We start from the raw sequence: 288,358 nt of genomic DNA on the forward strand, positions 1-288,358 counted from the left end.
GTGCCATGGTATAAAAAAAAGTGGACAGTAACTGGGAACCACATCTGCCCTTTTCAGTTACCCGCAAGATTAAATATCACAGAGCCAAAACGAGGGTTTAGATGCACTTTTGTTATTTTCACTGTTGATACAAACAAAGAGCTTTGCTGATGACCTGCAACAGTTTGTAGGAAAAGTTTTTGGGACTAGTGATAATGCACCACGCGAGAAAATATTCCTTCGGGCTCTTTACCATCTCCTACGGCTGAAGCCAAACCTTCTTCCCCTCTCCTCTTAGCCAGAGCTGCCAGCGATTTAAAGGTCTTGGGTTCATAAATGGCCAAATCGGAGACTACTTTCCTGTTTAAGGCCACCTGACACTGAAACAAGACAAGAGATGAATTAATACAACTCTCAATGGGATTGTGCAAACAAAAATAGCAATACTGCTGGTGTGTACTTACTTTGGCAAGATTAGAAACAAAATGAGGGTACTTAATGCCATGTTCTTGAACTGCTCCTGTGATTCGGGTAATCCATAACTGAAAGGAGACAAGCAGAACAAATATGAACCAAGAAAAATTCCATTTGCTCTTAAGGCATATAGTCCAGTCTAGCTAGTAGTGCTCAGTGTCAGTCACACTAACACAGCCAAATCACTGGTCAGCTACACTTTCCGATAGAATTAAAATATATAGTTTTTATTTACTTAAATTATCTCAGCAAAGAGAACAGGTAAAATGAACCAGTTTTAGAAAAAACATAGCTTTAATACTTATAATATGATATTGTTAAATGTAGGCACCGGTCAGATCAGGGAACATTTATTGGCTAGTGAATGCAGCTTGAACAGAAGCCGAAATAGCATAACATTGATCTACAAGCTAAACAAATCAACAATACAAATGTATTTTTTTTTTTTGCTAACAGAGCTTGCTTTCTTCTCCTTAGTGTCCATTTGTCAGCAAAACTGGCTAAGTATGGCAAGTGGTGGAAGGGGGAATGGACAGTTATTCATTCCTATACTTTAGGATGTTAGTTTGGTGGCCGCTAGCACCTGCATTATATTATGGGAAATCAGGATCAGGATCTGACCCATGCTGGAAATGAGAGGCAACCACTGAATTGAGTAGTGCTGAAGCCATACAATCAGGAGACGGCTATTATTTCTAGCAGTGCATGTGATCTCAGACCTCGCCTGCCTCCAGGGAACTGTCTGATACAACAGCGAAGCTACTTCAGGTGAATGGTCGGGAATTCTAAGGGCAGAGAATGACTCAGTGATGCCACTAGTCAACTGATGAGCTGTATTCTCATGATTATGGGTTAAGCCCACAAAATAGCTTCCTCCACTGAGCAGGTTCATAGAGCAAAAGGAAGAGAGAATATACAAAGTGCACAAATGCTCTGATAAACTATAATTCTCATAACGAGATGGTGGAACTATTATGTCAAACTCAATTTTTATTAACTGTTAGAATTAAGCAAAATATTAAAACAAATAAACTTTAAAAACAACCGTGTGCTTTAATATCTAACTTTTTAAAGGCGTTCCGCCTGCTGTATTTGTTGCCTTTAATTATACAAGGGAATTTTCTTTAATCTATTTGCTCCAATAGACCCAAAGATAGATTGAGCATTAGATAGGTAGTCAGCAAGACACGATATATTTACCAACCAGAATTATTGTAGCAGCTACTGGTAGTTAGAGATAGCGATTGCTACATTTTGAGAACCAATTCTTATTGATGATACATTATATCTCAGCAATCTACAAAGTCTTCAATGGCACCTTTAGCACTATTCCCAAAAATAATTTGAATATATGGTTACAGTTCATCCAGCGGATTTTAAAGCACACAGTTTTTTTTTCAAAGTTTTGATATCTTGCTTAATTCTAACAGCTAATAAAAATTAAGTTTGACATAAAAGTTCCACCATCTCTTTATGAGAATTATAGTTTATCAGAGCATTTGTGCACCTTGTATATTCTCTCTTCCTTTTTCTCTATGTACTATTACTATTCTTAGGTTTCACTCTCTAGATTATGGCACCACTTGAGGATTAGCCATAATATAAGAATGATGGGAACATGCTCTGAATCACTGGTGCAATAGAATTAGGTCATCCTCCCCTCCTTTTTTCCTGTTAGATATGTATCACCCACTGTTCAGGTTACCGTTACGTTCAAACATGCAGAAAAATAAAGATCTCTGTGTGATCTCTTGAGATACAAAGTGCACTATTATGTAAGTAATCTGCAAATTGCAAGGTCAACATTAAGTGATTTAGACTGTAATTAATTATATACAGTATACATTGTATTACGTGGGACAGAGATGTGTTACATTATACATTACCGTTCTCATAATGTGCTTCTTAGCCTTTCTGGCTTTGGTTGAATAAACGAAGGCTCGTCGTACAGCTCTCACTGCCAAGCTAAAACAACGATTTTTTCGACCACGAAAATGCTGCATTTAAAGCAAAATAAAAAAAGGGTACAAATCGGTTATACATACAAAATATGTGGCATTTGTTTTCCTTACATTCTAATGGCCTGTAGGACAAATAGAACATTAAATACATTCATATTCCTCTTTAAATCAAGTATAATGTTCACTTAAAAACAGTTGTCAGTTTTCATACGAATCTTAACTTTTAACAACTGTATTCAAAACTGTGGGTTAGCTACAAAATCTATATGTACAAAGCAAGATTCTATACTTGTGCCCTACTTACCCACTGGTTCACACAATATTCACATACACTATGTACTCAGTAATGAAGGTCAACCTTAAAAACAAATTATAACACATCACAATGCATCTGTCATCTCCATGGTAACTCAGGCAATTGTGAGCATTAGTGCATTGAAGGGACCAAAAGATAAATATTAAGGCCCCACAGTCAATGGTGTTATATTTAGCAAAAACGCAAGTTAACCCCCTCCCTTATAAAATGTAAGACCTGCATATAATGATGTGCTCTTGACCCTGGGATGCAGCCTTAAATGATTTGATCAAAATATGAACTAATACCTTGTGTTATTATTTTGCTAGATACACATAGATTGGCAGTGTTAAGGTTAAGCGCTGACAACTGTCTTTTTGTTTTGTATACATATACAGGCATTTATATTGCCATGCAGCTGGTACCATCTATAATAGGGGATATACCGGGCGCTGGTGTATTCTTGCTCTGTTTTTTCCCCCCAAATGTTGTCTTAGCAGCTGTCTATCAGGCCTATTTAAGGCTCTTTTGGGTGTGGCTCAGATGTTAGCCCTAGCTAGATGCAAGCCTCTGTACCTGGAAGGTGAGTCCATTTAATTTTAACAGTGTTCAAAGCATATAGGTCAGCGTAGGACCTGCATACAATGAGGTGCCATTGATGCTGGCTTAAATGTTTTGATCAAAATATGAACTAATACCTCATGTTTTCAATTTGCTAAATACACACATATATCCAGTGAATACCCCCCATAGTGTCTCGTGTATGAAGGGCACCCAATACTGTTTATAAAACAGAGACTAAGGGACATATTCAATTGTAGTTTTTCCGTGCCGTGGAAAAACTATTACCGTTAATACGGTAATATTTAGCTGGATTTCAGCTCGCGGCTCAGGGAGTTGAAATGCAGCGAGAAAATTACTGTATTAACGTTTTATCCACGCACTACTACTATAATAACGGTAATAGTGTGCGGGATAGACCGCAGGATTTTCGGAGTTTCCGCCGAGAATTGAATATGCCCCCTGGTATTTATTCACATTTTTCATTCAGAGTTTTCTTACCAGATATCTGTCTGACCCTGACTTCAGGTGTACACTTGTAAAATTTGAGCATATAGCAAAATGTAACAGTTATCAGAAAGGAATTGATTATGAATTTAAACAGTTTGTTTTTTGTTTTTTTATTTTATAACAAACACACCCCTGCTTGGCCATTTGAAATAGTGCAAGGAATATGTATTTTTTTGTAATTTGGTTCTACAACGTCCAAACAGAATTACCGTATATTTTCGGATTCATCGGCCATTAACAGTAAAGAAAAGAACAACACTGACAATAAGAAAGTGTCCTTGCCCTCTCCAGCAACCCAGTTTCTTAAATCAGTCTTTGGGAGCCTTTTACTCTTCAGTTGTTGTGGAGCTATAACCCCCAGCAAGACATGACAGACTAAAATGGCATGCTGGGACTTGTAGTTCCACAGCGGCTGAATGACCACAAGTCGCCTACGCCTGCTTAAGCAATAAAAAGGGACAGGTGCTAATTGCCACCAGCATTGACATTCAGTGGTACATGCATGGGATCTCTCCCATGTAGTGAGCTGGAAGTGCTGGCAGTCTGTGTATGACCCACGTTCCCCTCACTTACCCGGGCATGTTTAAGCACCTCCTGAACCCTCCAATAGCGATCGGGACCCCGACTCCGAACCCATCGTGACAAGCTGAGGAAAACCATGCTGTGCCCTCTATCAAACTCCCCGCTGCCCTTAACAATCGTGGAGTCCAAATGCTCAGCGTGCGCATTAGACGTCAAGCATTTTTTTTTTTACAGCAAGCTTTATTAACAACAATGTTATAGACATGGCCATAACTGTATTAGGTCCTCTAAGTAGGGACAGCGCAGTGATAAGATTATGGTGTGCCCAATGATACTGAAAACTGTATTTGTTTTTACTACATCAATGCTAATAAAAGAGACATGTCAGCATACTGAGAGACATTCATGAGGATACCAAAACATTAAGGGCCCAACCTTAATTCATACTTACCTTGAATGTCAGGGAGACTCCCTGAAATAGGGGTGATCTCCCTCACTCCCTGAAGATTCTGACATACTCCCTGATGCTGAGCCAGTACATGACGTGGTTGGCTTCGCCATCTGTGGCATGATGACACGGTTCAGAAATTGTGTCCTATGTCCATGTATTGATGCCTATGGAGGTGGCCATTTTCATGGAGACCAAGATTTAATCAAAAGACTTGACAGGTAAGACAACATGACTTCAGTAATGGAGACAGAAATGTAAAAGACACTTCAGTTTCTAGAGATGTATTAGAGATTTATTAGCTGCTTTACTTTAACGCATAGTTGCCTACTCCCACATTTCTGGGAGACCTCCCGGGAGAGCAGGGCAACCTCCCGGTTCTCGGCCCCTCAATAGATAAGTGGCGGGGATGGGGCTTAATGATGCAACTATCACGTCATCTTAGATTGTGACAACCGTTTAGGGGCGGGGCTAAAAATGATGCAATTCGTTAAGCCCCGCCCTACATGCTCACCTCCCCCGGCATCTTCCTTAAACCAACGAGGAAAAGTTGGCAAGTATGAGCTTAATTGATCTTCGGACGTAAATCTATTTGCGTGCCGTATCGTGTGTAAAAAAAAAAAAAAAAAAGCTCTGCAAAAATCAGTGTTGAAATTACCATACTAATGGTAATAGTGTGTGGCAGGCATTCTGAAGAACAACACTGGGAAATGAATCTGCCTCTATATGGAAGAAAGAGACGCCTATCTATAATAACATATTAGCAGGCATTTTAAACAAGTGTTACAAGCTATAACAAACAAATCTGTCCAGGAAGCTGGAAGGAGCTGGGAGCCATATGTGGAGGCTTGGAGGACTACCTGTTGCCCATCACTGTTCTACAAGGTAACACTAAACACTTCCTTGGATGCACCAGCTAAACAGCAAAGTGTCCTTTTGAAGTGTAAAAGAAGGGATAAATCTATTTGTTGTCTCTGGTTCTTAATTGGATCATTTTGTTGTAGTTATATAGGGTTGTGAGTTTTTTGTGACACCAAATTCATAGCTATGCAGGGGAGGGCTGTCAAATTTTAGCCCGGGGCGCAAGACTTTATTCAGCAGCCTATTAGGAACATTTTAAAGTATAAAAAATGCCGGTGACCCAGTCCAAGGTAGCCCACTATGGGACCTGCCCAGGGGACAGATGGCCCCCAGCCTAGCCTGCCCCTGTGGCTATGATTCCAAAGAAATTATTAATTTTGTGCTAGAGTGATTTCCATAAAACTAAGATCATGTCTGGTATTAGTTTCCCACTTACAATCAAAACCCAATTGATTAGAGGAAGAGTGCTCTCTAGGACCCCTTTCTTGGGCAATCAATATCCACCACTGCTATTTACCCTGGTATAATCCCTCCATTGCCACAATAAATAATACTTGCCAGCTTTGGCAAGATTGCCTCCAGGAGATCGGGGGAGAGGTGGGGGTGGGACTAGCCGAATCACATAATTTGGCCCTGCCCCTACGCGGTTATAACACGTTCTGGCCTATTACAGCAGTGCACGGGGCCACGATGATGCGCAAATCGCGTCTTAAGGGGCTTATGACCCCTGCCGCTTACTTTAACAAATGGCTTGGCACCAGGAGGTTGCTCTGCTCTCTCCTGTGAGTCCGGAGGACTCCCAGAAATTCGGTAGTCTCCTGGACATTCCTGGATAGAAGGCAACTATGCAACAAATCCTTGTAATATTTTGCTGGTAAGGAAGAGAGCTGGAGAAAAAGAGAAAAACTCAAATAGATCAAGTGTATTTCAAAACCATTTATTTTTATTTAAATATAGGAATCACACTTACAATTTCCACATAAAATACAAGCATAAAATGGATTAGCCTTGTTCTCTGCTATGTGTTTTAGAAAATCTTCTTCACTGGCAATTCTGAGAGCACCTCTATTGAAAGGACAACTAAATCTTAAACATTTAACATGTTTCCCTGCATATGGCAGATTCATCAAAGATGGCTCCCCTGTTTTACTTTTAGTTTGGGACTAAACGGGAAGCATGGGGTCTGCAGACCAGTTTACATAGGTGTTAGGAACAGCAGGTAACTGTTTCATTTTGGCTGCTGCAGTGTTGTTGTCAGCCTGGGTGTGATCACAGATTGAGCTACAGATGAGTGGAGTGCCTGACACCTGTCCTGATTGGTTACCACTGCTTTAAATACCGGTCAGCTTCACTAAGCCTTTGCCAGTTTGTGCTCCTGTTCCTGAGAATATTCTGCTCCTATATACATATTGATAGATAAGGAAAGAATCAGAAGATTGATAGGGTGCACAAGACTAAGCACAACCAGCGAAACGCGCGTCGGCGTTCCGCAGGATGCTTCGGCCTCATTATACTTCTATAGGGGATACTTTGAATGATTGATTGCTCCAATATATCCAGAGTTAGTGGAGCGCCATCTAGGCAGTTAGCAAATCACACTCCATAATCTGCATTTGTCTAGTTATTTATCGCACTGTTGTCTTGAGAACAACATCTCCATTTATTTATTTGGAAGGATTACTATCTTGTGTATCAGCTAACCCAGGGGTAGGCAACCTGCGGCTCTCCAGATGTTGTAAAACTACAAGTCCCAGCATGCTTTGCCAGTAGATAACCAGCAGATAGGTGGCAAGGCATGCTGGGATTTGTAGTTTAACAACACCTGGAGAGCCGCAGGTTGCCTACCCCTGAGCTAACCCTTAGCTGGCAAAGGAGCTACTTAGCTAGCCAGCAATATACTATGCTAACTAGCTAGGCTTCTATTATGGGATAGCAGTTTACATAAATACTTTATACTTTTTAGTTCTATCCAGACACAGTGCGACTTAAATTTGAGATTGCTGACTACATCTAGATAGGAGGTATATACTCCTCACAGACATTAGGATCTATAAATTCTAACCCCGGCTATTATTGTATCAGGCTAGTAGAGAGCATCCAGCTAGTTCATTGTGCAATTGTTTTTAGATATGATATTCCTTTTAGATATCTCGCTGTTTTAGTGATTAATAAAAGTTATGTTACGTTTTATTATAACATACATTCACCTATTGTAATATTAAACCAGTTTATAGAGTTCCAGTGCACCCTATCAATCTTCTGCTTCTTTCCTTATCTATCAATATGTATATTATAGCAATAGGTTGCACCCCTTTTTGGCATTAATTGAGAGGTACTTATCCTTCAATACTACCATATAGGGTTTGTGCTCTTCACTAGTGCGACAGGAATCAATCTTTGCCTTTTTCTTTTTCTTATATTTTTTCTTATTGTTAATATTTTGCTCCTGTCTGATATTTGGTTTTGACCTCTACCTGTGACCTGATTGCTTCCTGGATAAGACCTTTTGCTTGTGACTCTGACCATGAATATTGCTGCCTGGGCTGACCCTTTGCCTGTTGTTTGACTCTGCCTTTCTTCTGTGAGACTACCTCCCAGCTGCAGGATTGTGGTGCCTGCTATCTGCTCCATCAGACTCTCATCTGTCGGCTCTGTTTCACCTTCCAGTATTACAGCTTGATCTTGCTCTGGCACCTTACCTAGCAGTGTTGCTCTCCAGCTCCATTCCCTACTCTACACTGCCAAACCATAATACTGGTGGAGTTTGGTACTGCATCATATTGCTACACAGTGTACCTGCTTAATTGGGTACGGGGTACATCCTGCATCAGCATCCTGCTGCCAAGTCCTTTGTGGTGCCCACCTACCTGAGTTAAATTACCACTACTCGAGATTAAGTCCTGGGGACAACCGAGTACCGGTGAATATATCCATTTCCATGGGAAAGGTGGTTGCTCAAGGTGAAGCTCTCGTCAACAACAGGTTCTGATAACTTAACTCGTAGAGCGATTCTTCACAATAGGTTTACAAGTTTTCCTTTTAAAAATGATGAGATTTAACAATAGTCAAAAGGCACTTTCTGCAGACTACTATACAATACACAGTGCACTTTCTGAAAAGGGTCAAAGAGTCATGATCAGTTGTTAAAATATCATTAAAGTTCATAGTAAGTAGGTGAACATTTTAAAAAGAAGATGACTCGACATATCAGGAGAACGTTTAGTGGGGTAAAAGTCTTAATAATTATGGGGGTAATACTGTAGAAACTGGGAAACATTGGTAGAAAGATGGGGACGGAAATGGTGGATTGGTAGAAATGGAGTCTGCATCGTTCATTAAAGTTCATGACCTTGTCAAACACAAGGAGCAAGCCGTGGAAAGACAACGCATGCATCAAAATCAGGTTCATTATTGATACAAATTCCATTGAACAATGTTTAATGAAAGTATGGAGGAAATGCCACAGCAAAATATTGCAGTTTGCTTAAAAAAATTAAAACGGAGTGTGCAATTAATAATATAAGTGACTGATAACATAGTTGCTGTTAAGTTCTAGGGACAGTACCAGGCTTTAAAAATGTCCCTATTTTTTTTCAGTATTGAGCAATTGTACGATATGACTGGATCCTAGGAAATTAATAGGCAGCATTATCTGGAAAACTGGTTTAATCCATAAAATGTTTGTCTTCAAGTTATCTGTTTAGGCAACATGATCACTTTTAATACTGAAAGCTGCAAGAGTAATGGTCAAAGGGATTCAATAATGATAAACGGGCAGCAGGTGGCGATAGAGCACATGGTGACTCATGGTGACTATTATTACAGGTTACAGGAAATACTTTTATAGAAGAGAAGGCATTCACGTTTCCCAGCAAGCTAGAAAGAAAAGTATCTCCACACATAAAGAAAAAAAAAATACAATTGCTGGAGGATGTGCATATGACCACATCATGCCATTCCTTCATATGCATTGTTACGGAGGTTAAATTAATTTAAAGTAGGATTGGGTAAACAACACCGATCAGTTCTGAGATTAAACAATCACAGGTTGAACCTCTACACTGTAATTTGTCAACTTGGTGTTATCGTTCCAGACTACACTCAGATAGCTAGTACCTCTTCCTGATCATCTTTGGTGGTGCTTGGCTCTCACGGTAGTAGGAGACCCAGGGGCCTTATGGCTCCTGGGGGATAGGGAGGAATAGAGACCCCAACACTGGGTTTTGACAGCCCATTGAGTGATTTGGAAGTCATGCACTTAGGACTTCAATACAAAAAAGGGACATCTCTGGTTGATAGCCTTAGAGTCACTTTGTGAGAACCTGCTGCTACAGGGAGAGTCAAGCTGGGTCGAAAGAGGTCCAGGCTATATGTAGGTGCTGGGAGCCTATTAAATACAGTAAATGGAGGTGATCATCATCATCACCATTATTTATATAGCGCCACTGATTCACGCAGCGCTGTACAGAGAACTCGCATCAGTCCCTACCTCATTGGAGCTTACAGTCTAAATTCTCTAACACACAGAGAGAGAGAGAGACTAGGGTCAATGTTGATGGCAGCCAATTAACCTGCTAGTATGTTTTTGGAGTGTGGGAGGAAACCGGAGCACCCGGAGGAAACCCACGTAAACACAGGGAGAACATACAAACTCCCAGGTGAGGGTTCTTTTTCAACTTTATTACAGTGCCAATGCAAAAGAAGTAAAAGGCGTCTCGAAATCCTGTTTGCCCGTGAGAGAGCATTTTCATCAGTATGCTATGCTTTCTCCAGCTTGCACTGCAGGAGAACTGTGACATGTAGAGGAAGCCTGGCCTAGGAGAGAGGATAAAGCAGTCTGACAAGTCTACCTGGATGGTGAGCTGAGCTGGCAGAGTAAAGAGCTGGCACTTCTATGCACCCCCAGCTTCCTCTATACCTCGCAGCTCTTCTGTGCTGCCTGGAGGAGACATGCCCTGAAGAGAGCATAGTGCACAAAAGTCATGTGGAATAAAATGCTCTCTACCAAGTAACTGTGGTTACTGAGGAACCACATTTTCTTTTTGCTAAAAATGTATTCTATTTTTATGTATTTTTTCATATAGCATACATATGAGGGAAATTTATCAAGCTGCAAGTTTTCGGCGGGTTTGAAAGGTGGAGATGTTGCCTATAGCAACCAATCAGATTCTAGTTATCCTTTATTTAGTACATTCTACAAAATGACAGCTAGAATCTGATTGGTTGCTATAGGCAACATCTCCACTTTTCAAACTCGGAGCTTGATAAATTGACCTTATGATCTCAGTAAAACAGTAATATATGATTTTAGGGAACCCAGTCTTCTGACACCATTTTGAAGAAACATAGGCTCAGAGTGCATCTCCAGTCTCAGTTAGAGCTCCGAGTTCTTGTAAATAAGTAGAGACTTTGTTGTGTCCCAGCATGGCTGCTCTCTGCACTGGCGTAAGATACAGACTGTCCTTTATATTCATTGAGGCGCCGTTCTGTACAAGGAACTGTATTACATGAAGATGTCCTGCTCCTGCTGCTCTGTGTAGGGCTGTGCGTCCATGTTTGTCCTGAGTGTCCAGCTCAGCTTTCTTATCCAACAGCAACCGGACAACCTAACAGGAGATAAAACAATCAGCAAAGCTTTACATTAACCAGACGCAAAGAGACAACAGCATAAATAAGTGCAAACAGACACTAAAGAACTACCCTTATTGCCAGGGATGCAGAGTAGGAACTAGCGAGCTTTGGGCCCTGGTGTATGAAGCCTGGGATTTGGGAGCCGGGGGCCCTCAACCCACTGCATCTGCCATGTAGCGGTCCCCATTATCTTCATGCACGGCACCTGCCGCAACAATGGTAGTTCCGCCACTGCAGAGGCGGAACAGTGCATCCTCAGACAGTGTGTGAGGCAGAGAGTGAGAGTCTCCCTCTCACCTCCGAACCTTGTAGCGGTCTCACCCTTTGCACCAGCTAAAGTTCTGCCACTGATTATTGCCTACACTTAGTGAACTGAAACAATATTCAGACAATAAGCCGGGAACCAGTGACATCACAGGATGAGGTACAAGTGTGGGTGGGTGGGTTTTATAACATCAGGTCACATGGGCATCTCAATTGTTCTTTTTTAAAAAAATATAATTTATTGAAGTTTTTTTGGAAAGACAAAAATAAAGAATGGGGTGAGTGGGAAAGGATACTAAGGATCAACAACTCTGTAGAACATGCTAAGGAGCAAAGTCAATGAAACAGAATTGTATAGCATAACACGTACATTAACAAACAAGGTCAAATTCACAGGTCTCTGGAATAGGTAAACATTCACTCGTCATCAGATAGCAGAGGACCAATGGGTAAGAGAGGGGATGATAGGGGAGGAGGGATGTCCAGATTTGTTCCGTCAACACTCAGCTAATGGTCCACCATGCAGGGTATAACAGTACAAATTGAGAAACTCATGTGGAGGAAAAATTTAAACAGTGGCCTCATAATGAGAGAGCCATGGATGCCAGATAGTGCGAAATTTAATAGGTCGGTCGTGGACTAGATAGAGGTTGTGATAAACTCGCATTGGTAAGTTTGCCAGATTCTGTAAATCACCACAGAGCAGAGAGGTCCAATTGTTTCCAGCTAGCAGCTATCGTATGTTTGGCGACATTATGGATGTGTCCGGTCATGGCCAATGTATACTTGTCCGTTTCTGGAATGGAAAGAGAGTAAGATGGACAAGCAGGAAGTGTCAGGTTCATGAGGGTACAGATCAGGTTATAAATACAGCACCAGAAACTCACAATCTTAGTGCAGGTCCACCAATAAGGCTAGACTTGGAAGGATCAGTATAAATCGTGTGTAGGCCAGTAAGGACAAAGTACCCTCTATAGAGCAGTTTACAAGCGTTCACTTTAGTTTGAACTCAGATCTCTTGGAATTCCGTTCCCTAATTTCAGTTCATATTATCCCTATCTGGTTGGCGGTGAGCTATAAGGAGTCAATAAAATGAAGAGAGAAGATTTACATTTACAGAACGTCTCTAAGGGAGTGAGTTGTTAAAGTGATTTGAGCTCTGGGATGGAATGGCAGAGATGTCTAATTTGCCCAGAATTGGTAAAAGCAGTTGTGTCGGATACGGAATCGATGCTGAATGTCCGCAAATTCAGGAAAGAACCGTAAAGAGGGAATATCGGGTAGGAATTTTATATTGTGTTGGGACCAAACTGTAAAAGAGTTGGCGGAAAGATTGCTGATAAGTAAATGTGCTATAGTCCCAAATGGATAGCAAAATGTGCGTGGTGGGGAATAGGAGCGGGGGAAGCGGTCAATGTTTACTAAAGATCCACAGAAGAGTGTACGAAGAAACCTAAGAGTACCTCATAAAGGGCCAGGAGAACCTATCAAAGACCCTTTCAATGTCTAGAGACACCACCAGTACGGGTATACAATATTTGTTAGCTGCAGAGATCAACTCTATTCTGTTATTCGCGGCTTGGTGGCCCGGGATAAAACCCACTTGATCAGGGTGGACCAATGTGGGGATCAACGGGGCTAGTCTCTTTGCCAGCAGCTTAACAAACAATTTTAAATTGACATTCAATAGTGATATAGGGGGCGATAACTCTCACAGAGGCTAGGATCATGGCCATCCTTGGGAATGGCAATGATATGCGCCCTGGTGGTGGTGTCTCTATCAACTTTCTTACCATTTAAGAAGATGGCATTAAAAAAAGAAAAGCATAGGCATAACCATGGATGCAAATCTGTTATAATGTAAGGCAGTAAAGCTGTCAGGCCAAGGGTCAGCAGTGTTCGTAAGTGACTTAATTATCTGGGAAATATCTTCCTCTGTAATGTCCTCATTTGAAGCAGCAGGTTGGGCGTCTGTATGGTGCACACGTGTATTATATATAATATTTTGTGACGGTGAAGTTCTGAAGCTACCGAGGGGGACTGAGATTATTAGAGAAATGTAACTGCACTGAGAAACATGGAAGACAAATAGCAGTAGTAAGAAAAGATGGGTGCAATATTTTTAATGTCTGTTGTTTGTAGTGGTAGTTTTCCTGTACTGTATACCACCTAATAATTAAATAACAAGCCCTGCCCACAATCCACCCCAACTACACCCAGATCCACCAGCCGTGCCCACTGTCAAATGAGACCTCGCCCAGTTTCATAACAGCTAATTTCGTAATATAAAAAAATCATGATAGTACAACTTTTGGGAAACATGGTATTATTGTAAGTTTTAAAACCTGTCCAGTTGATAAAAACACAAACTTTGTCCTGTCCCTTTTAGTCTCCAATCTTCCAGGCTCATGTTTGAGTTGGATGGGGGACATACTGTCCAGTTATAAATATAAATGACATAATGGTTTAGCTGGATGATATCCCTACAGTGCTCAGGTGCCTGAAGCAGATGACTAATTCTAATCTATTAGGTATAACACATGTTATTTATTATTATTATAGTTTATACAGTGGAGATTACAATCTACTTTCTGCACCATAAAGCACACTAACACACCTAGTTCCAATTCACAGAATCCAATTTACCTACAAGTAAGGGGAGAACATATGAACTCCAGCAAGCAAACTAGCTCAGAATAAGGCAGCAATATAAGGCTGAGTTCACACTACAGAAAATTTCTCGCTATGCGATATTGTTAACTATTTTACTAAGGACTGAAAAACAGAAAAAAAAAGTCCCGATCAGCATGCCGATTAATGTGTACACACTATACACGTTTTACAAGATTTACCTTCAGATCTGTGCTCTTCATTTGTCATAACCATCGGCTGAAAAGATCCTGACTCTGCGCACTCCATAGAGATCTATGGACACTGCCGGTCGTGAGTGCTTACACACTGCGGGATTGGAACGACATTATTCCATCGTTGAACGAGACTGCTTTGGAACGATAATCGTTTATCGTTGGAGCATACACATTGATGCGATATCGGGCCAAGCGGTCATTTATCGTGTGATTGGCCCGATAATCGGCTGAAAAACCTATAGTGTGTACCCAGCCTTAGTAACCACTATGCCACCCATACACAGTGAAGCAGATTTGTGGACCCCAAAAGGGGAAGGGCTTAACAAGAAAGTGGGTGGTGCTTTGAACAAATTTGCTCATTTGTGGATGGGGTTTGTCAGAACTGAGATAGGGCTTATTTTGACCCGCTTTCAGGATTCTAAGTGTTGGGCGGTATGGTGAAGGCAGCTATTTTGCGAGATGACCTAAGAATGCAGCCTCTCAAATGACTAACAACCGGTCCTCATACCTCATGTCAATTGGTCGGTGTCACTGGTTCCTGGTGAATTGATAAGTTGCATTCTTATGAATATTTGTTCAGCCCAGAAAATATCTGTTATTACTGCCTGTTGGATACTGATCTTTAAAGGCAAATAAGCCATATATTTTTTGTTTCTTCAAATGTTGTGCATATTAGCAGAAGTTATTCTGTGGCGCTTCAATCATTTTATTTTTCTGCCTATTTGTGGACTATTTATTATTAAAAGTAGAAGCAGCCTCTCAGTCCCCCATTAAATGGAAATATCAGCCATAAGTAAACAGTGCCCCCAGTGGACAGACTGACATGGACCTTAGTAGAACACTGATTTATTTCACTTTTCAACAAACAATCTCTTAGACACAAGCCTGGACTTGCTACTCTGACATTTTCTACGAGACAAATAAATATTTATTTAAAATAAGCCACGTTCCAGCGTAATATATACTTTTTAACATACATTTGTGACCTCGTGTGCTTTCTTTTAGGTCTAACTGTCATGCAGTCTGCCTGCTTTTATATTTATCTGTAATTTTGCTATTTCCCTTTTTACCAGTCTGCCAGATCAAAAGCGTTTTTGACAAGTGTTCTGTGCTTGCCTGGACTAATTACCTGTCTTTCCTCCCTTGTGTACTATAATTAAGTACATCAATTTCCTTGTTTGAGTAAGTGTAGTTGTCCTAGTTACAGTAGTGAAAGTTCTTTATCTTAATCTGTGTTTGCCAATCAGTATACATACCTCTAAACTACCATTGCCAGCTGCGATTGTAAAAGCTGTCCTTCCCAGCAGGTCCTGGCCATTCACATCAGCCCCCTTTTTCAGTAGATAGTCCAAAGCTTCCAGTTTTCCAGTCTCTGCTGCAATGTGCAGTGGGGTCAAGTTCCCAGAAGCCTCCAGTTCTAGCGAGACGCCGTGCTCACTCAGAAGTTCCATGATATGGACATGGTTGCTCACTGTTGCCCAGTGTAGTGGACTCCACTGGTTGTTGTCACCTATACATGGGTCTATGTTTTTCTTAAGCAAAAGCTGTGTGATGAGTGTATGTCCATTGGCGGCTGCTAAGTGCAGAGCTGTTAGACCCCCTTTGGTAGGTGCGCTAGCGTTGGCTCCACGGTTTAACAGCATCTCAGACAAGTGTGTATGTCCGCTCCATGCTGCATGGTGGAGAGGCGTACAGCCGGAGGAATCTTGAGTCTTCAGTGAAGCCCCTCGTTGGATCAGCAGCTTTGCTGTAGCCAAGTGACCATTTGATGCTGCACAGTGTAGAGGGGTCCAGCCGAGCTCATCCCTGAGGAAACAGTAAATAGTATTATTTGGGTTTCTAAAAGTATTGTTATAACTTTACTGAAAATGAAATAAAGAGTTGTCCTATGGCTGCCCAAACAAGCTCTGGTGACCATATAGTAAGAACAGAAATAACGAGACAGTAAAAATTAGTTACTTCTAGTAGGGGAAAAATGGCCAGTGAAGTTGAAATAGACTGTAGAGCAAAACGCCAACACGCGTTTCGCTACAATAGCTTTATTAAGGCAAAAAAGAGTGACTGATATTCATAGGAGGAGGCTGGCAGATTTGTCAATGTATTCAATTAATTCAGGAATAATTATCTGTGTATTGAAGGATAACGTCCCCTATCAACAAGCTGCCTGTATGAAGTGAGGAGAGTCCTCCAATGTTCCTAACTTACCAAGGTGTTCCCCCCCCCCCATATGTATGTAAAAGGGGGTGTCTTCATCTGTTATATGGGGGTTCAGGTACCAAAGATTTTTTTTTTTTATCCATAGACCTGTCCTGACCTGATATTTTCAGATCTGACTGGCTGCCTACAAGCTGACAAAACAACAACCAAAGCGATTACACTTTAAAGAGCTATTAGGGATAGAAATGAATCACCTTTTGAAGCATGCACAAATAATTGTTTTGTGAACTGTGTCAGGTCATGTCATTACAAAGCTGAGCACCAGCTAGAATGACCGACATGTCCTTGGATTTTTCAAACATTCGCCTCGCTGAAACCACATGGATTGTTCAGCCTTGATTAATCTAATGTATTCCCTTTCTGTTGATCAGTCGCTTACTTGCAGCCAAGAGACTTTTAAGTAAATATACTGCAAGATGTACAGAGGCTTAACACTGAGAATGTACATCAAGGCTAGCAGAGCTTAACCACCATGAATGGACTCCAGTTCCCAACAAAGACTCACACTCTATAGAGGGATTTATGGGGGCAAAAGTATCTTAGCACTGGAGGTGTGAAAAGCCCAAGACTTACTATTTAAACCTACCTGTCGTCAATCTTTTCTCCTTGTTGAAGGAGTTGTTTTACAAGGCGGGTGTTCCCATTCCAGGAAGCCAAATGAAGCGCTCTCCATTCCTTACTGCCTTGGCACAAATGATCTGGCAGACTCTGCTCTTCGCTCAACTGCAGGCACCTTCTGGCCAGCTCCGCTTCTGGAGTTAGTCTTCCCAATTTCTGCTGCATACCTTGCAAAACAAGGGCCATTACGTCATTAATATTACTCATAATGGAAAATAGAAATAAAACCATTGAATTCCAAGGTGATATCTTATATCGTTATAATAGGCAGTACATTCATTTTTAGAATGCACTTTTATTATTAGCTACTGAGGTGGGCCTGAAGCGCCTGCTTTGTATAGCTGTAGCCCCTTTTTACACTTTTGCGTAGTGTGGGTGCAACTTGCACCCACCTCTTACTCCGCTTTCTCCAGACTTCTCTTGTATTCCCAGGCTTAGTGGGTTAAAGTGTAGTGAGGGGCCCTTTTGAAAACCAGCTCAACTGTTAGATGACACAGGTGTAATAGTGCAGTAATACATACCAAAGATATTAATAAAATGGGCCTGGGTCATCTATCGATAAAGTTCAGTCCTTTATTGAATTCCTCCAGCACATACTTAGCTGCAATAGTTAATCAACAGTGATTCAAAGGTTCTGCACAAGAGCTGACTCTCTCTTGCCCGGGGGATGATTTTCACTCCTTCTCTCAATGTCTGTCTTCTTCCCCTGATCTCACTAGATACTGTACAACTGCTTCTCAGAGCTTACAGGTACCAAGTTCTAGTGTTAAGTTCATCTCAATGCTTGACGTCTAATGCGCACACTGAGAGTGTCATCTTTCTAAGCGGGTTGAATCCATACTCTTTGGTTTGGTGCACAATCGGTCCCAGCATGTCCGGGAATAAACTCAATGTATCTGAAGCTCCTCATGGCCTTCGCTAGTCTCCCACTTCGAACTTAGCCAATGTAACTATTGACTAGAACAGGCCTGTCCAACCTGCGGCCCTCCAGGTGTTGTGAAACTACAAGCCCCAGCATGCTTTGCCAGTAGACAACCTCTTGATAGCTGGAAGGGCATGCTGGGACTTGTAGTTTCACAACATCTGGAGGGCCACAGGTTGGACAGGCCTGGACTAGAACTCTCTCATTGTCCCCACTTTCAATGCTTGGGTCAGCATAGTTCCTGTCAACCATTGGCAAGGTCAAGGCTTCATGGACTCAAGCAACATGTCATATCCGAAGAGACTCCCTGGAACTAGGGCTAAGAACAACCAGCAACATGAACCTTTCTAAATTCTCAGATGCAATCATTCACTCTCGGGATGGTACACACAGCTTATCTAAACTATGCAACATAGTCTACTTAACAATGTTTAGCCAAGGGGTGTTACATAGGGATCTAGGGCCTGATTTATAAACGCTCATAATTCAGGCATACGCACGTCCTTATTCAACAAAGAGTGGATCTGAAGAAACGTCTCTTGTTGAATATGGGTCTAAGTCCGATACTGCAGGATATGTCCAGTACATATGTGGAATATAAGCAGAGACTAAGATCAGGAGCAGGAGAACGCACAGAACAAAAAGCATTCAACTAATGTCACCTATTAATAATATAGTCATTAATAAAAAAACATTAAAAAAAGTTTTTTTTACCCCCCCTCCCAAAATAAATTTATTATGATGTTTTTAATGTCTACTGTACATAAGATAAATTTACAGTTGTTGCTGATTGCAAACACGTCTTCTATCATGCATACACATCCATCCTCACTATCACTTGGCACTTACACCAGATCTGTACCTTTGAGATGCCCAAAGCTAAAATCACGCTTGCTGCGTGTGCTTGAACTTGGCACACCCTTACTGTACATTGACTACATGCATACGCTCATTCACCTCCCCGTTCCGCCCCTGAAATCATAGGCTGTTGTAAGGGTCCTTTGTGCTCAAAGATGAATTAGATATCCTTGTGTTCATCGGCGTATGTTCTGATTCTAGGCACGCACAGAGAGATTTTACGCAAAATACGCCATGTAACAGTATTTACGTTCCCTAGTGAATCAAGCCCATACTGTGTTTTTGGCGATTGATTATGACATAAATCTGCCCTCAATATTAGCTTTCCAATTTAAAAACCCGTCAACGTCTTAGGAGACAACTTTTCATACTTATCGAGAGTGCTCAAGTCCTCATGATACCACACCGGATGCCACCCCAAAATCCTGGCTGTCTATACAAAAGTATAACAGCAAATATTCCTGACACTTGCCAACTCTGCACAGACGCAGGTGCGCGCAGCCTTTTCAACTTCGACAAGGAAAGAGTTAGTTACACGTCCGTGCGGGGTTGCATGCACCGGAGAGAACAAGCAGTGTGTACAACTGTGTATAACTGCACACGTCCCAAGGCAGGCACTTACATGGGGCAGTTCCTGGTGGTGACAGAAACCAATTAGGGAGTTTATATAGTGACAAAAGCGACTATGAAAAAATGCCAAGCTTTGCAGCGGCAGTAGGAATTTTGTGGGAGCCCACAGAGCTGGCACTCATGCTCAACACCATCTTGAAACAGGTGGTAAAATTACCCAAATTGTGATCTGAGCAGGTAGCAGGGACAAAGTAAAGGAAAGCTGATAATATCTCTGGAATTCCTAGATAACACATATCTCTTCAGCATGTAAAGATTAAACACATACAAATACAGTTGCTGTACCATTCATCCAGTGTGTAGTTACTCCAAAAACATACCAGTAGGTTAATTGGCTGCTATCAAATTGACCCTAGTCTCTCTCTCTCTGTCAGTCTGTGTGTGTGTTAGGGAATTTAGACTGTAAGCTCCAATGGGGCAGGGACTGATGTGAATGAGTTCTCTGTACAGCGCTGTGGAATTAGTGGCGCTATATAAATAAATGAGGATGATGATTACACTGTTGTCATGAGTTTCCCTCAGTCCTTTGCTTCTCTGGTCAACAAATACTAGAGTACAAGTAAACTCAACATTTATATGCAGCATTGTATAGAGCAAATCTGTACCTGTTTATCAATCAGTATACATAATTTACGGTAGGTACTTTTACAGTAAATTAGATTTTTCCTTCATTCCTGTATTTAAATACAGGATTGTGCCAAATAAAGAAATATAATAAAATGTGTAATTATATGGTATACTATGGTCACTCCCATGTAGGTTTCTGTAATAAGAACAGAGAAGACACTTGAACCTGCAGTATGATCCAACCAGAAGATTTATGGCTGGTGCTAATTACATAGATTCACAAGGGGCTTAATAACAATGCAAAGATCTAAGCAATAATGTGCTTAGCTCAAATGAATGTGTGTACAATAGCTTAATCAATGGGAGATGTATATCAGACAACAACATACAATTACAGCTAACTTGCACTACTTGAATTACATACATACAATGGTAAATGGCAATGACTCCAATTTGCAGACACGTTTGCAGGAGTGTAAGTATAATCACTAAAACTGCTATATTTGGTTTCACATTATTATCTGTATGGCTCTTAGCTGTTTAGACGAGGTTAATTACACTCCATGGATTAATAGTGTACTGGTCTAGTTAAAATAAATAAATTATAATTTGCTCCTATATACCATATAACACTTTGCAGGTTATGTAAATATACCACAAGTTACTCCACATATTAGACTGCAGGATATTAAGTGCATTAGCAATTACTCCTCCTTACTATACTAAAATTCACTTTATTAATTACACCACCAATTGCCCCACCTTCCAAGACACATTGTAGGTTAGGAAAACTCCACCCAAAACTGAAATAGAGACTGGGTCTGGCAGTAGAGAGTAAAGTGCGGCACACATAAGTGGAATCCCCTAGCTACTGCAGACTGAGAGCCTTATGGAGAGTTAAACGCAATAATCTACAGCCTGTAGTTTTCTTAGTATTCCGACTCAGAATATTATGCAAACTGAGTAGATTTTTTGTTAGGTGCGCTTTAAGTGTATCTTATACAATGACCTGTAAGGCCCTTTAAATATATAATTAACATTTTTTTAAAAAAATGCACCCCCCCAAAAAAAACCCCTCACTGGTCTAGGCTGCTACTGGCAACATTGGGGGGAGGTGGGGTACTACAACCCACTGGGACCTGTAGTGCTCCAGGAATAAATGTCAATAATACACAAACACCATTTTATAAAACATTTATTTGAAATAAAAACACCCTTCGATATTGCCCTTTTACCCTCTTTATTTATCATCCAGATCCTCTTCTACTTTAATAGATCCTGGTCTTGGCCAAAGAATAGAACAACATATAGGACCGTACATGACCAGGTTGCTAAGAGCTCTTAGCAGTTATGCAGTTATGTTTATAACCGTATCTCAAATAAATGTTTCTTTAAAAGCACTTTAAATACTTGTGAGTCGGACCTTATATTGCTTCAGGTTATTAATTGGGCAGGGGGTATAACTACTGGGGTGGCAGCTGCAACCTAGTGCAGACAACTGAGTGGCTCATTACTGCTGGGCCCCGTGTAGCTGCCACCCAACCTACTCCAGGCCCCGCTCCACTCAGCAGGAGTCCACGGCCAGCATGGGCCTATATGAGTTCCCTGGTGTGTGACTGGCGACACAACAAAGGCTTCACACCGCTCAGAGGACACAGGGACTCTGGTGCTTCCTTCTCTATGAGCAGCAAGTAAAGCGCACAGTGGGTACGGCCAGCTGACTAAGAAAGACTGACCCTAGAAACCTTGGGGGCCCCTTCAAAATATTGTGATGGAGCCCCCAAAGATCTACTTAGGCCCTTAAACTTGTTCCACTGATGGCTCAACCTTACCATATTACATATATGTTATCAGGGATTGTATATTTTATTCAATAATGTAGTAATAAGAGAAAATGTGAGGTGCCTGCCCCAATGAGCTTACAATCTATAGTTAAAACATACAGATACACTAGAGAGAATAATATGTTCTGTACCATACACTCCTCTCTTTCTGTATACAGCTGGGAATAATCTGGAGCTATATAAATACATTGCAGTAATTACATAAATCAGTGGTGGCCAAAAGACGGCCTGTGGGCCATTAGAGGCCCACTAAGCCTTCGCCACAGCCGGCTGCTCCCGATCTTATTCTCTGCTTTATAAGCAGATAATGAGGCAGAATGGGGGCAGGTGACTTCTGTGTCATGTGATGTCCTCTGCACAGAGCAGGAAGGTGGTGACATTGCCTACACAAAATTAGTTTATAGTAACTTTGTGTCTCATGTCTCAGCGAGGTTACTAGCTCCAAATGAATTGATATTTTGACTATTGATTCAGTAAAAAAAATGGTGTCTTCTAACGGTGGCTTATTCCTAGACCTAAATTCTCTGCATATTTGAGTTTTTAGTGGAAGCTGTCTGAGTGGCCTGGATGAGATTTAATATCCATAGAATGCAATAGAATGGCACTTCTATTAATTCAAATATGAATAATGCTGCCTAGTAATGATTTTTAAATAGAGCATCTGTCAAGGGGCTACTGATTGTATTCAGCAGGGGGAGTACTGCAAGCTCTGTCCAGGTTTGGATTAAATGCCCAGACTTTGACAGCCCACAAGGGTGAGAGCTTTGATTCAGCAGCTAGGAGTAAGTAACAATGTCTGTGAGAAGCCTGCAGGGGAATCTTGTGATGTCACATTCATGCAAATGTTAGGAATGACAGTGCTGGGGCAAGTTAGACCAATTCAATAACACCTGATTGGTGGCCAACCACAAACATTTCCATATAACATTATTCTGTACAACACGGTGTAAAATATGCATGCTATGTATTTGATTTTCATATTGGCAGTAAGCCCCTCTAGCTAGATTTTCTGACCAGCCAACAGGGGAGGGCTGACAAATATTAGCCCGGGAAGTAAAACTCAACTCAGCAGCCTATTAGGAACATTATAAAAGAAAACAAATGTAGGTGGCCCTGTGATCCAGCCCAAGATAGCCCATTATGGGACTGGGCCAGTGGGGTAGATGCCCCCCAGCCCAGCCTGCCCCTGCCGGACAATCATGTTCCAGCCCGACAATGCTGCCCACTTCCTAGTAGTGATTCAGGACACATTGTACATTGACGATACGAAGCTGGATGTGTATGTGGTCGACATTTAGAAAGTCAACATTAAGTTGACAAATCAAGTGTCGACAGTGTTATTAGCTCAACAGTTGAAACGTAGGCAGTATTATTAGGTCAACAATTCATATGTAGACAGTATTATATGGTTAGAGATAGGGATAGGCTTAGAGATATTATGGTCAACCTCCCAATTCTGTCAATGTTATAATTGTCGACTTTCCAACCCTGTCTATATTATGGTGTCGGCCATATAAATGTCGATCATGTAACTGTCGAGCATATGTGTCACACCCGTCACAAGACCTTATGATCAAAACAAGAAAACTGAATAAATGGATTACATAAACTGACAATATGGGGTTATTTGTGAACAAAATTTTAATTGTAAAAATTGTGAAAATTAAACAAAATTAACTTTACTACACTTTGATGTTCTACAGGCCATTTGATCATGATTCTAGTTTTATTGACTGAAATATTTTAACATGGGAGTGATGCAAAAAATAAATGTGGCACCTGGGGTAGCAAGTGTGTCACAGCACCAAAAAGTTTGGGAAACTCTGCCCTTCAGTTCATCACATGTACCATGCACAGGTGCACCTCCCAGTATATTGTGCCCCTTGGAATTGTATTCAAATGTGGTGAAATGGAACACGTGGATTTAAAAGTAACAAAGTAATATTTTTCTACATTAAATTATAGAGCCCAACACAGATACTGTATAAAGCTTTAAGGAAGACAGAATTAATCTGGCAGCCAGGTCTTACACACCAATCATTAGGGTCAAGTGCAGAATTTTGGTAATGGTATTTCAATTTTGCCTTTTACCAAAATACTCATATTCTATATATATATAGTATATATAGCAATATTATTACAATGCATGGTAACAATTCCACTTTGGATCCTTCCTCTATAAAAATGATTAGATGTGTGAGTTATCTATGAATGCTCACACGCACTCATTGTACAGTAAACATAACGGAACTTTATCAATGGTAAAGACACATAATCAGTCATCTCCTGGAAAGTTGTATTGCCATCCCACGTTTACCTGTACAGTTGTGACGCCTGGTCAGCACAGCGGGGGTCCAGTGTAGCTGTTCTGCGTCCCCACTCTGTGGAGCCTAAAATGAACTCTCCTATGCACGCAACAGAATCCGCTGCTTCCACACCACAGGTTGACAAGCAGTGACATTGAGACAAAGTTTGAACAAGAGTCATTATGCAATTACACTTACAGGATACCTTGGCGTGTGTGAACATGTTCCCCAACAGAGCTTCCTTCTGTTAAAGGGTAATCTGCTGATGATTTTCTCCAGTGAACTTTGTAAAGAATGAAGGGACGGGGGAGGTGGTGGATGGGGGAGGGACAGAATAGTTGTAAAAGACATCAGGACAATGTTTGGCACTTGGATCAAGCAGGGCTGTATGCAGAGTGTTGGACAGCACAAAGCTAGTGTTTTACTCCCATTGTCATGCACTATCATGCATATATTATCTGCATTTTTCACAATACAGCGTAGACATATTGAAATGTTGCATATACTGAAAAGACTAATAGAGCTGGGTGAATACAACAAGAATACACCAATGTATAAGAGGTACTTTATACAAAACATAGTGCATTTGTACAAATTAACTATTCAACTATTTTTGCAAATTAAATGACTTCTGGGAGGGTTCTATGAAGGATAAAATTTTATGGAAAATGGAAATGAAACCATACCATTAATTAATACTTGGTTGTCAGAGGAAGAATTCCAAAGGCGACTGAAGAATATTAAGATAAATAAAGCTCCAGGTGGCATATACCCAAGGGTTCTGATGGAGTTAAACTCAGAAATAGCTAGACTGCTATTCTTAATTTTCAGAGATTCAATCTCACCAGGCTTAGTACCAAGGGATTGGCAAATAGCAGATGTGGTGCCGTTGTTTAAAAAGGAGACGAGATCACAACCAGGGAATTATAGACCTGTAAGCCTGACATCAATAGTGGGGAAACTACTGGAAGGTATTTTAAGGGATAGTATTCAGGATTACTTGGTGCGCAATAAAATTATGAGTGGAAATCAACATGGATCAACATGGATTTGTAAGTCATTGGGAATTATGACCAGGGCAGCACAGTAGATGTGGTCTACTTAGATTTTGCAAAGGCCTTTGATACAGTGCCACACAAGAGGTTGGTTTACAAAATAAGGGAACTGGGTCTAGGAATCAACATTTGTACTTGGATCGAAAACTGGTCAGAGAATAGGGAACAGAGAGTTGAGATAAATGGAACATTTTCTAATTGGTCAAAAGTCTTAAGTGGAGTACCTCAATGTACCGTGCTGGGACCACTCCTTTTTAATATATTTATTAATGACCTTGGTGATGGTTTAGAGAGTAAAGTTTCTATTTTTGCAGATGACACTAAACTCTGTAAGGTAATAAAATCAGAGCAAGATGTAGCTTCTCTACAGAGGGACTTAAATAAACTGGAGGATTGGGCGGCCAAATGGAATATGAGGTTTAACAAAAACAAGAACGCAATCTATAAATTGAATGGAATTAATTTAGGAGAATCTATAATGGAAAAGGATTTGGGAGTGCTCGTAGACAGTAGACTTAGCAATAGTGCTCAATGTCAAGCAGCAGCTGCAAGGGCAAACAAAGTATTGGCATGCATAAAAAGGGGGCATAGATGCAAGGGAAGATAGTGTAATTTTGCAACTGTATAAATCGTTGGTAAGACCTCATCTTGAATATGCAGTACAGTTCTGGGCACCACTCTATACAAAAGATATTCTGGAACTAGAAAGGGTTCAGAGAAGGGCGACAAAATTGATAAAGGGTATGGAGTCATTAAGTTATGAGGAAAAGTTAGCTAGTTTAGGCATGTTTACTTTAGAAAAGAGGCGTCTAAGAGGAGATATGATTACTATGTACAAATACATTAAGGGTCAATACAGAGAACTTTCATGGGAACTTTTTACCCCAAGGACTATACACAGGTCACGCGGTCACCCCCTAAGGTTAGAGGAGAGGAAATTTCACAACCAGCAAAGGAAGGGGTTCTTCACAGTAAGGGCAGTCAAGATCCGGAATTCATTGCCAGGGAAGGTTCTGATGGCAGATTCAATAGATATGTTTAAGAAAGGGTTGGACAAATTTTTAGTGGAAAAGTGTATCCAGGGATACGACCGTAAATTAAAATGAAGGATAATAGTGGATATAGGGTAAAAATAGGACTACAATATTGGGTCTGGGAGGATTTTCACAATTGAAACAGATTGGCGGTTGCTTACTCTGGATCAATTTCAAATATAAGTGCAGGGTCGCAGGAGATCCAAAATAGGTTGAACTTGATGGACTGATGTCTTTTTTCAACCTCATCAACTATGTAATCTTGGCTGCAGAAGCAGTTTGGCAATTCTTAATCTTATTTATTATAGTGAAGTATGGAAGCCTCCATATTGCCTGTAGAAGGAGTAATCCAAAACACTAAGCAGAGGAGGACACAAAGGTCAGACCAGTGGACTCCTGATTCATATGCCCTTGCCTATTCAACAGGTGTTAATTGTGATCACTATTAACAAAGCTGTTAAACATACACTTGATCTATTGCCTGTGGCTGCACACCACATAGGTGTGCTGTGGCTGGCGGACGAGAGGCAGGCAGATAATCCTGCTCAGCCACTCCAATTGTGTTTTAAACACAATCGGAGCGGCCGGGTGTCTGCTTCTCAGCCTCCAGGTGCAGTCTATCCACCAATCAGAGTGAAGGAGGAGGCAGGGCTCTGCTTAATTACTCCCCCTAAAAAAAAGTCTAAATTGTTCCCAGGGCTGGAGCTGGCATTTCCCCTTTGCGGCTTCACTGCGCCTACGCCGCTTCCCTGCACCGTGCGTCTATCCTGATCATGGCTCTATTCAGAGCAGAGACTCAGAAAGTTAAGGGAGAAGGCCCCCATGCCAGAAAAAAACAAATATTTTTTCTTCAGGGGCTGGCGGTGCTCTTACTGTTGTCCGCCGGCCCTAGTTGTTCTCCAATTAGAGGTTCAGGTGAGCACTCTGTGTTGCTGATGCTTACAAACTGCATGCAGATGTGATCCCACTCCTGCCTTCTGGATCTATCAGTTAGGGTAGGGTACATAATTGCGACACTGGAAATGTCGGCACTTAACCTCGACACGTCCATTATGCCGACAGGTTGACAATGTGTACATTGTGATTGGCGGCATGCACAATGTTGCCAATTAGAATGCTGACATTAAAAGACCAATGCCGTCGGGTCCAGGGTGTAGCTGGTGGACGCGCCGGCATTGGTCTTATAATGTCGGCCTTGTGATGGGCGAACATTGTGCATGTCGCCGATCACACCGTAGACACTGTCAACTTGTCAGCATAATAGAAGTGTCGGCATTTTTATATCAGCACGATAAGTGCCGACATTTCTAGTGTCGCTGTTATGACCGCCACTCATCAGTTATTATAGTCAAATACACCAAATAACAACATTCTCTCTGCAGAATGTAATATATATATGTACTGTATATAATTTATTTCTTACTTGTGCAAAAAGAGTGAGTGTTAGCCCTGCTCACAGAATGTAGAATATTGTCTTGCCTCAATGGAACTGTTGATGCTGAAAAGTTAACAAGAGCTGAAAACAAATAATTGTTTTTCTACAACTGTAATGAGAGACTTGACATGGCTGTCGTAAATAGCTTAAGGTGTATTAGATTTAAGCTATCTGTGGGATGGCAATAGTTTGACGTGTTTACATCTCTGTCTTTCGCAGTGATCCTCCTATTGTGCTTGTCCTTTGTACTGTAACCTCCACATGCTGCTAATTCTTTCAAGTGTTGTGTACAGAGCTGTCAAATTACATTTTTCGAATGCTGTATCTAAGTAATAGAATGTTTTGAAACAAAGCATCATATTCAGTGTTGAGACAACGCATAGGCACAATGAGATTTTCATTTTAATAATGACATGCTTTGTTGTTTTTATGGATGTACCATGATTAAACAATTGTTTTGCTGATATCCTCCTGGCAGTGGGGGGCTGAAGGGTTAAATCTCTTACCATGAGCATGAAAGGAGATTGAATCAAGGTAGATATAAATACCCTCTCACCAGCTCTCTCTTATGGAGGTTGTTTAGTGCATAATGGCTGAGGCTCAGCCAAAATCCTCTTCGGTAAAATCCTCTTTCGTGTGCCACAGTTTGTGTAAAGGCACCTACATTTCATCCACAGAGCAAAACCAAGGCCAGGGGCGGGGGGCACCTTCCGCCCCCCGGCCGGTCCCATAGTGGGCTACCTTGGGCTGGGTCACTGGGCCATCTGCCTTTTTTCACTTTAAAATGTTCCTAATAGGCTGCTGAGCCCAGAATCGGACATTACGCCAATGGACGTAATTGACACTTACAACTCTCTACGACTAGAGAAGTGGAACAGGGAAGAGAAGGAGTGCACTAATGTAGGCCATGCACAATAAGGGCGTTCCGTGAACAACATCTTGTGTTTGCCGTAAGCACACTTGTTTTCACCCGTATTATTTGCAGCCACCACAGGCCCGCCTTTTTACAGTAACGCGGCCAATTGAATTCCCCCCTAAGACTGAGATGTAAAGTAATATTTGTAGGTGAGTCTATCTTTAAACTTTAGCCATTGAAACCAGATGGCATAAAACTTGGACAGATAAAAATCTATATGGCTAAATCAATCCTTAAGGGAAGGGTGTGAGGGGGATTTCCAATGTACCTGAATGAGTGGCTTAGTGGCATTATTTAAATGTTCCAGAAGAGTCTTCTTTTAGCTAGAGAGGGATGAATTAGGAAGAGAAAGGAGCTAAAACTATGGTCCCACTGGTAGCTCTGTCAGTGTTATCTCTTATCAGAGACTAAACACTGCCAATATACAGTGAGTTTGGGGCAATCCCAACATATATGGAGAAAGCTGCCCGTAGATGAATTACATCTCCAGCAGGTACAGTAAGTGAAAACTTTTGTATCGGGTTAGGGGTCGTTAACCATCTTGACAAAAATTTAAATTGAGTCTCCACAACTGAGCTACTGAGTGAACATGCATTCATTTGGAATATCATTGTCCATTCACTGTCCGCTAAAGGTCTGGATAAATCTCTGTTCCAAGCTCCAACATCCGGGTGTAGAGTGAGACAAGTTCTCCAGATAGATGTAACTTGTAGAGAGTAGCAATAGTGTGTCTTGGAAGCGGTCGTGCTTAAAGACTCAAAGAGCATGGGATCCCTCTTGAAATAAGACAGGCAGCCGGGATTTGATAATAAGTGTCTAATTTGCAGATAGACCGGAGCACCCGGAGAAAACATATGCAAACATGGGGAGAACATACAAACTCCACACAGATAAGGCCATGGTCAGGATCAAACTCATGACCCCAGTGCTGTGAGACAGAAGTGTTAACCACTAAGCCACCGTACTAATCATGAATCTTGGAGAATGAGTGTATGACTCTCTTACCCAACAGCTGGCTCACACATCTGACTCCCGCCCTTGTCCACCCTTCTAATGTGCAAGGTTGATTCCAGTCCAAAACTCTCCTAAGCATTTGTGCCTTGTGCTAGCAGGAAAACAGGCAGCTGTAGTCCACATCTATCTTTGCATCCATATAATACATGCACCTGGGTCTCTTACCACCCCATACAATGACACAAAACATATTTTGTAAATCAACTAGAATGTTTTGGGGAACTTTAATCGGGACCGCCTTCATGACATAAATAATCGTCAGAAGAATATTCATTTTTACAAGTTTAACTCTTCCCAGCGGGGAGAATTTCTGAATTTTCCATTGGTTGAAGTCTTTCCGGACTTTGCTAAGAGAGCCATGAGGTTAAGTCTGAAAACCTTGGAAATATCTGAGGACAATACAATGGTATCAGATCTGAGATGGATGCCAGGAGAAACGGAAGGCAGATTGAAGACCTGAAGCCACATTTCAGAAATGTTTAAGCTGAGGGCCACCAATTTAGTATAATTTATGTTAAAATTGGAGAGTTGCCCATTTCTTCTGAATTCATCTATGAGGATTGATAGAGTTGTTGCGGAACTGATTGTGATGGCTAGAATATTGTCATCAAACTATGCTAATTAAAATTCCTCTGTGCCCAAACACAGACCCTTAAAATCAGCTTAAAGTCTGACAGATCTGGAAAGGGCCTCCATACATAATTCAAAAATCAAAGGGGACAAAGGGCAGCCCTCTCTAGTGCCATGGGATATGAACTGGGTATGAAAGATGATCAGTGATCTTGATTCTGGCCGACAGATACTGTACAGTGCACACATTTTTTGCAGGCAGGAAGGACCCAGGTCCATGTGCTCCAGTACCCCCAGTCATGAATTGCCAATCCACCCAATCAAAGGCATTTTCTGTGTCAGTATATAAAAGCAAAGCCTGTGCCTTGTTCTGGGACCGATTGGATAAGATGTTTGACCACAGTGTTGTCACAGGCTTCGTAGCCCAGGACAAAACCCACCTGCTCACTGTGAACAAGATCTGGCAAGAAAGGCTTAAGTCTGTTGGCGATATATAACTTAACATATAATATATAAACCTTAACATTGATATTAAGTAAAGATATGGGTCTGTACCTAGAGCACTAGGAGTGATCCTTCATTTCCTTAGTAACCCCAGCTGTTTTTACAGGCTGCAAGCTCACTTTTCTCTCTAGCTCACTTTTCTTACCTAGGTATTTTTCTTGTATTCTCAGCTTTTTACTACCTTAATGAAATTTTGTTTTTCCTGCAGATCTTTCTTCCCATCTCCCCAGCTCTTTCTTTTATAACCTTCTTTCCCCAGCTCTTTCTTTTCTCTCTACACTGCTTGTTTTGTGGGTAATGGTACCTTGACATGGGTTAAATAAATCACCTATTCAAATAGTGGATGAAAGATGTACCCTTTTACAATAAATAAAAAATCACAGCACACAATAGTAGCAAAGAAGCTACAATACCAGGGGGTAATCTCGCTGCAAACTACACACTCCTGTACCTCACTAATGTCTTTGTCTCAGCCACTTTGATACGCAATCCCGGGTGCTGCGGCATGCTCTTCATTCCTCTACCACTGTAGTAGGGACTGAGTTCAATGTCCTCCCGCTTTTTGCGAGTGCACAAAAAAAGCACAGTTTGCTGAGACTTTGCAATATCCACACAAACATAATCCTGGACCAGTCCAAAAGAGCATAGACACCTAGTCAGCCTATCCTGCAGCTCTCTTTCCCTGTATCCTGTTTCTGCCGGTTTTCCTTTACCAGGGGCTGTCTGTGAACCTCCTCCAGTCTTCGGCTCATTTGTAAATGCCCCCAACTTTGAATTGTCTAATCAAGATAACATTTTCTCTGCTGCCTAAACAAAGGGTAATTTATATGGGGTTTCTTTCTGTGTAGAGTCTCTTTTACAAAATGCCAATATCTCAATACAATTACTGCATTACAAGACAATAACAATAAGGATAACATTAAAGTTATGAATCCCACATGACATCATATAAGGATATTTAATAGACATAAAATACATGCATACATGTTAACACACTCTAATCCAAGCAACATTAAGCACTGTTTGATGAAACGAAGGAGGACACTATCTTTTCACACCCTCCGGCTCTCCTTTTATCCCGTTCCATTGGCAGCCCCCATTGCTGTCCCTCCCTCCTACTCTTCCCCAGTAATGTATCCTGTGCTGACTGCTGTCCAGTCAGTAGTCAGCAGACTCTTCGACTCCACAGTGTACACACCATGCCATCCAACCAGATGAGACCAAGAGAACATCCATGGTCTCCTCTAATTGGTCTGCATGGTTCAGTCAGCTGTCCCAGTAGTAATTCCTGTCTGTAACTAGCTGGGCATTAAGCTAGGAGTTGTAACGAAAAACAAAAGCCAAAAGATGAATGCCAGGCAGGTGGTAGTACTGCCCCTGACTGGTGGATAACATTTGACTGAACGGAACCTGGGGTGGTTCTGGGCTTTGGGAAACCCCCCCCAAGTAAGTACCTACTGATGAGACCTAATAGACGGCGTCAAGTTACTTAGAATGATGGCACTGTTCTTGTCTTTAAGCAGTCTACAAGATGTGTGGCAGCATCGTTTTCCCAATTTGCTCATCTTTAATACTTATGGATTGCTACCAGACTCATTTTAGACCTATAGTAAACATTACAACATCCCGCTGAGTTTCTTTTCCTTTGGTGTGATTACACAAATAGCTTCCTGGATATCTTACTTTGTAGTATTTAGTCACTGCGGTGAGATCTTTACTTATTGATCTCACCAAGCTGAGAAATTAGTACGCTGACATTTATATCTCTCTGAGTCCTTTCATATTTTAAAGATGAATGTATCTATTCTCTTCCATAGCTATTAAACATCCAAGCCTGCACAAATATCATTACTGACATATCGCAGGCCTTTAAGCACACAAGAGAATGCCTTAAGGTTATTATGTTATTAGTACATTGTTAATGTCAAGTTCAACCTAGCCTTCCAACAACAAGCAGTGATGAGCATGTCGCAGCTATGGGCTATCAATTGATCGCTCAGTTATATTATACAGCCCTAGTGACAAGTCTATTCAGTCAGGTGCAGCTTAATAGTAGCAATGCAAGGACAATAAAAATATAGAAAAATAGAGCAGATGTGGAGTAAAAACGTCTTACTTTGTGGCGGGAGGTCCCTATTTTGGCACAGATCTTTTTACTATGATTCACATGGATGGATATAGCTAGATGTATACCCAAAAACCTGTCACAGATAAAAAAAAGGTATACATGGCGTTAGCGGCAATGGAGGTGTGTCTTGCACCTCCCAAGGGGACGTGTCCCTAAACCATCAACATTATTATCACTCCACCACCACCTTCATCACAAAGTAGGTCCCTGCAAATTGGTAAGAAGTTCAATACTTTGTTATACAAAATGAATCCGTTACTTTTATTGACTTGTTGTTCGGTCATACATCTCATAAGCTATCAGACACTGACAGCTTCTTTGTCAAAAGGAGCCTCAGAAATAAATCACCAACTTTACCATGTGTGTAATTGCCCCACTTCCAAACTCACCAACCACCATTTCTAACTTACTCAACTGCAAACATGGATGGTGGGAAGGCAGTCCCAATCTTTATCTCTCTCTCTCTCTCTCTTTCTGCATCTTTAAGTATGGGGCTGAGGTGGGGTTCAGGAGGGAAGCTTCTGTTCCTAGTGACTTCCTCTCCCCTGAGCTGTGATCAGTATAGGCGCACGTGTGAGCCTGCCTGCATGCACCACTCTCTGAATGAGAACGAGGGTGCCTCTTGCAAGCATTGATACACACAGCTTAGTGAGAGAGCTCTCTCACTGCTGATGTGCAGAGTGTGAGGGAGGTTCTAAAGGAGAAAGGCAGGATCAGCAAGGATCAGGATCGGCCAACATTGACAGGGTGCACGTATCTAAGAGACACACCTCCTGTCAGTGTTGGCTGACCAGCGCTTGCTCCCAACCCTCCTCCGCAACTCGCTTTGCTAAAATACCATCTAGGCAAAGTAAGTGGCAGAGGGAGGGCTAGGAGCGAGAATGGTCCAGTGCAGCTCCTGTAGACTGGTACAAAACGGTGCAGGAGGCCTTGGCCACTACAGCAAAGGAAGAAAGCACTGTACCAGTCAAAGCGGTACTGGAGGAGAGTATGTAAATGGTGCTGTTGGCTAGAGGACCCATATTTGGTTTCTTATGGTGGACTTAGTAGTCCTTAGGGAACATACAATAGCCACAGTCATGTGTCTGGTTCTATGGGAACAGAGGTGACATTTATATTTCGTTTTGCAGGAAGATATAGTCACTATAAAATGTTGGAGACTCTTGTTATTTTGAGATGTTTCTGATTTGGGAGGAGTCAACTGAGTCTTTTTAGCTGCATATAACAGCCACACTTTTTTTTGGGATGTTTGAAATAAAAGCACCAGTGTTCCTTCTCTTTATGACATAAATAGGGCCCCAACAAGCAGTATTTTAGGGTTGTGATTTTTTTTTTTTTAATTAACAGTGGCGAAACGTGTTAGAGCAGGAATTTCTGTCATGGACCACAAGACTGCAAAATATCATGAAAAGTGTTTGTGTGGGGAAACATCACAAAATGGCGCAGTGTCTGCTCCCAAGGATGCGCCTGGGGAACAACTAGGTACATATACACAGAAAAGTGATCCCTTATGACTTGTATATGACCTGACAGTGTACACTCTCTGCACATGTAATATCAACTGAATGCACAAATCAATAAAAATCACATTATGCTCTTATTTTCTGATGTGTTTCTATGGTTGTATATTTTGTTCCTCAACAGTGTTGCATACAATGTTGAAAAGAGTGAAAACATCACTTTATAGTGCAGCCTACTAACACGTTAATTTAAGCCTTTTAAATCTTCTCCCAAAACTCGACTCTTTCTGTCCTCATCGACGTCTTTATTCATTAAAACTGTTTTTATTACACGTGGCACTTTAGTGTCTTTGAATATATTTTATTACATGTGTACATATAAATGCACTTGTCCACATCAAATGCTGGATGATAAAAAAAAAAAAAAAGACGTCTCATTGAAAGTATACAATGGCTGACACCTCCTGAGCACCCATAAAATAATAGTACTTTTGCAGGAAGAACAAAGCTTTTTGGCCAGCCAGTAAACATCCCCGTAAATGCCCCCTTTAAAACAAAAAACATTTAAATATCTCTTTCGGCGTTTGTGCGTGTAGTTGCAATTCAAGTTGCATAATTGACGTGACAAAACAGCCTACCCACTGAGGGGGTGGATATTTCTATTTTTTTAAATGCCCCTTTGTCATTTGGCTTTTGAAGTTCTCTAAAATTTTACCTGGATGACATATAGGACCAAAAACAGGTATGTGTATATTGGGGAGATATATTATAGCACAGAGATAAGCATCCTGATATACTTTCAATGTTCCAAAGGTCCGAACATCACCCTTAATCTCATAAAAATAAATAAAAAATAATACATTTACTCAAAGAAATCGACGTGTAATAAGATATCAGCAGGTAATCTGACAATAAAACAGGGAGACTTGAAGGGCCGCTAGGCACACCCGTCAGTTATTTTATCCTAGCAGCTAAATTACATTTAACTGCAATCTTTGCTATCAATAAATCACTTCTATGTCAGTAATATATTTCTATTCATAATTTATTGTTGGCTAATAGTTCTGGGGGATCCTCCCTAAACAGCACAACTTCTACTTTAACAAGATGATAGACTTGTTGTTACAGATTAAAATTAAAAAATAAATAAATAATACAGATTGATTGATTACAAGTATTTTCAGGAGTATTCTTTAAAGATGCATTTGATAACCTGAAATTTGAACCATGATATTGAAATTGGGCAGTACGATCCTCTCACAGACCCCCTGGTTTCTCATACCAGGAATTTGAACTGATTTTAGGTGGTTGGCAAACCTATGGAAGTCCAAAGCAAAAGAAAAAATATATGGGGTCTACAGTCATGGGTTGAGGAGTCTGGAATGGATGAAACAAAATAAATTAGCGAACGACTCAAAGCTACTGGACTATAAGAGAACCATACCTGCCATTAGTCCCAATTTTCCTTTGCAGAATTACAATAAATCATGGGTATTTTATGACTTAAATGACCACAAGAATTTCTAAATTGATTTTCCTAGCCTACACTCCACACTATACTAGGGATCAAAGCCAGGCTTCTCTCACTAACTAACAAATGCTAAACAATATAACATAACAGTTCTATAATGTTGGGTACCATTGGTGCACGTGTATGTTGGTAGCCAGGGTCACATATGACAAGCAGTATTTGTAGATAATGGCAGACGATATAGTAGATGTAGGCCAAATTAGTACAGTCTTTAACAAACTCTCCTACATGTATGGGGCTCCAGTGCCTCTCTTTGGAATTATGTATATTGAAATTAGATAAGTGGAGTGGGTGTCTGTATGACTTAGTCTCTCATGAATGACACCAGACTCTATACCACATAGATGTACGCTTATCTCTTCCGACAGGAAGGATTGAGATTTTGCACAGCAGCAACTCTTTCTGGCAGTAGTCCTCTCTGCTCACCCACCATTCACCAACGTCGGGTGTCTCCCTCTCTGACCACAGACTCACTTGAACAACCCAAAGTACTTGAAGGTACATGCCTACCTTTTGGTCGTTGGAGAGCTTCTGCAACCAAGAAGTGTTTCTAGGTGTGTATACAAAGCTCCAGAGGCAACTTGCAGAAGTGTGAATGTCACACAAAGTCTACTGTCCTACCGCTCGTCCCTTTCAACGTTTCTCATAAATTACTGTTCAGTTTAGTCTTGACTTTAAGTAATCTTCAAAGTGAGGAGACATCGGGATTATCTTTATTACAGGGCAATTTTGTGAGTGAAGCGTTTTATTCACATTACTCTGATTGTGCCTGTGCATGCTCTTCTCTGCCAAAGTGCAATGTAGAGGCACAAAACAGGTCCCATTAAAATATAGGATGAGACCCTAATACAGCCATGTCTTATCTGATGCAAAATTCATGTCCTTTGGTGAAAAATGCTGTGTGCCCCTGCTCAGCAAGGAAAACCCTTCCAAATGCCCCTTCAGCGATTCATCTCTGTTCAATCATCTCACCCCTCTGTCAAAGTCGTATTATTGGATGAAAGAAAGTATATTGATTAATATTGTTTGACCGTGCGATTGCGATCAGTACGCCACGTGTTACGTGTCATGGCGATCGCACGATAAAACACGCACGCATACACTCGCACTTTCACATTCATTTATTTATATATTTCATATTTATAATGGTTCCATTCCACGGTCGTTTATGAGCAGATGGTATTTGGTTTATAGTTATATATTATAAGGTAATATGTACACTTTAGTGATACTTTAAGTTCAGGTCATTGGAACTATGTCATGTTTAGTATCATTCGAATACCCAATTTATGCGCAGGCATCCAGCGCAATCGCCAAACAGAACGCACATTGCGTATGGTAGTTATAGATTGTAGGGAATAAATGATTAGAATGATATTGTCTGTGTAGTGTAAATAGACTAGTTTAAACTGGATTCTGGGCGGGAAAATTGGAGTGCATCCCCTGGAGAGCAGACCCCCACCCTTGGAATGTTGACCACCACCCTTGGAGGGGGTTGTTTGAACTGGCCAATGACCTGCATTGCACTGGACCCTCCTGAAGCCTGAACCTATGGAAGCAAGCCAACTCATCTGTATTGTTTTCACTGTATCACTAAATGTTTATATACAGCTCCCTGGAACCAGATAAACAGTCATCTCTGACCACAGTCTTCTGGACTGAAGGACTGTAGCTGGTACCAGCGGAGCTCAGCTGAGCGCAGGGAGCGCGGCGTATGTATGTATAATATATCGGCTGTACTGTACTTTACTTATTTATTGAACTGCTAAACTTTTGCTTTTGCTAAATAAATTGCTTGTGCTTCGGAATCACACAAATCGCTTAGACAATGCTTATTGAAAAACGATGAAATTACTTTAATACCTCCAAAGGAAATCTTTTTTTCTGCCCTGCTTTGTAAAAATGAGGAGCACCAATGTCCCTACTCCGTCTTTAGCTAGGAACAATTTCACCCTGCTTAGTTCTTTCCCATTCCCTGTGCAAGGTTCTGCACTCCTCAAATGCCGCTATCTTGCTCTGTAAATCTATGCTACTCAAGGGAAATCTAGGTGAACCTGTGCAAATGGAGGCGCGCAGTGGATCCACAGTTGATTTTGCCCTGCGTGACGGATGTTTTCATAAATGACCTCAAATTTGCTCCATAGAGCAGTTTGTGTCCTATCCCATGGCAAAGGAAGAAACACTGTCTGCTCATATAATGGGAATGCTAAAAAGCACAGAAAGAAAAAGTAATGTTTATAGTAAAAGTCGCAGGAGTGTGTGCACAAGCTAATATGTTGGAGTCAGCTGAAGGTAGAAAATCCTTTTAAACCTAAGACCTCACAGTATGTAGAAAAATACAATAAATATACTTCAATTCATCCAAGAGGTACAAATAGATTAAAGCTAGAACAATTTAATGATTTTTAACTTTCTGTGATTGCTGGGTACAAGATTATTTCATAGATTATATGAAGAACTGCGCAATTTTATTTTAGCATCGATTCATCCAGAGACATGAGAAGATCTATTATATAATGTAACTATGACACTACATTACAGCAGCTGGATCAATCCATGTCTTGCTGCACAATAGTAAATTAAAGCCATTGTCAATCTTTTTTTCAGAGGTCAATAATCCACTGTATTGTGTACAAGCAGTGGTTCTTCTAACACAGGGTAAATGGTATCACTGCTTCGAATTATAAATATATAGTATAGTAATATATAGAGATGCTCAGGCTCGGTTCCTTGAGAACCGAACACATCCGAACTTAGGGGATCTGAGTACCGAACCGAGTCGGCTCGGTACTGTCGCGTGCCCTCGGAGTTGAAAACGAGGCAAAACGTCATTGTGATGTCGTCGGATCTCGCGACTTTTGAGTTTAAGATCTAACATAGCGAGGGGTGGGAGGACCCCCATTTTTCTTTTCTGCCACTGCTATGTGCCAATGTGTCCTAGATGTGCTAGGAACTGCCGTGTGTTTGTGTCATTGCTCTGTCACTTACCATCCAGCCAGGTCTATGCAGTTTTTTTCTGAAAGTGTATGAAAATAATATTGTGACCTGTGAGGTGGTCTAAATTGACTGCAAATGACTTTAAATTAGTGTTATTGAGGTTAATAATAATGTAGGAACAAAAAAAGAGCAACATTATGTGATTTTAGCATATTTTAGGATTTTTTTTCTAAAGAATCCAAAAACCAAAACACACGAGGGTGGTTTTGCCAAAACCAAAACACGAAGCTAACTCAGATCCAAAACCAAAACCAGTTTGCGGGGGTCAGTGAGCATCCCTAGTAATATATATTAGGCCTGATTTAGAAGTAAATCCACTTGTGCCGCATAAAAGTGACTTGTGTAAGGTTTGTCACAATACACATGCATACAACTTATGTCTGTATTTTGGGTTGAGCGTGCCTTATACTTGTGTCCTCTTCTGCTTGTATAGGCAGATCAGGGGCGTTCACGTCTAAGTTCAGTACAGTAAAGTCTGTAACAAGATACTTTATCAGCAGCCGGTAGCCAGGCTACAAAGAGGGGGACTGATAGTATAACTTTTCTCGCTAAAAAGGGGGGACTCTGACGCGCTGTCATCTCATCCCTCACTCTTTTTGCGATTGCACTGAAACTCTTTGCAAAAATCAGAAACAAACACTACATTATTGGGTTACATTTTGACTCCACCTATTTAAAAAATCGACTCCACACTCATCTCGCTGCTTTAGCAATAACCAGCCTAGGGTATAGCAATTATTTTAGAAGGAGACATGTCTTTCTTTCCTAATAATTATTGAATTATTATTTTTTTAACAGATAAATATATGTTTATGATCAGTACACTATAATGCTTGCAATTCAGTTGTGAAAAAAATGTAATTTACTTTTACGCTATTAAAAATATAATTTGGTTATCTTCAACATGATTAGCGACCCGCAAACGTGAACTGAATACAGAGTGTAAAAATGGCAAATACAAGCTGCAATCGTTGAACTGCAAGTTCAAATCGGGGTTGAAGCTGATTGTACTGAGAACATGTTCTGGGTTGCCAGACTTGTAAAATTTGTTCAAAGTTTGTACCTGTTCAAAATTTTGAATATCTCTAATTATCAGAAATATAATGGTCACTTTAAAATTGTGGGTCTGAATCAGGGTCTGTAACATAGTAATGGGAAATCCTAGTAATGGGAAATCCTAATTTCTAGAAAAATCTCTAGACTCACATGTGCTAACTCCACTGTAAAATGAATGCATTACATATACTGATCTTCCATAAAGATATATGTTGCATGCTGTAATAAAGTCCTGGGCACACAGTGTCCTGTATATAGACTTTACTGTACAAACTGAACAGTACACTTGAAGTTCTATGCAAATAGCAACAAGTATTGCAGGCAAAAATGGAGACTGCTGAGTTTAGGGAGAACATACCAACGGCTGTTGCTATTGGTTACCAATCAACAGTAGAACTTGTCATTTGGAATGTTCAGAATTTGTCGGATTTTTCCTGTTTCAAAATAACAAACAGACAAATTCCAAAAAGAAGACATTTAAATCATAGACAATGTTTTGATTAGCCTAAAAACATATTTTTAAAAAATAATAATAATGTGAGCCAACAATAATTTTTTAATTAATTTATTTGGTGAAAGTAGAACAATTGGACCAATCACACAAGAAAGGTGCTTTTTCCTATAGCAGCCCCAGTAGAAATGAGAATGTGGGGTGATTGCTTGACTTAAACAGTACCTGTTCCAGGTTAGGGGCACCCAGCACTAGTCTGGGTTTGTGATCCTCCCCCTAGGTGGAAAATTGCCTGTAATTACCTGCACAGTGAATATAATTCATGCTCTGAGACAGTATCAAATCACATGGTGTGTGTGTGTCTATGGAACTGGTGCCACAAATGAAAGTACGAAGTGTTCCAAGTTTTTTTTCCGTCCCATCCAGTAATTGTGGCTCCCAGTAACAGTAAGTTATTGTATAACCATTCTGGTATCTTTGTCATCTAAACACCAATCTCAAAACTACGGAGTAACTAAGCAACCACTGTTATGGTACTTAAACTTTCTTAAAAAAAAAAAAATGAACAGAGTCAATGGCTCATGTCCTCTTTAATACATACATACTTAATGACTTCTTAAGCGGTTTAGAAAGATTTCAAAGCTTTTGTCTTGGTTAGTGATTATAATGCAATGATTATACAATGATTATACAGTGCTCCCTGTTTTTTTTTGCAAGCTTGTACCAACAGGTCGGAATTATAAATATGGAGATATATAATGGTATTGATATATCTTAATGCATATTTGGTAGGAGAATATACTGGGTGACACGCTATAGTGTTGGTATAAACAGAACGCTGTATAATCATTGTGGGAGGTAATAGGTATCCACTCGATACATGTAAAAAATAGCACAATTTTGTGTTAACATGATATAACGGGCCTGATTCATTAAGGCGGGCAAAATAAAGATAAATTGCTTTTTCTTTTAAAACGTACTTAAGTCAGGCATGCGCGTGTCCGTATTTAACAAGGAGCGACTCAGAGGATACATCTAGATATACTCTTCTCTAACAGACAATGCTGCAGGATACGTCCATTACATATGTGGATTATAAAGTCCCAAACAAATGCACAGAAAAAAAAATCAATTAATGTCTCCGGTAAACAATATAGTCAGTAAGGGCAAAATATTAAACAAAAAGTTTTTTTGTTTTTTATTTCCCCCCCATAAAATACTTTTATTAGGATTTATGAATGACTAGTGTATATAGAATACATTTATTAGGATTTATGAATGACTAGTGTATATAGAATACATTTATTAGGATTTATGAATGGCTAGTGTACATAAAATGCATTTTTACAGTTACACCTGATTGCAAACACATGTTCTAGCATGTATACACAGTCGTCATCACTAGTAATCGGCAATTACTCCTGTTCTGTAGCTGGTGCAAGTGATATAATAGAAAAACATGTACCTTAGAGATGCCCAAAGCTTTAATTGGACACTGTTGCATGCGCTCGAACTTGACACGCCCTTACTGTACATTGGTTACGTGCATACGTCCCTTCCCCTCCCTGTTACGCCCATGGAGTTGTAGACTGTAGCAAGTGTACTTTGCGCTCAAAGGTTAATTGGATGTTGCTGCGTTCACTGGCGTTTGGTCCCGGTCCAGTGCATGGCGATTTTACACAGAATACAGCACGTGTCGGCATTTTCGTTCCTCAATGAATCACACCCAACTTGTGAACATAATATACCGCACAGCATGCTAAGCAAGAGTTAAAGAGAGAGAGTAACATGCTTGTGTAATAAGGAAACAGAAAAGCTTAGTGCAAACATGAGCGTCTTTCATTATAGAGCAAGCAAGGTTCAGCAGCAGCAGGTTTAGGAGTTGCATACATTTATTAAATACTATCCTGGTTGCTGATTATGCCACTTTAACTTTACATATTGACTGTGACATGTCAATGTATAGAATTTTAAAACATTTTGGTACTTTTCGAAATTCAGCAACAAATGAATAAAAGATGCTGCACACAGATTGCACGTTGCAGGGACCAGGGGCAAACGCAGGTTTTGTAGAGGGGGGTTTTCCACACCACACCACCAGTGGGCGTGACCAGCATGAATGGGGGCGTGGCTATAATATTAGACATTGCTTGGCTGCTCTCCAACTCTTCCTATCCCCATAATATACATGGGCAATGCTGTGTGCACTACTGTTAGGTGCACGCAGCTCTCCAAAGCAAAGTCGTGTGAAGCGGGGGCAGGGTCCAGCCACCTCAATTATACAGTGCCCCAGGCTTGGCGGGGGTTTCCAGGCACTAGGACCCCCCCCCACTCTGTTTGCCTATGGGGACGTCTTCTATGTCACCTGATATTAGTTTTCCAGTGCTCCTAATAACAATAATACAAATCAGTAGTTTAATATGTAATTTCCTTTTACCCCCTGGATTTCCATAGGTATACTCCACCTGACCAATTTCTCAAACAAAACCTACCACATTACACTCCTCATACAGTGGCAGGAAAAGATATGTGAACCCTTTGGAAATACCTGGTGTAATCTACTGTCTTCAGGTCATGCCACGGCATCTCAATCGGGTTGGGGTCAGGACTCTGACTGGGCTTCTCCAGAAGTCTTATTTTCTTCTGTTGAAGCCATTCAGTTGTTGCTTTATATCTGTTTTTTGGGTCGTTGTCCTGTTGCATCACCCAACGTCTGTTGAGCGCTAATTGGTGGACAACTAGCCTTACATTCTCCTGCAACATGTCTCAATAAACATTGATACTGATTTTGTTGAAGGTACTAATAAATATAAGCTTAATTTTTTTGATAACATACATTTTTATTTCTGTGAGTGGTTGTGTAGGTAGCGCACCAGTGCACTGCTTTGCCCAGGGGCCTGTAATACTGTTAAGACGGCCCTGCTCAAGATGTAAGTGTGTAAGTACGCTCTGCCTAAACAGCACGTGCCTTACGGGGGACACAGAACAGAGTGCAGTATATCCACAAGCGTATGTGCAGGGCTGTCTTTCTGACTGTGCACGATGGGCAGGTGCCCGGGGGCCCAGTGTGCAAGGGGGCCAAAGGCAGGATGAAAAAAAAAAAGTTCTGTAAAAAAACAAAGCAAAACAAAAAACTTACCTTTTGCGGTCACCGTTCAGGTCAGGTGGTCAGGTCAAGTGGTGATCCGGCTCCCTCCCTGGTCCACTCTTCTGTGCTGCGCTCGCAGTGAATGTCGGGTGTGATGACGTCATCATGCCAGACATTTACTGCGAGTACAGCACGGAGGAGTGCACACAGATTGCACGTTACAGGGACCAGGGGCAAACGCAGGTTTTGTAGAGGGGGGTTTCCACACCACACCACCAGTGGGCGTGACCAGCATGTATGGGGGCGTGGCTATAATATTAGACATTACTTGGCTGCTCTCCAACGCTTCCTATCGCCATAATATACATCGGCCATGCTGTGTGCACTACTGTTAGGTGCACGCAGCTCTCCAAAGCAAAGTCGTGTGAAGCGGGGGCAGGGTCCAGCCACCTCAATTATACAGTGCCTCAGGCTTGGCGGGGGTTTCCAGGCACTAGGAACCACCCCCCCTCTGTTTGCCTATGGGGACGTCTTCTATGTCACCTGATATTAGTTTTCCAGTGCTCCTAATAACAATAATACAAATCAGTAGTTTAATATGTAATTTCCTTTTACCCCCTGGATTACCATGGGTATACTCCACCTGACCAATTTCTCAAACAAAACCTACCACATTACACTCCTCATACAGTGGCAGGAAAAGATATGTGAACCCTTTGGAAATACCTGGTGTAATCTACTGTCTTCAGGTCATGCCACGGCATCTCAATCGGGTTGGGGTCAGGACTCTGACTGGGCTTCTCCAGAAGTCTTATTTTCTTCTGTTGAAGCCATTCAGTTGTTGCTTTATATCTGTTTTTTGGGTCGTTGTCCTGTTGCATCACCCAACGTCTGTTGAGCGCTAATTGGTGGACAACTAGCCTTACATTCTCCTGCAACATGTCTCAATAAACATTGATACTGATTTTGTTGAAGGTACTAATAAATATAAGCTTAATTTTTTTGATAACATACATTTTTATTTCTGTGAGTGGTTGTGTAGGTAGCGCACCAGTGCACTGCTTTGCCCAGGGGCCTGTAATACTGTTAAGACGGCCCTGCTCAAGATGTAAGTGTGTAAGTACGCTCTGCCTAAACAGCACGTGCCTTACGGGGGACACAGAACAGAGTGCAGTATATCCACAAGCGTATGTGCAGGGCTGTCTTTCTGACTGTGCACGATGGGCAGGTGCCCGGGGGCCCAGTGTGCAAGGGGGCCAAAGGCAGGATGAAAAAAAAAAAGTTCTGTAAAAAAACAAAGCAAAACAAAAAACTTACCTTTTGCGGTCACCGTTCAGGTCAGGTGGTCAGGTCAAGTGGTGATCCGGCTCCCTCCCTGGTCCACTCTTCTGTGCTGCGCTCGCAGTGAATGTCGGGTGTGATGACGTCATCATGCCAGACATTTACTGCGAGTACAGCACGGAGGAGTGCAGCACGGAGCAAGGACTCAGGAAAAAGAAGAGAAGGGGATTGGACTCGGAACAAGGCGATTGAATATATATATATATATATATATATATATATATATATATATATATATATATATATATAGGGGCCCCGGTGCACTGCTTTGCCCAGGAGCCCATAGTGTTGTTAAGTTGGCCCTGCGGATGTATCCTATTAGGTCACATCGTAACACGTACAAAAAAAATGTATATTATAAAATAAGTGAACAACTGTAAACCGTGTAACCATTAATAAAAACATGGTTGGTTTTAAAAAATACATATTGTTTTATATTTTTTTTTTGCATTAAATAAATAAATCAAGATGTTGTTAATTAGTTTCTGTACATTTCCAAACACAGACTATGCCTGTGATAGTCACCCCTATCAGTCTGCACTGACACCTGCCCAGCAACTGAGCAACTGGCAGAAATGATATGGCTGCAACAAGTGTACTTGTGAGAAACACAGGACTTGAATCAGCCGCGTCGGCGTCGGCACGCAAATGGACGTATGTCTGAACGTGAATCAGGCCCGATGTCTGGAACTGAACCGCTCGGGTCGTCATCTCTTGGTTCTGTGTTGTTAGCTTGTCGCTTTGCTTGGCTACCACTGAGACATTCCTTAAACGGCACTTCTGGCAAAAGTAAATGTAGCTCACAGTATTCCCTGCATAGTTGATCACATTGCACTACATCCATTGCCTGGTAAAGACCTGCAGCTGACCTCCAGCGAGGTAAGTCAACATGTTCTATGTTCCAGAGCAGCAACATTTCACGCATGAAACCCATCGACTTATCAGTGATTGGCTGAGCGATGTAAGAGATCGCTCCTGATTGGTCGTTCGATAATTAAGCAGGTGGACGTGCACTTCTACAAACACCTGCATGCAAGAACCGTCATGAACTGTCAGTGCCAGGACCGGCGCTTCCATTAGGCAGAGTTAGGCAGCTGCCTAGGGCGCCGTGCTCTGGGGGGCGCCACTGAAGCCATGTAATAGTTAATAATGTCTTTAATACTATCGGCAGCCGCAGGCATGATTAACTGACCTACAATGCCATTAGCCGCCGCGCATATTATGATTTGTCCAGGATCTGAAATGGAGTCATTCAGTGACTCATTGCACAGCTGTGCAGCAAGGCGCCCTCCCCTTCACAGCTATTCTCCGCCCACGGAGGAGGTACTGAAGGAGCCATGGCGCCCAAATCCTCACCCCTGGATAGCTACTCGCAGGTCACAGCCAGGGTGACATGCAGCTACTCCGGGTGTTATCGCTGCGTGGGTGCCGTTGCAATGTCGGAGGCTGCAGGAGTAGATTCCGGCGGGAGGCTTGATTGTCTGTGCAGCCAGTGCACCCCATTAATCCCCGGGCTTGGTACATTCAGATGCAGCAGAGAGCTGGGAGTCCCCTGGACTAAGAAACTGGAGAAACTTTGGTGACCAAGGTAAAGAGAGATGTCTATGTGATCCATTAATAGCAATTCAGAATGACAACACCATGACACCCTCAGGTTCCTGTGTCCCCCTGCCCACGTGTCCCCTGCCCATGTGGGGGGGGGGGGGGGCAGGGGCGCCAGGCTGGGGCTTTGCCTAGGGTGCCCAGAAACCTTGCACCGGCCCTGGTCAGTGCATGCTGGCACTTGTAGTGCCAGAAGTGTTTGCACTACCTTTTAACATTATTTGGGGGCCGGCAGGTAAATTTCACTCTCTTATTTAACATCTGTCATTTAACTCATTTAATTTATTAACTTAGTTGTGGGTGGTATTTTTTTTAATGTGCAAATATATATAGGTGACAGGTACTTATATCTGCTCAACAGAAGAGTTACACTTCTCTTGTCCTCTATTGCAGATATAATTTTCATTGTAAGTTCTTATTCTGCATTTGTTATGTGCATTTATTAAAAGTATGTAAATTATAATAGAATTGCATTATTATCATGTACAGTGGCCTTCTCTATTGTAAATTGTAATGTCCTATCTTCACAGCAGGTCATCTCTGCATGCTTTAGATACAGCACCCCAATAGTAAAGAGCCCGGAATTTGTATGGTTACAATGTATGTATTTATTGCAGACCTCCTCAGTTGTAATGTGATACTGGTACTTTATAAATTATTACCATAATAAAACATTGTTTTAGTGTATTTGGTTAGTTTGTTCCCCGTCCATTCACCAAAATACAAGAATGTCTCTTATTTTAGACATCCACAAGATGGCGATGGTGTTACAGAAGCTGCAAGTGAGAATAAATACATGACATTTATGTCTTGAGGAGAACTAGGGGTCTATTTAAAAAAATGAGATCAGCCATAAACCTTTGTTTTCTCTGGAGAGTGTCCATTGCATGAATCTATTCAATTCATGAAGGGGTAAAAGCAGGAGATTTCTCCTGCATTAACCTACTTTTCGTGGGTAACCGCGGTCCCCGTAGAACTCTATGGGAACTGTGATGTTAGTAAGTTATCACTGCAAAATAACGCTATCTCAGAATGGTATTATCTTACCTGTTCCTCTGGGGTCCACTGAAGCTGGAAAGGCTTCGTCTGATCCCCTGCTGGGTCAGATCAGTATGTGCGTGCACTGGTTTAGTAAAAACAGTTAGTGTAGGAGAGGGGTCTTCATCGGGGATCCCAGAACAGCCCCGGCATGATAAATAGTAGCGGTACTGTATTATGTATCCCTGAGATTTGCAGCAATATATAATGAGTGTTACAGTATGTGGAGGGTATAAGGTATGGCATACCACAGTACACCAGTCCACTTCGATTACTGGGTGGGTGGGCAGCACAGTGGCTAAGTGGTTAGCACTTCTGCCTCACAGCGCTGGGGTCATGAGTTCAGTTCCCGACCATGGCCTTATCTGTGTGGAGTTTATATGTCCTCCCCGTGTTTGCGTGGTTTCCTCCGGGTGCTCCAGTTTCCTCCCACACTCCAAAAACATACTGGTAGGTTAATTGGCTGCTATTAAATTGACCCTAGTCTATGTATATGATAGGGAATTTAGACTGTAAGCTCCAATGGGGCAGGGACTGATGTGAGTGAATTCTCTGTACAGCGCTGCGGAATTAGTGGCACTATATAAATAGCTGATGATGATGTCTTCTGGTTCAGCAAGAGGAATGTACTGTCTGTGGTGGCTTTACAAATTTGTCTGCTCGGACCCTAATTGCCAACATGACAGCTAGTGACATGGCCTCTCTCTTTGTACTTTCTAATTCTGAAATCATCAGTGTGTACTTTGAGACGGAAACCTTGTTCCAGCCCTATATAAGGAGGGGTATGGATCCTCTGTGGAACATGCAGACGTGACCGGTGTGCCTCTGTCTGTCTGACCAGTCAAGACTTCTCTGGATTTTAATGTGACCTGGATTTTAAACCTTTGTCTGTGACCCCTGACCCTGGCTAATTCTTGACGTCATAATCACAGCAATGGTTTACCTCTCAACACCTCTACCTGTTGTATGCACTTGTGTTGATGGTCCAGAGTATTATTTTTATTGAGTCATGCAGCATGACAATAATCCTATAATTTTAAATATACAAGTGCATCTACAATGTAATGGGTGAAGCAGATGAAATTATATGATTTGGAGTCAAAGTCAAAGACCTTAATCCCAACTGAAATGTGTAATGTGCTGAAGGTAGAAGTTCATGAAAAGCATCCCAAAAATACCAATTAGTTGAACAAATACTGTGAAAAAGGAATGTTGGCCCAAAATACCTCCAAGCAGAATTGCAGGATAGATCAACAGTCTTTGCTGCTAATAGTGGGACCACTGGTGACTATCAATAAAATACCTGTCTTTAGAATTGTGAGTAGACAATGGCTTGTGTCAGATATTATAGCTTTTGTTACATTGCCCCCACTGAACAATATTCACAAATTTAATTTCACGTGTTATTTTACTCTCTATTTTCTCTCTCCTGTTCCAAAATGTTTGTTGAATAATGTTACAGTATTCTATTCCACCAAATTACTCAGGCCATATCGGCGGATATACATTATTAATTTATTTTATTGACTACGGTAATTGTTGTACAAATTGTGGTCCAGAGTTAGTCCAAAGTCCTTGGCCATCTTATGATTGAACAAAAGCAATGAGGCAGCTTTAATCAAATAGTTTTTTTCGCCTTTCTCCTCTACAGCCCGTATTGCTTAGTTTCAGCAATTTCTAGTTCACAGTTGGATGACTTCACTTGTCAATACTCTTTGTCCCATTACCACACATGACAGTATTGATCGTCATATCACAGGTTGTAGTGCAGGAGCTAATTTTCTAATGGGGGAGTTGGTATCTCTCTGCCTCACTCTCTGCCTCTTTTACACTGTGTCCTCTACATTCACGGCTCACTCACAGTCTAAGGGGGAGATTCAATTAGAAAAATATTCTACGAAACGGTAGTGGTCGCGCGTATTTTTTTGGTTAAATCTCCGCTGGTTTTTGCTTGCAACCCCAAAGAGGTGCGAGAGTGAGCGGATATTTTTACTGCACTACCGGTTAAAATGCACAGTCGCCCGCGATGTTCCTGAAGCTGAATCTCCTCCTATGTCTCTCCCTTTCTTCTGACACAACTGCATTCAGGGGACAGATAAGTGCAACATGGACCTTTGGCTGCCTCTGTGATTGAGCTCCCACACTAGACTGACATGCACGATGGGATAATGACATTCAGCTCCAGCATCACCCTGCAGCTCTTCTCTTTAAGATTTCTTTCTCTCCTGGGCTTTCATCGCTCTCTGCTTCTCAGTTCTAGAGCACATCTTTTGGAACATGGGCACATTTGAATCAGGGCCATCATACTCAACTGACTCAGAGTGGCTCACCTGCTCACGCAGCCGACTGGGACCTCTCCAGGGTGGTACAGTGCATTGTCAGGCCCCATAGCAATATTTGAGCAGAGTTCTGGCGATGTCGCTTTTGTCTCCCAGACTGAGAGTGGGGGCCTCTGGGGAAACCTGTGGACCACTCAGGCATGGGGGGTACCGGCCTCTGGGGAAACCTGTGGACCACTCAGGCATGGGGGGTACCGGCCTCTGGGGAAACCTGTGGACCTCTAAAGGCATGGGGGGTACCGCCCTTAGGGAAAACCTGTGGACCTCTGAGGCATGGGGGGGTACCGGCCTCTGGGGAAAGTTGTGGACCACTCAAGCATGGGGGGTACCGGCCTCTGGGGAAACCTGTGGACCACTCTGGCATGGGGGGTACCACCCTTAGGGAAAACCTGTGGACCTTTAAGGCATGGGGGGTACCGGCCTCTGGGGAAACCTGTGGACCTCTCAGGCATGGGGGGTACCAGCCTCTTGGAAACCTGTGGACCTCTCAGGCATGGGGGGTACCGGCCTCTGGTGAAACCTGTGGACCACTGAGGCATGGGGGGGTACCGGCCTCTGGGGAAACCTGTGGAACTCTGAGGCATGGGGGGTACAGGCCTATGGGGAAACCTGTGGACCTCCTGAGGCATGGGGGGGAAACCTGTGGACCTCTGAGGCATGGGGGGTACCGGCCTCTGGGGAAACCTGTGGACCTCTAAGGCATGGGGGATGCTGGACCTCCCTCACTTCTGGGCCCACAAGCACCCGCACCCCCTGCTCCACTTATAGTTCTCCCACTGGAACCCACTTTGAACTTTCTCTGAATTTAAGCCAGAATATACATAGTCCACATTCTCACCAGACTCCATCAGGTATTGTACCCTTACCACACACATCACAAAGGGAGTGACACACACACACACACACCCTCACACTGCTAAGGATATTTTATCTGTTTTTGTTTTTTATATTTTAAATCCATGTCTCCTATTCAGTCTCAAAAGTTTTACTGTACAAGTCCCCACTACAACTGCTGGGAGACTATCTATGAAATCAAGCGTCTGTAAAGAAACACAAATTGAATCCCAATGTTTTAGAAATCATTTTAGTTAAAAAAAATATTGCCTTCCTGAACTTAATGCCATTTATATAGTTTCTATACCCTTTGTCCCTTCTCTAATCTGTAAATGTTCAGCTCTCTAAGTATTTATTTTAAGTATTTTTTTTACAAGTTTTGTTATTCCTCTCATGCACCATTTTAGTAGACCTTCTCTGATTTTTTGTTTCTATTTTATTAATGCCATTTTGACTGATGGGGCCTTTAGAACTGTACACAGTAGTCCAGGTGAGGTCTTACCAGTGATGTTTAAAGTGAAAATATACCCTCCCTTTTCTGGCTACTAATAAAGCTTCCTACACAACTAAATATAGCTGACTACACTTTTGACTTACCTTCTTATAATAAAGCTCTTCTCTTCAAGATTTCTGTCTCTCCTGGGGTTTCATCGCTCTCTGCTTCTCAGTTCTAGAGCACATCTTTTGGAACACGGGCACATTTGAATCAGGGCCATCATACTCAACTGACTCAGAGTGGCTCACCTGCTCACGCAGCCGACTGGGACCTCACCAGGGTGGTACATTGCATTGTCGGGCCCGATAGCAATATTTGAGCAGAGTTGTGGCAATCTCGCTTTTTTCTCCCAGACTGAGAGTGGGGGTCTCTGGGGAAACCTGTGGACCACTGAGGTATGGGGGGTACCGGCCTCTGGAGAAACCTATGGACCTCTCAGGCATGAGTGGTCCACAGGCAATAGAGCAAATTGCCTTTTTTTGTGATGTCATATGGCAAATGCACCTGGATGAGTGCATGGATTTGTGAAATGGAAGCATCTACGGAGGAGCAAACTAGGACTTAACCCGTAGGGGCTTATTATCTTCAGGCTATTTGAGTTAATGGACAGGAAACAGTAGGAGACCAGCAGGCACAGTATAGAAACAGTCATGATAACACTGGGTATTCGGCAAAGTACGCCAAGTTTACCGACGGGTAAGATCCAAGAGTACGATCAGTCAGGCAATGGTCAGAGGCTGGCAACGGTCCAAATGGAATTGTAAAGTAGGCAGAGATCAAGGGCAGGCAGAAGTCAAAGTCAGAAGCCAGATAACAGGCTAGGATCAAGAGGGAAACAGCAGACAAGACGAGGATCAATGAACAATCCAGGTCACAACAGAGAGTCAAAGTAGTAAACACAGAGTTCAGCACACTAGGTCAGACTAAACTATCACCAGCATAGGTGGTAGTGAGGGAGGGGTTGATAAAGGCTGAAGAAACCAATAAGATTAAGACACTCCATAGTACCAAATTAACCTGCAAACTAGACGCCAGCCAACTAGTAAGATAGAGTAGGCAACCGACTGAGCACCCGCCTCCTAGTCTAATACCCAGTTTTGCACTGAAGCCTGCCTGGTAGAGAGCATATAAAATATTGTCAACATTCAGTATCAAAATGCAGTATCTAGTAAGGCAAACAAAAATAATCTTAGAACATGGTGAGAAGTCTGCTTAATATTAATGAAGGGGGTGTCCCTAAACTGAACCCTTACATCCTTCTTCTTACAATATCACGCCTCCACCAAGGCAACAACAATTTGGCACGAATGCGAGTAGCGGCATGCAGCTGTCTATACACAGAGCAAAGCTGAAACTCAGAATTACAGTAGAACTGGTTGAGGTCCCTAGCACCGTAATACTTGCAGTCCTTCTGGAGCCTGGCAGCCTATGTCCTAGATGCAGAACCAGTCCAGGGGGTATATTTACTAAACTGCGGATTTGAAAGAGTGGAGATGTTGCCTATAGCAACCAATCATATTCTAGCTGTCATTTTTGTAGAATGTACTGAATAAATGATTACTAGAATCTGATTGGTTGCTATAGGCAACATCTCCACTTTTTCAAACCTGGGGGTAAATGTATCAATATGCGGGTTCTTCAACACCCGCGTGTTCAGCCTCTTCCGCGATTAAATTTCAAGCGACGCTGCATTGTAAAGGGAAGTTAACCCTTTACAATGCAGCGCCGCTTGAAATTTAATCGCGGAAGAGGCTGAACACGCGGGTGTTGAAGAACCCGCATATTGATACATTTACCCCCTGCAGTTTAGTGAATACACCTCCAGATGTTTAGTGAAGCAATATTGGGGGTTTCAAGGAAACTGCAGAGTAAATGAGTCTTGCAGTGGGTCTCATATTTTATAGAGGATGGGTAGGGATAACCGTCGTTTGAGTCCTGGGCTCCTGCCCCTTATGTCCCCCCGGGTTGCACCTCTGACTGTTAATTTGTATTCATGTCATTCCATGAACATCTCTATCCTGCCACTAAGTTATACTATGGAACGATTGCACGGCACACAGCAAACCATACAGACCTCCTTTATATCACTCTTCCGTGACCTATAAACGTATACATGATGCATTGCTAAATGTCTGATTATTTGCAACACATCTGTCTTTATATAGTAAATACTCATTTATTTCCATCTAACAGTATTGCCTGTTTTATTCTCCCCGTTCCTTGGCAGCCTGCAGTACATAGACATAGAGGATATTTTATTCAGATTAATGGCCCAGAGATAGTGTGTAATTGGGGGAAACGTGAAAAATGCCCAGAAGAAATTGCTTTAAAGGTTAGCGGAATTCACATCTTATTTTATGGTAACTGTTTTATGGCGGCAGAAGGCTACAAAATAATTCACTCCCTACCAATAATGTCACGTATTGCTAGATTATAAATAATATATCTCGTGCGCTCATTATGCTGAATCTTATTTTTATGGGAGAGAGGTTAAAGGTCAGCAACTGAGTAAAGGAAATGTCCTAAACGAAATATATACTGAAAAATGTTTTACATAATTTCCTAAGTATTCCTGGGGAAGGGGGGAAAAATGTATTAACACCTGATTTTTATTCTACTCGCCGCTATTTGGCGAGTTTGCAGTTAAAATTTAAAGCGGCAATGGCTTTAAAAGCAAAATAATGCTTTCACAGCCATTGCCGCTTTAAATTTTCACTACACACTTGCCTAATAACGGCGAGTTGAAAAAATCGGAAGTTAATACATTTACCGCCTGATCTTAAAGGACCACTTACCATAAAATCATACTTGCCAACTCTCCCGGAATGTCCGGGAGACTCCTGAAATTCGGGTAGGTCTCCCGAACTCCCAGGAGAGCAGGCAAATATCCTGCAAACGGCATCTTGCTGTCAAAATGACGCAATTCGCGGTGAATCTCGTAATTTTGGCGATTCACCACGCCCCACCCCTCCCGCCCTCCAACCATGCCCCCCTGCTTTGGATCTCCTGGATAGAAGTTTAAAAAGGTTGGCAAGTATGCATAAAATACAGATAGATCGAAGTTTTGTGGGACAAACAGTGTTTGTTACATTCTAGCCACACTTGGAATACAATGGATTGGCCTAAGGTAGCTCGTCACAATCGAGTGCATCTCCCATAGCTTGGAACGGGATCATTTGCACCATTTCCATTAAGAAATATGTTCCATCTGAACAAGTTGCCTTTTTGTAAAATTCAGGATGTATAAATAAAAGTTTCATTATCTTGGCAGCAGAGGTGTTTTATATGGAATTGATTCCTACATAGCAAGCTGTTATTCAAAAAGTGCAAATGGAGGGTACAAAATATGTTCCATTAAACATATAGGGGGGAATTCAATTAGCTGCGGACATTACAGAGGAACTTCGCGGCTGACATTTTGACAGAAATCTCCTCCCATTTTTCCTGGCGACCCTTAGAGGTGCAGAGGAAAATTGAGCGGAGATTTCTGCCGTAGGACCGGAAAAAGTGGCACCTGCGATGTTCGGATGCAAATCGAATTCCCCCCCATAGTATTAGACCTGATCTGTTGCACTTCAGAGGGAGTGTAAAAATCAAGTCCCTTTGTAGGAAGAAAAATGCTTTACACCCTCCCACGAAGCCAGGAGTTCTAGCTCTTATACTCCTCTAAGTTTACCACTTGCCCACTAGTCACACCCCATTGGCAGTGCTGATGCTTACTTGTACTTTTTTACCAACATCTCTGCTGGGGCATCTAAGAAGATGCTGCCTCCAGCAGCCGTGACTCCTTGCTTCCCCACAGAGGTTTCCTACGGAATTTCAGAGGTAAGGCGGAACCAGAAATAAAGGTTTAAGGTGCGAGAGAAAGTGACATTGAGCAATTGTTCTTATATTACATTGTGTGTAGCGCCAAAACAAAGCCACTGCCCAAGAATATGAAATCAGACATGTTAGTAATGGCAGTAGGAAGGGGATCACTATCAACCTGTCAGTGTGGTCATCTTCTGACTGGAATTTCCCAGTGATCCTAGATAAGATCCTGTTGGTGGAGCTGGACGCACAATGGCCGTATGTTGACCAATTTGGCCAACTACATACAGTGGCTGGAGAGAGCGATGCAATGATGAGTGTCTGCAGGCAACAGTGAAGAATGGTGGAGGTTCCTTGCAAGTTTGGGGCTTCAAATGGAATTGGGGATGTGGTCAAGATTAATGGTGTCCTCAATGCTGAGAAATACAAGCAGGTACTTATCCATCATGCATTACCATCAGAGAGGCATCTGATTGGTTCCAAATTTATTCTGCAGCAGGACAACGACCCCAAATATACCGCCAATGTCATTAAGAATTATCTTCAGCGTAAAGAAGAACAAGGAGTCCTGGAATGATGATATGATATGATGATATGATATATGCCTGATCGCAACATCATTGAGTATGTCTGGGATTTCATGAAGAGACAGAAGATTTTGAGCCAGCCTACATCCACAGAAGATCTATGGTTAGTTCTCCAAGATGTTTGGAACAACCTCCCTGCCGAGTTCCTTCAAAACTGTGTGCAAGTGTACCTAGAGGAATTGATGCTGTTTTGAAGGCAAAGAGTGGTCACACCAAATATTGATTCGATTTAGATTTCTCTTCTGTTCATTCACTTTGCATTTTGTTAATTGATAAAAATAAACTATTAACACTTCTATGTTTGAAAGCATTCGTACTTTGCAGCATTTTTTCCACACCTGCCTAAAACTTTTGCACAGTACTGTATGTATATACAGTACTGTGCAAAATATCTCAAAATATCTCGGCAACTCCGTTCTGCTCAAGATCTGCGTCTCTCATCCGCACTCATTACATCCTCCCATTCCCGGTTACAGGACTTTTTTCAGGCTGCACCCACTCTATGGAATTCTCGCACAATAAGACTCTTCTCTGGTCTACAAGCTTTCAAGCGTTCTCTGAAAACCCACCTCTTCAGACAAGCTTATAATATTCCTCAACCACCCTCTTAACCTTACTACATTACCCTATTACCATCCGTTATACAACTACCCCTTGACCAACATTGTTGTGTGACCGGATCATTTAGCTTATGAGTCACTTTTACCTTTGCAGTCTGGCTGGGCCGAAATGCAAAATGTAGACTTAACCTCATGTGTCAAACTTCCATTGTCCCATAGATTGTAAGCTTGCGAGCAGGGCCTTCTCACCTCTTTGTCTGTTTTACCCAGTTTGTTTATTAGTTTACTATGTTTGTCCCCATTTGTAAAGTGCTACGGAATATGTTGGCACTATATAAATAAAGGATGATGATGATGCATATAGTACTTTATACTCTAGCATATTAGAGATGCTATCTCCAGTATGTAACGCACCCAGCCTCTGTATCAGAGGTCCTGCTGCATATTTAATATTCCCACTAACATATTCATAGCAGATTGATATCTTTGTTATTGTCCCTGCTGTCACTGCAGTGGATAATATATTTCCTATCATGATTACACTCTGTCTGACATTAAGAAAAGTGATGGTAATTGTCATTTCCTCCTCAGCCTCACTAATTTATCACTCTGTAAAATAAGTGGGGGTATGATGAGAAGCATTTTCTGTGCATTAACGGAAGTACTGAAGAGCAGTAGGTTAAATCATGGTTTTAAGTATTTTTGTAGTTGGCATGGACACTAATCAGTACAAATTACAATATATCTAGGTCATTTTGGTTCATATTTTGATCAAAACATTTATGCTCAGAACCAAATGTCAAGGGTCCTCATTTTCTGTTAGTGCCTACGCTAACATCTGTGCTTCAGACATCACTGAAACGGGGTTAAAATCATGTACACGCACCTCACTACTTAGGAAGGCGATAATAGGAAAAAAATATGTATTGAAAAATGCTTTATTCTTTGAATACATTTTTTTTTTTTCATTTTTAAAATAAATTTGTCTAAAAGCTTAAATCTGTTTTTTTAGTTACACTACGCATGCCCATGGCGGCAATGGCACAACTGGAGAAGCTGGCCCGGCAAAGCAATAAATTAACTCTTGCTTCCCTGGGGGCATTTTTGCTGAGGCAGTGGGGTATCGCTCAACTGTCTTGGTAATATGTTTTCTTAAATTGGGTGGTAAGTGATTCTTTATTGTTGTGAATAGTAGAATACATCCCACTCAAAATCTACCCAGGGGTGGAACGTGTCATCTCCGGTCCCCATAGCAAAGTTTGGGTAGGGACCAATCCACGCAGCTTAAAAGAGCCTAGGGGAGGCGTCTTCTGCCATGCTCAGCTGGCGCATGCGCCACTCAGCAGGGTACTCTGCTTTTTTCAGAGCAGAATGGTAACCTTGGTAGCCTAGGGGGGTGATGTGGGACTTCCGGGAATGTGGGGCAATGCCAGGCTACCCTCATCACTGGACCCCATAGCGGCCACACCCCCTCACCCACATTGGTTCCACCCCTGCTTTTCCCATACTTGCTACCACGATAAATTCACAAAACTTTCCACCCTGTACCCTGCTTCGATTTGGGTAATTAAATCACTGTATAAGTTCTGGCAAATTATGAAATGTCTTACATAATAAAAGTGACCTCCGACCCTAATATAATGTTTGTATATTGTACACCCAGCATACCCTGTCCCATATACCCTACATGTAGCTAAATAAATAATGTCAATTTTATTGTAACGTTTGCATATATATATACTTGTATTCATATAATAAAATCAATTTCCATTAGTTCAGGCACGAAATATAGTAACATGTAAAATCGTATCATATAACCCACACTTCCTTTTATGCATTTCTTCACTTTACTAGTATTATGAATACTACTGCATTTACTTGCCTCTTTAGAAAGGACTGTATTTGCAATTCCTTGTAGGAAAACGAATGCAGGGGCATATGGCAGCTCTGTTCTGGGTACAACCTAGAAATTGTTTATATCATTTAATTTACTTATTCCAATTTTTATTGCTATCTATTTATCAACAGTAAAAATAAAGGAGGAGGTATTGAATAGAGGGGGATTTGGGTCGATTACTGAAGAGCAGTCAGGTTACAGTGCACAAAACGTTGATCAATTCAACGATCGTCGCCTCTCTTCCCCTCTGATTACCTCCTCTCACGCATGTATCCAAGACTTCTCCCGCGCCGCTCCCCTCCATTGGAACAAGTTCCCCCGCTCCATCAGAACTTCCCCTAATCTGTCCTCTTTCAAACGAACATTAAAAGCCCACCTTTTCCTTAAAGCCTTCCAGTCTCATGCCTAAACTCCCACCGGTCGGCTACCACTCTTTCTCATCCCTTTATCCCTTCTCCCCCTTCCTCGACTCCGTCTCCGTTTCTCCCGTCTCTCCATCTCATCCATGTGTCTGTCTGTCTTCCCCTCCCTTTAGATTGTTCGCTCCTTTGAGCAGGGCTCTGCTACCTCCTGTTTCCATCACTTTTAACTGCGCTCTCCAGCTACTCAGCTCACCTCCTCTCGGCCCCTCTGCCCTCTGTCTCCTCTCGCTTCTCTCCGCTCCCCTCAGTGACTCTCAACCTGTCATCCGTGCCCACTCTCTTGGGCCATAGTTACCTGCCTATACTCACTTTTCCCCTCCCTCCCTCTCTTTCATGCTGTGCCTGAGCCCCCAGAGTTATAGTGCTTACTGTTACTTGTACTGTGCTGTTTCACCTTGTACTGTGCCATTGTTTGTCCTTGTACGGCGCTACGGATACTTTGTGGTGCCCTATAAATAAAAATTAATAATAATAATAATAATAATAATAATCACACCCGGCAATGCACGTTTGCGAGTTCAGTGGTACAAGAAGCACAGACAATAGACTACCACGCAGCGGAGGAAGGTCATATGGTCAGATGAGTCGTCTTTCACCAAGTTCTCGACAAATGGACAAGTGCACATTTGACACCAACTTAAAGAACTCTACAGCACCCAAGATCTTATCTTCAACATTGAAGAGTTCTGCTGATTCCATAACATTATGGAGTGCATTTTACTGACATGGTTTGGATGCAGGTATTCCTTTAGAAGGCAAGTTCAACGCTAATGTCTACTTAATGATACTGAGTAATTATCTTCACCCCATGTAGCAGAAATGTTTCCTGATGGGAGGAATGTCATCCAGAATAACAATGCTCTTATCCATAGAGCATATGTGGTCAGCCAATGGTTTGATAAGCATGACAACGATGTTATCCATAAACCAAGGCCTTCTCAGTCACCAGACCTGTATCCAATTGAGCATTTATGGGGTACTCTGAAATGACGCCTGAGAAAGCATTTTCCACCACTATTAACCAGACGTCCGTTGAGTGACCTTCTTGTAGAAGAATTACGGTCCGAGAAAGAAGTGTGGTGTTGGATTTAGGGCATTATGCTTTTCAGAGTTGAATTTGGACATGATTTAGGTAGATGATGAACATGTCTTAAAATGTCCAGATTTTTTCAGTAAGGAATGCTGTAAAACTTGCAACCCATAGCAACCAATCAGCAGTTAGCTTTTATTGGTCTACTACGTGTTGGACAACAAAAGCAAATGTCAGGTTTGCACGTTTACACGTTGTTAGGAAATAGTTCCTGTTTTGTTTACTTTTTACACTTTACTGTAATAGGCAACAGTCACAAACTTTTTTTGTGTAAGACGAGCCACATATGACGTTTCATTACACACAGGTGGTGCATATATTGATGCCTCATTAATAAATAACAATAATTTTGCTGTAAAGCGTCTCATACCTCAATACCATTTATTAAACATGAGGATTTTTGTCTCATTTCCAAGCCAGTATGTGTAATTATTATTTTATATGTGTTTTTTGGCAGCCATATTCATCCGGCGTGGAGCAAGCTTAATAACAATAAATGTTTCATATGCTGAAAACTAAAACATAAAACTAACCTGTCCAGTCCAGAATGGTTCTCTTGGGTTTACCCCTTTAAATTACTTGTTTGGCTGTATATTTATTCAGCTGAAAACTTATTATAGACCAAGCCCCATAGCGCGTATTTACACTTACAGAAATAATGATTGATAACCTATAATTTTCGCTGCTAGCTGCAGTGCAAATTAGAAATGTATATGCAGTAATTACTACCAGCTTGCAAATTATAATGTATTGGAATCCATTGTGCATAAGCATAGTCTGTAATATTTTTGACAAGCAGCTTTCTGATGTTCAGGGAGTCACAATTAGGGTTGCTAATTCATACCTTGAATAAGGAACATGTGATTTACACAGGGCCTGGAAAAGATAAAGTCAAGTCAACATCTCATATGGTTCCAACCCTGGTCACAATTAATTTTTGTGCTGACAGTCACGATGAAGAACCCCTTTTTTTTCTTAGAAATCAGCCTTTCTCGCCCCAGATGTCATAACGGTAGAATTCCAATTTGTGGATTTTTTAAAGGTTGCTCAGAATTCCTCCCCAGAAGTGGTACAAAGTGCCACCTATTCTGCATATACTGTAAGTACAAAACCCCATGTGAGGTCACTCTGAGCTGGTGCAACTGCAGGGGCCAGCTGGCACGTTTTATCTTGGGGGGGGGGGGGGGGGAGACGTGGCTCAGCAGCCTATTAGAAACATTTTAAAGGACAAAAACATGTGGGTGGCCAAGTCACCCAGCCCAAGGTAGCCCACTTTGGGACCAGACCGGAGGGCAGATGCCCCCTTTCCCCCCAACTCAGCCACTGGCGTGTTTTGGAAACCCCCTCTCTACAAATCCTGCGTTTGCCCCTTTTCTACGCATTTCGTCAAAAAGTTTGATGCACCAGCACAATTGGGCACGTGACATCACTAAAAAAAATTTTGCACTGTGCTTTGGCAGTATTGCATGTCATAAATCAGGTTCAGTGAAGGCAGACTTTTTTTTTATTAAAGACGATACAGTCTGTCAATTCACTAGAAACAAATGACATCACTAAATCATCAGGAATTATAATAATACATACGTCAGTCAATTCAAATCTTATGTTTCTTAAAAGGGACATGGTAGAGCTGTACTTTATAAAGTCCCTTCGTCTGTAATCATCATGTTTCTGCTTTCACTGAATGATGTGTTTATTCGTCCCCTCTCCGTCCTGTGAATTGTGTACATATTATTTCTAATTAGCAATGCTTTGAAAAGAAAAGGCTGTGGCTAATTTGACTCCTGGTCGTTTTTCGCAAGCTAGATGTTAAAATTGGCACTCATGGAAGAACATTAAAGCATCCTTCTCTGCTTTTATAGGATTGAATCATTATCTAATATTATGAATGTCAATTAAATGTGCTTACTGCACAAGGCTGAATAAATAAATACAATGAAAATACTGCCGATTGCAGTGAGAGGCAGAGAAACCAAAATCAAATTGGGGTCATATACTAAGTACGTCTCCAATTTTGCATGTGAATAATAAAACTGCTGCCTTCTGCAGAGGACATTTATTCTGTTAGCATCAACGTGGCACTGGCTATAAAAATGGCACCAGCGGTTCTGCATGTGCTGGAAAAATGGGCTAACAGATGGCATTTTTAACATGGCACAATATTCGCTATCCATCTGCATGCAGCTGCACAACCCTGTACTCTAGTAAGCTTGTTCTAAAGCACGAGCGCTAGTACTGGAATTGACAAAAGCCTTTATTTGATCATGCTATACAGAAACGATGCAACAAACCTGCCTTTATAAGCACACGTGCCTGTATCACACTTCCCTTAATAGTGCATGTGTCTAGGGAAGTTGCACAACAATGAACACATGAAGACAGTCCAGCAGGTAGCCCAGTGTGTGAGCACACACGACAGTCCAGCAGGGAGCTCAGTGGTGAGCACACAAGACAGTCCAGCAGGTAGCCCAGTGTGTGAGCACACAAAACAGTCCAGCAGGGAGCTCAGTGATGAGCACACAAAACAGTCCAGCAGGGAGCTCAGTGATGAGCACACAAAACAGTCCAGCAGGGAGCTCAGTGATGAGCACACAAAACAGTCCAGCAGGGAGCTCAGTGATGAGCACACAAAACAGTCCAGCAGGGAGCTCAGTGATGAGCACACAAAACAGTCCAGCAGGGAGCTCAGTGATGAGCACACAAAACAGTCCAGCAGGGAACTCAGTGGTGAGCACACAAGACAGTCCAGCAGGGAGCTCAGTGGTGAGCACACACTACAGTCCAGCATGGAGCTCAGTGGTGATCACACACGACAGTCCAGCAGGGAGCTCAGTGGTGAGCACACACGACAGTCTAGCAGGGAGCTCAGTGGTGAGCACACAAGACAGTCCAGCGGGGAGCTCAGTGGTGAGCACACAAGACAGTCCAGCGGGGAGCTCAGTGGTGAGCACACAAAACAGTCCAGCAGGGAACTCAGTGGTGTGCACACAAGACAGTCCAGCAGGGAGCTCAGTGGTGAGCACACAAGCCAGTCCAGCAGGGAGCTCAGTGGTGAGTACACAAAACAGTCCAGCAGGGAGCTCAGTGATGAGCACACAAAACAGTCCAGCAGGGAGCTCAGTGATGAGCACACAAAACAGTCCAGCAGGGAGCTCAGTGATGAGCACACAAAACAGTCCAGCAGGGAACTCAGTGGTGAGCACACAAGACAGTCCAGCAGGGAGCTCAGTGGTGATCACACACTACAGTCCAGCATGGAGCTCAGTGGTGATCACACACGACAGTCCAGCAGGGAGCTCAGTGGTGATCACACACGACTGTCCAGCAGGGAGCTCAGTGGTGAGCACACACGACAGTCTAGCAGGGAGCTCAGTGGTGAGCACACAAGACAGTCCAGCAGGGAGCTCAGTGGTGAGCACACAAGACAGTCCAACAGTGAGCTCAGTGGTGAGCACACACGACAGTCCAGCAGTGAGCTCAGTGGTGAGCACACACGACAGTCCAGCGGGGAGCTCAATGGTGAGCACACAAGACAGTCCAGCGGGGAGCTCAGTGGTGAGCACACAAAACAGTCCAGTGGGGAGCTCAGTGGCGAACACACAAGACAGTCCAGCAGGGAGCTCAGTGGTGAGCACACACTACATTCCAGCAGGGAGCCCAGTAGTGAGCACACACGACAGTCCAGCAGGGAGCTCAGTGGTGAGCACACAAGACAGTCCAGCAGGGAGATCAGTGGTGAGCACACAAGCCAGTCCAGCAGGGAGATCAGTGGTGAGCACACAAGACAGTCCAGCAGGGAGCTCAGTGGTGAGCACACACGACAGTCCAACAGGGAGCTCAGTGGTGAGCACACAAGACAGTCCAGCAGGTAGCCCAGTGTGTGAGAACACACGACAGTCCAGCAGGGAGCTCAGTGGTGAGCACACAAGACAGTCCAGCAGGTAGCCCAGTGTGTGAGCACACACGACAGTCCAGCAGGGAGATCAGTGGTGAGCACACAAGACAGTCCAGCAGGGAGATCAGTGGTGAGCACACAAGACAGTCCAGCAGGGAGCTCAGTGGTGCGCACACACGACAGTCCAGCGGGGAGATCAGTGGTGAGCACACACGACAGTCCAGCGGGGAGCTCAATGGTGAGCACACAAGACAGTCCAGCAGGTAGCCCAGTGTGTGAGCACACACGACAGTCCAGCAGGGAGATCAGTGGTGAGCACACAAGACAGTCCAGCAGGGAGATCAGTGGTGAGCACACAAGACAGTCCAGCAGGGAGCTCAGTGGTGAGCACAGACGACAGTCCAGCAGGGAGATCAGTGGTGAGCACACAAGACAGTCCAGCAGGGAGATCAGTGGTGAGCACACAAGACAGTCCAGCAGGGAGATCAGTGATGAGCACACAAGACAGTCCAGCAGGGAGCTCAGTGGTGAGCACAGACGACAGTCCAGCAGGGAGATCAGTGGTGAGCACACAAGACAGTCCAGCAGGGAGATCAGTGGTGAGCACACAAGACAGTCCAGCAGGAAGCTCAGTGGTGAGCACACACGACAGTCCAGCGGGGATCTCAGTGGTGAGCACACAAGACAGTCCAGCAGGGAGCTCAGTGGTGAGCACACACGACAGTCCAGCGGGGATCTCAGTGGTGAGCACACACGACAGTCCAGCGGGGATCTCAGTGGTGAGCACACAAGACAGTCCAGCAGGGAGCCCAGTGTGTGAGCACACACGACAGTCCAGCAGGGAGCTCAGTGGTGAGCACACACGACAGTCCAGCGGGGATCTCAGTGGTGAGCACACAAGACAGTCCAGCAGGGAGCCCAGTGTGTGAGCACACACGACAGTTCAGCAGGGAGATCAGTGGTGAGCACACACGACAGTCCAACAGTGAACTCAGTGGTGAGCACACATGACAGTCCAGCAGGAAGCTCATTGGTGAGCACACAAGACAGTCCAGCGGGGACCTCAGTGGTGAGCAGGGCCGTAACTAGGGCTGTGCGACAGGGGCGACCACCCAGGGCGCAATGCTGATGGGGGGCGCAATTTGGGAATATTTTAGGTTCATTTGGTTAAAATTGAGGGCTAGGGGGGCGGCATTTGTCTTTCTCGCCCCGGGCGCTAGAATTCCTAGTTACGGCTCTGGTGCTGAGCACACAAGACAGTCCAACAGGGAACTCTGATGTTTCAAGAGAAGCTACAGGCCCAGATCTAGAAGAAGCTTGTCCTGTGTTACCTGGAACAAAGATGTCTACAGCAGGCAGTTGGAGATATTTGGGCTTTAAGCTTTGGTTAGTGCTAGTGTCCAGAATGGGGAGAAGGTGTGTTTTGTTTTCTTGCAAAAATATAATTTTTCTCGTAACAAATTGCAAGGAAATTGTGGCACCAGTAATATTACAGGACTGCAGCTCCCAATAATATATCAGAATTTCAATTTGTATACTGATCATAGAGGTGCTATTTCTAAACTAAAGTAAATATGAAAGGACAGGAGTTTATTTGGTAGAGCACTTACAGTCTTCCATTAATTTTTCATAGGAAGATTGTCCGTCTCATGTACTTTAAAAACAACTTTATTACATATAACCTAAAATAAACCCATAAAATCAGTGAAATAATTAAGAGAGAAATGTGAAAATTAATGTTAAAAAACTGTATGCACCTTCAGTCCTTTTATCATCTTGTAAATTTAAAACAGTCAGAAAATGATTTAATTTCTTCTTCTATCTGATTTAATTTCTAGATTCATAGATATTAGTGCCCTGTATATCAGCACTTCCTGTACTGTTCATTGGTAGTGTCTCTCAATTAATTTAATAACAATTGTTGTTATAGATTGGATACACTATACTGTGTAGCAATTCGAAGATTTAGCAATCATTGTTTTGTTCAAGGGGGCGAATGTTGCCTATAGCAGATTCTAGTTATCATTTATTTAGTACATTCTCCAAAATGACAGCTAGAATCTGATTGGTTGCTATAGGCAACATCTCCACTTTTTAAAACCTACAGTTTAGTAAATCTAGCCCAAGGAGTCAGTTGAGTAGAATGTTCTCATATCGTTTTTGACCCTTCTAATAATGTTTCTCAATTTGCACCAGTCTTACCTGTTCTGTGAACACATTTTGTATCAAATTGTCTCAAAATTAGTAATTTTAGCAATAAATATGAAACATGCCTGCAGACTTTTTTTTACCTCTACTCCAGAAGAGGGAGAACATACAAACTGCACACAGATAAGGCCATGGTCAGAAATCAAACTCATGCTGTGAGGCAGAAGTGCTAACCACTGAGCCAACGTGCTGGCATATGCCTATATGTTTTCTGGCTGTTGCCACATTCACATAATGACCAACATATAATATTATACTAATTGGTTTATCTGACCCTCATAATGAAGCACCAAATATATCACAATAATTTGTTTTATAATTAAGAACCCAATAGCATTATATGATTCATATATAAAATAATATATCCAATCTAAGCCTCCACAGCTTTGTTTTAAGTTTCTGTACAACCAATTTATCTAGCTTTCAATGCCAGTTTAGGAGCTTCTGTACCTGTACATTGTATTATATTGTATTCTACTACAGTAACTGGAAAATAAAGATTCAACAATATTACAATCTGTAATAAAAATGCTTTTATTTGTAAGTCACCATAAAAGCAGATTAATGCTACACTGAAGCCATGTAAACTTTGGCATCAGAGATCATCCTGTTGGATACGTCTCAGGGTCTGCCGGCTCCTGCGCTCCTCCGAGCTCTTTTTGCTGGTGGTGGGAGAGGGGCCGGGGCTCTTCTTTCAGCTGCAGCAGGATTTTGGGCAGCAGGAGACCTCCCTGGCCGGCGACGGCCACCTCTGAGCAGCTGGTTGAGCTCTTCGTCACTGTGGAGCGCCAGCCGCAGGTGCCTGGGGGTGATCCGCGCTTCGCCATTGTTCCGCGCTGCGGTACCTGCTTTATCCAAAATCTCTGCAGTCAGATATCCCATGAAGGCTGCCAAATACACCGTAGTGTCTGCTGTGATTCTCTTGGCATAACGGCCATCCCTGACCATATGGTGAACATGTTCTGCTGGGCACAGGACCCCGGCTCTGTATGATGGAGTCTTGTCCATGGAACTTTCTTGTCCTCTATCAGCCATTAATGACCTCTTATTAGCTGCTATCTATCAGCACAATAACTGTCAGACCTTGGGGGTCACTGCTATTTATAGCCAACTGTATTATCTGTGAGGGAATAAAACCTGCTCTATGACATCATAGAATTTAGAATGTCAAAGGCCTGTTATGATTGGTCGCCCAGCAATACATTGTACAGTATGTACCCAGTGCAGTAAATCAGGGATTGGGCCCCTGGGGTCCAACATTATTTTTACAGTATATATGATAAAGAATGTTAGAGTTATCATTCTGTACAAAACCCATCATGAATTTCACCTGAGACATAAATTGTTCTGTAAAAACGATTTTCACATTAATTTCTTTAGTGAATAAACACTTTTTTTCTATTTTTATTTTTATTTTATTTTTTACTCTCATTTAGTTAACTCAGACCCTCATAATGAAGCACCAAATATAGTCAATTACCTGTCTTAAAAGGTATCAGAGCATGTGTCTCAGGCAAAATATTGGGATGCAGTCAGGGCTGGATTAAGTGGGGAGCGGGACCCCCTCTCTCAGGCCCCCCCTAGGACTAGCAGTGCGGGCTGTGCTAGCGGCAGGGCAAGGGGGGCATTTAATACAGCAAATTATGTTCTTTATTAATACTAGCCACATTTGTAAAAGGACAAGAGTCATTCCTGAGGAGACATCGCTGGGACTATTTACTAACATAGGGACATGCCCAGTGCTGTAATCATGGCAACCAGACACCCCCTGTCAGTGCATTATCCTGCAGGAGATGGAAGCTTCTACCTGGTGCGTTGCTAGGGGCAACAGGACTGGACATATTTCCCCCTATATTTCTTCTGTTATGGGAAAGTTTTACCACAATACTCAGGTGTCACGTTAAACAAACGTCATCAATGTTTCTGTAACACAACATGATACATACAGAGGATGTTAGCGTGTGACACCACTATTGCTGTGTGATAGATCACTGAGCGAACACACCTCTTTATATGACGGGGTGACCCCCAGTGACCCCTGCTGCTTCTCCTCAAGTTTGGTTTTCTCAGGTGTTTTATTTGTATTCTTAAAAAGGTAAATTTACAAATAAGACCAATATCTACACCAGTTCTGCTTGCTATAGATATGAAAAAAGAATATATATATATATATATATATATATATATATATATATATATATATATATATATATATTATGAAGAAAGTTAAATTTGGATTTATGTGTAGTGTACCGATTTGAGTGAATCACAAGAAGAATCCTAAAATAATGTTGATTTTAAAACAGTGTATTTGCCTCATGACTATTTTAGCTAATTGACAGGCTATATTCTCACAAACATTGGTTCAGACTACACAATAGCAGGATAAGAATTGGTTTAGGGTCCTCTGACCACAGGTGCTGTATAACAGTAATAGTCTGAGTTTGGAGCTACACTTAATTCACGGTTCTCTCTATCAACTTTACCCCCTCCACACACACACTAATCAAAGTATATATTTTGGGCGGAGCTACCCTTTATGTTTTAACATGCTATTTAGCCTTCTACAGCTAGACTTTGGCATTTATACAGTGCCTTTCAATGGTAAATAAAACATACAAGATAAATCCATTGTTTTCCTTCTTTTGCTGCGTTCATGTGACCATCTGCATTGTGCACTGTCTGCACTCACCCTGTTGACCTGTATCTCAACCTTAGTTCTTGCATCTGCTGTTTTATTATGACTTGTTGGTTTCACTTATGCTGTTGCTTGTATTCCCACCTTCAAAACACACTTGTTGCTCCACTTACCCAGATTCCTTAAGTGGCGCCCCTGCTCCCCCTTGTACACTGTTCATACACAGCTACCTCAGTGCACCTTCCACTCTGGCTAATGTTTTATAGTCTTTCTACTCCTGCCCTATGTCACTGTCTTGTCTAACTGTTTCTTAAGCTAGGTACACACTGAAGAATTTTCCGACCAACGTGTTATCTCAAACGACTGAAGGTCCGATCAGTCTGACGATTCATCCATACGCACTGACACAATTTACATTCAGATTTGTGCTTTTCATCTGGTCCTCTACTCTTCAGAGAATGACAGCACAATATTCATTTATTCATTATTGTCACTTGGCTTGGCCGTGGAAGTCAGGGTAACTTGCCAATAACCCTTTGTTAGATCAAGAGTAGTCAGATAGTTACTACCAGCAAGATTTTCCAATCAGTGAATCAATGGTGCTATATAAATAAATGGTGATGATGATGATATATTGTGGCAAGAGCCCGGTACTTCTGAAGCACATGCAAGCAACTTCTTCCTTTTTATGCAGTTTTAATGTCAGGATTGTAAATGTATTTGACCCCATACAGATTTCACACTGTTTCTTGAGAGCTAAACGCTAGCTAAACAAAGACCAGCTCTCTAAAGACCAGCCAGCTTCCCCAGCGTTGGTCTCCCTGAATAATGAAATAAGCAAGCTTTTATGAAGACACTCCTCCCACAGCCCTAGCTTGATGAGCAGGTGACAGCCCAACTTCCCTTCAAGAGTAAACTCCTATCAGTGCTCTGTTTGCACTGACACAGGCACACCATGTCTGTTTGCTGTGAGGAGGACATTTCAAACTATGTAAGTTAACCACACTTGAAACTATTGTTTGTCACACATAAGTCCTCAATCTAGGTGCATTATTGCATGTATGCTTTCCCCTGCTTGTATGCTTTCCCTGCATATTGCCAGCTAAATGCCTCCCTTTGTTTCAATATATATATATATATATATATATAAATATATATATATATATATATATCTATAATATAAATGTCTAGTGGCGTGTGTTAGTCTGTCTGTGTGTGGAAAAAATAAAACCAAGCTGCAGCGCCACCTACTGGGCGGAGTTATACACTGACCTACTAAATTCTTAGTGTGTGTGTAAAAAAAAATTCAGAAAGGGCTGAAATTTGGTATACTAAGATGTTTTTAATTTGTTAATTGTTAAAAGTGTTTATAAAGATTTTAAAAAAATATATATATATTTCTTGAAGGAGAAGTGACAGTTGCGAGTGGTTGGTGGTTCCCGGGGGTGACAGTGGGGAGTGGTTGCTGGTTGAGGTCTGGGCTATGGCCCAAATGCATGACAAGAACCTTTTTAACACCTTAAGCAGCTTGATTTGACTAGAATGCATGAGTATCATGCACAGGTTAACTTGTGTATATATATATATATATATATATATAATTTTTTTATAATGAAGTCATTTTTGCCTTGTGCTATAAGTGATTTTAATAACTGTTTGTGCATATATATTTAGCTATAATTGGTGTCAACTATTTTACTATTTACTGCTTTCATCCCATTTCGGTGCTAATAGTGCCATAAGTGAATACCAATTTATTATTGAAGGCAGTGGTCGAGGTGAAACAAAGAAATGTATTAGTGGAGTGGGCCTCCGCAGTGAATTAAGGAAGGTAGCGGGCGCCATTTCTAGGCAGCAGCTGCGTCTGAGATGGAGAGATGGTTTGGGGAGAGACCTCTGCGCGCGATTAAGGATGCGGCAGCGGGCCCCCTTGTAGGCAGCATGTCTTCCTCCGCTCCCAAGATGTCTGGGCCCCACAGTTAGCCGCTATTTGCTCCAGTCCCAGCCCTTAATAAAGTCACAGCGCTGTAAGTAGAGAGGAGCCGAAAGGAGACGGCAAGAAGACGCAGAGAGGTAAATAAATTACTTCATGGGTTAGATGGAAACGGGGATGGGGGGTGACTGTAGAGAATGGTGTGGGGGGAATGTTGTTGTTGGGTAGAGAATAATTTAAAAATGAAGGTAGGCTGAGAGAAGGAAGGAGGGGGGGGGGGCTGCCTGTTGCATTTGTACTGTGCCTCGCAATTTCTGGTGACAGGCCTGACTGCACATACAGACTGCTCCCATGACAGTATGTCTCACACACACACATGGACTATACCCCTTCAGGACACACAACACACAAGCTTCATACAAACACACATAAGAAATACTGGACAGTGTATGGGAAGCCTCTCACATCCTATGCTGATAACGCTGTCTGTGTCTGTACATCGGTGGGTACTCAGAGGCTGCAATCATTTTGCATATAAAAGTGTTTCTATTATGAATAATGGATGGGAGCACGGATAAATAAGGCAAAACATCTCAGTCAATTTCCTAAGGGCAACATAAAAATCCTCTTCTGTAACAATTGCTTTATGGAAATGAAATGGCAACACCAGCCCCGCTAATAAATGTGCTTGAATAAGACAAGGGAATGAGACTTATGAGTGATGATGAGGGTCTACGCTCTCTCGTTTTGGTTATAGGATTTTTAGCTACTATCGCCTCAGTTTTTCAAGGTCCAGTAATCTACGACAGTTGTATTTGTAGAGAAGAGATCTCTATGATTTTTCTCCTGGATTTTGGGCAGACCTTTATTAAAGCGCAACAATAAACAGTAAACACCCATTATTATAAATCAGAGGACGGTCATCACAACCTGAGTGGTGTACAGGGGCCGCGTTCTTACAGCATAATTACCATTTTCTGCAACTTTTATCATTTATTTACCAACCCCTTTGAAATTTGGGCTCCACATAGAGCTACTCCATACACCATTTTGGCCACAGCCTTGCAATATGTCATGTCTATCTCTTGCCATGGCTTTTGTAAAGAGAACTTTTCACCCGATTTATATATGTCTGTGGAGTCAATAACATCATACATGCTAACTTTTAAGATCTGGGGGAAAAGTCATGTGACATGGGGTAGGGGGAGGGCGTGGTGACATTGTCGTGTCACCATAGCCCCGCCCCCACTATAAAAAGCCGAAATTCACAGCATTGAAGGGAAGGGGTGGAGCCTAATGAAGCGATTAAGCCCCATCCCTCCATTCATTGCCGTGAATTTCGGCGTATGCGGGAGGGAGCTTTGCCTACTCTTCCAAAATTCGGGAGCCTCCCGGAAATTCCGGGAGAGTAGTCAAGTATGAATAACCTATTAGCTAATTATATTGTTAGAAATATCTATTGATTCAATATTATATAATATGACAAAATCTTTCACTTATCGATATATATCATCTTTTATCAAATTGGTATACACATTTCTGAGTCACATACCCTTTACATAATTTATCACATACTTCAAGTATTTTAAACATGTAGGGTCTGAGTTGTTAAGGAAAGTAAGGCAAAAAAAAGATGTAAATGTTCTTCAGGACAAAAGATGTTACAATGCAAGGGGTGCAAATTAGTTTATTATTTAGCACATAAGGAAAATACTGACTGTTTTTCCATGTAGCGCACATATACTTGATAGCTTTCATTTTACACTGAAATTTAAAGTTGATCTAGGATATGCCCTACACCAACTATAAACCTGTCCCCACAATGTACCTCCCCCTCCAATGCAACATGGTTTTGCCCAGGTGCAAAATTACTCCTTGTTTATGCTTTGCTCTCCTTAATGAAAAGCTATTTTCACTTATGTGGGCTGCACCACTAATGCCATTTTCTCACTACCCTTTTAAGAAGCCATCCAATGAAAGTGGTGGATAGGTTGCTTACTATGTACGGCTGGACAATATATAGTGACTGTCTCAGGCACAGGGTCTACACCCCTGGTGATGTTGTAGTCGAAACACATAGGGTAGCCTCCGCTACTGTATTTTCACTGATGCCTGATTCAAATATTTGTGTGGAAGCTTTCTCCATTTATGAAAGCAATAAATACTGTTGAATCCAATTCTTGTGTTGTCAGTTTTAAAGGGTTAAAGGTATGTTCAATGTGTGAAGGTTGGGAAGGGAGTGGAATTGACAATATAATATAGATAGGCTCCAACCCTGCACAGTGAAACGCCATCAGCATCACCAAGCCCTGGACAGGTGAAATTAATACTTCCCTGACATGTAAGGGAACCAGGAGTACTGACTTAACCCATCGGATTGTTTACTCTTGCCTAAATCCACCTGAAACTTGTGGGACGATGTCACGCTTCAAAATAAATCACAGCAATGGAACTTGGGATGTGATGAAGCATAAAGGAGTTTATTGCTCAGAAAATACAGGTGTATGGTACAAACCCAATATTGCTGAAAAGTGCACAGTGAATACTGCAGACACAGGCAGAATGAAAGGTAGAGAGATATCTAGAGCAGTTGGGCAAAAAAACAACAATGACCAGCAAGGTATAATGGGAGCGGCAGGTATAAGTAGAGAGACACCAAGGTGCAAGAGATAATTGGTGCAAGTAGTTGACCCCAAGTGATAAAAGGAAAGGCACAATAGCAACACCTCTGGTGAACTGAGGCACTGCAGATAATACATAAAAGCACAAGTCCAAGGTCCAGGAGGCAGGAGCTGTCAATGCAAGCAGCATGCAATACAGAAGGCTGCAGGCGGATCCTGACATACGAGAGCTACAGCAGCAGAAGTAATAAAAGTTAATTGGTGTACAGATAAGATGGGGAGGGTGGTGTACATACCACCTGTCACACTGCCACTGGCTGACGACGACAGAAAGTTTGAGGAGAGGGCCATTGTTGCTCAGACAGGAGGCTTGGGAGAGAAAACCTGCAAGTGGCAGGAAAGAGAGCACGCAGTGAGTCTAATGTGTGTCCTGAGGGAGGTTTTGATGTTGGTGTGCTTGCTGTGCCTTTGCTTCTTCACACAAATAGCGTTGTGTGTTCCTTGCAAACAACTTAACTTTTGTTTCATCTGTCCACAGAACATTTTGCCAGTAGCGCTGTGGAATATACAGATGCCCTTTAGCGAATGTCAAATGTGCAGCAGTGGCTTCTTCCATGGTGTCCTCCCATGATCCCCATTCATGTTCAGTGTTTATTACGTTTTGTAAACTAATGAACAGATATGTTTGCAAGTTGCAGAGATTTCCTGTAAGTCTTTAGCTGGCACTTTAGTATTATTCTTTATTTCTTTGAGCATTCTGCTCTGTGCTTTTGCAGTCATCTTTGCAGACCAGTCGCACGCAGTGAGGGTGGCAACAGTGCTGAACGTTCTCCATTATAGACAGTGTAAGAGAGACTGTGGATTTATAAACATGAAGGCTTTTAGAGGAAATTTTGTAACCCTTTACAGCTTTTTGCAAGTCAATAATTCTTAAACTTAAATCTTCGGAGATCTCGTTGTTCGAGGCATGATCCACATCCGGCAATGCTTCCGGTGAATGGCAAACTCTAAATTTGTGAGTGGGTTTTATAGGGCAACGCTATCCAACACTTCCAATCTTGTCTCGGTGACTGGACTTCAGGTTACCTAACTTCTGACGTTAGTTAGCTTATTCCAGAAGTCCTTGACCTAGGGGTTGACGTATTTAAAATACAGTGGTGATAGAATGTTGCTGTATGAACATAAAAGAGATAATTTCGAAGCAATGACTCCCTGTCTGGTGTCTCTGACACACATTTGAAGATGCACTCTTGGATATGAGAAATGGATTCACCGTTCAAAACCTTATAGGTGTCTACATCGGAGATTGTCTCAAGATTTCATTCTTCCATTCCATGCAATTAATGCCTTTATTGTGCCCACCAGCTCAGCTGGTGTAATAGTGGTTCTGGTTTGGGGATTGAGGTCCTTCGTGGTGAAGAATTTTGTGCTTGAGAGATTTGTTCTAAGATTAGACGGTTTTAGGTCCTTTTTATATTGATTTTCTCAAAAACACACATTAAAGCACACTTTAATTGAATAAGAAACTCACTGATGCCCCTCATTCACCACTTTAATATCAAATAATATTCTTCTTTCTTTGTTCATTGTTTTAGTCTAATGGGAAATTGTTTTGTACTGTTTTGTTTCTTTGTGATCCGATGGAAAAAGCAATAAAAAAACATAATAGATGAAGCAACCTCAGCCTCTGAAACACTGTGACCCGACTTGACCAGGACTTCCCTTAGCTAGTAGGCAATCACAAGGGAGCAGCCTTGGAAAACCTGCATTGGATTACAAAAGCAGATGAATTTCCCATAGGATTACAAAGACAGAAGAATTTTTATATCTATCATCACTTTCGAAAATGGGAAATTGAGTAGGACCTATATGTCTCAAGATCAGCAATTTCCTGCTTGAGTAGCAAAATCTAGAATATAGTGTCTCAATATTAAGTGTAATAAACTCAAATGAATATCTACAAAGACAAAATTGACTGTACTCTAATGTATCGACAGGTGTCATTGTATATTCGGCTTTTCGGCTGTTTCGAACCATAGCTAACGTTGCAGACTTTATTTCTGACTTGCTGTAATAATTCAGGGTTATATTATTTAGGCAGATAATTTCCATACTACAAAAGTAGCCATTTAATAACCTATACCTGTGAACACATATGAATTATTAAATTTTTTGTCTTCTTTGTCTAGATTAGCAGAAATTATAAATTAAGTGCTAAAGTATTCTTGTGGTCACCGAAAAAAATAATCTTTTTTGTACAAAACAAAAGAAATGAAAGTGGAGGTAAAGAAAGAAGAAAGAACATTTAAAAACAAAGAAGAAAGAACATTTAAAAACAAAAAATGTCTCTCCAAATAAAATAAAAAACCGTTATTATTAAGACGTTAGTATACCTCTATCACATATATTGATGCTTTTTATCTTTAATTATTAGAATATGTTTAATAAGTGTATGCTCAATCAAAAATGGTCTATTTATCCTATATACTCAGGGCCTGATTCATCAAGGCTTGTATCTGCCGATCGTATGCAAAATCAGTCTGCGTAAGCCCAGAACCAGACCATACGCCAGTAAACGCAGCCCTGGCCGCTCTGTCTTTGTACACAAAGGACACTTACTACACTTACACGCAGTCCGAATCAAGTTCTGATTACTAGCAATGACCGTCTCGTGTGCATACTGTAACATGTGTTTGCAATAACGGTAATAGTGTGCAGGTCGCGTTACTTTTTACAGTAACGCGGCCAATTGAATTCTCCCCTATATGTTGGAATAGATCCTATAATATATACTGTATTATATTTTAGTGTGGTTCTGATATTAACAGAATAAGCATTGTTTATTATGGAATATCTTTCCACTTATTCAGCTTAGAAAATGGATTAATTTGTTTGGTTATTGTGGAAACACCCACACTTTCTTCATTGGCTGGCTGTAGTCTATTTAAAGTGAATCTGTTAGGTGCCAGGTCAGGCAACTGACCAAGTCTTGGTGATGAAACGCGTAGGGTTTTTGCCTAATAAAATATTGTTTTTAATGCACTATGGAGCGTCCTCTTTGTGTTATTGTTTTCAGAATACTTCTAACCAGTGAGGATCCGGGGCTGTCTTAGCAAAGTGGCTGCACCAGACCGCTGAAATTACTTGGTACAAGAGAGCAATCTGGTTACCCGCATGCTGAGAAGATTTATGGGAAAATATACAGTATGTCTCATAATTCTATGTATCTATTATTCAGCTATTGCTAGTTGGAATACTTTTTGAAGTACACTGTGATGTATGTATGTATGTATGTATGTATGTATGTATGTATGTATGTATGTGTGTGTGTGTGTGTATGTATATATATATTTTTATATAAATAGTCTTTATTTTTTGATACATTTATGTTTATTATTAATACTATGTTTTTAATAGTTCATTCGATATATATTTTAGCATGTTATATTATTTATGTATTAATACTGTTTTTAGAGCAGTTCAAAGATTACTAGCAGGATAATAAGGGTTTAACTGTCTTGTTCTCCCTGCTGGATTGACTGGTCCTAGTTAGAATGTAGCACAACACAGTTTACAAATGCTAATATCGCCTCCGAAGCAACACCCAGGAGGCAGAGAAACGCATCTTGCAACTTTACATATGTGAAGTTATGAATTCACTTTAATTTGCTAGAACAGTGGTGTTCTACTCATTATCATTCAATGCCACTATAACGGAATTTCATTCTGATCCACCAAGAGATCACAAAAGAGATTACACAGCCACATCCTTAACATACAGTTGATATATGATTCATTCCATAGAGCACTGTTAACACAATGTTCAGTGGTGGTCTATTTCAATGGGCCATTCATGAATTTGGACACACAGTATGTATAATATCTATGAAATCAAAGAGATAATTTGTCCATATGGTTTACACTCAGAAACAGTCATCCATTCACACTAGTGGTTTGAACTTGCTCTAACGCTCTCTGAGTATAAATGCTGAGCTGAATGAGACAACTTAAGAGGCAATTATGGGAAAAAAAAGGATTTTAGGGCTTTAGGGCTTATTTCCAACTGTTCTGTGTATTTTGGGAATCCACTTTGGAACCCTGTTTATATTTACAGAAGAAAATATATTGCTGAGATATCATTATATTCTGCATTCGCTGATTATAGAGTCGCTGTGAGTGTTGCACACCTGCAAGTACATTGTATCTAATAATATTTTACATTGGTATATATTTGACAACCCTTTGGATATTTTAATTACATATTGGATACAATTATTTGAATGATATATCCTCTGACTCTTCCTATTCTATAGTCTAGGACCTGGAAATATTCTTTATTCACCACATTAACATGGCCGGCACACCTCCCAACATTTAGAATCCCAAAAGCGGGACGCTATAAGCCCCGCCCCCAAGCCGACAATCTCCACCCACATATTGACATATTTGGGTAGAACTTCTCCCACATTTGTGGTAAGCCCAGCCCATTTTAAGGCTCCCGCTTAGGGATATCCAGCCAATATCGGGGCAGTTGGATGGCATGGCTCTGGTGAGAGGTGTTATCGGTCATTTTTTTCCACCCTACCTGAGAATGACACTATAAATATTGTTTCCATCTATTCTGTCCTGAGTTGTACATATTAAATTAGTTTTGTACTTTCTATATTAATATTGGTCTTTTGGGCCCACAAAAGATATAGGACCTGATTCATTAAGGAAAGTAAAGCAATACAATGAGTAACTTTGAAATTTGGCAAAACCATGTTGTATTGCAGGGGGAGGTAAATTTAAAATGTGAGGACAGATTGTAATTGGGGTAAGGCATGTCCTAGATCAAATTTTAATGTCAGTGTAAAAATGAAGCTATCAAGTACTTGCATCCTACATGAAAAAACAGCCAGTATTATCCTTATGTGCAAAATAATAAAATGATTTGAACCCCTTGCATTGCAACATGGTTTTGCCAAGGTTCAAAGTTACTCATTTTTTTGCTTTACTTTCCTTAATGAGTCAGTCCCTATTTGTCAAGTGCATAGTAAGTTTGAAATAATATATGTTTTAAAAATTGGAGTACACGTATGTATAGAAGAAAACCAGTGTCCCTTTAAGGAAACTGATTATTATAAATTCAGTTTTAAAAACATCTCTGAACGTAACAGATTGTGAACATATTATCAATGTATATTATTACAAAAGCATGACTAAGTGCCCTCTAAGTCACCCTCTACTGATTGTACACACTTATTAATGCAGACCAGCTGTCAGATCCTCTTGTTTTTGCGTCTCTGTGAATCACATTATTGAAACGTATTACTATTAAAATGGCTACTATTTTCCATTCAATGTCTCTACTACCCAAATCAACTAAATGCAAGACAAGGGCCTTACGGTGGTGGCATAAATCTAGCTACACCAGTGCAAAATTAGCATCATGACGTCACTGAAGAGTATTATGTACTGCATAGTTGCCAACATTGGCAACTTGTGTCCTGGGAGGTCCGGGAGCCAGGTGGGTGTGTGGGTCGGGGCTCAAAGTATTGTGACTTTAGCCCCGCCCCCAAAGCAGTCATCACTTTTTGGCCAATAAAAAGAGGGGGCGGGGATGACGCGTACACAGCGCTACTAAGCCCTGCCCCCTCCGTTTAACTTGAAGACCCGTCCGGGAATCGGGAGAATTGCCTGCTCAACCGTGAATCCAGGAGACCGACCCGAATTTCAGGAGTCTCCTGGACATTTCGGGAGAGTTGGCAAGTATGATGTACTGCGTTGCGTAAATGAGATTCATTAAGGTGATATTTTTCCTGTTACTGTTCTGAAGCAAAAGTAGAAGAAAATGTGATCTATGCTGCACTCTCATAACTTATTATACTACAGGCAGCAGCTTCTTTTGCCTAACCCAGGTCACAGCCCTGTACAGAGGCAGGTAGGGAGTCATGCAAATTACATATAACTTTACCCACCTGTAATATAGATATTTACTTGCCCTATTTGATGCACTTTGTGAGACTAAAGATGCAAAACACCCTGCTTTCATTTAGAGCGAGGAGCAAAGTATGAAAACGGTGCAAATTAGCTTTTATTTTATTTTATTTTAATTTAATGCTATCCAATTAATGTCACCTGTTAATATTATAGGCATAAATGATAAAACAGTTAAAAGTAAGTGTTTTATCAATTTTTATTTTTTTCCCATGAAATATATTTATTAGGATGTTTTTAATGTCCACTGAACACAAAATGCATTTTTACAGTTGCTCCTAATTGCAAACACATGTTCTAGCATGTATACACAGCTGTCATCACTACTGATCAGGACTTAGACTAGCCCTGTAGCTGGAGCAAGAGATACGGCAGAAAAACAAGTAACTTTGAGATGCCCAAGGCTTGAATCAGACGTGGCTGCGTGCGCTTGAGTTTGGCACGCCCTTATTGTACGTTGACTATGGGCGCACACCCCTTTTCCGCCCCAAAATCGGTAAGCTGTAATAAGTATGTTTTGCGTTTGAAGATAAATTAAACGTTGCAGCTTTTAGTTGCATATGGACCGGTTCTGATCAAAATTTTGGATTATATACATCGACATTTGCATTCTTCGAAGACTCCTTGTGAACAATCTATGGATTTAAATTGTATTTAACTCAAACACAGATGATTTGGAACTCTGCATTCCCACTCGGCTTCTCTTCACCTGTCAATGATGAGATATTCCATTCTTTGGTCACATGTTTACCTTCCCTGGAATACAGCCCTGAGCCTCCCACTTCTCTCACATTTCTTCTTCATTGACTGACAGCAGCAGAACAAAGAACAGATTTACAACTGTCACTGAGCAGAGAGACAGAAAAAGACAGCAGTAGATGACATTTTATTTGCTTTACCTTGAACATTTACATTTTTACACGTAAATGAAGCCATTATACAACCTGACTTGCATAGCTAAACAACAGGAGCTACAGTGTAGTCAGCTGCATCCACTCTTCCCCAGCATCCTGAATGTTACAGTGATAGTATGTAATGCTTAACGGATACAGTGAATCTAAAAATACTGTACACATCCCGCCATCAACATGATCATCAACTCAATTTGGTACGTGGCATCTATGTAGTATATTTCTGGTTTGCTTGATGACACAATTAAAACCTTTCACAAAACTTTGGGACCTTGGTACTCACTCAGTAACTCACTATGATCAAGATCTTTTTCAAATTTTTTGAGAAGGGTCTGCTCTCTCTTCCTACCAGTGCACGTAACCAATTTCCATCTATAAGACTAGCAATGCCACCTGGAATTAGAGTATGTTCCCAATATGCTTTTACCATTCCTCCCCCCACTTTAAATATTTTTATTTTAACATAAAACTTTGAAAACAACTCAACAGTCATAGCTGTCTGTTTTTGGTTTAAAGGTCTCTTTTTCTGGTGTTTACTTTCCATTATTTTTAATGCTATTTATCTAGCTGTGCATATATAGTCCTTGTAGGCTGGTCTCCTAGGCATATATAGTTCTTTTAGGCTGGTCTCCTAGGCGTATATAGTCCTTGTAGGCTGGTCTCCTAGGCATATATAGTCCTTATAGGCTGGTCTCCTAGGCGTATATAGTCCTTACAGGCTGGTCTCCTAGGTGTATATAGTCCTTGTAGGCTGGTCTCCTAGGTGTATATAGTCCTTGTAGGCTGGTCTCCTAGGCGTATATAGTCCTTGTAGGCTGGTCTCCTAGGCGTATATAGTCCTTGTAGGCTGGTCACCTAGGCGTATATTGTCCTTGTAGACTGGTCACCTAGGTGTATATAGTCCCTGTAGGCTGGCTCCTAGGCGTATGTTTAGTCCATTTAGGCTGGTCACCTGGGCGTATATAGTCCTTGTAGGCTGGTCTCCTAGGCGTATATAGTCCTTGTAGGCTGGTCTCCTAGGCGTATATAGTGCTTGTAGGCTGGTCTGCTAGGCGTATATAGTCCTATAGTCCTTGTAGGCTGGTCTCCTAGGCGTATATAGTCCTATAGTCCTTGTAGGCTGGTCTCCTAGGCGTATATAGTCCTTGTAGGCTGGTCTCCTAGGCGTATATAGTCCTTGTAGGCTGGTCTCCTAGGCGTATATATTCCTTGTAGGCTGGTCTCCTAGGCGTATATAGTGCTTGTAGGCTGGTCTGCTAGGCGTATATAGTCCTATAGTCCTTGTAGGCTGGTCTCCTAGGCGTATATAGTCCTGTAGTCCTTGTAGGCTGGTCTCCTAGGCTTTATTTGTTTAACTAAACTGTGCATCAGACATTTGTTACATGTTGCTTTTGCATTATTATATGTGACAATTTGTTACTTTGGACCATTGTATTATGCTGTTGTAAATTAAGTGATATAAAAAAATAATGTTCACACATATATAGTTATATTTTCATCATTCTGACAATATATTTTACATATTTTATATGCAAACCGTCATACCTGTTTACTATCTTTCCTTACGGTCCTTGTACAATACAGGAATTCATGCATAAAAATGGGAATTAAGAGAAATGATGTATACCCAAATACATAATGTGAGCATTTGTGAACTGGAACATGCAGGATCCAACTGCAACTACGGTAGCAATGTCCCACCGTAGATAACAACATAATTTATGTATCCGATACACTTTATGCCACACAATATGGATTTATTTAGCTAATACTCTATTTTGAAAATATAAGGTCTGCCCATGAATTCTAAGCATGTTCCTCATAGCTTGTGACATGTATATCATGTATGTATAAAAGAAAAATACGGATTTTAAAACTAAAAGTCATATATTTTTTTTACTACCCTAAATCCTGACCTAGATATTTTTATATTTAGAGATTCAAAGATAATAATAGTATTTGGCCTTGAAAACCGAGGTAGATTTTAGATATACAAGTATAATGAATTACCAGGCAGGACTATATTAGAAGGTGCAAATTGATGTTTATTAATCTAACACATGATATGTATGTACTGCGATATCTGCCAGCTTGACTTTTAATAATGCATTTACACAATATTAATTCCCGAAAGAGATGGGAGGTATTTTCTTACATCCAGCTTGGGCTGAATGAGAGAGGGACAGTCTTCCGATTGCATACTATTATGCAAATCATGTTGTGCATATTGTTTTGCAAGCCTTTTCAAGTATTAGCAGGGTCACCAGATGGATAAGAAAAGATTTATATCCAGAACAGGATGCAGGGATGATTTTTCCATCTGCAAATCTGTGAGACTATGAATAAATGGCTCTATAATCCTATGAAGAGTATTAAACTGGTAGTTATAAAAATGAAAATGCAGATATGTTAAATTCACATCATTAGGTATATATTCCCCTTTAGAAAGATGTATAATTATATATCATCATCACCATTTATTTATATAGCGCCACTGATTCCGCAGCGCTGTACAGAGAACTCATTCACATCAGTCCCAGCCCCTGCCCCATTGGAGCTTACAGTCTAAATTCCCTAACATACACACACAGAGAGAGAGAGAGACTAGAGTCAATTTTTAGAGCAGTCAATTAACCTACTAGTATGTTTTTATGTTTTTGGAGTGTGGGAGGAAACCGGAGCACTCGGAGGAAACCCACGCAAACACGGGGAGAACATACAAACTCCACACAGATAAGGCCATGGTCGGGAATTGAACTCATGACCCTAGGGTTGTGTGGCAGACTTGATTTAACCTTTCTGACTGGGTTGGGGAGGGAGAGGAAGCCAGCACATATAGGGCCTGAGTCATTAAGGAAAGTAAGGCAATAAAATGAGTACGTTTTCTCCTCGACAAAACCATGTTACAATGCAAGGGGTGCAAATGAGTTTATTACATAGTTGCCAACATTGGCAGGTTAAGTCCCGGGAGGTCTGGGGATCAGGTGGGTGTGTGGGGGCGGGGCTCGAAGAATCGCACCGTTAGCCCTGCCCCCAAAGCTGTCACCACCTTTTTCATCCAATAAAACTAGGGGGCGGGGCCACAATGACGCATCCGTGACGCCGATAAGCCCAGCCTCGTCCATTTACTTTGTACAGACGCCCGGGAATCGGGAGAATTGCCCTCTCTCCCAGGAGCCCGGGAGACTGACCCAGATTTCGGGAGTCTCCCGGATATTCCGGGAGAGTTGGGAAGTATGGTTTATTGTTTTGCACATAAGTTAAATACTGGCTGATTTTTCATGCAGCACACAAATATTTGATAGCTTTAGTTTTACACAGGGAAATTTAAGTTGATCTAGGACATGCCGTATCCCAACTATAAATCTACTATCACATTTTAAATTTAGCTCCCCCTCCAATGCAACATGGTTTTGCCAAGATGCAAAGTTACTCTTTTTTTTTTTTTTGCTTTCTTTTCCTTAATGAAACAGGACCTCAGTGCTGTAAGGCAGAACTGCTAACCACTGAGCCACCGTGTGATTGCAAATGATGCTGATACACAGTTATGCCTGTCTCTTGCGGGTGCCTAAGGGCTGGTACAAAGATAGAGATCTGTGCTTATGATAATTGTCATCAGCACTGACTTTTGCAAAGTATAAAAATAAAGAATAATTTCTTTTTTTTAAATGGGCCCCGCCCTACCCCCTCAAAAAGAAAAATGTTCTAGTGCTTATAACCTGGTAGCTAACAGTGGAAAATTTTGGGTTTAAACAGCATGGGGTCCGCCCAAAAACCTGATACCTGCACATTGTCGATACAGCTGAACTGGACAAGTCATGTGGACAGCTTCCTCCTGTAGCGGTTTAAGTACAAACTCCAAGCTATAAGCCCTCTAATATCATAGAACCAGTGGTAATCGTATTTACGATTACCACAATTACGACACCCACGAGACCTACAAATAAAAAACGAATGTATTAAAAACCGATGTAAATATAAATAGACAATGTCGGGTTAAGTGTTTAAACACTTAACCTGCGGGGTCCCAACATTGCCGCTTTAAATTAACATTAATAGAAGTCGCGATGACACTAAACTGTAGTGCCGGACAGCTCTTCATTCGCAATCACTTGCGGGCATCATGCGGCTCCTTCAGTGATCTGCACAGTTTGTTTTCAGGTAAGTCTATTAATATTTATATCGGTTTTTAATACATTCGTTTTTTATTTGTAGGTCCCGTGGGTGTCGGATTTTTCGCAATCGAAAAACCGTACCCAACCCCATAGGACTGCAGCTATCAGCAGGGACAATTTTCTTTCTCCCTGTTTGAAACAGTGAAGTAAAGTAGAAATTATAATTGCCAGGCTGATGTCTAATGATTACCAGACTTATTATGACGGTACAGTATATAGGCATGTATGCTTTGCTGCACTGACTTTTAATTTCCTGAATAAATCCAATTTGAGTTTGCTATTTAGCAATTAACAGTCAATGATCATGACCAGCTTCTCATCATTTCAGTCACACGTACTGTCCTGTTCATAATGATATGACATTCACATTGATGTAGTACTAAGTGGAGGGGATTTGGCAGGGCGCGGAGAAGACACGCGGAGGGTAAGAAGCCATTACTTTGTCAATCTTCAGTCATTAAACTGAGCCATGCAGAACATACAGTAGAAGTCAAGCTGTATTAAAGATAAAATAGTTAGAACTTTTAATAAGACATTGTAAATTTATAGAAAAAACAACAGGAACTTCCTGCATGTACCTAACAAAGTATTTTGCCCAGGACACATTGCTCAGATACAGTATGAATGGGCCCATTTAATACAGATTTACACAAGTCTTAGTGCATCCAGATTAGGGTGGCTGTGAGGTGCATAATTTTGCTCAATCTTATGAGAATAGCTAAGTGAAATCGAGTATTTCTTACCTGAAAAAAATACAGGTTAGACCAGTGGTTCCCAAACTTTTGCAGTTCGCGGCACCCTTAGAGTCTCCAAATTTTTTCAAGGCATCCCTCCAATATAATTATTGAGCAGTCCTGTTTTAGCAGTAGTTGGGTCAAAAAATTGTAATAAGTATTTAGGTCAGGACAGAAATACTTATTTAGTTGTATGCAAAAATGCCCCCTCTGCATCCAGACACTCTGACCCCTCTGCATCCAGACACTCTGCCCCCTCTGCATCCAGACACACTGCCCCCTCTGCATCCAGACACACTGCCCCCTCTGCATCCAGACACACTGCCCTCTCTGCATCCAGACACACTGCCCCCTCTGCCCTCTGTCACGTTGTCCCCCCTCCTCTGCACTCTGTCACGCTGTCCCCCTCCTCTGCACTCTGTCACGCTGTCCCCCTCCTCTGCACTCTGTCACGCTGTCCCCCTCCTCTGCACTCTGTCACGCTGTCCCCCTCCTCTGCACTCTGTCACGCTGTCCCCTCCTCTGCCCTCTGTCATGCTTTCACCTCCTCTGCCCCGCTGTCACTCTCCTCTGCCCCGCTGTCACTCTCCTCTGCCCCTGCTATCACTCTCCTCTGCAACGCTGTCACTCTCCTCTGCCCCGCTGTCACTCTCCTCTGCCCCTGCTGTCACTTTCCTCTGCCCCGCTGTCCCGCTGTCACTCTCCTCTGCCCCACTGTCACTCTCCTCTGCCCCGCTGTCACTCTCCTCTGCCCCGCTGTCCTGCTGTCACTCTCCTCTGTCCCGCTGTCACTCTCCGCTGTCCCGCTGTCACTCTCCTCTGCCCCACTGTCACCCTCCTCTGCCCCGCTGTTACCCTCCTCTGTCCCGCTGTCACCCTCCTCTGCCCCTGCTGTCACCCTCCTCTGCCCTGCTGTCACCCTCCTCTGCCCCGCTGTCACTCTCCTCTGCCCTGCTGTTACCCTCCTCTGCCCCGCTGTCACCCTCCTCTGCCCCTGCTGTCACCCTCCTCTGCCCTGCTGTTACCCTCCTCTGCCCCGCTGTCACCCTCCTCTGCCCCTGCTGTCACCCTCCTCTGCCCTGCTGTTACCCTCCTCTGCCCCGCTGTCACCCTCCTCTGCCCCTGCTGTCACCCTCCTCTGCCCCGCTGTCACCCTCCTCTGCCCCGCTGTCACTCTCCTCTGCCCCGCTGTCACCCTCCTCTGCCCCTGCTGTCACCCTTCTCTGCCCCGCTGTCACCCTCCTCTGCCCCCGCTGTCACCCTCCTCTGCCCCTGCTGTCACCCTCCTCTGCCCTGCTGTCACTCTCCTCTGCCCCGCTGTCACTTTCCTCTGCCTCTCCTCTGCCCCGCTGTCACGATCCCTCTAACTCCTCTGCCGCGGGCCAGCCATATAAAAAAAAAGAAAGAACACAGTAACTTACCAATCCGCCGGGTGCCGGGACCCAGCAGCCTCCTCTCTCCCGCAGCAGCTGTCACTGAATATCGACGTCAGTGACAGCTGCTGTGGGAGAGAGGAGTCTACTGGGGCCCGGCGGATTGGTAAGTTACTGTGTTCATTTTTTTTATGGCTGGCCCGCGGCACCCCAGTGACAGCGCCGCGGCACCCCTGGGAGCCGCGGCGCACAGTTTGGGAACCACCGGGTAAGACCCATGAAATCCTGAAGGGGGTTCATACACAAACCAATCGCTTCATTTCACCACAGGGAGCAGGGTCAGAATGACACAAGTCTTGGCAAATCGCGTCATGGAGGCCCCGTCCCGCCCACTTCACTAGGAAGTGCATAGGCAAACCAAGTTTTTTTTTTCTAGTGCCTGGAAACCCCCCTCCAAGCATGGGACACTGTATAATTGAGGTGGCTGGACCCTGCTCCCGCTTCACACAGCTCTGCTTGAAAAAGGGGAGCTGCGTGCACCTAACAGTAGTGCATGCAGCATTGCCCATGTATATTATGCGGATAGGAAGAGTTGGAGAGCAGCCAAGCACTGTCTAAAATTATAGCCACGCCCCCATGCATGCTGGTCACGCCCACTGGTGCTGTGGTGTGGAAACCCCCCTCTACAAATCCTGCGTTTGCCCCTGAAGTGGGTAGGATGCCCGAGATTGGCCTGTTCTCTAGGGAGTCCGGGAGACCTACACTGAATTCACCAGACTCAAGGAGATTCCGTAAGAGTGGGCAAGTAGGACTTTGCACCAACTAGACTGCTATATGCAGGGAGTCGCATAAGTCAGGGAATTCTGTATAATTATTGTAACTTAATGCAGAGTTACATGTCTTGTTTCCAGGCAAAACCTGTCTCAGATTTTCTCCAAGTAAACAATTTCTACATAGATTTTTTTTTTGATCATCTATCTTTACTGGTTATTGCTTTTCTGCTTTCCTCACTTTCTTTCACAGTTCTGTGAAGTGAATGAAATGCACACACTGGCTATATTTAAAACCTCACAGGGAAAATAATTGGCTTTGAAGGAACTTGGGGGCATCATTTCATGTCTTGTATTCAACCAACGGATGGCATTTACCTGCTTCCTAAAGGTCAAGATTCTGCACTAGTTACAGATTTTCTACTTCATATTCAGTGTTACTAATGAAGTGATAACAGCAAACGTCTGTCTGTAACATGGTGATTAACTAAAAGCTCAGTAGTATTTACATGATAATACGACCTCACTGAAATGAAAGCGTAATATAGACACATATATGCAGTTATGTCACTAGTTTCTAGTGCATTGATCATACCTCCCAACACTAGGACATTGAGAATTGATCTGGCCAAACCCTGCCCAGATTATCCCCAAAACACCCACTTTTAGCTTAAAGTCCGCCCATTTCTGCAGAATCTCTGTCCTTTTGCGGCCCGTGATTAGAGACTGTCCCAACAAAATCTGTACATTAAAGAAGTATGCATTTATTCAACATATATAAATGCCAATGTTTCAGGAACTTGTTATTACAAAATGCATGTGAATTAAAACTGTACACTAGGGTGGAATGACTCTTTCCTAGATAAACCAATTTAAATTATATATGCCTTAGGGTTGTTATTGGTTCATAGCAACTTGATAGGTCCATATAATGGCTGGCTACAGAGTACGTTATTTACAAGGGGCAAATCCACCACTATACAGTGAAAATGCAGCTCATGTCCCAGTGTGCATCTCAATTTGTGCAAATGTGCTCAGAACCTGTACAAGCCCTGGAGGCCTCCCCCGTCCCCCTCAGAAGCTGCACCCCCTGTAAGTGGTTCCTCTACCCAGCTGCTTCTTACCTTGGCAGGCAAAAGTTTGGGGAGGCATCCTCGGCTCTTCAGACTGGGAGTTTGGCGCTTGGCTGTGACATCATAGCCAAGCGCCACACTCCCAGAGTAACATTACATTGGAAGAGCGGCAGCAAATAGCTTTGGTTCCACTAGTGGTAGCAGCGGCCCTGAGTGCACCTAGATTTACGCAGAGCAGCACGGATTTACATATCAAGATCATGACATTTGCAGAGTAGGACAAGTGTCCACAACCAGGTGTACCTAGTAGAGTACACAGTAGGTGCAGTGGCATAGGCAAACAGAGGGGGATTTCCTAGTACCGGGAAACCCCCCTCCAAGCCTGGGGCACTGTATAATTGAGGTGGCTGGACCCTGCTCCCGCTTCACACAGCTCTGCTTGAAAAGGGAGAGCTGCGTGCACCTAACAGTAGTGCACGCAGCATTGCCCATGTATATGATGGGGATAGAAAGAGTTGGAGAGCAGCCAAACACTGTCTAAAATTATAGCCACACCCCCATGCATGCTGGTCACACCCACTGGTGGCGTGGTGTGGAAACCCCCTCTACAAATCCTGCGTTTGCCCCTGAGTGGTGCTCCTCATTTTGTAGTGGTGGAGTCCTCTTACCGCTGCCAACCAGTATCTCTGGGGAACTGAGCATTGTTCAACTGTCCCAGCAACCTTTTAAAGTTAGAAAATGCACAGCCCGCATGTAGTTATTCTTACCTGAGGACTGTATGCAGGTTACATTGTCAAATGCATTTTGTCTTTCAACAAATATCTCTCAAAGTGCAAATGAATTGACCTGCGAATTGCTTGATTTGACCGTTGCCTCTATAATTCAATTATTCTGATCAATATATTGATTTTTGTTGTCTTTCTTTAAACCCCTTATTTACCATAAATTAATGGTCTGCAAACGATTTCTAGAACAGCAGAAAAAGTAGCTGGCTTTTCACTAAACACTGGACCTTTGTTCACCGTACCAGCAGTCAGATTGCCCTTCGTCAAGCATGCACTTAAAGTTACTGTTAATGTCTATGTTGTGCATTAAAGTGAGCAGGTCAATATAATAGAAAGACTAATCATAACATAAGTTTTAATGTTATATTAAATGAATAATATAAATGCAATTCACAAATGTCTGTTGCTAAATAAAGTGATTTCCAAAAATCCTATTACCCTGATATTCATCTATACTGTTTTGGGAATTAGTCATTATTCATCATTATTCTAAATAAAATGTTACAATATTAATTATTTTATCAATATCAACTAATGGTTTTTTGAGAAATGATTGTTAATGTAAATATTATTTATTTTAAACTTTATTAACTAGAACATGGGACATCAATGCAATGAAAAACACGAACAAAAGAAAAAATATGCTAATTGTGTATGTTAATCAATTATATTTTAGCAATATATTCGCAAAGACATTTGTAAAATATTTGTCATGCCCTTAGAGTAAATAAGTGCTAGAAATACAGTCATTAATTGTTTAAGAATTCTTGTTTAAATGAAAATTAAGCTTTTGGATTCCACTCTATAGGGGAGACACTCACAACACGGACGAGGTGACATCATTACCGTTGCTATGGTAACTTCAATGCTGATTCTTGCTCGCAGCTCCCTGAGCCGCAAGCAGAAATACGTGTACAATTACCATACTAACGGTAATGATGCGCACCTCGTTTTGTTCTAAAGAACAACGCGGGGAATTTAATCTTCCCCTATATGTTTTATAGCTTCCCATAAAGAATAAAAATGATAAGAAATATCTTAACAAACCAATAGAGATTCAAACTGGAAAATGCTAATGACATAAATGACAAAAGTCTGTCCAACTTGTCCTCCAACTTCTTTGTAAAGTTGGACTAAATGTTAAACTTGAAAAATGTGTTTTTGAACAACTGTAGGTTCCATTCTTGGAATCAGCTTAGAATATGGCCTTGAAATGGACCCCCGTCTACAGTACTGACCCGTACATGACCTATTGGCCTAAGACAGTGTTGGCTAACCTGTGACACTCCAGGTGTTGTGAAATTACAAGTCCCAGCACACCCTTCCAGCAATAAGCTGCTATATATTGGCAAAGCATGCTGGGACTTGTAGTTTCACAACACCTGGAGTGTCACTAGGTTTTGCCAACTTCCTCACTCATCGTTCCCATGGCAGCCATCACTTGAAAAGGGGGCATTTTCATGTTTTGCCACCAATCTTTCTGCCAGTTGAAACTGACTTAGAGTGAGACCTCCCGGGTGTATATTTATTATTCTAATATATTATTGATTATACTGCGGGTTTGAAAAAGTGGAGATGTTGCCTATAGCAACCAATCAGGTTGTCGTTCTCATTTATTTAGTACATTCTACAAAATGACAGCTAGAATCTGATTGGTTGCTATAGGCAATATCTCCTCTTTTTCAAACCTGCAGTTTAGTAAATATACCCCCTGGAGTCCTGGAAGAGCAGACAACTCTCCCGCACTTGTCTGCCTGGAAGGTGCCATCATGATGCCAATCTGTCATCATGCCACACCCACCTCAGTAAACACTGAGTGGATAGGGGCGTGTTGATGTATTTTTCATCATTATACATGTCTCTCCCACTTGATGATGCAAATGGCGTCACCAAGCCATGGCTACCTCTTCTTCTTTTTCAGCAGACATGTATAACAAGAAGCCAAGTATACTTTACACCATGACGACAAAACGTTATTATGGTTTACAGCAAAAAAAAGTTTTCTCTTCTTGAAGGGTATATGTGTACATGTGTATGAGCTTTCCCTAATCTTACCATGTAGGGCCAGAGCTGGGATCCCCAACATCCCACTGCGCACACCGGGCACCCGCTGTGAAGCTCTTTTGGTGCTTTACTGCGCATGTGCGACTCCCTCGTACCTATGTGCTTGTTCTGATACCGGCTCTGTTCAGAGCAGGAACTTGAACCTTAAGGACTGGGCCCAGTGCTGGTGAAGCCGGCATCCCCCTCCACCTCTATTCTTCCTTACCCTCTCCCACCCCCCATTCTTCCTTACCCCCTCCACCCCATTCTTCCTTACCCCCTCCCAACCCCCATTCTTCCTTACCCCCTCCCAACCCTATTCTTCCTTACCCCCTCCCAACCCCCATTCTTCCTTACCCCCTCCAACCCATTCTTCCTTACCCCCTCCCAACCCCCATTCTTCCTTACCCCCTCCCAACCCCCATTCTTCCTTACCCCCTCCCAACCCCCATTCTTCCTTACCCCCTCCCAACCCCCATTCTTCCTTACCCCCTCCCAACCCCCATTCTTCCTTACCCCCTCCCAACCCCTATTCTTCCTTACCCCCTCCCACCCCCCATTCTTCCTTACCCCCTCCCAACCCCCATTCTTCCTTACCCCCTCCCAACCCCCATTCTTCCTTACCCCCTCCCAACCCCTATTCTTCCTTACCCCCTCCCAACCCCCATTCTTCCTTACTCCCTCCCAACCCCTATTCTTCCTTACCCCCTCCCAACCCCCATTCTTCCTTACCCCCTCCCACCCCCCATTCTTCCTTACCCCCTCCTAACCCCATTCTTCCTTACCCCCTCCCACCCCCATTCTTCCTTACCCCCTCCCAACCCCCATTCTTCCTTACTCCCTCCCAACCCCTATTCTTCCTTACCCCCTCCCAACCCCCATTCTTCCTTACCCCCTCCCACCCCCCATTCTTCCTTACCCCCTCCCACCCCCATTCTTCCTTACCCCCTCCACCCCATTCTTCCTTACCCCCTCCTAACCCCCATTCTTCCTTACCCCCTCCCACCCCCCATTTTTCACTGTCACCACTAATCACAGGAATGTATGTATAATCTTCACAGCATTTTTTTACACAATCTTCAAAAGAACCCTCTCACAAACGGTGTAAAGCAAAGTCCCCATATTAAATGGATATGCTCCCAGTCTGACTAGGCTTTTGTCACAACACAGGAAACCTACGTTCTTTATTTATAACATGCCAGAGCTTACACACAGTGTTTTGTGCAGGATCAGATGTTTACAAACAGTTGGTACCTGAACTGCACAGGGGACCCATCTTCAGCAATTGCAGTACAGGATATGAGCAGCGACCAGAGTAAGGCTCCAACAGTAAGATGAGAGGTCTTGTAGGGTATATGCAGAGTGACGATTACACCCACTCTGCACAGTTACTAGAGACAGTGTAGTAAGCATAGAATGGGCTTGTGATGTGTAAAAAGTTAAAGGATTCCCACATCCGTGAATTTACCATACAAAATATAATGGGGAAAAAACTCTAACTTGTAGAGGGAGTTTATGCTTACACATAACTTCTCAATAGTAATCTTATCTTAAAACCACAAAGAACCTAATTTTTCAGTTAACAAATAAAAACAATTGAATGTCAAATAAATAGATAAAACCAAGACAAAATCAATCAATCAATGTCTCTCTCATTGATGTTTCTTCCATGTCTCTCTCATTGATGCCCCCTCCATGTCTCTCTCATTGATGCCCCCTCCATGTCTCTCTCATTGATGCCCCCTCCATGTCTCTCTCATTGATGCCCCTCTCCATGTCTCTCTCATTGGTGCCCCCTCCATGTCTCTTTCATTGCTGCCTCTCCATGTCTTCCCACTTCTCCGTAATATCTTGGTGCTAGTAGAAGCTGCCTCCCAGCAGCAGCTCCTAGCCATTTACAAGAGCTAGGCTGCTCTCCAACCCTGTGCTGTACTCTCCTACCTGTTCTTGCAGCTTTGACTGTCTGATAGTGTTTTCAGGTCAGCTGCTGCTTGGCTGGATCCTGGAATGTTGGGGCCCTGTTTGGAAAAGATAGCCTCTTGAAAAGCAGAGCAATGATTAAACACTAGCCCACCCTAACCCTAACCAGCAAGACATTAAATTAATAGTGTTACATTTAGTAAGAATCCAACTGCACCAAGTGAGTTACTACTTTCTTATTGTTTCGTTTATATAAGAGCAATGATTTAGATATCATACTAAAATAGGGGAGGTTCACCCACACATTTTAATTTTAATACTATTTTGAAACAGAAATAAGAGAAAAGGTGTCTATTTTAGGGCACTTTGTGATGTGACCTATAATAAAATTCAAAATTTTATTAATATTCATTATAAATTAGATCTTTACGATCTATTCCTGAGTCATCTTTGGTAGCAAACTTTTTAAAAACAATATAAGTGAATTACCTTGCAATAAAGTGAAATTAAACTTGGCAGCTGTAAACTGCTAAACCTCGCTTATGTGATTATATAATCTATCAATGAATAATAATATTTATTTTATTTAATCTCCTGTTTTTATCCAATATACAACATTGGTCTCAAGTTACACCATTTTTATTTGATGGCAATACACCTCCAACAATTTTTAGGAGTTAATTTTTATTTCCTCTGTACAGATTGATCCTAACAGTAATTAGCTGTATAATACACAAATTAACTCCCCTCCTGTAATAAATTTCTTATTACTTCATGTTACTCTCAGCTCCCTGAGTAGATAACGTTAAGAGGATTGTAGTGTATTGTATAATTCCATTATAAGGAAGCGCTATATATGGTTATATCTTTCCTTAAGCTGTCTCATTCATACACAGGGTCATCTATTCATTAGGTACAGAAGTTATCTCAGCGTGACTCATATTGCCGAGTATGTCTATCTCTTTAGATTATTAGTCTAGCCTAAGCGTTTCGCTACATGGCTTTTTCAAGGCCTATTAATCTAATGAGACATGGCTCCCATTCACTGCTTTGTTCAGAGCAGGGACTTGGAATACAAGAGAGCACATCGCCAGCGCCAAAATAAATATTTTTTGCCGCAGGCGGACTGGTTGGGGCGCCACTGTAAGCCTGGCACCATCCTGCTGTGTTCAACCGGTCTTGCGCATATCCCTTTAACCCTTACCACTCTGTGTCAGTATTGTTGAAGCAAATGAGTGTCACTAGCCTTGGTGATATTTTATTGATCAATTGCGTAAATAAATGATTTTTATCGCTGCAATAAGTAGCCATGAAAAAAATCATAGTTGTCACCGCAGATTAACAGACAGGCCCCTTGGTTCGTTTAGCATTTGTTAAAGCTAAAGTATTGCCTAAAGCGTTGATCATAGTGATCTGTTGCTCACTATTTTTACAAGTGTTCAAGCTGCAGATATAATTCTCTAAATGCACTGCAGTCCACGTTGGTGGATATAACACTGCCTCTCAATATATGCTCAAAATAGCATGAAACAGTACTGCTACCCCATAGCTTTGGAAAATGAACCATTAACCCTTAAAGTTAAGAGCAAGTGCACAAGAGAGGTTTTATTTCTTTCTTGTGGGGATCAATCCTCCCTAGTGGGGTGGCAACTACCCTCCGTCCAAAGGAAATGAAAACGGAAAGCAGCAGGAAAAGACTAAACACTTAGTGGGGCATACGCCACATTGCGCAGCGTATCTTGTGTGAAATTGCTCTTTGCGTGCCCAGAATGTGGGCTCACACATATGTGCCAATGCAGACTTATGCGATTCTGACACTTACATCCGCTTGTGCTTGAAGAAGCGGTATGGGGAAGGATGGGGGCATTCTAACGTTATCCGAGTGCAGTAAAGCTGTGTTTACGCACACCTGCAGAAAGTTCATACTTGCCAACTTCATACTTGCCAACTCTCCCGAAATGTCTGAGAGACTCCCGGAATCCGGGTAGGTCTCCCAGGTTCCCGGGAGAGCAAGCAATTCTCCCGCATCCTGCCCACTTTCTAGTAATGTTGGCAGGATGGTAACCTCAGTGACGCGATTTGCGGTGAATTGTGTAATTTTGGCCCTCCCTGACAAAATATCGATTTTATTGGGGGGGCCACAATGACGTGATTGACCATCCGCCCTACCACCATGCTCTCTGTTCGGCATCTCCTGGGACTCCACAATAAAATGTTGGCAAGTATGAGAAACGTACATATAAGCCTGTTAGCATATCCAACCGGCTGAGGATGATGACTTATGGTAAACCAGGCACATGTGCTGCTGATGGGGAGGTGGATGCATCTCGAAATGCGTAAGGCTCCGCATGTGGACGAAATAGTTTTCCGTGCACTTTTTTAACTCCCAGTCAAAGTTGTTATGGCACATAGATATTAGCATTGTATTTGGAATGTAAATTTTACTAGACTAAACAGATATATGGTATTTGCTGAATTAAAATGTAAAATTCTGTTTGTGACATTTATAGACAAACACTGTATAAATGGGTCATTTACTTGATTTGCATGTACACCTTAGCCATGGACAAGGACTGATGCTCTTATATTGCAGTCTTGTGATAACGCTAATAGTTGCACAGCGCACATCCTATTTCCCATCTTTATACGGATAGTTAATTTCATCATTATCTGAGTGCATTAGAAGGCTGCAGTGTCTGCTCAAAAGGTATCATTAGTCTATTGTAAATGCTTGTAATAAACAGCTGCCTGAAATTAAATCCTGCGCTCACACTGTGGGGCTTATGTTTTCTTGTATAAAAACATGAAATTTGTAATCAGGTAAAAAGCATTTTGTGCCAATGAGTCAGACGATTTCATGTCTGCTCTAAGCAACATTGTGAGAAACATTATAAAGAGAAGCACGTAGGAGGTCATTCGTCGGTGGTGGGACGGTGCTGGCATGTCTGGCGCCCCCTGCAAAAGATAATCTTGCGCCCTCCTCTTTTATAATTTATTTGCTCTTTCAATAATGCTTTTCTTCTTGTAAAATAAATCATATAATACACTTTAATAAAGAGAGCAATACATTAAACAGCAAACATTTATTACTATATGCATAATATAATTGAAAAATATTATTCTTTGTAATAAAATTTCACATTTTTGGCAAATTAGATTGGTGAGAAATATAGAAGAGATAAAAATGCCCCCTCCATCACACTGTGCCCCCCTCCACTTCATCATACTGTGCCCCTTCATCCACTGTGCCCTCCTCCAATTCATCACACTGTTACCGCTTCTTCACACTGTGTCTTACTTCTTCACACTGTGCCCCCTCATCACCTTGCTGTACCCTTCATAACACTGTGCCCCTTCATCACACCATATCCCCCTTCATCACACTTTTGCCCATTCATTATATTGTGCCCTTCATCACACTGTTACAGCTTCTTCACACTTTGTCTTCCTTCTTCACACTGTGCCCCCTCATCACCTTGCTGCCCCTTCATCACACTGTGCCCCTTCCTTCATCACACTGTGCCTCTTCCTCCATCGCACTGTGCCCCCTCATCACTTTGCTGCCCCCTTCATCACACTGTTCCCCTTCCTCCATCACACTGTGTCCCTTCCTCCATCACACTCACACTCACACTGTGCTCTCTCCTTCACACTCACACTGTGCCTCCTCCTTCATCACACTGTGCCCCTTCCTTCATCACACTGTGCCCCTTCCTTCATCACACTATGCCCATTCCTTCATCATACTGTGTCGTCCTTCATCACACTGTGCCCCTTCCTTCATCACACTGTGCCCCTTCCTTCATCACACTGTGCCCCTTCCTTACATTGTGCCCCCTCCTTCATCACACTGTGCCACTTCCTTCATCACACTGTGCCCATTCCTTCATCATACTGTGTCGTCCTTCATCACACTGTGCCCCTTCCTTCATCACACTGTGCCTCTTCCTCCATCGCACTGTGTCCCCTCATCACTTTGCTGCACCCTTCATCACACTGTGCCCCTTCCTCCATCACACTCACACTGTGCTCTCTCCTTCACACTCACACTGTGCCCCTTCCTTCATCACACTGTGCCCCTTCCTTCATCACACTGTGCCCCTTCCTTCATCATACTGTGTCGTCCTTCATCACACTGTTCCCCTTCCTTCATCACACTGTGCCCCTTACTTCATCACACTGTGCCCCTTCCTTACACTGTGCCCCCTCCTTCATCACACTGTGCCCCTTCCTTCATCACACTGTGCCCCTTCCTTCATCACACTGTGGCCCCTTCCTTACACTGTTCCCCTTCCTTCATCACACTGTGCCCCTTCCTTAATTACACTGTGCCCCTTCCTTAATTACACTGTGCCCCTTCCTTACACTGTGCACGGGTGTGTGGAGCAAGATCGCAGCACTTGAGAAGGAGTTGAAATTGTACCAGCCAATAGGAGGAGTTGGTACAGAGTGAGTGGGCATTCCTTGCTAAGTATGGGGTAGAACACTGTACACCTGGTTTTGCAGGTCAGTACAAATACAAGGTTTAATTTTACTGTGTAAGATAGTTGAAATAAGATAAAGGGGTGGAGGGGAAACATTTTTGGGGCTTTCCTCTCTTTGCAGAAAGCAGCATGACCATTTTCACTCTGCAAAACATTTGGATTTTGCATCAGCTCAGAGCTGGTGAACATTGGGTCTCATTCTATAATTTTAATAAGATGCACTATATATGTGTTATGTCATGTATGTCATATGTCACGTTGCCCCCTCACGCCAATGATTAATACAAGTCATAAATTAAAGTCTAAACTGAGCAGTATTTTAGGCAATAACCTTAAATGTTTTCTTTAATTAAAGGTGGTTCTAATGTTGTAGGCGTTTGGACTTTGATGTAACGCTTACACTTTTGCAGCGTTTTTCATGTCCCCGCAATCCTAGGCTCACTTGTAGCTTATGCAGGCACCTTGCAAGAGCAGAGAGTTGGCTGAGTACATTGATGTGCATGCAGTGGATCATCTATGCGCAGCAGTGGAAAACCAAGATAATTTGCATTACGCATCCCGTGAGTTTCCACTATGTGTAGGTGATGGTACACTATAACACTGCATAGCGATGACTCACAAAGGTTGTTTCAATAGTACGAGATGAATGGGACATCTCGTACTATTGAAACCGGGCAGGGGCATATGTTTGGCTCTCCAGGTGTTGCAGCACGGGTCCCAGCGTACCCTGACAGCTCTCTGCTGGCTGTTGGCTGCAAAGCATGCTGGGGCTTGTAGTCATACTCGCCTACTCTCCCGGAATTCCCGGGGAGTCCGCCCTCCATTCAATGCTGTGGATTTTGGCTTTTTATAGTGGGGGTGGGGGGAGGCTATGGAAACGCGACAATGTCACCACGCCCTCCTCCTACCACCCCATGTCACATGACTATCTTAAAAGTTGGCATGTATGCTTGTAGTTTCATAACACCAGGTTGTCCAGGCCTAGTCTAGAACCTAGACATCATCCACAGATTTCCACCACAAAGTTATGCCAAAGTGTAAAAAACTTTTACATATATATCTGTGCAGGTAAACGTGCTCTCCTTTTGAACCATTGTAAAATGGCATTTTCAAAACCATCTTGAACTGCTCCCACCTATTCATGTATAATGCACGACTGCTATGGCTACAAGTGCTATAAACCCTCAGGTTTAATCTTGTAAAATGTTTCTGCCTGTGTTAAAACCCCAGTACAATAAAACATATTCTTGATTTCTCGACTCCTTGGTGATTTCTACAGGCTGCAGAAAGTATATTTAATCTCTTATTTGATTTAGAATATTTTCCTTGTTGGAGTTAGAAGATTAATGAAAGCCTAACGATATGCAGCCTATTTATATTACAAATGAAATGTTGAGGTTACTGTGACTACTTACATATACATTGCTACAGAAAATACTTCTCTCCCGCTGTGATATGCGGTCTGCACATTGCAATTTATTTCACTTTGGCTAGGAAAGAGGTTTACAATATTATTTACACCGTGTTTGACAATAAGTGGAGTAGTCTTTGTTAAGGACTGTAGAACACACCAGGGGGTAAATATATTAAATGACGAATTCGTCAAGTTGCAGATTTTCAGCGTTTGCCATGGCCATATTTAAAACGGCAATTTCACTAAAGGGAAAACCCAGCAAGTTTTGGCTTTAATAAAATTGCTGTTTTAAATATCAATCAGCGATTTGAGGAATGTGCAGATTATTACATTTACCCCCTGGTTTATTTTGATACTTACCTTTGTGGTTACTGTGGAGGAATGGGGGAAGTTTGTGTTTGCTGTGATCCTTTGGTTGGACTTCTGCAGGGAGGGGTTGGGGCAGTCTAGTGTGCATAGGCAAACTCTGGGGGTGGGGGGTTCCTAGTGCCTAGAAAACCCCCCTACAAGCCTGGGGCACTGTATAATTGAGGTGGCTGGTCTCTGCTTGAAAAGGGAATGCTGCGTGCAACTAACAGTAGTGCACGCAGCATTGCCCATGCATATTATGGGGATAGGAAGAGTTGGAGAGCAGCCAAGCACTGTCTAAAATTATAGCCACGCCCCCATGCATGCTGGTCACGCCCCGTTGCAGTGCCCAGAGTAAGGTAGTGAGTACCGATCCCTGGGTGCCGCACATGACGGTGGAATATAAAGTGGATTAGTGATAAATGTCAGTAAACCATGCATTGTAATTAACATAGCCCTGTATCAAGCACAAGAGTTAGAGAAATTGTAAAGTGGGATGATTGGGGTAATATAAAGAATGAAAGTAAAATTAAATATAAGACAGAATAAAGTTGACATGAGAGTGTGATAAGGATGGCATTAAACACGTATACTTGATAAGAATATATTGTTCAGAGAGTCTAATAATGAAAAGGGGCTGTGTGATTTGTAAATCGCGTGTAGGTGGTGGAATATTGTGAATACTTAAAGTAAGAGTGATGCAGAAAAGAATAGTAAGATGGTGTAGAATAAAGAGTATAAATAAGCAATAAATAAAAGTAAAACAATACATAAAAATATAAATAATTAAACAAAATAAAATAAGTAAAAATATAACATGAATAAATACACCTTAAGATAAATAAAATGATAAAATAATAAAGAATAGGAGTAGTATCAAACTGTGGTGTTTCAGTGCTAATACAGTAGTATCCAAACCAGACACGTTATGCCCACACGTGGCTTCGTCAGTGTGTTCTGGGGTCATAATAGCGGTTTTGTGTTGCACAATATTTGAAAACCTCGGACCGTTCATGCCCTTTTTTTGGGACAGTGAATACATGGGTATTATTATGTTTCGGACAGCAATTAAGTCCCCTCCTCGCTAGTAGGTAGTGGTGTAAAAATAATAATAGATTAACAGTGTTAATCATATATTTAATAATAAATTCACATGTAGTCTCCTAAATAGGATGCAAGAGCATCTACCAGTGATGGGGAACAGATGTTCATACGTTTATGGAGGAACAACCGGGCTACACCATAACTGGTCTATTTTGAGAGAGAACTTTTATTCTTGTAAGGATGCAAATTGTCATGGTGTGACTAATAAAGCTTTGATTGTTTTGTATATCTCTTTACTAATGTTATAGCATACATACAAGACGGTCATCACTAGTACTCAGGACTTAGACTAGCCCTGTAGCTGGAGCAAGAGATACGGCAGAAAAACAAGTAACTTTGAGATGCCCAAGGCTTGAATCGGATGCTGCTGCGTGCGCTCCAGTTTGGCACCCCGTACTGTACATTGACTACTGATGAATGATGCTTCCCCCGCCCAATTCACCCCCAGAAATCGTAGGCTGTAGTAAATGTCCTTTGCTTACGTAGATGCAGTGAACATTGCTGCGCTTAGTTGTGTATAGTCTGGTTCTGGGAACGCACAGAGTGATTTTGTGTGTGATACGCACAAAATGGTCAGATACCTTGATGAATCGGGCCCTATGTGTTTAGAGCATACCTGCTGTCTCAACAGTCCCAATGGGTACGTGTCAATAATTTCATACCATATTTACAAATGAAAAGCTCTAAAACTTAAATTTATTGATTGCTAAACATTATCACGGATAGGAAGAGTTGGAGAGCAGCCAAGCTATTTTTTATATTTTTGTATTGAAGGCAGAGGTTGGCCAAAGTTCCCTTTGGTTCTTCAGCTCCCCCCATAAGGGTCTATACCCAAACTCCTATTAAAATGAAAACGTGACACACACAAACAAAGGCAAAGGGATATATTTACTAAACTGGGGGTTTGAAAAAGTGGAGATGTTGCCTACAGCAACCAATCAGATTCTAGCTGTCATTTTGTAGAATGTACTAAATAAATGACAGCTAGAATCTGATTGGTTTTTCAAACCCGCCGGAAAACTCTCAGCTTGATACATTTACCCCCAGATTGTTTTTACTATTCAGCAACATTACAAAATAACGACAATTACCAGTATGAAGCCAAACCAAGGGGAAAACACTTGGACATTCTTATATGTACATAGTGGGTACTTTCACATAGCAACCTCAAGGTTTAATGTTACTTTATAAAAAAACAAAACAAGTGTTTAAATGCAAATTCAGACAATACACCAAGTTATCTTAAAAAAAATAAAACAAACGGCCATGCCAGTCTCCAGAAAAAAAAAATCATTATTCTGCTATGTCACCAATGACTTTTTAATCTATTGCAGGTCTCTGTACACTTTATTCAGCCTTCAATCACCAATTTTTTATTTTTTTTTACGTCTGATGGTTTGCCAGCAGTGTTTATCAATCATATTTAGTTTTGCTTCATGGATAAAATGCTGGGCTCTGCAGTGTGCTGTTCACTAACAGCATATTAATTATATGCAGATGATCGACCTTAGTTTATTGTGAGGACACTTTTCTGAATACCAATAAAGACAAGTTAAGATCTGTAGGTCTGTAACTGACAATTAGAGAAAAGAGCTGACCTTTACATAGCAACTAACATTTTTCCAGAGCTTCGAGTTTATAGATCCGCAGTTTACTTGAAGTGATATAGGTCATAAAAAAAAACAAATACAGGAAAATAAAAAGCAATTTCTGCTATTCTCATTATTAAATGAGGATAAGTGTCAATAATTTCATACTATATTTACAAATGAAAAGCTCTAAAACGTAAATTTATTGATTACTAACATTATCACGGCTGCCTATCAAGTTCTCTTTTTTTAAATTTTTTTATTGAAAGAAGAGGTTGGCCAAAGTTCCCTTTGGTCCTTCATCTCCCCCATAAGGGTCTATACCCAAACTCCTCCTAAAATGAAAACGTGGCACACACAAACAAAGGCAAAGGGGTATATTTACTAAACTGGGGGTTTGAAAAAGGGGAGATGTTGCCTGTAGCAACCAATCAGATTCTAGCTTTCATTTTGTACAATGTACTAAATAAATGACAGCTAGAATCTGATTGGCTGCTATAGGCAAATCTGCAATTTAGTAAATATACCTCAAAATGTGAAAAGTTGGGAGTGTAGTGCATGTGTTCAATAAGTGTGTGTTCAGTACGTAAGTAAATAAATAAATAGTGACAATTAAGGCTCCAGTCGCTCAGCTGAGCATATCAAGAAATGTCCTTGCTCCTACCAAAAGACTAGGGCAAAGAAAAACTGGTGCTGCCTGAAAATTAAAATTGCTTAGTGCAAAGTGCCCTACTCTGTGCACTGGTGTCACCTACCACCGTGTGCATTTTAGGGCAAACTCTGCTCAGGCAGCATCCCGGCCTCTTGGCCAGAGATCCAGGTTATCGCCTACAGAGGGTGCCGTTAGGCCGCACTGCATACATAGACATCTATATCTGGTCTTAGCCAAAAGGCAGAAAAGCCTATTTATCTGTCTGTATTTTAAAAAAGGCCCCGAAGAGAACAGATCTTCTGAAAGATGTTGTTCCACCTTCCTTGCACTCCTTAACCTGAAATTCCTTCCAATAATATAGACACAATGGGACTGCTGTAGAGCGGGAGGTACGCCAATTTGCGTAGTGTATCTTGCATGAAATCCAGAAGAAAGAGGGGGCACGCGTATACTCCTAGGCAGACTTGCGTGAGACTGGCACTTACACCAACCTGTGCCTGGAGTGGCGGATGGGGAGGGTTGTGTAAAAACAGGTCAAGCAGGTCACCCCAGGATGCGTACAGTTGTGCATATGGGCGGAAATGTGCTTGTTTTCATTCTTTTTATTTTTTTAAGAGTAATTTACTCCGACTTTGCCGTCAACCCCGCGTTGGCCACAATACGTCCTTGAGCATGTTCTGGTGAAGATTTCCAGTACATGCACTCAGTCAGTGGCTAAAGTACACGGGTAATATAAAGCATACATGCCAACTCTCCCGGAAAGTCCGGGAGACTCCCGAAATTTGGGTCAGCTGGAATTTCTCCCGCATCCCAATCGCACACCGAGAATCGCGTCATTTGACGCGATTCTCTGTGAATCACGCCATTTTGGAGGGCGGGAGGGGGCGGGACGAGGCCAATCGCGTCATTTTGGCCCTGCCCCCGCGACGCAAATGATGGTTTCGCGGGGAGGGGGGCCTGGTCCCGCCCCCTCCTGCTCTCCAGTCACGCCCCCTCTCCCGGAAATGGTAAGTATGATATAAAGCTGTAGGGAGGCAGTGGGAGAAGAACAGCAGGAGCAATTATCTGTCCCCTGGTAGTGTGAGATGGTTTTGTCTTTTGTTTTCTATTAATCCAGCCCAGCTTAATTTAAATCATAAATATGTAAGAAAAATAAAAGCGAGCCATAGCTTCAAGGGTGACGTGGATCATACGTAAGTTCTTTTTATTGTATCACAACTGAAACGTATCATGCTATTAGTCTTCTTGTGACTGGTGCATGTAAAAGGTTCTTTCATGCTGGTGTTAGTAGTAGTATAGTCTTTGTGATGAGGAGGCGTTGTAGTCAAGTTACGTCAGGATTGGGATGTTTAGCGTTTTGCGCAGGTGTTTGTGTAATGGGAGCGATATGTTGCAGAAGCTGTAAGGCAGATGTTAAGTCTTTGGCTGCAGCATAACCAGAAAGCTACGGTGTTGGTGTTTGTGCTGGGTCGTTAAGTTGCAGTGCGGATCTGGTAGAATACATATACACAGCCAGCAGTTAGCCAGCAAGCAAATGTAACTATATTCTGAGAGAAACCTGACCTTTAGCAGAACTGCTGAGTCTGCAGAAAATGTTTTATAAGAGTGTTGCGGTTGTCAGTGTTGACTGCCACCTGCTGTCCGTAGCTGGTATTGAGGCAGAGCCTCACATTTGGCCCCTATTTAAATAGCACCGCATATTGTGAAAGATACTTTCCAATCCTCATCGCTTAGATGAGCATTGAAAGATCTCTCATATTTATTAAAAAATCAGCACAGGAACAGCCGTTCTGAAAAACGTCTGTTTCTGTTAAGTGTATCACTTGCTTTACACTTCTTCTCTTGCGATCCTTTTGTGATGTGTTTTCCGGCTTGATTCAATCCCTGTGCGCATGCGCCGACCGAAAAGCTCGGGCATGCGCACAGAGAAACTTACCATAGTGCAGTTAACGGAGTGTATCATGTGACAGGGAGGAATCACATGATCCCTTCACACATGCGGTTTGAAGTAGAGCTGTCTCCAGTGAAAGTTTTCAATTATGTTAATGCACGCCAGCTTCAGCTGGCGTACATTAACATGATTGAAAACTTAATTTCGTTGATAGGTAAATAACATTACTGAGCACTCCCCATACACTGTTATGGGGACTGCTCAGTAAAACGAAGATAGATATCTATGATATCTGCTGCAATGCAGTGATCATAAATAAGAATTTTGCGTTTAAACCCCCTGAAAACCAAGGTTTTCGGGGATTTAAGTGAGAATTTGTTTGATAAATAGGCCCCTTGATCTAATTGATTGTAAAAAAGCTCTAGATTAGTAGATACCTCTGGCACGCCCCCCCAACAAATTAGGCACTACACACAATTCCAGCTGCTTGGGTGCACATATGGTGGCTCAGTGGTTAGCACTTCTGCCACACAGCACTGAGGTCATGAGTTTGATACCCAACCATGGCCTTATCTGTGTGGAGGTTGTATGTTCACCCCGTGTTTGCGTGGGTTTCCTCTGGGGTGCTCTGGTTTCCTCCCACACTCCAAACACATACTAGTAGGTTAATTGTCTGCTGTCAAATTGACCCTAATTTGTGTGTGTGTGTATGTTAGGGAATTTAAACCGTAAGCTCCAATGGGGCAGGGACTGATGTGAGTGAGTTCTCTGTACAGCGCTGCGGAATCGGTGGCGCTATATAAATAGCTGATGATGAAATAACTGAATATCTATCAAAATCATAGTTGCCAACATTGGCAGGTTAAGTTCCGGGAGGTCCGGGGGTCAGGTGGGCGTGTGGGGGCGGGGCTCAAATAATCGCGCCGTTAGCCCCGCCCCAAAACCTGTCACCACTTTTTCCGGCCGATTTTGGGAGTCTCCCGGATATTCCGGGAGAGTTGGCAAGTATGGTCAAAATGCAGCTCTATGGTGATTGAATTAAATCAATGACGCTGTTGAAATACGATCACAAACACCATTTTGGGCCGGTGTGCATGGGCAATTTCGACAGACTGACAGAACTTTTATAACAAACACACAATCATTGATCAGTAGGAGAGATCCAACAAATAGATCATTCTAGCACTGCTGCTTAAGCTGCTCTTGAAGAGAAGCAGGGTTAATCACAAAGAAACGTCAACTTCTTCATGATAAATGTGACAGTCAGTCCGATGAATGTGAAGCCATTTATAAGATGAATGGGAGAAAAATCACTGCCACCTCTACCTGCATTGCGTGTTTACGGTGTTACAGAGCATACAAACCAAACAATTGGATTTGGCAGATGTTTCAAACGGCACAGTCAGACTGGAGTCCGGAGGGCCTACTAGTAAATCTCATTATATGGTGCCAATCTAAAAAATAATACTTTTTATCTAGGACACAGTTTTATATCATAAAGCCACAAAAATCTACAAGAAGTCAGAAGATAAAAAAAGTAAACTTTTCCCTGTTTTTCTTATATTAGACATGGTTTGGGTGCCTAAAATTGGCCATTATCTGCAGCCTATATCATCTCTTTTAATTAAATTATTTTGTGATGTAAATGGCACCAGGCTGCTTCATAAAAATCACCCACAAAACCAGACTTTTAATTAGAGATGTTCACTGACCCCCATGTTTTGGTTTTGGATCTGGATTAACTTTGTGTTTTGGTTTTGGCAAAACCGCCCTCGCGTCTTTTGGTTTTGGATCACGATTTTTTTCCAAAATACCTATTTTTTTTTGCTAAAATAACATAATTTAGCGCTTTTTTTATACCTACATTATTATATTCCTCAATAACATTAATTTCCAATCATTTCCAGACAATTTTTGTCAAGTGACAAGAACACTGCTACCCCTCCTGTTTCTGTGTGAGCAATGGCACTGAGCAATGTCACTGGAGACTGGAGAGTGACAAGAACACTGCTACCCCTCCTGTTTCTGTGTGAGCAATGTCACTGAGCAATGTCACTGGAGACTGGAGAGTGACAAGAACACTGCTACCCCTCCTGTTTCTGTGTGAGCAATGGCACTGAGCAATGTCACTGGAGACTGGAGAGTGACAAGAACACTGATACCCCTGTTTCTGTGTGAGCAATGGCACTGAGCAATGTCACTGGAGACTGGAGAGTGACAAGAACACTGCTACCCCTGTTTCTGTGTAAGCAATGGCACTGATCAATGTCACTGGAGACTGGAGAGTGACAAGAACATTGCTGCCCCTGTTTCTGTGTGAGCAATGGCACTGAGCAATGTCACTGGAGACTGGAGAGTGACAAGAACACTGCTACCCCTCCTGTTTCTGTGTGAGCAATGGCACTGAGCAATGTCACTGGAGACTGGAGAGTGACAAGAACACTGATACCCATGTTTCTGTGTGAGCAATGGCACTGAGCAATGTCACTGGAGACTGGAGAGTGACAAGAACACTGCTACCCCTCCTGTTTCTGTGTGAGCAATGGCACTGAGCAATGTCACTGGAGACTGGAGAGTGACAAGAACACTGATACCCATGTTTCTGTGTGAGCAATGGTGCTGGTTCTCCTGGGGAGGGAGGTACTAATGGAATACAAAACCCGCAAGATCCGACAACGCAACAATGACGTTTTGTCTCGATTCAGGTCCGAGGATGCACGAAAGTAACGAGCCGGCTCCCAAGTCTACTCAGATCCCCTAAGTTCGGGTGGGCTTGGTTTTCAGAAAACCGAGCCTGAGCATCTCTACTTTTAATTGTCTCATTGCACAATGCCTTAAATGCAGAATAAATGCTGGGACAAAATCAAAGCAAACATCAAATGTTCCTCACGCCCTCATTTTAATACATTATTTCCAATTGGGACCCATTTGAATATGCCTCTTATCCACTTTTGCCAGAACTTCACCAACTCAGCCATGCCTTGATCTTCCGTGGCCTCACCCTTTATGACCCTGTGGAAACTGAGACTTTATAGTACAACAGTCAGTTACTATGGTTACATACTGACATACATCGATGTCTATCTAAGATCTGCCAGGATAACTGGTCTAGAGCCTTTAGACATCGCTGACAGTCCTATTATTTTGATAAGATGACATCACTGGTGGAAGTGGGGGTGTATACGGTGGTTTGTCATACCGCCACTTCTCCTACTGCCTTCATTGCAAAACTAGCATGCAATCATTATAAGACAGGGTATTTCAAATCAAAAATATAACCAAAATAGTGAACAACCATTTGAAAATTGTTTTTTTTTTTTACAATTAAAAAATAGATAAAGAAGTGAATTAGCCCTGACATTTGGACACAAGAGATTTTAAACTGAACTGCGATCCAGTGGAATTAAATTGGTTATGCTGATTGCAATCTTCTTCACTCAGGACCTTAGTCAGCTGCATTGTTCAGAGAAAAATCCATTTGACTGAATTTGAAAAACAGTAACTTTACAATGAAGGAAATTAAAATGAAAACCTCCTACAGTACCTTATATATAATGTCCTTTACCCATCTGCTACCTCTTACTGTTTCCATTATCTTAGTGACCCTTTACCTTGCATTATTAAATACATTGATTCAGTTTATATTCTACATTTACATATAGGGCCTGATTCATTAAGAAAAGTGAGGCAAAAAAATTAGTAAGTTTTCTTCTGGACAAAACCCATACTTGCCAACTTTTCCTCGTTGGCTTCAGGGAGATCCAGGGGGTGGTGGGAGTGCGGGGGAAGGGCTTGACGAATCGTATCATTTTCGCCCCACTCCCCAAACGATTGTCACAATTTTGGCCAATTATAGCGGGGAGCGGGGCTAAGATGATGCAATCTTTGTGTCATTAAGCCCCGCCACTTATCTATTGCGGGGCGAGAACTGGTAGGTTGCCCTGCTCTCACGGGACCCTGGAAGGTCTCCCAGAAATGCAGGAGTCTCCCGGACATTCTGGGAGAGTAGGCAACTATGCGTTAAAGAAAAGCAGCTAATGAATCTCTAGAAATTGAAGTGTCTTTTACATTTCTGTCTTCATTACTTAAGTCATGTTGTCTTACCTGTCAGTCTTTGATTAAATCTTGGTCTCCATGAAAATGGCCACCTCCATAGGCATCAATACATGGACATAGGACACCATTTCTGAACTGTGTCATCATGCCACAGATGGCGAAGCCAACCACGTCTTGTACTGGCTCAGCATCAGGGAGAATGACAGACTCTTCAGGGAGTGAGGGAGATCACCCCTATTTCAGGGAGTCTCCCTGACATTCAGGGAGAGTAGGCAAGTATGACAAAACCATCTTGCAATACAAGGGGTGCATATTACTTTATTATTTTGCACATAAGTTAAATACTGGCTGTTTTTTCATGTTGCACACAAATACTTGATAGCTTTATTTTTTTCCTGAAATGTAAAGTTGATCTAGGACATGCCCTTCCCCAACTATAAATCTGTCACCACATGTTAAATGTACCTCCTCCTCCAATGCAACATGGTTTTGCCAAGGTGCAAAGTTACTCCTTTTTTATGCTTTACTTTACTTAATGAATCAGGCCCATAGAGTAGACTTTAGGTCACAATATATGGTGTATTGTGGGATAGAAGACGCTAAATGTTACAGCAAAAAAACATTAATTTCAAGGGAAAAATGGAATAACAATCACTTTAATTTGTGCTAATTGCCGAGTTCTTCATTAAAGTCTGCATCATCTGTTATCACTTTCACATACAAAGTACATTTGTGAACACTGTCTGTACCAAACAATTGTGCACATCAAGGATTATTTACCAACTTAGACTGGGGTGAGCAGAAAATGGATGAGAGAGTGGATGAGTGTGGATGCTGAAAGATGGAGAGTGTGTATGTGAGAGTCTGGAGCCACTTTCATGCTGTCTCTGACTCCGAGGCGTAAATTTACTAAGAATCGTGTTTGGTGGCAGTTTAAAACTGCCACCAAACACGATTTAGTACTCCAAACCGGTTTAGTACTCTAAGCCGCCACATGTACTATAGGACAGTTTGAGGCTGGTATGTAAACTGCCTGGAGATCAGCGGCGGATTGCAAACATCTAAACCGCAGGTGGGTTGGTTAAACCCGTCATCAAAAAGACGTGTTTTTCTATACCTGCTTCTGATTGGCTTGATAGCTCAAACATGCTGTTTCAGTTATTTTGTCATTCAGAGCATAAGAGGAAGCACCATTGACATATAAATTATGGGGCAATCATTATTTATTAAGGGGCAAAAAAAATTTAGGATCAGCTTATGGCGGGCAAATTTAAATTTTCATTATCTTATGGGGACAAAATTATTGTGTTATAATATTATGGAGACACAATGTAATGCCACATTGTGCATCATAAATAATTATAGCCAGCAATCAAATAGTATTGCCCAGTTAAAATAACTATATATTCATATTTCTCCCATAATATAATACAATAATATTATTCCCATAATATAATGAAAAATAAAATGTAACCCATAAGTTAATTATAAATTAAGTTTGCCCCCATAATAATGATTGCCCCCATAATTTATATGTTAATGGTGCTTCCTCTTATGTCCTGAATAGCCAGATAACACAACCTCCTCTTTTATTTTGGCCGTTTGAATGGCTGCTTTGTGGCGGTTTTGAAAACCCAGCTTAGTAAATCCGGCTGTTTGTATGTTCATCATTGTTAAAATTGGGATGGTGATTTGTAAAGTGGTGGACTTTAAAAATGTCAATTCTTGTCGTTTTAATGGCGGTTTGGGCTTTAGTAAATCCGGTGGTTTTAAAAATGACCAAAAATTGGCGGTTTCATCAAACCGCCCTTTAGTAGATCTGTCCCCAAGTGTAGATAGTGTCTACATGACAAACCAGACACCACTGACAAGCGTGCGCTGGTGGAGGCCGTCTTTCTGGTGTGGGGATGGGGGGCATTTTTTTCATGTAAGAAACAACGTATCAGCTGCTGCCCAGCTCCTGCATGTGCAAATCACACCAGGGCCAGTGGAAACGCTGTGGATGCTCTAATCTGTGCACCCCCCCACTCTGAGGTGGCGACATCTCCTGCTCCCTTCAGTCTGGGGTAGTGGTGCTGGTTAGTGACATCACAGCCCAGAGTCATTCTCCCAGCCAATCACTGACATCAAAGGTAAGACGCTACCGACTGCTTTTCCTCCATGTCAGCGGCCATCGTTGTGTCTGGAGGCGCCACGGGACACTGGATGAGAGATAATATGTCACTCATTTAATGTTTTTTAAGGTCCCATAACTATTGGCACCCTAAGCGGCCACCTAGTCTCTCCTGATGGTAGCACCCAACATTTGTCACACAGCACAGACCTACAGACAGTGCCGGAGCCAAGAAGAAGAATCTCCACTAATCTTCTCTTCTCACTAGGTCCACTCCTCGGTGAACAAGAAGAGTCTTCAAGTAGTGTGAAGCTAAGAGCCAGTTATATGATGGTAGTGGAGGAGAGGAGATGGGGTGAAATGAGATTACGGGGGAAGTCAGCAAGTCTGAAAAGTGTGTGTACTCTCTCCTATGTTTTGCTCATGCAACATAAAGGCACAGAACCTGCCCAGTATTTAACTAGAAATGAGCCGTCAGAGAGAAGAGCATTGATTACTCCTTAACTAGTGTCAAAAGTCAGTATGTCCAAAATGCAGCAACAGCGCGGGACAGAAGTACAGCTGAGATCCCCTGTCATGCATTTGGCGGGTTAATGTATCTACAGCACCTGGGAATAGAAGAATAATTATTTAGTAATTATTTATAATCAGTTTGTCACTCTTTTTGAAAACTAGGTAGACAAAACAATTACAAAAACTGTGATTAAAATACATTTGTTTATCTTTTTATAAAAATACATTTTAGCCTCATGGAATGTGTTTGCAGCTTTCACTATGTATATTACCCAGTTATGTGCTACAACGTTTTATAAGCTTAGGAACCAAGAAAGAAAAGGCAGAAATCATCTGTAGCAGCTATTTATATAGCACCACTGATTCCGCAGCTCTGTACAGAGAACCCACTCACATCAGTCCCTGCCCCATTGGAGCTTACAGTCTAAATTCCCTAACACATACACACACAGACACACAGAGAGACTAGGGTCAATTTGATAGCAGCCAGTTAACCTACTATTATGTCAGAAATGTACAGTAGTGTGTACATCAGCAGGAAATGCCAAACACACAATTTTATGTATCATTTCAGGGGCAAAAGCAGGATTTGTAGAGGGGGGTTTCCACACCAGGCCACCAGTGGGCGTGACCAGCATGCATGGGGGCGTGGCTATAATTTTAGACAGTGCTTGGCTGCTCTCCAACTCTTCCTATCCCTATAATATACACGGGCAATGCTGTGTGCACTACTGTTAGGTGCACGCAGCTCTCTCTTTTTGAGCAGAGCTGTGTGAAGCGGGAGCAGGGTCCAGCCACCTCAATTATACAGTGCCCCAGGCTTGGAGGCTGGTTTCCAGGCACTAGGAAACCCCCTCTCGGTTTGCCTATGCATTTGTCTACTTCCGCCTCCTTGCACAATAGACACAGTGATCAGTATCAGGGATGTAAATAGCAGTCACCAGTTCCCATATGTTTTTGTTTTTGGGTGGGGGTCTGTGATGCATATTAAATTACTACTCTGGAGACCCTCACTCTCCCCTTCTGAGCATGTGGGTGGGATGGCACATTCACAGAAGAATCTGGCTCTGTATTTCAGTCCCCACTATGATAATTGTTCTTTCTCTTAAAAATGATCACCATGGATCTGAAAGCTGAAACGGGGGTCCATTGTGCATGTGTCTGCCACCAAGGGGGACCTCTAGAACTGATGGACATCGCTGTGTCTCGCATGAAAATGAAAAGAAAAAACAGATAAAGGGGTGGGGAACTTTATTTTTTGTTTTTTTGTTTTTAAATCACTAGTTTTATGCACATTTCAAAACGGCTTGAATTACTAAAGGCCAAACCACTGGAAAAGCGCCAGAAAAGCACAGTTTTACGAAGTGCCACATTACACATCGCCATTCCCATTTTTTACATGGTAAGAATACAAGGAGTCAAATTTATTAAGCTGTGGTTTTACCAACCGCTTGAGAAAAGGCAAGAAAAAAGAGGTGGTTGTGACAGATATAGGGGCGCTCAAATTGCAGCCAATTGGCCAATGATTGAGTATGATGTCTAAAATGGGCCAAAAACATGTCCGCTAGTGTGGGTGTTGTAAAATGGGATTTGCTGGGAATATTGTGCATGCAGGATCTTACATGTATGTTGTGCGGAGTTTAGAGGATAGAAGAAGGAGGTAGAAGGAGATGGACCACAGGCACCAATCTCCGCAGAGGTCCCACAGAGTCTACGCTTTCCGAGCATGTTTGGCAATGGACTGCCGCTCAGAACAAATGTTTGGCCTCCACCAATCAAACTTCCTGAATCTTTATGAGCACATGAGAGATGATTTTGTTATGTTTTTGCTGCTCTATTGTCTCAGAACCCATTCCCGATTCTGCTGCATGTCAGAGTTGTTGGGCTAGATTTATTAAAGAGTGGTTTGGTGAAACCGGCGGTTTTCGGCGATTTTTCCGGTAGTCTTAAAACCGCCAGATTTGCTAAAGCCCAAACCGCCAATAAAATGGCCAGAATTGACATTTTACAAAACCAGCACTTTACAAATCGCCATCCCGATTTATACAATGATGAACATACAAAGTTCCGGATTTACTAAGCTGGGTTTGCAAAACCGCCACAAAAACACCATCCAAACAGCCAAAAATGAAAGAGGTGGTTGTGAGTGGCGAGATTGCTCAAACAGCTGCTGTTTCTGCTATTTCGCCATTCAGAACATAAGAGAAAGCACCATTGACGTCTACATTATTTAGTTTAGTTAATATTAAATTAATTTTGCCCTTTAATCGATAAATAATCATTAGCCCAATAATTTAAAGGTCAATGGTGCTTTCTCTTATGTTCTGAATGGCAAAATAGCTTAAACAGCATGTTTCAGCTATCAAGCCATTCAGAATCGGGCATTAAAACTGTCCTGTCTTGTTTTTTGGATGACGGTTTTGACAGTGGTTTTAACCAAACCGCTGGCGGTTTGGACCTACACTGTCGGCGGTTTAGCTTTTTCAATCCGCCACACATCGCCAGCCAATTTAAATCGCAGCCTAAAACCATCCTATAGTAAAGAAGATTCTACTTACCAAAATAATGACCCAGTGCAGGTAAGGTACAGGTAAGTCCACTCTTCCCACAGCACTCCCCGGCATTGGTGACAGCAAGTCTAAACAGATTCGTTACAGCCAATCAGATGGCTAGAACGATAAGCCAATCACGGCTTACCGCTGGCAATTTGAACTTGATGCCGTGGCGAGCCATATCGCGGTGAGCCACGTTGCTAAGGCCCGCCTCCTGCACTGGTCTGTTTAGACTGCTGCTGAAGGCTGAAGAGTGCAAATAGGAGAGGCGCTCTTCTATCAAGACCACCTGTCTGTTGTCGAGGAATAAAGAGGATGGAGCCTCTTCAATCAAGTGAAGCGCCGAACAGGAAAAGAGGCGCAACTGGTTGGAAGAATTAGAGGAAGAGGCGGGGATAAGACCTGGTTCCTGTGCCGAGCGGGTAGGTATATTTTACGTACTTCTATGATTGCCACTGACACCGATGTCGGGCACTAGGTGCATTGGCAAATTGTGGGCACAAGGCCCATCCAACAGTTTATCACAAGCCCTTGGAGTCCCATTAGTTAAATTGTAGGTTTTATTATATTTATTTTGGCCACAGTACTGTCAGGTTAAAAGCCTACCCTACATTAATTCAGGTTTAGAAACCTGGAACAGCAAGTTAACCAGACTTAGAGCCTGTGGGCATAGATTAGCTAGGCTCAGAGTCTAGGAAGGGGGACACTTTAATTCAGGCACTAGGCCTGTGTGGACAATTCAGGCACTAGCTTGCCATCAGGTTGGAGACTAGCCCCTGTTTATTGTGAGACTGCGACCGGTCCATCCCTGACATTCACCCTGTGTTCTGCGTTTCTGCACCGAATATGGCCGGGCATTGAGGAATCCCTGCAAGAACAATTGGCACAAGACTTCAAGGATAATTAATACACCCCCACCTGGAACCCATTTGTGGATGTCCCAGTTTTTGCCTCGGGATCAGGTAAGACCTCTGTGCGTGTTGTCATTTCCCCCCAGGCGTTAAAGTGCTAACAAAGTCTTGTTTTTGCACTAGAGTTGAAAATCAGATGGATTTTTGTGACTATCCTGCGTTCTGAATGGATCTGCCGATGTCTGGCAAGTTCTTCCCATAACCTTGAGAAAGGATTGCTTATGCAATGAATGGCTTATTGCAGTACTAATCCATGCATGGTTAGACGCTTTTGAAAACACGCAAAGTAAACCATGCCTACGTTTGTAAAAGCAGATCTGCATATTTCCGTCTCGTAAGTGACCCCCATAGGCCATATTTAAAGCTGTTTCCTAATTTCTATAGCATGCTATGAATATAGCATTGTGAGTGTAAAGTGTAACTCCACGAGAATACAGAGCACTTTGCAGAAAAATTAGCATTACAATTAAATTAAAGAACACAAAGGGGCTCAAATAGCACTTAGACCGAGTAAGCGCAGAATATTCCTGACGGCAGGAAAGAGGATCCTGTTCCAAAGTGCTTACAATATTTAGAAGATTTGCGTGACCTGGGAACATTTTGTTAGACAGCTTCCTATAAGATCATGTCTTATTTGATTTAGCTCTGTGTGTGGCACATTCAAAGCGACACACACATCCCACCTCTCAGACACATCTAAGCTCTGCAGATTGAAATAAAACTCTGCTTCATTACCCCCCAGCTGGGAAGTGAGAATAAAAAGCAGAATTGGTCTAAGGAATGACATTAGTTTCAACTTGGAATAACCTGAATTGATGGAGCGAGACTTAAGTGTAGATCTAGCTAGCTGCATGCATGCTAAGTGGAGAGGCATGCTGTGGCTTTGGCGGCAGCCGATTGGCTAGTGGCAGAAGACAGTTCTTCGAAGCAAGCTGACAAAGCTTAGGCTGTGAATAGAGGAATATCAAGCCCGAAACAGCCAGCTGCTAACACATGCACTTCTCACTCTCCAAGCATCACTTCTAGACACTGCTTCTCTTACGCGTAACACTCATCTCTTTACCAGTGGGAAGACCATAATGACAACTTTGCCATTCACATTTACTGCACCAAGGATCACATTCATGGATCTGACAGACAATTGCAAACAATAAGGGAACATTCGGGCAATTTAAATACAATTTCATTGTGAAGGGCGAACGTTGAATCTTGTAGGTGCTCATTATTTTAAAGGTCATTTCTAGTTTGTAAGTAAAAGTGAGACGCTGAAAATCTTGGTGTCTTAGCACTTTGCACTTTCTTTGGTGAATGTGGAAGTGCGAAAAGGAAACTGCTAACACACTGAAATAACACATTTCTTAGAAACAAGGAAAACAGATCTCTAAGGACACTTTAAGGAGTCTAAGGTTATTCTACGTCTGAAAATGTCAGACCAAGAGATTGAAGACTTTGAGGTAGATAGCATGTCAGATACCTCGCAAATGATCCCGGGGCTCCCTCCCTATACCATGGATGACCAACTCTTGCCCATGGAGTCTCGGAGTAGGTGGGGGTGCTGGATTTGGACTATGTTCGTATCTGGGGCTAACTTTGTGGCTTTTCTAGTTAACTCCATAATCCTGGCTGTCATTTTCGCTATCGTTTTGACTCCAACCATCGTTGTGGTTTATTTTGGATTTAAATGCCACTCAAGGGTAAGTGCATAAGCATGATCATGTCTGTGATCCCCAGTCCAGGATGGTATTGTAGTTCATGGCATGCCAAAATTGAAAATGTGGAATTTTACACTAATGGTACCTATATTATAATGAACACTTGACTCTGTAGGGCTGCATTAAAAATCTGCTGTTTAGTGCAATCCACGATTATTTCCTGACAATATCAGTTGTTAACACTATCATTTCCAGCTCACTACGACAACAGGGCACAGTGCTTGACATGCATTCTTCTACATGGATGGATGGATAGATAGATAGATAGATAGATAGATATGAGATAACGAGATAAGTAGATATGAGATAACGAGACAGGTAGATATGAGATAACAAGATAGGTAGATATGAGATAACGAGATAGGTAGATATGAGATAACAAGATAGGTAGATATGAGATAACGAGACAGGTAGATATGAGATAACAAGATAGGTAGATATGAGATAACGAGATAGATATGAGATAGACTGTTATGAGATAAATATGCAATAAATAGATATATAAATAGATAGATATGAGATAGATAGAGAGATATGAGATAACTAGATATGACATAACAAGATAGATATGAGATAGATGGATACATATGAGATAAAGAGATAGATATCTATGAGATAGGTATATGGATAGGTCAAACCTTATTCATAACCTGTCTTGAATCACTTGAGCATTTAAACCTAAAACATTGCTGGAACGTCATTTTCTATCAAGAAGTTGTCCTTAGTAAATATGGCTGCTGGCTAACTTTTATTCACTAATTGGACAGCACAGTGAAAACAACATCACTTTCAGCAAGCATCTGTGTACATCAAACCTCTAGCACAAGGATCAATGTTAAGCTGATAACATGGCTAAGCAGATAATTCCTACAGCATAGTAAGAACATTTGCTTTCCTGGTGTGGATAGCAAGCTAGATGTATGTGTCAGCACTGATCATCTTCACAAGTGTTTGTGGCTTTTACATAGAATGGAGCAAAATACTACTTAACACATGAGCAGGCATTGAATAGTGACTCTGTGCCTCTTATACAACACAATGAATGAACAGCTCTAGGGCACATGGCTCAATGGCTCATTAGACGTATGACTTTAAGCCTACTTTATTTTATTTTGGAGATACAGGGACAAGACAGAGGTCTACCTAATGTATATATGTTTATAAACACATACAGGTCATTTTGTATTTATTTCTTAATCATACTCTGATCATAGTGATGACTGACCAGAATTATTAAATGACATTATACATTTGCTTCAGAAATAACTCTACTGGTATCTTGAATGTGCCTTGACTAACGTCTAAAAAAAAAAGACACACGTGATTGATTGTATACTTATCAGATACTTCTTAAGAGCTCTTCTCAAATATGGGTATTTCTTATGTCTGTATTATACATTCAAGAATGTATAGGGCAAATGCAGACAAGCTCAGAGAGCTGCAGTTCTTAATGGATGGCTGAAGATGTTGGGACTCTGAGTTGTTGTTTGCAAGTATGGTAGAGGTTGTGTTATTTTTCAAATTTAGTAAACATTCAGTAATGCAGAATTCTCTCTCTCTCTCTCTCTCTCTCTCTACCTTCTTCTTCTCTCTCTCTCTCTCTCTCTCTCTGCCTATCTCCTATTACCTCTTGCCTTCTACCTCTCTTTCTCTTTCTTTACCTCCTTCTCTCTCTCTCTCTCTCTACCTTCTCTCTCTCTCTCTCTCTCTCTCTCTGCCTATCTCCTATTACCTCTTGCCTTCTACCTCTCTTTCTCTCTCTCTCCCTTTCTCTCTACCTCCTTTTCTCCCTCTGTCCACCTTCTACTACCTCTTGCCTTCTACCTCTCTTTCTCTCTCTCTCCCTTTCTCTCTACCTCCTTTTCTCCCTCTGTCCACCTTCTACTACCTCTTGCCTTCTACCTCTCTTTCTCTCTCTACCTCCTTCTCTCTCTCTCTCTACCTCCTTCTCCCTGTCTCTCTCTACCTCCTTCTACTTCTATTTCTTTCTCTCTCTCTCTACCTCCTTCTACCTCTCTTTCTCTCTCTCTCTACCTCTCTCTACCTCCTACTCTCTCTCTCCACCTCCTTTTCTCCCTCTGTCTACCTTCTACTACCTTTTGCCTTCTACCTCTCTTTCTCTCTCTACCTCCTTCTCTCTCTCTCTACCTCCTTCTTTCTCTATTTTTCTCTCTCTCTCTACCTCCATCTCTCTCTACTTCCTTCTACCTCTCTCTAACTCACTCTCTCTCTCTACCTCCTTCTTTCTCTATTTTTCTCTCCCTCTACCTCCATTTCTCTCTACTTCCTTCTACCTCTCTCTACCTTACTCTCTCTCTCTACCTCCTTCTATCTACCTCTTTCTACCTCTATTTCTTTCTCTCTACCTCCATCTCTCTCTACCTCCTTCTATCTCTACCTCCTTCTACCCGTCTCTGTCTCTCTTTCTCTCTCTCTCACTCTCTCTCTCTCACCGTCTACCTCCTTCTACCACTCTCTCTCTCTCTCTCTCTCTACCTCCTTCTCTCTCTCTCTCTCTCTCTCTCTCTCACTCTCTCTCTCTCCCACCATCTACCTCCTTCTACCACTCTCTCTTTCTCACTCTCTCTACCTCCTTCTATCTCTCTACCTCCTTCTATCCCTCTACCTCCTTCTCTCCCTCTACCTCCTTCTATCCCTCTACCTCCTTCTATCTCTCTACCTCCTTCTGTCTCTCTACCTCCTTCTATCCCTCTACCTCCTTCTGTCTCTCTACCTCCTTCTATCCCTCTACCTCCTTCTATCTCTCTACCTCCTTCTCTCCCTCTACCTCCTTCTATCTCTCTACCTCCTTCTATCCCTCTACCTCCTTCTATCTCTCTACCTCCTTCTCTCCCTCTACCTCTCTCCCTCTACCCCCATCTATTTCTCTCCAAATCCTTCTATGTCTCTACCACTTGTACCTCTTTCAACAGTCTTATTGGGGTCTTGTATCTCTGGTAACATAGCATGCTGTTCCTTTAAATTGTTTTACCAGTTGTCTACTCTGCCTATGGCTGATGTTCTCCTAAAAACGCTGTAATCTCACCGATCCAAGTGTGTGATGCTACTGACAGTAAATCAATGCAGCGGGACACTCTGACAACTACAATTATTACATGTAAAGGCATAAGTGCTACCAGCATTTTGTTATTTTGCTATCATGACAAGTTTAAATATATCCAGAGTTTCAAGCACATATTGTCAGAAGCAAGAAATGTCTATTGTGCTTACTGGACCCCTGCATACAATTGTTCTTCCAGAATTGACAGACACACACACACACACACACACACACACACATATATATATATATATATATATATATATATATATATATATATATTTATATCTATCTATCTATCTATCTATCTATCTATCTATCTATCTATCTATCTCTATGTATATATCTGTCTCTATATATATCTTTATCTATATATATTTATATATATCTATAGCTATATATTTCTATATCTATCTGTATATATATATATATATATATATATATATATATATATATCTATATATCTATATATATAAATATATATATTTATTCTCTCTCTCTCTCTCTCTCTCTCTCTCTCTATATATATATATATATATATATATATAGTGGTCAAGGTTTAGAAGTGGGGGTATAGAAAATATAGTGGTAATGTAAGTGAATGGAGTTTGATAGTCTTACAATGAAGGCATAAACCCACACTTCGACCACTGGATGTGAGGATTACTAGACACAAGCAAGTTTAGATTTAAATGATGTATCAAACTGTTCCTCTATAATGTCTCCTCCACTGACACATTCTCCCCTTTGCTCTCTATCTGTCGGGGTCCCTCAAGGTTCTGTTCTCTGCTTTTCTCACTGTACACTTCTTGGGGATCTAATTTGCTCATTCGGCTTTTAGTACCACCTCTATGCTGATGACACCCAAATCTATCTCTTCTCCCTTCATCTCGCCCCTTCTTTTCTCTAACCAATTGACTCTGCTATCTCCACATGGATGTCCCAGCGCTACTTAAAGCTCAACATTTGCCAAAGAGTATCATCTTTCCTCTTCCCAGAGTATTCTCCCCTCAAATCTCCATCACCATAAATTATAACATAGTTTCCTTAGTCTCCAAATCCTGTTGGCTTGGTGTCCCACTTGACTCAGCTCTCTGCTTTATTCCTTACATCTAGTCCCTCTCCAGGTCCTGTGCCCTCCACTTTAGTAATATTGACAGAATACACCCTTGCCTTACCCAAGATGCTACCAAAGCTCTTATACACTCTCTCAACATCTCCCGCCTTGACTACTGCAACCTCCTCCTATCTGGCATTTCCCTCACCCACCTTTGTCCATTTCAATCCACCTTAAATGCTGCAGTATTTCTTCTCTTGCCTCTCAACATCCGCTGCACCATTTTGCAAATCCCTACACTGGCTTCCCATGTCCTCCAGAATGCATTTAAAATGTCTCACCCTTAACTACAAAGACCTCAAGAACTCCACTGCTTCATACATCTCAAATCATATCTCATAACACTCTCCCTCTTATAACTTCCTCTGACTTGCTCCTCACTTCGTCTCTGGTAACCACCTCTTGCTCCTACCTATAAAACTTCTCTCAGTCTGCTCCCATTTATAGAATTCCTTACCACGCCCGATCAGATTCTCCCACCTTCAAATCCTTCAATCCTTCTCTGTGAAAGCCAATCTCTTTATCAGAGCTTATCCTATTCCACCTATACTACCCACACTATAGCATTCTCATAACTGCCCCAATCTCCACTCTGAGCCACACTTGCTCCTCTTTCTATCAGCTGTATCCTCTACCAATTAGAATATAAGCTCTCATGAGCAGGGCTCTCCCTAACCTTTGTTTTCATGTCTGCATTTATTTTGTCTACCTTATATGTCCCTGTTTCCCCCACTGTATGGCGCTGCAGAATGCTGTGGTGCCTACCAAATCAACCATAATAATAATAATAATAAATTGAAACCTGGGAATTATAATGTAATAATATAGAGCCTGATTCATTAAGGATTTTAACTTAAGAAACTTCTTATTTCAGTCTCCTGGACAAAACCATGTTACAATGCAAGGGGTGCAAACTAGTTTTCTGTTGTGCACATAAGTTAAATAATAAATCAGGCCCATAATCTTTACCTGTGCATTATAAGATAGTAATGTACCCCCTACTGTGAAATAAAATAGTTATTAGAAGTTACATTGGAGCTTAATGACCTAGCTGCTAGCATGAACCTCCTAGGTGGCTTCTAGTACTTTTTTAATATTACAATAGGGGGTGCATTATTCCCAACATATATAATAGACAATAATAGCTAATGATAATTGCATTTAATATAAAGGATAGGAGGCATTGTAGTTTGCAGCCGATCAAATAAAAGAATTTAATAAAGTGGTGAATAAGTGCTTGGGGAGTCGTATTCAATTAGTCTTAATTTGAAAAGGGTGTACATGGATGCACAAGTCAGCATTTCATAAACATGAGACACAGATTAATTTATAGTCAACAAAAAAAGCCAAACATAAAAAGTACCTAATAAGAGTTTGGCTAATATTGTGCTCTCGCTCTCTCTCTACCTCCTTCTTCTCTCTCTCTCTACCTACTTCTCTCTCTCTACCTCCTTCTCTCTCTCTCTACCTCCTTCTCTCCTTACCCCCTCTCGCTCTCTACCTCCTCTCTCTCTCTCTACCTCCTCTCTATCTCTCTCTCTCTCTCTACCTCCTTCTCTCTCTCTCTACCTCCTTCTCTTTCTCACTACCTCCTCTCTCTCTCACTACCTCCTCTCTCTCTCTCTACCTCCTCTCTCTCTCTACCTCCTCTCTCTCTCTCTCTCTCTCTCTCTACCTCCTCTCTATCTCTCTCTCTCTCTCTCTCTACCTCCTTCTCTCTCTCTACCTCCTTCTCTCTCTCTACCTCTCGCTCTCTACCTCCTCTCTATCTCTCTCTCTCTACCTCCTTCTCTCTACCTCCTTCTCTCTCTCACTACCTCCTCTCTCTCTCACTACCTCCTCTCTCTCTCTCTACCTCCTCTCTCTCTCTCTCTCTCTCTCTCTCTACCTCCTCTCTCTCTACCTCCTCTCTATCTCTCTCTCTACCTCCTTCTCTCTCTCTCTCTCTCTCTATTTGAAAAGGGTGTACATGGATGCACAACTCAGTATTTCATAAACATGAGACACAGATTAATTTATAGTCAACAATAAAAAACAAATATAAAAAGTACCTAATAAGAGTTTGGCTAATATTGTGCTCTCGCGCTCTCTCTACCTCCTTCTTCTCTCTCTCTCTACCTACTTCTCTCTCTCTCTACCTCCTTCTCTCTCTCTCTACCTCTTTCTCTCTCTACCTCCTCTCTGTCTCTCTCTCTCTCTACCTCCTTCTCTCTCTCTACCTCCTTCTCTCTCTCACTACCTCCTCTCTCTCTCACTACCTCCTCTCTCTCTCTCTCTCTCTCTCTACCTCCTCTCTCTCTCTCTCTCTCTACCTCCTCTCTCTCTACCTCCTCTCTATCTCTCTCTCTCTCTCTCTCTCTCTACCTCCTTCTCTCTCTCTCTACCTCCTTACCTCCTTCTCTCTCTCTACCTCCTCTCGCTCTCTACCTCCTCTCTCTCTCTCTACCTCCTCTCTCTATCTCTCTCTCTCTCTCTCTACCTCCTTCTCTCTCTCTCTACCTCCTCTCTCTCTCTCTCTACCTCCTCTCTCTCTCTACCTCCTCTCTATCTCTCTCTCTCTACCTCCTTCTCTCTCTCTCTCTCTCTCTCTCTATTTGAAAAGGGTGTACATGGATGCACAACTCAATATTTCATAAACATGAGACACAGATTAATTTATAGTCAACAATTAAAAACAAATATAAAAAGCACCTAATAAGAGTTTGGCTAATATTGTGCGCTCTCTCTCTCTCTCTACCTTCTTCTCTCTCTCTACCTCCTTCTTCTCTCTCTACCTTCTTCTTCTCTCTCTCTACCTCCTTCTCTCTCTCTACCTCCTTCTTCTCTCTCTTTCTCTACCTCTCTCTCTCTCTCTCTCTCTCTCCCTCCTTCTCTCTCTCTCTCCCTCCTTCTCTCTCTCTCTCCCTCCTTCTCTCTCTCTCTCCCTCTCTTTCTCTCTCTCTCTCTTCCTCTCCCTCTCTCTCCCTCTCCCCACTCTCTCTCTACATCTGTCTGTTGATCCTATAGATCTATACACAGTGGTCAAAGTGGTATCTTAGAAGTGGCATTATGGAAATTTAAAAGTATGGAAAATGTAAGTGAATGGCATTTGATAATTGTACAATGAAGGCAGTAGGAGAAGTTGCGGTATGGCGTACCACGGTATACATCCCCACTTCTACCACAGTCTATATATACATTATATACGTAATGCAATTGTGAGACCTAGTTTTATGTGCAGTCTATGAGAAAATGTAGGGAGTTGTGTCCCCAATCTCTGCATGCTCAATTTCACATTTTCGGTACTTTCAGAACCCGGCCACATCCCACCTCTTGCCGCGAAACTCCTGTATTGAGACAGGATTATCATCTTTCAATAAGATTTAGAAGGTTAAGGTATTATGGGCAAAAGACACAAATAGTAACACTACTGGAATAAACTTACTAGTACTGTCACATAAACTACGTAAAGTCCTATCATAATAATCATTTTATACTTTCATCCCTTAATATTTAGACTGGATGAAAAGGGATAAAGAAAAAGGTTAGAGTCCATCTAAGAGGAATCATTACTGTTTTGGGAGTGAAGATGCCATAACTGAGATACCATGGATTCATGTATCTAGGTAAAGATTAGTTCTACATAGTACATTAGTACTTGAGGCCTTGTTAATCGATAGATCCCAGACAGAGGGCAAGTGGGTTCTCCTTTCCCTCTCCTTACCACTCGTTCGTTTTGCTTGTGGTTTGGCAATGCATTGAATTCTTGTTTTGAATATTTTCACTTTTTGTATGGTCATGGATGTTTTTTTAGTGCCTGTCACAGGTTAAGAAACAATTAAATAAAGCTTGCTCCTGAGAATGGATTACATGCTTTTGAAGCCATTCCCAGAGTTACTAATGAGCCACATGGCCACTTACAGTATGTTCCCAATGTTTAGAATGTCTTCACATGTCAGTGATTGCCCATAAAGGTAGTGCAGTCCAACCTTGTTGATAAAGTGTTTGTAATAAAGAGTATCAAAGGCCCTCCATCTTCTACTGGCCCTTTAGACCATTTCGCACTTATCCGACCACAGGTACCAATTAGCCAAAAATGCAGCAGGCATCAGCTTGTTAGTGGTTGAAGAAAGAAAGAGGCATAAATTAAGTCTATACTGATGCAAGTTCTAAATTATCAGCCACAACGATGTCAGTCTATCAGAATGATGTCACAATGGTGTGCGGCTGGTTGACAAATCCTGAAGAGTGATGAGGGTCAAGCCAGATGCATCATTTGCACATTTTACACAAGAATACCTTTCTTGGAGAATACCAGCTGTCAGGCTGGCTTCCTGATTTAGATAAGCATTTCCATTGGTAGGATGCAGAGGGAGATTAAGCCCTGCCTGGGCTAATTCTTGATCAGTGTACTTGGATATAGAACTAGTATGCCATTAAATATTCTTCACAGGCTTATGGTAGGACCCTGTCTTTAGTTTTTAGTTGTTCTGCCTGTTTGAAGGTCTCATCAAAGTCAGGTCTCTTATCAATTAATTAAATGCCCAAGGGAGATGGATAACGATGCTAACAGTACTGAATTTAGGATAGTAAGAGAGCAAGTGCTTAAAGCTAGGTACACACTTGAGTTTTCCAGACAATTATCGGGCCAATCACCCAATAAATGACCGCCACATACGGATTAGGGTGTATATTTACATGATGAATGACAATCGTTCCGAAGTGCTGTTTGTTGTTTCATGTGGTTGGTCGTACAGTTTAATAATCTCATTACAATCACCTTCCGATCCTGCAGTGTGTATGCACTCACGATCACCATAGAGTTTACAGAGTCATGGTCTTTTCAGCCGATGCTGGCAATGAACATGTCCCGGTGACTAAATGTAGAGAGTGCTGTAGATGGAATAGTTTGTTCGTTCTAAGACATAGTCACAGAAGCTAATAAAATTTGTTATGACACGTGGACATCTAGAAGAAGGCGGTTAATCAGTGTGACAGCAATGAATGAATGGATGAGTGATTCAGGGGCAAACGCAGCATTTGTAGAAAGGGGTTTTCCCACCACGCCGCCAGTGGGTGTGACCAGCATGCATGGGGGGCGTAGCTATAATTTTAGACAGTGCTTGGCTGCTCTCCAACTCTTCCTATCCCCATAATACACATGGGAAATGCTGTGTGCACTACTGTTAGGTGCACACAGCTCTCCCTTTTCAAGCAGAGCCGTGTGAAGCGGGAACAGGATCCAACCACCTCAATTATACAGTGCCCCAGGCTTGGAGGGGGGTTCCCAGGCACTAGGAAGCCCCTCGCAGTTTGCCTATTTGACTATTGTGCTGTCTTTTTATAAACCACTAGAGGACCAGATGAAGAGCACAGATCTGAAAGTAAATCGTGTCAGTGTATATACATGAATTGCCTGACCGGTTGAACCTTCAGTTGTAGATACGATCGTTGTTTATAACAGATTGGTCGGAAAATTCTAAGCCTAGTCTAGGTACTACTTGACACATCTTTCCGTTCATAGACCCATCTAAGGATGTTATCTGAAAGCTGTGTGGGAGGTGAATCTACTAATAGAGTGATATATTTTTCTTTATAAACTTTCATCTGGTTTTGGGGGTCACTCATGTCTCACACACGGTGTAATGAGACATTTTGTTTAAAAATGACATGTGGCCGGCTATAGTCACAATCTGAAATCCCACCGGAAACAGACAACATACCAAAGAAATAAAAGCATATTAAAAGTCTCCTGCTCATTTTTCTCTCTGTCAATTATACAAGGCCTCGAATGCAAGGCCATCTACCCTTTGTACTGGTCGGTAGCTACATCACTCTATTGTACAACGTTACAGAAGAGTCTACCATGATTATTATGATCAACATTTATCTATATAGCTCTAGCATACTCCACGACACTTTATAATTGGGAATAAACAGACCAAGAGTCGAGAGATATAAATAGGCGATAATTACAATAGTCCAAATCTGTGAATTTACTGCACGACCATGTGAAGGATTGTGGGTAAAGATGGGACTGTGCAAACAGCAACAGTAAATACATTTACACAAAGTCCTGCCCACTCTCACTTTTATATAACCCACTTTATTCATTGACATTTTTGTCATAAATAAGTAATAAGAGTAAGGGGACATCTGGACTGTCCTAACTGCATGTGTCACATTTTTGTTTTTCATCATCAAAGCATTCAGAATATATTACATGTGCTTTGTACATTGATGAATATACAGTAGAGTGTACCATGGTTGTCATGGTTACCTGCATTGTTCCTGTAAACCAATCAGGAACAATAAAATGTTAACAATACGGTCACTTCAAAGTTATTCTTTCTGTTTGCGCTCTTCTTCTAGGTGTCCTTCAGTGCAGTCTTGTAGTGCATTATATATATATCAATATATAGCTAGTTTTGATACCTTTTGATTATTCCATATGTGTCTTTTAAAAGAGGGATCTAGCCCCTAACCGTTCTAAAATACACCAAGAAGTGAGCTGGAAGCTCTCCTTAAGTTAGGGCTTATAAGCATACTTGCCAACATGGGCAAGATGATTCCCGGGAGGTCTGGGGTGCAGGTGGGTGTGTGAGGATGGGGCTGGAAGAATCGCGTCATAAGCCCACCCCCAAAACAGACATCACTACTCTGAACCAATAAAAACCCTCTCCGTTTAGTTTACACGCCGGCCAAGATCAGGGAGAATTCCCAGAACTCCCAGAAATTCGGGAGTCTCCTGGACATTCCGGGAGAGTAGGCAACTATGCTTACAAGTAAATTGTGTTTTTATGGCAGCCAAGTTTTAAAAAATGTATTTGCTAGTTTCAGTGTTTCATGTTCAATCTGTATGGAAGATGGAGGTAGCCTGTTGGTTACCATTCTCAATAAAGGTTAATTTGGTGGATCTCATGGAAGAATAGCTTTTCCTGAGGCAGCTGCTGCCATAATCAACAGCCGTTGCTTCTTGTTATTTTTTGGGGTCCATCACTGATGTGTGAATGTTTCAAGGTGTCCAGTCAGCTATCTTATCAAGGTCCATTATAGTGTAGGGGACTGTGTCATTAAGGAGAGTAAAGTATAACAAAGGAGACATTTTGCGCCTGGAGAAATGATGTTGCTCCTTTTGATACGAGAGCATCAATATTGGGGCATTTTGATGTCAGAGCAATTTGGATACAGTCTTCAGCGTCCAATCGATTTCTCTGCTTTGTTTTTATGTTCGTAGAGTGGAAAATCAGTGTTCGCAAAGGTAGGTTGTGGCAAAAGGCAGAAACTTTTTGACTGCCTCCTCATGGGCAATTTTGAATGCATCGGCAGCTGTTGACATACAAAAATATGACAGATCTGCTTTGTTTTCAAATGCAATACGTGCTTCATTTTTGCATCGAAGCTCAAGAAGTGCCTCTGCCAACACTTGAGGCTCTTCTGGTACAACATCAATTTCACATTTAAAGGGGTCTACAATCCAACTGACAGCATGTGAATCCCCAGGAATTTCATTTTTGTCCCATTTGGGGTAATTTACCCCTGTTCGCTGACCACTGTATTAGAGGATTACTTGGAAGACTACGAGGTTTCATATGTAGCAATACTGTTAGTGGTGTGCCTGTACTGTAAGGATGTTCTAAGGAAAATGGTGAATATGTATTATTAATCTAGTTCATGGCATATCTGTGTTTGCTGCCAAGTTAAAGATGATTTCCCTAAAGGTTGGTGTAAATTAAACAAAGATGTTCTGGGTTTTGTTAAATCAAATTATTTTTTAGAAAGGCTTGATTTTGTGGTATTTGTAGGGGATCTTGGAGTCAAGGAACCTTTTCATTTTTATGAAATTGCACTTATCCTAAATGGATTTTGCAATTTGGCTTTTCTTTTGAAAAGTAACATCTTTGTGAGGGTTAGCAGGAGCAGGTTCATGTGATTGTTGGCCATAGTTTAGAAATTTTTTAGAACCTAATTTAGGGTCTACAATGAGGGTTGTTCTTGGGAGAAGTGATGTGTTGAGTTAGAGTTGCTACTCTAGCCAAATTAGCTAACAACTTTCCAGATTGAAATCTTCAATTAAAATAGTTATTCTGTTGAAATCCTAAATTAATTTGGGTAAGTGCATGTATAGTGTATCATAATTTATTTACTTCTCGAAGTGGTTAGCACTTCTGCCTTACAGCACTGGGGTCATGAGCTCAATTCCTGACCATGGACTTATCTGTGAGGAGTTTGTATGTTCTCCCTGTGTTTGTGTGGGTTTCCTCCGGGTGCTCCGGTTTCCTCCCACACTCCACAAACATACTGGTAGGTTACTTGGCTGCTATCAAAATTGACCCTAGTATGTCTGTGTGTGTTAGGGAATGTAGACTAACATACATATGATTTCCCGCACAAGAAAAAAATCTTTCCAATTAATGTATATTTTCAAGATATGATTTAATATGTTAGTCTGATAGTATGAGGTGCTGCTTCCAGTAGTAATATATTGTATATAATAGAAGAGAAGGAGAATTACTACTTGTATGGAAGGCACACTCATGGAAAAAATCCTGTATTGTTGAAGGGACGCTTCATTGTGGATAACAAGAGTGGATAAAAATGAACAAAAAAATTAATTGACACTACACAATAAAAAAACTACTATTTATTAGTCATGCAAATAAAACTGTATGGTTAAAAAGCGAAATATTAAAATTTCGGAGTCCTGGTCAGGTATGTATATTCTGAAGATCAATACACTTTAATCGGTTCCGTAAATATATACCGGGAGTCTCTATCTATGGTAGTTATATTATACAGATGTCTTGTGATGGGGTCTTGAAAATACCAACAATTCATAAATAGAGATCATATAAGGTAAGTGTATTGTGTTTCCATCACATGGACATGAGAATCATACAGTCACGTGTGGTTTACACAGATGAGGTATAGGGTCAGTGTCACTTTGATAAGTATGTCACTATAATATGTCAGTAAAGACCCAGAGATCCACAGTAATAAGGAATATAAACAGTCCTGGTAAGTGTATTACTGTGTTAATCTTCAAATCACACGAATTGCCACGTTGGTATATAAATGGCAAATTATTTCATGTCTATATACACCTGTTCTGCTGTACTAGTGCAAGGCTAGTATATCTCCTTTTTTTGGGGGGGAGTTTAAATACGTATAGCATCAGTTAAGGACATTCTACATGTGTTCTTGTATACGGATGGTACCATATATACATCTGTGCTGCTGAAGCAGTATTGCTGTATATCCCACATCAATTCTCATTGTTATGTGGCCACAAATTGGGTAAAGTCTCTAGTGTTCTAATATGCATAGCTGAAATTCAAAACATTTTCAATAACTGGAGAATCTATAAAAATGTGATTATAGTATATCAATTATGCTTTCTTGATCTCAATATATATATATATATATATATATATATATATATATATATATATATGTTATAAATATCAATTATTTTACATGTATATATATCATTGACAACACATTTGGACTCTAGATATACATACATTAAATAACATCTTATAAAGAACCTATTTGGATCTCTAATAAAAGCATCTAATCTATATACTTCAATATATTACATTATCACCCTCACACTTAAATCAATTCTATATTCCAATACGTCATGTCTGAATTTTATTTATGTCTTTTGTGTCATCTTGTCTGCTTATCTCTGGCTCTTTCTCTATTACCATTTTTATTACTAATTGCATGCCTGTATAATTATCTGGTTACTACATTCATAGCCTGGGATCATAAACTGCTATAAAACTGCTGATATATATTTTGTCTAAATAAAATTTACACTGAAACTCATTTCATTGGTTGAAACTTATGCCAATCAAATTATGAAGTACCTATTGGTGGATAGTTACTTAAATAACCAGCCTGAATTACACACTGGTTGCCTCACAGTAGAAGCAATTAGTGAAATGTATGTCAGGTGTTGTTTTTAGAAGGAGTCTGCGAGTCAGGTCAAGCAGGGAGTCCAGCATCTAGCTGGTTATAAGAGAATCATATTAAGGAACTCTATTAAGGAACTTCTCTATATGAATCTAGTGGTAGATAATTAAAGATGTCATTAACAGAAATTAAAGCAGATATACTGTGATGAAATTCTTAAAGGATTTTTTTTTTTATCATAAATTAATCCAACTAGGTCTCTATTGTCTGTGTCAGATCACTAGAAAAACAAAACAAATTGTGACAGTATAAAAAATATCCCATAAAAATTAGAGGAAAAAGATACGAAAATATTCATGTAATTTAAGATTTATCTATCTATCAGGGCCATCTTTTCCATTGGGCACGATGGGCAGCTGCCTGGGGGCCCCACGGGCAAGGGGGCCCCATAGGCACGGCTCTTAATAAGAATAAATAATCCTGCAAAAAAACCCTACAAGGGTCACTGAGCAAGTACATCTATCTATCTCTATATATCTATATCTGTATCTATATATATCTATATCTAGGGGCCCCGGTGCACTGCTTTGCCCGGGGGCCCATAATGTTGTTAAGATGGCCCTGCTATCTATCAGTTCTGGCTGCCAAACATCTGAGAAATAGCATTGGAACTGTGATTTGTATAACTAATTAACCAGCTGTGATGAATGTCAGCTGTAGAAAAAGTATGTGTTTCTAACTGAATACCAAATGGAACAGGGAACATGTAGCAAATTATGACAGTTTTGTCATTAATATACTAAAAATGAATTTTGTCCTACTATAATAAAATATTTTGCTACACTATCCCTTTCCTGACAGGCACTTATTTATATATATATACTATGATTAAGAAAGCATAATTGGTATACTATAAGGTGCTGTTCCTAGAAGGAGTCTGTGAGTCAGGTCAAGCAGGGAGTCCAGCATCTAGCTGGTTACAAAAGGATTCATATATATATCAGAATATGATTTTTGCCCTAAAAAGGAACTCCTCTATATGAATCTAGTGGTAGACAATTAAAAATGTCATTAACAGAAAACAGATATACTGTGATGAAATCTATTCTAATCTAAGTCTCTATTGTTTGTGCTAGAACACTGGAAACCCAAAATAAATTGTGACCATATAAAAAATACTCCATAAGAATGATAGGAAAAATATATGAGAATACCTATACAATTTAAGATTTATCTATCAGTCCTGGCTGCTAAACATCTGAGAAATAGCCTTGGAACTGTGATTTGTATAACTAATTAACCAGCTGTGATGAATGCCAGTTGTAGAAAAAGTCTGTGTTTCTGAGTGAATATATACCAAACGAAATAGGATATATGTAGTCAACTATGATAGTTTTGTCATAAATATAACAAATACGAACTTCATTTTACTAAAATATTTTGCTACACTACCCCTTTTCTGACAGGTACCTATATATATATATATATATATATATATATATATATATTATGTATTAAAATCAAGAAAGCATAATTGATATACTATAATCATATTTTTATAGATTCTCCAGTTATTGAAAATGTTTTGAATTTCAGCTATGCATGTTAGAACACTAGAGACTTTACCCAATTTGTGGCCACATAACAATGAGAATTAATGTGGGATATACAGCAATACTGCTTCAGCAGCACAGATGTATATATGGTACCATCCGTATACAAGAACACATGTAGAATGTCCTTAACTTATGCTATACGTATTTAAACTCCAAAAAAAGGAGATATACTAGCCTTGCACTGGTACAGCAGAACAGGTGTATATAAACATGAAATAATTTGCCATTTATATACCAACGTGGCAATTCGTGTGATTTGAAGATTAACACAGTAATACACTTACCAGGACTGTTTATATTCCTTATTACTGTGGATCTCTGGGTCTTTACTGACATATTATAGTGACATACTCATCAAAGTGACACTGACCCTATACCTCATCTGTGTAAACCACACGTGACTGTATGATTCTCATGTCCATGTGATGGAAACACAATACACTTACCTTATATGATCACTATTTATGAATTGTTGGTATTTTCAAGACCCCATCACAAGACATCTGTATAATATAACTACCATAGCTAGAGTCTCCCGGTATATATTTACTGAACCAATTAAAGTGTATTGATCTTCAGAATATACGTACCTGACCAAGACTCCGAAATTTTAATATTTCGCTTTTTAACCATACAGTTTTATTTACATGACTAATAAATAGTAGTTTTATTGTGTAGTGTCAATTTATTTTTTTGTTCATTTCTATCCACTCTTGTTATCCACAATGAAGTGTCCCTTCAACAATACAGGATTTTCTCCATGAGTACCTTCCATACAAGTAGTACTTCTCCTTCTCTCCTATTATAGGGAATGTAGACTGTAAGCTTCAATGGGGCAGGGACTGATGTGAGCGAGTTCTCTGTACAGCGCTGCGGAATTGGTGGCGCTATATAAATAGTGATGATGATAATTTAAAGTAAGGAGATGAGTTTGATAAGTTAATTTGTGTGTTTAGTGCATAGAGACACTGTAAAAGGTCTTTTTTGCATACTATTGTATAGCCAATGGCATGTCCCCTTGTAACTGGTTTTAATGCTTCCCAAAATAGGTTATATAATGTAAATGACCATTGTTGTCATCAATGTAGTTAGTAGATTTTACTCCATATAGCGATAAGGAGAAACACCAGTTATAGCAACTGGAGATGGGGTTTTTTGTAATTTCAGTGTAAACCATATGGGGTCATGATAAGAGATAATTAAGTTTTCTATGTTGGATTTTTCAGTCTGTGTAGGAGAGTGTTAATGATTATCCAGTAATAAATTATAGAAGAGGCGTTATGGAGATGAGAGTGGAAAGTGTATTGTTTTTCTAACTGATGTTGATGGTGCCATGGATCTATAATTTGTAACAATTTAAAAAAATAAAATCAATATATGGTGTGCTGCTATGTCTATAACCTTCATGAGATGATTTGTCTAGAATATTATTCCATGTTGTGTTAAAATCTCCTCCCTGTACTGTCAATCAGTTCAGTCTTGTACTGTAACATATATCTATCTATAAAAACAGATTGGGCGCAATTGTACATAGTTAATTTATTATTGAACAGGCAGAGTCCCTCCGCATTATGAATGACATCATTGAAAGGTTTGCTGAATAAAATTATAACTCAACTCTGTATAGTTGTATAATAAGCTGTTACTTATTCTCATTTCATCATCAGAGAACACAGAATCGGCAATGCCGTGCCATCAACAAAATGAAAGCAAAACAACATACAAATAAGCAAGGGGCAAGAGAAGCAATAGCATCAGTAAAAATCAATGCAAAAACAGAGAATAGAGAAAGCAACTACATTAGAAGAACAAATAAAACAAAGGAACCCTTACAGAGACGACAAGGAGATGGGAGGTAGAGAGGGTCAAGCTTGTGAGAGTTAACATTCAAAAGGAGTAGAGAAAGAAACAAAGTGGTGGCAGCGAATGGAGAGGGTTCGTGGAGAGAGATGAGGGAGTTGTTTAGGATGGGGTGGGGTAGGCAAGCGTGAAAAGATGGAACAACTCATTTGCGACGAGAGCTCTTTGCGAGCTAGTACAACGTTGTCTATTATATATTTTTTTTTTTTAAAACATAACCATTACATTAATATCCCCATTACAGTACATTAATAGGTCCCTTTACTTTACATTAATAACCTCACATCATTACATTAATACCCCCCAACTTTACATTAATATGCAAAACACCCCTACCAGGTGGGCTGCTCTGCAGATGATTGCTGTGGGAGTCTCCTCTGTCTGCCTATTGCACAGTCTCTGCACAAGTGGGGAGATAACATCAGTCCTACATGAGCTGGCCGATATAGAGGGGAAGAGCAGAAGGGAAGTTGTGGGAGACGAGAGGGGAGAGAAGTGAATCGGCAGAACAGAGGGAAGGTGATGGGAGAATAAGGGGACAAAAGGGAAAAACAGGAAGGGGAGGAGCAGTAGTGGAACCAGGCAGACCATCAGTTAGGAGGAGTGGATCAGCCCCTTATCCTTACTGGCTGGTTAGGGCAGGGGCAGGGGATAGGATATTTAATAAGGTGGCTGGTCCTTGGGGAAGGGAAAGACACAGAGGAAGGACTCAGTGCCAGGGTCTGGCCCTGTTAATTTATTATTATTATTATTATTATCTTTTATGAGGCGCCACAAAGGGTCTGCAGCGCCGTACATAACATACCAAAAACAGTGAGCCATGACACAACATGATACAGAAAGAACAAAAATTAACAAAAATATATACACAGACACAGGTAACATTGTAATGCAAATCAAATAATTACTGGGACAATGAGTGAAAGTGATGGTAGAAATCAGGTTGAAGCTTACGAAAATAGGGCTAGGGAAGCAGGCCAAGAGGTACCGAGGGTGATGGAATAGTAAAAGGAGCACACAAGAAAAGAGCACCCTGCTTACATCCTAAAGAAAAGGGGGAGGCACAAATAGGATGGTACTAACTGGGGGAGAGAGCCAGGACACGGGAGTTAGGAGGAGGACTGATAGACTTGAATAAAGAAATGAGTCTTAAGGGCACGCTTGAAGCCTTTGGGAGTAGATGCTAACCTGATGGAACGTGGAAGATCGTTCCACAGCTGGTGAGCAGCCCAGGCAAAGTCCTGGAGACAGGAGTGAGAAGAGTTCATCAGTGAAGCAGTGAGGCGGGGGGTCACAGGCAGAGCGGAGTGAGCGGCTATTAGTGTAGGTAGAGATGAGATTGGAGATGTAGGGAGGAGATGATTAATTAAGAGCTTTAAAGGTGAGGGTGAGAAGTTTAAATTTAATTCTGTAGGCTGTTAAGCTTAGATTGGCCCAGACCAGGCACATTTGCAGTTTTTTTAACCACTACAAGGAGCAAACTTTTGCACCCCTGCAGTCTCCATCACATTTCCACAGTAATCTATGTTCTTCTGATATATAAACAATCAAAATAGAATTTAAAAATATATATGTGGTGTCAAAATGATATTTGAGCTGCAGGCCTGGATTTTGAACATTTGTAACTTATTGTTGGACAAAGGGCAATACATAGAGATATGTTGAAAAGCACTAAGAAGATGCACTGATCAAAAATGCAGAACCTAACTTGTGGCATTACTTTGTTCCTAGAAAACAGCATTTAAAGTATTTAATCCTATTTAAAAGACTATATATGCTGAAAACAATTACTGTAAGATATTCCAGACCATGAACTAATATTATATTTACATACAAAAGCTCATTATATTTTCTTCAAGTTTTACCACCATTAATGGGCTTTGCGTCTGAAAACTATTCACTTTTTGTGTCATTAAACTGCATGCGTTAAATAGCTTAAATCCTTGCTAATAACAGTTTGCCTGCTGTGAGAAGCCCGTGAATAAGCCCACGAGAATTCATAAGGAATAACAGTATTTCCAATTAAAACAGGTTAGGACAAAGCCACGGAGGTCAAGCAGTGCGATGTCAATCCACCCTCATCTCTTGTGGGGGCAAAAGCTGCAAATCGCATTACCCAATCCTATTTAAAAGAAGACTGAATCAACGCACCAAATCCTGGTCAATTGAGCAATCTGAAAACAAATCTGTTTCTCTTATTTCATGGATAAGTTTGCAATTTCAAAGAGTGTTTTTGCAGTCCACTGAACTGGATAAACTAAGAATAATATTACATTGAAAGCTCTTGAGCTGTGGATTCACAAGTATATGCTCACCTACATGCATATACTCAGTCGGATACATCTCAATTTTTATACAGCTCTCCAACACTAGTACTTCACAAGTAACAAGTGTATATACTCAGTTCTAGATTAAAGTTTGATGGGTGCGGGGCAATTAAGGCAGGGGAGCATCTGTGGTCTAATACATACATATACAAATATTTCCCCCCCTCATATGTCATTCATTGTCTCCCTCATATCTCTCCCATTGACTCACTCATATATTTGGCAGTGCCCCTATCATATTCTAATATTTCTACCATTGCCCCCCTTGTACCTCTCTTATTGCCTCTCCATACTCTTACATTGCCCATTCATTTCTCTCACATTGCCCACTCATGTCTCTCACATTGCCCACTCATGTCTCTCACATTGCCCACTCATGTCTCTCACATTGCCCACTCATGTCTCTCACATTGCCCACTCATGTCTCTCACATTGCCCACTCATGTCTCTCACATTGCCCACTCATGTCTCTCACAATGTCTCTCTCATTGCTGCTCCACCATGCCTGTCTCATTGCTGCCTCCTCCATGCCTCTCCCATTGCTGCCCTCTTAACATCTCTTATTGTTGCCCCCTCTGTGTCTCCCATTGCTGCCCTCTCCATGTCTATTTTATTGCTGCTCCCTCCATGCCTCTCTTATTGCTGCTCCCTCCATGTCTCTCTCATTGCTGCCCCCTCCACGTCTCTCTCATTGCTGCCCCCTCCACGTCTCTCTCATTGCTGTAACCTCCATGTCTCTCTCATTGCTGTAACCTCCATGTGTGTCTCATTGCTGCCCTCTCCATGTCTCTCCCATTGCTGTCTTCTCCATGTCTCTCCCATTGCTGCCCCCTCCATGTCTCTCTCATTGCTGTAACCTCCATGTCTCTCCCATTGCTGTCCCCTCCATGTCTCTCCCATTGCTGCCCCCTCCATGTCTCTCCCATTGCTGCCCCCTCCATGTCTCTCCCATTGCTGCCCCCTCCATGTCTCTCCCATTGCTGCCCCCTCCATGTCTCTCCCATTGCTGCCCCCTCCATGTCTCTCCCATTGCTGCCCCCTCCATGTCTCTCCCATTGCTGCCCCCTCCATGTCTCTCCCATTGCTGCCCCCTCCATGTCTCTCCCATTGCTGCCCCCTCCATGTCTCTCCCATTGCTGCCCTCTCCATGTCTCTCCCATTGCTGCCCCCTCCATGTCTCTCCCATTGCTGTAACCTCCATGTGTGTCTCATTGCTGCCTCCTCCATGTCTCTCCCATTGCTGTCTTCTCCATGTCTCTCCCATTGCTGTCCCCTCCATGTCTCTCCCATTGCTGCCCCCTCCATGTCTCTCCCATTGCTGCCCCCTCCATGTCTCTCCCATTGCTGCCCCCTCCATGTCTCTCCCATTGCTGTAGCCTCCATGTCTCTCCCATTGCTGTAACCTCCATGTGTGTCTCATTGCTGCCTCCTCCATGTCTCTCCCATTGCTGTCTTCTCCATGTCTCTCCCATTGCTGTCCCCTCCATGTCTCTCCCATTGCTGCCCCCTCCATGTCTCTCCCATTGCTGCCCCCTCCATGTCTCTCCCATTGCTGTAGCCTCCATGTCTCTCCCATTGCTGTAACCTCCATGTGTGTCTCATTGCTGCCTCCTCCATGTCTCTCCCATTGCTGCCTCCTCCATGTCTCTCCCATTGCTCTCTTCTCCATGTCTCTCCCATTGCTGTCCCCTCCATGTCTCTCCCATTGCTGCCCTCTCCATGTCTCTCCCATTGCTGTCCCCTCCATGTCTCTCCCATTGCTGTCCTCTCCATGTCTCTCCCATTGCTGCCCCCTCCATGTCTCTCTCATTGCTGTCCCCTCCATGTCTCTCCCATTGCTGCCCCCTCCATGTCTCTCTCATTGCTGTAACCTCCATGTCTCTCCCATTGCTGCCCCCTCCATGTCTCTCCCATTGCTGCCCCCTCCATGTCTCTCCCATTGCTGCCCCCTCCATGTCTCTCCCATTGCTGCCCCCTCCATGTCTCTCCCATTGCTGCCCCCTCCATGTCTCTCCCATTGCTGCCCCCTCCATGTCTCTCCCATTGCTGCCCCCTCCATGTCTCTCCCATTGCTGCCCCCTCCATGTCTCTCCCATTGCTGCCCCCTCCATGTCTCTCCCATTGCTGCCCCCTCCATGTCTCTCCCATTGCTGCCCCCTCCATGTCTCTCCCATTGCTGCCCCCTCCATGTCTCTCCCATTGCTGTCCCCTCCATGTCTCTCCCATTGCTGCCCCCTCCATGTCTCTCCCATTGCTGCCTCCTCCATGTCTCTCCCATTGCTTCAGCAAATACACTTCTTCTCTGATCACTGAATTCTGGATTTGCCTTTGACCTCCTCTGGAACCCTCAGACAGTGAGGAGACTCTTAGCAGTTTTGCAGTCAGATTACTCTCCTACATTTAAAAATGTACAAAGTTAATATGGGGCCCACTGAGAATGGGAACTGGGGTATGTGCCCCTGTGTCCCGCCTTAATCTGGCTCGCTGTATATCTATGCACCACAATAGCATATCAAAAGCATAGAGGTAGTGCAGAGATGTGGCTTGACAGTGGTAGTAGTAAAAGCAAAATTCACATTACCGAATCTGTACACAATATAATACTGTAATGAAGTGATGAACTGTCATATATGTAAGAGAGATTAGTGTTTAGACAGTTATCAGTGAATGCGAAATTCACATTTACAATGTAAAATGTAATAAAATGCTGACATAAATACATGGAGGACATGTTGATAGTAAAATATAGTAACATAACTGCTCAGGCTTCTGATTTGCTAAAGCTATTGCACATGTTTATGTAAATGTATCTTGAGTGTCATAAATTTTGATAAATTGTCCTCACAATGCAGCAGAATTCTAATCTTTGGCATCAGAACGTACATGTTAGACAGTAAATCTACCTGGAAAAGGCCATTAAATTATATTAAAAGGAAAATGTGAGCTGACTAATGACCATGTTAGTCTTGTACTCCACTCTCGTAAACCTTATGTTGTGCCAACAGCACATAGATTCTTTGTTGTTCTGAATGTGAATCAATTCACTTGAAACCAGTAAAACCAATGAGCTATGAGGCACATAATCCCTTTTACATAACCCATATTGTGCCATTAGTACCTATAGTCATGGCCAAAAGTTCTGAGAATGACCAATATTTTTTTTCACAAAGTCTGCTGCCTCAGTTTTATGATAACAATTTGCATATATTCCAGAATGTCATGAAGAGTGATCACATAAATTGCAATTCATTTCAAAGTCCCTCTTTGCCATGAGAATGAACTTTATCCCAAAAACAACATTTCCACTTCATTTCAGCCCTGCCATAAAAGGACCAGCTGACATCAGGTCAGTGATTCTCTGTTAACACAGTTGAGAGCGTTGACCAGGACAAGGCTGGATGTCACTCTACATGCTGATTGAGTTAGAATAACAGACTGGAGGCTTTAAAACGAGGGTGGTGCTTGAAATCATTGTTCTTCCACTGTTAACCATGGTTACCTGCAAGGAAACACGTGCAGTCATCATTGCTTAGCACAAAAAGGGCTTCACATGCAAGGATTTTGCTGCTAGTAAGATTGCACCTAAATCAACCATTTATCGGGTCACCAAGAATTTCAAGGAGAGAGGTTCAATAGTTGTGAAGAAGGCTTCAGGGTGCTCAAGACTGTCCAGCAAGTGCCAGGACCGTCTCCTAAAGTTGATTCAGCTTCGGGATCGGGGCACCACCAGTGCAGAGTTTGCTCAGGATTGGCAGCAGGCAGGTATGAGTGCATTTGCACGCACAGTGAGGTGAAGACTTTTGGAGGATGACCTGGTGTTAAGATAGCCAGCTAAGAAGCCACTTCTTTCCAGTAAAAACATCAGGGACAGACTGATATTCTGCAAGAGGTACAGGGATTGGACTGCTGAGGACTAGGGTAAAGTAATTTTCTCTGAATCCCCTTCCAGATTGTTTGAGGTATCTGGAAAAATGCTTGTCCGGAAAAGGAAAGGTGATCGCTACCAGCAGACCTGTGTCATGCCAACAGTAAATCATCCTGAGACCATTCATGTGTGGGATTGCTTCTCAGCCAAGGGAGTGGGCTCACTCACAATTGTGCCTAAGAACACAGCCATGAATAAAGAATGGTACCAAAACATCCTCCAAGAGCAACTTCTCCCAACCATTCAAAAATAGTTTGGTGATGAACAATGCCTTTTCTAGGAAGATGGAGCACCTTGTTATGAGGTAAAAGTGATAACTAAGTGGTTCAGAGATCAAAACATCGAAATTTTGGGTCCATGGCCAGGAAACTCCCCAGACCTTAATCCCATTGAGAACTTGTAGTCAATCCTCATGTGGCGGGTGGACAAACAAAAACCCACAAATTCTGACAAATTCCAAGCATTGATTAGGCAAGAATGGGCGGCCATAAGTCAATATGTGGCCCAGAAGTTGATTGACAGCATGCCAGGGCGAATTGCAGAGGTCTTCAAAAAGAAGAGTCAACATTGAAAATATTGATTCTTTGCTTAAATTTAATGTAATTGTCAATAAAAGCCTTTGACACTTATGAAATGCTTGTAATTTTACTTCAGTATACCATAGCAACATCTGACAAAAAGGTCTAAAAACACTGAAGCAGCAAACTTTGTGAGAACCAATACTTGTGTCATTCTCAAAAGTTTTGGCCATGACTGTAGTGAATTGATGGTTGAATATTGGTTCATCCCATAAAATGGCTGCCTTCACTCTGTGGAGGGGATGGGTACACTCAAAAATGTCTCTTTTTAGAGATCCTATGTAGTTAGGCTATGGTGGCAGTTTACTGGAAACTTACTTGTCCACTTGCTTCTCCATGTCCTGAATATTGTATTAAAGTTCTATCTTCTGATTTGCTCTCTGTTGAGGGCATGCAGCTGAATACAAAGGCTCAACCACTCATTCTATTGTTGTCTACTTTTATCTTGGCTTGTTGTGTAATGAACTGAATAAAGCCAATCTCTTACTATTCATTTCCAGCGTCATTCATGCTTTTATTGACCTTCAGTAAACTGGAAAAAGTGTAAGTATATATACAGTACAGTGTCTGCTCCCTGGCGCAAAATAGTGTTACTATTAAATAAATACTATATGTGAACAAAATGATCATATTTATCCTCATGACTTGTGACGTGACATCACTGTACACAGTAATTGACCACGTCACATGGTGCACTTATGTCAGGAACATTTTGAACGATACCCAACTTGTTCCTGAACAAATTGTTTTCATTGGAGAAAGCATCCTATTCATACTACAGCACAATTATTTTTGGTTCAACGGTGGGTACCACAAACAGGTTCGCGGGACTGCTATGGGTACTAAGTTTGCGCCAAGTTACGTAAAACTGTTTGTGGCCCATTCTTATATTTGGCATAACATTTTGTTTCTGGTTCACATCCTTGGCTGGTATAGATACATCGATGATGTACTCTGTCTATGGACTGGTAGTGTGGAAGAACTGTAATCTTTACAAACTACATCAACTCCAATAACATCAACCTTCTCTTTACCTCTACAATCAGTAAGGAAAGAGTAGAGTATTTGGATTTAGACATATACATCAGCAACAAAACTATAGAAACCAAAACTTTTCCTAAACCCGTTGACTGCAATTCATATATCCCGGCAGACAGCAATCATCATAAACAATGGCTAACCAACATTCCTAGGGGCCAGTTCACAAGGCTTAGGAGGAATTGTTTAGAAAATGGAACAATATGAGGTTTAATCTAAAAACGTGAAAGAATGTTTTCTTGAAAGAAGTTATGACAAAGATCTAGTTGAACAAGCTTATAGTAATATAAGAGATTCACAAAGGGATGATCTGTTAGTTCCCAAACAACATGAAATTGTTAAACATCACCAGTTGAATATAGGGGGAATATGCCTTTATGACAAAATACAGTTCTACTCTAAAAGTATAGAAAAAAGAATAAAAAACACTGGAAGATCTTGCTAATGGATGAAAAATTAAAAGGGATTCTACCAACTGAACCCAAGTTCATATATAGAAAGGCAACAATTTGAAAAACACATTGGTCAAAATCTGTATACCAGTAGAGGGAGTGGAAAAAGAGAAACCTAATGAAACATGGATACAGGAGAGGAAAAAAGTTTTTTTCTTTTGTAACAGATGCAGTGTCTGTAACACCACATAACAATGTACAACCAAACCCATTGAGACATTCAGATCTAATAGAACTACCTTTAAAATCAAAGATAGGATCATGTGTGACACAAGTGGTTTATATACCTCCTTGAATGTCCATGTGGCATGCAATATGTGCGACGGATTATCCATAAAATTGGAAGCATTGTGCGTCTAACAGCTATCACTGCCAGAGCTGGTAATCACCCCAGCATGTCACAGATAATGGAGGGTATCTCTTGCCCAAGACAGGGATGCTTAGGGGCTAGCAGAAGCAATACCTCTGCTTTATCTTTCTGCTATAACATACTTGCCAACTTTAGCAGCTAGCTGTCTGGGAGGGGGGCTCCATCTCGGCGGCGTTCCCACGCGAATTGCGCCATTAGGCCACTCCCCCTGTCAATCTTTGCCCATTTCAGCCTATCGGTGGGTGGGGGTGGACCAGGATGAGGCGTTTAGCCCTGCCCGCACCTGCTTCACAAGCGAGGTGAGCTGGACCCGGGATGTTGTCCTGCTCTCCAGGGAGAACTCCCAAAAATTTGGGAGTCTCCCGGACAATCCAGGAGTGTAGGCAACTATGTGCTATAATCACAAATGCCCTTTCAAGTACTGCTCATACAGAATGGGACGGGAGAGCTGAAAGACCGGTGTCTGAATCTGCAGATGCACCAACGGCAGCGACGGGCACAAGGAGTGGACCGGGAGAGCCCACCAGAGGAAGTTATAAAATGGCAAACAGCACAAAGAGCTGGAGAGTCTAGTGTGAGCAAGGTCTCAGAGAGCGTGTCTACAGTCATGGGCAAAAGTTTTGAGAATGGCACAAACATTATTTTCACAAAGTCTGCTGCCTCAGTTTTTGCAATGACAATTTGCATATACTCCAGGATATCACGAAGAGTGATCAGATGAATTGCAATTAATTTCAAAGTCCCTCTTTGCCATGACAATGAAATTTATCCCAAAAACAACATTTCCACTGCATTTCATCAGGCCAAAATGAGCCCATCGTTAGCCACTTAGAACTCTTTAGCCCTATAGTGGACAGTGGTACAGATAATGGAATTAGCAATCTGTTGCATGCGCTCCAATACTTCCTAAGCTTGTATTATAGCAATTATATTATCTGTGCATTGCAGGCTCAGCTCACTCAGTACCCACCTGATGTTCCTGGGATGACAGGACCCTCCGACATAAGCAGGTGTGACGGCTCATTATAAGCGGCTGTGGTTTTGCCTTAACCTATTCCTCCTGGAGATAACTCTCAGGTTTACCTTATCCTGTTGCTTTTGTGGCTGAAAGAGAGATCATCATCATCATCATTTATTTATATAGGGCTACTAATTCCGCAGCACTGTACAGAGAACTCACTCACATCAGTCCCTGCCCCATTGGAGCTTACAGTCTAAATTTCCTAACACACACACACACACAGAGAGATACAGAGAGGGAGAGACTAGGGTAAATTTTGACAGCAGCCAGTTAACCTACTAGTATGTTTTTGGAGTGTGGGAGGAAACTGGAGCACCCGGAGGAAACCCACGCAAACACAGGGAGAACATACAAACTCCACACAGATAAGGCCATGGTCAGAAATCAAACTCATGACCTCAGTGCTGTGAGGCAGAAGTGCTAACCACTAAGCCACTGTGCTTGCCCGTCTATGGCCTTTTCCACACAGGCTCGTTTCAGAGCAGCCCCTGTAGTCCTAAGTCTGATGGGATATGTAGTCTCCACTCAGCCACCAATGAAATGTGATTGTCTCCGCTGCCCAGTGATGTTGCCTGACTGGAAATCACCATAACGCCAGATCCATAGGGGGCAGTGGGGGGTTACATTCATATTTGACTATTTGAACTATAACACTCAATTTATTATAAGAGCTTTGCAATGGGCATGTAATCTCTTATGTTTCACAGGTTCTGAAACACTGGAATTATGCCAAGGCATCTTGCTTTTCCAGTAGTGAATGACTTATTGGAAATTCCCTGTGCAATAGTCCAATACAGATTTGTTGCTCAGAAAAATAGGTCGCTTTGACATAGGTAATTCAAAATATTCATGCTAACACATGTGATGTTAAAATGCTAATCTGACAACTGTAAGGGCAATTAATGCGTATTTCTGCTTCATTATCCCTAATAGAGACAGAAAGCCCATGTGTTGCAGGAACAGTTGTCCTACATTTAGAGTTTCAGATTTTACTCAAGTTGCTAATATATACAGTGATTTGCCTTTCATATTATGTGTGTTCTGTGTTAGTCTCTAATAATAATAATAGTAATCCAGGTTATATTTTTCCACCTAAGGACTTGTTTGGTGGATTAAAACCCAAGTAGCGGTCAAGTACTTAGCTAAATTCACTTTTATTTTCAGTTCCTAATCAGCTACTTATAAATCAATATTCCCCTATTTCTCCCCCCTATGTCTTGTCTGGCCTATGTTTAAATTTACAATTTCAGATACAGAAGTGGAAGCTGCTCAATCAATTTATAGGCTATAGCAGGTGCTTGAAAGGATGGGGTCATCCTAAAAGGAAAAAAAACACACAAAAAGTTCCCCCAGCACACTGCTATAGCCAGCAAAAGACCTGCCAATTCTACTGTAGATAAAAATGCAAAAGTCTTAGTTACACACATTTGCAAATGTATGTTTAAGCCACCCGCCACTCCACGGTGCTTTTGCTAATAGGGTGGTTCTAACTCTAAACAATGAGAATCCCATATATTTGGGCCATACATATGTCCTTTTAAATTGAGAGCTAACTTACCAAAGAGGTACCCCAGAAGCCTCCAAACAGCAATTCAGCGCCAGAACCCCCCCTCAGCTACTGACACCAACATGCCTCTCAGACAAATACAGAAGTGGAAGTTGCTCAATCAATTTATAGGCTATAGCAGGTGCTTGAAAGGGTGGGGTTATCCTAAAAGGAAAAAACACAAAGAGAGATCCCCCAGCACACTGCTATAGCTAGCAAAAGACCTGCCATTTCTACTGTAGATAAAAATGCAAAACTCTAACTCTAAACAGTGAAAGTCCCATATATTTGCCACCAGCATATTTACAATTTACCATGTTCTTGAATCCAAGTTCACAGTTCAAATTCAGTTTTAATATAGATCAATACCATTATCCAGAAGCATTACTGTACACAGCAAGATTCACGTCTCAATGTTTCTATGCATACACATGCCTGGAATTATAACCCCACAATGCCCATATTTCTGGGCCCCTATACCCCTAACCACATAGCTTTTCGTGGTTTCAACTCCCACTGCATCTCATGTGATTTAAAATAAATAAATAAAGCTGGACCCTCTATACCCTCTGTCTCATATCCGCATCTTCTTCAATGTTGCATCAGATGTAATGTCTAATTTATTATCTATTATTTGTTTTAATGTAGGGCTTATTTTATGTACAACTTGTTATATCCACTGCCCGGTGCTGTGGTCATTTGTGGCAACTTACAGAATGATGATAAATGGTAATGATACAATGATCCAAAGACAGAGTCCAGTGGCTGAAGCAGATTACATGCCAAGGCAGATCCAAAAGTAGTCCAGGGGCTCAAAATAGGACATATGTTGTAGTACACTGGTTGGTAAACAGTGACAAAAGGATGGGGGGAGGAGCAAACTCAGTAATTAACTGGATTCAGTGCGCAGGCAAACAACCGACATTTGGCACAATACAGCAGAAGTGGGCAGGGACAAGATAGGTGCAAGCACAATATTCAAAGAGCAAGTGGAGGGGACGGTCTTAAATAGGAAATCTGGAGGCGGAACCAAAAGAACTGTGACCAAAAGAGCTGTCCAGCAGCTCAGATAATTCAGTCAGTACCTCTGGGGTTAACTCCTTACAACAGCCCTTATTGCACCCATGGTTAACTGTAAAATAGAAGACATAAAAATGCTGTGTAGTGTTGTTCTCTAATACAAATCCAGGTTTGTAATGTAAAGAACACGCTCCAAAATAACCAGATCTAGGGCCTGATTCATTAAGGATCTTAACTTAAGAAACTTCTTATTTCAGTCTCCTGGACAAAACCATGTTACAATGCGAGGGGTGCAAATTAGTTTTCTGTTTTGCACATAAGTTAAATAGTGACTGTTTTTTCATGTAGCACACAAATATCAGCTTTAAATTTCAGTGAACAAATAAGCTATCAAGTATTTGTGTGTTACATGAAAAAACAATCAGTATTTAACTTATGTGCAAAACAGAATACTAATTTGCACCCCTTGCATTGCATCATGGTTTTGTCCAGGGGAATGAAATAAGAAGTTTCTTAAGTTAAGATCCTTAATGAATCAGGCCCCTATTATCCTTGACTCTCCCTATTATAATCTTTCTTGAACCAGAGTCCTGCATCAGATTTTAGAATGATTGGGTATATAGAAAATTAATCTCACTATAATCCGCAATATTTTTGTCAGCACTTCCTTTTCTGGAGGTAAATATAGTCAGCTGATTCCGTTTTTGGAAACCAGGAATGGACAATTGCTAAATTAGTCTTTGCACAAAAGATAGCCACTTATTATTATAATTGGTAACTTGGAAAAAATAAGTCTCTGGCCGGAATAGTGTCGCTAATTATACCTTGCTACTGCTGCAGTTGTTTGACAATTCTCTACATCAGTGATGCTAATTTGGTTAATGAAACATTTCATGAGCATGCAGTAGTTGGTATTACGAGCTCTGCACGGGTTTACAGTGTGTCCTCTTGTTTTACGCTTTTGTTATAATTAGTTACCATGTTTCATTTGGCTCGTACTTTTGCATTTATTTTTTAATGCATGTTTCCATTTTTACAAATTGGGTCTGATTCATGACAGACAAGAAAAGAGAAGCAACATCCCTTCACACTTGGCTGCCAGGCCACAAAAAGCCTTGAAAATGATATTAAACATGGCAACACGTTGGCTTAGTGGTTAGCACTTCTGCCTCACAGCACTGGGGTCATCAGTTCGATTTCCGACCATGGCATTATCTGTGTGGAGTTTGTTTGTTCTCCCCGTGTTTGCGTGGGTTTCCTCCGGGTGCTCCGGTTTCCTCCCACACTCCAAAAACATACTAGTAAGTTAATTGGCTGCTGTTAAATTGCCCTAGTATGTGTGTCACGGTCTGTCTGTGTGTGTGTTAGGGGAATTAGATTGTTAGCTCCAATGGGGCAGGGACTGATGTGAGTGAGTTCTCTGTGCAGCGCTGCGGAATTAGTGGCGCTATATAAATAAATGAAGATGATGATGAAGATGATGATGGCTTCCCCATGCAAAGGCTGCTTTCCATCAAATCTTACAACCACTAGTGGCGCTATATAAATAAATAGATGACGATGTTGGTGTACATTTGTAAGTGCAAAAGGTGTCCACCAGTTATATTTCTGATAAGAAGACGCAACACAATTTGTCCAAAAATAATATTATCCATATTTGACCAGTTATTTGTGCCAAGATGGCATCTATGGGCATAAATATAGCATATTTGCAAGGACAAGCAAAATTTTGTTGTAGAATAGTGGCAGTCAGTAGGCATATGTGCCAGTCTCATATTTAAATTGGCAAATTAGGTGGCATTGCCTTCTTGCATGAAAGATTGCAAAACTTTAGAGAGCAGTAACTTTACTCTGTTTATTGAGGTAGCATAAATCCAGTAATTCAATGTACCTCTTGCAGTCCGAACATCGTTCCTGCTTTATTATATTTGTACATCTAAAGTCACGAAGAACTCCCGACGCTCTTGTCTAATATGTCCATATTACTTGCCAGTGATGCACACCATTGTTTTCAAACGAAATGTTTTCCATTAACGCTGACCTTGGCCAAATAAGCAGAGTGTCGTCCAGGGGATTTTTAATACACTAACAAAACAAAGTGATATGATAATGCTAATGTATTTCAACAGATACTTTGTTAGTCAGTGTGGTATAAAACAATTGATCCCCCCTGCTGTGTAAGCGGTCTCCGGTGTACAACATCCTGACATCCTGCAAGTGCAGGTGATTATTTATCCATCTAACAAATGTGCTAATCTGCCCGAAATTGCCTGTTGGGCCATTCTCAGCATACTCATGATAATATTTATTAGTCTGGGGAGACATTGGCCTCACATCCAATTATAAAAAGCACAATCTCTCCAAGTGTCTGTCCATCACGCGGCTACCTCAAGGTCCTCCACAACATCTAATTAATGACTGGTAGCGAACTCAAGCCCTCCAGCATATCAATATTGAATGGCGTAAAATAACAATGGAAGCATAAGTCTGTGCGGATCATTACTTTAGCCGTTCGCTCCCTGCATCAGACAGAAGAGGGTCATAGGCGACTGAGCTCAGTTGGCAGAGTTCATCATACGAAAGGAGCTGTAAATCACGAACATTTAATATTTTATTGCTATTAATATTTTATGGCATTACTATTATCGTTTGGTTTATTTATGTCTTTAAATCCGGGATAACAAGTGAAAATAAGAGTAAGTCCTTTGAGTATGAAAATTGTTTTACTTTGCCTCGAGGGTGGCAGAAAATCAGTACGTCATTCCATCATTTTTAGCAGCCTGCAGTTCAGTATTGATGTCAAGAAATGTTTAAAATAGATGTTAACATTTATATTCAGAATGTACAACTGTACTGTCCCTACAGACAAGTTTTTATGTTAATGGCGGGGCCTGATGTGAGCGCTGTTCTTTTGAGCACAACAGGGAAAGCCTAGGCTGGGGGGCTTCCCGGGCCGGTCCCATAAAAAGGTACCTTGGGCTGGGTCACACTGCCAGCTGCGTTTTTTTCCTTTAAAATGTTCCTGATAGGCTGCTGAGTCGAGTCTAGGCTCCCTGGCTAAAATATGCCAGTTCTCCCCTGAAGCACACACATGCATGTGCGCCAGTCCTAAGCATGCTGGGATGAGCAGAGCATGGGCCAATATCTTCATCTGACTCTTATGTCAAGAGTGAACAAATATGTGTTAGAACAGGAAGGAAGGAGCGCTATGAGCTTCTTACTCACAGATAGTTTTCACAATTGCAGTGTAGTCCGTGCAGGGATAGGCAACAGCGGAGAGGGGATTATTGTAGGACTTTTTTGCTCTACAGCACTCACCTGCTGTAGATTTCTCCTGTGTCTTATGCAGAAGTGGATTGGCGACGATGATATTCTTCATCCCCACTTTCCACTGTTCTGTGAGATTTAACACTGTGCCGCTAGCATCTGGTCCAAAATACCAGTGTAGAGCAGGACAGCTGTGTCAGGGAGATCAGTTAAGAATCTGAAAGTGATGCATATTACGTACTGTACAGTTTAGAAAATCCTGCTGCATCATCCAGCTCTGTCTCTGCTAGAGAGTTCTCTGAATTTTATCAGATGGGGTACGGAATAACGATGGTGATTATTCCGACAAGACTTATCCCGACGTCTCGACACCGAAGGGCTCCTTCCTGATGAGGCTGCAGGACAACTGATGTGCCCACTGACTGCCAGCAATCTCCATGAATGAAAAAGCCGGCGTGACTGGGTGACGTCACTGGGAACCGCGACGCTGTTACCGGTGCACTTAATGGGGTAATGTATGCATGGACAATGTACTTTACAAAGCGTTGTACATTATCCATGGCCGCATACTTACATTACCCCCTTGAGTGCACCGGTAACAGCGTTGCGGTTGCCAGTGACGTCACCCAGTCGCGCCGGCTTCTTCATTCATCGCGATTGCTGGCAGTCGGTGGGCACATCAGTCGTCCTGCTGCCTCGTCGGGAAGGAGCCCTTTGGTGTCAAGACGTCGGGGTAAGTCTTGTCGGGGTAGTCAGCATCGATATGATTTTATCTCAGTCATCCTGACAACTAGCTCCATAGTACATCCTACATTAGACTACTTTTTTGCTGTAAAAATGTTTATAATGAATCTTATTAAGGGATCGTACACACGAAAGGATTTTGATTTGCTTGTCAACCAGAACATTTTTGTTTAACCAATGAAAGGTGAGAAGAACGCTGATTGAGCTGCCCCTTAGGGTTCATTGACCTTTACAGCAATTTCCATAATCACTTCTCCATCACTAATACAGAACTTCATATTGAAATGTCGAAACCAACTAATTTATAGCAAGGGCTTCTAGAATTCAGTATCCTATCTAATCTAGCCGGCAGTTTCGCAGGCAGTTAAGTAATTTATGGCTCTAGCTGATACTGTTTCTCCTAGGTAATCATTCTGCAGATTTCTGTACAGTTGTTCCCATAGGAATCACCTATTACTAACGTGACAGGTTGATCTCACACTTCCACGCTTTCTTTCTTCGCAGGTTTCCTGTGGATTTACCACTTTGTGTGGGGTTCACTGTTACAGTCAGTAAACTGCTGTTATTGACTACTCCAACTATTGTCGACCATCAGATTCTCACCAACTGTGTGTGTACACCAGTTGTAGAAGAATAGTTGCTGCCACCACCATGCTACTGGAACCACTTACGTATGGGTGTCAGGGGTGGACCCAGACATTTGCCCTACCCGGGGCGATTTTAGGGGGGGGCGATTTAGGCCCCGCCCCCTTTCTGCCTTCTGAGTCTACCGGCGGCTGCACATTATGTGCAGGTCGGTTCTGCAGTGACAGTGTGCTGCCCCGCTGCTCTGATTGTGTTTAAAACACAATCAGAGCAGCCGGGCAGCACACTGTCACTGCTGAACGGACCTGCACAGTGTGCAGCCGTCGGCAGCAAGCCCCTGCTAGGGGGGGGTGGGCAATCAGGAAATGATTACCTTATCTGTTGGTCACAGGGTTACATCTGGTAATAGGCATTGTGCAGGACCTTGTAAGCAGGATGGTGCTTATTGCTCATAAGTAGCGCTTACAAGGGTATGTGGTACTGATGGTACACTTAGATGGAATACAAGAATGTACATGCAGAATACAGCAACGTGTGCTCTTTATATAAACCAGACTCCACCCCTGCCATAAATTCAAAGAAGCACTTGAAATTCTGCACCAATCCTAGTGGATGTTTATGCAGGGCGGCCAATCCTGGGAGATGGGCTAGACTGCACATGAGGCAACTAATCAGGACTAGATTTGACTGGGCCAATGGACAAGGCCGTCATGAGCATACTCTGCTCATTTATTCCCTGGAATTGAACGAGAGTAGACCTCTCTCCCTGACCACAGGAAGAGTTACAGAAAGTTACACACCGCACTGAGTATAGTCACAAACCCCCTATATTTTTTTCTAATAATGTGTCAGAGTAATATATATATATATATATATATATATATATATATATATATATATATATAAAAATAATCATTATGGGGGGGGTGCAACCACATATGACAACAATTCACAAAAAAGGAAAAAGAAAAGGAAAATGTGTTCAAGGGACTTCAAGCATGCATCTCTGCTTTATTGGTATACATTAAAAATAAAATGTAAAAGGATTGTTTCTCTGCATTCCAATTGGCTAGCAAAATATTTAAAAGGAATTATGAAACTAGAAATCCCAAAAAATAACTGTTAAAATAGCAGCCAATAGCTGCCAAACCACTTCACTACTCCTTAAATAACATATAGTTGACTGGTAACCCTTATATGCTGTATATTTATCATATTTTTGTTAAAAAAAATATGATAAAATAAACATAATTAGTAGCGCTATATAAATAGCTGATGGTAATGATTGCAAATGAGCTTTTAGCTGCAGTATAGTCATATATAACCAGGCGATTTCCCACGCCAAGAACTCAAGCCCTGATGCTGTGCACGTAAATTGCGTCCAATTGTACATGAGGCCCTGAATCTTCAAAGGTTTTCATCTGAATCCTACTGCATAAGAAAATAAATCTTACATACGTGGATTTCTTGCTATAGATTAACATTTTAGACTAACCAAAAAACAAACAGTCTATCACAAAAAATAATCACAGATGTTCCTGTTAGTAAGGTTATTTGGAGCATACTCAGTGGTATATTAAATTATCCTCCCCAGTTAAGGCCATTAAATTGAGCTCAACCAAGAACACCGCAATAATATAAAATGGAATAATGTTTTATTAGGTTAATATACAGAACAAACAAAACAAAGTCTACACTGGGGAAATTAAAAACATAAGGTCTTGTCGCAGATGAGTAAAATAGCCAAAGTTTAAATAAGAAAATACATCAGCAATGATATGTGATATAATATCAATGATATGTAATACCAATAAGCAGACCTTAAAATCAATAATAGGCTAGCAGAAAATAATTACTTGCTGCAAACATAAGAATATGATAATAATAAAAATACAAAAAAAACCAATATAAAATATAGAAGTTAATCAGGAGGGAAAACTTAGGGAACCAGTAAAACAGAAAACATTGCTTAATTTTTTTCTTGAAAATCATTTATTAGGGTGTTCTTAATGTCTACTGTGCATAACAGGTATTTTCACAGTTGCCAAAACATTGCAAACACATGTTATAACATGAATACTCAGCTGTCAGCACTAGTAATGGGCACTTAGACTAGACCTCTAGCTGGAGCAAGAGATACGGCAGAAAACCAACGTACTGCTGCGTGCGCCTGAGTTTTACTTGGACGTGGCTGCTCGGTAACACCCTTACTGTACATTGCCTATGTCCATCTGCCCATTCTCCACTCCGAAATCGTAGGCTGTAGAAAGTGTTGCTTCAGTACTTCAACCAACGCTTTACTGCAGATGACTACTTGATGTGGTAGGATCAGTACTGCCTTGCCTCCCTACTGGAACACCCGAAAATGACACTCCCCAATATACTACAACCTAAACTACACTGCATCCCACTTACACACAAAACAAACACATACTGTATTCCAAACCTCTCAAAATTCCTGCATTCAAAAACTATGAACTATATAACTATTGGAAACACTGTGTAGTCCATTCCTCTTATCTATCCAGATGGAATTACACAAAGAAAACTGGGAAAGTTGGAGTATCCTACACTGCCAATCCACAGTGCTACATCCTACACTAGCACTATACATCCACCTTGGTGTCAGGTGTGGTTTATTAACATAACTCACCATGACAGGCTACCAGAAGAATATTGATATTTACAATTTCTCTTGTTTATTCTTCGTCAGGTTGCTATTTATGATTTTTGATTCTTGTCTACCATGGCAACACCAGACACATGGCACATGATGTAGTGAGCAGAGTGGCTTTGGGACACCCCTCTGAGCTCTGTGTGAACTGTGACAACCTCCATCTCCTATCATGTGACATGCTGAGAGCTATTAGCCTGTGTCTGTGAGACAGACTGACTATGTCTTTGTCTGGCAGCCATTTTTGTTTGCCAGCCAGAAAGCTTTAGAAAAGGAGATTATAATTTGTAGGAGGATAGCTACGAAATATGATTATTGGATGCAAGCTGAAAAGATACCTAGCTTACTATTTAAAGAAAAAAAGAAAAATCTTATTTGTGGGATGCTGCTTTAAAATTACTTTTTTGAAATGTGTTGCAGAATTGCTTTGTGGTTATATATTTACCTCACTGTATTTGTTTTTTCCCTTTCTCTTGCTATTAGCAATAGCATGCTATGCAAATAAGAGATAATATGAGACATTAAACTACTAGAATGGGTTTTAAATATAAGATATAGAGGAATTCTGGTCTGGTTTTAATACGCAATTAACTAGAGAAATGGGTTTAATAATGTAAAATTAATAAAGCAGCCCAGGAATGTCTGAATATTAGGGCTTACAAACTTAGTTTCAAATGGGTTTCTCTACATCAGTTATCGTCCTAGCCCTGCTTTTAAGGAAATATATACAGCCACTGCACTCTCTACATTTGGCTCCTACTACAATAGGCAAGGCCAGAACTGGCCTCTTGAGCACCTCCTGCTGGAGTTTGTGCATGGCCGCTCCCCTATACTCCGGCGCCTATTCTGCTCCTTGGATTTTGTGCTGGAAAAAAAAATGTTCTGGCGCAGACAGACTGGCGGGATGCCCATGTCCTGGGCTTCCCATGTTCCGCTGGCCCTGAGTCTAGGGCATGCTTGCCAACTCTCCCGAGATATCCGGGAGACTCCCGAAATCTGGGTCAGTGTCCAGGACTCCCGAGAGAGAGGGCAATTTTCCCGATTTCCGACCGGCTGTGAAAAAGTAAATGGAGGGGGTGTGGCGTATAGGTGTCATGGGTGCATCATTGTGGCCCCACCCCCTCATTTTATTGGTCGGAAAGGGTGGTGACAGCATTGGGGGCGGGGCTAATGACGCAATTCTTCGAGCCCCGCCCTCACACACCCACCTGCCCCCCAGACCACCCGGGACACAAGCTGCCAATGTTGGCAACTATGCTCTAGGGTCAATAGTGATGATTGAATGATTGAGCTCTCTGTGACAATATTAGGTTGAGGGAGATTTTCTGCCTTAAGCATGTACACAACTGTGAGCTGGTGCGCTTTGCTTTAAAGCCACAGTCTTGCTCTGAAAAAGATAATGAAAATGAAATGTACAAAACGGTCTAATGCATTAGAAACCAGCCAATTAAAGAACTCCTTGTTATGGATAGTTTTAATTAACTTTGTTTTAATATAAAAATCCTTGCTAGATTCATTGTCTGAACAAACAGTCTTTGGCTTTTTCCATGATGCCATGTATCATAACTTTAATTATGATGCATTAAGACTGTTTTCTCTAGAAAGAGCTTGCAGCTGTAATGTGGTAAATTGTAATGAGGAGGGTAATGATTATGATTACTGCTGAAAATATCACTCTGGAGTAAATGGGTTCTCTTCCTATGACCTTGGAGTACAATGTACTGTGAGGGTTTTGAGGCGTGAGGATGCAGTGGAAGGATTCACATGCTCTTCTTTAGCACAATCCTCAGTGCGGTGTCTGGTGACTGGAAGTGTGGAGAAGAGGTTATTGGCTCCTATCGACAGCAAGATGTGAATTTACCCAGGACGTGGGGAAAAAGAGCGTTAGTTTTTTTCCCTTTGGATCATAAAGAACATTAATCTCAATTAAGTGGAGCTAATTCAAACAGACTTCTCGTTTACACAGTTAAACATTCGATAGAAACATTGGAACTGCTGAAAGCTCTGGCGGAAATAAGCTGTGGCATTATAAAATATTGGCGAAAATGCTTAAAATAGAAAGAGTGACAAAGGTTTTAATAAGGCATATACTGTACTTAAAGGGGAACTAACCCTCCCTATTTTTTTAATGTTTTTATTTTTTTTAAAAAAAAATCTATCAAGCTTCTGTTTATTTAACACTCAATATTTAAAATGTTTTTGCATCAAGCAGTACATGAACATTGTTGTACAAACATATACATACACATAATTCATCAATATTATCATCACCATTTATTTATATAGCGCCACTGATTCCGCAGCGCTGTACAGAGAACTCATTCACATCAGTCCCTGCCCCATTAGAGCTTACAGTCTAAATTCCCTAACACACACAATGACAGAGAGAGAGAGAGAGGCTAGGGTCAATTTTGATAGCAGCCAATTAACCTACTAGTATGTTTTTTGGAGTGTGAGAGGAAACTGCAGCACCTGGAGGAAACCCACGCAAACACGGGGAGAACATACAAACTCCACACAGATAAGGCCATGGTCGGGAATTGAACTCATGGCCCCAGTGCTGTAAGGCAGAAGTGCTAACCACTTAGCCACCGTGCTGCCCCCATATTAGTGGTAACTTCACTCAACGTGATGTTAACTAATTAACATCATTATGCTGATTACTACAGTCTACTAGATTAACTCCAGAATCTTAAAATGTTACTTTTGACTGAAATTAATTAATCATTTTACAGGTATACAATGGCAATAATAATTTATTCCACTGCTTTTCAGTTGAGGACATTTCAATAACCTATTCCATTGTGACATGCATAAATCAGTATGTTGAATGGAGCGTTGAAACTTTGTAAATTCTGAATATATAATACACAGGTAATGTTAATATATATATATATATATATATATATATATATATATATATATATATATATATAAAAAACACTATATATATATATATATATATATATATATATATATATATAATATTTATTGTAACAAAATGAGGCATTTAGCAGGCAATATGCAGAGAAAGCATGGAAGTAGGTTAAAACATTTATGCAGTAATGCACCTAGATTGCTGATAAATACTTATGTGTAACAAACAATAGTTTAAGTTTGGTTAACTCACATGATTGGAAAGGTTCCTTCTCTCAGCAAACAGACAGGGTGTGTCTGTTAGTGCAAACAGTACCACTGATGGGAGTCTCCTCTTAAAGGAAAGGTGGGTGTGTCACCTGCCCATCAAGCTAAGGCTAGGGGAGGAGTATCATGTTTAAAAGCTTGCTTGTGTCATTTTGTTCACAGAGACCAATGCTGGGGAAGCTGGCTGGTCTTGAGAGAGCTGGTTTATGTCTGGCTAGCATTTAGGGTCTCCAGAATTGCTGTGCAATCTGTATGGTGTCAAAACATTTACCATCCTGACAATAATACTACATAAAAATGAAGAAGTTGTTCACGTGCGCTTCAGTAGTAGCAGGCTCTTGTCACTATATATATATATATATATATATATATATATATATATATATATATATATATAAAATTAGAGATGAGCGGTTCGGATTTGGAGAAATCTGTCAGATCCGAGATTTGGGGTTCTGCGTAGATACAAAACCCGACTTAATTCCTTGCACCAAAATCGGATCTGAAAACAAGCCAAAACGTAATTTCCAGGAAAATATGGAACCAAAACACTTGTCATCAAGAATTACAAAAGCGATTACTGCTATTATTTCTATGAAACTATACCTCAGAGGGCCATGTAATCGGGTCAGCGTGAGGGAGGGCTATGAGTACAAAACTGCATTCAGAACACGTTATGGGCTTTCTAAACATCTGGGAATGGCTATTGGTCTTTGCAACACTTCGGTCACCCTTTTATCAATGACGTTTTAAAGATTTGCTGAATTAATTTGTCGTTGTCTATTTAGATGACATCTTGATAAAGATTTACAGACACACAATTAATATGTCCAGATAGGTTTGCAGTGTGTTAATCACCCAATATCCTGCATTCAGGGGGTATATAAGTCTGTCAGTCAATTGCACAAATTGCCAGTTATGGAGGTTCCCTGCCTTGATCCAGCGATTTACTGATTCCTGAGTTGATTCCAAGTGTATGACCGTGGATATTCCTGACTACCTTCCCAGTTCTCTGACCATCGCTCTTGCTACAGACTTTTCTGATTCCCTCATCCTAGCATCTGCCATGGACCTTCCTGGCTCCATTATCATGATCACGATGATCACTTCTGTGACCTTGCTCACTGATGCTCACACTGCCCCATACTACTGGAATTCTTGCACTAGACCTATCAGGAATGGTTTTATAGTGGAAGGAACAATTAGATGGGATTTTTTCACAGTGCTCCTCTTCACAGTTTTCCCCCGCTCTGCACAACTAGATGCAGTTCTAATGTTTGGATGCATCTCATGCGAGCAGAGAGTAGTTGTGCATCTTGAAATACACCAGGCAGACTATCTGGGAGCATAGCTGCAAAACAAAGGTGTTTTGTTGTGTTTATCCAGCGCACTTTCTAAGTGAGGTCCATGGTGTGCAAAAAAATGAGTAAATTTGCACCTTGTCACAACCATGTTGCATTGGAGGGGTGGCAAAATGTAAAATGTGGGGACAGATTTATAGTTGGAGTAGGGCATCTCCGAAATCAGCTTTAAATTACAGTGTAAAAATAACGCTATCAAGTATCTGTGTGCTACATGAAAAAACAGCCAGTATTTAACTTATGTGCAAAATACTAAACTCATTTGCACCCTTTGCATTGCAACAAGGTTTTGTACAGTTTTCTTTGCCCGTCTGTGGATTTTTTGTTTGTTCGAGTGGTTGGCATGTTGCCTGCAGGAAAAATTGTATATCTTAAAGGGGTTTTCTGCTTTAAAATTTAATGTTACCAAATAACTTCCCATGGTAATAATAGTACTTTGGTGGGTACTTTGCTCCCTTGCAATCCCCACTATTTGTTTTGCTCAGCCATCTTATCAGATCTTCCTCTGTTGTCAGAAGTACTGGCTATATGTAGATTCTAGGACCCTTCTATACAAAGAGAATGATGAGGGAGGGACTCCCAAGAAAGTAGCATTATGGGAAGTTATTTAGTCAAATAGGATTTTAAGATGGAAAAACTCTGTTAATCCAATCAATAGGCACATTTTAATTTTTATTAACATTATTATAAATATTTATTTGTATAGTGCCATACTGGGAATTACCAAACATACAAAGAGGTAAGAGGGACCTGCTATATTCTACAGGGACATAAATGTCAGATATATGAGGTTATGTATGGCCTTATCTGTGTGGAGTTTGTATGTTCTCCCCGTGTTTGCGCTGGGTTCCTCCAGGTGATCCGGTTTCCTCCCATACTCCAAAAACATACTAGTAGGTTAATTGGCTGCTATCAAAATTGGCCCTAGTTTCTCTCTATGTCTGTGTGTGTATATCAGGGAATTTAGACTGTAAGCTCCAATGGGGCAGGGACTGATGTGAATGAGCTCTCTGTACAGCGCTGCGGAATTAGTGGTGCTATATATATATAAATAAATAGATGATGATGATGTATTACATATTGATCCAGTCAGATCGCAGTGGGAAATGAGCTTAGTGGGGTTTTCTTATCCAGTCACATAGCAACGAGGGTTTGGGGCCAGTAGTTTTATGATAGAGTGCTGGAAATTCACTAGAGTATTTAAGCTATTTATGGTAAAGAAGGTGGTTTGAGAATTTGATATGCTTGTCTGAGAAGATGGGCTTGAAAGCTAGGGGAAAGTATTGTTATACAAGGGAGGGAATTTCACAAAGTGGATTTAGCTTGAAAAAAGTCCTGTAACCAGGAAAGGAAGCAGATAATAATATTATTATTATCCTTTATTTCTATTGTGCCAACATAATACGCAGTGCTGTTATAGAGTGTGTTTGCGCATTCACATCTCCCACATCAGCAGTAAGTGAGGATGACAGGAGCAGATTTTGGGCAGAGCTCAGGGATCCACTTAGAAGATATTTTGAGACAAACAAAGAGATTTATGTTGGTTGAGTTTTGTTAATAGATTTGCATGCAAGTAGAAGTATTTTATATTGTAAAGCATAGGGAGCGGTAAAGTAGCAGTAGAAGAACATTAGGCAAGAAAAATGAATCTAACAGCTGCATTTATAAAAGATTGTACGGGTAAAATTATTATTAGGGGAAGACTGGTTATAAGATAATTGCAATAGTCAATGTGGGAGATTATGAGTGCATGGTGTTTGCCGTGTCTTGCTTGAGACATGTATATTCTGTAGAGTTTCATAGATGCATGTACAACATTTGGATGTGGGGAATAAAGACAATTTTTAGTCAAAGATGACACTTAGGCAGCAAGCTTGAAATACTGGCGGAATGACATTAAACTGCAGTAGAGAGGTCCAATCATCTTAGAAACGGGGTGTGGCCAAGCGGGACCAACCAATCAGAGTACAGGAGGGGCGAAGCTATGCAAAATCCCCCCCCCTCCCCCCTAAAAAGTCTAGGCCTTCCCCTGGCTTGAAAGGCAAGGTTTATAGCCATGTTGTCAACATATGTGAGATGTCAGGTATGGTGGAAAGATGAGTTTGAGGTAGCAAGAGAAGATCCAAGATGAAATGATATAAAGTAATTCGGCTACGTGGGCCAACACATATGGTGAAAGATCAGCAGAAGATAGAACCATTGTGGTGTCATCCGCAAAGAGGTGATAGTGAACTACAATGAAGCTTATTAGTTCTCCACAAGTCGTTGTAGAGATAAAGACGAGCAGATGAATTCTGACTGAGCTTTGTGGTTCTTCATCCGATAGAGCAAGCAGAGAGGAGGTGGATCAAGAAACAGAACATTGAAGGAACGGTTTCCTAGGTAATATGAGAACTAGGATAGGACAGTGTCCTGAGACAAATACAACAGAGATATCAAGGAGAATTAGTACAAAGAAGCCTTTAGATTTAGCTGTGATCTAATCATTGACGACCTTAAGCTGGGTACACACTACACTGTTTTCGTCCAATAATCGGCTCAAACAGCCGACATACTACCGCTCGTTCAAAAGTCGGGTCAGTGTGTGCAGTGACACGATGGTCAAAAGTCTGCCCAAATGGACGATTGTCGCCTCATTTAGTTGGTCGTACCATTTAATATTTTCGTTCCAATCTCGTTTCCGCTGTGTAGTGTGTATAAACTTCCGACCGATCCACAACAGTGAGTACGAAATTACAGTCATTGCTCACGACAACATGGCTGTAAAAAGTCGCTAAAGGGACATCCGCTCTTCCCTTTATCGTTCTAAACAAGGCTAGTGTGTATGCAGTCCATGGACCGAGCGTTCGGAACATCGATTGCATGTAAAATCGCTCGGCATAAAAAGATGGTCGAAATTTCTGTAGTGTGTACCCAGCTATAGTTAGTGCTGTATCATACAGAATAACATGAAGAGCATTCAATAGGTTGTGTGAGGAAAGGAACCGTGAGGCAAGTGTAGGTAAGCCTCTCAAGAAGATTGGAGCGATACAGTAATCTGTGAGTAAATACAAGAGTAGACACTGCAAGAGTAAATACTGCATCCTCAAAAAATAATGAATGAAAGATATAAGTGGATAAGGAGAGATTGAAGATGTTGTTCAAGGCTGAGATGAACACAGGAGCTAATGAGTAGCTGATAGTAGAATGGGAGGAGAAGAAGAGGGAGGGTATAGCTTTCTTCTTTATTTGTGGGATCAAATGAAATGTAGGTGCCAAAGGATTGCGGAAAGGAATGGACAGTTTATTGGTTGAAGAAGTGAGTTCCATTTATATGGCATTTTGTCCTTGAAACAGGAAGCAAGGTCTTGGGCATTGAGGTTGATGTTGGAGGATAGAGGGTTAGAGGTCTGAGCAAAGACGAGAGATTAGAAGCAGTTTAGTAGTAGTGGTAGATAGTTTGAGGAAGTTATGGAGACTTTCACCATTTTCGTGGGAAGCTTCTTAGTTTACTTTGTGTTCCATGGTGCCCCCAAACTGTCCTATTTTTTAAAATTCTTTCCTTTGTCATACGTTTCTCTAGTTCTTCCTCTGTCTGGTAGATATTATTTGCAGTGGAAGCGAGGAGAAAGAAAAAGAGCAGATGAAATCAAGAAAAAGCATCTTGTCAGTTGTTATCTTTAATTATAGGAGAGACGCCCCTGCTTCTCGTTGGCAGCAATCTGTACCTTACAATTACATTGTGACAGGCTCCTCGCCACAATAGGTACAATGAGGAAACGTTGGTGTGTGCGTCTCAGTGTGATGCTTCCTTTTGTTCGCCTCTCTTGAGCTTGTCAACGCCGCTGATAGACTAAATACTAACAGTAACAGCCCTTTTCTTCCTTTCCATTATCATTGTAAGATCCCTAGCACCTGCTGTAGGACAGGGTCTTGAATGTGTAAATCAGCTTCACAGTAACTTGTAGAAAAGTGAGTGCCTGGAAAAGCCTCACAGTGATAGTAAACCGTAATCAATGGACTAAACTGCAAAATTGAAAATGTTGTTTTATCAAATCTGGGAAGAAGTCAGGTTGATCGGCCACCCTTTGCCAAGCACCTGGGAGCCAGGTGCCTATAACCGGAGATTAACAGAAGGGTGCTACTTATTTTAAAAAATGCCAGATGAGCTGGTTTCAGAGACCCCTTGGCGCTGAAGGTAGGGTGGGGAAGGAGGGAGGCACAGCAGCTACCTTACCACTAATAGTCTTCCAAATGTAATCCCCTGCTTCACTGTGCTGTTCTTCAACACAGAAGCAGTAGGAGAAGTACTAATGTGTTCCTCCAGGCCCCCCTGCACATGCTCAGTACAACATGGGCTTCAGAGTGAGAAGTAACCCTCATCACCATGTATATCTATCAACGTGGCAGTTTAATATCTCTTGTCTATTATGGCGACAATGGGAATTTGGAATATTATAATATTTGGAATATGGGAATTCGTAAGAGTACAGAAAATTACATCATGGGGATAATTATCGCCATGATAATAGCATTTTTGATAATAAATCCCTACATAATATTATTACTGGTTGCGATAAGATTGTAACTTATGTATTGTTATCACTGGTTGTTGTGATTTGATTATTAACTTAATGTCATTATTTTATTAATATTCAATAACTGCATTAATATTTTAAGTTTGATAAGTTAATAATATATAAATAGAACCAAATTCAAACATTAAAAAAAATATATATGTGTTTAGGAGGCAGAACGAATGACATCAGAAGGAAGCAGATGGAACAATATGAGATGAAGATGGAATGATATGGGAGGGAGATGTGAAGATATTAGGGTAAAGGGAATGACATGAGAAGGAAGCAGATGGAACAATATGAGATGAAGATGGAATGATATGGGAGGGAGATGTGATGATATTGGGGTAAAGGGAATGACATGAGAAGGAAGCAGATGGAACAATATGAGATGAAGATGGAATGATATGGGAGGGAGATGTGATGATATTGGGGTAGAGGGAATGACATGAGAAGGAAGCAGATGGAACAATATGAGATGAAGATGGAATGATATGGGAGGGAGATGTGAAGATATTGGGGTAGAGGAAATGACATGAGAAGGAAGCAAATGGAACAATATGAGATGAAGATGGAATCATATGGGAGGGAGATGTGATGATATTGGGTTAGAGAGAATGACATGAGAAGGAAGCACATGGAACAATATGAGATGAAGATGGAATGATATGGGAGGGAGATGTGATGATATTGGAGTAGAAAGAATGACATGAGAAGGAAGCACATGGAACACTATGAGATGAAGATGGAATGATATGGGAGGGAGATGTGATTATATTGGGGTAGAGGGAATGACATGAGAAGGAAGCACATGGAACAATATGAGATGAAGATGGAATGATATGGGAGGGAGATGTGATGATATTGGGGTAGAGAGAATGACATGAGAAGGAAGCACATGGAACAATATGAGATGAAGATGGAATGATATGGGAGGGAGATGTGATGATATTGGGGTAGAGGGAATGACATGAGCAGGAAGCACATGGAACACTATGGGATGAAGATGGAATGATATGGGAGGGAGATGTGATGATATTGGGGTAGAGGGAATGACCTGAGCAGGAAGCACATGGAACAATATGAGATGAAGATGGAATGATATAGGAGGGAGATGTGATGATATTGGGGTAAAGGGAATGACATGAAATGGAATTGTGTGCTATTGGAAGGAGATCATATAAGATGAAGTTGGCATGATATGAGAGGGAGATAGAATGGTATAGCGTCAGTGGTCTCATCTGGTATACGGTGGTATGCCATACCGCCATTTCTCCTACTGCCTTCATTGTAAAACTAAAATCAAATTCTATTTACTTACATGTGCCATAACGCTGCTTCTAAATTTCCACTGTGACTATTTTAGAGTGGGCATGGAATGATATGGGAGAGAATGTGATCAGAGGACAGGGAGAGAGGAAACAGGAAGGATGGAGAAAGTAGTAGGGATAAAAGGAATGTGACAGGAACAAGAGGAGGGCTGATAGTGAGTCCTTTTCCCTCTGTTTGCAGGAAATATATGTTATATCCATAGGCCAGTTTATGTGCAGAGCAATATCTGTGTTTTAAATGCAGAATGATAGGCCTCACCTTTTGCTCTTAGGACTTCCAACACCCACTGAAATAATTGTTAAGTTAAAGTTTGCAAACCTTAACACCTTTAAAAGCACAACATGCAGACAGACCCAATGTTGGCAGTTGTCACTCTGCAAACCAAGGTGTACTTCTAGTTTGCAAAGGGCTCTCTTTTTGAGAGCCTAGAGAAGGTAAACACCTTGACGTGTGCTGGGCAGACCACCTAAGTGCATTGATACAAAATAAAGGTGCACATCTAGTGTGCTTTGGAAAAGAGGTGAGGTTACCAGTAAACATACCGCCATGCTGTATATACTGATGAAACTTACAAAAGATCATACACATCTGCTGACAAAAAGAAAAGCAGCGACCAAAATTAATTAATGTAATACTGGGCTCAGAATAGCACTGGCTTATGCCCATGTTGTCATTTATTTTCGTATATTACCATATGCCTACAGACCTGGCCATTTATGGTAAGAATTTTTAACACTCTTTGCTGATAGGAAATATTTTAATTTCCTCCTTTTTTAAAGTTATAAAATATGCTTTGAGCTAAGATTAAAATGTGTTTTCTTCCGATCCATCATCTGTTTATGTGACGTGCTAGGATTAAAGGTAGACTGTGTACATACAAATGTTTTTACCATTCTCTAGACACAATGACAGGAAATACTTACCGACAATGTGTTACAGAAGGAAGTAAGATTTATGCTGATAAAAAACAAGTCAAACAGTTATAAATAAATGATAGTGTCCGGATTATTTTCAACCTTTCTGGAACACTAAAAAGGAGGGGTAGAATAAATCACATTACAGTTCTGTTCTCATTTTATATGTAGTGGGTAAAATTAATCTTAAAATGCAATATGAATGCAACTTGCATTTAAACAAATTGCATGATGCATTGTACGCACGTATACCCGTATTCACATTCACAAATCTCAAGAAAGTCTACATTTGAATATGGCCATAGTTATATGGCACTTGCTGTATGCAGACAGACACAACAGACTGAAGAATACACACATGCATATGTACAATATAAAGTCCCATCAAAACACATGCAAAAAAAATATATTTTAAATAAATCAACCACTCTTAATGCTATAATCATTAATTAAAATGCATGTTAAAAACATTTTAATTAATTTTTTTAACATAAAATACATAAATCAGGATGTTCATATGGCGACCTGTACATAAAATTAATTGTCATCGCGTCTCTTGCTTGCATACACATGTTGTGGCAGCATAGGTGTAGTCATCACTATCAGTCGGCACTTAGACCTGTCCTGTAGCTGGTGCAAGTATATGGCTAAAAACACGTAACTCAGACATACCCAGAGCTTGAATCGCACAAATGTGTGTGCGCTGAACTTCGGCACTCCCTTATAGTACATTGCCTATGGGTGCTTGGTTTTTAGCACTTCTGCCTCACAGCACTGCGGTCATGAGTTCAATTACCGACCATGCCCTTATCTGTGTGGAGTTTGTATGTACTTCCCGTGTTTTCGTGGGTTTCCTCTAGGTGTTTCGGTTTCCTCCCACACGGCAAAAAACATACTAGTAGGTTCATTGGCTGTCTATCAAATTTACCGTAGTCTCTCTGTGTATGTTAGGTTATTTAGACTGTAAGCTCCAATGGGGCAGGGACTGATGTGAGTTCTATGTACAGCGATGTGGAATTAGTGGCGCTATATAAATAGCTGATGATGAAAGAGAAGACCCAGACTTCAGAAAAAAAACACTTGTACTTAGTATATTGTAGTAATTTCCCGACAAGGTATAAAAGAACTAAAAAAAATATATCTTTACTAGATATTTTGATGCCAAAATATCTGATTACTAAATCAGCCAGCATGGACCACGTTAAAAAAGGAGATGCCATTGTTACAGTGACAATAACATCGCCTTGAGTAAGGAAGAAAACAATAAAAGGAAAGACAGAAAACATAGATAAGATCCAGGAGCATAAAAAAAGGAGGCTGTGAATTGGCAACGCTATTTAAAAGTTGTCCCTCTGCGTGTGTTGGAAATAATAATAATTCAAAATAAGTCTCCCAGGGATTTTAAGTTATAATGTCCTCATAACTCTGCTATACCTTTTTGATTTAGCCCAGCGTGAGATTTCTACAAATAGTTTTGTATTGATCTACATTTGTGCATTATGCTGGGAAGCCGAAGTTGCCTTGTTTGCTTGCTGAAAAGGTGGTTTGGTACATGCAGCGTTTCATTAACTGACACATGAAAGGCTTCCTACTCACTTGTACTGAAACGTGGTGTCTCCGTGGAATTCGTCCTTTGATGATACCCATAGTGAGGAGCTCAACCCATTTTATAACACCAGCACCAATGGTCTTAATAAATCACTGTAGAATACTAGCATTGCTGACGTAAGGCTGCATATGATGTATACTATAGAACAGACAGTGATGTATTGTATTATTATAAACTTTAGAATGAAGATGTTACACTTTTCTGCTATCCCAAATTAAACCTTAAGTTATAATTGCTTAACTTACAATAAAGACACGACACAAGTATTTTGGTGAAATAAAGGTCACCGTTTATTGAAATTAAATGGTGGTGGAGAAGGCAAATTGAGAGGCGGCACAACCGTTATCCAAACCAAACAGTGTATGGCCACCCGACACTGACCAAAGTCCTTTACGATTGGCCGGTGCTAAATCTGGTGTCAGAGTGACTACGCCCCCCTCTGGACTCACAATGACTAGCTCACCTAATGCCGGTCAAGGGATGCCCCACACAAGGGAACCAGGAACCAAAGTACTTCGAAGAGGGTATGTGACCTGCGGCCAGTCAGCGATAGCACCGTGTGATCTGGTCGCAGACTCACAAATGCCTTTCTGCCAACTGTGTCTGCTCTGTAACGAAAACAGAAATTGTTAAACACACACATATGGATATACCCATAGCATGGGAGGTTGGGAGGTTTCTCTTTTCATTATCATCAGTTATTTATATAGCATACAATTTGGAACAAACACTGTGATGAAACATGACTAGATATTAACAAACAGACACACAGGGTCCGGCTTGCAAGCTGTCTATGGGAAGCTAGTAGCTTGGTGCAAGAGGTTAAGTGCTGGAGATTGCATGTTAGTCAAGTCAGATTGCAATAGGAAAAAGTGCTTAGTGGGGCTATATGATCCAGTCATGCAGAAAAGTGAGTTTGGGGGTCAGTAGGTTGCTTGAATGTAGAAAACGATTTTGTGTGAACTGTGATGAAGGTGGAAATTGGGTTGACTAGACCTGGGAGGTTAAGAAAGTAATTCTGGAATTTAACAAGCTCATCTGAAGGTGAGGTTTAGAAGCCAGGGGAAAGACTAGGGGCTAGATTTACTAAGCTGCAGGTTTGAAAAAGTGGGGATGTTGCCTATAGCAACCAATCACATTCTAGCTTTCATTTATTTAGTACTTTCTACAAAATGACAACTAGAATCTGATTGGTTGCTATGGGCAACATCCCCACTTTTTCAAACCCGCAGCTTAGTAAATCTAGCCCTAGATGTACAAGAGAGAATTCCACAGAGAAAAAAAATCCACAAGGAAAAAAGTCTCTAAGTATGAGGGTGGATGGGAGGCTCAAATCTTGGGCAGAACAAGGGGGCGAATTGAGCAGAGCAGCAGAAAAACATTTGGCAAGGAAAATTAGTCAAACAGCTGCACCTAAAACGGGATTCCAGGGGTCAAAGTAGGGTAAGGAGAAGACAAGTAAACCCCAGAAGAGAAATGAGAGATTGGAAGTATATTTGAGTGTCCAGGGCACTTCGGCAGTCTTGGTAGATATTAGTACATTTGAGGAAGTCCTGAGAAGTTCAAAACTTTCGAACGATGTTCTACTTTGCAGGAGAGTTTTTGAAGGCAATTGCATTATTTTTATGTGCCACAGCTGAGATTGTTGTAGTCAATACTGAGAAGAAAGAGAAGGTGGAGCGACTTGATTTTGGGCTATTGCTAAGAGGTCAGACTACTAGATCAGGATAGAAGAATCTTTAATAACGGAGGGAAGATGTTGTAGAGAGATGGAAATTTGTTGAATATTAATAGAACTGAGATTTATTTGGGTATGAGAAGACTTGGGGCTAGATTTACTAAGCTGCGGGTTTGAAAAGGTGGGGATGTTGCCTATAGCAACCAATCAGATTCTAGCTTTCATTTATTTAGTACCTTCTACAAAATGATAGCTAGAATCTGATTGGTTGCTATAGGCAACATCCCCACTTTTTCAAACCCGCAGCTTAGTAAATCTAGCCCTTGGTTGAATTAGAGTGCAAAGAGGTTAAAGTGGTGGAGGACAGATTGCAGGTTATCTGGTTTATACAATATGGACTGTGAATTCAAAAAATGAGCAAACCTACCCTGATTTGACCGAGTTTTATTAGCTTAACCCTACTCTGTCGATTTCTCAGAATGTATTTAGTCCTCAATTTGCATAACTTCTTTATCATACTTTTTATTTCCACTCTCATTGTGTGTGTGCTAGGAAGGGAAGAGCGTCTGCTTGCAATGATAGTGATGAATAAATTGGATCAGCACCCCCCTTGCATTGCATTAAAATTATTTAGTAAAATAGAAATTGAGCACTAAAGGAGAAAAACCTCATAGATCAAGTGAGGTTAGGGTTTTATTAATATTAATAGAAGATAGTACTTACAAGCAATGTAGAGTAACAGGCATATAACAAAGGGTTTACTCACCTTTCCACAGGCTCAGTGAGCACAGACACAGAATGCAGACAGAGGGTCTGGGCTCACCGGTGTGGTGCAGTGAAGCTCTTACCGTTGCACTACTCACAATGATTTCAGAGTATTTCAATATGTGGAATCTATCTGGAACTTCTACTAAGCCTAGATTACAAACTGACAATATTTGCAAAGAATCCAATATCTCCAAAATGGCAAGTCATGATCATCATCATCATCATCATCATTTATTTTTATAGCGCCACTAATTCCGCAGCGCTGTACAGAGAACTCATTCACATCAGTCCCTGCCCCATTGGAGCTTACAGTCTAAATTCCCTAATATAGACACACACTGACACAGACAAAGAGGGAGATAGACAGACAGAGACTAGGGTCAATTTTTGATAGCAGCCAATTAACCTAGCAGTATGTTTTTGGAGTGTGGGAGGAAACCGGAGCACCCGGAGGAAACCCACACAAACACGGGGAGAACATACAAACTCCACACAGATAAGACCATGGTCGGGAATCGAACTCATGACCCCAGTGCTGTGAGCCAGAAGTGCTAACCACTAGGCCACTGTGCTGCCCACAAGTCTCTTGTGTCTGCTGTTAAGTGCTCATTACAGTTCTTTTCTGACCACAGCAGTGCAAGAATGGCAGGAATACCCATGGTGCCACACACTATGCACACAGTATGCACAAAACTTTTGCTTTATCATTCATATATCTCAGCATTAATTGACTGGCTAGGCTACAGGCTAGGGTAGGAGGCTCTTGGGCGAGGGGGGAAGCACAATTGTGACAGGGAGAGGTGTAAACTGAAATTAATTTTAAAATATAAGAGATTATCTGTTCCCCAAAGTAAAAAGACAACATGAAAGAAAAGTGTAGTAAGGATCAATCTTCACGCACTCCCACGGTAAAGGCTGAAGACAATGAGTTATCCTTGGGCGGCCGCTTGAGGATAAGCAAGTAGGAGAGACTAGGGGGTAAATATATCAAGCTGAGCGTTTTCTGGCGGGTTTGAAAAGTGGAGATGTTGCCTATAGCAACCAATCAGATTCTAGCTGTCATTTTGTAGAATGTACTAAATAAATGATAGCTAGACTCTGGTTGTTCAAACCTGCCGGAAAACTCTCAGCTTGATACATTTACCCCTAGGATGGCAACAGGCGCAGGCGTGACAGTCCTCTCCACCTTATCTTCACCCTCAGTTCTGCGATACAGTGCTGATTGTCGTGACCCTTTAAAAAGCCAAGAAGAGCTGAGTTTTAAAACACGGGACATAGACATTGATGGTGGGGGCAGGAGTTGGAGGAAGCCAGATTTTAAATTGAGGATGAGTTTGTTTTTCCCTTCCGCGTTTTAGCCTGGCATGGAAAGTAAGGGGGCACTACCTGCTTATTAGCCTAGGGCGGCCCAAACCCTTAATTAGGCCCTGACTTTACTCATACCAACAATCTGCTTTTGTTGACTGACTTGCAAAGAAGTCTGTGCAGTGAAGCAGTGGAAACAGTTTTCCAGCACAAAAGAGCAATTAATACATTGATACATGAGTGTGAGAAATCAGTTACGTAACATTAAAAATACATGGAGTTCATATATCTGTTTGGCATCCAAAGATCCCAGGCACTATGAAACTTATTATATGATCTCTGACGAAAGGCTGGAAGATCCTCTTGAAAGACTATTATAGTTATTTTATCGTTTACCAATAATCATTGTCTATGCAATTTGTGTGGTTCCAACTCACAAAGCGATTTATTAGCAAAAGCAAAAGAATAACAAATAAATAAGTACACCTGATACATAAGCCGTGCTCTGCTGGATCCTGCTTACAGTCGTTCAATCCTGAGGTCTGTGGTCAAAGAGACTGTAAGCTGATTCCAGAGAGCAATATATACACATTTGGTATTACAGTAAATACAATACAGATGACTTGGCATGTTTTCATAGGTTCAGGCTTCAGGACAGTCCAGTATAATGTAGTTCATAGGTCAGTTCAAACGACGCCCTACAAAGGTGGTGGTCAGCTCTCCGATCAGATGCATACTAATCGTCCCGCAGAAAGCTAGTTCAAACTGGTCTATTTACATTATACGCACAATACTATCCTGATCATTAATTCCCTATATTCCATAACTAGCATACACAAGGTGCAATCTCATAGCTGATTGAACCGGATCACTAAGGATAAATAGGGGATTAGAATGACACCAAACATGATATGTTTCCTGTAACCTGAACCTTAGATCTCAATAAAGTGATTCTTAACATTATCATAACTATAAATTCAATAACATTTGTTCATAAATTACTGTGGGTTGGAACTATTATAAAATGAACTATGTACAAGGGAATGTTTAAGTGTATGAGTGCGTTATTTATCGTGCGATTGCGTCATGACACGTGGCGTACTGATCACAATTGCACAGTAAAACAATATTAATCAATATAGTTTTTCATCCAAATATTCGACTTTGACAGGACCTTAGCAGATAATATGTACTAAGAGGTAAAGAAGCACATTTAAAGCAAAACAAAAAACACAACAGCTGTCAAACAGGTTGAAGGACCAATCAGAAACTTTTAATATAAGTTTTCCAGGGCCAAATAACTTATACATTTGGGCCCACAACCCATTAGTAAATAGTGACCAGGCTAGCCCCCTTTTCCCCTAAGGCTAACTGCAATCACTGGTACTTGGTTGTTCCTACGTCTCAAACACAAGTTAGAGATGTTTACGATGGACGATGGGACGATGGAGATCCAGATAAAGAGGCGGTGTAGTAGGAAGGTAGGACCAAGGTAATAACAAAATCCGAACCCAACAAAATAGTCCAAGCCCAAAGCAAGGTAATCCATAGTGGTCAAAATCATATTTTGCCTACATTCTTGGGATGTCTGCCAAGCTCACAAATTAAGGTGGGACCTCCCAGAGTCCAAAAGATCAGGCAATTCACCCATAGTTGTGCTTACTGAGTATGCATATGTGTGATGAAGCAAGTGGCATCGCCATAGCCTTGTACTGCCCAGTTAATAAATAAAACAGAGTTGAGGTATGAAAATTCAATACCCAATTCCAGAAGTCAGGGCAGGTGGCTAACAAGTAGAATCCAAGAACAGAGCAGAAAATAAAATACAGAATTCAACTGCAGAAATGTCCCCAGGTATAAAGGAGATCTTATTATGATCAGCGGATCACAGTCTGTCTGTACTGTACCACGTAACACTGTGTGAACATGCTCATGTCTGCCTAATGTTCATGAGGAGTTACGGATACATAGCAAGCAGGATGGCCAACAGATGACTACCAAACAGGCACACATGTGCCTAGCCACAATATCATTCAGTCAACTCCTACCAATACCAAAGTAAGATCATTTTAATGACTTGTTAATTTTCTTGCATATTGATAAATGCTCGGCCCCTCATCCTAAAATGTTAGAAGCTGCTAAAACCAAGCATCCCCAATTATATTGGATACTGCAAACATTACATTTTTTATCATTGTAATGAAACAGAAGGAACTTATATCATCTTACTAACTTCCTAATTCCCAGAATACATCTTTGTTGTTATTTCTCAATTTATCACTTTGATCTAGAGTTAGGGCTATTAAAGCACTTGTTAATAGCAAGGAATAGTTGTTGCAAATTTAACTGGGTAAATGTTTATGTAAAAGCTAATCCCCCAGAAAGTTATCAGTCCCACAAACATAGCGTAAAATAGCTCCATCAGCAAATGAAGCACAAACTGAGCCAAACAATCTGCCTCATAATAATTTTTGTTTTAGGCTCCTAATAATAGCCTACCATGGTCTACAGGGTCTACATGTAATTTCAATACCTTTTTATTTGCCTTGAAAAACTTAACAGCGAAACGCGCGTCGGCACCACTGTGCTTGTGTGAACGTCTGAAGTGATTACAAATGTATCAAGCTATCCAGCAATGCACTTCAGTTATTAGCTATCGTTACAAGGGACATATTAGAGAATACGTTGCATTATAGGAGAACTGAATACTTATTAGGGAAATTCCCTCTGCCCGAGTTAACTTACTCTGCTGATACAACATGTGTAGTCTTAATGGATTTTGTGATGGGAGTATCTATCTCCACAGTCCAATGTTCTGGAGGATATGGTGATCACAATTTATGATATCGTATTCTTAGTGATAAAAAAAAATAACGGAGGTTGATTATAGCTCTGATAATTGGATGTCTTGAACTAATGAACCACTAATATAAGTACTTTAATCCTCATTTAAGATGCGGAAGCAAATTTGCTAGAACAATACGGGAAATATCGACATTACAGGATTGTGTAACTGAGAAGAAACTGAATATAACTACTTTAACAATCTTCATCTAACCCAGTGATGGGCAAACTTTTTCAGGAGCGAGCCAAATAAAAAAGAAAAACTTTAGGCGGGCCAATATAATTTATTAAAAAACTCAAATATCGAAATATATAATACAATTTTTTTATAAAACTAATGTGATGAATGAAACTGTGACTGCATTTCTATAAGTTCCTTGTATCTATTTTTTTTTATTTAAATATAAAAACAAATAATTATATTTTAATAATTGTATGCATATTTTAAGGAAATTTTTTAAAATATTGGCGGGCCGGATAGAACCTCTAAGTGGGCCGGATCTGGCCCCGCGGGCCGTAGTTTGCCCATCACTGATCTAACCTATTGAAAAAAAATGTGTTATGATAATATAAAAGGTATTGAAATTACATGATTGTGTAACAGTGATCACATACCAGTTTATTAAATATATATGCTAAGAACGCACAAGGAAGCGGTATTATAAGAAAGTAAGGGATTACACTAATGCCTTCATTGCTGATATACACCCGACGAAGTAAAACCCACACATCACACTAAACATGGTTGGTCTGATTAATAAGGAAAGTAAGGCAAAAAAATTAGTAAGTTTCCTCCTGGACAAAACCATGTTACTATGCAAGGGGTGCAAATTAGTTTATTATTTTGCACAGAAGTTAAATACTGACTGTTTTTTCACGTAGGCCACAAATACTTGGCAGCTTTATTTTTATTACAGACAAAAAAAAAAAGAGTGTGTTTATTTGGGGCACACTAATGATTTTCCAATTATGTTAAAATCATAATCTTTATTAGGGTATATTAAATTCCAAATACAACTATATTGGAATTATTCCATCCCACAAATTCAAAAAGGAAACTTGTAGCGAAATATTAAAAGATGTATATTAATTAATAAACAAAAGAAAAAAAAACTGTGAAGATAGACAATGAAATACTGTCTAACAGCGACGCTGTTCTATTAACACCTCTTAATAAATTTTTGGAAATAAATACCAAATATGATTGTGTTTGTTACTAGTGTAATGCTCAATTGTCACTTTATTCAAATTCCATACCACATTCGTTTTTCTTTTTTCGAGTCCACAATTTTATTTCTAGAGCCTCAATTGATAAATATCGTTCAAGAGATCTTAAATGGACAAGAAACATATATATATATATATATATATATATATACATATATATATATATATATATATATATATATATACATATATAGGTGCAAGGTTTTTCCCGCTTAATTAGTTATTTAAGGACATCACGTGTATCTGAAATTTCTTTCAGAATATATTAATATCCCATCATATCTTTTACTTTGATTTTATATTATACTAATGCTATATACCAAGGATAATAATGTCCCCCATTGAGATATGCAGGGACAGGATACTCTCCTATTATAGTTATATCCCATATTGAGGTGTGTGGGGATAAGGTAATCCCTACAGATACACATCACCTATTCACATTCATTGGTTCAATAGGAGAGACTCCAGCTGCCTAATTTACATACTTAAGCAACTCATCAAATTTAGATCAGTGGTCATACACTATGTATTTGCGACTCAGAAACAACGATCTACATTGACCCTATCGTCTTTTGTATATGATGTCCATTTCTAATATCTTTTGTGAATTTCAGCTAGATCGATTCACGATTTGGTATTCAGTGACATGTAGACCATTGAATAGCAAAAAAAAATAAAAAATATATATATATATATATATATATATATTTTTTTTGCCTAGACAAAGCTTAAAGCGAAACGCGCGTCGGTGGACGCCGCATCTGTTGTTCAATGCTCTACATGTCACTGAATTTGCAATAGTATGAGCTTACTTAAATATAATACTCCCTCTCTATATGCAAAAAGTGTTAGGAATACATGAATTTCAATCCTTATAATGTCACGTGTCCGACCGACTGAGGTGGGTGTTTCTGTGTACTTTATCTCTCTGCATCTATTAGTCTGTGGTTGTGACATCCAGTACCTGTTACATTAGTTTTCTTCCACATTGACCTATACATACATGTAAGTTTACTATAAACACAAAATCACAAACAGTAATAAAACCATCCCTATGTCTAGTGCATTGCATCATACAAAGAAAATGTCATCTGGACACCGAGCACACCCTTGTTGACTGCGTTACTAAATGTAAAATAAAATATTTTTTGGTCTGTTGTAGTCTGAATGGGAAACTAATGGTGTCAGAAGTTCCCAAGACCGGCTGTGTCATTTCATAGTCCTTGTTCATAGTGGGCAAGTTTTATTTTAGGATTACTTTGGGGGAAAGAGGTTGGCATATGGAATCGTTTATGTCAAAATTGTGTATGTCTGCTTATTTTTTTTTTACTGTGTTGCCATAATGGGCAAAGGACTTAGGGGACCATTGTGGCGGCAAAGATGACCCCACCCGGAATCCCAATCTTGTTAATTCTCTCGGCTCCCACAGCTGAGGGGATCGGTGAGAGCCCCCTGTGCTTTCAGCGCTGGGCTGGTAGACTCTGGAAGACATAGGTCATGCCGTTATTTGCTGCTTTCCCCCTAGAATTACCAGTTCTGTTCTGACCAACCTCAGGCTTGTTCTCGCAACATTTATTTTACTTACACATTGTACTGTTTATGGAAGATGTTTTTTCCTCAATAAAAGTACAACATCTGAGCTCTAGGCTGGTGCAAGAATCAAAGTCCTTTTGCAAATGAGAATGACTGCTCATGACAAGGAACACACCTGAAAATGCACCATTCAAATCCCTTTATTGCATTGCGATAATCTTGATCCTGCTCTGATTTGCAGAACTAATAGCATCGGTTAGGCTCTTCCATACTTCCGTGGAATGTTTTAGTTTTGCTCCCCTTCTCCACACTGCACACTTCTGCTCCTCCGCAAATGCTACCATTTTTCTCTAGATACCTATGCGCCAGGGGCAGGCTGGGCTGGGGGGCATCTGACCCCCGAGCCGGTCCTATAGTGGGCTACCTTGGGCTAGGTCATTGGGTCATTGAATCGAGTCTTGCCCCCCCGGGCTAAAATCTGCCAGCCCTCCCCTGCTATGTGCCCACGCTTATAGCTGTATTTGCGTTACATAGCGGCCATTCTGCCCTTCATAAATGACTGTAGGAGGCAGGGCCAGATTAAGTGAATGGAGGCCCCTGGGCTAAGGGCGCCTCCATTCACCCGTGAGGCCCCCAATGTGAGCCACCCGCCACCCCCCCCCCGTACCCCGTGAGGGCCCCCCCAAGCGCTTACCTGTCACTGTAGTCCTCCATCCCCGGCGCGCTGTAAGCTCCTTACTGAGGAGATCTCGCGAGAGCTCACTCGCGAGATCTCCTCAGTAAGCAGATTACTGAGCGCTGGGGACGGAGGACTACAGTGACAGTGCTCAGCAGCATTGATCGGGCTGGGGGCGCCCCCGCCCCCGGACCGATCAATAATGCTGCTGAGGACTTTGAAGGGCCCCTTGGATGCCCAAGGCCCCTGGGCTATAGCCCAGTTAGACCTTGGGTTAATCCGGCCCTGGTAGGAGGAGGTCCTTGATGGTCATATTTATGTGTGATATTTTCATTGAGAAACAGCAATTAATTACCTTTTTTACCTTACTGTTTTTGGAAATTTCTGGATAATAAGTTTCCATAAATACCCACTACATACACAGCTAGATATAGTAGAATATAATGCAAATGCATTTTCTTTTCTGCATTGATTTTTTTTGAGTACTTACCCTACGGTAAGATTTTTGGACCCTAGTTGTCCTTTCACATATATTCTTTTGATTCACTGGTTGTCTAGAACATACTTTCTTCTCAATTTGCATTTTAATCTCACTCACTGGGCAACACAATCAGAGCGTGTACTCAGAGGATGAATCTCAACTTTTTATTGCATTTTTTCCCCTAATAAAACATAAGTTTATGCCATGTAATATTCAGCGATGAAAGTAAAACTTAGAAGATCACAGTTATGAGACATTTTCCTGCTGCATCTAATCTAGTCTTAGTCCCTATGGAATCTACTTGATTCTTCTACAAGACAGAACAGTATAATAGGTGTTTTATGCTTCTTTAATCAAACTTCTATGTACTGAGTAGTCTGGTTCATGGGCTTAACACTATAGCATGCCATAGGCAGGGTACCACTAAGTATATTACAGTATAAATCCTAAAATATTATTGGCATTATTGTTAAAATATAGGCAATGCTGTATTTATGAGGGCTAAATGCCTAAATTACCATAGCTGAAAACTATTGACCTAATATGGGCACCCAAAACCATTGATCGAGATTTAAGATTGCACTTTGCATTCAAAAATTCATGGGTAATTTATCAATTATACTTATTGATAGCAGAATTGTCCATAATATTATACACTTAAATTATAAACGAAATGATAGATAGCATTATTGCAGTTTAAGAGCGGTGTATTCACTCATTTTTCTTCTTTCTGTATGGACAGTCATCATCATCATTCATTTATATAGTACCACCAATTCCACAGAGAATATTTATTATTCCCATCAGTTCCAGCCCCTTTGGAGCTTAGTGTCTAAATTCCCTATCGCACAGACACACTAGTGTTAATTTTGTCAGCAAACAATTAACCTACTAATATATTTTTGGGATGCGGGAGGAAAACCAGACCACCCAGAGGAGACCCACGCAAACACGGGGAGAACATACAAACTACACACAGATTAGGTTATGGTTGGGAATAGTACTCATGACCCCAGTGTTAATTACTGAGCCACCGTGCTGCCTATATATAGAGAGAGAGAGAGAGAGAGAGAGAGAGAGAGAGAGAGACCAACCAGTGGCTCTGTATTTTGTGTAGCCATCAGAAAAGGGACTTATGAATACTGTACATCAGAAAAAGGGTTTTGTATTTTACACTAGCCTAGCAGCACTGTGCTGTGTCTCATACACTAGCCACTGGAGAATGGGGTCTATATTGTATACTGGTCACCAGCATGGGTTCTGCACACGGTCAGTGAACTGGTATGCTGTGCAGAGCTAGTCATTCTACTTGGTATAATATGTTTAAGGAGTCACATTCGGCATCATGAGGGGTTGCTTCTGGGTTTAATGTCTGGGTGCAATGTTGAATACATGTGTAGATGGTAAGGATGGGAAAGAAAAATGGAGTTCACAGGGAAGGGTGGGAAGATAGAACATGCTGAGAAAGATCTTTTTCAAATACTATATACAATTCACGCTTAATGCTCTTAAATAAGAGTTCACTAAGATAAATGTAATTTAAAAATTGTGGTAATATTGTAACTCCTCTTTAAAGGACCATGTAGCACTAGAACTTATGTAATTAAATAATTATTAGTAACATTCTCAAATACATATAATTTTTTCAGGGGTTAACTATATTGGGCAGCACGTTGGCTCAGTGATTAGCAGTTCTGTCTCACAGCACTGAGTTCAATTCCCGACCATGGCCTTATCTGTGTGGAGTTTGTGTGTTCTCCCCGTGTTTGTGTGGGTTTCCTCTGGGTGCTCCGGTTTCCTCCCACACTCCAAAAACATACTGGTAGATTTATTGGTTGCCATTAACTTGACCTTAATTTCTCATTGTGTGTGTGTGTATGTTATGGTATTTAGACTGTAAGCTCCAATGGGGCAGGGACTGATGTGAGTGAGTTCTCTGTACAGCGCTGCGGAATTAGTGGCGCTATATAAATAACTGGTGATGATTTGAATTAATATGGTTGTTTTTGGGTCAAACATTGCGTCTATAAATGTGTTTTATGGCCATAGTTGCCTGCTTTCCCTGAATATCCAAATTAGGGAGAAGACCTAAGACCTTTCGGACTCTTGAGAGCGCAGGCAATTCTCCATACTTATCTCTTTCAAGAGGGACAGGGTCATTGTGCAATTCACATCATCATGTCCTTGCTCCTTGGTGTTCATTGGTAGATGACATGATTGTCTACCCACTTGATGATGTAAATCGTGTGATCAAGCCCATCTGCCTCCTCTTTCCCTAACTCAACTTTGCATCGCCTTGAAGCGAGGTAGAAATAGCTTATGGCATATGGCGGTATCTTTGCTAGAGACAGTCACCTCGCTCCAGAAGTAGCGATTGTCCTCCTTGGTGCCTGAATTCACACTGACATTTACTAATCTGCTAAGAGAACTTAGTTAAACTCATGGCTCTGCCTCCCTTAGAATTGTGACATCTGAAATGGGACTCTCACCTTGGCTAAAAATGGTACAAACAATGTTTAATAAAGTAAGTTCTGCCCTGTTTGGAAAACGTTTTCACATATATTTGGAAATGTAACAAGATGCCCTTTTCACACCGGAAGACACTTCAGCTGCTCGGCAACCTTTTGACTTTCATTTAGAAAGAAAGAGCACAGGACGAAGTTTGTTCCCGGATGTACACACAGCAGAGAGTGAAGAAGCTGCAGAAGAAGGGACAAGAAAATGTTTGGCGATTCAGACAATGATTCATAAAAGGAGCACAGTCTGGCTGGAAGAAAACAAATAGTCTCCATAGAAATCCCATTGGGGTTGCTATCGGAGCAGCAGTGTTATGTTACCTTGGAGAAACATTTGTGTAGCTCTTCATGCATTCGTGTTCCATTCACTGTAATTGGACATCTTTTAAGTAGCCCATTAAATGGAAATGGACTCCCTCTGTGAGTAAGAGCTTGTTATGGAAATAGACTTTGAGAAGCTCTTTTGTCCAGCCAGTTCTGGAGCAAAACAATCAGCTCAGCTGAGTACAGTCCACAATCACATTACAGGAAGCACTCGGGGACACTTTCATGTAAGAAAAAAAAAAAGCACATTTCGTCTAGGTCAAGGAGTACAATATATTACTGGACTACACATACAGAAGGAAATAGTTTGCTAATTTCCCATTTCAATGTTCCCTTAATGAAACCGTTAAGTGGCAGGAGGGCATAAAATGTCATTATTTGCATTTTGCCGGCCATCAGTGCTAGTCACTTTAATGGTCCTGTATGATTGTACTTTGTGCGGGATTTTTCAGTGTGTTATTACAGAGGTGAGCGGGGGAAATGCGACAGATTTAGTCTTGGGCGCATCCCCAGATACACCTTTCAGGAGGCGTTACTTGTTACTAGAGGTCTGGTGCAATAATACGCAATCATGATGATGATTATAAGCCTATATTAAGATTAAATTTTATGGAATTATGAAAATGCAACTTTGGCATTTATTAAGTACAGCAGAATTGGAGCAAACTTGGTGATAGGAAGAGGAAGGACGGTGGATGGGCCACTGACCAGAGATGCTGAAGGCTTGCAGTTCCACCCAGTGGCGGATCCAGGGGGGGGCGATCGGGACAATCGCCCCCCCTAGCAGTACAAGTCCTTTAAATTTAGTTCCAAGATGCCGTTCAAACTGGGTGGAGGGGGCAGGGCCAATAGTGGGTGGTAACTGGGTTTTCCAGGGCCAGCCAATCAGAATGAAGGAGGGGCGTGATTATGCAAAATCGCCCCCCCCTAAAAATTACATCTAGGTCCGCCCCTGGTTCCACCCCAGAAGAGGCACAGATTTGCTCAGTGAACCTGAAGGAGCTTGGGTCAGCTCAGGTACTTCCTGAGCCCCATAACTAGGACTTAGCTGGCGCGGGAAGCGGCTTGGGGCGTTCCTGTGCTGATCTGTCTCTTGCACAAGGTCTGTCAAGCATCACGGGGTAATTGAGTAATCAGATGTCCAGATTTGGAGGTTTTAAACCAAAACCAGCAAAAAGCCTAACAACTGGAATCCCTAATGATAAATGCAGCATTTTATAAATTTTTGCCTAATACACACGTCTTAAAGGCTCCCTCAAGTAGAAAACCAAAAGAACATTATAGCAGTTATAACATTATAGCAATATCAATCATTCATTCGATAGTGGTGGCTCTATGCATCCTCACAATCACATTTCCATACTATATATATAAATTATCCTTTACCCAGTGTTACTTGTATTTAATGTTTGATATGGAGCTTTTTCTCTATGTGGATTTTTGGTGGCACCTTATTGAAATATAAAACTTAACATAAAAAAACAAACAAGAAAACCTTATGAAAAACTCATCACCCCACATTGGGACAGGAGCAGCCTGTATAAGGGAAACTGACAACTCCCTTAAATAAGAGAAACAAGTACAAAAACAAAACTAACAGAACTAAGTGGTCCACTAATAAATTCTGATAAAAATTAGGAGAATTAATGTCTAAGAATAAGAATTGAATTGTTGATAAAAAAACATTTACAATTTGATTAAACATCACAAACAAAATACATTATAAAGGGGATCAGTACACATGCCCAATGGTGAAATGTCTGGGAAATTCTACTTCATAAATTGTGACGAAACGAGTGTGTTAACACTAACCTTTCTGTTTCTCCTTTCTCATATAATGTGGATTATAGCAAGTACTTTTTATAGCCCTTGCTTTTGTTCCCCAGCTCACCAGACTACAACTGCATTGTGTAATTACATGTGGCTAAGGGAACATTGCAGCTCAGTGTAAATATGTATATTGTGTATTGTATATTGATAACCTAGCATTGAGGTTGTTATGCATTGTCTTTAAAGTGAAGCCAGGGGGCTATGGGCGGGGCTAAACTAATTAGTGTCCATTGTTCTTAGAAGACTATTTGTCACTCACCGGACTGTGAGTGCTTCTTCCCGGACTATTAGGAACCGTGGACGTCCTCTATCCTGAGGGACTGCGCATGCGCAGCCCTTTCCAAACCTTCAGTGTATGTTCCTTTAACTTAATTGGCAGATCAGGCAACCTCCCTATATTAAGCACCTGTGGTCAACACCACGTTGCCTGATCTTGGAGTCTCATTCCTCATGAGTCTCTGAAGGTGTTCCTGTATTACTTGTGTATTCAGTGCTGCTGATTCCTGTGGTTTCCAAACCACTTCTACTACTGTGGTTCCATACCACTTCTACCATCAACTTTATCATCATGACTGTTTGCTGATTCCTATCCGCTGCCTCCGTGCACTACAGTCTTCTACACCACTTCAACGTTATTTTATATCAATGTGACTGTTTGCTCATTGCTATCCGCTGCCTCCGTGCACTCCAGCTTTTACCTCACTCACCTGCTTCTCATCAAGTCTGTTTGCTGATTTCTATCCGCTGCCTCTGTGCACTACAGTCTCCTGCTTGCAACTCGCCTGTGTTCAACATCGTGACTGCCAGCTGACTACTATCCGCTGCCTCTGTGCACTACAGTCTCCTGCTTGCAACTCGCCTGTGTTCAACATCGTGACTGCCAGCTGACTACTATCCGCTGCCTCTGTGCACTACAGTCTCCTGCTTGCAACTCGCCTGTGTTCAACATCGTGACTGCCAGCTGATTACTATCCGCTGCCTCCGTGCACTACACTCTCATCTCATCTTTGCTGTGACTTCCTCGAGACTGCCGCTTTTCATTACCATCTGCTACACTTCGTGATCTACAGCTCCTGCCCTGCGCTGCACTCCTGTTTCCCATCGCTGTTGGTTCCTGTGGTTGCTACTGGTTACCTCCGTGTGCCGCTGAGTCCTGCCGCTGTGGTCAGCGCTATCGTCCATCTCCTGCTGATCCACTCTCCACGCCTTCACGTGTTCCACTGGCCTCTACCCTCCTGTCAGCATTGGATTTGTATCTCTTCTACTACCCTCTGCTGGATCATCTCCATTCTCCTGGGTTTCCTATGAGTCCAGTTCCACGTGTTGCTGACTCCTGTGGATTCGTGTCCCTGTCGGTCTACTCACCTGTGCGCTGCACCTGCTAGACCGCTGCTTCTCCTATCCAGGGACTTCCTATCCAGTCGGCCTCCAGCCGCTCAGGTACCGCTGCAATCCCATCTGACTGCTACTGCTGAACCACGGTATGCATACTTCTCATTGACTGTGCTGTGTATTGCATATCTTGCTGGACTGTGTTTGGTTCTCTCTGGAGTCTGCTATCCGCTGAGTCTATTGCCATCATTGACTGTGTTATCATTGTGCTGGACTACTTCAAGAGACTTTCTAGATTGCAGACCTGATCAGTCATTTACATATATATATACCTATATTGTGCATATTACTGTGGATCGTGTATAAAGTGCCTGTGTATATCCTGTGTTGCAGTCTTCCCCCGTGCACCTCCTCACATATATATGCAGTGGTACAACTTGCTGATGTCAGACCACTGATCCCTGTTTCCGGTATCACCTGTTCCATTATCCTCTCACATAGCAGTGGTACAACTTGCTACCGCAGACCACTGACTACCTGGATACCTCCACTTGGATTCCATTCCTTCACTCAGACAGCGGTACAACTTGCTACCCGCAGACCGCTGACTCTCATCACCTCCTTGTTTCTGTTGGACATTCCTCCTCACTATAGCAGTGGTACAACTTGCTATCGCAGACCACTGACTACCTTCACGTGTCCTTGTCCATACAGTTCCTTGTGTATCATTACCTCATTATTACCAGTGTTGCTAGTCATAGACTTTCCTGAGCATCTCATCGGCCATCATTTCATGTTCCGTGATCACCCAGCTACCAGAGTACCCTATTACCATCTACATTGCTCTGGTAAGCCTACCATCTGGTGATCCCTGGGTAAAGACTCCTAGTGCCCGTGACAGTAAGATCAGGCCATGACAGACCCAGATGTGGAACCTACCGCCAAAGAGATGTTGCAACATCTGGTTAGCCGTGTGGAGCAACAGGATGCCCGCCAACAGCTGTTACTTCAGTGTTATCAGTCATTAACCTCCCAAGGAACATCTGGACAGACTGTGACAGCTACTACTGAAGCTCCTGTGCTTTCCTCCGTTTCCCCATTGCCATCCCAGGTGTCTATAGCTTCCACGCTTCACCTGCCTACTCCGTCAAAGTACGATGGAGACCCCAAAACTTGTAGGGGTTTCCTTAACCAATGTTCAGTCCATTTTGAGCTCCAACCTCAAAATTTTTCTACCCATCGTTCCAGAGTGGCCTATCTTATCTCTTTGTTTTCAGGACAAGCCCTGGCTTGGGCCTCCCCTCTGTGGGAGAGGAACGATCCAATATTACAAGATAGTGCCAAATTCATTTCTACATTCCGAAGTGTGTTCGATGAACCAGGTCGTGTGACCTCCGCTGCTTCCAGCATCCTCCGTCTGCGACAAGGATCTCATACTGTAGGCCAGTACGTCATTCAATTTAGGATCTTAGCCTCTGAACTTCAGTGGAACACTGAAGCCCTAGTTGCCGCCTTCTGGCAGGGGCTTTCCGATAAAATTAAAGATGCACTGACTACCCAAGAGCTTCCTTCGTCACTTGAAGATTTGATCTCTCTATGCCATCGTGTTGATATGAGATTTCGTGAAAGAGAGGCTGAGAAAACGACTTCTGCTAAAGCACCTTTTCGCTCTAACCCTCAATTTCGTCCAGTGTCACCCGCTGTGATTCCCATGGAGATTCGACGTTCCAAGTTATCTTCTGAGGAGAGGAAACGAAGAGTCAAGAATAGACTCTGTATCTATTGTGCTGATTCCACTCATGTCCTCAGCTCCTGCCCTAAGAGATCGGGAAATGCCAGGCCCTAACTAGTTCTGGAGAGGTGAAGTTAGGGTCCCTGGAGTCCTCTCCATCGTCTATGAAATCTAAAGTCTGCGCTTTTGATGTGACTATTTCCTTTGCTACCAAGACCTTTGAGTCACAGGCATTGATTGATTCCGGAGCAGCAGGAAATTTTATTTCCAAATCGTTAGTTAATCAATGGTCTCTACCAATGATTACCTTAAAAACTCCCATTACTGTGACGGCTATCGATGGATCACGTCTCATCAACGGTCTCATCACCCAGAGTACGTCTCCAGTAACCCTTCAGATTGGTGCTCTGCATCATGAAGAGATATCGTTTTTAATTCTTCCTGTTACGACAAGTCCGATTGTCCTAGGCCTTCCATGGCTTCAGTGTCACTCTCCCCAGATTGACTGGCGCACCCCTCAAGTCACGTCTTGGGGGCCTGAATGTCACCATCATTGCCTTTCCCAAGTCATTCCTCTCAAGGTACAGCAAGCTTCCATTTCAGCTATTTCACCGGGACTCCCTCCTCAATATGCTTCATTTACCGATGTTTTTGATAAAGCTCAGTCTGAACGTCTTCCTCCTCATCGTTCTTGGGATTGTCCGATTGATCTTCTTCCTGGCAAGACTCCTCCCAGAGGCCGGGTCTATCCACTCTCGTTACCTGAAACTCAAGCTACATCTGAATATATACGGGAGAACCTCCAGCGTGGGTTCATTCGACCTTCCACCTCGCCCGCTGGAGCTGGGTTCTTCTTTGTCAAAAAGAAGGATGGATCATTACGCCCTTGTATAGATTTTCGTGGACTCAATGCCATTACTATCAAGAACCGGTATCCCATTCCGTTGATCACTGAGCTATTTGACCGCATTAAGGGAGCCCGTATTTTTACTAAGTTGGATCTTCGTGGTGCTTACAATTTAATCAGAATCCGTTCCGGTGACGAATGGAAGACGGCGTTTAACACCAGAGACGGGCATTACGAATATCTGGTAATGCCTTTCGGGCTATGTAATGCCCCCGCTGTTTTTCAGGGCTTCATCAATGAGATTTTTCGGGACTTATTATATGTATGTGTCGTCGTCTACCTGGACGACATATTGATTTTTTCACAGGACCTGCCTTCTCACCACCAACATGTGGCAGAAGTCCTCTCCAGGCTACGGAAAAATTCATTGTTCTGTAAATTAGAAAAATGTTCATTCGAATTACCCCAGATTCCATTCTTGGGGTATATTGTTTCCGGAGTTGGTCTGAAGATGGATCCTGACAAAGTAAATGCTGTACTACATTGGCCCCAGCCAACTACTCTTCGTGCCATCCAGCGTTTTTTAGGTTTTGCCAATTACTATAGACGCTTCATTCAAGACTTTTCTTCCATTGCATCTCCTATTGTGGCCCTGACTCGTAAAGGGGCTAATCCTAAGCAATGGTCTACTGAGGCTATTCAAGCCTTTCAAACATTAAAAGAGTCCTTCTCTTCGGCTCCAATCCTTCGTCAGCCTGATGTGACACTCCCTTTTTTCCTAGAAGTAGATGCCTCTAATGTGGGCTTAGGAGCTATTCTCTCCCAACGCTCGGAACAGCAAAAATTCCACCCTTGTGCCTTCTATTCTCGGGGTCTCCTACCCGCAGAGAAGAATTATACCATCGGAGACAAGGAATTACTGGCTATCAAAGCCGCATTAGAGGAATGGAGATACTTGTTGGAGGGAGCTCGCCATCCGGTGACGATCTTCACGGATCATAAGAACTTGTCATATCTCCAGTCTGCCCAATGCTTGAACCCTCGTCAAGCAAGATGGTCTCTTTTCTTTTCCCGTTTTGAATTAATAATTACCTTCAAACCAGCTGCCAAGAACAAAAAAGCTGATGCCTTATCTAGAGCCTTTGCTACGTCCTCTGATATAGAAGAGGTTTCCAACCATACCATTCTAGACCCCAAATGTATCTCACTGGCTGCTTCATCCACCAAAACGCTACCATTTGGGAAGACCCTCGTGCCTCCTACTCTAAGGAGGAAAATCCTTTCGTGGTTCCATGCCTCTCGTTTTTCTGGACACGCCGGTGAACACAAGACTTTTGAGATCCTCTCTCGAAGTTACTGGTGGCCTTCAATGAGGAGAGACGTCAAAGAGTTCATTTCTTCCTGTGAATTATGTTCGCAATTCAAATCCTCCCGCAGAACCCCAGCAGGGTTGCTGCGACCACTACCCATTCCGTCCAAACCATGGACCCATATTAGTATGGATTTCGTTACTGACTTACCACCTAGTAAGAACCATAACACTATTTGGGTCGTAGTGGACAGATTTTCGAAGATGGCTCATTTCATCCCTCTGTCTGGTTTGCCTTCCTCGTCTATCCTGGCTGAACATTTCATTAAAGAGATCTTCCGTATCCATGGATGTCCATCTGAGATTGTGTCTGATAGAGGAGTACAATTCGTGTCCAGATTCTGGCGAGCCCTTTGTAAAACCTTGGGCATACGATTAGCACTCTCATCTTCTTACCATCCACAATCCAATGGACAAACCGAACGTGTCAATCAAGATCTTGAGACTTTTATAAGGATATTTTCATCAGCCAATCAAGACAACTGGGTAGAGTTACTCCCTTGGGCTGAGTTCGCCCATAACAACATGTACCATGAGTCATCATCCAAAACTCCATTCTTTGTGGTCTACGGTCACCATCCGTCTTTTCCGGAATTTCCTGCCCTCCCGCCCACCCAAGTTCCTGCGGTGGAGACTGTTTGTCAGACCTTTAAAAATATCTGGTCTCAGGTTAGAACCTGTTTGAAGAAGACATCTGTCAAATATAAATCTTTCGCTGATAAGAAGAGGCGGGCTATTCCACCACTAAAAATTGGAGATCGTGTCTGGTTATCCACAAAAAATATTCGTTTGAAGGTTCCATCCATGAAATTCGCCCCTCGTTTTATTGGTCCATATAGGATCATTCAAGTTATCAATCCAGTATGTGTGAAACTTCTTCTTCCTAAGAGTCTTCGGATTTCTAATGCCTTCCATGTATCTTTGCTCAAACCTCTTATTATCAACCGTTTTTCAACTCCTCCCTCAGCTCCGCAGCCAGTTCAAGTCCATCAGGAGGAGGATTTTGAGATTACCGAGGTACTAGATGCAAAAATTTCGCGAGGAGTCCTCCACTTCCTCGTTCATTGGAAGGGCTTTGGTCCTGAGGAGCGCTCTTGGATCAAAGCTGAAGATCTTAATGCTCCTGCCCTTTTGAAGAAGTTTTACTCCAAAAATCCGGACAAGCCCGGTTCCAGGCGTTCTGTGCCCACCTTTAAAAGGGGGGGTACTGTCACTCACCGGACTGTGAGTGCTTCTTCCCGGACTATTAGGAACCGTGGACGTCCTCTATCCTGAGGGACTGCGCATGCGCAGCCCTTTCCAAACCTTCAGTGTATGTTCCTTTAACTTAATTGGCAGATCAGGCAACCTCCCTATATTAAGCACCTGTGGTCAACACCACGTTGCCTGATCTTGGAGTCTCATTCCTCATGAGTCTCTGAAGGTGTTCCTGTATTACTTGTGTATTCAGTGCTGCTGATTCCTGTGGTTTCCAAACCACTTCTACTACTGTGGTTCCATACCACTTCTACCATCAACTTTATCATCATGACTGTTTGCTGATTCCTATCCGCTGCCTCCGTGCACTACAGTCTTCTACACCACTTCAACGTTATTTTATATCAATGTGACTGTTTGCTCATTGCTATCCGCTGCCTCCGTGCACTCCAGCTTTTACCTCACTCACCTGCTTCTCATCAAGTCTGTTTGCTGATTTCTATCCGCTGCCTCTGTGCACTACAGTCTCCTGCTTGCAACTCGCCTGTGTTCAACATCGTGACTGCCAGCTGACTACTATCCGCTGCCTCTGTGCACTACAGTCTCCTGCTTGCAACTCGCCTGTGTTCAACATCGTGACTGCCAGCTGACTACTATCCGCTGCCTCTGTGCACTACAGTCTCCTGCTTGCAACTCGCCTGTGTTCAACATCGTGACTGCCAGCTGATTACTATCCGCTGCCTCCGTGCACTACACTCTCATCTCATCTTTGCTGTGACTTCCTCGAGACTGCCGCTTTTCATTACCATCTGCTACACTTCGTGATCTACAGCTCCTGCCCTGCGCTGCACTCCTGTTTCCCATCGCTGTTGGTTCCTGTGGTTGCTACTGGTTACCTCCGTGTGCCGCTGAGTCCTGCCGCTGTGGTCAGCGCTATCGTCCATCTCCTGCTGATCCACTCTCCACGCCTTCACGTGTTCCACTGGCCTCTACCCTCCTGTCAGCATTGGATTTGTATCTCTTCTACTACCCTCTGCTGGATCATCTCCATTCTCCTGGGTTTCCTATGAGTCCAGTTCCACGTGTTGCTGACTCCTGTGGATTCGTGTCCCTGTCGGTCTACTCACCTGTGCGCTGCACCTGCTAGACCGCTGCTTCTCCTATCCAGGGACTTCCTATCCAGTCGGCCTCCAGCCGCTCAGGTACCGCTGCAATCCCATCTGACTGCTACTGCTGAACCACGGTATGCATACTTCTCATTGACTGTGCTGTGTATTGCATATCTTGCTGGACTGTGTTTGGTTCTCTCTGGAGTCTGCTATCCGCTGAGTCTATTGCCATCATTGACTGTGTTATCATTGTGCTGGACTACTTCAAGAGACTTTCTAGATTGCAGACCTGATCAGTCATTTACATATATATATACCTATATTGTGCATATTACTGTGGATCGTGTATAAAGTGCCTGTGTATATCCTGTGTTGCAGTCTTCCCCCGTGCACCTCCTCACATATATATGCAGTGGTACAACTTGCTGATGTCAGACCACTGATCCCTGTTTCCGGTATCACCTGTTCCATTATCCTCTCACATAGCAGTGGTACAACTTGCTACCGCAGACCACTGACTACCTGGATACCTCCACTTGGATTCCATTCCTTCACTCAGACAGCGGTACAACTTGCTACCCGCAGACCGCTGACTCTCATCACCTCCTTGTTTCTGTTGGACATTCCTCCTCACTATAGCAGTGGTACAACTTGCTATCGCAGACCACTGACTACCTTCACGTGTCCTTGTCCATACAGTTCCTTGTGTATCATTACCTCATTATTACCAGTGTTGCTAGTCATAGACTTTCCTGAGCATCTCATCGGCCATCATTTCATGTTCCGTGATCACCCAGCTACCAGAGTACCCTATTACCATCTACATTGCTCTGGTAAGCCTACCATCTGGTGATCCCTGGGTAAAGACTCCTAGTGCCCGTGACACTATTCCAGACAGACCATCTAGCAGGGGAGGTTCTATGGAAGGACAGCTCATCTTCATTCCCCTCTCCAACACTCCCCTGGTCTAGCACTGACCAATGGTTAAGAATAATAGACACAGGGGTTTGCCTAGGGAGGGGAAAGAGTGTGGAAATTAGATCCTAGATATAAGGAGCTACTCCAGGGGGGGGGGGAGGGGGTGTTCATTCTGAGATTTCATTCATGAAAGGTGCAAGATCTGGTTTTGAGTTGTCATTCTCTACCAGAGTCTACATATGCATCTGAGAGAAATCCATGGGTCGTCAAGTCTGGACAGCCAGGTGATTGTAACTCCTTAAGTTAGTGGGGTAAGGGACAGATGATGTGGTAAACCTGCCTGGCATTTATTTACTGTGTGTACATAATAATATAATGATTGTTTTTATTACCATAAATGTATTGCTTTACTTTCTAACTGCATTTGCCTGAGTTACTATACGAATCCTAGAAGGTACTGGGTAGACTTCCCTGGCATAGGAAGGCACCCGTCGGTGGCCAGCCAGCGTGAAGTGGGTAGCATTGGCCCAGAAAACCTGGTATCTTTACATAAATGAACAATACTTTCAATGGTTTCTCTGCAGATCCTAAGGGTGTAGGCAGAGAATGTGGCGTTGGGTTTTATGGCCAATATGACGTTTAATTCAAAATATTGTAACACTTTTGAGGGAAAGGAGCACCATAGACAGTTTTTTTTTCAGGACTGATGTGGTAATTTTGGGCTGTGATGAGGGTCCCAGTGACAGACTTTGTTCGTGTGCAAATAGGGTCAATATTTTTAAGGGTCTCCAACCCTATACTTGTTTTTCTTTTTCTATTTTCCTTACATTAAGGAATGAATGTAAACCAATATTCTTATAGTAGGACTTTATGTAAATTCTAAGAACGTGCTGATAAGGCTGCTTGTCCAGCTCACCAATTACTACACTTCCATTCTTCTGCTTTATTCCCCCCAGAATCTCTTTAACGCCCCCAGAGCCCCCCTGTCAGTAGAATTGAGATGTGATGATATTCTCACAATACAGTAGCTTGTGGGCGTGGCCTAATGGCAATATGTGACATAAATGGAGGACGGGGTATTGTACCATTTTGGGGTGTGGCCAGGTCTGGAAAGGACAGCAAAAATGACAGAGAGGTGACAGACACCAGGCTCAGCAGCAGTGGGTGTGTCTGCAGAAGAGGGATCCACAGGAGTGAAGTAAGAACCACATGATCAGCTCACATCCAATCACAAGATGTCCCTTGGGTCTCACAGATAATTTCTCAAATACATCATGCCCCTCCTATGAGGAGCCTTTATATCACTTTTAGAATAAGAATTCCTGACTGTGCTGGACCATACCCACCAATGAGACCTCTCCCAGGGTGCTGAGTCTGTGCTTAGGGGCCATAACAAACTTTCATCTGAAAATTAAAACCTGCACAAAATATAAAGGACTATTGGTGTTGGTACTTGTTTTAGCTAGGTTCATAACAGTAAATACGACTCCGTAGACAATTTGCAAGGCAGCCTCAGTAGCATTGGATAAAACGGCAGGTTAAAATAATTTAAATCAATGTAAAATATATTCTTCTGATGAAGAAATAGTGTATTACATTTTCTTAACGTCCGCTACACTGGTGCTTGCAGGCGTGACTTTTATAGGTGCTCCCTTCCCAAATGTAATGGGCAAATCTTAATGAATGTTTAATTTAAGTCATGTTTTTATAATATTAACAGAGACTGCATTGTGGAGACCAAATATTGCTGTTAATTTCAACTTATGTTTAGAGATGCTCACTGACCCCGTGAACTGGTTTTGGTTTTGGATCTGGATTAGCTTCGTGTTTTGGTTTTGGTTTTGGCAAAACCACCCTCGTGTGTTTTTGGTTTTGGATTTTTTTAGAAAAAATCCTAAAATATGCTAAAATCACATAATTTTGCTCCTTTTTTGTTCCTACATTATTATTAACCTCAATAACACTAATTTCAAAGTCATTTACAGTCAATTTAGACCACCTCACGGGTCACAATATTATTATCATACACTTTCAAACAAATACTGCAGCGACCTGGCTGGATGGTAAGCGACAGAGCAATGACACAAACACATGGCAGTTCCTAGCACATCTAGGACACATTAGCACACAGCAGTGGCAGAAAAGATAAATGAGGGTCCCTCCTCCCTCCCACCCTCCGTGATGTTGGATGAAGAAATTCAAAACTAGCGAGATTCGAGACCGATGATGTCACAATGACGTTTTGCCTCTTTTTCATTTCCGCCGACTCGGTACGCGGATCCCCTAAGTTCGGGTGTTTTCGGTTCTCGAGGAACCGAGCCTGAGCATCTCTATGTATGTTTAGAAAAAATTTGGAGTTGTTTGAAAAAATTGCAAAAGATTTTTTGGTCATAATTGTACATCACACAGGAGTGTCCTCGCTCACCCCAATTCCTCCCAAATGCTAGTGTGACCTTCTGATTTTCCGCAAATCTTTTTTGCATATCAATGCACTTTGACAGAGACTTTGGCGCACGGTGCCACTAAAGAGTATTGTGTGCCGTACCTCAGTCAACTTACGCTTCTTAAATGAGATGCACTGACGGCAACTATAGGCTATAAGAAGATGAATATTGAATATTGCCGGAGATTGCTGGTTGTAGTTTAGTGAAAGGGAGTAACTCACAGGCTAAGGCAGCTCACCATATGTCACCGACACTGAGAGTTATGCTGGAGAATCTAGTTTACAATGTCACATCCTCATGACCTTGCAGAAGTCCATTCATCTCCCAAAAATAGTAGAATTCTAAAGACAATGGCTGCCATTCATCAAAGGGAAAGAAGCTGGCACAATTCCTGTAGTCTAAAAGCTATCTCAGGATGGTGATTACAGATTCAAATAATTAAAACAATTATTTGTTCTTGGAATAAAGCATTGTTTAACATGTAAAGTTTTTTAATTTAAAAAATTATATTTTTGTTATCTATTTTTCACTTTTTCACTCCTATTTTTAATTTGTTTACTTTTTTTAGTGAGTTTACAATAAGGGATTTTGTTTAAATAACAATAGCCTTTAATACCATTGGGGTCTATTTATAAATAAACCCAACAGTATCAAAAGATGTGACTGGTTTGGGAGTCCAACTACAAAGAAATGTTTGGTTGCTTTCAGTTATTGCACATGAAGTCCAATAAAGGTTTTACAATACATTAACTGCTTCTCTGTTACATTTTTCCTTGAAAAACTTAAATAGCGTTTTGAAATTTCCATTTCATCGCTCTTGTTATTCCTGCTGAATTGTGGTTGTGGTACAACAACAGCTGAGAACTTCTGCTACCCTTCGGCTGGGGAATATGGCCTAAGACATGATTTACATTGTAACATAAACATAATACTTTTATTTTTTACTCAATGTAGGATACACCCTCTCTGGAATGTCTGACAGTGTGTTTATTAAATATAATACAGATATGTGCAATATGGCTCATCTATAATGTTTAAATTAGAGATGTTCACTGACTCCTGTGTTTTGGTTTTGGATTTGGATCTGGGTTAAGTTTGTGTTTTGGTTTTGGTAAAACCGCCCTCGCGTGTTTTGGTTTTGGATCCCGATTTTTTTTTTCTAAAATCCCTATTTTCTTTTTGCTAAAATCACATAATTTGGCTCTTTTTTATTCATACATTATTATTAACCTCAATAACATTAATTTCCAATCATTTCCAGTCAATTGTTGTCAAGTGACAAAAACACTGCTACCCCTGTTTCTGTGTGAGCAATGTCACTGGAGACTGGAGAGTGACAAGAACACTGCTACCTCTCCTGTTTCTGTGTGAGCAATGGCACTGAGCAATGTCACTGGAGAATGGATAGTGACAAGAACACTGCTACCCCTGTTTCTGTGTGCGCAATGGCACTGAGCAATGTCACTGGAGGCTGGAGAGTGACAAGAACACTGCTACCCCTGTTTCTGTATGAGCAATGGCACTGGAGACTGGATAGTGACTAAAACACTGCTACCCCTGTTTCTGTGTGAGCAATGGCACTGGAATCTGAAGAGTAACAAGAACACTGCTACCCCTGTTTCTGTGTGAGCAATGGCACTGAGCAATGTCACTGGAGACTGGAGAGTGCCAAGAACACTGTTACCCCTCCTGTTTCTGTATGAGCAATGGCACTGGAGACTGGAGAGTGACAAGAACACTGCTACCCCTGTTTCTGTGTGAGCAATGTCACTGAGCAATGTCACTGGAGACTGGAGAGTGACAAGAACACTGCTACCTCTCCTGTTTCTGTGTGAGCAATGGCACTGAGCAATGTCACTGGAGAATGGATAGTGACAAGAACACTGCTACCCCTCCTGTTTCTGTATGAGCAATGGCACTGGAGACTGGATAGTGACTAAAACACTGCTACCCCTGTTTCTGTGTGAGTAATGGCACTGAGCAATGGCACTGGAAACTGAAGAGTAACAAGAACACTGCTACCCCTCCTGTTTCTGTATGAGCAATGGCACTGGAGACTGGATAGTGACTAAAACACTGCTACCCCTGTTTCTGTGTGAGTAATGGCACTGAGCAATGGCACTGGAAACTGAAGAGTAACAAGAACACTGCTACCCCTGTTTCTGTGTGAGCAATGGCACTGAGCAATGGCACTGGAAACTGAAGAGTAACAAGAACACTGCTACCCCTGTTTCTGTATGAGCAATGGTACTGAGCAATGTCACTGGAGAATGGAGAGTGACAAGAGCACTGCTACCCCTGTTTCTGTGTGAGCAATGGCGCTGGATCTTCTGAGGAAGGTGGTACTTATGGAATCCAATTCCGCGAGATCCGACAACACAACAACGTTTTGCCTCGATTCAGATCTGAGGACGCGTGAAAGTAACGAGCCGGCTCGCAAGCCTACTCGGATCCCCTAAGTTCCGGTGGTCTCGGTTTTCAGAAAACCGAGCCTGAGCATCTTAATTTAAATAAACACATTATACTTTGTTATATTCAGAGTACATTAAGAGGAGCAATATTTGCTCTCTATGATATCGTTACTTGTGTAAAACATAACTGGGGACCATAATGACCAATCATAGTGACATATAACCAACAATAAAAGCAATATTTACATTGCAACTGACAGCGCCCTAAGGCTTTCAAACACTCAAAGAGATACATGTAATTAAGAAGGGATGTTCCTTCAGCTCTCATGGTTAATTTAAAACTTAAATGAGGCTAAACTGTGCCGTATGGTGGAGATAAACCTACAAGTTTAAATGGATAATATGGATTATTATTTTTACTATTATTAATATTATTATTAATCTTTATTTATAGGGCACCACATGAGGTCAACAATGCCGTACAGAGGATAAACAACAAGACAGTACATGGTATAACAGTACAAGACAGCAAACAAATAATGCTACAACTCTCAGCACAGCTACTGGGGTGCAAGGGTTATATTCAGTGCAGGCTGAAACCTGAGCCCATTAGCGTGGGAGCAACTAACAGTTTCAAAACCACTGAAAGTGGTGCAAAGACAATGGTAGAGTGGACTCAATGGGCAGAGAGCCCAATGAGAACAGGAGGGAAGAGGGCCCTGGTCACTAGAGCTTACAATCTAAAGGGAAAGGGGCAGACAACGGTTGACACATGGGGGTGAGCCATTGTATGGGGATCTGAAGGCAATAAGCAACAGTGAAAGAGACTGAGATATACCACATGGTGAAATGGATAAGTGGAGGACTGGTAGGCTTTTCTAAACAGGTGGGTTTTCAATGACCGTTTGTAGCTATACAGGCTATGGGATATGTGTGGCTCTACAGTGATAATATTGATTTTCAGAGGTTAACTCTCAAAATGCAAGTGTACGCCTCTATGTGCTAGGTATGCAAATAGAGGCACTAGTAGACAAAGAAATGCTATGAATGTCCAAATTTTTGCACTTAAATAAGGATAAAAGAGACAGTCCTGTATTTATGATATAAGATTAATTGCAGAATATTTAAACAGTGTTATAACACACAATGCATATTAAGAAAAAACATTCAGACTGTTCATTATCACCGCTGGGTAAAACCACACAAACACGTTTGTGATTAACACTCAAATATATTAGAATAATACCACTACTGAACTCTCTAACACCAAACATCTGCTCAATTAACAAGTTGTGAGAACATTTTCTATTTTTAATCTGTTAGTGACTTTGTATTGTATGCAAGTCAACGAGAAGCTAATTTGAAAAGAAAATCATTGAAGATCTATAAATACATGAAAAGATGTAGCTAAAGCAAAATGAAGACTACAGTGCTGACGAGGTGGATTCAATATGGACAAATATATATATATATATATGTATATATCTCATCATCATCATCACCATTTATTTATATAGTGCCACTGATTCCAGAACGCTGTACAGAGAACTCACTCACATCAGTCCCTGCCCCATTGGAGCTTGCAGTCTAAATTCCCTAACATATACAGACAGATAGACAGAGAGAGACTAGGGTAAATTTTGATAGCAGCCAATGAACTTACTAGTATGTTTTTGGAATATGGGAGGAAACCGGAGCACCCGGAGGAAACCCACACAAACACAGGGAGAACATACAAACTCCTCACAGATATATATTATTTGCCCATATTTGGCTTTGTCTTCTCCCCATTTCCTCTGAAACTGGCCACAGCAGGTGACAACAACATTAACAGACACTGCTTCCTCCTCTGTTCACACTTTAGGACAAGGGCGGCCATTTTCCTGTAGTACAACAGTGAGTAATGAGGGAGAAATACAGGGTATTTAATGCATAACAACATTGGTCCCCATTTACAAGAGAGTGCCATTTTCTTGAAGTATACGAATTATTTAAATATCTGCTAGTGGAGAAAGTGGAGTGAGTTGTGCATTGGTGACGGTGGGGGAGCTCTATCGGCGCAGCACTATGACCAATCCACAAAATAAAAGATTATTGTCAAAACTACAGGCAGAAAGAACTTTTACAGTAAGCCACTAAACCTATGTGGTGTTTTTCTCACATGTGAGTGAAAAGCTTTGAACTGGGTATTCCCAGTTACTTGCAGGCCAGAAGATCAGCTGCAGACTGTAGATGGCACTGTAACTTTTAATGTAGTGTAAAAAAAAAACAATTTATAGGAACTAAATTAAATAACAGAATTGTACATTGGTTGTGTGGTGGTACAGTGATCTTCTCACTTGAGAAATGATAACGCGGCAGACACGCAGCTCACACATCACATGACCGACGCCATGACAACCTGGTCGTAACACATGGGGCTTCAGGCCTTCAGAAGCAGTGTATTTAATGCGTTTTGTGGTAGCTTTCCCTTTTAACCGGAGTACGAATCCTTCTATTAGTTGTGTGAATCTCTGAACTTCCTGTACTCGTTATACCATACCTGTTGCAGCCAACAAATATGAGGATACTTTTACTTTGTAACTCTCACCATCTGCCCTTTCTGATAACAGAGAACAATAGCCAATGACCTACTGAGTCATACATTGCTTACCAGAAAAATACAGTGTCTCCTCTATGTCATCATGAGCCCCCATCCCAACAAACAGCTTAGACAAGAGGGTAATCTGTAGCTGCCTGATCCATAGGGGGGAAGAGGGTGACTAGTGTCAGTATGTTTCCAAGTCCTGTCTGTGTATCTGTCTCTCTCCCAGTCTTTTCTGTCAGTCGTTCTCCCAGACTTGTCAGTCTGTCCTATCATTGTATTTTCCTGTCCAGTCAGTCTGTCTCCCAGTCCTATCACTGTCCTTTCATCCTGTCACCCAGACCTGTCAGTCTGTCCCACGGACCAGTCAATGTGGGGGGATTCAATTAGCTGCGATGTTCCTCAGAGCACTGCAGGATTTTTAACATAAATCTACTCTGAAAATGAGCGGAGATTTTACTGTAATAACGGGAAAAATGCTCAGCCACAATATTCTGAGGAACATCGGGGCTAATTGAATTACCCCCAATAGTCAGTCTGTCTCCCAGTCCTGTCATTCTGCCTGTCTGTCCTTTCACCCTGTCACCCAGTCCTGTCAATGTGTCTGTTCTGTCAGTATGTCTCCCAGTCCTGTCTGTGTATCTGTCTAGCTCCCAGTCCATTCTATCAGTCCTATTACCAGACATGTCAGTCTGTCCTGTCAGTGTATTTGTTTGTCCAGTCAGTCTGTCTCCCAGTCCTGTCACTGTGCCTGTCTGTCATTTCAGCCTGTCACCCAGTCCTGTCACTGTGATTTGAGCTGATGTGACATTACTGACCCTGAAAAGATTGCACGGTGGACATGTTTAGTTAAGTATAAAAACTTCACTTTTTCCATATATATTATTCAGCTCAACAATACACAGCCTTTGATGTTTATTAATGTCAAATAGTGCCTTCGCTTACTCTTTAGAGATAAATTCTGAACAGTCACTTCAAATGATAACAATTATAACAATTTCACAATTTGTGAGACTTCTATTGTAATTATGAAGAAACAGAAGATTAGAGAAATTGTTATTATGATGTGTGTTTGATATTTTCTTTTACAATGTTTTTATTTCAAACTGCACTTAAATAATTTTGATAAAATTGCCAAAATGTTTGAAATATATATTTCACTTCAAAGGAGTAAAGGATGAAAAACCCACCAGATAACTAGCTAATAAATAACGTGTGATTTCATGGCGCTTAATCCTGTCTTCACACTCTAAACACCGAGACTTTGAGCGTAACAGCGAAATATCTAGAGCTGTCTATATCCACAGCACCTGTAGGTTTATGGTATGACATAGATAGTACATGTCAGGGCTGCATAGGAGATCACAGCTTAGTATATCAATGTGGCTTAATTACACGTTGTTGGCGACTTATCCTTCAGTAAAAAATGGTGCTTCAAGTGAAGTTTATTTATCGTATTCAAACCAAGGACATTGGTTGCCCCTACAATATATTAATAGCCCTCAACAACCCCACATTACATAAAAAAGGACTCAACAAATATTTCAGAATCTAGCAGCTAGCCTAAAACTTTAGGGGGTATATTTACTAAACTGCGGGTTTGAAAAGTGGAGATGTTGCCTATAGCAACCAATCAGATTCTAGCTGTCATCTTGCAGAATGTACTAAATAAATGACAGCTAGAATCTGATTGGCTGCTATAGGTGACATCTTTCAAACCCGCAGTTTAGTAAATCTAGCCCTAGGAGTCAGGCAAATTTTAAAAACATTTTTATATGGTATCCACTAATTAATAGTGGAAAATACATATAATGCCACCCCCTTTACACACGGTTTACCCCCTTACAGACATCATAGCACCTTCAAAGCTCATCATAGACTCCATTTTTCTATTCTATCCCGACCTCAATCTTCCTCCTCATCTCACTCTTTTATCCCCCCCTTCAAGTTAATTCTCTGTGCTCCCTCTCGCTCCGTAAACCCATTCACACCTCTCCTAGCCATCATCACCCACTCAACCCCCTTCTCCATCCCATTGTCCCCCTCATCGTCCTCCTCTCCTCATAATCTCCTAATCAACATGTCTGCTTCCTCCTTCTTGCCGTCCTATTACCCTCACCATCACCATTATCCAGATCAATCACCATTATCCAGACCAATCACCATTATCCAGACCAATCACCATTATCCAGACCAATGACCATTACACAGACCAATCACCATCATCCTAACCCATCATCATTACAGTCATATTAATTAACCCCCACATTCACATAGTCATTATAAACCTCCATCCACATCAACCCCTCATCTTCATTAACCCCCCATCATTATTATTAACCCCTCCTTCACACTTCATCATTAACCTTCCATCATTAACCGCCGTCCTCCATCATTAACCCCTGTATCAATTATCATTAAATAATAACCGCTGCCTGTCTCCTTTTGCTGGTCTGTAATATCATAATGTACTGCTTTCTTATAAACTCATTACCCACCCACTTAGAAATCCTGCATTTACTGGTGTATTTACTGTAGTGTTTTGGTACAGGCTTCTGTAATCCATTCTTCAGTGTATGAATATCTCCCCAACTATAGATACAACATTATTAGAGCGACCCACATATAGCAGCATTATTTGTATTATTACATGGCTGCAAACTAACCTATACTTCTACTGAATAAATTAGAGTGTTAATTGTATTTCATAATAACCCCACTACCACAATCAAGGTTGTTTCCTTGTTGGTCTCCTTTCCACTAGCCCCAAGAGCTGACTGTCTTCTGCTTATCCCTTAATAATAATAAATAATGACTCTTTGGGGCATATTCCATTGTCAGCAAGATTTTTTCGTCCCCGCGGCGTTAAAAAAAAAAAAAAAAAAGTCCCGTGTGGGTTTTTGCTGGCAATAGCGACCGTTTGAAGTTAGCACAGCGGGAAAACTTGTGCAATTCAACTGCAATAGAGGTAACGCTGCCCCCGCGTGTTAAAAATTGTGTTTGCGAGACTTTTGGGGAGTGAAGGGGAGTTTTAGCCCGGTGATGTATAAGACAAAAAGAAAGTTTTGCATACATTTCCATACATTAGATTGCATTACACATTAATAATATCTACATTACAGTACTTTCTTTAGCATATTTTTTTCTTGAACTATTTTTTACCATACAATCATCTATACCATGTCAAAACACATTACTACATTCATATTTGTACCAAAAACATACATAAATATAATAATTAGTGATTTATTTTTTTTGTTGTTTTTTTATTTATTTCATTATTTGTTTGCAAGAAAATCAACTTACACAAGTTAGTCATTAGTGATAAACATAAGTTTAACTTTTTTTCAACATTTTTACGTGATTTCAACTACTTTTCAGAGGTTTTTTATTTTTAACACGTCCCAAGGAGGTGCGAGATAAAACAGCATATTTTCCTGTTTTACCCGCCGTGTTAGAAAACAATTGATAGCTTTTAACGTGGCTGCTTCTCGCACCCTATACTTTTAATAGACCTTCTACTGGAGCGCAAGAGGACAGTTGGATGGAAAAAAACGTAGCGTTAAGAATGGAATTGAATTGAGGGTAAATTTAACCCACTCGAAAATGATGAAAAACAGCGTTAAAATGACTTAACTCGCTCTAAAAAAACAACTTGCTGACAATTGAATACGGTTTTTATACGGTTTTCTCACAAGCAGTTGAATTGGGTGAGGGGTAGGAGTGCACCATCAACACCTCCTTCCCAGCTAACAGACTGTCAACATGTGGTAGCAAAACAGTACATAGGGCTAGATTTACTAAGCTGCGGGTTTGAAAAGTGGGGATGTTGCCTATAGCAACCAATCCGATTCTAGCTGCCATTTTGTAGAAAGCACTAAATAAATGACAGCTAGAATCTGATTAGTTGCTTTAGGCAACATCCCCACTTTTTCAAACCCGCAGCTTAGTAAATCTAGTCCTTAGTGTTATCAAGATCAATACCTCATTGCCCTAGCACGTCACATCCGCAGAGACTACTACATGTCTGGAACTCTAAAGTATCTCTATTCTAATCACATTCTAATTGTTCAGTTGCATTGTGTGGGTAACAACAGCCATGTCCAACAGGTTAAATACACAATGGTTTATTATTAATACTGATTGTTGGATATAGTATTTATTATCTTGCCTTTTATTTATAAAGTATCCATATATTCCATAGCACTGTTCACAACTCTAAACATCATATGCGTCTCATTTATGTGTCTCTCATCCGCACTCATTACATGCTCCCATTCCCGATTACAGGACTTTTTCCGGGCTGCACCCACTCTATGGAATTCTCTCCCTCGCACAATAAGACTCTCCTCTAGTCTACAAGCTTTCAAGCGTTCTCTGAAAACCCACCTCTTCAGACAAGCTTATAATATTCCTCAACCACCCTCTTAACCTCACTACATTACCCTATTACCACCTGTTATACAACTACCCCTTGACCAACATTGTTGTGTGACAGGATCATTTAGCTTATGCGTCACTTTTACCTTTGCAGTCTGGCTGGGCCGACTGCAAATGTAGACTTAACCTTATGTGTCAAACTCCCATTGTCCAATAGATTGTAAGCTTGCGAGCAGGGCCTTCTCACCTTTTTGGCTGTTTTACCCAGTTTGTTTATTAGTTTACTATGTTTGTCCACAATTGTAAAGCGCTATGGAATATGTTGGCGCTATATAAATAAATTATGATGATGATGATGATATGACACAAACAGCTTTTTTTCTTATTAACTTATTATTAATATTGTTCCTCAAAATATGCAGTAGTATTGGTGCTTGCAGGAAGAATCTCAACCTGTTTGGGGAAGCCCTAGGGAATTTCCTCCTAGCGTCCTGATACCACTGCGATTAGCCGTGATGATGAAGCAATAAGCAGATGCGCTGCTCCTTCAGGAAGTTTTGGGTACAACAGTGTCAGAATGTCCTTAAATAGCCGTCACCATAGAAGTAATTGACAGCAGGGAGGGGAGGAACATAAAGGAGCCCAGGCAAGCTTCTGAAATAAGTGGCTGAATGGCAAATAACTTTTTATTTCTGTGACCGGATGGGCTTACTCTGCCACCCAGTCTTTACCAAGTGAATATGTTGTTAGTTAGACATAATATATTTGTTGTAGAGCGAGCGTAAGTTTAAGGTTCTATTGATTGCCGCTTTTAATGGGTGGACCCGACGCCTCTATAATGTGTTCTAGCGCAGGGTCCACCCATTGCTGCCTTAAAAGCGCCAATCACAATGTGACCATTGTAAATGATGAGGTTAGCAGTGGATAGATTTTCTCTATTCGCAATTTACAGCTGCCGTAGAGACAGCTCATCTAAATAATGGTATATAGATATTTATTCATTGTCGCATTGATGCCCATCGTGATGTTTATGTCTGTGTCCTTCTTTTCGTTATTGTAGTCATCGGGAAACTGACTAGCACCGGTCAATGTCCTTCCTAAACTTTGCAATTATGCAATTGGAAATATCACTGGAGAGGCTTTGATAACCTCAATGCTAATTTGAAAAAGTCCTGTCCAAGCAGAAGAGATGATGTTCTGCAATGACCATTATAGGCATCAGGGGATGTCAAGTTGTGTTGACGCCAGGGGCTGGCTAGGCAGGGGGGCACCTGCCCCCTGGGCCAGTCCCATAGTGGGCTAACTTGGGCTGGGTCACTGGGCCATCTGCATTTTTTTCCTTTAAAATGTTCTTAATAAGCTGCCTAGTGGAGTCTTGCCCCCTAGGCTAAAATTTGCCAGCCCCTTCTGGTCAGAGCGCATATAGGATTTGACATTTTACGTTACCTTACTTTATTCCAATCACAACTGAATTTTTAGTTTTCGGTGGAATAACCCCTGAAATCGAAAACAGAGAACATTTACTGTTTCCCCTGCTCCCACCCTGTCTATATGAATTGTGACTTGTTCTCACAAAGTAAATGGTTCTTAGTGATTTTAAAGCATAGTGGCTCAGAGCGTACCAGGTAAGTGGGTGAGGAAAGGGACAAAAATATTAAATAAAATTAATTAAAAAAAAATAAAATAGAAAACAGGCCACTTTTAATGGTTTGTAGTTAAAACAGTTACAGTATTACGTAATAATTAGTACATGTGTAGCTCTCTTATACTAGTCAAATGTTATACACAACTTTAAAAAAATATTAATAATATGCCTAATATAATAAATAATATAAGGCAGAAGAAATACTAAGTAAATAATGAACACACAGTTCAGTTGTCTATTAAATTAAGACTTGTATCACTACAGCAATAAAAATGTTAGAAACCTAGCCCAGGTCTATAATGAGGATATAGAACCAGTTCTTCAAACTCTATTTTTGTAAGCTGTAGCGGAAAGACGACATTCAAGCGAAAAATGGATTTTGCCTTTTAATTCATATACTATATGAAAATGTTGACCTTTGACTTCACTGCTTTAGTAGACCTTTGTCCTAATTAGACATACTTATAACTGTTTCTTACTTAAGAATGTCATAGTGAAGGCCCAATTAAAAATGAAAATTAAGATAATTAAATAATAAATTATCCTAGATAAATTTCTGTAGGAATGTGGCCTGCAAGTGGGTGGAGGGGGGAATAGGGGGATTATGTAAAATACACTGAGGGATTGAAGAACACACAGTCTAAGGAAGCCAGCTTAGCATATGCATGTCACAAACCTGTATCAAATAAGCTTTTCTTGTAAAGAAAGGGGGATATTGGTTTTGAAATGTGTTAGTCTTATTCATTACTGAGAAGATGTGACTCAGTAGTATAGTATCCATAAGCCAGGTAGATGCACGGAATCCATGCTGCTTCTAAGAACAATAAGCTGTAACCATCCATCACTCACGGCCTATATTTTTACATAGAAAATATGAGACTTCAAAAGAATCATCTTTATATTTCATGCTCTGAGATATCTCTGTGCCAATCTAAACAGGAGCTGCATGAGGTGTGCCAACTATAGAGAGCAACTGTACAGAGAAACTAGAGGAATTACATATCTACCTCAGCGATTTTATATTTCATATTAATATTTGGTGTGTAACTGTGACTAAACTCATACCCCGTGAATGCGACAATATCTTTCTGTGATGCTCCTGGGAAGATATATTTTATTTCTAAGAATCCCTAAAGAAAAAGTGCTTAACACTACCAGAGTTGTAAGCCCTCATTAGCATTCAACCTGATTTTCTTTGGCACCACAGAAGGGAAGGGGGCTAAGGCAAAGAATGGGGATTTTTAAAAAACCTTTGTAAAACTATCCTTGGGTGTGGAAACAATCAAATTGAGAAGCTGTCCCCTTCTGCCGTTACCTTGGCATACAGATTATACTACGTAAGTGTTCTGTTTTCTGTCATTTTAAACTGTTTTGCATTTATTTTTATGTTATTTATTAAATGTTCTTATTATATCCAAAGCCCTGTCCTGTTTTAAATGAAATCAATAATTTAATAAGTTTGTCCTTGCTACTCTAACAAATCCATACTTTTCTTTTAAGAAGAGAAGCATGACTAGGCTGTGTTAACCCTTTGAATGCTAACAAACGCTAACAAAGAGCATAGTGTGTGCCAGCGTGTACATTTCTGTAACAGAGTTTTAGGGTCCCATTGCCCGAATACAGTAGGAGGTGGCAGAAATGTAGTTGTGTATGGATGTGAGAGAACCGCTTTGGGGTGTTGCTCAGCTAGATCCGTAACCAGTGTGATAGGTCAGTATGAGATTGAGGGCTGAATTCTTGTTTAAGCCCCGACAATAACATCCAAATTATGGGCGTATTGAGTGCGTTCATGATAAATAACTAGTAGTTGGTTAAGACATTAAGGGATGAATTTTCTACAAAAGAAAACATGGAGGTGTTACCCAAAGCAACCAATCAAATTCTAGCTATCATTTTCTAGAATGTAATAGATAAATGATAGCTAGAACCTGTTTGGTTGCTATGGCAACACCTCCACTTTTCCTTTTTAGTAGGCTTGATAAATCTAATTTATCCCTGAAATCCTTTTTATTCCACCATTCTCATCTCCACCAAACATTAATTTCTGTCAGGTTTGTGAAAACCTCAAGCATCAGACTTCAGAGGTTTAATTTAAAATAATGTCATAAATAGTGTTTGTAAATAGTGTCATGAATCATGATGTCTGTAGCAAATCTACAATATCTAAAACACAGGCAAACACTTCAGGACATAAGATGTAGTAGAATACATCAACTCTGGTAAGCTAAAGAGCAAATTAGAAAACAGTAATAAATAAACACATTTGTCTCCAGAGAGCACATAGAAAGCATAAAAAGACTAAGGGCTAGATTTACTGAGCTGCGGGTTTGAAAAAGTGGGGATGTTTCCTATAGCAGCCAATCAGATTCTAGCTGTCATTTTGTAGAAGGTACTAAATAAATGAAAGATAGAATGTGATTGGTTGCTATAGGCAACATCCCTGCTTTTTCAAACCCGCAGCTTAGTAAATCTAGCCCTTAGGGGTATAGTTACAAAACTGCAGGTTTGAAAAAGTGGAGATATTGCCTATAGCAACCAATCAGATTCTAGCTGTCATTTTGTAGAATATACTAAATAAATAACTAGAATGTGATTGGTTGCTATAGGCAACATCTCCACTTTTCCAAACCCGCAGTTTAGTAAATATACCCTTGAGTATTACAGATTAATGTCAGTTACTGCTTTACACAAAGTTGAGAGAAACTGCTTCTGAGACAGGTATATATTGTATACTCATATGTTCAGTATAAGTTTATGTAGGTGGCACTGCACAGTGCATTATCGTGTATACTAAACAAATAAAGGAAATAATCAGACAGATAGGAAGGAAAGAGTTAAACATGTAGAAGTGCTGGTCACAGGTGGAAGTGGAGTAAGTGCTGTTATCCAGTAGACAGCTGGTGTAAAATGATGAGGGATGGAATTCCCAGTGTTAGGAGTAGTCATCGAGAGCTGTGAAAGTGGATGGTGCAGAACGGTCATTTTGAGAGTAATGAGATAGATCCATGAAGACATAAGGATTTAAAAGCGGAAAATGAGGCTGAATGGATGGCTTTAAGTAACATTACACTGTAGGTAATATGGTGAGACGTAAGAACACATGGTCTGATCCACCAAGGCCACATACTGAGGGCAACGTGTGTTTGTTTAAAAACGCATGGAATCCGGGCGAATTCAACAAGGAGCGGATCTGAAGGTACCTATGCTGATGACTACGGGTGTAGATCTGCTGTGCTCTACTACCCCAGACGCTGCAGGATACGTCCAGTATGTGGAATATACATTTGCAAAAGAACGTACAGAAAAAAAATTCAAGTAATGTCACCTGTTAATATTAATATAGGGATTAGTGATTAAACAGATAAAAAAAAGTGGGTGTATTTTTTCATATTTTTTAACCATGAAATACATTTATTAGGATGATCTTAATGTCCACTGAACATAAAGTGCATTTTTTGCAGATGCTAGGGATTGCAAACATATGTTAGAGCATGCATGCTCAGCTGTTATTACTAGTGATCAGGACTTAGACCTGTAGCTGGAGCAAGAGATATGACAGAAAGACAAGTAACTTTGAGATGCCCAAATCTTGATACACACATGGCTGTGTGCGCTCCAATTTGGCACGCCCTTACTGTACATTGACTATGGGCTAACGCCCAATCCTCGCCCCGTTCCCTTTCAGGAATCGTAGGTTGTAGTAAGTGTCCTTTGGGTATGAATATGAATTAAACGTTGCTGCGTTTAGTTGTGTATTGTCCGGTTCTGGGCATGCACAGATCAAATTTGCAGATTGTACACACATCGACATTTATGTTCCTTGATGAATAAGGCCCAATTTATTTAGTTTAATTTTGTAGAACGTTTGAAGAGGGGAAGATCCTCATGGTACGTTTTCAAATGGACTGTAGAGCAGAAATGTAGGAAGTAGGCGAACCAAAAAGAATGAGATTGCAGTAGCCAAGAGTTGAAAGACGATGGCAGATTTAAGTATTTCAGTGATGGCTTTAGATGATGATAATGATATAAGGGAAATAGTGACAAGTTGTATCCACAGTGAAGATAGAAAAGTCAAAGGCAACTTATAGAGTTCACAGGTGGTATCTCTGTTCAACCAAGATCTTATGGTCCAGCATTTGGTCATATTTCGGTGGAACGGTCAATGTGCAATGTTGTCGGATTTGATTTTGACATAATGGCATGTTTGCCATAAAAAGTAAATTAAGGTTTTTGCCCGAATACAGATGAATGGATAAAATCCTCCGAATCGAGAACATAGAAGAACAGTAAAAGACTCAGGAACTTATGGCACCAGCATAGTCGGAGAATTAGATACGGACAAGGGTGATCTCAGGATAGATAGACAACCTGGCACCAGTTTACAAAATATAGATTTTTAAACTAATCAATAGGAGAACTAGTTCTATTTTATATAAAAAACCCTGGACGCAGAGCAAGAACTGGGCCCTTGTTACTGTTTTCCGTGACTTCTGTAGAGTTAATTATCAATATGCCATAAGGATAAAGAGCTTATTATACAAAAAATCTCCTCTTATTCAGTTATTACAGTATGAATTTGGTTGCCGTGACGACCTTAACCCCAGGCTTTGGCGCAGATTAACCCTTTGAATGCTCTAAAAGACGGGCATCGCATTACTTTGCAAACATAACTAACTTTCTATTAGCCCAGAATATCCAAGCAATCAGCGGACACTGTACACCCATTAGCACTTCAAATAATCATTTTCAGATGCCGTCTTCAGGGCATGAAGCAGCTGTTCTAACTTTGATTTTCTGTAATCAGAGGGAAGCCGAGGAAAGTTCTACATAACAGCAGTGAATGATAATAGCTCAGGTTGTATACTGGCATCAGCAAGTTCAATGCTTGGCTAAACAGACACGATAACATTTGTTAAATGCACAAAGTCAGCTGAGGCAGTGAGCTCTCAATGCAATTCATTCCGTTCATTTACCTTTTCCCAGGAGACATTCCGATCTGAAAGATATTTTACATAGCTTGTGAAAGTGTTTACACAGCCAGCAGGAAACAATTTATTGGAGTCATTTGCAAAGTAACACACTGCTCACAGTTTAGTGATCTGAAAATAACTGCGTTAATAAATATCACATCGTTCCCATATCCCATTGGGAGAACAATATTTAGGAATGGATCACTAGAACTGGGTTTGTCAAAGGACATTGACTACAAAAATAATGAGAAATTAGTTAGTTGCAAGAGGGCATATAAAGGCCAATAAATTAAAGTTATATGAAGGTGGAGAAAACCCCTTTGAAGTATACCTTAAGAAGAATATTAAAGTCTAGGGGCCTGATTCATTAATGAACTTAAATTAAGAAGTTTCTTATTTAAGTCTCCTGGACAAAACCATGTTACAATGCAAGGGGTGCAAATTAGTTTTCTGTTTTGCACATAAGTTAAACACTGACTGTTTTTTCATGTAGCACACAAATATCAACTTTAAATTTCAGTGTACAAAATAAGCTATCAAGTATTTGTGTGCTACATGAAAAAACAGTCAGTGTTTAACTTATGTGCAAAACAGAAAACTAATTTTCACCCCTTGCAATTGTACCATGGTTTTGTCCAGGAGACTGAAGTAAGAAACTTCTTCATTTAAGATCCTTAATGAATCAGGCCCTAGAATATTAAAATCTTGCCTCATCACTTCTGGGTCAGGCCTTGGGGGGACTAAGGCCACAATTGTGTACGACCCTTCAAGGCCTCCCTGTTTATAAGCTCAGTGACATTACAAAATGACAGCAAACTTCCCTGCAGCCATTTTTAAATGTCAGTACAATGATAAAAGTTGCTTTGTTGACATGAAAAGGATTCTGAGAAGAATTTGTCCCCGCAGTAATGGAACAATTGATGGATAAAATACATGGTACTGTTGCACTTCCATCAGAAAGTACAGGGTAAGAACTAATATGCTGCTTTTAAAACCTGTTAACCAGTAAGGACCCCCCCGACCTCGCTGTTGATACTGATCAGGCTCGGCAGTTGTTGCACACGTTCAAGGCAAAACCTGTTTTCTCCTTCCGTAGCGCTTTCATCTTCTGTGCTTTTAGATGTAATTACAAAAATACAGCATGGGAGAATCTGATTCTATCATCTGACAGGGAGTCCGGTATTTGAGCCTCTCGGATAATACAAAGCCCAGTCATCTGTAAGCTTTGCAGTCATTACAGGTAATTTGTGATAGCATCAAATGAAAGAAAGGACCTCTTGTTTTCTGGAGACAGCAAGCTCATTCCTGCCCTGATGAAAATAGTTTTATTATTACTGTGCTTGAAATCACTAGATATTAATAAGCAGACCCCACCCCCCCCCCTTCTCTGATGTATTAATTTCTAAGAAAATATTATTATGCTTGGGTGTGTTGGTGACAGCAGTTACTCTAGATCCAGCGCACCTTTTACATTTAAGACTTTAGGGCCTGATTCATTAAGGATCTTAACTTGAGAAACTTCTTATTTCAGTCTCCTGGACAAAACCATGTTACAATGCAAGGGGTGTAAACTAGTATTCTGTTTTGCACATAAGTTAAATACTGACTGTTTTTTCATGTAGCACACAAATACTTGATAGCTTAATTGTACACTGAAATTTATAGTTGATATTTGTGTGCTACATGAAAAAACAGGCAGTATTTAACTTATGTGCAAAACAGAATACTAATTTGCACCCCTTGCATTGTAACATGGTTTTGTCCAGGAGACTGAAATTAGAAGTTTCTTAAGATAAGATCCTTAATGAATCAGGCCCTTAGTTTTCTTTTATTAGCCCCCCTCACTGACTTGCAGACACACCATCTTTCCTTCCATTCAGACCCAACATTTAAAATTGTCCATCCTTTTGTGGTATGTTAGAAGCCAACTCATTGGGCATTTTATCCAATCAGATTCTTATCAATCAATCAATCAGTGGGTTTAGGGCTTCTGCAAACAAGCATTAAACAATGCTAACTACACTAAGGGTTATTGATAGCTATAGAAATTGACAGTTTAAACAGCTTTGTTCTATCCGTGGTCATCATTCTTTTTCTTAAAACATATGTGTGTCTGTAAAAAAGATAATGTGGAACTAGAAAGGGTTCAGAGAAGGGCGACAAAATTGATATAGGGTATGGAGTCATTAAGTTATGAGGAAAAGTTAGCCAGTTTAGGCATGTTTAGAAAAAAGGCGTTTAAGTGGAGATATGATTACTATGTACAAATACATTAAGGGTCAATACAGAGAACTTTTGTGGGAACTTTTTACCCCAAGGACTATACACAGGACACGCAGTCACCCCCTAAGGTTAGAGGAGAGGAAATTTCACAACCAGCAAAGGAAGGGGTTCTTTACAGTAAGGGCAGTCAAAATACGGAATTCATTGCCAGGGAAGGTTGGGATGGCAGATTCAATAGATTTGTTTAAGAAAGGATTAGGCAAATTTTTAGCGGAAAAGTGCATCCAGGGACGACCGTTAATTAAAATGAAGGATAGTAGTGGATATAGGGTAAAAATAGGACTGCAATATTGGGTCTGGGGGGATTTTCACAATTGAAACAGATTGACGGTTGCTTACTCTGGATCGATTTCAAATATAAGTGCAGGATCGCAGGAGATCCAGAATAGGTTGAACTTGATGGACTGGTGTCTTTTTTCATTCTCATCTACTATGTTACTATGTTACTATGTGTAGACTGTTTTGTGTAAAGATCTACGATCTCTATATAACACTAATGAACACTCCGTTGACCATGCAACATTAGTAAAGCTGTCGGCACATGGCGCAAACTGGGCACACATGCAGTAGATGTCCGCATAAGACACAGCTGGCCATTCGGGGCTCAGGCCAAATCACATGGATGCCCATTAGCATAGTCATCAGATGGGCTACACAGACTGGCAACAGCAATTTGCCACCCTGATTGAGGGAAAGGCTTAATAATAAGCCAACTGTTTTTGAGTAGTTCATTCTCGGACACTCTGCTTGTTTGTGGCCACAAAAGCAAATATCAGGCCAATTTGTTGATACCGCTGGCAATACTTTTGCATATGTCGCTAGCCTAACACTCACGTGTGAGGCCTTACATTTAATACTGGATACGGTACTCCTTTAGGCTACATTTAAAGCATGTGAGAACTCACCATGGAGCTCCATGACCATACAAAGACCGCGAACCAATCGGTTTTAATGCTGGTCATGAAACTCTGAGGTAACTACTAATTATCTTTTTATAAACAGACAGTTGTTGCCTGCTGTGAATTTAATACAATTAGAGGAGTTATATTCATGGCTGCATCCCCCAAGTTGCCCCACTGCCTGAGTTCTTCTTATATTGTATTACATTGCATTGTATTTCTTCTATTGTATTTCTTCCTGTATTATATTACGTTAATTTGCATTAATGTTTATTCTAATAGTCACTAGAGCGGCAATAGCATAAATATAGAAACTCCCCTCTCCCCGCTATTCACAAAATTCTCTCTAAGATACATTTAAGTTATGGCATGGAGACGTCAGACGCTCCGTATTCTATGGCACAGTCCTCTCCCATTGTTAAGTGGATGTCTTGGCGTGAGTTTTCTACCAATGGAGAAGGCTGTAGGCTTCTACGCCAAACAGTGGTAGCTGACTTCTCCACCCCTGACCCAGGTGCCCTACCTCTGCTGTCCATAATCCAGTTCACATCTGGTCCCTCTATTATTGAGAGACTTTACGCCTGAGATAAGATCTATATTGCTTGGTGTACATTGTTTTGTCTGCTCCCCTCCCCTTTTCTTTTTTCTGTACCTCTCCCCCTTAACTAAAAATAATAATGTTAAACTTGCATTAATACTGAAGTTGAGGTAATGTCTATTTCGATCTAATATTAGTATTACACATATTATTTATGCTGTTTTTGTTCCAATATGGGCTATTTTTTACTTTATTCACATTCTCCATGATAAAAATAACCCCACGCGTTTTGTGATAATTCAATTACTCTCGGATTCTTGGTCAATAAGTGCTCACTGCTGTTCACATAATGCTGCAGACCAACGCATTAGTGATAGTATGTATTAATGACAGGGATGTGACATTTTTCAGTTCAGAGGAGTAATTAACTTTTATATTCATGTTCCTGATGATAAATATTTCCCCGGCTGAGAGGAATGAATGAAATTAAAGTGAATATCGGCGTCTGGAGAGACATTACACAGTTGTAGCTGCAGGGGAAACAGCGTATTTAAGTCCGCAGCCTCCTCTTGCCTGAGGCAGTCGCTGATGTAAGTGCTCTGACATTATAAAATGTGACTGGATTCTCTTTAATGGATTCTGATACATTTTAATTTCACATATTAAAAGGCAATAAGTTGATAGACTGGTTATTAGTAAAAGTGACTTTATGGGAGTTCTTCATTACTCCTTATACGGCAGCTAATTACTCCTTAAAGGGTATCTCCACCCAAAATTTTATTTCACTATATAGTGTGTGTGAGTGTGTGGGTTTTGGGGGGGATGAATAAAGAAATATACAGTGATTCCCTCCCACATTCCTGTCTCCCATCCAGAATAATGCAAAAAATCACAACACTGACACAGAATCAAAACAGTGCACAGACATATGCGTTTAAGTTCGTTTTGCTTATAGCCTCTCTTGTCAAACGCTAGAGTGTTAGCAGTTTGTATTGTCTTACCCTAAGGCAGTGCATTCCAAACTTTTTCAGTTCAAGGCACCCATAGGGTCTCCATAATCTTTTCAAGGCACCCCTAAGCCAAAATTATTACCAAGTAGTCCTCCGCCTCGCTTACCACTGGCCCTGGCTGAGGCACCCCTGTGAGATCGCCGAGGCACCCCAGGGAGCCTAGGCGCACAGTTTGGGAACCACTGCCCTAAGGTGTTAAAAGGAGGTAAAGCAAAAAGGGTAACTAGCACAGCTGCTATGGGGTCCACCCCTGCCAAAGCCCCGTGTACCCCTGTTTAGCTTTGGCAAAATGTTGCTATGGAGCCCACAAATGTCTAGTTATGCTTTAGGGTTGGCCAAGGGGGAAGAAGGTTGGGACTCAACTCAGCAGCCTATTAGGAACATTTTAAGGAAACAAAAATGCAGGTAGTCCAGTGACCCAGCCCAATTTAGCAAACTATGGGACCAGCCCGGGGAACAAATGCCACCCTGTCCCCTGGCCCAACCAGCCCAAGATCCATCCTTTAAGAATTTTTTTTAGACAAATGGAAAGAGTCTGTCCCAATATGAGTCAAAAGCCAGGGCCCCCATCAGACGCAGCACCCACGTGCCTGCTGGTTACCTTTGCTGGCTGGAGGTGGGAGCAGTATCCTCTCCTTCTAGGACTGGAATCTAATATATATAAGCCTAGCGGCACGTGTTAGTGTGTGGAAAAAACTATTTTCTCAGAAAGGGCTCATCCAATTGGCCTGAAATTTGGTCAACTGACAATATTTGACAAAAAAATTATAATAGTGAAGTCAGTTAACTTCCATCATCCCCCCTTCCCCCTGTGGGAGGGGTAGTAAAGGCTAAATTCACGAGTTGAGGGCTCAAACTCTTGACCGTGTGGGTATTTATTTACCAGAGCCCGTGTTTGGTCATGGACAATTGTATGTCGCATTTTCACGAGTACGGAGATGCAGTGATGTGAAAGTGCAGGTTATGAATACTGCCCTTCAAGGAAGACTGATTGAACACAGCGATAAGGTGTTTAGCAGAAACGTTGTGTATCGAGAGGTTTAAGAACAGTAAGACGATGGAGATTGAGGATGTGGCGATGAAGATGAAGGATGAGGTGATGGAGAAGAATGATGAGGTGGTGACATGTGGACAAAACCACGTTAAAAAAGGGCGCTTACGTCGGGAAGTAACGCTCTTCCCCTGAGGAGGCCTGGCCTAGCCCCAACTGCATGACAAGAACCTTTTTAACACCTTAAGTAGCTTGATTTGACTAGAATGCATGAGTATCATGCACGGGTTAACTTGTATATAAGAAGCTGCCAATTGCTTCTTCTTTATGTTAGCAGCTGGAGCTCCAATTAAAAATACTTAATGATTGACACTATGTCACTCATTCAGTGTTTTAGATGCCCCCTAACCAGTGGCGAAATAGACAACCGCCTAAGTTCGCCTACTGGTAACCCTAATGATGGCGTCTTTTCCCGCTTAACCTGCGGCTTTATTTAAAAACAAACTTGTGAGCTCTTCGTGTTTCGGTGGTCACCAGACAGCGCCATTAGTCTACGCAAAATACTTTCCATCTTAGCAGGCATTTTATATAAAGGCTTTACGTTCTGCATTAAACAATTCATTATGAATTCTGATTTTTGCAATATAGTTTCACTGTTTTATGAAACTTTCATTTTTTTTTTGTTTGAAAGAGTAAACTTTGTATAATAGTTGCCTAAATCAGCGTCTATCTGTTTGTTTGATAACACTGTATTAGGAGGAATATGTGGGTGTATTGTGGAGATCAAAGAACGACGCTTTCAGAATGTAAGTTTTATTTTTCCATATTGCTTTGAATCTATCAAAATTCCTTGGAATTAAGCTGATAAAAAATAGCCACTTAGGAGCAGTAAGGAATTTCTTGTGTGTGGCAGTTCAAAAGATCTGACCTTAAAAAGCACTTAAAGCCTCACATATTACAGCGTTTCTGGATGTGTAATTTATCACATGAATGGCCACAAAGCTGGTTTAGCCTTCGCCTCTCTCCTAGACTAAAAAGAGAAAGACCTTTTATTTACCTCTTGTGTTTACTGACCTTGGGAAGTATTCTAAGTAAATGTTACAACCATTCCAAGATCCATCGTTAACCTGTACTTGTTATACAGAGATCATTATACAATGATTTGAAATTTATGCTCAAACTGTGCAGAAAAAGTAATTCAGCATTTTTAAGCTATAACTATATACAACTATATAACTATATACAAGCGTATAACTGGTAATTAAGGATACAGCCAGGCAACCTTCATTTTACAAGTTCCTATATACAAAGTCAGCTTCAGTAGGTTGTTTGTTGAGGACTATAAAGTCCTCAACAAACAATTTAGTTACATTTCCGCTAGGTACACACTGGAGTTTTCTCAGCTGACTATCAGGCCCATCACTCGATAAAGGACCACTCGGCCACATATCGCGTTAGTGTGTATACTTACACGATGAACGACAATCGTTGCAAAGTGCCGATTGTCGTTTCACGTGATTGGTCGTACTGTGTAATTATCTCATTACAATCACCTTCCGATCCTGCAGTGTGTATTCACTCACGGTCACGATCTCCATAGAGTTTACAGAGTCATGGGGGTAAATGTATGAATCCCTGGATTCTTCATCTCCGGCGTGTTCAGCCTCTTCAGCGCTTAAATTTAAAGCGGCGCTGCATTGTAAAGGGAAGTTTCCCTTTGTATGAATGTATGAATGTATGAATATAAATGTATGAATCCGGAGATTCATACATTTACCCCATGGTCTTTTCAGCAGATGACGGCAATGAACATGTCCTGGTGACTAAATGTAGAGAGTGCTGTAGATGGATAATTCATTTCAGAGTCACAGAAGCTAATGAAATTCATAAGGACATGTGGATAGCTCAGTGGCGGATCCAGGGGGGACGATCGGGGCGATCGCCTCCCCTAGCAGGGGCTTGCTGCCGGCGGCTGCAGACTGTGCAGGTCCGTTCAGCAGTGACAGTGTGCTGCCCGGCTGCTCTGATTGTGTGTGTTTTAAACACAATCAGAGCAGCGGGGCAGCACACTATCACTGCCGAGCGGACCTGCACATACTGTGCAGCCGCCGGCAGCCTTAGAAATTAGAAAGGGGGCGGGGCCTAAATCGCCCCCCCTAAAATCGCCCGGGGTATAGCAAAAGTCTGGATCCGCCCCTGGGATAGCTAGAACAAGGTAGTTTTAATCAGAGCGACAGCAATGAATGGATGAATGAATGAGTGACTGCAATGAATGCAATTAGTGAACCATTCCCAAGAGTAACGCCTACCAGTTAGCAGTGAGATAAAGTATCCTGTCCAGGCAAATATTCTGAAGCAATCGTTTGACAGGTTAAGGAATCCACCTCCATGATCTACTGAGGCTGAAAACCAAGAAACACTTTACGTGTCATAGTACCAATGTGGTTACACAGTGTGTTAACTATAGTACAAATCTTTTGATGTGCATCCCAGAGCCTAACACACATCAGGTAAGAACGACGGTATACTTTGACCAGAGATGTGTTTCAAAGTAGAATCACTGACACCACTTGCTCATTTCATTGTACATGTCAACGGACTTATCCTTAAATACTAAATTCCACAGATCTTTTCAGTAAAACTCAAACTTGAGTCAAGATTACAAAAATTCGAGGGAGCATGTAGGCTTTAACAAATAGTGATATAAAGCAAACTGTCCCCCATTTCCAAACATTCAAAGATCATCAATAGTTAGAGAAGAGCCTTGACCATCCAAGCCCTGATGTTTCCAGATCTTTTCATATTGTGTCCACAGATCAGAAGGAATTATCACAGAGCAAATACCAGATGACAAGTGGTAACTGAATACAAAAAGCAGAATAGTCAGGTACAATGTAAAATAGTAGCATAGTAGCAAAACAAAAAGGACAGTTTTCAGCGCAGGTAATGGGAGTGTGCTGCTGGCAGCCTTATAATGCCACCTGGAACCAATCTCAATGCTGATCAGTGATGCTAAGCATCTGAGTGTCAGGGAAGTTCAGTAATGCTCAGACAGCCGGTTTAAATAGGCTTAGATGTATTGGAATGCTCAATCTGCCAATGTTTCTATCCCAACCTCTGGTCATAATCCTGACAAACCTACAGGAAATTAAGCAGCTTCAAATTTATCTCAAACATCCCAAATCTAAGTGCTGAACAAACTTCGGGATGTAAAAGCATTAATGTGACAGAGTCGATATCAGCGCCAAGATTTTCACATAATTCAACCTTAAATGTGATGCCCATATTAAAAACTACCTATCATTTCACCCAAAATATATCACATTAACAAGAATAGCTCCTCCTGTGGTGCACATCTTCATGGTCCAGCTGAGTTATCCCTTGACAACCCCCTCTAGGAGTTGTCCGTATTCCCAACTTCTTCACTTGATTTTTATTGGCTGCTCCATCTGGAATACAATAATAAACGGGGATCAAATGGAAATAATTGTGAGAGTTTACCTGAAAGGCAAGGAGTAAAATGTATAATGGGACACTTGCTTTGTTGGAAGAGTCAACAAGTTCTCTGTAGCAAGCTAAGTACTTAAAGGACTCACTGTGCTAGTTTATGTTGTACCCTAATGCAGTAATTTGCAGATACAGCAATGTGAGTGGATAAAGAATGACCTAAGTTGTATGTTTGTTTTACACAGGTCCTACATTCCGATGCCTCGTACTGCAGGACTCTACTAGATGACAACAGCTCCTCTGCTCTCATAATCCTGGGTTTTGTTATGATGTCTCCTCTCATTGTGCTGGCAATGGCTGTATACTGCGGTCTTGCCCGACGCATGCGTCTCTTCATGCTCTTTCAGCCATACACCAGAGCCCTCTACAAGGGGGTCCGATGGAGGTGGTACGAGGAGGGAGGGCTGTGCAGCTGTGTCAGAGAATGGAACAGTCATGTCAAAGCTTGGGTATAATGACTTGTATAAGACTGCAGCCAGCAATCTGTATTTGATGTCCATATAAACGCTCTATGGAAGCTGAAAGAGCTACAGCCTCAGTGAATAGAGCATCACCCTGAAATCGAGTCTATTGGAATCTGCATTGGTACATTGGAAAAACAGTTTAATTTGCTGGGAAAAAAAAACAGCCTCGCCTCCATAGTAAACTGAAATATTGTCATGCCCATATATTGTTGTACAATATATAATTGAGAATATGCTTATTTATTTTATAATATGACCGACTCGTGAGAGAACTGTATGTAGATATAATCATTTACACCTAAAGACCACTTAATTGCAGTGGAGCTATTTTGGCCAGCTGCTGCAGCTGAACTACACAACCCATGATCCTCAACCAGGATCTGCTGAGCATCAAAGTAAATGTAGTTAAGTGTTAAACTCTATGGGGTATATTTGCTAAACTGCGGGTCTGAAAAAGTGGAGATGTTGCCTATAGCAACCAATCAGATTCCAGTTATCATTTATTCACTACATTCTACAAAATAACAGCTAGAATCTGATTGGTTGCTAGAGGCAACATCTCCACTTTTTCAAACCCGCAGTTTAGTAAATATACCCCTATGTATCCATGATGTATAAAATACATTCTTTTGATTTAAGAATTATATTATATATATTAAATATTACCTATACTGTCATTAGTCACTTACAGTGGTAGATTCAGCGGTGGTTAATACAAGATTTCTATGTTTGTATAGTGTTTTAAATATACAGTGTGTTAAATTTTAGCTTGTAGTAAAAGCACATAGAAGTAGCACATATCTGCCATGAAATATTATATTAATGTGAAATTAGCACTGAAAATGGTAAACTAGCAATTCATTTCACCCAGCAGAGATTCGCTAGCACAAGTCTATACACAAATGTGAAAAATTAATGTTATCGCTAATCTCAGAAGCTTCACGCACTCGAGGCCCAGTGTTATAATCCAACCATACATATTGCATGTCCACATATTACAACACAAATACCAGCTACCCCTGGAAGTCAGCACCCCTCTCCAATTAGTGAGCGCTAACTGTACCAGATTGAAATTATAAGTATAATATATTAACTTAAAAACATTATATATAAGAAAATACACTTATACATTGCAGCGAGATATGCTGTATATCTACTGGTGAGATGATAACTGCACACTGCTACTAGTAGGCAGTTGCTGGTGGCAGATTTGATCAATTTAAAACACCAGCAAAAGTATGCACAAAGTATAGGACATTATAGAACAGTGTCAGTTATATCTATACTTATATTTGTAATACTAGATTGTAAGCTTGCGAGCAGGGACTTCTCACCTCTTTGTCTGTTTTACCCAGTTTGTTTATTAGTTTACTGTGTTTGCCCCCGATTTTGTAAAGCACTACAGAATATGTTGGCGCTATATAAATAAATGATGATGATATATATATATATATATATATAGATCATCATCATTTATTTAGATAGTGCCACTAATTCCGCAGAGCTGTAAAGAGAACTCATTCACATCAGCCCCTGCTCTGTTGGGGCTTACAGTCTAAATTCCCTAATATAGACACACACTAGGGTCAATTTTGATAGCAGCCAATTGACCTACTAGTATGTTTTTGGAGTGTGGGAGGAAACCCACACAAACACGGGGAGAACATACAAACTCCACACATATAAGGCCATGGTCAGGAATCAAACTCATGACCCCAGTGCTGTGAGGCAGAAGTGCTAACCACTGAGCCACTGTGCTGCCCATAGATATATATACATATATATCAATTTAATGACGGCTCCCTTTTCATTCATGGAAACACCTTGAAATGAACTAGCAAGTTATTTACACCTAGGAAAAGTGTTTACAGTAGAGCTATAAATACTTACTATTTCAATGCATGGACCTCTATCAGAAATATAACAGGTCAATGTTATCGCAGAGAGGTATCTGTTTGTATCCATGAACATTGAATATCAACGAGCAGATACAATAGTACAAAAATAGACTGAGATGACAAGATGTCAGTTCCAGCTTCTTCACAGCTTTATGCTTCAAAAGGTAAAAACCTAGACAAAAAATGCATCATCACCTATATGTCATGAATTAAATCAAACGTTGGTTTTGACTCAGTTGTCACAGTGACACATTAGCAATTGAGTTTAAAGGTGACTTCCTCAATAATTCTGTTTCGGTTTGCAGGCGTCCTAATTAAAAGTTTTAAATGCATAAATTTAAATATACAATGATAGCTTAATACTTAAGCCCCTACAATTTGCTGGCTAGGCAGAGTTCATGACATACTTGCCAACTCTCCCGGAATGTCCGGGAGACTCCCGCATTTTGCGAGTGTCTCCCGGGCGAGTGTGGCAATCTCCCGAATTCTGCCCACTTCCTAGTGAAGTGGGCAGAATTAGATCCCAAACGCCGCGATTCCCGGTGAATCGCAGCGTTTAGCCCCGGCCCCCGCTGTCAAATGACGCGATTTGTGTCATTACATCATGGGGCGGGGCCAAAATGACGCGATTTTGGCGCCCCGCCCCTCGCACACCCACCTGCTACAGAGAGTCTCCCGGACACCAACTTAAAAAAGTTGGTAAGTATGGCTCATGATCAAAATAAAATAAAAGCAAAATAGGCTGGTCTTCTTTCTACTTGACTAGACAGGAATGAGGGGAGCACTGATCCAACAAGGTGGTATAAAGTTATAGCTCTAGTAAATGATATCTTCATTTTTGTTAATGCATATTTTGTATTTGTACTAATTGCTACTAGTTGCATGTCAGGTCCACTAGAGGGAGACAAACTGCTCGACGAAAAAAGAACACCTGAGGGTATCAGATCTGTGGGCGCCACTTGTGTCGTGTCGCGTCGCAGGTGTGTACAGGAATGAGGTCTATTATCCAGAAACCAGGTATCTGCAAAGTCGACACACAGACATGTTCCCCAAATACCTTCTCCTACAGTCACTGCTATAGGTAAAGAAAGAGCAATGCCACAGGCTGTGTGGGGAGAGGTAGGATTATCTTTAAATGTGTTTTACTTGATTGTGAGCGTTATGCTTCAAAACAAGGAAATCCCTGGAGGATTCTGGGTAACTGTTACATACGTCTACACAGATCTCAATTTATTTCTGTAAAGGCTATTACTGCCTATTACAAACCTATTTGAATATAGTATGTGCTACAATAATGACACCAAAATACTACAAAACTAGTTTTAATCTTGAGGTCGGGTCACTTTTGGACTACAATAAGGGGCAGATTCAGTTTGACAGCTCCGTAACAGTCCGTGGAGACACAACACCTCAGTGTTTAGACCATACTTGCCAACTTTTCCTCGTTGGATTCAGGGAGATTCTGGGGGAGGTGGGCTTGATGGATCGCATTATTTTGGCCCCGATAACGAGATATTTGCGCCACTTATTTATTGCGGGGCGAGAACCGAGAGGTTGCCCTGAAATGCGGGAGTCTCCCGGAAATTCCGGGAGAGTAGGCAACTATGCGTTAAAGAAAAGCAGTTAATGAATCGCTAGAGACTGAAGAGTCTTTTACATTTCTGTCTCCATTACTGAAGTCATGTTTTCTTACCTGTCAGTCTTTGATTAAATCTTGGTCCCCATGAAAATGGCCACCTTCATAGGCATCAATACATAGGACCCAATTTCTGAACTGTGTCATCATGCCACAGATGGCGAAGCCAACCACGTCTTGTACTGGCTCAGCATCAGGGAGAATGCCAGACTCTTCAGGGAGTGAGGGAGATCACCCCTAGTTCAGGGAGTCTCCCTGACATTCAGGGAGAGTTGGCAAGTATGCTTTAGACTCAAATCATCGCTCATTTTCCCTTAGAGATGCAAGAAAAAATGAACAGTGATTTCTTACCGTATTGACTGGTAATATGAGCATCCAGACATAGAGGCCAATTAAATCCGCCCCTCAGAGACAAATTTAGCAATGATATTACAATAGCTATACCACATCCTACAATACATGGAATTTAATAGAGTTATTCAGTTAGGTCATCAGACACATAAATTCATATCTACTGCTAATCTAAACATACACTGACATATTTACTATGTATGTACCCCTTTGTATATGTACATCACTGTCTTTGTTTATCCATGTATGAATTTTGCCTGCAGAAAACATCATTCCGCAAACAAACTGCCAAAACCTTCAAAACATCCGGTGGAGAATATTTATTTTTAATTTATATAATTCCACTTTTATAACGAAGATTGGCCTTGGGAACTTATTGTGTTTACATAATTACTTTCTAAATGTGGAATATATATTCTTTTTTAAAACGAATGTTTATTATTATTGCTGGACTTAAGAAACTGTAATGACTAAAGAAGAAAAATGGCAATATTACATTAACGGCTAGGGACTCACCTACAGGAGATGCCTTGACGTTGGCAGGTGAACTTATTCCCAATATAGCTATAATGTGCACAAAATTCTCCTTTAGGTACATGCTGACACATAGTGATTTATGTATTGTTTGTTTTTCAGTGCCTGACAACATTTTTCTTTTGTTTGCACAATATTACATTAATACCTACTGGGAATATTGGGGGTTCTCTCAGAATCAGTACAGAGAATGGATGTTCTATAGAAAAATGCTTCAGCGTTTTTATATTTAAATCAAGCATGCATTGAGCATTAAATACAGTAGGTCTATGCTTTAGGGTCAGTGGTAGACTGTAGACGGTCACGTTGTGGACCACGATCCTCGGGTGGTATGCCATGTTCATATGAGTCAGTTTGCCTTGGTGAGCCATTCATACTCCATGTTTTATTGCGATATTAACTAAACCACGCCCCCTTGTTATTCATTAGCATAAGAAGAGGCGGACGTGGAGGGAGAACGATATAATGTTATGGAGTATAAATTAGGACAATCCTGAAGACAAGTTAGGACAACATTTCCATTTCTCCTCTTGTATAGAGTATCCCTTATATTCTGCTCACTGGCAGATAAAGCTAGAGAATGTTCTGTGTAAAAGAGGCGGGGCAGTAAGATGTGGGGCGGGGCTGGACGCAAAAAGGATTGTGTGCCTACAGGCTCCATATAGTACATTCAGCCCTGGTTGAAATATTACCCATGAAACACCATTGGCTCATTAACATTTTGAGTTTGCTTCACTGTTTTGAGAAAATCCCAAAAATTTGGTATACAGACTACAGAGCAACCAGTGTGCGTACCAGGTAGTGCCTGCATATTTTAATTAATGGTAGGAGTGCTTTGATGGCAAATGTAAACGTAAGTGTCAGTGATATCAGCGATGGGGCTAGATTTACTAAACTGTGGGTTTGAAAAAGTGGAGATGTTGCCTATAGCAACCAATCAGATTCTAGCTGTCATTTTGTAGAAGGTACTAAATAAATGACATCCAGAATCTGATTGGTTGCTATAGGCAACATCTCCACTTTTTCAAACCCGCAGTTTAGTAAATATACCCCATAGACTCATTCATAACAGCACCTATAGTGGTGAAATATGATAAACAAGAATCCACAATTGCTATTCCATATCAACTCTCAGACAGTTGAGCACCCTTGTTTTATATGGCAATTCTGTGACATGATGGCTTCTGGCAGCAGGGATTTGAATGGGACCTTTGTAAGGTTTGTTAGTTAAAATACATTGACAATAAGGGTCATTTAGGAACTCCGAAACCTATGAACTCGCAATATATGTAAAGTTCCCAAAGTGACATTGTCATATATAGTGCTTCATCCCACGTTTCAGGGTGTCCGTCCACTTCATGGACTTTGGGAACATCCATGTAGTATAAATCCGTGCCTGGTTTTGCAGGTTGAAGATACTCCGAAAAATTTGATAGGTTAGAACATCAAAATGTCACATCAATCTCCAACCTGAAATTCATATGCTTTACCTAAAATAGTACACACTTGTGCAAATCTAGGAGCACAATGTCACAAAAGAGCATTTGAACTGCAGATTTACACTGTTCCGATGTTCATTCACAATTGCCAATAGATCATTCCATTTCTGAAGGAAATAGATGCTCTCTACCTTTGTAGGATGAGACTCTGTTTGATAAGCACAGATTTCTTGAAAAATCACAGCAATTTTAATAGATTATAATGCAATATATAGCATGTGGATTTATCAATCTATAATATAATATCAGTAAAAGTCTCCTCTGTGCTAAGTGGATACACTGTGATACAGGTATTAAAATGATGTTGTGCCCTGCCTGGAAAAAGGCCACGTTACAATGGCTACATGTATATATACACAATGTATCTGCTCTCTATGAATATTCTGTATTTAATGTAAGGTAATAAAGTATAATTAGAATCACCCATGCTGCTATCTTTTGGTATCTAGTTGGATATGGTTATTCTCCTATTAATACATACCTCCCAACTGTCCCCAATTGGGGACAGACAGTCCTGATTTGAGGGGACTGTCCGGCTGTCCAAACAGTCAGCATGTTTGTCCTGACTCCCACTTTGGGAAGCGCTAGTCATTCCCCGGGGAGCGTGACACAAATGACACAATATATATATTTATATATATATATATATATATATATACATACACACACACACACAGTATATATATCAGTCACCAAAGTGGTGGTATGGAAAATGTAAGTGAATGTAATTTGATAGCTTTACAATGAAAGCAGTAGGTGAAGTGTTGATATGGCGTACCACCGTATACACCCCCACTTCGACCACACACACATATATATATATTCATCACATGTCTATTACAACATTATAGAATACATTATAAACATTATAAAATAACACTGTGTAACAGTGTATATTGTAACTATAAAGTGGGTGCAGATGTCCTGGAAGAAATTATTTACAGAAACAGATTTGCCTTAAGAATTGCAGGCATTCATGAATATAGTAATGAAAATGTGCCCTATTTAGGGGCTAAACCCAGGTTACTAATTATGCAATGCTCTGCAAAAAAAAAATGTGAGTATGTAGATGTCAGGGCAATGTTCTGCAGATATCTAGGGGTAAATGTATCAAGCTGTGGGTTTGAAAAAGTGGAGATGTTGCCTATTGCAACCAATCAGATTCTAGTTATCATTATTTAGTACATTCTACAAAATGACAGCTAGAGTCTGATTGGTTGCTATAAGCAACATCTCCACTCTTTCAAACCCGCAGCTTTTTGCAGACTTTCCGAATAAAACAGAACATAGAGGCAACTGGTCTTAATAACACAAAAGAGCATGCTGTTTGGGGTCAGGAAAGTATTCTTGTATATTTAAAAGATAAATTGAACTATGAACTATAAGGGCTGTTATCTTTCACTGGATTAACCTGGAATTCAGAGGATGAAAATCTGAACCTGATGGGCAGATGCCTTTTTTCTTTTCAAATTAATTAACTATATAAATTAATGGATACCGTTCCTGCAAGCAAATAAAAATATGTGCATTCCTGTCCATATTTAATTTACGCTGCAAACACACAAACAAAATGACCATTTGTCTATGTTACTCTTTCTAATTCAGAAATGTACAATAATGTTCATCTTTCTTAAGCTCTGGATTAGCAGAACAAATTCTTTCAACTAGTCTCCGAGTCAACACTTTTATGTCGGTTGCTTCTTTGCTTGTTTTCCTTCTCCCCCAAAGAAAGCAGAAATCTCACTTTTCTCAAAGTAATCCCGCTTGGGTGAAGTGTCAGGGTCAGCTCTGGAGGACGGGAATGTAATACAAATGATGGTGAACACCTGGGAAAGACAATTTACTGCTGGTGCTCGTGTGTGCCAGAAGAACCTCCACAAATCTTTCAGTAATAGGGCCTGATTCATTAAAGATTGTGTAATTGTTCTCCTGTACAAAACCATGTTACAATGCAAGGGGTGCAAATTAGTTTATTATTTTGCACATAAAATAAATACTGGCTGTTTTTAAATGTCGCACACAAATACTTGATAGCTTTATTTTTACACTGAAATTTAAAGTTGATCTAGGACATGTCCTACCCCAACTATAAATCTGTCCCCACATTTTTAAATTTACCTCCCCCTCCAATGCAAGATGGTTTTGCCCAGGTACAAAGTTACTCATTTTGTTTGCTTTACTTTCCTTAATGAATCAGGCCCACAGTGTGTAAAGGAAATCACAAGATGCATACAGAGGACCCCATTCACAGCTATGAGCAAATCCAGCTACAGCGTTACACCTGGATAAACCATGCAGTGATGCAGTGATGCAGGGATGGGGGTTGAAATGCATTTTCTTCTTATGCAGGGAAAATACTTCTCGCTTCTACACCATACTTGCCAACTCTCCCTGAATGTCAGGGAGACTCCCTGAAATAGGGGTGATCTCCCTCACTCCCTGAAGAGTCTGGCATTCTCCCTGATGCTGAGCCAGTACAAGACGTGGTTGGCTTCGCCATCTGTGGCATGGTTCAGAAATTGTGTCCTATGTCCATGTATTGATGCCTATGGAGGTGGCCATTTTCATGGAGACCCTAGATTTAATCAAAGACTGACAGGTAAGAAAACATGACTTCAGTAATGGAGACAGAAATGTAAAAGACACTTTAGTCTCTAGAGATTCATTAGCTGCTTTTCTTTAACGCATAGTTGCCTACTCTCCCGGAATGTCCGGGAGACTCCTGCATTCCTGGGAGACCTCCCGGGCTCCGGGGAGAGCAGGGCAACCTCCCGGTTCTCGCCCCCGCAATAGATAAGTGGTGGGGGGCGGGCTTAATGATGCATATATTGCGTCATCTTAGCCCGACAAAATGATGCGTTATGCATAGCAAAAACAATTTAGGGTGCACCAATTTTATTTTTATTTTAAATGTCTCTACACACATAACTATTTTGTGGGCTAATCCAATAATTATAAGCATGTAACCTATCAATTCACTGGGAACTAGTTATATCACTGATGCCTGAGACATAAAGTGGTTTATACCTCAGTGACGTTACCAGTTCCTAATGAATTTATAGGCGACATCCTCGTAAATAATGTTTGTGCCCACGTTAGCCGAAAGTGCAGCTTACTAAATAGTCTGAATACATCAAGCATCATTGTGGGCTGACAACAAGTGTAATCTGGATATTTGCTTTTAAACATAGGCACATTATGTGACAACGGAGCTACCATACTGGGTAGAGGTTTAGTTCATAATGGAAATAACATGAGAAGCAGCTGGAGCAACGCAATGAAACTGCAATTTGTGTGGAAGAAATTGTTCCTGCACAATATTTAATTATCAATTTGTGTACCAAGTACCGAGGGGCTGGCTGACAAATTTTATCCCAGGCGCGAGATCTGGCTAAATAGTCTATGAGGAACATTTTAAAAGTAATAAAAATGCAGGTAAAAAAAACTTGCAGATGCCCCCCCAGCCCAGCCAGCCCCTGCATGTGCCAATGATTAGATATCTGCAAACAAATATTTTTATGGTGTGCCAGGAGATACTGGCGCTTGTAAAACATGCGCCATTAATTCAGATGAAGGAACATCCATAGGAGTAGTTTTATTCCAAAACAGCCAAAGACTACAGTATTTCAGCAACATTACATATAATTGATAGCATTAAACTACAAGAGGAGTTCTGCAATTAGCCTGCACCAGTCATTATATGGGTGAAGCTGACTGATTCTGCACCCATGGATGGTGCTAGGATGTCTGGTGCTCCCCCTGCAAAAAATAAATTTGTGCAGTGATGCCCGTAATATGTTTTTAAAAACGGCAAGTGGCCGATTAAAAAAAACTATGTAAAAAGATGGATGAGTCTGCAGCCAGCATAGAGCATTGGCAATGCTGAATGGCAAGGTAGTACTGGAACCTTGAGCCTTAATTCCAACCAGGACGGTCTGAGATTGTCTGCACAATTTATTCTTGTTTAGTTCATTGGTCCAAAGACATAGTGGTAGATTTATAGGCGTTTGACTACATTGAGTGGTTATTTATGCCTATGTGTTAGGGACTTTGTAATTTCTTGGTGCTATATCAATAAAGAAGATTATTAATAATAATAATAATAATAATAATAATAATATTACTGTTTACATTTCAGGGCTCTTTTATATTCTCAAATTGTTGTCAGACGGCAGTTTGTGGGTGCAGTAGTACAACCCATGTCTAGCATACTGACCAAGCAATGAAATAAAATGGAAAAAAAAAAAAGATGTCAGCAGTTTTGACAACTGTCATAACGACAGGATAAGAAAATGTGATTCCTTCAGTGACATAATTCAGTATGCAATTTAACATGTGGTAATGTTTTAATTGGTGACTTCATCAATTTATTACGGATGCGCAACAGTTGAGTATAAATTCAACTTTAATTATCAAATATCTTTCTGTTGAGTTTAATTTCAACATTTGAAGATTTTAGCCAGATTTTTTTTCTTGCAAAACAATGGAATTGAAACCTGTAAATGTAATTAACAAAAATATGTTTTGAAGTTTACAAACACATTCTATAATTTGTGAGGCCATAAGTCAATGTTCTTAGAATTAAACCCCTAGAACCAGCTAACGGTGGTCTTCACCTCTATCTGACCCCTTTCCCAAGCAGCGGCAGATGCTCACCGATACTCGATTGCCCCAGGTCTTAAGCACGTATTAGGAGTAGATGTTACATTCCAGAATTGACTGTGGCATGAGGAATGTAAATCTGGGAGTGTTGTGCATGGTGAACGGAACTCCAGGTACTGATAGCTAGACCAGGCAATAGAATGTCATTCACCAGTTTTAGAATGATTGTCAGAGTGAGAGAAGTCCGAGTGCAGAGCTGAGGCCTAGGTGGCTGTAATCCTGGAATAGACAGTATCAAGGGCAGGTTGCGGTCTCCGAGTAGTTATATCCAAGCAAATGGTCAGGGCAGGCTGCAGTCAAAGATTGGTCAATATCCAAAGGAAATGGTCAGGGCAGGTTGAGGTCAAAGAGTGGTTAATATCCAAAGGAAATGGTCAGGGCAGGCTGCAGTCAGAGTGGTCAATTATCCAAAGGAAATATTCAGGGCAGGCTGCAGTCAAAGAGTGGTCAATATCCAAAGGAAATGGCCAGGGCAGTCTGCAGTCAAAGACTGATCAATATGCAAAGGAAATGGTCAGGGCAGGCTGCCATGAAAGAGTAGCCAAAATCCAGAAATTGGGGTCAGAATCCGGAACAAGAAAAGCACAGAATCAGCAGGTTTTTCAGAAACATGATAGCTGAGCCTATAATCGGCACCTGTAGCTATTTGCACTTAAAAGTGCAGGGAGCCAGTCAAAAGGCTCCTAGCAAGCTAAGTCCCTTTAAGCCTTTTAGCTACATTCCATTGGGCTGCACTGCCTATCCGGCTGTTCGGAGGCACGAGCAGCTGGGAACAACAGCATTGTGGTGGCACTCATCTGTGCCCACCGACCCTAACAGATAGCATAATAAAATCAGCAGCAAAAAAATAGTGATCAGAGTGATTCCTGCAAATTAAACACAATGAAGAATTCTACAATAACTGCAAAACACTGGTAAAAATCTGCTAGCAAACGTGTTTTCAGTAACATTTTTACAGTATAAATATTTATACATAAGGCTGATACAATCAGAATTTCTCTGTAACACAAAGCTGATATGCTTGAGAAGGCAAGATTGTGGCAAAAGATTAGTTTTAAAGTTGAAGACTCTGATTAAAACCATGTGGCTATATAATGAGCTTAATCCAGTTTAATCTGTGCCTGGTTTTTTAAATTAATGTTTTATAGCTGCAAGGAACCTTGAAGGTATTGTAAGACATTTCAGATGCTAGTAATGTTAGTTGCACACCCAACATCTATGCACGTTTCATCTACCGTGTACTCTCACCCATTTATGTACCAACATAAATGCATACACTTGCACAATGATCAGGAAGAGTCTGGAATGGCTCTATGACCCATTTATGAGCAGACAGTGTGTACATCACATGCACTGGGGGTACAAAAGGTCAAATTCATGTAAAAGCACTGCCAACATGTGTTCGTGCGGCTGATACATACAACAACTCAGAGCTGCTCTGCTAAGGTCCACATTTAGTATTTTCCATTCTGCCCCATATACACTATTGCTATAGCTCTGTGCGGTCCATGCCCCCACAGAATCAGTTACAGAATCAGTACATTGAAATAATTTAGAACTAATTCAGCTTTGTCCGCATGTTAGTAATAATAGGCACATGGTAAATTGTTAATATACAAAATAAAAATAAAATAAAAACAATGACATGTAAAGTGAGCAGAGTACCGCCACTACCCCATTTAGATTCAGGCCTGGTTCTGCTGACATAGGAATGCCTTTAAATATGTGTAACCTGAAGTTCATTATAATATCCTGTCCACAAAAAAAAGAAATATTTTTGTATTTGTGCACAGGATCAGGTGTATTATTAATGAATCCTTATGAAAAACTGTACAGCAAATAATTGCTCATCCCACATGCAACGCCAATTTTGTTGCAACTGTGTCAGTATAAGCACAGGTCATCGCACAACGGAATGACCCCACATGTGACTATTCCTTGTTGATCAAGTTATTACCATCCAGGAAATTATTCCTTAGATTTAATTTCTGGAACCTTGGAAGAAATCAGAAAGGCTCATTTCAAAGAAGGGAAAATGAGTAAGTGCTTAGACCTCAGTTTTCCGTCCTTGCATCCTGTGCCCAGGGGACGGGCACCATAAAAAACGAGTTACGTTGATGAAGTGAGCTCGGCATTGGACGAAGGAAATCGATAAACGTCTCAAGAAAGTTGCATTAAATTGTGATAGTCATCTGGTTGTAAATTCTCTTCAAAACTGACATCTCCTAATACAGGTAGGTAATGTATTCCACAGGGCATACAGAATGCTTCGTATAAGCTGCATGGTTGGGTTCTCAATATCCTTGCATATAACTAGATATGATTGTGTGATTAGAAATTAGACCATTTCATAGAGATCAATGATTCATATGGATGTTATAATATATTTGCATGAGTTTTATGGCAGCACCAGCCCTGAATGAAACGTCTGTGTATATAGGTGTTTAATGAGAAAGGGCCTGGATGCTATTGAAATTATTAGGGGCACAAAGATTGAAATTGGAAGTACATGCTTATTACAGAGTAACATAGGCAAAGTGCTCTTTGATGTCCTGTGCGATTATATTGAACAGAGCAGGTAAGTGCAGGTCAGGAACCTTCCTGGTTTTCCCCTATGGGAACCCCATGTCTGTATGTGTTACCAATCCTTAGTTACAGTCCCACCCTTTGCCTGTCACAGGAAAATAATTAGAAGCCGAAATTTCAACTGTGTCCCTTCAGGGCAGTAAGTGCTGCCAAAAAGGTGGGCAAGCTAATTTCCTCATGGGGGTGAAGTGCTAGACTGGCACAAGCCCCTTCTCTGTCATGACCCCCCACCCACATTGTCACATGAACCAGTACTGTGCAGAGTGGGTGGTAGATGGGACACACTTCTCAACAGTTCTGACTGTTGAGACGGTGGGACAGTCCCCTAAAACCAGTACGATAATGCCAAAACTGATACAGTTGGGAGGTTGCTTATATATATATATATGAGCATTTTTATGGTAAAAACCCCTTCCGAAAATCTGTTTTTCTAACACGCTGGATCTATGAACTTTGTGTGTTTGACACTATTCTCCACTGCACCATTGTAATCATAACTACTCTGTACTGTTGGAGAATCCCGCTCCTTCCATTATCTTATTCCCCTCTTCACATAAAGACACTGCCCCTGCCACAGGCAGCCTTGTCCTCAGTGACATAATCATGAGTGGGCAGGACACTGCCTCCTACAACACAATCATCTCCTGCTGCTGTGACCATTCTGATGATCTGATTGTTCTACAGGTTGTTCTATCCCTGCCCAAAACGTCCTTTATTTAAATAGCCTTAAAACTAAGTGACTGTCGGCCGCTAGAAAACTACTAAACATGGCAAACCTGAAGCCCTGATATACTTCGTTCCTACAAGCGTATCAGGAGTCTAATACACCATTTTTCACTACCGTGAACATGTAACATTATCAGCAGGCAGGCCCGGCTCTCCCATTAGGCAAGGTTAGGCACTTGCCTAGGGCGCCGGGCTCTGGAGGGCGCCACAGAATTCTAAAAGACTTTAAAACTGTGCGGCGACCGCTGACCATACCTGTCACGGCCGCCGCACAGCATTCAGATGGACGGGGAGGGGGGGAAGAGGCTATTTTGTCACCACCGCCGCCTCTCTGCTCCGTCTCCTCCCCTCCACTTACTAGTGTCAGTGAGCGGAGGGGAGGAGACGGAGCAGAGAGGCGGCGGTGGTGAGACAAGGTAAGGAGAGGAGGGCGGGGGGGGCGCCGCTTTTTTAAAAATGCCTAGGGCGCCGTGGACCCTAGCACCGGCCCTGTCAGCAGGGCAACCATTAAGATGTTACAGGCGCTATAGCTATAAGGGGCCCACACAGATTAGGGATCTGTCTGGGACCCCCTACTTTGAACGCCGTGACTCTGCGTCCTTCCGTGATGTGGAACCTCCCAGCCCCTGGCATCGTCACTGTAGTCTATCAGTGGAATCATTGGGAGGAGGATGTATATTGCAGAACTACAGCAATGGAGATATGTTTTGAAGAAGCACAGGTAGAAGGATGTGTGGTGAAGTGGCACAGAAAGGGCGACGTGTGCACTTCGCAGCTCTCCACTGGGGTGTTATCATGGGAAATGTAGATCAGCACAAACTGGAGTGCCAAAGATGCTATTAAACTATTTTGTGGGAGTTTTATAGTACACATGGGAGTCTGAGGGCATGTGGGACTATTTTGGAGCATGCCTGGGTGGCATGTGATGGTATTATTATGCATGAGTGGAGGGGCATTTTTGGATAAGTGATGAGTATGAGTCATTCAGATGAGCAATTTTCAGGGTATTTTTTCATTCTCAAAATTAGTGGATAGTCGATACATCCAACCTTTTGAAGGTTGGATGTATTTATTATATACTGCATGATCTGTGTTATGTACAGTGTTTACGTATTGCTCAGTTTACATATTTCATGTACTATACATTTTCCAAATAGGCCCCAACATTCCAGGATCCAGGCAAGAAACCAGCAGCAGGTTGTGAAATCTGCAATAACAGGTCGGAGAGAACAGTCCACCAACAGCCTTGTCCTTTAGTCCTCCTAATTTTGCTCCCTAACCTCTCTTGCTCTCTCTCTCTCTCTTTTGCTCTTTTCTCCCCCTCTCCCTTACTGTTTCCACTTACCGCAATCTCCTGTCCATTCACCTACTGTGTTTCTACCTTCATCTTACCACCTCCCTGCCATCTTCACTCCTCCTCATCTTCTCAAAACTTATAGTCTCTCCTCAGACTTTCAGGACAGTAAAAATCAGCCTGAGGCACACACAGCAGAGCCTAGCCATTAATCTTCATGGAAGTTAAAACTTTATTTTCTTACAGCTGCTGTTTGTCAGACAACAACTATTGTTTTCTTTTTGCCCCCGCATGACGGCCACTTCCGCTCCCCTGACGCACTTCAGTAATTGGGGAGGGTGCATTACATAAACTTGCTCCAGGCTTCGTGGCTCTACTCTACACTTCTGCGTACTATGGACAGAGGTGGAGGAGGAGGGGGGCCCTGCTAGATTAATTTGTACTGATGGCAGCCCTGATTACCAAGGGCTTGTTCTGCTATTTGGAAGATGGAAAATCAACTGTAAAAACAACATATAAATTCCATGTGTGCTAAATACAAAACAAAACTATCTTTCTGTAATGTTAACGCTTTTTTTCCACCTTTAAGTGCCTTTGGCCATAGATGAAGTCACAGCTAAACTCTGGAACAAAAATATCTCAGAAAGCTTCAGGGTTTAATTCTCCTATCAGCAGCTTCTCTGTTGTTTATTCTGCAGGGAAAAGAATACAACCCTATTAATTTTGAGAGCTTTTGTCGGTTGCTTGACCTGACAGTGGAAAAAAAAATAGCTTCCATACATCTCTTCTGATGCACTACTCCAGCAGAAACCATTTCAAATTCGGAGAAGATATACTGTCAAATTAAACCCCTCTTGTCCCTACAGGGCTCCTGTGTGAATAAAGAATGTAGGATCATGTTCTAACTGGAGATTACAGAATTGAGGTTGCAGCAGCTGTAATTCGTTCTCCATCTCTTATTAACCCTTTGATTTCCTAGATTCCTGCTTGGATGGTTTTTAATTGCTTAATATTGTATCAAAGCTGTAGCTTGAATGTCAGAGCTCAGTGTCAGCGTATACTGTATATATGGTACCATGGACAGTGTCGATTGCCGCTCAGCATCACTTTGTAAGGTGTAGTATCAAAGAGCAGTATCAAATGCCACAAGGTATTATCGAGAAGCACATGACCATGGTCCTGTAGAGTAACGGATCTGGTAGTATAGCAGTACTGTAGGTACTTATCGAGTAGAAGAAAGGTTCCCTTTATTCTTGATAGCAATGTTGAGTGACTGAGGTAGGCTGGGCTGGGGGGCATGGGGGCAACTTTTCCTTTAAAATATTCCTAATAGGATGATGAGTCTTGACCCACGGGCTAAAATTTGCCAGCCCTCCCCTGCTGAGAAATGTTGGAATCTGCTGAGCACTATTGTTATAATTTGTCCAGGAAGAAAAGCTAAGCTCCCTCCACAGTGACATCACAACTGGCCTATGTTTCAATGTCCGGCCGTACTGTGTCGCTAGGGAGGTCAGTACCACTTTAAGACATTAGTGGGTGCAGCGCAAAAATCCCATTAGTGGGCACCTACACCCCTTTGTAAAACACAAGGGGTAACTTGCAACAGTAGCATAACCTGCATAAGGTTTGTGCAAGTGTTATGAACTTGCCTGTTATGAACTTGCCCTTAGAATTGCCCTCATTCAAGATGGCCGGGACTGTCTCATGAAGATTCCACCTTGGATCTTATTTCCTGTTTGGGCCTAGAAAAGGCACTTTCTGTTTTGAAGCCTTTGCCTGAGTATTGTGTTTGTATCTGAACTAGATGCTTCCACAAAACCATGCTCCCTCTTGTGATTTGGATTGCAATTGCTTGATATTTCTATCAAACCTTTATCTGCCTTGAGACTTTGGATTTCACTTATTGGATACTTGAGATTTATATATATCAAAATAAATCCTGTTTACTACAGAACTACTTGGCTATTGGGTTCCGTTTGTGATACCAGAAGTGTGACAGCAAGAGGCTGTGCAACATTGTTTTGCTTTACTGATACACCACACTTGCCAACTCTCCCGGAATGTCCAGGAGACTCCCGAAATTCGGGTAGGTCTCCCGGGCTCCCGGGAGAGCAGGCAAATATCCCGCATATGGCAACATGCTCCTCAAAATGACGAGATTCGCCCCGCCCCTCCGTGAAAAAACCCGGCATTGTTGTCGCAGGGGGTAGAGCCAAAATAACGCGATTTACAGCATCCTGCCCCTCCAACCACACCCCCCTGCCTGGGATCTCCCGGAATTAGCTTGCCAAAGGTTGGCAAGTATGTGATACACTGGTACATGTGTTGGGGCTGTCAGAATTTGGGGAGGCAGCTTGTCCTAGGTTTACAGTTAGGGCTCACTATTGGGTTTGGTCTTCAGGTGGTGTCAGGCTTTAGAATTAGAATTTGGTTGACTATGAGGTTAGAGAATAAATATAGGTTGAGAAGTTTCAAGTGTCTCTATGACATGGCTGTATGCCCTCTCGCAAAACAAGGAACACCCCTACAAATACCCCCTGTCTGCTATCTCATCTTTGCGCTGCTTTTCAAAAGTAGGCGCCAACTTGTCTCCTATTATCTTTGGCAAAAAACTAGATACAACTGTGCAAACTGAAGCACATTAGACCACTGAAAATGATTTTCTACTGTACATTGGCTGTCCTGCATGTTGTAAATGATGCTCATTGTATTTATATATTTTTATCTAAAATATCATCCATTGTGGTAAGCTCCTGAAATGTTTACGGTGTACAAATGTTTGTGTTCTATATATACACCCTTTAATTTGCCCCTAGTCGGTATTTTATAGGGGATATCCACCATATAAAAACTTTCTGTAAGCCCCTCCCTCGTTAGCGGTTTGCCTTGTGTCGCTTCTTTGCGTCCCGCCATTAGCATTAAACAATACTTACCACCTATTACAGATATCTGCCAATGTTTGGGGGTGGTTGTCTATGCATAGGAACAAATATATCTGATTGAAATAGTCTGAACCCCTTTGTTCACTTTGCAACCCCCACCCCTGTGCAATAAATTGGGCAAATTCAACTTTTCACAATTTAACTTTTTTCCTATTTAAAATCTTAGAGCCGAAAATGAATAATAATATTTTATTTCAGCTGAGATACTAAATCTTAGTATTCACTAATTATTCTTAACCACATCCAGATTTTAAAATACTATTGTTAAATTACTTTGTCGTTTTGTCAAACTTTCAGAGTCAATTTAAAAAAACCTCAGGGACCTATTTTAAATTATGAATCGTGTGCTACAGAACTTTACAAGAGAGAGATTTTCCACTGCGTTGAAGATCGCATAGGAAAATGAGACATTGAAGTGAAAAATGTAACTGGGAGCAATAGAAAATATTTCAAGCATCTATATATTTAGCCTCATGTACCAGTGGTTACCGACTTTTTATTTAATTAAGATTTCATAGATAACACAAGATGAAATAGAAGAGTGGATTTAAATTCGGCAGAAGAGCGTTATGGAGAACAGACTGTGGAAATAATTACATGGGATGTAGACGGACCGCTGTGTTCTAGAGGAATTAATAGAAGAGTTACTTGGGGCTCAAATCTGAACTATTTCAACTGGTTCTGAGCATTTCATTATTTCAGTTTAAATTATGTTGAAGGCACAATTGTTGACCCTATGAGAAAACTCCAGGGGGTAAATGTATCAAGCTGAGAGTTGTAGTTAGTACATTCTACAAAATGACAACTAGAATCTGATTGGTTGCTATAGGCAACATCTCCACTTTTCAAACCCGCCGGAAAACTCCCAGCTTGATACATTTAACCGTAGGAGTGACTTAAATCAAACACGGAATACAATAGGAGATGTGAGTAACTGTGACAAGGTGCTGCAATTATAGAATAGTCTAACTTTTCTAGTAGAATGTACAATATTTTTTCAATATTTACCTCATTAGATCACATTTCCAAGTTACTCATTTTTCAGGCTAAAAAAGCTCTGTAAGCTCCCACCTAATCACCATTTATTTATATAGCGCCACTAATTCCACAGCGCTGTACGGAAAACGCATTCACATCAGTCCCTGGCCCATTGGAGCTTACAGTCTAAATTTCCTAACACAGAGAGAGAGACTAGGGTCTATTTGATAGCAGCCAATTAACCTACTAGTATGTTTTTGGATTGTGAGAGGAAACCGGAGCACCCGGAGGAAACCCACGCAAACACGGGGAGAACATACAAACTCCACACAGATAAGGCCATGGTCGGGAAATGAACTCATGACCTCAGTGCTGTGAGGCAGAAGTGCTAACCACTAAGCCACCATGCTGCACAATCAGAAAATGTGCGCCATCTCTACCCCGTGAATTTAACTAAAACATCCTATAGAATCAGGCATACCGTCCCAGTTATGTCGCACTGTGCTTAGAAAACCCTATAATGCCTGTTTTCAACCCTGCCAGCCCTCTGCAGCAAAATAAACTCCTTCCACAATCTATGCCGTATTGCCATGCTAATCCTTGCACAGAAACATCAACCTGGACAGAGGACAATCAAGGTGGCATGCAAAGCACTTCATTGCCATGGGCATGTTGGTATAGACCCTGCATAGTTTGTGCACTGTTTGATGTGCTCATTTTATAAATGTTGCTTATAGAACATTACAGGGAACAATACACAAGGCTGAGAGCATTCTGGGAATTAATATACAATAGAGATTGTAATCTAATCACCAATATACAATATGGCAAGTTTTTAATGACCAATGTATAATACAGAATGCAGTCTATTGAGCACCCTATGCTGGTGACAAGGATACAATACTGGCTCTTACTGCTGATCACTATATTGATGGAGCATTGGTAATCTAGACCAATGGCATGTTTGAGCGACTGTCACTAGGCGCTCTAATCACTCCGCCCACCCTACCTTCCACGCATCGTCAACATTTATTTACATAGCGCCTTACAATTGCGAGCAAACACCGTAATAAAACAATACTGCCCACATCTCTGCTTCCAACATTCTAATCATGTAAGAACTAAGGGTAAGTGCAGATTTGCGGGGCTAGATGATGCGTTTGGATTGAAGGCGATCTTGTTGATTGCGGATCAGGTACATGATTAGGTCTGGTTTTATAGTAAAGTGAAAAAACAAGATTTCGTTTTGTGGAACAGGATTATTTAAATGAGCTGGTACTGGTAGAGAAGGTGCTTTTAGGAAGGTGTTTTATGGGTAGCTACAGACTCTTCCTCTACACAAAAGAATTAGAATTATCTAGTTTTCCGGAGGGGCCCATAACCCAATATTCTATACTTCAAACATCAAACACGCGTTTGAGTTTTGCCTTATCGGTTTCAAGCACATATGACTGCTTTAGGTGATAGCTGGACTCCCATTGAATTACAATAATTCACTTTTAATATAGCAGTATTTTTAAGTTAACAATCACCATGATTAAGGTGGCACTAAACCACAAAATGAACATTTTCAGATACAGAGTATGATGGTAATGTACATAGTTCAGTGTGATGTAGGTCACAAGATGAGGCTGTAATAAGATAAGCTGCTTTGATTCCACTGTCCCAATCCCACTTATGAATCTACCAATCCTCATGGCCGATTTCTGCAGTGCAAGTCTCAAAGCCTGTCACTCACTCTCTGCCTTCTCAGAAAAGCACATTCTTTCTTTGCAGAGTGGTGAAGGAGAGTATGATGCATATATTTAGTTAAAACAAGTAAAAACAATTTGTTGCAGGTATATTATTCAACTCAGTAATACACACAGCCTGCGCTGTATGTCAAATAGCGGATTAGCTTTTTTAATACACAGTAGATAACTTTAATTATAAATATGTCAACGAGAACATGCATGGACCAGGGAGCAATGTAAAGCAAAGTACTGTAACTATCTCTTTCTGCAGCTGTTACACTCAATATTTGTAATGGATCAGCAGGGATGTGTCTGTGATATTTATCTACTTAAGCTGAACATGTATCAGAGTAGAGCAAGTGGATTGAATTGATGGTACATTTTAATAGCCAGAGGCTGAAATGAAAGGAGGCGGCAAGGTGGACTAAGGAAACATACACTTATTATGGATGATACAGCTAGAGTTGGATAAATGTAAAAAGTCATTACTTCAATCTTGGAACTGAACTGTGTAGATAAAGTGATTAGTATAAATATACCGTACTTGGAGATAGTAGAGTTTACAGAGGCATCACACCAATGACCTCATTTTACAGTGTGGAGGTTTCAAAAGCTACAAAACTATACTGTAGAAATATTCACTGCAAATGTATAACTATACCAAAAAATAGACCAACCAGTCCCAACACTAAAATAATATCATTCTCACTTAAAAAAATATATCTAAATGCCCCCTTGTAATCAGCTGGTCATAAAATTAATATCATTCCCAATTAATGAAAAAGCTTATTACCCCCAACCAAGCTCAATATCAAGTTAATACCATTAAAATTTCCTCAAACATTATTTATTAGCCCCCCATATTTAATAGAAAATCCATGTTGCCTTAATAGCCCCTGCAATATATAATAATAGCTCTTCAATACAACATTACATTAAAACGCCTCAACAGCCCCCACATAACATTAATAACCCCACATTACATTATGTATACATTGGGACATCCTCCTTCTGCCATCATTACATGCAGAAAACAATATGAGCCTGTATCTGGCAGCCAACCAGAGAGCTTTTGAAAAGGAGATAATGATTTGTAAATTGAGAGCTAAGAAAAATTAACTTCTTCTATGTAGGATGGTTGCTTTAATACCCCTTCAATGTCAACGCTCCACGTGGTCGGCAATGGAATCTTCCCCTTTATGTTTCCACATGATGTCATTATTTGCACTCATTTTTGTTCCCTCTTATAAGGTGTGAGCAAATATTAGTAATTTTATTATTACATTTATTATTGAATCACCCCATAGTTAATTCAATATGTAATTTCTTGTGACTGTGATCCTTTGTAGTCCAACTCCATTATAAATTTGCGGCAAGTATGTGAAAAAAAAGATCAACCAAAATAGTGTACACCGTGATCAGCACCCAAAAACTAAAGCAAGTTTTACTGTACTCACCTGGAGCATTCACAAATATAAGGCAATAACGGGGGCATGAAGATATAATGGAAAATTGGGGGCATGAGGAGATGATCCCGCTTCATCACTTAGTACAAGAGGGGTTGAGGTTGGTTCCCCAAGGGGTCAATTCATATATTTTACAACCTATTAACACGATGCAGAGTCTCTGTATAAAATTTGTGCGCTTATAATGTTTTGTCAGTAGGATATTATTTATTAAAAGTGTACATAATAATTTTAATGTGTGGACTGGTTGGGGGAAAGAGGCATAGTTATTAATTGTAAATACTATTAGTTTAATTTAGTTTAATGTCAGGACTGTTTGGGACAGACATAATATTAAATGTGGGAGCAATAGATATAACATTGGGTCTGGGTGAGGCCAGAGTGTTCACTCATTGCTTGGCTTCCAGTATCTATCTCTTCCAAACAGAACCCTAACATTCCGGAATCCAGATCCAAGCAGTAATAAAGCTTAAACCAGCAGCAACAGGCAGTGAAGGCTAAAAGAACAGATAGGAGAGAGTAGTACTGTCTGCCAACTTTCCAGAATGTGGTGGTGTAACCCCAATTTGCGGGGCCAGTCAGGAGTTATTTCCCACTTCATACTGCTCTGCTTGTGAATAGTGGTAGCTATGAGAGGTGTGCACAGCATTGCTGATGTGGTGGAAGGGAAGCGGTTGTATGGAAGCACTATGTAAAGTGATAGCCGTTCCCCTTGCTTTCTGGTCGTGTCCACTCTGGCAACATGGCTGCATGCATTGCCCCAACACCTGCCAATTTTACCCCAACCTACTAACCCCAACTGTACCAGGGCTTCATTAGGTTCCCAATCTGCCCTTGCTGGGAATGCACGTTATAAACTTACTAGGAACCAGGGATATCATTGAGGCATAATTAAACAGCCTGTTGTGCATACTTACCTACTTTTGACAGGCTCCCTCGGGGAGATCACTGAAGAGGGGTGTGAAAGGAGGGTGGAAGGGGGCACGGCTTCGTAATTTGCATCATTTTGCCCCCCCCCAGTGATGTATATCTGTTTGGGGACTTTTTACAGTGGTAAAAAGACCCAAAGCAGGCATTACGTCTCGGGGGCCAAATTGACGCGAGTCGCGATGGGCCGCTTCCCTTTCGCCCATAAACCCCTCCATGCCGACAGATCCGGGAGAATTGCCAGCTCTCCTGGGATTCCGGGAGACCTACCCGGAATTCGGGAGTTTCCTGGACATTCCGGGAGAGTTGGCATGTATGCTGTTGTGTCTCAGCTGTTGTTGACCTCAATACCTCATAACTGTCCTAATTTAGATGGGACACTTCTGATTTGAGTGGATTGTCCCACCGTCCTGACAGTCAGGACTTTTGTCCTGTCTCCCAGGACTGTTGGAAAGTGTGTCCTGCTTACTGTCGTGAATGACTGCACCATATTTATGTCACTGGTGCTGGAGCATTTTGAGGAGAGTGGATGGATCTTGGGAGTGTGCCAATGTTGATGGGCCTGCTATAACTTCTATCTGTCATGGTTGATAAGAGATGTTGAGAGTTGCAGTCAGTGGCGGATCCAAAGGGGGGCGATCGGGGCGATCCAGGGGCTTGCTGCCGACAGCTGCACACTGTGCAGGTCCGTTCAGCAGTGACAGTATGCTGCCCGGACCACACTGTCACTGCTGAACGGACCTGCACATACTGTGCAGCCGCCGGCAGCCTTAGACATCAGAAAGGAGGCGGGGCCTAAATCGCCTCCCCTAAAATCGCCCGGGGTAGGACAAATGTCTAGATCCGCCCCTGGTTGCAGTAGACCAGCTGCTGTAAAACCAGAGGTTGGATTCTGTGCTTATTGATGAACATGAGTCTATGGAATCCTCCACATAATTTATCTTTCCTCACAGAATACAGCTGATATTATAGTCTGACCACAGCATGAAATACACATTAGAACCTTCTGTAATACAATGTGAACCATAACAAACATCAAGACAAAATCAACAGCTGCGAGCAAAAGACCAATTGCCCCTCAGGGAAAAGCACATGTTGTTGATGCTCAAACTCACTGCAGAACATAACAAATATTTTACCGTTCATAAGGATAGAAGAGAAGAGAGAAGCAGATCTGTGGTCCATCGACAGTTAAATGAGGCTACCCATGTGACAGATCATTTTTGGCCCAGAGACTTCCTGTGCTTGCTTCATTAAACTGGTTTAGGGAACGTGTAAAACTCAAAAAGCATACACACCCCATTACCTCACCGCTACATGGGGAATGTGGCACAATGAAACCAGTTACTAATCTGCTTACAGACTTAAAGACACGTCTTGTTGGAAATTCACCTTTGCTTCTGTATCCTATGGTAGTTTAAGAGTCACATTCAAAAAAATCTGCAATTATGTATATTTCAGAAGACACATTTGTCTTATCTGAAAAATGGGAATGTTTTTTTTTTACCACATTTTCTTCTGAAGGCTAATTAAGATGCTAACACGGCAGTGTATTTATTATTCTGAGTTAGCGAGATGGGTTTGATACATACAGTCATAGAAACATACTTGCCAACTCTCCAGGAATGTCCGGGAGACTCTCGAATTCCGGGTGGGTCTCCCGGACTCCCGGGAGTGCATGGCAGTCTCCCGAATCTGCCCACTTCCTAGTGAAGGGGACAGAATTAGGCCCAAAATGCGGCGATTCTCTGGGAATCACGGCATTTGGCCCCACCCCCGCTGTAAAATAACGCGTCTGCGTCATTACATCACGGCGCGCGGATCCAAAATGACACGATTTTTTGGAGCCCCGCCCCCCACACACCCTACTCCCCCCGGCAGCTCCCGGACACCAACTAGAAGAAGTTGCAAGTATGTCATAGAATATGTCAGCGTTCAGTGAACAACTTTGAAATCATTTCCTGAGAAGCAGTTGTGACAGTGCAGGATAGGGAAGATCGTGCAGTAAAACTTTTAATTGTAACATATCGGGATATAGTTTCTACATTCCACTGTACAGGGCAGATATTGTTTTCATGCAAAACTATTTAATGCCTATAGTTGACATCCACAAACGTACGTATAATGAGGTATACTTTCTTATACTAAGACATACTATAAATACAAGCATTATACGTGTGGCAGATGCTTTTCTCAAATCTTAACTGTGCTGTCTGGCAAACTTCCAGATGGGGTTTTGAGTAATGGCTTTTTCCCTGCCTCCCTCCCATGTGTTATGCAGAGGACTTGAGTGATGCAGGTCCTTTAAAGTGATTTTGGCCTCTTAGTGGTTTCCTACTTATTCAGATTTTTGATGGACAGAATTTCTTAGTAGAGTTTTTAATGCAGCCTCTACTTTACTGAATAGACAGTGCTCACCAGGATACTCACTGATATGTTTATACATTTCCCTAATCTTTATCCTTACTTTAGTTCTCTTACTTAGAACAGCTTTCTGGTTAGCAAAGTCCGCAAACACCTTCTTAACAACTCTGGGGTACCTAGGTACCTCAGGTAAGACTGTAAACAGTAGAGATGTGTAAGCTCTGGGATCACTGATCCTCATCCTTACATTGTTTCCTCCAAATAGCTCATCTGAAGGAGACATTTGGGGTAGATGTACAAACATTCTAAAAAGGAAAAGTGGAGGTGTTGCCCATAGCAACCAATCAGATTCTATCTATCATTTATCTAGTACATGCTGAAAATGAGAGCTAGAATCTGATTGGTTGTTATGGGCCACACCTCCACTTTTCCTTTTAAGAAGGTTTATATCCCTTTTGTCTTAATTCTTATCCCTTTCCTACAGAATCATTACGTCATTATCTGCTGACTTGTAAGCAATTTTGCATTTACAAATTCTCATGTTTGAGCATAATGGATTTAAGATATAAAATGCAGCATGGAAAGTGACGTAACAGGTGTACACTATGCAAAGTCCAATGATGTCAGCAATTAGCTTGAACAATTTAATGCCAGGTGGACTTATGTAAGCGCCTGATTGGTTGCTTGGTCATTCCCACCATTCCTGTTCCTATTAACAATATTTATGTTACCAATGGTGTGGCTTTGTGATTTGGCAGGTGTAACTTTCCAACGTAAGTGCATGGCTTTTGGTCAGAATGGATACTAAAATATCTGTATTTTCAAACGAAGAATGTTCCTCTCTCACCGCTCCACATCTGCTGCACCACTTTGCAAATCCCTACACTGGTTCCCTGTGTCCTCGAAAATCAAATTACTCACCCTTACCTACAAAGCCCTCAACAACAACACCCCTGCATAGATCTCAAATCTCATATCAAAATACTCTACCTCCCGCCCTCTTAGATCTACCTCTGACCTGCACCTTGTCTCGTCTCTGGTAACCACCTCTCACTCCCGCCTACAAGACTTCTCCGGTGCTGCTCCCCATTTACGGAATTTCCTACCACGCCCAATCAGACTTTCCCACAGCCTTCAAATCTTGTGACGCTCTTTGAAAACCCATCTATTTTTTAGAGGTGACCTTATCCCCGATAACACTATTCACACTAATACACCCTCACAACTGTCCCAATCTTCACTCTGAACCACATTTGCGCCTCTTGTTTCAGCTGTGCCCTCTTCCACTTAGAATGTAAGCTCTCTAATGAGCAGGGTCCTTCATACCCTTTGTTTTCATGTCTCCATTAGTTTTGTTTACCTTGTATGTCCTTGTTTTATGTATGTCCTGTTTTCCCTACTGTACGGCGCTGTGGAGCACAGGGGCACCTTACAAATCTACGATAATAATAATAATGTTTTCAGGTGTGTTACTGCACTGTGCAAATTTGCGCCTAGGTTAGAAGATGGAGAAAAGTAGGTTGCAAATTCCTACTATAGCAGTTTAGACTTTATGGGGCTCATTTCTAGGGTGCAAAAATACGTTGCAACTCATAGCAACCAACCAGATGTTCGTTTCAAGGGATTGTGGGTGACAGGGAAACCAGTCATGTGACTGGCCATTTTTGCACCTCCAAGAAACGGTGCCATGAATTTAGGGGAAGGCAGAGTTTTCTCACCCATTGCACTAAAATATCTATTTACAGCTGTGTTTACAAGTTTCTTCTACCTTTGTCATATTTTTTTTTTGTTTCAGCTGACAACTAACATATGTTCCACCTCTCCCTGTGAGACATCAACAGCGGTAACAACTTCAAGTTTCACTGAACACATCATCACGTCAGTGAAGCTTGTCACCGATCCCTTACTTTAATTGTGTTCTCACTGAGCAGTGTTGGAAGAAAGGAGTCTTTCTAAAAAATAAATTCATTAAATAAAAAAAATACTCCAGACGTTTTATTTACCTAGTGAAGGTCAAAGCCTATGCTTGTTGCAGGAAGGCTAAGATATTTATTTTTGCCTCTGCAATTTCATTTTCATTAAGCTGTTTAACTTCCTTTTTATGTTAAAACACTTAAAACAAGACATTTTTGTGGGAAATTTGGACAACACAATTCACTAAAAGTACTTTTTTATTTTAATGTAGTAAACATAGAACAGAGGCAAGTAACTAAAATATATATAAAAAAGGGAAAGTACGGTGCTACACCTTTTCTAAATTGTAAGGAGAGGTTGTTCTTTGGCCTAAAACCAAATGTCCCATGAACTATATAACCAGTTTTCTAAAAATCTGCTTAGTGTTCTTATGAGTTACTTATTCCTCCTGAAGCTGTTAATAAGTGTACAATTGCCCAATAGTATAAACCATTGTTGCCAACTTTTAAATGTTGGCCTCTGGGAGATCCACGGGAGAGGTAGGCGTGTGGGGGCAGGGCTCATAAAATAGCCTCATTTTGGCCCCGAACCCGCGACGCAATGATGCGATTCTCGGGGAAATGCGTTATTTTGGCCCGTGGAAAAATGACGCGTTTCCCAGAGAATCGCGTCAAGGAGGCTCCAAATAGACATTGCGGGAGAGTTGGCCAGTATACAATAAACTCCAAATTGTTTAGAAAAATGTCTTTCTCTATGTGGTTGTTCCAATAAATATGTTCCAATAAATAATCTCCTTAATTTTTGACACAAATACTGTTGCAAGTAAGATGTCACAATCTTGAAGGGAGTTTAAGAAATCACATGTCCACTTTATACAAAAGTAGTTTACATTGGATCGAATCCATTGGGTTGCATCTCCTGGATGTTGTTGAGTTGTTTGTAATGTATATGCAGACCAAATCGATACAGTGTAAAATTAAATCACTGTTGTATTATTAAACCATATATATCACCCACCAATGGGTTTGCAGTATTATTTACAATTGCATACAGAATGCCAGATAGACTATGTGCAATTGGAATAGTAGCTGACAGGTCTGGAAAAATAGAACAATGTAGAAAAGAACCAGCGTATTCTTAGGAGCAGTATTAATGCAGCTTAGGTATGTAGATTAAAGCGCTGCATATTAGCATAGATGTTCATTAGCATAGTCAATAATTTTTGTTAACGGGTCAATAGAATGTTAGTACCCAACGCGTTTCAGCTTGGGATTTCTGTCAAAGTAATATATAAATATATAGTAGATAATGCTCCCTTGTGGCGTGCGTGTGTGTGTGTGCGTGTGTGAGTGTGTCTTCTTGAGGAAGCTGGAGAGAGGGACAAGAGCGGGAGCGGAACATGAGAGAACTTCAAGTGCAGGAGCAGAACATGGGAGGAGCTTAAGAGGGAGCGAGGAAAGTAGGAAGTTAAGCGATAAGACGGAACTTTGAGAGAAAGAGAACTTACGACGCAACTAAACCTGACCTATGTCAGATGTTTAGACCATGTGTGCATTCTCTCAGAGACTTGTGTGAGCTCTAGAAGTCAGAAATTGGACTACTTAGTTAAAAAGGAATTACCCAAATCCAGTTGGAGGACATTTTTATGGGTAGTTATTATTTTCATCCCTCAATAGAACAATCCGTACCTGGTTTGTCTGAGGCGGGTGTGGTCATAGGAAGCCTAGCTTCTCAAATATGACTGTCTGTGGCCTATTCATACTAAATTCAAAGGCAATAAATTGGGACAAAAGAGGCAACACCACTGATCAGCTCCGGCTATGGCTGCTATTATCCAAGTTACGCCCCTGAATCGTCAAGCCATTCCTCATTTTTGCAGTCACCACATCCCAAAACCACTATGGACACCCATTTTGACAGATGGAGTTCATGATTATCCAATACGGACCTATGGTTTCAGCCCTTAGGCTCAGATTAACCACTAGGCAATCTAAGCAAAAGCCTAAGGTTTGTAATTACCGTAGAGGTCTACTATTGGGTTACAAGGGTGGAACTTATGAGGGTATGCTGTTTGATATTTCCCTGTCTTGCAACCCTTATTATTCCTGTGCAGATTTGTTTTTAGAAAGATAGTTATGTTAGAACTGGGCTTTAATAATTCATTAATCTTAAATGTTGATTTAATAAACGGCATTTTGTAACACAACTGTATGTGAAAAAGGATTTTGAACAATACGAAGGGCAAGCACGAAACTTGTGGCTTCCTATTCGTCCATGTAACTCCACCAGCTATCAGCTGCCATTTTAAAATGGTGAACAAGCTGCATTCCTGGCTAACCAGGAGCGCAGATTTAAGATAAATACAGGGAGGTAAATCATAGTTGAATACTCTCCTGTAGACTTCTGGGATTCTGGGAGTCCTCTCGGACTCCCAGGAGAGCAGGGCAACCTTCTGGTTCCAGTCTCCTTCATTAATTAAGTGGCGGGGGGCTTATGGCGCTATTCATGCGTCATTGTGGCTCCACCCCCTGCTGTAATAGGCCAGAAAAGTATGACCGCTTAGGGGGCGGGGCCAAATGATGCAATTCACCAAGGCCCCACCCACCACACATACACACACCTCCTCCAGGATGCCAGCTGTCTAACATTAGCAAGTGTTATGTAAATAAAGCTGACAATTGGTTGTATTTTGCATCCTTATTATTATTTTTGGTTAAGGATAAATGACTTATAAATGATTCATAACACGATAATATAACACTGCATTGTGTTGCAGAGTTAAATAAATATTATAGATACACAAGATTGCTGCTAGAATGATTTAGAAGCTTTCAGCAAAACATTCCATTAGGTATCGCCTGCTCTAGACCCCATGAAGAAATATTACACCTATGAAATAGCTCTCAGGAAACCAGGAAATAAAAACTGAGATATAAAATGGAAACAGGTGACTGTGTAACAAAATCTACCAGGAATCATTTCCAAGGTTAAAAGCATTTTTTTTATTCTGACCCATCTCAACCTAAAACTCAGCATTTTGATATGAAAAAATAAAAATAAAAGTATCTGGATGAACTGATAGACAAATACGACAACGAAAATTTGAGAGTTGCTTTATTTTTGTATAATTGGAATAGCAGAAACAGACATACATGCAGATAACAAGTCCATATACAAAGTAGACACGTACAATTGGATTGGTCTATTGTTGATAATAATGTTAATAACAATTAATGGACAAATTGTATTTGAATCACATGATCATGCTAATTAAATTAATTTTCGCTCTTAAAAACACCATTTTCTGTACCTGTAATATCCATAATGAATATTCTTTTTTATTGTTATTGATCAAGCAGGGGGTTTCCAACACCGATCTAACAGTCTACAACACACACCACCCTGGTTCGGAATATTATCTGTTATAGCACATTATACTTCTAGGGCCTGATTCATTGAAGATCGTAAATGCCGATAAGTGCAGCATTTCCCGTAAAAATCCACTGCGCATGCTCAGAAATGGTCTATACGCCAGTGAACGCAAGTACATCCAGCGTCAAACGCAAAGGACACTTACGACAGCCTACGATTTCATGGGGGGAAGGGGAAGGGAATGGGCGCATGCGTGTAGTCAAGTTACAATAGGAGCGCGCGGAGGCCGAGGGCACGAACCAGCGTTCGATTCAAGCTTTGGCAACTCTAAGGTTCGTGTTTTTCAGTGTTATCATTTGTAGGGCAGGTGTAAGTGCCGAGTGATAGCGATGACGGACGCGTATGCAGCTAGAACGCGTGCTAATAATTAAAAGCAGCTGTAAAAAGTCATTTTATATTCAGTAGAACATCTCCATAAATGTATTGGGTGAAAGAAAACAACTTTATTTTTTCAATGTCATTTTCTTAACGATTCATTTTTTAACAGGTGACAATAATCAAATTTTTTATTTTTCTATGCGTTCCGCTGGGACCTTATATTGCACATATGTATTATACGTATCCTGTTCTCATCCTGCAGTGCGTTGTGACCGTCTCAATACAGCAAGTGCCCTATATGCAGAGTATACCTGCACCCATATTCAGCAAGAGGCGCTTCTTCAGATCCACTTGTAATTGTATACGGACATTCGTATGCAGATATTATGTGCATTTTTGTTTATTTATTGTTTAAAAAAAAACCCATTATGTGGATTTTGCGTGTCTAGGGGGTAAATGTATCAAGCTGAGAGTTTCCGGTTAGTTTGAACAGTGAAGATGTTGCTTATAGCAACCAATCAGATTCTAGCTGTCATTTTGTAGAATGTACTAAATAAATGATAGCTAGAATCTGATTGGTTGCTAATAGTATGGCAGACTGGAGGATACGACACTTGGCCTCTTAACAGTTGCATCAGCTGCTACATAGGCGCTAGAGTGGAAGGCAGCAAGGAAAGATAGGTCTGCAGAACCGTCAAATGGTTTCCATGCTGGCTAGGAGCAGGGAGATGAGTGCTATATATTGTATGTACACAAATGCATTTCTTGAAAGGTGTCAATGGTTCTTGTGAGCTCCTATCTATATATTTTATAGCGATTGGAGGCGCATTTTATGGTGTTTTCTTACGGGAAGGTAAATATATATATTTTATATAACAGGTTAAGTTTGAAGGGTTTGCTTATTTTTTAAACTTCATTAACTATGTAACATTTTCCCCATTGCATTTGCTAGAACCTTAACCCTTAATCTGTATATCCTGCGTACCACACTAATCCCTTGTTTTATATCCTTATATCCTGCGTAATCCCTTGTGGGGGCACTGCCCACGATGCAGTTGCTGTAATTGCTTGTTTTGCCAAGTTATCCAGGTAGGTTGTTCATGAATAGCTACCAGCTTGCTTCCAGATACTGCTGTATAGATGCACCGCAGTTGATCAATCACTTCCTCCTCCACACACAGAGATGAGTCTGGGAGAAAGCCAGTAGCAATTCATAAAATAAAGTGTTTGTGACATAGATGGAGAAGCCGTTTCTGCCCAGTAGGTACAGAGCCAGCACAAGATCATTTAAGAGAGAGCACATTGCACAAGCAAAGCTGTACATCAACTCTAGCGGAACAGGGGAATTACTCTAACACAAAATAGTTACAACTTCTTTAAATTGTCAGCACATTACAGCTAGTGCCATTAGAATAGAGATCACTCACAGGAGAAAAAAGCAGATCGTGTGATTTCTGCACCTTCGATTTTTAGATGCATTCTTTTTTTTTTCTATTGAAAAAATACAGTTCCATGCAATGTGCATTAAGCAGTTTTATGTTTGATTTTGTACAGTGTTAGGAATCTTTTCTGGCATTTTAATAAAGTCACAATATTAGGAATTGTAACATTAGTTTATTGAGTACATATGTTTCTTTCCGCTCTGCAACAAATACCTAAAACTTGTCTCAATACATTTAAGTAAATGACAAACGTCATGATCAGTGTTTGAATTGCCACAAGCGTCATAGGCAAACTGAGGGGGGTGTGGGGGGGTTCTTAGTGCCTGGAAAAACCCCTTCCAAGCCTGGGGCACTGTATATTTGAGGTGCCTGGACCCTGCCCCCACTTCACACAGCTCTGCTTGAAAAGGGAGAGCTGCATGCACCTAACAGTAGTGCACGCAGCATTGCCCATTTATATTATGGGGATAGGAAGAGTTGGAGAGCAGCCAAGCACTGTCTAAAATTATAGCCACGCCCCCATGCATACCCAGTCACGCCCACTGGTGGCGTTGTGTGGAAACCCCCTTCTACAAATCCTGCTTTTGCCCCTCAGCATGGTGACTGTTAATGGGGCTTGAACCCCACGGAAAAAGCAACCTGTGCTCTCTTCTGAACCAGTATTCAGGGTTACACAGGGCTGGCGCCTTAGCCGCCGTCCCCCTCCCTGGAGTCTGGTGCCCCACCCCTCCAGTGCTGCCACACAACCCCTTCACAATTCCTAAATTGTGTGGAGTGAGTGGGAGGGAACAATGTTCAACTCTTCAGACTGGAGTGTGGCGCTGGTGTATGACATCATAGCCCAGCGCCAACATGGAGAAGCAGCAGCTGGCTGCTTTACAGGTAAGACAATGTTGGTTTCTTTTCCTCCATGCCAGAAACCAGCACCAATCTAAAGGGTGAAATGGACTTTGCCTTTAATAAAATTGCAGCTTTTGAATAATGACAGCAAACCACTGATTGATTCATTTACGCCTATGTATTCACACAGGCTTAGATGTCTCTATAGCCCTGTGTACAGGAAGTAATTCTCCTTCTGTGCCATATAAAATTTTGATTTTGCAAGTTTGGTCAGCAATGTTTCAGATCCAGTGTAAGAGCTCTGAAGTGGCTACTTTAAGACCATACTTACCAACTGTTGAATGTTCACCTCCGGGAGACTCTGGAGAGGTGGTGGGGTGTGTGGACGGGGCCCAGCAAATTGCGTCATATTTGCCGCGACGCAATAACTTGAAAGCATCATTCTGCCACATCGAATTGTGTCATGGAAGCTCCATGACACAATTCAGGAGAATTGCCTGCGCTCCTGGGAGTTTGGGAGACCTACCTGGAATTTGGGAGTCTCCTGGAAATCCCGGGAGAGAGGACAAGTTTGTATAATACCTGCTGCAAGTGAGCACTGTATTTGTAACATGGACCATTTTGTTGCTTTAAAAAAATCACAGATGTGCAAAACTAATGTGTACAAGTAAATAAAGTGACGCCAGACTTAAAGCACCTCAGTATTTGTAGATAACTGTCTGGGTGCTGCCCATCCCAATATTTTTTTTTATTGTACTGAAATAAATGACAAAGTTAAATTCTATTTTATTTTACCCAACAAATGAATAGTTTTCCTGTAAAACCTGAGCCTGGTCTCACTGCATCTAAATACGAACAATGCAGCGAACTCAACCAGTGTAACAATGTATGATGTGTTTATTGTCATAAAAATAATCAGGAGAAACAAAAAAATAGGAAACATATGATATAAATTTAACTCTCCGGGACACATATCTAGTCTAAATACAGACATCCTCCTCCTGTATATCCTGTTATAAAACAGTGTCCACAATATCATACTTCCCGGTAGAGATTCGCATGCACTTCCAATCCAGGACGGTCACAATGCTGTTCTTAAAACTGGCACATCTGATCGTCTGCTAAACTTGTCTGCATTACATCCTGATGACCGATACCGAGAGATACTTATAAATAGCTGATGATGATGAGTCCATTACTTAACCCTTTTTTGACATTGGAAGGAACAATGTTACAGTCTTTCTAAGTCACATCTTTAAAGTTGTTTTTCACAAATGTTCTGTTCACTTAGGAAATCATTTATAGATTATTATTATTAGTAGTAGTATTTTAATTATTAACTTTAATTTATAGGGCACCACATGAGGTCTGCAGAGGGCAAACAACAAGACAGTACATGGTATAACACTACAATACAGTAAATAAATAACACTACGACTCTCAACACAGCTACTGGGGTATAAGGGGTATAGTCAGTGCAGACTGAAACCTGTGCCCATTAGCGTGGGCGCATCTAACAGGCCTAGAGCCACTGACAGAGGTGCAAAGACAATGGAGGAGTGGAGCCAATGGGCAGAGAGCTCGAGGGGGTGGTGCACAGGGTAGCCGGTGAGCAAAATGCCGTTGCTGCCATATTTCTAATAAAGGCTGTCCCACAATGAGTTAAGAACATACAGTGCCATGTTAGCAATGTATGTGTATGTAAGTAATTGACATACTGTTTTGCCAAATACCATCCAACAGCTATACATGCACCCTGTAGGTATAGTATATATAAGTATGGTGTATATGTATCCTAGTATAGCCGACAAACTACATTGTAAAATAAAGGGTGGTCTTCAGCGGTACTGCAGCATCTTTTGGGCAATTATACAATTATATCTTGGCTTGGGGGGGATTCCAGGTACCAGTATACCCCCCCTCCCTCTTCCTTAGCTTGGGGTCTGTCTACGTGACTTGTCTCTTGTCAACAACGCTGTGCAGTACCGCTGCCTTCCTGTAACTGAATGTGGGACTTTATTGTGAACTCTGCTCCTCTAGACCTGATGTGAGATCTCTGACTAAAATCAGAACCAGACAAGCCTTCTGCTTCCTACCGCAAATGCAGCATCTTCAGTAGTGGGAGCCCAAAAATTAAGGTTTGTCTTATACACGGGGAAATACGGTATCTTCAAAGAAGGGCCTGACACAATGGAGGCATCCATTTTGTTGGTTGATTCAGTACTCTGCCTTCTAAAAACCTTGCTGAGACACTGTCTGATGTTTATTCATGGGGTCTGACTTATATCTCGGGGTACTGGTTCTTCATGAATATAAGTCAGTTCTCTAGGAACCTTATATTTATGAGGTATTGGTCTAAGGGAATTGATAGGCTACATTCTCATGAATATTTAGTTCAGCCTATAAAATAAATGCATTCGCTGTGCATAGGTGACAGGTTCCTGTTTAGTCATCTCAAAGCTGAGCAGTGATTGAGGTCTTCCCTTGCAGTCATGCCAGGCATAACTAGATGCAACCTGACCAGAGTAAAATCATTATACAGTACACGACCCCGAGTATACTGGGATATTACAGTATGTACAAGCCACATCTGTTAGCATACCTCCAAACATTTACTTCTGACCAGTGGGACAATGGGCCTGATTCATTAAGGAAAGTTAAGCAAAAAATTGAGTAAGTTTTCTTACTCAAGTTTTCTGGACAAAATCATGTTACAATGCAAGGGGTACAAATTAGTTTATTATTTTGCACATAAGAAAAATACTGGCTGTTTTTTCATGTAGCACACAAATACTTGATAGCTTATTTGTACAGTGAAATTTACAGTTGATCTAGGACATGACCTACCCCAACTATAAATCTGCCATCACATTTTAAATTTACCTCCCCCTTCAATGCAGCATGGTTTTGCCTTACTTGCTTACTTTTGCTTAACTTTCCTGAATGAATCAGGCCCAATGTTTGTGAAGCGCCGAAAAGTTGATAAGGTAACAGAAGTGGGGGACGTGCCACCCTGCTTCTACTCCATTAAAATAATCCCAAAAAATGCTGCATGCACCAGTGTCAGGTGTGCACATCACATGATCACCTACAGAGCGCTTGTGACCAGGACATACATCCGTATATCTGTACAACCAGGACAAAGGATGGCGGGATAGTCCCACAAGCATTTGTGATAATTGTGAGGATGAATTAACTTGAATACAGAAAGAACTGATTCACAACCTGTGTCAGGACTGGCTAAGTCACATGAATTTAACAGGTGATTATTTAAAATATGTGGATATTAAGACTTTCCTCTGGTCTGCAAGCTTTCAAGCGTTCTCTGAAAACCCACATCTTCAGACAAGCTTATAATATACCTCAACCACCCTCTTAACCTCACTACACTACCCTATTACCACCTGTTATACAACTACCCCTTGACCAACATTGTTGTGTGACGGGATCATTTAGCTTATGAGTCACTTTTACCTTTGCAGTCTGGCTGGGCCGACTACAAATGTAGACTTAACCTCATGTATCAAACTCCCATTGTCCAATAGATTGTAAGCTTGCGAGCAGGGCCTTCTCACCTCTTTGTCTGTTTTACCCAGTTTGTTTATTAGTTTACTATGTTTGTCCCCAATTGCAAAGCGCTACGGAACATGTTGGCGCTATATAAATAAATGATGATGATGATGATGAGCCATTAGAACTATCAATGAACTATATATTATTGTAAATGAAAAAAATTAGCCGCCGCCTGTTCTTGTAAAGATATACTCGTATATTCGTGATTCCAGTTTAACATATTACAGAATTGTAATATCTGTGTCATGTCATGTATCACAGCACCAAAAAAGATTTGTTATCAGTGAATTAAAGAAAGAAATGTGAGCTGGGGTTTCAAGCCTAACAATGCTAAATATTCTTACAAGTTTAACAAAATGACGAAGGCGAGAATTCCGCAGAGAACAGCTTATGTAAGAGTAGGACATGGAACAAACATTCCTTGGAATAAATATTTAAGTGCTCCTATTAAAATGTTATGTCTGTGAGAGATTCTTTAAGGCTGTTTAAATCATTGATGGATTCTGAGCAATTAAATGCATGATCGGTCTAAGGTCTGCATGGGCTCAGGTGTGAAGATTTAACTCTGATAGACTTTAACCTGTATTATTAACATAAAATAGGTCAGGTCATATTGAAGAGATGCAAACGGTGGGTGAAAAACCTATATAAAAGCTATGCTTTTGCCCTTGTGCCTGATAAGCGTTTTGATTTGCACTGGACATATTTGCCTGCATTTTCTAATACATCCAGATATAAGTGGCACTGAGCTTTTCCTATTCATTTTAATAACCCATTCTTTTCATTGGAGTTTCCAATGTGTTCATAGCTGCAGAAACCCCAATGAAATGAATGGGCTATTGATATGAAATGAGAAGCACAAATAAATAAAGAAATAAAATTGGGCAGGATGGCTCCCCTACAAATTCCTCAACAAGCCCCAGCACTAGGGCTGGTTACAAATGTTAACAGGGAATCCTATAGTGTGAGGTCCCTCTAGCCTGCAATAGGACATTTGCACGGGGGCACATTCAGAACTGGGAAGTGTACACTAAGAGGTCACGTTCCTCAGAACATTACGGCTGTGCACTTTTACTGTTACTACAGTAGAAATATCCGCTCATTTTTTCTCGCACTTCTATGGGGTATGAGGAAAAATGAGCGCGAAATGTCTCCGGAATGTTGGCGGCGAATTGAATTCCCCCATAAGTATATACTATTTTATTAAGCAGACCAAGTGGCACACAGAGCCGGATTAACAATAGGGCTAAAGGGGCTACAGCCCAGGGGCCTCGGGCAGCTGGGGGGCCCGCCGACATTTATCGGGTCTCTGACTGTCACTTGTTCAAGGAAAATGGTAGGCAGCTAACGGCAAATGTTATGCTGTTAACTGCCTGCTGTCACTGTAAGATTTACCGCGTAATTGCTACAGGGAGTGGAACAATAGAAGGAGGTAAGTTCACGGGGGGGCCTCATGGGGGGGCCCTCACAGTATCCTTAGTCCGGGGGCCTCCCTTCCCTTAATCTGGCCCTGGTGGCACATTTAAACATAATTTAAAACATTGTTAAATTAGTCTTTCTGTTTCTACCATAAATTCATAAAATATGCACTTAATATTTTAGGTAAGGATGAAGTGCCCACTTTAATGTGTTAATAAGCGCAGGTCAAGCAGCCGGATCTACTTTGTCTATGCCTGTATGGATCCTATAATATTTGCCAGCAATGTGCCCTTTTTCCATTGTATTTAAATATGTTTATTTTGTCACATTCCTAGAAAGACTGTAGACACAGGTGTGTGTCATAAACCCCCCAGAGATCCAAACAATGCCTTTAGGCTTCCTACGAATAGAACTTATCACATTGTTAATAATTAACTGACATGGCACAGATACATTCACAAATAAAATCAATGTATCCATCCCGATTTCCAAGAAGGAATTGAAGATAGCAGCTCTGGCAGTTCAAGAGGTGAAAATAAATGGAATAAATTATCTACATGACCGCATTAAAGTAGAACTAGTCACATTATTATGGGTTAGATGTAATAACATATTATTCTGTATAGCTTCCTCTGACAGCAGTTTTTTTTATGTACAGTTGATAATGTAAGGCTTCAAGAAAATTCTATGATAACACATCTCAAAAGCAGCAAAGCTCGGCACAGATACCCATGATTCAAACCTTATCCGCATAGTAAGTCAAAGGATAATGCCACACAATTTGTTTTATAACTACCACCCCCTAAGTAGCAGAACCCTTGGGGGTCCTAGGCCAAAGGACCACTATAGTTAGCGAGAGCACCTCCTTCTAGTGCTCCGAAGCTGCTTTAGCACTGTTCAAATGAAGAAAGCAATGCCCATATAATGGGGTGCTTACCCTTACCATTCAAAGCCCTGACAGGTTCAGCTCCTGACAGTATTGTCCAGGTTGCTTAGGGTAACCTTAACAGAATTCACAAACCTATCTTGGTGGATGTACAGTTTCTGCTCCTTATTTAAAAAATATTCCGGAACTAACAATTCTTTCTACAGCGTACTCTACGTCTCCACCAATTCTAAAGGATTTGAGTGTCCAGCAATTGGATTGGGTTTTAATAGAGACAATTAAAAGACTTTAGGCATCTTTATGGAATCAGGGAGTTTTAAATGAAAAGTCCCTTGGTTTATTTGCGCTGAGATCTCAAAGAGCCCAATAGACCCATTTTTGAAGAATCTTTAATTTTATCTTCACTTTGAAGTCAAACTTTCTTACCTACGTGGTAATCAAAGAGATTTCTGCAGTGTCTGTCAGTCTCCTTATAGTTTGCCTGAGCCAAGAAATCATCATCATCATCACCATTTATTTACATAGCACCACTAAGTCCGCAGCGCTGTACAGAGAACTTACTCACATCAGTCCCTGCCCCATTGGAGCTTACAGTCTAAATTCCCTAACACACACACACAGACAGAGAGAGACTAGGGTCAATTTTGATAGCAGCCAATTAACCTACCAGCATGTTTTTGGAGTGTAAGAGAAAACTGGAGCACCCGGAGGAAACCCACGCAAACTCCAGACAGATAAGGGCATGGTTGGGAATTGAACTCATGACCCCAGTGCTGTAAAGCAGAAGTGCTAACCACTAGGCCACTGTGCTGCCCAAGGATAATAAGAAAAACATCACATGAAATAGATGGTTTACAGTGATTGTTATGGACAACACTAATGGTTTCCAGGTTATTGTTGCTATGGAGCCCTAGATGCAGTGATTGTGAATTCACATAGTTTGTTGGGTGTGGTCGTGTAAGCCTTGGTTCACTGTAGCCAGACTGACACTTTGTCCCGACTGATGAAGGGGGGATAAACTCAGGGTTACGGCTTTTACAGGGGGACACCACACTGTTCATCCCCCTCGTATAAGCAGCAGCCAGCTCGGCTATGAGCACTGGTGCTTGGTTCACCATTAAGGGGGCTGGGAAGACACACTGTTATTTAGGAGTTACAGGAGAGACAGGAAGGACATGCAGTTCTTGAATCTGTTGTTGTAACTCAGTCATTTCATCTGTATAGTTGCAGACCTGGCCGGTAAGATTCTGAACCTAATTTTAGAGAACTTGTATTACCTGGGCTTGAGAGTGCAGATTTTCAGTCAAAGCAATCACTTGCTGTGTCTGAGCAGAATCGGTTCTGCTGAGGTTGAGGCCTGATTATTCTGTAACAGATCTGGTATTAGGGAAGGAGTCCAAATTCCAGGATCAGGAACAAACCAAGGTCAGTGCAGTTAGAAGTGGATTGTAGTTAAGCTGAAATCAGCACATGGGTTATCAAGCAGAGACATAGTCAAGGACAAGTTTTGGTAAATAGGAAACAATAGAAGTATGACACAGTGAGTACTTTTACTGCTTCACACGCAATAATCAGACAAGGGGAACAGAAAACCTCTGGGTTTAAATAGCCCACGACTTACTGATTAGGAACACGTGAAGCTCCTTTAGTAATCAGAAATCACTGGAAATAGTCTCTCAAGAACTGTAATGTAACGAGAAACAGGCCAGCCTCAAAGAATACAAGGCTCCAGCAGGTTCAGTTATTCAGCTAATTTACCATTATTGACATTATTCACCTTCTCGCATATAGCCTCTGTTGTTAGCAATGAATATATTATTGTTGGCAATAGTGGAGAGTGGTTAGAGTTTTCTCTGACGCCATTTGATTTTTCCTAATTACAGATAATACACAAAACTGTTCCCTGGGCCATACCTTAGAAATGGGCCATACCTTAGAAATGGGCCATACCTTAGAAATGGGCCATACCTTAGAAATGGGCCATATCTTAGAAATGGGCCATACATTAGAAATGGGCCATACTTTGGAGATGGGCCATACATTAAAAATGTACCCAGTTTTGTACATACCTCCCAACTTTTTCAGTTTAGGAATTGTGACAAGAAGTGGGTGCATGTTACACTGGAACATGGCCACACCACGATGAATGTGCCACGTCTCCTAGGAGTCATGTCCCGCACTTCTGAAGCTCTGGCTCTGACTTCCCTAGGAGAATTGGGCCCAAAAGACATGAAGCCTCCTCCCCTAGAAAAAACAGCCCTGAGCTGAAAGCACTAGGGCTCCGCACAACATTGTATTGAAGTAATAAATGGTAAAATGGTAGAAAAATCAGTATATTTTTCCTGTGGCACTATGGGTCCCAGCAAGCCCTGTCAGACAAAAAATACTTTGGCATGCTGGCACTTGTAGAACTACAGGCACTGGCAGCATGCCCCCGCATCCAGAACTCTCTACACCTTGTAATCCACCAGGGAAAAAATACTGTTAAACACAAACACTGATAAAATCTTTTATAAAAAAGAAAAGTACTCCCCCCACACACCCTCTTTTACCCATTTATTAGTCACCTAAATTCTGAGGAATCCTGCTTTTAATCCATTTGGAAAAAATAAAGAACTCTATAGACGAAGACTTGCTCTGCAAGGAGCCGCCACAGGGATGACAAGACTCCTGCCTTAACAAAAGAGAGCGGCTTCAAAACACAGCTGCTTGGTCAGAGTGTTAATGCCTCTCTGATTGATAACATTGATACAATATAGCTCATTCATACATTTTTTGAATGAAGTACATGAATATTTATATATTTATTCCCATGCAACATACACATTTAACATCATATGCTGAGTTGCATATATCTTAAGGTAAGTGCAACTCAGCATAAATACATAATTGAATCATTGTTTGTAAACATTTTGTGTCTGCGTTTTTTTATGTAAAATGCACCCACCTCTACATGACATGAGACCCTTAGAGCATGATATGTCTATTTGACTACCGTGCATGCTTCCATTGTACTTCTTGCAAACAGCTAAATAACTTGTATGACAACTTGTGAAATAACACTTTTAAAAGGATTGCACATGCCTAAAAGGTAAAAATGTCCCTTCAAAGCCTTAGCTTCAATAATTCCCTTAATTAATAGCAGTTCCCATTTTTGTCTTAAAATACTGATTGTTAAAGGTTAATGTATTGTCTTAAGTAAATCAAGAGAGTAAGGCTGGGTACACACTACAGAAACTTGCTCCCGATGCGACCGACATCTTGAACGATTTTACCAACGATAGAAAAAAAATGTCCCGCTCAACCTGCCGATTCCTGTGTACACACTACACACGTTTTACAAAATTTACCTTCAAGTCTGTGCTCTTCATCAGTCATAACCATTGGCTGCAAAGATCATGACTCTGCACACTCCATAGAGATCTACGGACACTGCCGGTCCTGAGTGCTTACACACTGCAGAATTGGAACGACATTTTTAGTGATTTAACATTATCATTTTTCATATTTAACGATACGATGTGCTTTGAATTGCTAATCGTTCATTGTTGCAGTGTACACACTAATTCGATATCGGACCGAACGGTCTTTTATTGTTTGATTGGCCCAATAATCATCCGACATACTTGTAGTGTGTACCCAGTCTAAGGGGAAGATAGAATAGTCTTTTATGTGTCACATTTGTACATTTTAATGTGCACTTGAGTTTGAAACTGACACAATGATGTTTGATTGTCCCGGTTTTCAACAACAATCGGTGCAACACTGGCAAAGGTGAGTACTCCGGAACAGTGAGTGTCTTGCATGGAACCTCCACACCAACACAGTTTTTGCTAGTTGGGAGTAGAGAAGGATGTTGGTTAAATGTGGGCAGCACAGTGGCGTAGTGGTTAGCACTTCTGCCTCACAGCACTGGGGTCATGAGTTCAATTCCCGACCATGGTCTGTGTAGAGTTTGTATGTGGGGTCTCTGTGTTTGCGTGGGTTTCCTCAGGGTGCTCTGTTTTCCTCCCACACTCCAAAAACCACACTGGTAGGTTAATTGGCTGCTATCAAAACTTGACCATAGTGTCTCTCTCTCTCTCTCTCTCTCTCTCTCTCTCTGTGTATGTAAGGGAATTTAGACTGTAAGCTCCAATGGGGCTGGGACTGATGTGAATGAGTTCTCTGTACAGTGCTGCGGAATCAGTGGCGCTATATAAATAAATGGTGATGATGATGATGATAAATGTTTAATTAAAGGAAAAAACAACCTGAGTCTGTCCCTGGAAATTAGGGAAAATATAAACGTATGAAAACCCCTTTGACAAATTTGCAAAAACATGTATTTATTTTTCTAACTGTGATAGAATATTTTATTATGGACACATATGTCGTTGCTACTTAAACAGTAAGTTACGCAAGCAGAGAGTTATCACAACACTTGCAGATGGTGCTAAATGTTCCATTGTTTGTGACCTTCTACTTGTCTTCCCAAGAGTCCCAACATTTGTACATCACGGCCAGATGTTTGTCATGTTGTTCACTATTTAATCGCTAAATTGATATTGCGCAACACTGCAGCTACAAAGAGCCTGGGAAATATTTATCATTAGTGGGATTGTCAAAAAAGAGAAATTTATCATCAGACGGGGATTCATTTAGCCCAAAGCTCCGTTCCACATCCCTTTAGTGCGGACAGGGAGCTATGTGTACTCAGGCAAAGGTTTTGGTCAATCACTCACCCTGAACTTAGCTTTTGCTTAAAGGGGTATTAAATCATGTGGAGGCATCCCCAATATTTCACCATCATGGAAAATATAGAGCGGGTATAATTAATAAACTGCGGGTTTGAAAAAGTGGAGATGTTACCAATAGCAACCAATCAGATTCTAGCTCTTGTTTTGCAGAATGTACTAAATAAATAATAATTGGAATCTGATTGGTTGCTATAGGCAACATCTCCACTTTTTCAAACCCGCAGTTTAGTAAATATAACCCCAGGAATTGAACAGTGAGACAAATAATTTTTTTGTCTATTCCCCTGTGTGTGTACACCAAGATAATGAAAAGTAAATAGAAATGAGACAATAAGTTTCTAATTAAAACGGAGTACTCATATGTTAATCCACTAATTTGAATGCTGTTGATGTAAACATAAAGTGAAACTTCAATCCTTGCTGCCAGAACAGAGACCTTGTTTATCATTTGACAATTTTTAGGCAGCTAATTACAAGAGTTCTGTTACAGGATTAGTGAACTATTAAAATATTCAGTTAGTTCAATTGGATCTTAAAGCAAATGCAACACTTTAGAGGATTGGATTACAAATGTATTTTAAAAAGAGCTCCGATGGTGTTCTCAATGCTGGTGAACTGTAACATACATGACATTAATTTAACTAAACGGATTGTTTATGATTTGTCAGACTATGGGCTAGATTTAATAAGCTACAGGTTTGAAAAAGTGGGGATGTTGCCTATAGCAACCAATCAGATTCTAGTTATCATTTATTTAGTACATTCTACAAAATGACAGCTAGAATCTGATTAGTTGCTATAGGCAACATCCCCACTTTTTGAAACCTGCAGCTTAGTAAATCTAGCCCTATGTCTAATATTTATAAAATAATAATATACACTATTGTAATTCCATATATTTAATTTACTTAGCTAAGGATAAAATTGTTATAATTATATGTCTAATGCTTGTTGGTAAGTAATTTCTATTTAGGTGCTAAAATAATGTATTTGCTAATATAAGGAAACTTATTTGATTATACATATAATACTTCTCATAAATATTTTGTAGGCTAGGCTGGGTACACACTACAGATATTTTCTCCCAGTGTGTTATCTATGCAGATTTTACCAATGACTGATTAAAAAAAAAGTCCCGTTCAGCATCCCGATTCATGTGTACACACTATACACGTTTTACCTTCAGATCTGTGCTCTTCATCTGTCATAACCATCGGCTGCAAAGATCGTGACTCTGTAAACTCTATAGAGATCTATGGACACTGCTGCTCATCAGTGCACATACACTGCAGAATTTGTCAGACATCGTTCCATCATTTATATAGATTTTTAGTCTGTGGCTGACTCCTCCCCTGGGACCAGACACCAATGAGCAGCCTTCATTTCTAGCCCCTCCCCCTCCCATTTGTGTCCCATTCTACACCTCTCTACTCCTACCCCAGTCGCCCCCTCTCCTCCTCCTCTATCCTGTCTGCTCCCCCTCTCCCGCTCTACATGTGGATGATTGACAGGTTGGCTCCTGCTGCTTTGGAAGACAGGGAAGTGACAAGGGGTGATTAATGTTATGTGTGGGAGGGGTTTATAATATGTAGGGTGGGTATTATTGTTAAAAGAGGGTTTTATTTTTAATATGTGGGGAGGGTATTAATGTTATGTGGGGTCTGCTGGTTCTAATACGAGTAAAACCTTCCCCACAGTCAGTGAAATATACAAGATAGCTCTCTCTTCCTCTCAGTATATGTGTCCATAAAACAACTAGGCTCTTTTTATGTAGTAAAGGGCATATGGGGAGGTCTGAGGGGTATGTGGGAAGGTCTGATGGCATTTAGGGAACTCTTGTTTGCATGTAAAGGACATGTGGGAAGGTCCGGATAAAATGGTTCCACACTACACCTCTGCATCGTGCGGACTGAGGAGGTGGGGTTGGTCAAGGAGAAGGAGGGGGAGCCCCATCTGTTTTATTTGTAATGGGCCTCACAATTTCTAAAGGCAGCACTGAGTTCTATGTCACATCATCATCAGCAGCAGCTATTTATATAGCACCACTAATTCCACAGCGCTGTACTAAGAATTCACTGACATCAGTCCCTGCCCCATTGGAGCTTACAGTCTAAACTCATGACCCCAGTGCTGAGAGGCAGAAGTGCTAACCACTAAGCCACCGTGCCGCCCATACTGCAAGGTGAATGAACGCTGTACAAGGCACACACAATACACAGTGCTGATATTACACCCTGTAACAATGAATACATTGTCTGGGCTGAGTTTACTGCATGTATTGAGGTATTGGAGACAATGATGTATGTAAGAGCACTCTGTGTGGTATTGATTTCCGTGTCACTACAGATTAGTGAAAGGTAGTACGTGTTTCAACAGCCGAAAGTGGATTACTCAAAAATGAATTATTTAGGAAGCTGGTTCAAAAGAGCTCAGCAAACTAACAAGTGCATACTATTCCCTTCTGAAACATGGCTTACATTAATATTAGCCAATGCATATGAATGCCACGTGTTTCTTATGTGCCTGTGCTATGATGCGTTACAAATCTTACTTTACATAAAATAGATGTAGCAATTCTGTTTTTGAATAACACAAAAACGTTTACATTGATGAACGGTGAAGTCATAGATTTTTCATGATAAAACTCTGCTAAAAACATGTTTAATATGAAAGCCTTCAGATATACGGGTTCTGCATAATTTGCTTATTTATTGAGAAGCCAATTAATCCTCTCAAAACAAAATAAATAAAAAAAATCCATTCTTTCCTTCATATTTGCCTTAGGACATAGACCCCAATGTTCCTGTCTGTCTCTTTGCGCCGCTGTCCGTTGAGGGGAGTGTCTGGAAGAGGACTTAGGACGGAGTCATGGAGCGAAATACATGCTAACGAGACTGATCATTACCATACTCTGCTCCTTTTTTGGAGAGTAGCTCTGTTGTATGTAAGAAACAATCCTTACATATGGTGTCGTTCTGCTCCAAAAACGGATTACTGTGATGGCTCAGGTGCTCACTGAACATAAAACCACATATTTTCTTCAGCAAACATTTGTTTGTTTTTTTTAACAGCATAATACAGAGATAGAACTTATTTGGATTTTACAGGATAATGTGGAGAACAATAAAAAAACAGATATAAATTTTCCAAGATACCAACCAGATAAGCCCGCTTTGATCTGTTTTTCTACAGATTTGTGTCTATGAGCAACCCAGTGTTAATGGACTAATGCCCCTAGTGTATAATAATAGTGCTAAATAAAATCATACCTGAGTTTTATTCAACCTGGGGCTGGAATTGTTTTCTGGGAGGAAAGAAATTATCAAATGCTTGCGACAAAGAGGTCTGTGTGATATCCCAACACTCCACACTGTGGGTGCGGTGGAATTGCAAGTTACATGGTGAAAAGACCACATAATCATGTCCGTGCTATCACTGCCAGCAAAATAATTCTTGCAGGATTTGTAGGTCCAAGCAGGGCCATCTTTTCCATTGGGCACGATGGGCAGGTGCCCGGGGGCCCCACGGGCAAGGGGGCCCCATAGGCAGGGCTCTTAATTAGAATAAATAATCCTGCAAAAGAAAAAACATGCAAAAAAAACCTACAAGGGTCACTGAGCAAGTACATCTATCTATCTCTATATCTATATATCTATATCTATATCTGTATCTATCTATCTATCTATCTATCTATCTATCTATCTATCTAATAAATATATATATATATATATATATATATATATATATATATATATATATATATATGTAGGGGCCCCGGTGCACTGCTTTGCCTGGGGGCCCATAATGTTGTTAAGATGGCCCTGGGTCCAAGAGCAACAACAGTGGTTTCATATACATTTATTACAAGCAGAACCCCCCCCCCCCCTCCCACACTCACACACAGAGATTCTAGAGAGCCATTGTGGTTTGAGATCTGGTGGTTTGACATAATGTGGTTTAATGTGCAGCTTTGCCTTTGATAACTTGTACAGTTTGAAAACTACATGAAAAAACTACATCTCTATATGATATTGCAATTTAGGGTCCCATCTTTATAGGGTTCATTCAGTCTCAGACATATTAAACCAAATATTGTTGTATTTGTAGGAAGGGGCATTCTTAAACCCCAAATGAATAAAACTGATGCCCTTCAAAACTGGCCAAATTTCCCAAAAAAAGCTAAACCATTCTTGGCTACATTTTATAAGCTGTTCATCCCGCAATATGCCTCAATACTAGTACCAGTGACTAGCATGACAAGAGCCAGGCCATCAGAAATGGTCACCTGAACTAAGGAAGCAGAAAAAGGTTTTCTAATGCTTTATGCAAACCTCCTGTCTTTATGGATTCTGACTTTGAAAAGTGTTTTGTAGTACAACAGATGCCTCTGAGGTTGGTCTGAGATAATGTTCTTTTCTAAATAATCAGGGGGGGGGGGGGGAGAAGAGAATGGTATCTGAGAAGGTGACAATGTGGCAGGAGTAGCCACAGTTTGTATGGGTTGGTTTTGCCTGAATTCATTTCGGGAAAACCAAGGCGCTCATTAAGGAAAAGATTGCAGGGTCTTACTTCAAAACACTTTTATATATATTAAAATATAATTTGCATCTAGACATAGCTTATACAGGAATCAGAAGCTTGGTCTCCTGCTGAGGACTCCTGTAGGATCTGCGGTAAATCTATGTTGCCTCATGGTTGGAAGGAGCTCTCTGATCCAATGTAGATCTACAATGACATGGGCAGATTGCCTATGTTGAAAATTAAAGTGTCTACTGAGGAACTGGAGCATGGTGAGCACACCAGTAAAAGTCATTAGAGGAGAAATTTCAGTTATCCTCTATCTATTGAACTAATGTGTCACAACGGGATCTATAGATAAATGATTATGATTACAAGGACATGTTTAAGGAGTTATTGTATAATGTGTCATCTACATGCAATAAATAGCAGCTATTGATCTGTACTTTTAATGAGGCTCATGTGTAGGCACATTGCAAACAATGTAATAATAAGATTAGCACACAAAACTGCCACATGGAATAAACAGTCCCAATGTCTCCTCTACCTCTTCGCAAACTCAAGGGTATTTTTAGTCTGTGGTCTCTTGGGAGTGGAGAGAAGGTGTGCACCTTGATAATGCACTGCAGGGTCCACCTAAGCACCCAGCTGAAAAGCCAACGTGCCTGAATCATTAAGGAAAGTAAAGCAAAAAAAAGAGTAACTTTTCACCTTGGCAAAACCATGTTGCATTGGAGGGGGAGCTAAATTTAAAGCGTGGGGACAGATTTATAGTTGGGGTAGAGCATGTCGTAGTCCAACTTTAAATTACAGTGTAAAAACAAAGCTATCAAGTATTTGTGTCCTCCGGGAAAAAACAGCCAGTATTTTCCTTATGTGCAAAATAATAAACTAATTTGCATCCCTCGCATTGCAACATGGTTTTGCCAAGGTACAAAGTTACTCATTTTTTTTGCTTTCCTTTCCTTAATGGATCAGGCCCAGCATGTTTTTTATTGTGGATCCAGACAGTGTTTAAATGAGGTCCTCTGTGTGTACACATCAAATTCCTTATGCCTCAGAGATATCCCCTCTTCTTAATGGGCTGAGAGATTGCAATTAACATAGGTTTATCGCAAAAAATTCCTGCTTCCATTATGTGTAGACATCAGGTGCACTAGGTGAACCATTTAAGTGCCCCGATGCAAAACCAATTTACAGTAGCTTGTGGTGCACCCCAAGTGGCTGAATTACAGCTAGGAGCAAATCCTAATGCAAAATTTGCTTCTGGATATATTTTTTTATGTGTGTGGGGGGGGATTAAATTGCGCAACCTGATTTGGATTTGTGAGGGGTTTGCAGGCCAGCCTAACTCTTGCATTTGCCCCCTGATTTCAGCTCCACTTGCTAAAAACTATAAAAATAAAGCTTAAAAATAAATACAATTTATTTTATAAATGAATCCATTGTGCAAGTTATGCATTCAAATTCAAATAATAAAGATCTGTTTAATTCTTTTAGACTGTTCTGTCCATCTTGAAATAACAGAACGGGTATATTGTGTTGGAACAAGTGGTGCTACTATACTTGTTAAACTGGCTTATTGGCAGCACAGTGGCCTAGTGGTTAGCACTTCTGCCTCACAGCACTGGGGTCATGAGTTTGATTCCTGACATGGCCTTATCTGTGTGGAGTTTGTATGTTCTCCCTGTGTTTGCGTGGGTTTCCTCTGGGTGCTCCGGTTTCCTCCCACACTCCAAAAACATACTGGTAGGTTAATTGGCTGCTATCAAAATTGACCCTAGTCTCTGTCTGTCTGTCTCCCTCCCTCTCTGTCTGTCTGCCTGTGTGTGTCTATATTAGGGAATTTAGACTGTATGCTCCAATGGGGCAGGGACTGATGTGAATGAGTTCTCTGTACATCGCTGCGGAATTAGTGGCGCTATATAAATAAATGAAGATGATGATGGCTTCCCCATGCAAAGGCTGCTTTCCATCAAATCTTACAACCACTAGTATAGCACTGATAACGTGTTACCTATTTGATGTAAAGGGCTAAGAAAGCAAAACAAACAGCTCCTTGATGTCCTGTCAAGGTCATATTTGCATCACTTAGTTTTTCATGGGAAAAGTATTGACACCTTACAATCCTAGGTCTCCTAGTAAACACTCCATCCTCCTATTTTAATGCATCCCCCTTTTATAATCCATTAATAATTCTGAGCTACTTGCCACTGAATACTGTAAATATTAACAGTGATTATAAATCTGACACTTAACCACATTAAAGCTGCCATAGCTTCAATAATCACAGTCCCCAAAGTCAACTTTAATTATTAATCAGGGAAGATCCAAGGTTAATTTCTCATGTGTCACTTCACCCAACTTGCCTGGTTTCTGAGAACAATATATTGATTTCTTGTCAGTTGTGTATTTACTATTTTCATTCCCTACTCGATGATTCATTAATCTGAGAATAGAATGTGGAATTAGAATGCAGAAGAGCTACTTGCATGCAAATAGTACACTGAGGGTAGTCAGGAAATGGGGCTCCTGGGAAAATGACACTGTACATTTGCAGAACTCTGACTAAGGCAGTGGTTCCCAAATGTTTTCAGTTTGCTGCACCCTTAGGGTCTCCATTATTTTTTCAAGGCTTGTGAGTCTCTGTTTCCTATCACCATTTCCCCTCCGTTCCTTTATTTACCTTACTTGGCCTTCTTTTTTCTGTCTTCTCTTGCCTGTCTACTTTATTCAGGCTCCTCTCTGCACCAATCTTCACTGAATATGTTGGACCTGATGATGTCACCCCCGACATTCAGTGAGAAGGGAACAAGGAGGAGTGAGGAGGATGCTGGGTCCCGGAACCACTGTCACATCGCCACAGCTCCCTGGGAACACTTTGGAAACCGCTGGAGTAAGAGAAGTGGTACTGTGCTGTTATGTGCGTATTGTCGCTAACCAATAACGATTGTCGAACCTCGATTTGTGTTTCCAACGCACAAAGATTTATTCGCAAAAAGTAGTATAATATGTTTAAGCGAAGTCATAATAAATACAGCCGTTACTTATCGCAGGTGCTCTGGATCCAGTGTGCAGTCATTCAATCCTGAAGTCTGGGGACAAGATGTCTGAACACTAATGTGAAGCTGCTGCTTATATACACACCGAAATACAGTAATACAATGAAGATGGTATAGCTTGCATCTATTGGTCCAGGTCTCAGGAAGGTCCAAGGGGTTGTCAATCATTGGCTAGTTCATCCTAAGGAATCCAAAGGAGGGGGTCACCTCTCCAGGGGATATGCTCTGCTCTTCCCGCCAAGATTCCTTAGTCTTAAGTAGTTCATAATTCCCTATCATTCATAACTTGTGTATGCATTCTGCGATTCCTTCGCAGAGTGAACCAAACAGTAGGAAATGTTAAGAGGTTTATTATGATACCACTCATGATGTGATTCCTTCAACCCGTTCCGTGTATTTCACTAATATGCATGTAACTCTAATATAACATATAAATACTACTATATTTCGACATAACTGACTATGTGTTGCAACTACCATTAATGTGTACTATTTTATAAGTATGCGTGTTTGTGTGAATGTATGGTAAAAGACCAATTACTGTTGCTGCCACGTGTAGTGGATGCGTACGCCCTTTCACGCCGTAGCGTGCCCTTGTACGCCATAGCGTACCGTACGCATCTTTTCAGACAAAGACAACCAAGTTTGCTCGACTTTAATTGAAATGACTTTATCCAATTTGCTGACTTCGACAGTGCATTTGTCCATACTGTACCTAACAAAATGCAGAATACTGACATTGAGGAGTAGTTCTGTGCAGTGGTCCATCATGTACCCATAGAATAAAAGGAAGTTGTACTGTGCAGTTAATGTAAAATTGATGTCTACTGCTATGCGAAAATTAATTTATTATATATCATTCACATTTATGTTCTATAGAGATTACTGTTTAAATTGAAGCTGAGGCATTTTGAGGCTTTAGGGAAAATAAAATGAATCCTTCCAATGTTTGCTTTGGTTGAGAGTATAAGTGGGCATATTTAGGCTTCATGAAGGTCATCATGAAGGCCTGACTGCTTGTTTTGTTCATTATGTATTGTGATAATGCGAGAACCATCTAAGCACCCATACAATGACGACAATTATAATAAAACCCAGTGCATGTGTATTATAAATATGAAAATGCAAATTTATGCAACCATTTAAATAGAAACAAAATGCTGAATTTTAATGGCCATTATACAACCGTATATGTGAATGACTATATTAATATTATGCAAATGTAAACTGTTTGCATGTCTGTCTTTGCACGCAACTGGATCTCTGCTGTAGGAGGACAGTCGTTTCAGGCTGTCAGCTGTGAATGCAAACGGTGATTGCTGTTTTAGAATAGCTGTATTCATTTTTAAAGACCTACACTAAAAAAATGATTTAGCAATAAAACATTTTTTTCAGGTCTCTTCTGGTAATGCCATGCTGAGATGGTAACCCTCCTAATTGTCGAAGTCAGATAATTGGATATGGTCATTGCAAATTAATATGTAACAATCCGATTGTCTATGTCTGAAGCTATGCGACTAGTACGCTACGGCATGGAGAAGCGTTGTTAACCGCTACAAGTGGGAAACACTTATACACACATTCACATGAACATATACACTTGTATTTAGCTCACTTTAAAATTAGTTACAACACATAGTTATTTGTACTGAAATGTAGCAGAGTTTATGGTGAAACATTGTAATGTTATATACATGTTAGTGAGATCTAAGGTTCAGGTGTCAGGAAACACATATTGTTTGGTATCATTCTAACCCCCTATTTATCCGCAGACATCCGGTTCAATCGCCGAAAGGATCGCACCTTGCGTATGCTAGTTATGGATTATAGGGAATAAATGATCATGTATGGTATTGTGTGTAATGCTAATAGACCGGTTTGGACCGGTTCTTGGTGGGAAGATTAGTATGCATCTTCTGGAGAGCTGACCCCCACCCTTGGATGGCATCATTTGAACTGGCCAATGACCTGCATTACACTGGACCTTCCTGAAGCCTGAACCTATAGAAAAATGGCAAATCATCTGTATTGCTTTCACTGTATCACTGACTGTAAATAAGCAGGAGTTTTGGGACCAGTATTCAGTCACATTGACCACAGACTTCAGGACTGAATGACTGTATACTGGATCCAGGGCGCCTGCTAAGTAACGGCTGTACTTATTTTATTCTGACTTGTTATTCTGCTACTTTATTAAATCATATTGTGCTTTGGAACCACATCACTGGAAGTGGACAATCGTTATTGGATAGCGACTAGACATACGTAACATAATATATAGGCCTAAGCAGAAAAAAGCCATTTTGCTGCCAGAAACACTTATTTTCTACAGAAGTAAGGCTTTCCTCCATTGATAAATTATTTCCGTAGATAAATTCCATCTGTTTAACCTGGAGAAGTTCCAGGGATGAGATGGGTTTGGGGAAATATATATATTTTAATATTACCTGTTTTTATAGTTTATTATTTATTTATAAAATACAGTAATTATAGATTATAATGAGATCTAGGTACATTTTTGCTTGAATCCCACTGTCCCAGAATCATTTTGTCACCAAAATCTGGTGAGCAGATTCAGGTGAAAGCAATTCATTACATGAAAGTGAAAGTGTTGCGCAATGAATTTAGGACTTTTCACGTACTATACTTTCTATTTGCATACAACATAGGCACAAGATTTTTTTGGTTGCAAAAGTGAAAAGATTTGATACAAAGCTAAAAGTGGATTGTGTTTTTATGCCTGATAGTTTATAGACCCCTACAATTTCAGCATCCTCAGTTGTTCAGTGTCGATGGATTTTGTTTTCCACAGTGTTATTAGAGTGTACAGTCTTTGTAGTATGTTCAAACTTAACACGAGTTCACAACTAGTGATATACTGTATTTGCAAATAAAATGTTACATTGTGCAAAGAGTGCCTAAAAATATGATGAAGAGATGATGATGATGATGATGACCTGGGAGTAAATGTATCAAGCTGCGAATTTCCTGCGGGTTTGAAAAGTGGAGATGTTGACTTTAGCAATCAGATTCTAGCTGTCAATTTGTAGAATGTACTAAATAAATGATAGCTAGAATCTGATTGGTTTTTCAAACCTGCCGGAAAACTCTCAGCTTGATACATTTACCCCATAGTGTAATACTGTCAATATAGTTAAAAATCAATGGATACTTATTCCACTCACATAAAACAACAAGTCCACTTTTCAAACCCACCGGAATCTCACAGCTTGATACATGCACCCCCTGATCTCCTCCAACTCTGAGCATATCTTAACTCTGAACTATTAGGCTGGTATGTACATCATACATGCCAACTTTTGAGACCTCCCTTCCAGGAGGGTAGATCTCACTGGCGATTTTTTTTGGGGTGTGGCCAAGCAGGACAAGTCACTTCGCTCCACCCCCTAACGTGTCACAGTCAGTTTGGCCTATTTGAGTGGAGGCCGCAATGACTGTTGAACTGCGTCACTAAGCCCCGTCCCCACCAGTCAAGTAACCAAACGGGCCAGGAACCGGGAGGTTGCTCTGCTCCTCTGGGAGTCTCCTGGACATTCCGGGAGAGCAGAGCAACTATGATGTACATTCCGAACAGTAGTTTTAAAAACCAGTCCAATATAATAGCAAACATATGGCCACCCTTTTATCTGATGCCATAAAGTGGTTGGCAGTGGACAATTTTAATAGGGCCTTTATGATTTACAGCTTCATTCTGCAGATAGATTGACCAAACTGCCCCCGGGTACACTTTGCCGGTAGGATTGTATTTCTCACATTGTGCATTACATGGCTAGATTAGTCTCCTGGATGTTAAAACTACCTTTCCAAAACTAAAAAATGGATTGTCATCTGGAATAATTTAGCGATCACTTGTGTACTCTGGGATGTCTCATCTACTCTGGTTATTGACTTTTTAGTTTGTTGCATTATTATTTCATATTGATGGACACAAACAATCTTTCCTTTCCATGTATGCAGTGCATGAATGAGTGATCTAGCAGAGATCTGTCTATAGACAAGCACTAAGCTGCAACACAATATATTGCAGCAGTCCATAGCCCCTCACAGCGGGTTTCCATGTTTTGAACATCTTTCCAATTTCTCAAAGCAAGTGGATGTCAAACTAAAACATTACATTATTACAATTAAGCCAAACCTATCCAGCCTACCGAATATTCCCTGGTATCTGGCAATACCTAAATCCACTTATTTTATGCAGTCATGTAGTTAAATGAAATATATTATGGCTTATTCATCATCATCACCATCATTTATTTATATAGCGACAACATATTCCGAATAATATTCCGTATTTATTAAAGTAGCACAAGCAGGACACAGGAACTGTAATCCATAGCAACATATTCGATATAAGCTTCCATTAGTAACACTGCACTGCAAAAAGCAGTCTGATAAATGATTGGTTGCTATGAGAAAAAAAAATTAATAACGCTGTATCCAATGTTATTAAATATGCCCAATTGACACTTTGGGCTAAATTTACTAAGCTGCGGGTTTGAAAAAGTGGGGATGTTGCCTATAGCAACCAATCAGATTCTAGCTTTCATTTATTTAGTGCCTTCTACAAAATGACAGCTAGAATCTGATTGGTTGCTATAGGCAACATCCCCACTTTTTCAAACCCGCAGTTTAGTAAATCTAGCCCTTTATGTTTTCTCCCAGATGAATTGCAGTGACCTCCATATCTGCTACCAGTTACTGCAATTGTAAGTTAACAGCAGCTAAGGAATTAGTGTTGTATTTTTTGGAGAGCTGGGTGGTCACTTTATATACACAGAGCAGGGTTGTCGGCCCCTGTAAGTATTTTTTATTATTGATGACTTTATAAAAATGCAATTATCACAGAATGTCTTCCAATGTGAGAACCATAACAGAAGGGATTAAACATAGTAAGAAAGACGTTTGCAAACCTCTAAAGTAGCGACGGGCAATCTGATATACTTCGGGGGCCACATGGATGGCCCTCTAGCCCTCTAGCCTCTAAAAAGCCTACAGAAGGGCCGAATGTTACCCTCAATCTCAAAATAAGATTTGGGGCCGCAGATTAAACAGCAAGGGGTATAAAGGAAATAATAAGAGCTGTAATTGTCAAGGCATAATGCAGAGAAAAGAACTGACAGGGCATTAAACTGGGATAAGTTGGGGACTGTAGGTGAGGGTATGGTAGGCCACATTTGGTCCTAGGGCCCCACCATTATTCTAGTGTCTCAAAACATTGGTTAGGTAGTTGTACAGGCAACAGGGTAGTATCAAGAAGATTTGATTGATTGAGCAACTTCTACTTCTGTATTGTTTGTCTGGGAGGCATGTTAGTGTCAGTAGCTGAGGGGGTGTGCAGGCACTGTATTGCCATTTAGAGTCTACTGGGGTACCTCTTGGTAATTTAGCTCTCAATTTAAAAACACATATATGTATGGCCCAAATATATGGGGCTCTCACTGTTTAGAGTTAGGACCCCCCTTCTAGCAAAAGCGCCGTGGAGTGGCGGGTGGCTTTAACATACATTTGCAAATGTGTGTAACTAAGACTTTTGCATTTTTATGTACAAGTAGAAATGGCAGCTCCTTTGCTGGCTATAGCAGTGTGCTGGGGGAATTTTTTTGTGTGTTTGTTCGTTTTAGGATAACCCCACCCTTTCAAGCACCTGTTATGAGCCTATAAGTTGATTGAGCAACTCCCACTTCTGTATTGTTTGTCTAAGAGGCATGTTGGTGTCAGTAGCTGAGGGGGGTGCAGGCGCTGTATTGGCATTTGGAGGTTTCTGCGGTACCTCTTGGTAAGTTAGCTCTCAATTAAAAGACACATATATGTATGGGCTAAATAAATGGGACTCTCACTGTTTAGAGTTAGGACCACCCTATTAGCAAAAGTGCCGTGGAGAGGCGGGTGGCTTAAACATACATTTGCAAATGTGTGCAACTAAGACTTTTGCATTTTTATGCACAAGTAGAAATGGCAGCTCCTTTGCTGGCTATAGCAGTGTGCTGGGGAATTTTTCTCTGTGTTTGTTCCTTTCAGGATAACCCCACCCTTTCACGCACCTGCTATGAGCCTATAAATTGATTGAGCATTGTCCACTTGGGTATTGTTTAGTATCAAGAAGATGCCAGATTTTTAATGATCTCTATTTATTCTGATGGATGAAAATGTCACTACATACTTACTGTAAGTAACTTGTTGGTACATTGATGGGGAAGACCAAACATTTACATTCTCCATAAGCAATACAGGATATTCCTTAATCTCCAGATCCAGCAGTTCTTATTCCGGACGGGCACTGTCTGTAATGTGGATGCCTTATACCATTTTATATCTGGTATGGATATCTGTACGTCTGTGTATGGAATTGTCAATGAAGTGATATTTTTTACATCTTTATATGTTTTTTTATGTGAGTGGAATAAATATCCATTGATTTTTAACTATATCAACAGTATTACACTATGGGCCTGATTCATTAAGGATCTTAAATTAAGAAGTTTCTTATTTAAGTCTCCTGGACTAAACCATGTTACAATGCAAGGTGTGCAAATTAGTATTCTGTTTTGCACATAAGTCAAATACTGACTGTTTTTTCATGTAGCACTTATTAGCACTTGATAGCTTATTTGTACACTGAAATTTAAAGTTGATATTTGTGTCCAGTATTTAACTTATGTGCAAAACAGAAAACTAATTTTCACCCCTTGCATTGTAACATGGTTTAGTCCAGGAGACTTAAATAAGAAACTTCTTAATTTAAGTTCCTTAATGAATCAGGCCCTCGGTCCTTATTTTTCCTCTGTCTTGGACTGGATGCAGAGAAAGACGTTTTACAGAAATTGTCTATTTAAGAATTTGTCATTTATTGTTTTTGTGCTCTGACTCGAGTAGGCGCCCATTATCCTTTTTCTATTTTTGGTTATTTGTATATTTGATGTAGGAGGTGACCCTACCCTAAAAGGAAGGGTTGCGTTGCTTGTCTATGCGCCTGTAGAAGTCTAAAATAATTTTTATTAGTTTATGATTTACAGCTTCGCCCTGGTTCAATGGGGGATTCATTTGTCCAACTTATTCCTATGACTCAAAGCAATAAAGCCTCCCCACAGTCAGAGGCAGGTTTGTTAAGCACTATTATGCCTTAGAGCCTGTTACAGTGATCTGCAGCATACTGGAAGATTTGGAGTAAATTGCCACATAGAGCAGGTACTGTAAAACTCAGATTTATTGAAGCATTGAAATCGGAGAAAGAATAGACAGCAGAAATAATATCATACTGGAGGGTAGCAGGACATATTTCACGCTCCGAAGGTATCTAATTATAGATTAAATACGGCTGGGAAGATACAGGCGTACACGGGCCAAGCACTAAAACAAAAACAGGTGATTTAGTTATTTTGCAAACAGGTGATGCATAGAGGGCTCAAGATTGGACGTAATAGCCTTTAAAGGGACAGTTTTATATATATATATATATATATATATATATATATATATTTATATATATATATATATATATATATATATATAATGTATATGTATATATATAAATATGAATACGTATATATATAAATATGTATATATGCATATGTATATATATGTATGTGTATATATGTGTATATGTATGTATAAATATTTGTGTTTATATATATATATATATATATATATATATATATATATATATATATATATATATATATATATACACAAGTTAACCCATGCATGATACTCATGCATTCTAGTCAAATCAAGCTACTTAAGGTGTTAAAAAGGTTCTTGTCATGCATTTAGGCCATAGCCCAGGCCTCAACTACCAACCACACCCCACTGTCACCCCCGGCATCCACCAACCACTCCCAACTGTCACTTCTCCTTCAAGAAATATATATATATATTTTAAATCTTTATAAACACTTTTAACAATTAACAAATTAAATGAACAAATTAAAAACATTTTAGTATACCAAATTTCAGCCCTTTCTGAATTTTTTTTTCCACACACACTAAGAATTTAGTAGGTCAGTGTATAACTCCGCCCAGCAGGTGGCGCTGCAGCTTGGTTTTATTTTTTCCACACACAGACAGACTAACACACGCCACTAGACATTTATATTATAGACATATATATATATATATATATATATATATATATATATATATATATATATATATATATATATGTAGAAAATATACAACAATAAACAGATGGCGCTCACAACAGTATTGTATATGTATAGTAAACCAAATATGTCCACAAAAACACCTCTTCCACGTATGGAGGCAGCTTTCCTTAAATGGGTGGTAATATATATGTGTGTATATATATTTTTATATATATGTGTATATATATTTTTATATATATGTGTATATATATATATATATATATATATATATATATAATTATAAACTGTTTATTAGAAACTCCAAATGGATAACAGGAAAACATATAAAATCTTTGTGGGTGTAGAACACAAAACATCTGTAGCATGTAATGAGAATACAACCATGAAATAGAAATTGTCTGTTCAACCAGCTCTGTGCAAATAAACATATTGAGACAAGTTGTTCCGTTCTTTTCCTTTTGTCTGCTGCTTCAAACACCATCCTTGAGGAACATGCGAAACCCAAGTAGAGTCACCTTGTACTTCAAATAATGAGTTATAGGGGGGAGGTGCCTGCCAGTATTTTGAGGTTGTACCATGAAATTTTTCCGGAAGATCACTTGTATGGTAACCAGGTGCTAGTTTTCCTTTATTGCTGTGTGTTTTAATCCCGTCCGTATGGAATAAATATGGAATAAATACGAAAGACGTTTAGTCATCATACTAAGATTAGGGATATTCATTGTGACACAATTGCATTTTTGACGCTGCTGCGGATATCGTCAATAGTTTTTTTGTTTCCTATAGTCAATTTGTGCTTTGACTCTCTTGTGTGATTGTTACAGATTGCTGTTATCTGTTATGTTAAATGGCATTTTAAGTGAGAACTGTATATAATTCTGTATGGTCTCCCAAAACTCCTAAAACGTGGGACATGCCCACAAACTGTGCAGAAGTTCTGCATTAGGTGACATTTATAACAATTAGGAGTATATTGACTAAACTGCGGGTTTGAAAAAGTGGAGATGTTACCAATAGCAACCAATCAGATTCTAGCTGTCATTTCGCAGAATGTACTAAATAAATGACAGCTAGAATTTGATTGGTTGCTATAGGTAACATCTCCACTTTTTCAAACCTGCAGTTTAGTAGATATATCCCCTAGTGTTCAATATGGCTCCTATAGTGAACCTCAAATTTGGGGTGAGGTAGGTTTTAGGGAGTCTTTCTAAAACTAATTTCCTTGTAAGAGCTGGACAGCAGTTATTTGTCCATGTTAACATTGACTGTAAAAATATCTTTGAGTTCAAATTGCGAAAATATTCTTTCCATTTTGCCATGCCAATGTTAATGGTGTCAAAGCCTAACACAAATCTAGTCTACGAGTATATTTGGTATAAGAGGTTGAAAGATAATTTGGGTTTCAACACCGCAGCACGCCATCTAAAGCAGATTTTTTTTATCTGTAGGACTTAAGTAACTTAGTATTTTGTCAGCATAACCTGTTCCCTGTATATATAATTATTTATAACAATCAGGGTCACTTGGCGTTGCACGGGTCCGATTTGTAATGTGTAGCAGTCTTTATATATTAGCAAATTAATTGGTAAATAGACCAAAACTGCAATTTAGAAAATAAGATTTGTTACTTTGTCGTTTTATCGTGTTGTGGTGAGGTCTCCTTCCACCCGTCAAACAATTGTTTACAACCAAAAAATTCTGTTTTCAATATTTGTCACTCTGTCGCATTGTTGCAATGTCACTATGTCACTTTGTGGTCTAACAGCTTACTTTTTCGATACAAAATTACTATGTAAAATTTGGCGGCTTTACCTAGAGAGCTGCGGAAGATATTCGCCAACAAACAAACAAGAAAACAAACAAACTTCTTCTTTTATATATGTATAAAGATTTATTATTCGTTCTTTAATGCAAATATATTTATAAAGGTCTATAAAATGTCTGAGCCTAAGACTTCTTGACGTCTGTCTTACTTTCTTTTAAATCCGTTCTGACTCTTAACCAGGAATCAAACAAAATTAACACATAACCTTTGACTTTGAACGAAAAACAATTGTCTCTACATTTTTTCCATGTTGGTGGGAGATCAGCTGCTGACACAGGAAGTTGAAATCCTGGATTAAACACAAGAATACCTTTGATGGAAACCCAGCAAAGCTTTATCCTACACCAGTTGGTTGGAAATAAAATATAAAGAAGACTGGGAAGTAATCTATAAAGGAGGAGAGGGTCCTGGATCATTATACTAGTTACCTTAAGTCACCGAGCCAACATAGAGCTATCATTGACGTAAGGTGAATGTGCATCGGGAATCTTCGCTTACTTTCCAACATGATCTACATCACCGAGTACCAAATGCTTCGGACTTCTCACATATTTAAATATTGTAGTTATCTGTGCTGAATTTATTGGCGTGGTAGGTGTTTTTTCCACATAAAATAATTCCTTCAACCCTGGATGTTAACATAGGCAAATAAATGAGAAATTCAGAGCAGAACATTATATAAGGGGTGGTAATATGTGCTTTCCTACAGCACATGAGCACAAATAATGTATACACATACATCCATATACAGATTTAGTTATATCTTACACTTACAATATGTATAATCTCCATGATCTGCCTTTCCAATGGGGTTTATTAAATCCAATCCCATTGGTTGGATTTTGCACAGACATAATAGGCTAAGTACACACTGGAGGGTTTACAGCCAATTTTTGAGCCAATCACCTAATACTATAAATAGTGCCACCACCCCACCACTGGTTTGCCTAGTGCTGGTTCTGTTCGGGCCGCATCGCCTGTCATGTGATGCGGCCGCCTGTGCGCCCCCCGGGCTGAGACTCGCCAGCCCGCCTCTGCTAGGGTTAATAGTGAATAGAGGGTTTTTACTGCTGCCGAAGCTCCGGCTCTATTGCAGACCAGTGTAACAGTGATGGGGTTACAGAACAAGCTGCTAGAATGCAGCGTGTTGTATCTGGCGTGTTTGAAAGTAAACTCTCCTGAGTTTTCTTAATCGCAGCTTCATACATTGGAGACTTGTATAACTGCAGTGGCAAACAGTCGGGAGTTTAATCTCTATCGATTTTGGAAATAGCGATTTTGACAGAAGCACAACTCTGGCGATTTAACATGATATCTCAGCTTCATACATTAGCGAGTTTCAACTCTCCCGAGAAAATCTCTGGATTTGCAAAATCACACCTTGATACATTTACCCCCTGGTTGCAGATAAAAGAGTGATGAAATGCCTCCTTTTGGGCGAAGGGAAATTTCATTGGCTATAGATGGTTTTGTAATAATTCATAGCTGTCTAAAAATAACCAATATCAGCTTTGCCTCCTGACAGAGAGGAGCTGACAATCACATTGAGTTTAAAACCAAGTGAAATGATATCACTGATATATAAGTGTTACAGGAGCAACGTTCTGTTCTCTTCTCAATGCTGCATTTATGAAAGGGGCTTACATGGTCAGATGTGGGTGGTTGGAGGGATATGTAGCAAATTTGGTCAAACACATTGCCACGTATGTAATAACATACATGTACCCACGTGTATCATTTCCTGATCTATCTTTCCATTGTGGCTGGTTAAATGCAATCTCATTGGTTGGATTTTGCCTGTACATATCTGGCTAATTTGATGTACAGTGTAAGTCTAATTTGTTCTAAATCTATCAAATATCCTAGGAGCAGCGTGGTGGCTCAGTGGTTAGCACTTCTGCCTCACAGCACTGGGGTCATGAGTTTGATTCCCAACCATGGCCTTATCTGTGTGGAGTTTGTCTGTTCTCCTTGTGTTTGCATGGGTTTCCTCCGGGTGCTCCAGTTTCCTCCCACACTCCAAAAAACATACTAGTAGGTTAATTGGTTGCTATCAAAAATTGACCCTAATCTCTGTCTGTCTATCTCTCTGTCTGTGTATGTTAGGCAATTTAGACTGTAAGCTGCAATGGGGCAGGGACTGATGTGAATGAGTTCTCTGTACAGCGCTGTGGAATCAGTGGCGCTATATAAATAAATGGGGATGATGATGATCCTGATATCATTGATGAGTCCATAGCCAGCTTTATAAGGCAGCATATGTGTCATTTCACTAGAACATGACTTAATTGTATACAACTGCAGAAGAGAACAGTTTAATTTTCCATTTCCAAATTTGTCCACGTTAACATTGTCAAGGAGAGAGAGTAGCTTCCTTTGTCCTTTGTGCTTTGAAAGAAGTGGGTGGAAAATGAGTTATATTTTCCAGTTTCTCATGATTCACATAAGGATTTAGATCCATACTGGGCTGTGACGGAAAAAAAAATGAAGAGTCTCTTTTCCAGATATAAAATGTTGATAGTGCTATAAATGTCGTTAGTGTATGATACTCTTGCATTTCTGTGCTCAGCTCCTGTATATAATTTATGCTCTCTCAGTCGCAGAGGAAATTGATCTCAGCTCTGTGATGTAAATAAATGTGAAGTCGACACATTTGTACCATTCTTACAAGCACAGAACAAGAAGAGAATAAAAATAAGCACTTTCATATTGTATAATCATACAGGTTCTACCAATTACTGAGGGGTCGAATTTTAATTTAATTTTATTTTCATCAAACTTATTTTTGTTAATATTATAAAAATTGTAGCAACTTAAGGTGCATATTTTGTTAACATAGTTCATATGTGGGTTTGTTATTTTTATTAAAATGTCTTATTAGTAAGCTCTCATTCTGGCTGGTGATCATGTTTTATCTCTATTTAGTTTCATGTTTATGTTATTCCAATTTTTATCTACATCATTTTTTCCATTGTTTCATTTTTCCCGGTATTAATACCTTTGAGATCATTGTCTGATACCTGGCACTGGTTCTACTGAAGATCCAAAGAACTTTCAGAAATACATTTTCCAAGTGTGAATCTAATAAGCTTTATACCTAAAGGGAAACCTCACAATGAAGGGTGATATATTTATGAAGGCACACTTACAAATTTGCATGGTGTAAGTTTTCCCATAAAAGGGGACCAACACTTTGGAGATCTATGTGGATTGTGATTTCTATACTCTCCTCACGCTTTCTCAAAATTAACACTGCTAAAACAGAACTCATGGTCTTCCCTCCTTCTAGCCTCTCAACCCCCCGTTGATCTCTCTATCACTGTTAATAACACCACCATCTCTTCTGTCCCCCAACTCCGCTGCCTGGGTGTCACCCTTGACTCCGTTCTCTCTTTTGCCCCCCATATTTAATCCCTTGCCCAATTCTGTTGCTTCCAACTATGGAACATCGACCGCATCCGGCCCTTCCTATCCCAGGATGCCACTAAAACAATTATCCATGCGCTCATCATTTCCGGTCTTAGTTACTGTAACCTTATCCTCACCGGTCTCCCCCTCTCTCACCTTGCCTCCCTTTGTTTTATACTTAACGCATCTTCCTCTCATGCCGCTCTTCTTCTGCTTCCCCTCTCTGTGTTGCCTTACACTGACTTCAGAATTATTTTCAAACTCCTCACCCTCACCTACAAGGCCCTCTCCCACTCTGCTGCCCCTTGTATCTACAACCTCCTCTCCATTCATACTCCCTTTCGCTCCCTGCACTCGGCCAATGACCGTCGCCTCTCCTCCGACCAGATCATTTCTTCCCAATCCCGGAATCCAAGATTTATCCCGAGCTGACCCCTGTCAAGATACCTGTGCAGGACAGCTAGTGGGGAACCCAGAAGAAAAGACCAAGAGCATTTGGAAATCGAAACTTTAGCGATATCACTGATCAAGGTGACCACATCATACCAAAAAGGAGCATTTTTTGGGCAGGACCAACAGATGTGTAGAAAGGACCCTCACTCCACACAACCCCTACAGCACAAGTCCGAGGTGGTACCATTGAAAGTATATTGTATAAGGCATTTTCTTTTACAAGGGATGAAATAGAGGTCTTGGAGACCCTCTTGTTCAAGTCAGCTTCCCATCTAAGCTCATGCACCAGTGTGGTGGGCTGTTTGGAGGTGGTGAGGAGATAGTATAAAATGGAGATAATACCCCTCGAAGGAGTGTGTGAACACAGAGACTCCAGTGAGGTTAAAGTTCTTGTTATATCAGGCTTAGGAAGGGAATCAACATATGCCTCACTTGTACGTAAGCAAACAGGCTGACGGCTGGATAATCAAATTTCTCCCGCGGCATCAGTAGTGGAATGCATTAGCCTGAGGCCAGTATATCCCCAACCATGCTAATTCACATGTCCTACCAGGATACAAAGCAAGAGAGACATTTTCCAGGGGAGAAGTCAGGGTTTTCCCAGCAAAGCATCATGGAGGAAAGGACTCGGATGGTCTCAAAATAAAATTTACAATGGTCCCAGATCTGACAGGGGAAAGAAGTGACTGTATGTGATCTTAATAAAGAAGATCTGAAAGAAAGAAGATCTGTCGCCTGCCGGAATGTTCAGTGCTGAACCTAAAAACGATACTTTGCAACAGGAGGACTCCAGATCTATCCACTGTGAACCTTGATCTCTTGCAAACCACGCTACGGCTTGACTCAGTGTGTAGCTATATAATATAAGCCAAGATCTGGAAAGCCCCTGCCACCATTAAATGTCGCTCTACGCAGAGTAGTATATCTACATCATTTTTATATATATTTATTATGTCATTATTTTATTACCATATCCTACACATCCAGAACACACTGATATCACCAACATAAGTGTCTAACTTCTCCTGAGTTGTACCTGTATCTTTTTTGTCTAATACAATTTAGTAAAAGAGGTAAGGGATCTCCATTTTTATAGGCAGTATCTGGGCAACCCCCCTTCAGAAATCCATAGATTGATACCTTTTCTTTTTTATTTGTACAATTTCCCTTTTAACAACGGAGCCAAGTTGTTTAATATACCTCAATAACAACAATAAAACAACATTCTTAGTACAGTAGCCAGTAAACTGTTATGCCAAAAAAGTAAGCCATGACAAAGCTATTGTGTCTGTACTAATTACGAGGTAAGATACAACACTTCTAACAAGTTATTAATTTCAATTTATTGGAAAAAAAATCAGCAAACAATAATGCAGAAATATATAATATATAATTTAGTTGCATGAATACATATGTCAAAGTGTCATTTATAGACAGTCTATTTCCTTCCATTCACTGCTTGAAGGTTTATAATGTAACCAACATAACCCATGATCTCTTGTGGATAGAAGTAGACAAGGCTGTTTTGCCAACAAAATAGCAGATGAAACGAGCGATAACAAGTTCATTTTGTAATACAATGGTTTCATGTGATTTGCTTTCTGTCACAGATTTAATTATATTATTACAGTTGGTGAGAGGATATTTGGGCTTGAAACAAGGTTAAAATACAGTGTTATTAAGAGATGTGGATTACAAGTGACATCACCTGTCACCTACAAGGGACCTCAGCCTCTATGGGAAATAGGATAAAATGTTATTGGTGCTAAATAACATTATCTTTCCTAATGCATCCTGACAGTCTGGTAATCACTACAATTTATTCCGAGCATTCCGGCCTAATTGCCGGCATAGCTGTGATCCTTTGAGCACAGGAGTGCCAAAACATGAGGGCTTAACACTAAAAATAAAGGGATCATTTGTTTTACGCTAGCTTAAAAGATAACAGGAGAACTGGGTGTAAAGAAAGACTGAATGCTGAATGCATTTTATGAGGATTGAGGTAAGTTTCCTAATGTTCATGTTTGTTTTAAATCACATGCGATGGTGCACATGTATAATGTCTAAACTCTACATTCATACTTGATAATATAAAACAATGTAAGAATTTATACACACTGATGTCTATACATAGGGGAGACAGCTATTTTGTGAAATGAACCAACATTATTATTATCGTAGGTTTGTGAGGCGCCACAGTGCTCCGCAGCGCCGTACAGTAGGGAAAACAGGAAGTACATAAAACAGGGACATACAAGGTAGACAAAATAAAGGAGACATGAAAACAAAAGGGTATGGAGGACCCTGCTCATTAGAGAGCTTACATTCTAAGTGGAAGAGGACACAGCTAAAACAAGATGAGCAAGTGGGAATTAGAGTGGAGATTGGGACAGTTGTGAGGGTGCATTAGTGTGAATAGTATTATCAGGGATAAGCTCTAAAAAGAGATGGGTTTTCAAAGTCCGTCTAAAGATTTGAAGGCTGTGGGAATGCCTGATAGGGTGTGGTAGGGATCTCCATAAGTGGGGAGCAGCGAGGGAGCAGTCTTGCAGGCGTGGTGAGAGGTGGTTACCAAAGACGAGATAAGGTGCAGGTCAGAGGTAGATCTAAGAGGGTGGGAGGGAGAGTATTTTGATAGGAGATTTGAGATGTATGAAGGGGTGGTGGTGTTGAGGATTTGTAGGTATTAGTGAGTAATTTGAATTGGATTCTGGAGGACACAGGGAGCCAGTGTAGGTATTTGCAAAGTGGTGCAGCAGATGTAGAGCTGTGAGAGAGGAAGATCAGTCTTGCAGCAGCATTTAGGATGGATTGAAGTCTAGATATATGGGTGTCAGGAATGCCGTGTAGCAGGAGGTTACAGTAGTCAAGACGGGAGATGATGAGAGAATGGGTAAGAATTTTGGTAGCATGTTGAGTAAGTAAAGGACATATTCTAGCAAATGTTTTTAAGGTGGAGTTGACAGGACTGGGAGAAAGTCTTGATGTGAAGAATAAAGCAGAGGGCGCAGTCAAGTGTGACACCAAGGCAGCGGGCTTGGGAGACTGATTAAATCGTGGTCTTCTTAACAATGAGGCAGATTTAAGGGGAGGTGGCGACTCTATCAGGAGGGAAGATGATAAGTTCTGTTTTGGAAATGTTGAGCTTTAGGTAGCATTGGGACATCCATGTGGAGATAGCAGAAACAGTTGGTTACACGAGACAGTACATAAGGGGAAAGGTCAGAGGAAGAGATATAGAATTAGGTGTTGTTAGCATAGAGGTGATACCGGAGGCTGAATGAGCTAATTACTTCCCCAAGAGAAGAGGTGTACAGTGCAAAAAGTAAAGGGTCAAGAACAGAGCCTTGTGGGACCCCAACAGATAGAGGGTGGGGAGGATGTGGCAGAGGTAGAAACACTAAAAGAGTTTCATAGGTAGGATGTAAACCAGGAAAGTACTGTGTCACGAAGGCCAATGGAGTCAACGGTGTGGAAGTGAAGAGGGTGATCAACAGTGTAAAAAGCAGCAGAGAATTTCATGAGAATGAGTATGGAGAAATGACCCTTAGAATTTGCAGCCTGTAGTTAATTGATCACTTTTGTGAGAGCAGTTTCAGTGGAATGTTGGGAGCAGAAGTTGAGAATGGAATGAGAGGAGAGAAGTGAGCCAGGCATTTGTACGCTAATAGTGCAAGTAGTTTGAAGGCAAAGGGCAAGAGAGAAATAGGGCAGTAGTTGGAGAGAGAAGCTGGATCGAGAGATGGTTTCTTTAGAATTCGTGAGATGAGCGCCTTTTTATCCTGCTCGCTACTGACCTTTGTTCTGTCTCTGGTACTTGCCTCCTGTACTCCAGTTACCCTCCACTTCTGTGCTACGGACGCCATTAATAAACTTTTACTATGCTAGAGTGAAGTCCTAGGGGCATACGAGTACCTTTGAACGCAGCTAGTTCTATGGAAAGGCAGCTGCTGTTGGTGAAGACCTCTATCCTATCGGTTCTAAAAATTTATCTAGGTAGCTGTTAGCCCTAACCAGACAAAACAGTTCATGTGTGCAGACTGGCGTGGAGGGAAGAAGTGAAGGGGAAATAATAATAGGGGAGGGAGAATTAGGATGACGGAGAGAGAAGAGGAGTTTGGAGAGAAATGTGGTGTAAGAAAAAGAGAGAGTGTAAACTTTGTAGGTACATGATGAAGAGATGAATGTGTGTTAGGATATGTAATGAGAGAGTGGGAAGGAACAATTGATCCAAATTGTACAGGGCAATAGAAGAGGTGAAGGATACTTTACCGCCCCCTGGCTGGGGTTAATAGGATAGGCAGTTTCTACAGCTCTGACATGACAATGTCCAGGATGATGACAGTAGGATGCAGAGGGTCCAGCAGAACAGTGGGAGCTTGGGCAAGCTTGCTCTAGCTGCCGTCCGCATGGCGTGCATGCAACCAAGATTCATTAGACTGCGCCCTATCAAGCCACCAGGATCTGATGACATCACAGAGATAAAGGGAATTAAACACAAAGGACCTTATTTCCCAACTGCTTTGAATGCACAGAACAAACGTATAGGTTTTCAACCAGCGATCCCCAAACCAATGTACTTTAGCAGATATCTAGGTGGAGCTACGCAAGTAGAGGCAGGTAGCACCACCACCAAAAGTGGCTGCTTTCACTGAGTATAGGGAACGGGTGCACCTTAATTGAGAACCGTACCTCTTAATTAGTACAGTTCATAAGTACAGCACAGTACAGTAACTTTATTTGTTTTTTAAATATTTAGTAAAATAAAAAATACTTCAACTAACTAATGTTTTGTAATATTCCAAAAATTCTGTCATTTTTATTTTACCCTTCTGATTTCTCCCGTGTTGTCAACTTCTCACTAATGTATGTAGCATTCACTGACAGGAGTGCACTCACTATAGTCCCAGCAAAACACTGTATTGTGACCCCATATCTCACATAGATGAGTTTAATATCGTAGGCAGCACAGTGGCTAAGTGGTTAGCACT

The 288,358-nt window shown here is 41.1% G+C and overlaps 3 protein-coding genes across 3 annotated transcripts in view; 1 reads left to right on the forward strand and 2 right to left on the reverse strand.

Annotated features, from left to right (window-relative positions):
* The window catches only part of MRPL20 (mitochondrial ribosomal protein L20), a 4,753-nt gene extending 252 nt beyond the window's left edge, over window positions 1-4,501 (reverse strand). The window contains exons 1-4 of the mRNA XM_075189775.1: window positions 4,354-4,501; window positions 2,340-2,450; window positions 444-521; window positions 1-359 (exon numbers count right to left, since the gene is read on the reverse strand). The exon at window positions 1-359 is cut by the window's left edge and continues 252 nt beyond it. Coding sequence (XP_075045876.1) covers window positions 186-359; window positions 444-521; window positions 2,340-2,450; window positions 4,354-4,440 — 450 coding nt within the window. The 5' untranslated portion in view covers window positions 4,441-4,501 and the 3' untranslated portion in view covers window positions 1-185. The remainder of the gene's footprint in view (window positions 360-443; window positions 522-2,339; window positions 2,451-4,353) is intronic.
* A 5,878-nt stretch (window positions 4,502-10,379) lies between these two features.
* On the reverse strand, window positions 10,380-17,373 carry ANKRD65 (ankyrin repeat domain 65). The gene is made up of 3 exons (XM_075190962.1): window positions 17,177-17,373; window positions 15,630-16,179; window positions 10,380-11,217 (listed from the first exon to the last, which is right to left on the reverse strand). Exons 1-3 carry the CDS (start codon window positions 17,371-17,373, stop codon window positions 10,963-10,965), a joined length of 1,002 nt encoding a protein of 333 aa, XP_075047063.1. The 3' UTR covers window positions 10,380-10,962.
* Window positions 17,374-115,027: 97,654 nt separating this feature from the next.
* Window positions 115,028-219,266, forward strand: TMEM278 (transmembrane protein 278). The gene is made up of 2 exons (XM_075189805.1): window positions 115,028-115,969; window positions 217,541-219,266. The coding sequence occupies exons 1-2, from the start codon at window positions 115,700-115,702 to the stop codon at window positions 217,808-217,810; spliced, it is 540 nt and encodes a 179-aa protein (XP_075045906.1). The 5' UTR covers window positions 115,028-115,699; the 3' UTR covers window positions 217,811-219,266.
* The last annotated feature ends 69,092 nt before the right edge of the window (window positions 219,267-288,358 follow it).

The sequence above is a fragment of the Mixophyes fleayi genome, chromosome 11, assembly GCF_038048845.1.
Source record: "Mixophyes fleayi isolate aMixFle1 chromosome 11, aMixFle1.hap1, whole genome shotgun sequence".
Classification (NCBI taxonomy): domain Eukaryota; kingdom Metazoa; phylum Chordata; class Amphibia; order Anura; family Limnodynastidae; genus Mixophyes; species Mixophyes fleayi.

Excerpts from the sequence above, each read along its gene's own strand:
- ANKRD65 (XM_075190962.1), bottom strand. The coding sequence starts at position 17,373 with ATGCAGCAGAAATTGGGAAGACTAACTCCAGAAGCGGAGCTGGCCAGA. Across the intron at positions 16,180-17,176 it reads GGAGAAAAGATTGACGACAG|GGATGAGCTCGGCTGGACCC; the intron begins GTAGGTTTAAAT and ends CTGTTTCCTCAG. Across the intron at positions 11,218-15,629 it reads CTGGCAATGGTAGTTTAGAG|GTTGTCCGGTTGCTGTTGGA; the intron begins GTATGTATACTG and ends ATCTCCTGTTAG.
- TMEM278 (XM_075189805.1), top strand. The coding sequence starts at position 115,700 with ATGTCAGACCAAGAGATTGAAGACTTTGAGGTAGATAGCATGTCAGAT. Across the intron at positions 115,970-217,540 it reads GATTTAAATGCCACTCAAGG|GTCCTACATTCCGATGCCTC; the intron begins GTAAGTGCATAA and ends TGTTTTACACAG.